This window comes from Dendropsophus ebraccatus, chromosome 3, assembly GCF_027789765.1.
Source record: "Dendropsophus ebraccatus isolate aDenEbr1 chromosome 3, aDenEbr1.pat, whole genome shotgun sequence".
NCBI classification, from domain to species: Eukaryota; Metazoa; Chordata; class Amphibia; order Anura; family Hylidae; genus Dendropsophus; species Dendropsophus ebraccatus.
In genome coordinates this window covers 23,288,050-23,542,330 of record NC_091456.1, presented here as the reverse complement: position 1 = coordinate 23,542,330, position 254,281 = coordinate 23,288,050, and the positions used below count along the sequence as shown (strand labels likewise).

General features: G+C 44.0%; 3 protein-coding genes and 2 gene segments (V, D, J or C); 4 read left to right on the top strand and 1 right to left on the bottom strand.

Moving 5' to 3' along the window:
- The first annotated feature begins 32,995 nt into the window (after window positions 1-32,995).
- Window positions 32,996-39,331, top strand: CHCHD10 (coiled-coil-helix-coiled-coil-helix domain containing 10). Its single transcript, XM_069964053.1, has 4 exons — window positions 32,996-33,149; window positions 35,556-35,769; window positions 37,701-37,860; window positions 39,205-39,331. Exons 1-4 carry the CDS (start codon window positions 33,106-33,108, stop codon window positions 39,222-39,224), a joined length of 438 nt encoding a protein of 145 aa, XP_069820154.1. The 5' UTR covers window positions 32,996-33,105; the 3' UTR covers window positions 39,225-39,331.
- Window positions 39,332-49,407: 10,076 nt separating this feature from the next.
- On the bottom strand, window positions 49,408-56,420 carry C3H22orf15 (chromosome 3 C22orf15 homolog). The gene is made up of 5 exons (XM_069961129.1): window positions 56,363-56,420; window positions 55,958-56,044; window positions 53,321-53,443; window positions 50,745-50,819; window positions 49,408-49,605 (listed from the first exon to the last, which is right to left on the bottom strand). The coding sequence occupies exons 1-5, from the start codon at window positions 56,385-56,387 to the stop codon at window positions 49,463-49,465; spliced, it is 453 nt and encodes a 150-aa protein (XP_069817230.1). The 5' UTR covers window positions 56,388-56,420; the 3' UTR covers window positions 49,408-49,462.
- Window positions 56,421-68,978: 12,558 nt separating this feature from the next.
- Window positions 68,979-221,475, top strand: LOC138785315 (immunoglobulin lambda-1 light chain-like). The gene is made up of 4 exons (XM_069961128.1): window positions 68,979-69,044; window positions 69,157-69,473; window positions 220,005-220,038; window positions 221,006-221,475. Exons 1-4 carry the CDS (start codon window positions 68,999-69,001, stop codon window positions 221,323-221,325), a joined length of 717 nt encoding a protein of 238 aa, XP_069817229.1. The 5' UTR covers window positions 68,979-68,998; the 3' UTR covers window positions 221,326-221,475.
- LOC138785310 (immunoglobulin lambda-1 light chain-like) lies at window positions 123,866-215,064 on the top strand. The segment is given in 4 exon segments: window positions 123,866-123,947; window positions 124,027-124,330; window positions 213,555-213,592; window positions 214,552-215,064. Coding segments are annotated over 4 exon segments (720 nt in total).
- Window positions 145,491-218,374, top strand: LOC138785313 (probable non-functional immunoglobulin lambda variable 11-55). The segment is given in 4 exon segments: window positions 145,491-145,578; window positions 145,659-145,982; window positions 216,799-216,834; window positions 217,906-218,374. Coding segments are annotated over 4 exon segments (726 nt in total).
- Window positions 221,476-254,281: the final 32,806 nt, after the last annotated feature.

Below are 254,281 nucleotides of genomic sequence, written 5' to 3'. Positions count from 1 at the left end.
TGATCCTGTCGGATCACGGACGTGGAATGCATGTACTGGAGCCCCCCCGCCCCCGGGCAGTATCTGTAATGAGATGCTGTGAGCGGGGGGGACTGTATTCATAAGCGCCGCGCTGTAGTATCAGCACCGCGCGGCTGATTCATTACAGGGCGGCGCTTATGAATACAGTCTCTGCCGCTCACAGCATCTCATTACAGATACTGCCGGGGGGCGGGGGGGCTCCAGTACAGTCAGTGGCGGATTATAATGTGGGCGGCCGCCCGAACCGCCCATATTATAATCTGCCACTGAATGCCGCCCCCACGAAGACAGCTGGTGGCGCCGCCTGAGGCAGACGATTCAAGTCGCCTCATGATTGCGGCGCCCCTGCCTGTTAGATGAAGCGATTTTTCATTTTCTCCAAATCTTTTTCTTCCAGATCAACTGGTGTCAGAAAGTTATATAGATTTGTAATTTACTTCTATTTAAAAATCCCAAGTCTTCCCATACTTATCAGCTGCTGTATGTCCTGCAGGATAACTAAAAAAAAATAATGCATGTAAATTTCAGACATGCTTTATATCATATCTACTGTTGATTTAAAAAGTTATAACGACAGGTACACTTTAAGGCTATGTTCACACTACGTAAGTTCTGTAGTAATCACGGCAGTTGTTGCAACAACACCCGTAATTACTATGGAACTTCCTTAGTGCTGCAGGCTAAGGGAATCCCGGCCAGAGTGTATACACATTGGGGAGATTTATCAAACATGGTGAAAAGTGAAACTGGCTCAGTTACCTCTAGCAACCAATCAGATTCCACAATCTGATTGGTTGATAGGGGCAACTGAGCCAGTTTCACTTTACATCATGTTTGATAAATCTCCCCCATAGTATACACTCCGTCGGGGATCCCTAGCAGCGCCGCAAAAAACTGACATGTCTGACATGTCCATTGTGTGCAGCGGCGAATTCGGATGTGGCTGTGCATGGATGCGACCGCATCTGAATTAAACAGCAGTGAAGATCATCCGGAATGATCTTCTCTGATACCGGCCGTTCCCTGACCCAGTGTCTTATGCCTTGTGAACATGGCCTAAGACTAGTCTCAGACTGCGTAATATGGCTGCATTTTGTATCAGTATAACTGCTGTAAATCCAGCAACCAAGAGATCAAGATGACCAAATGTGGACCAGAAGATGTTACAGAACGGCTCTTCCTTCTTACTCAAAGAATGGAATACACAACAAGACACTTCCCCATCTGTAAGAGCCCTATGCCCTGATCCTGAAGGCACAACAATTCCTTTTCTCTCTTTTTTTTCTTTCCATTGGTTCTGAGTTATATAGCCACCTATTTTTGCCACAAGTATATAAACAAATGACCAAAAGACCCTTTGTTTTAAAGTGAAGGTCCCATCGCGTACATCACTTTAAGTTTTCCACAAGTAGAGATTGTTGCCGGTGCAGGGATGCACCGGTCTATTCCCGAGCACTGCCCCGGCATAAAGCACTTGGGACGGGCCCACCAGCCCCCAGTGGGACGATCTCCCCTTTGTGACACGGTTCCATTAGAATCAATGGAACCTTGTTACAAAGAGGAAGGGGTTTTGTCACACCAGGGGGCAGTGGGCCCGCCTCCATTACTTCATGCCCAGCTGGTGCTCAGGGACCGACTGGCGCCGTGCTCAGGAACCGGGCAGCCGTTCTTGAGCACGCTGTCACTGCACGCCATCACTGCCATCCTTGCGCCGGCGGCGGTCTATTCATGTAAAGAAATTAAAGTGATGCACCTAATGGTACATTTGCCCTAAATTATGTTGGATCAAGAACCCAAAAGACTTAGACCTTGGGCATCATGTGAAGAGGCTGAAGGCTGCATACCCTACATACACATATTGTCACATACTCACATATAGTATAGTAGAAATAGTAGAAGGTTGGCTTTATCAGTAACTCCTGACCATGCCTCTCTCTTCTCTTCTTTACTAAAACCCCCGCTACATGTACTCTTACATGCTGTGTAGTTTATAACAATGTCATCTTCTCTATATACTGCATTGCATTGTGTTTTTGTATATTTATTATAAAGTGCTGAGTATATACTTTCCACTGTAGACAGTGTAAACAGTTTGCGTAAATTTATTACATGTTACGGCAGCGGCTCTGTGGCTGAAGATCTCTCTGAAGCGGCTGAGTCAGCTCAATAAACTCTCTAGTAAAGGTGTCTGTTTGTACACAGGACTCTCTTAAAGGGGATGAACCACTTATATTTTTCCACTATTAAAACCATGCGGTAATGCAAATTCTCTTGTCCCCCCCCCCCCCCCCCCTATAGTTCTTTTTATTATATTTTCTATTTATTGACTTTGGTGGGAAAGTTTTCTACCCATTTTCTAAACCTATGCAGAGGTCATGTCACTGGTGGATCCTATGTTATCTGCCCCAAGCTGTATAATAAAAGTGTTACCTTTCATTGTAATCCTGTATGTAATGAGAATGCAATGACTGCTAACCAGTGACCTGTACAAAACAGGAAGTGGCAACCTAGTAGGAGACTCGCCGGCTAGTGTAAAACTGTAAAACTTGCAAGATTTTACGGAATTTCTTTACCAATAAATAGTAATCATGAAATTTACCAGAAATGAAATTACTAAATTAAACATCAAAACCATGATTCAAGAAATGGGTTATTTTCTGATGACACATTCTTTTTATGAAAGTCTGTGGGTCTGGACCGCCTGTGGCTGTACTGATATAGTGATACTGAACAGCCTTCTGCAATGTGTTGATTTACAACGTCTAACAAGTCTATACTCAACAGGTTTACCTTTTCAGTTGTATTAGTAGTATGTTACATAGTTGGTAATCGTCTTTGTCCCAGTCTCAATTTCCTTGATTTCTCCTGTGGGCCCCTGGAGTAGTAGAAAGTAGTAAAAAATTCTTACAACTTAAAACCATGTTCACACAATGTATATTTTCATTAAACACAGCCTTTGTTGCAGGTTTATTTAACAGCCGTTATTTAATGACATCGGCCTATCACATTGAACTCTATGGAATCCTATGTGAATACACACTGTATATACTCCGGACGGGATTCCATGCGGCCACACAAAAAAACTGACACGTCAGTTTTGTGCGACCGCACAAAATTGACTGTGCAGACAATGTAAAGTACAGCTCCAGCCGTACTTTACATTGTCTCCTATTGTTAATTTGAACACGAATGTGTCCACATTCCAGTTCCAAAGAAGTAATGTTCACTGCAGTATCGGCCGGGGTGAACTTCACAGACAGCGTCCGTTCTGTGGCACAGCCGTTTCACAGAAAGGCCACTGCCTTACAGCATGTGAACTTGGACTAAGCATCTAGGATTCTGTAAGTTAAATATTTATGCAAATACAATCATTTAGCAAGCTCGCCTCTTTCTCCTTATATGCTGCTCTCTCATTGACAGATTGTTGTCTAGGTTACCGACCACCACTCTGCTCTAAAAGCAATGGTCAGACTCATATATAGTGAAGAAAATAAGTATTTGATTCACGGCTGAGTTCGTAAGTTTTCCCACCTGCAAAGAATGTAAAGTGTCTGTAATTTTTATTGTAGGTGTTAGGGATGGTCTGAACCTGCCGAGGTTCGGGTTCGTACGAATCTGAACTCTAGGAAATGATTCCTGCTGTCTGCCCGCTCCGTGCAGCAGGTGGATACAGCCAGAGGACTGCCTGGAAAACTGGGATACAGCCATAGTCATAGGCTGTATCCCAGTTTTCCAGGCGGTCTTCTGGCTGTATCCAGCCTCTCCACTGAGCGGGCAGACAGCGGGAATCATTGCCGAGAGTTCAGGTTCGTACGAACCCGAACCTCGGCAGGTTCGGACCATCCCTAGTAGGTATACTTCAACCGTGAGAGACAGAATCTATTTTAAAAATCTTTTTAAAAAATCATGTATGATTTTTAAACAATTCATTAGCATTTTATTAAATGCAATAAATATTTGATCACCAATCAGCAAGAGTTCTGGCTCTAAACCGACCAGTTAGTTTTTCCCTCCTACTCTGAACTCATTACCTGTATTAATTGCACCTGTTTGAACTCGTTACCTGTATAAAAAACAAATTGTCCAGACATACAGTCACTCACAATCCAACCTCTCCACCATGGCCAAGGCCAAAGAGCAGTCTAGACAGAATTGTACACCTGCACAAGGCTGGGAAGGGTTAAAGAACAACAGGTAGGCAATTTGGTGACAAGGCAACAACTGTTAGCGCAATAATTAGAAAAAAGAAGAGGCACAAGATGGCCGTCAATCTTCCTCCATGTCTAATGGGGTAAGGATGATTCTGAAAAAGGTCGGCCAGTAATTGGACAGTGATTGGCCTCTGACCTCTGCTTCTACCATTCCCGAAGGATGTACAGCAGAACAGCCACAACACATATGCTATAGGACCAGCTATAGGACCAGCTATAGGCACCAAACGTACAAGGGGGAGGACTCTAAAGATGTCTTAAAGGAGCTATATCACCCCTTACAGAAGTATTCTGCCCTAGAAATAGTTTTAGTTGAGGACACGTCCAAACTCACACAGCTTGGCTGACTCTGCCTGGCAGGACACAGAGGCTGCTTGGCTATATACTAATGGAGTTGTACTGTGTGCCAATATGCATGAGCCCAGTTCATCTGCTGTATGTCTGTATCATTATAATCATCACATCTTTAGCCAACTTTACTATCACAGAGGGTAAAAAGTGTCAGGTCCACTGTAAATCTCCATTTACACCTACTGTAAGCTCTTCTGTGCAGGCTCCTCTTCTGTTTTAATGTCAGTAGATGTTTTATCAGTGTTTGTAATTTCTTGCTTTTTTAACATAATATTAATGTTACCAGAACCATCTTCTGACCCAATGTCTAGGGCCCTTCTGCTTACCCTCTTCTGATGGTGGATATTTGTGGTTCAATCATCTTGTTCGGAAAGGTCATAGGTTCCTGCCAGGGGAGTCTGACGGTTATTCAATGTGCATATCCAGCCTAAGGTGCCTAGGGAGGATGTTGGCATTATATAAAGGTTAGTATTGATAGGAGTGCAGAGCTCTTGTCTGCACCCACTCCTACTTCCCTTGGGCTCCTTAGGTTGGGAGGAAGCCTGAACACGCTATTGGGTTTGTGATCTTGACTTCTCACTAACTTGCCAAGCACAGCTAACAGACTGCAACCACAATGTGTCATATAGCTCCAGGTTTATTTTTATAGCCATCTTTGTTTCTGTAACCCAGCTTTCTCAGACATGGAGAGGGTCCAAGAAACAAAATACTGTAGTACTATCTATCTATCTATCTATCTATCTATCTATCTATCTATCTATCGTTCTCCTATCGTTCTATCTATCTATCTATCTATCTATCTATCTATCTATCTCTGTAAAGGCACTATTACTCGAAACAATTATCAGCCTTACTTGGCTAAAATCCGGCCATCCGGCCAATAATCGTTTTATGTAATAAAATGTCAGCTGATAGTTGTCTTTCAGCATGTTGAATTAAAATGACAACGATAGCAAAGGTCTGTGTAATAGGAGCGACAGCAGCTGGTATAATGGCTAAAAAAAAATTAAAAAAAGGCCCCCAAATTTCCCAGGTCTCTGTCATGTGACGTTGATGGTGTCTCTGCGGTGTTTTGGTTGATCTCCCTGAGGTCAACCAGCGTCCTTTTGCATGCACTTACTAGTCATTGCTCCCACTAGCCAGAAACCTACTCCACACTGATGAGGGGCAAAAAAACCCAAACAGCTGTCTGTGGATAGATACCTTGCTTAGGTGGTTTCCTTAATTGGAGACATTCCTTGGCTTGGTTGTTCCTTCCCGGAGGAAGGTCTGGCTAGTTCACTGACGTCGAGACACGTGATGGTGTCTCTGCAGTGTTCTTTTGCATATTTGATTTCCCAGGGGGCAATGTTCTAGAATACACTGACGTTGAGACACGTGATGGTGTCTCTGCTGTGTTTTGGTTGATCTCCCTGAGGTCAACCAGCATCCTTTTGCATGCACTTACTAGTCATTGCTCCACTAGCCAGAAACCTACTCCACACTGATGAGGGGCAAAACCCCCGAAACAGCTGTCTGTGGATGGATACCTTGCTTAAGTGGTTTCCTTAATTGGAGACATTCCTTGGCTTGGTTGTTCCTTCCCGGAGGAAGGTCTGGCTAGTTCACTGACGTCGAGACACCTGATGGTGTCTCTGCAGTGTTCTTTTGCATATTTGATTTCCCAGGGGGCAATGTTCTAGAATACACTGACGTTGAGACACGTGATGGTGTCTCTGCTGTGTTTTGGTTGATCTCCCTGAGGTCAACCAGCATCCTTTTGCATGCACTTACTATTCATTGCTCCACTAGCCAGAAACCTACTCCACACTGATGAGGGGCAAAACCCCCGAAACAGCTGTCTGTGGATGGATACCTTGCTTAGGTGGTTTCCTTAATTGGAGACATTCCTTGGCTTGGTTGTTCCTTCCCGGAGGAAGGTCTGGCTAGTTCACTGACATCGAGACACCTGATGGTGTCTCTGCAGTGTTCTTTTGCATATTTGATTTCCCAGGGGGCAATGTTCTAGAATACACTGACGTTGAGACACGTGATGGTGTCTCTGCTGTGTTTTGGTTGATCTCCCTGAGGTCAACCAGCATCCTTTTGCATGCACTTACTATTCATTGCTCCACTAGCCAGAAACCTACTCCACACTGATGAGGGGCAAAACCCCCGAAACAGCTGTCTGTGGATGGATACCTTGCTTAGGTGGTTTCCTTAATTGGAGACATTCCTTGGCTTGGTTGTTCCTTCCCGGAGGAAGGTCTGGCTAGTTCACTGACGTCGAGACACCTGATGGTGTCTCTGCAGTGTTCTTTTGCATATTTGATTTCCCAGGGGGCAATGTTCTAGAATACACTGACGTTGAGACACGTGATGGTGTCTCTGCTGTGTTTTGGTTGATCTCCCTGAGGTCAACCAGCATCCTTTTGCATGCACTTACTATTCATTGCTCCACTAGCCAGAAACCTACTCCACACTGATGAGGGGCAAAACCCCTGAAACAGCTGTCTGTGGATGGATACCTTGCTTAGGTGGTTTCCTTAATTGGAGACATTCCTTGGCTTGGTTGTTCCTTCCCAGAGGAAGGTCTGGCTAGTTTACTGACGTCGAGACACGTGATGGTGTCTCTGCAGTGTTCTTTTGCATATCTGTCATGTCAAAGGCCTATGGTTGAGTCAGGTGACGCACTGCAGCCACATATGGAAACACTGGAATAAGCGGAATAATTATTGAGTTTCATTTCTCAGTTAGTATTTTCTGTGTTAGAGGAAAAAATTGATTAAATTGGAATATCTGCCAAAAAAATGAAAATTTGAAATTTCCCCTCCAACTTGCTTAAATTTCTGCGAAACTGAACTGGTCCCTAATAAAATCAGAATGTTGGTGATGTTGCAGTAATAATTAGTTCATGTGGCATGACTATCTTTATTAGAACAAGAGAATTTTGAATATAAAGAAACGTTAATTTTTCAAATTTTTGCCCAAATGTTGTGTTGCTTACAAAAAACTACTGAATGTATCAAACAAAGTATACCACAAACATAAAGAGGAATATGTCACGAAAAAACAATCTCAGAATAACCACGATAGTTGAAAGCACTGCAGAGTTATCACTACATAAAGAGAGGCAGGTCAGCTTTGAAAAATAGGCCCCCAGGCATTAAGGCCAAAACAGGCTGCGGAGGCAAGGGGTTAAAGGTGTTGTCCTCATACATGAGCTGGTGCACAACATCCCTGAGACGAGAGAAGGTGATGTTCACTTTTAACAGTCTATTCCAATATCAATATTCAGCACAATATTATGTGAACTTTCTTTCCTCTCTAAACAATGTGGGTATTATTCCCATGTACAGTATGCTGCTCTACGGATGAAAATAAGGGTCTAGGATGATGAGTCACCACACAGTATGAACCCAGGTATATAGCTGACACTACAAGAGGTGATGTGTGCAAATCTATTACATTTACTGAATGTCCAAAGGCATCAAATGGTTTATCATTCCATCTCCCAGGCATCTGGAGAAGTTACTTGCCGCCCTAGGGAGTCCTGGAAAATGTGGACATAGCCATAGCAAAAGTCAAAACTGAGTTGTGGTGCTCTGGCAAACCTGATCCCTGGTTCCTCCTCCCTCTTCTACTTCAATAATTGTCTTGTCTCAGTCTCCAGTGCACACGTTTTCTTCTAAATTTGCACATCCGCTGATGATGTAAAGGGTCACATGTATCCTGCATCCTAAACCCGTGCAGGTGCCGTAGCCAGGAATAATGGCATATGAGCATTGGCGGAATTAGCTTCAGTCGTTACACATTTGTACGCTGCTCTTCCTGGCTTGCCTCCCCAGGTTTAAGATGCAGATTGATTGTGGCCCATTACATCATTGGCGCATGTGCAGTGGAGGGCGGATGAAATTATTATACAAATATAAGTGTGGTGTCCTACCACAGGTGTTACGTTTATATACACCCCTGCACTATTGCGGTGATGAAAGCAATACTAAGTTTCGCCACTAGATGTCGCTGTATTATGTATATGTATTTGGAAGCCGCACAGCTGAAGGATGTAAAGGGTTACTATTTCCTTGTTTGTCACAAGAATCTGTAAACCAGTAGGATTCTTGTTTTCTTCTCTCCTATCACCTCTCCTCGTTTCTTCTGTTGCACTTTTCGCCCACTCACAGCGCACGTTACATGCTGGGAGGAAGTAAGTCACATGGGTGGAGCAAAGGTCTTTTCGTGCTGGACATTGTGGAGGAAGGACACAAGCCAGATAGCTCTCCACAGTAGTCTTATTTGGGCCCTGTCCCTCTGCCTGGTCCCCGTACTTCAGTGCAGTCTTAGCTAGCACCCCGTATGAGAAGGACGCAAGACAAAACACCTTGCACAACTTTCCTACAAGTAAAGCTACAAAGCATTATGCAGTATTAAAACCTCGTCGGAGAGGACAAGCCAGAGACAACCTCAACCCACGCCGTGGACAAGGAGAATTTACAGTGCAGGACAGTATCCACAAAAGCCAAAGAGTTAGGAACCGATCTAGATAGAGCAAAGTTGCAGAAAGCCTAGGAACTCTATCTCATTCCGCTCATCCCAGGTAACAAGGTCTGGGGCCTGTGTCACCCATTAGGAAGGTTCAGCTGAGTCTAGTGGGCATAAGGTGGTGTGAAGACTAAGTCAAAGTCAATACACGGGCACAGGTGTTCTTCTTCTTCGTATTCTGCCTCATCCTCCAACATCCCGGCAGAGCACAGTACTACATGGGTTGGGACTTTCATGACATCCTCCTCTCTGCTACTCTGTTTCTACGTATCATTCAGCACTACTTAATTTACACGACTATATCCTACACTGTACTTTTTGACTACAGACCTGGTTGCTGTATTATTTCATAGTGTTGATCCTGTATTACCTGCTGCACATTTGCAAATAGTAAACCGGCTTAACCACACCCAAGAGACTCTGTGACTTACCTACACGGCACACACCGCAACCTTGGGACACTTCCCCTTTCTGTGGGTGGCAGTTCCGATAGTCTGGGAGGGTCACTACACCACTCTGGCCATCCGTGATCACCTTATCCCAAGGGACCCAGTAGGAACCCAGCAGGACACTAACCACAGTGGAAAAGGTTACAACCAGCCTTATAAAATAAAAGCAGGCGTGCCATCACACCTGTGTGCCCTCCAGGCACTAGCGTCACGCGTTAACACTTCAAGGTCCGGCTGTATCTCGGCCAACCACCACCGGAGTGGAGTCACACCTCACCACCTAGCAAGTGATCGGCCAATCCTCCGATGTAACACCACCCCGGGGGTACACCACTGGAGAGTGAAGAGGAACAGCGATGAGGTGTGCCAGATTGCAGCACGGCCACAGAGCCACAACTCCTTTTTGACTCTTCATTACAGTAAGAAAACTTGTATTGGATGGTTTCTGCTACATGGACAGATAAACTAGAGGTACCATGTCCACTTGGGTGCTGCCACCTACATAACACTGTCAGCAACTCAGGTCAAGTGCTGACATATTCCCTTTAAATAGTTACCTTTACCTGTTCTCTATACAGTGCCGCGCATCAGCTCCTGAAGCTCTCCGCTCAAAGAAATGACATGTCAATTATTTGAGCGAAGAGGGGAGGAAGCGGCTGCGCGCATGCCCTCCCTCCCATTCACTTGTAGGAAACTGAGCACGTCAGGATTCCGCGGTGGAGAGCTGTGCCGCAGAATTCCACTGTATTTGCTCAGTTTGAACTGGGCCTTATAGTTTAATCATGTCTATGCCGGGGGGAGAATATACGATGATTCCTGACACTTGCAGTTAGCTGCAGTAATTTTCAATTTATTTTTTCTGTCTGAGGACATGTCAAAAGATATTTGTAGTGACAGGTACACTTTAAGCTCGGGTCATTTCCCAAGCATATATGTCAATTCAAACTGAAAAGGGCAGCACAACATGATTTTAAACAGAACAAAACATGTTTCTTTGTTTTGGACCAATTTCTGCTTTTGACTAAAAATACTGACCAAAATACTACATGTGAACCCAACCTAACGACAGCAGGGGCACAATACGAAACCTCTGCCTTGAACGAAAAGAAATTATAGACATATATGAGGGAGATTTATCAAATATGGTGTAAAGTGAAACTGGCTCACTTGCCCCTAGCAACCAATTAGATTCCACCTTTCATTTTCCAAAGAGTCTGTGAGAAATGAAAGGTGGAATCTGATTGGTTGCTAGGGGCAACTGAGCTAGTTCTACTTTACACCATGTTTGATAAATCGCCCCCATAGACATTTATGTCGGCTGTTTTTTGTATGTGCTGCTGTTCTATTCTGGATACTATTGCTAGGGATGGCAGCGTGGATAATCCCTTATCACAATAGATCTCTATCTTACCAAGTTTGCCCACCCGTACATGACAGCAACTTTTCATTCTTTGAAGTTTTCAAAAACTACTAGACAGATGCTGCGGATTACAAGCTTTTCTCGGTTACAAGCATGTTTCTAGTTTATTCTATAACAATCAGATTTCTTCTAAAATCTTTATTGTGGTTTCTGTGTTTTATTTAATATTAATGTTGCACATATGTGGAAGCATTCCTATTCCTGGGTATTATACATATAGGCCTGCAAATTAAAGGGATACTAATTAAAGGGATCTCGGTTACACTTACTATTAGCTATTGTCATAGAATGAGCTAAAACAGTCTAATCTAATCTGGTTGTGACAGGGAGAAGAATTTAAAGGGGTTATTCAGCCTGTAAAAATAGATGGCGTATCCTCTTGATTGGTCATCTGTATTAGGGTATGTTCATATCGCGTTTTTGTCCACACGTCGGGCTGCATGTTGGGAATCAGTGGGTCCTGCACAAAAGCCGTGTACGTCCGGCAAATGAGCAGAACGTTGTCACATAATGACTCTGTCCTGCTCATTTAAGTCAATGTGGCCGTCGGCCGCACGTCGGGCTGCACGGCAGCATCCCTCTCTCACTGATTCCCGATTTGCAGCCCGACGTGTGGACAAAAACGCGATATGAACATACCCTTAGATGGGTGCCCAGCATGTGGACCTTGGTTGATAAGGCCGTATTACATGGCACGATTTTCCGGTGGAAGAGAGGGCCAACCTGTAAGGTCAGCGCTCGCTTCCCCTGTGTTCCCTGCTCGCTGCTTGTGCTATTACATTCACAGACAATGAGCAGGGATGGGCAATTAGAGGCCACAGGGAGCAATGGAAGGGGCCGCAGGGAGCAGTGGGAGGGGCCACCCAAATGATCCTTAGATTGTTTGGGCTGCCCACTGAAGTCAGCAGTGGTTTACTGCCACTGCTCCTATTAGGTTGGGTTCACTATACGTTTTTGCAAACCGTTTTTTTTTTCCTTCATTCGTTATATGCAAAAAATGGATGAAAAACTGATGCATTTGTTTGCATCCGTTTTGATCGTTTTATCCATTGACTTTCATTATAATAAAAAATGGATCATTTTTTTAAGGGTACACAAAATTGTGGGCGACCACCTTCCTTTTTTTTTTTTAAATGGATGTCAGTGGAAAATGAATCAAAACACAATGCAATATGCATCCGTTTTATGCAAAAAGAAAAACGGATTGCAAAAACGCAGTGTGAACCCAGCCTTACACATATTAAAAAAGATGATTCCATGGTGAGCATTATTTCTTTCTTTTTTTCGGAGACAATATTTTGATTATTTTTATGGATATTCATGGCACATACATATCTAGATACTCGGATACTCTATCTCTACACATCCATATCTAGATACTCGGATACTCTATCTCTACACATACATACAGTATCTAGATATTCAGTAACGGTTGCATACACCATGCCATTTGGGTACAAATTCTTAAAAATTATTTTTTTTTTTATCATAAAACAATGACATTTCCTGAGGGATTCCATACACATCCTGTAATTCCATAGCTCCGCCTCCAACTAATATATTGCTCTTTCAGTGCTTGTTCACTTATCTAGACCTGGTCACATTTTGCTTGTATGTTTAGCGTTCTGTACTGTAACATGTCACCATTTTACAAATACACAAGGATGCTAGTGATAGTGAAGAAGTGCATCGGGAGGCATCTCCAGCCTATAGACCACCATTGAACTCAGAGCAACCTGATAGCCCTGTTATCTCTTCTTCATCCACATTGTGTTAGCTGGGTCTCTAAGTACAGCCAGAGAGTCTACTAGCAGACAGAGCAGCAATCTCAGCTCCCACCCACATGACAGCAGCCTCAATGCCCCATAGATTGCTATCAGCTTGGAGCCTGTAGCTTTCTGAGAATCAGAAGGGTCCTAACACCTCGGCCTACTCTAGGTGGGGGTTGTCTAGACAGTATTATTCTAAGAGCACTTGAGACCTGCCTTAACCTCTACCCTGCCAGCAAGGACCATAAAGCATCCCTCTTTTTTTGTATAAACTTCCAAAATCCCCATTTTAAGCTGCCTCTTTTTTTCCCCGCACTAAATATAGCAATATGGGAATGAAGCCCCTGAGAAATATACATTTAATGGAGAGGGCCGCATACTTGTTTCCATTTTCAGGGAACTAAACAAATGTGGTTCAGTATAAAGCCACCAATAAATCTCTCTGATGACTTATATTTATGTGGATGAGGGGTAAGGGTTGTGGCAATGACCTTGTGATGAACGCTGGTGTTCTTTGCTTTCTTTGTGGTATACAGTCCATGAATATGCATTTGGATCTACCTAAGTAGATACTTAAAGAGAATGTACCATCATGACAGATCGGATAGATCGGCGCCGGCGTAGGGAAGCCGGTGCCGCGGTCCATTTTTTGAACCGCAGCCCGGTTCCCGTGTACAGCGCTGTTCTATCCACGGGTACTGGTCCGCCCCCAGTGGGAGGAATCCCCCGCCCCCCTATGGCATGGCGTCCATTGATTCTAACGGAGCCGCTTCATAGAGGGGTGGGGATTCCTCCCACTGGGGGCGGGCCGAGCCGCCTCCAGTGCTTCGGCCCCGGCTTAATACCCGTGGATAGAACAGCATCGGTAACCAGGTTGCGGTTCAAAAAATGGACCACGCCACTGGCTTCCCGGCGCCGATCTATCCGTGGGTCGTGTTAAAGCGAATGTACTTGATGGTACATTCGCTTTAAGAAGGCCCCCAACTTTTCCAGTTAAAATATAGTTTGGGATATACTCGCCGTATATGACTCTTCCCTACGCACACCAAATAGAAATTAATAAAAAACATCAGAAGGGAGTGAGATCTGAGAGGCAGAGAATGAGGTACAGTAATACCAGTAGGATACAAGGGCGGCCAGACGGGTGAAATAGGTGTATTTTTCAGTGCACAGTGCCACTCTACTATATCTTTTTTTTCCATAACCCAGACACCTGTGTGGTGTGGCACCGGTTCTTGTGGTGCTCAACTGCCAGGATGATGTTATGTCGGTGGTTGGAATATAGCTTAACCAATGGTGGTATAGTCGGGACACCAGTGCTAACTCTGCACACAGGTATGGTGTTGTACCTGCTTTTAGTGTTTTGTGGCTGGCTATATTGATCCCTAATGGTCGGTGACCTGCCGGGTTGTGATGGGTCCCTTGGGCTCTTATCACGGTGATCCAGAGTGGGAAGATGACCCACCAGGACTGTCGGTACTGCCACCCACAGAAAGGGGAAAATGACCCAAGGATGATGTAGCCTGTGTGTATCGGTGCTGGTGCAATTGGTGCTGGTGCAGTAGGATAAATGAAGTGATCTTTACTGAAAGTTTCTTACAATACAGGATAGTAGGGTAACGAGTGACTCCTGAGATACAGACGTGTGTTCACTGAATCTGTGCTGAGAGATGCTGAAGTGCTGAGGTAGAATAGCAGTACTGGTTCAGTTCAGCCTTGAGTAGAATAGAAGAGTTCAGAAGAGTGTAGAGGAGTTTGTCGGGAGAGCCCCAACCCATTGTAGTAATGTCGTGAATGTCACTAAAACCACTTCTGCTCTGCAGTGTTGGATTAACCGTCCTACGAGGGTGACACAAGCCCCAGCCTTGGTTACCTGAGTTAAGCTGAGTGTCCGAAGTTATTCTGTGTCACCTGCGCTGAGAGATAGAGTACGCAGAACTTGGTTAAGGTTGCTTTGCTCTATCTGGGTCAGTTCCTCTGTCTTAGGATACCACCCTGCACCTTAAAGAGAGGTTCTCGGCGTGGGCTGGGGTGATCTCTGACTTGTCCTCCCTTTTAGCTGTTTAAAACTGCATAGTGTCTGTGGGTATAGCTTGTAAAAAGAAGGTCTCTGCGTTCTCCATACACATACACGTGTGCCTATCCATTATCACAGCTGGTCTGTCCCGGACAGGGAACCTGACAGAGCCAGGCCCTGGCTAAGTTCAGCAGGGATGCCTGATCTGTCCTACTTCTTTAGAGAATCAGAGGGAAACTAAGGGGCGCTACACTTCCTCTCCCCAAGTGACTACTTCCAACAGGGTGTGTAAAAGTCCCTGTGAGTGGTGGAAAAGAAAGTATGTAAAGAAAGAAGAATACAGATAGGTAGAGGGAAAAGAACATCTCTCATTGGTGCACAGAATCACACAACAAGACAGTAACCCAATAGTGATTACAGCTGTGCAATACATACAGAGTGATGCATAATGACATCTAGTGGTGAAACTTACATACACCTTCACCACTTTACTTTAGAGTACAAGGTTTTTCCAACAGGTGTTCAGACTAGAAACACCCGTGGTTCGACACCACACCTGCAGCTTGCTCTGCCCTTCATCCGGTCGCCCCATAAGGTGGGGATGAGGCTGTTTTTGAGCTCCCCCCACCGTATGCAGCGACCATAGATTCTCCAGACAACCCCTGACTTTTGAGAAGATTTTCCTGGGTTAAAAAGTAGTCTTATACGCAGGAAGGTACAGTAATATACTTTACAGTTTATATTAATTCCATGGTTTAGTGACCCTACTGGCTTTTTTGTCAGCATTGAAGATGCTTACATTGACAGGATCGTAGGTGAATAACACAACCTTTTTCCCACCATTCATTGAAAAGTGTTTTTTTCCCCATTCTTCTTGGGCTCAGTGGCTGGATGTTTGGTACGGTAGATGCATTCTTTCCTCTATTATCGTCTATTATCGTATCATCTTTGACCATCTAAACAGGTGTTAAATAAACTCTACAACTACAAATACAGTATTTTCCTGTGTATAAGACTACTTTTTAACCCAGAAAAATCTTGTGAAAAGTCAGGGGTCGTTTTATACACTGGGTGATGAAAAACTTTGGAACCGGACCGGAGAATCTGCGGTCGCCGTATATGGTGGGGGGAGCTCAAAAACAGATGCATCTCCGCCATAAGAGGCGACCGTATTAAGGGCAGCGCAAGCCGCAGGTGTCTGGGTTATGGAAAAAAGAGATACGGTAGAGTGGCGCTGTGCCCAGAAACCCCCCCCCTTTTTCACCCGTCTGGCCGCCCTTGTATCCTACTGGTACAACTGTACCTGCTTCTCTGCCTCTCAGATCCCGCTGCTGTCTGATGTTTTTTTTATTAATTTGTATTTGGTGTGCTTTGGAAGAGGGGTAGTATACAGAGAGTATATGCCAAACTCTATATTTTAACTGGAAAAGTTAGGGATCATCTTATACGCTGAAAAATGCAGTATATTCCATTCTGAAAATTCTGAAGTCATAGGAACTGACTGCACATCAATAGGATTAGAGATGAACAAATCGCTCATTTAAATGAAGTGAAGCACTTCGTTTGATCTGCGCTCCACGCTTCAAGCCTTAGGGCCCTATTCCACCGGACGATTATCGTTCAGATAATCGTTAAATCGTTCGTATCTAAACGATAATCGTTCGGTTGAAATGCAGTTAACGATTAACGACCGAACGAAAAATCGTTGATCGCATTATAATGCCCCTATTCCACGAGTCGTTTGGAGTAGCAAACGAGCGCTATTAGCGCTCGTTTGCTCCTCGTTCCCCGCTCGCTGACGCCGCTATTTAACGCGGCTGCAGCGAGCGGGTGAGTGCGGGAGGGGGCGGCAGGGAGCTGCGGGGGGCTGCCCGGGGGATCACTGATCGTCCGGGCAGCCCATAGGATATAGCAGCGTCTGCGCTATATGCTCCTATTCAACGGAGCGACGGCAGCAGATCGCTGCTATATCAGTCGCTTGTTTTTCAACATGTTGAAAAACAAGCGACTGCAACGATCAGCCGACATGAACGATGTCGGCTGATCGTTGCACTCTATTCCACGGGACAAATATCGTTCGTAGCGGCCGATATCGGCCGAATACGAACGATATTGCTCCTTTAAACGACCCGTGGAATAGGGGCTTAAGACCTGGACCTATTTTTATCGTTGCTCGTTCGCAAAACGTTTGCAAATCGTTCGCATTGAATAAGACATCGCTCGGTCGTTTGGAATAGATACGAACGCAATAACGCGAATAAATAGCGAAAAAAAAACCGATCGTAATTACGATCATAAGTAACGATTATCATTCCATGGAAATGAGTGAACGTTTTCAGGTCTTTCGCAATAGCGGTCATTTGAGATCGTTAATCGTTAACGATTATGTAAACGATAATCGTCTGGTGGAATAGGGCCCTTAGTGGCAGGCGGCAGGGTAGAGAGAGCGTGCTGAATGTCCTCAATTATCTGCATAATCTTGGGGTCCCGGCCGAACACCCATTGTGGCAGAAGCGGGGAGTCACGCCCAGGAGACCGCCATAGGCCCAGAGATATAGGGCCCTTAATGAAAGTCTTTCCCCCGGGTTCAGGGTCTGGGGGCACCGGTGAGGGCTCGTCTAGGATCTGGTCGTCCTCAGAGGAGGGGGATGGTCCAGTAGAGAAGGTAAACTTGGAGAAGCCGGAGTGGTTGGGACTCGGGGAGCCACTGAGGTCAGACGAGGTCTCCTCACCTACGCCAACGGAGTTCGGAGTACAGGCCCGGCTGCAGTCCCCGTCTTCGGATCAGGAGGATCCCCAGCTGCTGTCGCTGTCAGACGGGACCGGAGCTAGCAGACACGCTGGATCGAGTGCTGGCATGGAGACTGGTAGTTCCGGTAGCACAAGAACAGCTGCTACAGGAACGCGCTCCTCACAGGTCGCCATCTTGCTGCGCACTGGTGGGCCTTTGAGGGAAAGGGAGGAGGAGCATAGAGGCTGGGGATCCAGCCTGACAATCTGCCCAGCAACAGTGAAGTCATCAGGCTGGAGTAGCCAATCAGTGAGGCCAGCAGCAAAGTCTATGGTGCCTGGCGGTTCCCGCGCTTTGGCGGCACGGCATTTAACCCCCTCCTCTCTGGGGCAAGGCACAACAACTAATTCCAAGGCAGTAGGCCCCAATAAAGAACAGTAAACATCCTCCACACTGACGGGGGCACTGGGGGCATCCATGAATCCCATGGCGACATAATGAATTGTCCACTTTAGGCACACCACTCTGAACAGAGTCTTTCTGGGAGTTGTAGTACAGTTCTAGGGGTACTGAGAGTTGGCACAACGTAGTATCTATCCTGTTCGTGACGCCAAAGTTTGCCCTGGGGCTTCCCACTGAGGGTAGCAGTAGTCGGGAACACCCGGGTAGCCAGTTGTCTGTTGTTAGGTCACGGTATTGGCACAAGGGGGCTGACTAACCCACAGGGTCCTGACCATGCGGGGCCCGAGCAATTGTTTGTTGCTCCTAGTCAAGGCACCAATAACTAGACCAATGCCAGGGTTCAGAAAGAACGGTAGTTGTGCGTTTATTATAACGGTAGTAGTCAATGGCAACAGTCTCTCTGGATGCAACCAGGATGGAGGCAAACTTGAGTATAACTGAGAAATGGGTGATGCTGCAATAGGCTGTGATGATATCGTTACTTTGAGCGAGAGGAAACTGGATGATGGGAGTAGTAGTCCCGGAGAATGATACTGAGCGGAATAGACTGAAGTGAATACTTGCTGTTGATGAGAATGGATGATGAGAGGAGTAGTGGCTGATCTTTAGTGAGTATGAGAATCTTGAGAATTTGGAAGGTCCCGACTGGACCGGAATACTTCTGGACAGCACTGAAGCGGGTACCGCGGGGTTGCAGCCTTCTCCCTAAGGAGCAGCAGAGCACACGTCCTTTTCCCCTGAAGGTGGAAAGAAGGTCTGAGGTAGACAGGAAGTGACTAAACTAACCCCAGCCAAAGCTCGACGGCTATTGGGGTTACCATGGCAGCCGGGGAAGTCACGTGACACCAAGCCAATTGCATCAACACACCATTGAATACCAGGTAAATGAATATGCATAGTAAAATAGGAGAAGTACCACACTTGAACACTGAGGGGGTGACATAACATAACCAGTTTGCAGTGGCATTACCTTTTCCAGAACAGGAACAATCAGAATACAGGTGCAGACATACAGATAAGAGCAAATCTTCTGTTCTGGGACACTGCAACTGCGTATATTACCTAGGTGTATAATACTGGTATATTGTATGTAACATATTTTTTTGTGCGTGTGTGTCACACTAAGAGACTACAAGGACTTTTGGTCTGTTTGTTAGCTAGTTGGTATCAGTATACTGTATAATACTAGTATATTTTTGGTGTCACACTGTGAGATTAAAAGACTTTTAGGTGTTTGTTGGCTAATTTCCATACTTACCTAGTAAAACTAAGCTGTACACTATCTCTGTCCCTGCTCAAGCAGCTTTCCCTCTCAGCTAACAGAACACAAATGAATGGAGCATCAGGTGACCTGGGTCTATAGTCACTTAGGTCACCTGAGGCAGCCGACCAATCACGTCTAGACCAGCAGCAAACATGGCTGCAGCATAGCAGGATGTGTCTGCATGTTTATTGGCTTATTTAAGCCCCAAAGATGCTGGGAGGAGACCTGCTATTTTACACAAGTACCACACAGTACTTGTTAAGAGTATCTGGTACTTTCGAGCACCCCGATACTTGAGCAAATAGTATACTCAAATTAGTATTCTTGCTCATCTCTATTTATTATCCATTAAAGTCAATGGTAATTACAGAAAGTACGTGGGAATGAACCCAAGTTGGACACCCAGCAATCAGACATTTATGGCAAACCCCTTAAAATCCCATCAATATCTTGTAAAACTGTTTTTATTAGTTTTTCACATTTACCAATATAAAAGCATAACAAACATTTTTAAGTAAATAAATTCACAGCATAGGATTCCAGGTCTAATCACGAAATAAACAATCATGTTGTGTATAATTATGGTGGTCGACTGAACGCTATCCAGCAATGATGTAATAAAGCTTTCCCAGACAGAAAAGAATCCCTCCACCCTATGTTCCTTCAGTATTACCCCCTCCATCGATTGCATGCAAAATATATACAGAAATTTTTCCAGAAAAAGTTTGTGTGTCGGTGGTTGAGCCGATAGAATTGCTTTGCGAGCTGCTGCGGACAACAGATGGAAGAGCTTCTTCCATTCCCAATCACATTTAAACTATTTATAGTCTATCCACCTGAGTATTCCCCATTGGGCATAGTAGGGCACAAAGTTCACTAGGTCATTTTGGTTAAGTCATTAGGATGCAGACCACGTGACAGCTACGGGGCCTGTGCAGCAAACGTGGTCTGCTTCCATGGTGGCTACGGCTCACAGCACCCACTGGCAGGGCTCCCTACCTTACCAGTCTCTCTTGTGGCCCGAAACAGCATTGCACCTCCAGCCACAAGACCCTCTTCTTGGTATACACATTCACATGACTCAGTGGCTGGTCCCTTATTGTTCCGTTCTGCCAGGTCCCTAGCAAACTAATGACATCACTCGGGCGCCGGAACTCTGAAGAACGGCCGCCAGGTCTTTTAGGTATGTCCATCGCACAGGGGAGAGGGGCTGGGAGTTTGGTTGAGCCCACATAGGATTCATGGGGCCCGGTACAGTTTCTTGCTATGGGGCCCCATGAATCCTAACTACACCCCTGTCCACGGTTTTCCAAAATTTTTGAATGATTGGGCAGATCCCATAAATATCTATAAAACTGGCACTGGATGTGTAATGGAAAACAGCTGGAGGTTCCATGTAGGGGTGCTCAGTACTATACAGTTTAGGATTTCTCCTTGAAAAGTTTTCAATCCTCACTCACTTTGTTGGTTTCATTTACATCCGTCTTTCCTTTCTCAGCTCCCGTGTGTTTTTGGATTAATCATTGCCAGGGCAGAGTTTACTTAACGCATTGGCTGGGAATTCTGCCCCAGGCCTTGACATTGCTGAAAACTTACACTTGGGTTTCTCTTCACTGAAGTCTGTCCTCGATCCTTCCCGACCAATCAGCTGAATCACCCCCCGGTGCAAACAAAGATCAGTTTGTTAAGTTGGGAGAAAATTTCTGAAGAAAATTAATATGTGGCATTTTCTTCAAGGTCGGGTGAAGGAGGATGGAATGCTAGCGTTAATGTATACAAAAGGATACAGTGGTTTACAACGGCCCAAGCTGGAAATAAATGTATGTAAATTACACTTCAACATATTATCCGCTATGCACTTCAGTAATGTAATACAATACAAACCATAATGGAATTTTCAGTTTCAGTATACAAGGGGTTACTTCATCCATCCAGCCCCTGCCTCAGGGTAAAAAAAGAGGTGAATAATGGCCCAGGAGAGGGGGTGGGTGGCGGGAATCTCGGGACTAATAACATGCATGCACTCACTTCTGCAGACTCAGCAGACCTTTGACAGAAGAGGGAATTATTACAGAGAGTAGCAGCACCTGACCCACACGTTACACGCTACCAATGCCAATAGCTTTACCTAGTGAAAATAACAAGCAACCACATTCCTAAAGGAAAAAAAAGCAAATAAAACTCACATCTAAACTTAGTAAGTAAAGAGGACAGAGTCCAACTGGTTTTATGCAGGTCACAGCCACTAGAACACTGTCAGACGCACAATCAGTGCCGGACTAGCCCACCGGAGGATCGGAGGATCCTCTGGTGGGCCCCCAGCTTTAGAACCTGTACAAACACTGACTGACATGTTGTTTCTTACGGGTTCTTCATTGGTGGGCCCCTAGGATCATTTCCTCTGGTGGGCCCCAGATACCCCAGTCCGACACTGCGTAGCATGCCGTCCCCATGTGTTTGTTGCTCTGATTTCTTAGAAATTTGAAAAACAGAATGCCTCTGACTTATGCTGCGTTTACACAGAGTGATAATTTGCCCAATTGGTCGTTTAACGATTTTGAAGCAACAATTTGGTTTTTATAACGATCAGCGTTTAGACGAATAAATCGTTAGAAAAATCGTTATTGCAATCCTTTTTAAGATCGCTTAAGCCCATCTCACTCATAGGTTGAATCTTTGAAAGACTGTTTACATGAAGCGATCTGCGAATTTTTAGCGAACGTCCGACGACGATTTGAGAACACGTTGAAAGATCACAATGAACGATTTCTTGCTCGTCGCTTGATCGTTTGCTGTTTTAACATGAGCCAATTATCGCTCAAATGCGATCGTTATTGCGAAAATTCGAACGATAATCGTTCCGTGTAAACGCACCATTAGGGTCCTATTAGATGAAGCGATCTTTAACGATTAATGATTGCAAACGAGATTGTTTATCGTTAACCTGAAATCGTTCACCATCTCATGGTCCTTTTACACGGAGCGATTATCGTTTGAATTTTCATGATAACAATCGTATTTGAGCGATAATCGGCTTGTGTAAGCACAGCAAATGATCAAGCGACGAGCAAGAAATCGTGCATTGTGATCTTTCATGTTCTCAAATCGTTGTTGGTCGTTCGCTGAAAAATTCGCAGATCGCTTAATGTAAACAGTCTTTCACAGATTGACCCTAATGTGTGAGATGGGCTTAAGTGATCTTAAAACGAGCGCAGTAACGATTTTTTCCAAACGATTTATCTCCTCGTCTAAACGGTGATCATTATAAAAATAAAATTGGTGCCTCAAAATTGTTAAACAAACGATTGGGTGAATTATCGCTCGGTGTAAAAGGACCATTACACAGAACGATAGTCGTTAGTTATGATGGTTACTATGATCGTTTACTCCCTCTGATCCCAGCAAATAAAGGAACATTGTGGAATTACAGCAAACGATTAGTGAACGACTGCGGAATTACAGCAAAAGATTAGTGCATTGACACAAAACGATTATCGTTAAAATTCCAACGTTATAACGATAATTCACACGATAATTGTCCCATTAATATAAAAGGACATATATGTGGGATCTCTGCATAGGAGACACAAGGCTCATGAGGGTAATTTAGTCTCAGACTCGATAAGTGATGGGTTTAGTGTAGGAGGATGCCTGACTGTCAAGCTGGGCCATTCGTTCAACCAAAAGGAATTCTGATTAATTTGGCATACACTGCTTATCTGACTTTTTCAGTTTGAACAGGTCATGATGGATAAATCCTATGGAGCGGAAAATAACAAAACTGCCTAGAGCAAATTTTAAGGAAGAACCCCGACGCTGAGACATGAAGCCCCTTGCGTAATCTGACACCATCGAAAGGTACCTGGTTAGGAAACTATCTTCCTTTGTTAAAGAAGTTGTCACAAAAAAACCCAAAAACTTGTACTCCAGCACCTTAAAGGGAGTCCAATGAGGAAACAAGGGCAGAACTTCAAGTTAGGTAGCATTAACCTATTCTGTACCAAAGATTTGTGTTCAAGATTACTTCCTGATCAAGATCAGTTTAGATTCTGCAGTTACATTCTTAGGCTGGGTTCACACTACGTATATTTCAGTCAGTATTGTGGTCCTCAACCAAAAAGTGGATGGCCGCCATATAACAGTAAATAACTGCCATTATTTCAATATAACAGCCGTTGTTTTAAAATAACAGCAAATATTTGCCACTAAATGGCGGCCATCCACTCAATTTCAACATTGTGTGAACAGAGCCTTTCTGTGTTTTTAATCCACTCCTGGTTTTGGTTGCAATATGAGGACCACAATACTGACTGAAATATACGTAGTGTGAACCAAGTCTTATAATGGCATCCCCTGGTGTTCTTTTGATTACCTCTTAGGGCCCTATTACACGGAACGATAATCGGCCAAATCAGCCCTATCCGGCCGATTATCGTTCCATGTAATAAAAACAACGATAAGCCGATGACAATGATCATTGGCTGATCGTTGATTTAGGTTTGGACCTATAATTGTCGGGCACCAACCGCACCGACCCACGTGCAACAGCGGTGCGCGGCCGGCGGCTGACGATTTGCAAAGTGCCGCAGCCAGTGATTGGCTGAGCTGTTCTGAAGCTGCAGCGCACGGGACCCGGGGAGAAGCGGACCGCAAGAGGAGCCCTGGACCATGGATAGGTAATGTATGCCATTTAAAGCAAGGGCTGCAAGGACATCTTTAACGATGTCCATGCAGTCCTTGCTAAACGATTATCAGGCCATGTTATAGGCTCAGTAAACGAGCACTGATCTAGCAGATCGACGCTCGTTTACAGATATTGTAGAGAGCTTCGGGTACCTCCGGCGCAGACGGTGTGCATCACACTGCCTGCGACAGGAACGTGACGGGAGAGGCGCAGCTAGGCGGGAACAGGTCACAGGTGAGTTGTATTGTTTGTTTTTTTATTGTTCAACTTCAGTTAACACCTGCCTGACCGCATGAGGGCTCCAGCTAGTAAACCCTGCTGTGGTCAGGCAGGGGTTAACATTTTTCGCCGTATAAGGCGAATCCCTGAAAATCTTTTTAAAAGTCAGGGGTCATCTTACGGTATGTGATCAGCCAACTAACCGATCGCTGACACATTTTTACAGAACCTGGTTATCTGCTGAAGAAGCGTTTCTGTACTCTAAAAAAATAAAGCATCCATTTTGATCATTTTTTTATAATGGAAATCAATGGAAAAATGGATCAAAACAGATTGCACACAATTGCATCCGTTTTTCTATCCGTTTTTTGCAAAAATGGATGAAAAAAACGGACTGCAAAAACGTGTGAACCCAGCCTTAGTCTTCTAACCTGCTGATAGTTTCCCTTTAAGAAATCCAAGTGTCAGACTCAGATTTCCTCCCGGGAAACTCACATTGGATTTTATTGTGATGTGTGAACATGCCCTCATATGTCAAGAGGAGAATGTTTTCTCATTGTTTAGCTGAAGTAGGGTCATGAATGGCAGCAATCATGGGAAATCAATTTTCTCATGTTTTCATACAGCACCAAAGTCAAGTGGGGACCATTCAGGGTCTGAAGCTGCGCGGGAATGAAAGTCGGCATTATTCTCGAGGTATTTTCCGGGTGACTGAAATAAGTGGTTTAGAAACTGCTTCATAGTGATTAAATAAGGGCTGGTTATAATCAGCCTATAATGGTCTAATATAAAATCAGCACAAAGAAAATGGTTAAAAACTATAAAATATACATAATATAGACACAGGATAGTGAGAAATAGGTAAGGACGTGACAAAAAGATCCTTAGGTATAAACATTATGGGGGAGATTTATCAAACATGATGTAAAGTGAAACTGGCTCAGTTGCCCCTAGCAACCAATCAGATTCCACCTTTCATTTTCCAAAGAGTCTGTGAGGAATGAAAGGTGGAATCTGATTGGTTGCTAGAGGCAACAGAGCCAGTTTCACTTTACACCATGTTTGATAAATCTCCCCCTATGGCTACATTTACCCGTTACGTAGTTTTGATCCGCAATTACAGACAAATTTAGGGCCCATTGGTTTCTATTGCGCTGTTCACACCTCCTGTATATTTACAGATCAGCAATGCGCAAAAATTACTGACACGCTCTAGTACAGACTGCAATCGCAGCACAGATTGTCCCATAAAAGTCCATGGGAGCGTCTGTTATATTTGCAGATCCGTAATTTTTACAGATGAAACGTCGATAATGTCCACAAATCCGCAGAAAATAAGGACGAGTAATCAGTTTAAACCATTCCCACTTATTTAGCTATCACCTTCAACCATTTTTTGCTGATCCGCCAAGAATATGGATTACAGATGCAATAGTGATGAATTGTTTGCAGATTGCGGATGAAGATTGTAGACATCATGTACTGAACGTGTGAATGTGGCTCTAGTCTGACACGTGTATCACATTACCGCACAACAGAAATCCAGTACAAAAACAGAAAATGCACAAAAATGATGTAAATTCTATAACGCTTCTACAGCACAAGGAAGCAATGAGCTATTCGTAATACTAAGCCCCATGTGGCATTATGTCCAGGTGATAGGAATAACAGGAACACTACCTTAGACACATGGGATGAGTTTTGCATGAACTTTGAATTGTGATTTTCTGGTATCCTAGGATATTAAAGGGAATCTTTCACTAGGTTTATTCCACCTTAAATGAGGGCAGCGCGCTAGTGGCAGAAAAGCTGAACAGATAGGTGTATTACTTACATCATTCTTTTCAGCTGTTCTCCAAATATGCAGGAGAATGGGATTCGTGCTGCACCAACCCCCCGCCCTCCAGCTGCTGATTGACAATTGACTGCCAATATCCTTCCATGGATAGATAACTGCCAAACAGCAGCTGGTGGTCAAAGTTTGCAGCTGCTCATGAATATTCAGGACTACTGATCGGACGCACACTAACAGAGAGAACTACTTATTGTAGTTGTTGTTCATTTATTATTGTTATGTTATTCAGGAGGATACCCCTGGATCAGCTGCACAGAACAATGTAAGTGATACATCATTCTGTTCAGCTTCTCTGTCACTAGTTTATGCTACCCTTAGATAGGACACCATAAACCTACTGACAGAGTCTTTTTTTTTAAATTATCATTGCCTTCATGTATTGCCATGTAGGCAATACAGTAGCAGCACACGCCGGGCAAGTTCAATCAATGTATATTGATCTTCTCCTTGAATTAGATGATATCTAATGAATTGCAACCTACATCACCATTCTGCACCATTGTGTGAATCTACTTAATCCATTATGTATGTTCAGTGTGTGGTGAGCCCCTGGAGGATGTTATAGCGGTGGGACGGCCAGTCTCTTGCCAGATGGAAGTGTGACGCCACTCTGGTGGTGGATGGCCGAGATACAGCCGGACTTTAAGGTTTTGTCACGTGACGCCAGTGCCTAGTGGGCACACAGGTGTGATGGCGCGCCTGCTTTTAGTGTATAAGGCCGGTTGTACCCTTTTCCCCTGTGGTCGGTGTCCTGTCGGGTTGCTCCCGGGCCCCTTGGGATAGTGTAGTCACAGGTGGTCAGAGCGGTGTAATGACTCTCCTGAATAGTGGTAGGACCCGCCACCCACAGATAGGGGAAATGTCCCAAGGTTGCGGTGTATATGCTGTGCAGGTGGTAGTGAATAATCACAGACTCTGTGGATAGCATTGACTTGATTTACTGTTGGCAAATGTGCAACAGGTGATACAGATGAGCTCAGATATACACTTTATACAGTTCCAATAAATACTTGAACATGGAACCACCAGATATGTGTGATAAGTGATAATAGAGTTGGTAGAGTTGTACTGAGGTAGGGTAGTAGAGAGGAGGGTGCCGTGAGTCTCAATCCAAGTAGTATGTGCTCTGCTGGGAGGTTGGAGTAGAGAGAATACTTTTAGAAGTAAAAGAATGAGAAAAACCTGTGTCTGTGTATTGACCTTTCTACAGTCTTCACACCACCTTACGCCCACTAGCGTTGGCTGAACCGTACTAATAGGTGACACAGGACCCAGACCTTGTTACTTGGGATGAGCAGAGTGCTGAGGGTTCCCTGGCTGACACTCGCGCTGCGAGATGGAAATCATAGACTTTACAGTAACTTTGCTCCACCCGGATCAGTTCCTAGCTCTTTGGCTCTTTAGTGGATACTGCCCTGCACTGTTGTTTCTCCTAGTCCTCGGCGTGAGTTGAGATGATCTGTTGGCTAGTCCTCTCCTGAGGGGTTTAACACTGCATCATGCAGGGTTTAAGCACTGAAGAGGAAGTTTGTAAGAGAGCACTGTCCTGCATCCTACCCATGCAGGGCACTGACTAAGACTACTACTACTCTTCTTTACAGAGGCACCTGGCAGAGGGCCAGGGCCCAGGTAGGACCAATGTGGAGAGCTATCTGGTCTGCGTCCTTCCTCCACATAATCTCGTCTTAGACTCCTCCTTCACCCAAGGGACTAACTTCCTATCCAGCGTGTAAGGCGCGCTGTGGTTGGGTGGAAAGAGGGCAACAGAAAAGGTGATAGGACAGAAGAAAGTAAAGATCCTACTGGTTCTGGTACACATAAACACAATAACCCTTTGAGACACTTTAGCTGTGCAGCTTCCACACATCAATACATAACACAGTGACATCTAGTGGTCATCTCTTAATACTACTTTGGCTACAAGAAGACCACAAAAAATACAGACTTTTAGGAAGGGTGTGAACAACAGTAACACCCTTAGTGGGACACCACAAGTATTTTTTTTTTCTTCAAATTAATTAGTGCCAGAAAGTTATACAGATTTGTAATTCACTTCTAGTTAAAAATCTCACATCTTCCCATACTTATCAGCTGCTGTATGTCCTGCAGGAAGTAGTGTAGTCTTTCCATTCTGACACAGTGCTCTCTGCTGCCACCTCTGTCCATGTCAGGAGCTGTCCAGAGCAGGAGAGGTTTTCTATGGGTACTGCTTTAATATTTTTTATTTTCTAGCTCAACTCCCACACTAGAATAAGCAATACAGGCCCTTATACAAGAAGATAGCTAGCCAGCATTCAATAGATTGCATGGCTGCACAGCACACATCTCTCCTATATCCCAGTACTGGAGGTATATAAATAAATGGCACTTACAGTCCTCTTTCTGCATACTGCACTGAACGTTACTAGTAATGTAATCCTCTTCTTTTCTACACTGTGGTTTATTTCTATATTACATTGCCTTGTATCTGTCTCCATTATGGAAACCCTTCACAGAAATCTGTAGGAGAAGGCTATATCCACAGCAGACGAAACCACAGTAAATGAATCCGCAGCAGCTGCATGACAGTCAGAATACATGCACAGAACTCGCGTTGTCTCAGATGTGGTTTCTTCAGGCTTTTTGAGGTCATTTTTAAAAATGTAGGTCACGGCCTAGAGATACATGTATATACATCTATAGCGTATGTATGTGAGTGAGGGTCTTTAATATGTGGGGGGGGGGGGGGCTCTCTTTGAACAAGCAGATGTTCAGGCCACAGCAAGGAGGTCTTTGTGATGTATCGGTTTGGTATGTTGTGGTAAAGCCAATCTAAATACATACATGTACATTTATTTATGTCTACAGAATATCAATAGCACGCTGAGGGATCTGCTGGACCCAATGCTGCATATGGCTCTTGTAATAGCAGAAGCTTCCCAATGCCAATAGGACCTCGCGTTTCAGTAAACTATAAAAAAAATACTGGTTATTGTCCAAAAGTCTGTCAAAAAGACTAGTTTTTTATATACATAAATATAACCAATGGTTTAGCTTAGCCTATGCATCACTGGAAAACCATATGAGTAAAACTATCTGGATATTGACCATTTCTGCATGTTATACTGACTGTATAACACTGCCACCTGCTGGTTAATATGGTGAAGTAACATGCTGAATTCAGTGAACTGTGGTCAAGGTATTAAAAGAGGTTGTCCACCGATTTAAAGGGGTATGTACACCTCATATAGTTATCCCCCATCTATAGGACAGAAGATAAAATATTGATAAGTGGGGGTCTGACTGCTGGGACCCCCACAATCTTTAGAACAAAGAGAAATTGCGCCCTAGAACGAATAGAGTGTAACCCTTTGTTCTCTGGATCAGTTAGACTCCTGTTAATCAGTATGCTATCCTCAATCCTGTGGATGGGGGATAACTATATGACATTGTAAAATCCCTCTAAAACATACCTGTCAGCAGGAAAACAGGGGAGGATATAGTAGCTGGACATGTCATCTTTATCTGCAAGATATAAGGCTTTCTGGGCTCTTCTCATTCTGGAAATGCCCCCTGGGATAAAAAAAATGATGTCTAGCCTTATTTAGCCACTGGTTAATTTACACTTGTTTCCCTGCCGCTTTTATAATACACCCTAATAAGAAGCAGCATGGAGGACATTATAAGGTAGTAGTCAACACTTTAAGCAGTAAATTAAGCAAAGTGAAATCTTATGTTGTCTCTTTGCTGTTGCTCAATCTCTCTGAACTCACTTTTATCTTCCCATCTACCTTCTCTCACCATAGACAACCTAGGGCAACATGTAACTGATCAATCAGTGAGTTGTCAGTCCATCTTGTAAATACAGGATGAAATTGGGCATTTAAAAAAAAAAATCAACTTTTTTTAATTAAGGAAAAGAGATTAATAAGAGGAGAAAGAACCATTTTTCACTGATAATGTTTATTTCTTATATTCACCATTACTATTGACTTATGCAAAGTTTGTTGAACTGACAGTGACCACTTAAAGCGGTATTAAAACATAACTCAAAGATAGCTTTTTATATGTTGCTGCCCATGGTGAAACTATCAATTTCTTCCATACTTATTATCTATTCAGTCTCCTTCCCCCAGTTCTGAGCTGCTGCTTTCTGCTAAAGGCACAAAAATCTGTGTGTGAGCTTTTCACTCTGTCTCTCCCTTCTCTCCCCTTCCTTCTGAGGAGAGAGAGAAGATGACGCATCGATTTTTGTATCTTCAGCAGAAAGCAGCAGCTGAGAACTGGGGGAAGGAGACTGAATAAATAATAACAAGTATGTAATGAATTGTTAGTTTCACCATGAGCAGCAACATATCAAAGTTTTTTTTGAGTGGAATACCGCTTTAAAACTTCACCACGTTGCTGTAAGATTACAGCACTAATAAGTCTAAATTTAGATGTTGACCCGTCTCTATGGAGAAAAGTCAAATACCCAGGTATAGGATGGTTTTTAAATATATCTAGAGCTGTAGTATTACCAACTCGTCACTTATAAATCACAGACACAGATAAGACAGTGTATCAGGATTATAAGCCTGGATAAATGGCCATGTTTTATTATGGTAATCACATTTTATAGACAGATTATGGGGTGGTACTACTCATGCGCAGTGTATTCATAAGAAATGTAAACATTCATTACAGACGGGGTTCGAAGTCACAAGACACATACATGTCACACTCTGGTAGGCCAGTCCATATATGGTGGCAGTTTCCTGTACTGCGCAGTAAAGTTAGCACAATGTGTTATTTTCCATAAATTGTTTATAGATTGCTGGCTCTCTTCTCCTCGTGTATTGTAACTACAAATGATAACTTTCAAGGTGCTGTGCTCATTGACGTGCTGCCAGCATTCCTTTCCTTCTTCCAAACCATCTCTCTGTCACGCTCTGATCATCTCCTTATTCAGAGGGCAGTATACATAGGTGTAGTCTTATAGGTAGGGTGCAAGTAGGTAAAATAGCATGACCTGGCCTTATCAAGCACACAGATTATCCCATTCACATCAGTAAGTGCTCACAATCCTGACCCTGGTTTAGAGGCTGTCCTACATTAGACTCATTTTGGTAAGTATTAACCACTGCATACTGAGAGAGCACCCCATAAGATGTCTCGTTCTGCAGATGCTATGACCGGATCGTCTTACCATCATCAGTAGACTCTTGTCAGATCACTACCCTTGTTCACTTTTTCCTACCTTTGTGTCATCAACGTCAAGAGACGACTGATCACTTTATATCTAGTATATCCCACCCCTTTGACAGGCGCCATTGTCTTCAATACTCTTGGCAGAGGTCTGATATTTGTTGTCCCGTCCTGCATTTGTTTTCAATGGGGGAGGGGGGCAGGTAAGCGACTCGGGGGATTATGTCAATGGAGAATTAAAGGGTCAGACACCTGACATCCAGATGATGGGGAGAGGTCAGAGGTCTCCATACACATATACATGGTTCAGCGGCGTCAAAATAATCAAATGTGTTTATTCAGCAGATTGCGGACTATGCAAAGCCAAAACTATCCCCACTCTTTACTAATGTAAATATGACTGGTACTTTTTGTTGGGATAGGACCATATAAGTAATATACAGAACATTTACTGTATAGATACTATAATAGAAATATACCAGACATTTACTGTATAGATACTACATAAAAAATATACTATACACATATTGATATTATATAGGGAACATAGAGGGCAAATATAATTACTTTACATAAAATAAACTATATATATATATATATACATATAGTGTGTGTGTGTATATATATATATATATACATATATATATATACAAGTGGTACCTTGGTTTAAGAGTAACTTGGTTTAAGAGCGTTTTGCAAGAAGAGCTCACAGTTTTTCAAAATTGTGACTTGGTTTAAGAGCATTGCTTTGGTTTAAGAGGTCCTGGTATTGGGTGGGAGGGCGAGTGGGGGAGGGGCATGGTCTGCATAGCGGGGTCTACAGCACAGTACTCTGACCCAGGAAGTCTCCCTCACCTTCCAATTTATAGCAGATCCCTTAAGGGTGGGACTTGCATCAGGGGACAGGACTGTGGGGTGATCTCTCCATAGCTGTAACCCCTCTCTCCCCGGACAGAGAGTGCTGCTATACTGTGTCCACATCTGCCCTGCTCATTCCTTCATGCTCCCTGCAGTCTCTGTCAGTCCTTGTCTTTCCCACCCTCTCCATTCCTGCTATAATGTTCCTGCTCTCACACTTAGCTATACACACTGCTGCTATAATGTGTTTGCACTCACACTCAGCTATACACACTGCTGCTATAATGTGCTTGCACTCATACTCAGCTATACACACTGCTGCTATAATGATTATAAAATGATTTTTGGGGTGTGGAACCAATTGTCAACATTTCAATAATTTCTTATGGGAAAATTTGCTTTGGTATAAGAGTGGATTTGGATTACAAGCACGGTCCCAAAACGAATTATGCTCGTAATCCAAGGCACCACTGTATATATACTTTCTTTCATGTAAAGTAATTATATTTCCCCTGTATGTTTCCTATACAATGTGGCTTTCCTGTAGATGTCATAAACCCTGTATATGTGTGTATATATATATATATATATATATATATATATATATATATATATATATATATATATAGGAAGAAACATACAGGGTATAAGTAGTATACAGGAAAGAAGGAAATTGGCAGCATAGAGGGCAAATATAATTACTTTTCATGAAAGAAAGTGTGTGTATATGTATGTATATATATATATATATATATATATATATATATATATATATTTTTTTTTTTTTTTTTTTAAAGAAACATACAGGGTATAAGTGGTATACAGGAAAGACACATGAGAATTATATAGAGGACAGTCCTATGGTATCATGGTCTCCTGCAGTCGGTCATATAATACCTCAGGAGGACTCCATCCTGTATACTTGCAGTCACCCAGCGGTTACATAACGAGTCATGCAGGAGATAGAGCCTTTCCAGGTTGTGACGTCACTAGCAGGCGACGCTCAGAGGATTCTGGAAGTGACAAGTGCGAAGTTCCCAGCAGCAGCAGCAGGAGGAGGAGATCGCTGTCATTGTCCCCGGCGGAGTGTGACTGCTGGAGGTCATCATGCCCCGCGGTAGCCGCAGCGTTCCTTCCCGTACGGCTCCCAGGTAAGAACTGCAGACACCAGACCTACAGTGTGAACAGTGCTAGAGAACTACAGGACAAGGTCACGTCATACCCTTGGGAGACATAGGTGACCGCTGGGGGTAACGTGTCTGCTGATGACTGACCTTACTGGGGCACATACACACCTCACTTAAGTCTCCTGATCTGCACATGCCTCTCAAAAATGTGTAACCTTTGACCCCCTAGTGACACTTTTTTACTATGAGACAATGTTTCTCGTGTGAAACCCGATTTATTGTATGTAATGAGATTTAGCTTCTGTTTCCTACAGTGATGACTGGCAGGTAAAACATATGTAGGTTACAGGGTGGCAAAACCTCACCAATATCACTCAGATCTCTGTAATCTCTGCATCCAGTAGGTCCCTGGGCACCCCAGTCTGATACAGTATAGGGGTACAGTACAAAATCTCTTCAGAAGACCACCTATATAAATGAGCACTGTCATTACCAATAAATCAGCGGGGGAGGGGATATACTACATATGTGCAGTTTACTTCATTTATTTTTTTGCCTGTTTTCTATATGAATTACAATGCTATACATTTGACCACTAGGTTGAGACTCTGTCGCTAAGGTCATTTAGTCTTTAGTAACAGCAGTAAAGAGACCAAATGCAGGAAGTGATGTCAGGTGCCCCTGCACTGATTGGCCCAGTGAAGATGAATGCTGATTGGCCAGCAGCCGTACATGCCCCTGTACACTTCTGTGGCTGACTAATCTAACTGATCTAAGGGTCCTATTCCACGGGCCAATAGGGGCCCGTTCAATAATGTAAACGAGCGCCGATCTGCTAGATCGGCGCTCGTTTACTGGGCCTATTCCACGGCCTGATTATCGTTTAGCGAGGGCTGCAGGGAAATAGTTACTGATGTCCTTGCAGCCCTTGTTTAAACACCATACATTACCTAAACATGTTGCAGGTCTTCTCCTGCGCTCCTTTTTCCTCCTGGTCCCGCACACAGCAGCAGCTTCAGAGCGGCCTGTCTGAGCTGACAGACCGCTCAGCCAATCACTGTTCGCGGCGGTCCTGGCCAGTGATTGGCTGAGCGGTCTGTCAGCTAAGACAGGCCGCTCTGAAGCTGCTGCTGCGCGCGGGACCGGGAGGAAGAAGGAGCGCAGGAGAAGACCTAGGTAGGCATAGTGCTTGTGAAAAAGTCGCTCGCCGGCCCCGCACCGATATTCCACGCAGCGATGCACGGTCGGTGCCCGATGATTTTAGGTTTGAACCTAAATAAACGATCAACCGATGACACGATTCGGCCGATTATCGCTCCTTGGAATAGGCCCCTAAAGCTAAGGTAATTTATAAACAAGTGAAATACAGGTACGTGAGGGGAGCAGTGGGGGGCAGTATATGTAACCGACAGCATACATAAGGCAATCATTCACTATAGATTTGCTGGGGGGGGGGGGGGGGTCTATGTGGCATGACAGGTACACTTTAAAAAAAGACTATCCCCTTGTCCAGAACAGATGTCTTGTGACCGATTTGTTTAGTTCCATCATATATTATACATAAGGGACGTTTATTTAAGAGGTCCACTTTCCATAGTAAAGCAGCTCTGACCTTCACACAGAGGTTTCACTGTATTTCACCAACAGGCAAGTTTCCTAATGTGAAACCCTATTTCCTTTCTATAATGGGCGTGAGACAGTGCCTAGCCCTATATTAGTCTCTTATTTTACTTTCTTCTCATATCGTGAATCCAGTCTTTTTCCCTAATAGGATCCAATCTCATTTTAGAAATTTATCAAACATAGTGTAAAGTGAAACTGGCTCAGTTGCCCCTCGCAACCAACCAGATTCCAATTTTCATTCCTCACAGACTCTTTGGAAAACGAAAGGAGGAATCTGATTGGTTGCTAGGGGCAACTGCGCCAGTTTCACTTTACACATGTTTGATAAGTCCCCCCCATACGACGTATTGCAATGTTTCTACAGCTGTGAAACCTCTGAGCTCACGTATACATCATAGCCCTGTGCAGCAATACACAATGCTCCACCAGATACTCTATATCCCAATATAATTCCCATGTAGTAACAATTACTTTATGGCCATGAGCCAACAACGTCTTTTCTTGGCCGCTTGACTGACATTGTTTGAACGGCCACAATTTTGCATCCAATAACATCAGTTTTTTCCCCAAGAAATAACGGACATTATTCTGAAATACCGGACATTATTTGGTCGCAGTTCAAAAAAAAAAATGGTCGTCAAACGGGCAAGAAAATATGTTGTGTGGTTGTGGCCTACTGGAGAATACCTCCCTGCATGCGTCAGCAGATGAAAAGTGCAGATCTGTACAGAAACTGAGAGAAGAAGACTCTATGTATGAATTTAATTCGTAATCCACATTGATTTGTCTTTCCATTTCTTCTGGCAGCCCTGCACCTTCTCATGCCCCGGCTCCGGCACATCCACCCCCTTCTGCTGTATCCACAGCTCCAGCCCCATCCCAGGGGCCCGGATTAATGGCCCAGATGGCTACTACAGCAGCTGGTGTGGCAGTGGGCTCAGCGGTCGGCCATGTCCTTGGTGGAGCTCTTACCGGTGCGTTTAGTGGTGGCAGCTCTGAGCCTGCAAAGCCGGCCGTACAGGTCAGTATTAACGTATCGCACATATGCAACTGATGGTTTGTTATGGGTTGACCAACTTAACATCTACCTACTTACCTGCTGGCCTCCCCCCCCCCCCCCCCCCCAGAGACCCGTTAGTGGCCTCTCTACCTGTCAATCGCCCCCCAACTGTGTGCTGATAGGCAGAGAGCCATGACTAGTGATAGGCAGCTCCCCGCCCAGATGACTAGTTACCGCCCCTCTGCCGGCGGAATAAAAGAACTTTTTCCCCTGGTTGCTGGTCACTTTGCGAAGCTATACTGTGCTGCAGGGAACCATATCAGCGTAATCGTGCTGATTGATTCCCTTTAAATCCCACAAATACACATGTAACGGATTTGCTGCAGAACGCCACAAGGAAATGTTCAGCGTGCAGATTCTGGTACCGATTTCTTCCACATTTTCTATGGATTCTGAAATGTAGAAAAAGACAAGATTTTGACTTTTATTGAAGTCAGCAGGACAAATGCACAGCATGGGGGAGATTTATCAAACATGGTGTAAAGTGATATAACGGACGCTCCCATGGACTTTTATGGGACAATCTGTGCCGCGATTACAGTCTGTACTAGAGCGTGTCAGTAATTTTTGCGCATTGCTGATCTGTAAATATACAGGAGGTGTGAACAGCGCAATAGAAACCAATGGGCCCTAAATTTGTCTGTAATTGCGGATCAAAACTACGTAACGGGTAAATGTAGCCATAGGGGGAGATTTATCAAACATGGTGTAAAGTGAAACTGGCTCTGTTGCCCCTAGCAACCAATCAGATTCCACTTTTCATTCCTCACAGACTCTTTGGAAAATGAAAGGTGGAATCTGATTGGTTGCTAGGGGCAACTGAGCAAGATTCACTTTACACCATGTTTGATAAATCCCCCCATAATGTCTCTAAAATCCGTCCCTCAGGTGAATTTCTAGTTGGAAATATCGGCAACACATGGGTGAGGTCAAAATCTCACCCAATATGCTACTACTGTATTCTGCTGCTGATTTTCCACCAACAAATCAGGACAGAAATCTGCAGCAAATCAGCTATGTAGGTCTTATAGGACAAACCATTCCGAGACAGCTGCTCTTACTTTAATTGAATGGTTTTATTTTTACCCTTCTGTTTGTTGCTGAAGAGCGGCACCAATTAAATCTACTTAAGGGGCACTCCGGTGACTTTTTTTTTCATTCAAATTAAAAAAATTTAATCAAAAATTCTTTCAAATCAATTGGTGTCAGAAAGTTATATAGTTTTGTAATTTACTACTATTTCAAAATCTCCAGTCTTCCAGTACTTATCAGCTGCTGTATGTCCTGCAGGAAGTGGCGTATTCTCTCGAGTCTGACACAGTGCTCTCTGCTGCCACCTCTGTCTTTGTCAAGAACTGTCCCGAGCAATAGCAAATCCCAATAGAAAACTTCTCCTGCTCTGGACAGTTCCTGACATGGACAGAGGTGGCAGCAGAGAGTGCTGTGTCACACAGGAAAGAATACACCACTTCCTGCAGCAGCTGATAAGTACTGTAACACTGGAGATTTTTAAATAGAAGAAAATTACAAATCTGAAAAAAAAAAAATCGCCAGACTTTATTTTTCCCTATGTTAAAATTGGGATCAAAAATTGCAAACAATTCCGTACAAACAGGACTACTACTACTTCTCAGGGGTCAGGACTGCAGACAGGTGAGTGATGTGAACCCCTCCAGTTCTGATAAATGGCTAGGAGGGCGTACATAGAGAGGAGATATTAGCTGGTGCATGTGTCACACAGAGTCAGTGTTCTTAGGATTCTCTCTGCTACGGTGGATTTAAAGGGATTTATCCTGTTCTTTAAACAGGCTGGTCATAAGCATTTTATTCAGTACTTATCATTGACTATTAGTTTAGCTCTATTTCTGATCCTTTCTATTTCTTTCCTGTAGGAGCCTCCAAAGCCCCCTGCTTTCACCCCCCAGCCTCAGTCACAGTATGGCCCCTGCCACTATGAAATGAAGCAGTTCTTGGACTGTGCTACCACACAGAGTGACCTGACACTGTGTGAGGGATTTAGTGAAGCATTAAAGCAGTGCAAATACAACTATGGTGAGTAGAAGGCAGATCCCTGAAAAATATAAAGCCCCCCCCCCCCAAAGTTATTCCTGCCAGGTGACACTCCACACAGATCATTACTCCATGTGACAACCACAATAGTAGCGGGAGGTCTCACTGACTGTCGGATAGATATCAGTGAATGTTTTCACATCAAGTGGTGTCAGAAAGATTTATAGATTACTTCTATAGAAAAATCACCAGTCTTCTAGTACTTATCAGCTGCTGTATGTCCTACAGAATGTGTGGCTTTATTTTCAGTCTGACACAGCACTCTCTGCTGCCACCTCTGTCCATGTCAGGAACTGTCCAGAGCAGGAGAGGTTTTCTATGAGGATTTGCTCCTGCTCTGGACAGTTCCTGACGTGGACAGAGGTGGCAGCAGAGAGCACTGTGTCAGACTGGAAATAATACACCACTTCCTGCAGGACATACGGCAACTGATACATACTGGAAGATTGGAGATTTTTTAAATAGAACTAATTAACATATCTGTTTAACTCTCTGACACTAATTGATTTGAAAACATTTTTTTTCTCTGAAGTTCCTATTTAAAGTGCATTACTATTAAAGTCTCCTCCCCCCTGCACTCGTTCATGTTCCTTGGTGTTGCAGGGATGGAGGAGGCTATGGTTTTGGTCTCAGTAGTTTAAGGGATTATTAGAATTTTTATAAACCTCTGACTTATCATAGTGACACGTCAGAAGTTGTGAGTTCCACATGTAGATTTCACCAGTCACTAAAAGACTTTGACTGGACATTCTCCTAATGTGTAACATGGAAGGTTAGGGGCTCTGTGCCATATTAAAGGGGTTATCCAGTGCTACAAAAAGATGGCCGCATTCTGCCAGAGACAGCATGACTCTTGTTTCCGGTTCAGGTGTGGTTTGCAATTAAGCTCCATTCACTTCAATGGAAATGAGTTACATAATCCCACCCAAACTGGAGACAAGAGAAGGGCTGTCCCTGGAAGTAAGTGGCCATTTTTGTGTAGCCCTGGATAACCCCTTTAAATCCCCTTTGTTTGCTTTTACGGGCATTGGTTATATTTAGAGATGAGCGAACCTCGAGCATGCTGGAATCCATCCGAACCCGAGCATTCGGCATTTGATTAGCGGTGGCTACTGAACTTGGATAAAGCCCTAAGGCTATGTGGAAAACATGGATATAGTCATTGGCTGTATCCATGTAACCGTAGAGCTTTATCCAACTTCAGCAGCCCCAGCTAATCAAATACCGAACGTTCGGGTTCGGATGGACTCGAACCCGAACCCGGTTCACTCATCTCTAGTTATATTACATTAACTATATTGTAACTGTGGTTTTCTGTCTTTTCAGGTGTCTCCTCCCTTTTGTGACATACTATGGTTGGCCAGCTGGACAGGCATACCTATTCTGGTTTTCTCATGTTGATATAATATCTTAAAGTAGAGTAATTAATAAATCTAGATATATTTATAATTAATCCTGTGTTGTCTTTTCTTATTTGACATGTTTAGCTATATCATATAGTTGCATAACCTCTCCATCTCCTTCCCTCTGTTCTGAGCCTTCTGCTTTCTGCTAAAGACACAAAACTGTGTAAAAACATGTAAGCTGCTCTCTCAATCTCCCCCTCCTCCCCTCCCTTCCAAGATGGATGATGTAAATAGTATCCCTGGCTGTTTCTGTACTGTTCCTGCTGTGATATCAGGAGGATTAGTCACAGTAAGGTCACAAGTAAAGGCTCTATTCCACCAACAGATCTGACGACAGATTATCTGCCAAAGATTTGAAGCCAAACCCAGGAACAGACTATAAACAGAGAACAGGTCATAAAGAAAAGACTGGATTTCTCCTCTTTTCAAATCCATTCCTGGGTTTGGCTTCAAATCTTTGGCAGATAATCTGTCGTCAGATCTGTTGGTGGAATAGGGCCTTTACTTTACCTTATATTAACTCTCCTTGCAGAAACAGCCTTCCAGCGGCTTGTTTACATTCATCTCTGAAGGGGGAGAGGGGCAGAGAGAATAGCTCACATGCAGTTTTCTTTGAATTCAGCAGAAAGCAGAAGCTCAGAACTAGGCGAAGGAGACAAAAAAGGCATGTATGAATTGTTAGTCTTCAGGAGGGAAGAGGGGGGGGGGGGGTGGAATATCCCTTTAATGTATGTAAAGGTTTTGATAGTGTTTCACCATTCCCTTCTTTTGTCCAGACTATACAGATTTAGTTCTTTAAATCTTTCCTGATGTTTTATTCTTTTAAAGGGAACCAATCACCCAGAAAATCAATGTAAAGACAAGGATATGTGCTGATAGATCACCCAGCACACTTCCCAAATATGCCCCTGTAACCTCTGTGCCCCCCTCAATTAGACAGTAATCTTACTTTGTTTAGGTCACGCGCTGTATGTAAATTTTTGCTAAGTAGTCCTGGTGGGCGTATGTAGTCCTGGTGGGCGTATGTAGTCACGGTCCGGGGGCGTATCTAGTCACGGTCCGGGGGCGTATGTAGTCACGGTCTGGGGCTGTAATCACGCCCAGAGGGGCGTGATTCGGAGGCTTGCGGTCCAGTGACGTTATCCGGCGGCTTGCGTTCCGCGTCGTGGCCGCGCTGACGTGTTCGGGAACCCGCGCATGCGCAGTACGTCAGCGTCGTCTCCCGCCGTACTGCGCATGCGCGGGTTCCCGAACACGTCGGCGCGGCCGCGACGCGGAACGCAAGCCGCCGGATGACGTCACTGGACCGCAAGCCTCCGAATCACGCCCCTCTGGGCGTGATTACAGCCCCAGACCGTGACTAGATACGCCCCAGGACCGTGACTAGATACGCCCCCGGACCGTGACTACATACGCCCACCAGGACTACATACGCCCACCAGGACTACTTAGCAAAAATTTACATACAGCGCGTGACCTGAACAAAGTAAGATTACTGTCTAATTGAGGGGGGCACAGAGGTTACAGGGGCATATTTGGGAAGTGTGCTGGGTGATCTATCAGCACATATCCTTGTCTTTACATTGATTTTCTGGGTGATTGGTTCCCTTTAAAGCATGCCTATCAAAAAAAATAAAATAAATAAAAAACTGATATGTCACAGTGATGGGAGAGAACGCACTGAGCAGGGTTGCAGTCTGAACGATTAGACCAGACCAATAAGTCTCTATGAGTAGAGCTCTATACAGCAGGATCACAATCTCCCTCTCCCTACTGGTTATACCTCTAGCTATACAGCCCAGCATACGATTATATATATACAGCCAGGGGCGTAGCTAATGTCTCTTGGGCCCTGGTGCAAGAGGTCAACTTGGGCCCCCCCCCCTTACCACATACTGACTAACACAACCGCTGCTACTGAATAAAATCCTCTGTACGTAGACCAATATCACCTCATCCAGTCATATAGAGGTGGCCCCAGCTCTACACAGGCTCTATACACCATATAAATTACAGCGCAGATATATCAGGTGACTCACAGGGGACGTCTTCTCTGATCGGAGTTCTTCCCTTTTCATCTTCTCCATCTGCCCAGGGCCATTATGAGAACTTTTTGGAGCCACGAATCCACAGAATCTGCCAGACAAACATATTAGGCTCCTCACACTGACACCATCCTCATCTCTCTACAAACTGCACATCTGTATTGGCCCCTTTACACCCTCATTTAGTGGGTAGCCCTGACACTATGTGACTCCCTTATAGTACATATTCCCCTATTGTATACACCCCCTGTGTAGTCCACCTTATAGATGGCCCCCCAATGTTTCCCTCTTATAGATGGCCCCCTGTGTTGTCCCTATTATAGATGCCCCCCATGTTGTCAACCATATAGATGCCCCCCATTTTATCCCCCTTACAGATGCCCTCCATGTTGTCCCCTCCTCCTGCCCCTCCATCATCATACTACTACCCCTTTCATCCTCCTGCCCCTCCATCATCATACAACCACCTCCACCATAATACTACTACCCCTTCATCCTCCTGCCCTTTCATCATCATACCACTTCACCCCTCATCATCCTCTTGTTCCATCATCATCATACCACTACATCCTCATCATCCTCTTGTTTCATCATCATCATACCACTACATCCTCATCATCCTCTTGTTCCTTCATCATCATACCACTTCACCCCTCATCATCCTCTTGTTCCATCATCATCATACCACTACATCCTCATCATCCTCTTGTTTCATCATCATCATACCACTACATCCTCATCATCCTCTTGTTCCTTCATCATCATACCACTACACCCCTCATCATCCTCTTGTTCCTTCATCATCATACCACTACACCCCTCATCATCCTCTTGTTTCATCATCATACCACTACACCCCCCCATCATCCTCTTGTTCCATCATCATCATCATACCACTACATCCTCATCATCTTCTTGTTCCATCATCACACCACTACACCCCTCATCATCCTCTTGTTCCTTCATCATCCTCTTGTTCCATCATCATCATACCACTACATCCTCATCATCCTCTTGTTCCTTCATCATCATACCACTACACCCCCCATCATCCTCTTGTTCCATCATCATCATCATCATACCACTACATCCTCATCATCTTCTTGTTCCATCATCATACCACTACACCCCTCATCATCTTCTTGCTCCATCATCATCATCATACCACTACACCCTATCATCCTCTTGTTCCATCATCATCATACCACTACACCCCTCATCATCCTCTTGTTCCATCATCATACCACTACACCCCCATCATCCTCTTGTTCCATCATCATCATACCACTACACCCCTCATCATCCTCTTGTTCCATCATCATCATCATACCACTACACCCCTCATCCTCCTTTTGTTCCATCATCATCATCATACCACTACACCCTATCATCCTCTTGTTCCATCATCATCATACCACTACACCCTATCATCCTCTTGTTCCATCATCATACCACTACACCCCTCATCCTCCTCTTGTTCCATCATCATCATACCACTACATTCCCATCATCCTCTTGTTCCATCATCATCATACCACTACACCCCTCATCATCCTCTTGTTCCATCATCATCATACCACTACACCCCCATCATCCTCTTGTTCCATCATCATCATACCACTACACCCCCATCATCCTCTTGTTCCATCATCATCATACCACTACACCCCCATCATCCTCTTGTTCCATCATCATCATACCACTACATCCCCATCATCCTCGTTCCATCATCATCATACCACTACACCCCTCATCATCCTCTTGTTCCATCATCATACCACTACACCCCATCATCCTCTTGTTCCTTCATCATCATCATCATACCACTACACCCCTCATCTTCCTCTTGTTCCATCATCATCATACCACTACACCCCTCATCATCCTCTTGTTCCATCATCATCATCATACCACTACACCCCCATCATCCTCTTGTTCCATCATCATCATACCACTACACCCCTCATCATCCTCTTGTTCCATCATCATCATACCACTACACCCCGCATCATCCTCTTGTTCCATCATCATCATACCATTATACCCCTCATCATCCTCTTGTTCCATCATCATACCACTACACCCCCATCATCCCCTTAAAAACAAAAAAATCTATACTCACCTGCATGATTTCTGTAGCCCCCAGGTCACACCCGCTGGCGGGCTTCCCCCGACGGGAGGCGGGGCTTACCGCGGAGGGGGCGGAGCTTCGCGGGACCTGTTTTTTTTCTTAACGCGATGCTCCCTGCGCTGGAAGTACTTCCCCCCCCCCGCCGCACACAGAGCTCCCTGGGGGCCGCAAGACAGCCGGGGGGCCCCTGCCTCTTGTGATCGCAAGCAAAACATTGCTTGCGGTCACAAGAGGGAGTGGGAGGCGGGCAGTGCAGTGGTAAGGGGGGGCCTCGAGGGCCCCCCCTTGGTAGCGGCCCGGTCGCGGCGGCGACCCCTGCGACCGCGGTCGCTACGCCGCTGTATACAGCCCAGCATACCATTATTTATGTATACAGCCCAGCATACCATTATATATATACAGCCCAGCATACCAATATATATATATATATATATATATATATATATATAATATATACAGTGGTGCCTTGGATTACGAGCATAATTCGTTCCGGGACTGTGCTTGTAATCAAAATCCACTCTTAAACCAAAGCAAATTTTCCCATAACAAATCATAGAAATGCAGACAATTGGTTCCACAGCCCAAAAATAATGATTATTCTGAATAACATGTAAAACAAATGAAACAAACATTCAGAAATAGCAGAATATGTGATATTATAAGTAACTGTACAGTAATGGAGAGGATGGGAAACGCAAGGGCTGACAGACTGCGGGGAGCATGAAGGAATGAGCAGGGCAGATGTGGGCACATACATGCAGCACTCTCCTTCCGGGGAGAGAGGGGTTACTGCTATGGAGAGATTATCTCCACAGTCCTGTCCCCTGATGCAAGCCCAAGCCTGAAGTGGATCTGCTATGATTTGGAAGGTGAGGGCGACTTCCTGGGTCAGAGTACAGGGCTGTAGATCCCGCTATGCAGACCATGCTCCTCCCTCACTCGCACTCCCACCCAGTACAGGGAGCTCTTAAACCAAAGCAATGCTCTTAAACCAAGTCACAATTTAGAAAAACTGTGAGCTCTTAAACCAAAACGCTCTTAAACCAAGTTACTCTTAAACCAAGGTACCACTGTATATATATATATATATATATATATATATATATATATATATACAGCCCAGCATACCATTATATATATATATATATATATATATATATATATATATATACAATATGGAAATCACTGTGGCACTCAAAAATATAGTGAAATAAAGATGTGATTTATTCGCCCAAAAACCGTGGTTTTTGGGCGAATAAATCACATCTTTATTTCACTATATTTTTGAGTGCCACAGTGATTTCCATATTGTATATATTTAGCACCTATGGTCACAAGGGTGCACACTGGCAGGCACCAGAAAATTTTTTAGATCATTGAGTGCTGCACCACTTTCTACTTTTTTGTTTTTATATATATATATATATATATATATATATATACAGCCCAGCATACCTTTAAATATATATATATACAGCCTTCGCCGTGGCAGCGCCACCGTCGCCTGACATATCAGCGCAGCTTCCCCAAGTTGCGAGGGTAGCGGGCATAGGGAAACGCAGGTCCATTTATCCACATGCTGTGCAGCGTGTGAATGCTGTCAGGAGACTGAGGCGCCGGGTCAGTCAAATCCGGTCCCAGTCTTCCAGATCTCCTCGATCTGTTCTCCCTGAGAAGCTCTATATAAGGCATCAGCTGCTTATGGGAGTTGCCTGTGAATTGGTTTCAAAGCCTCACTAGCATTTATCTACCTGCTGATACCTGTTGTTCTACCTCTGCCTGTACCTTGGATTTCCCTTTGTCTCTGTGATTTGGTTTTTGACGTGCTTCTCCTGGACTCTCTGACCTCAGCTTGGTATCTGACTTTGTCTCTGTTTTGTGATTTTGTTCCTGACGTGTTCTTCTGGTTTGACCTGGCTAGTCTGACTTTGTTTGTTCTGTCCTTTTCCCTATCCCTCACAATATCTTAGGAAGGGACTGCCGCCCAGTTGGGGGTCACTGTTTAGGGTGGTTGTCAAGTAGGCTGGGACAGCTGGGGGGTTAAGTTCAAGGGCTGCACTCACCCTCTACCCCTCCGGACGTTACACGGATAGAGGATTCCTTCTCTCCAGGTGCATTATTTTATATACGTTTAGTGCCAAAATGATGGGCGTGTAAAAAAAAAATAGCCGTGAAACGGCCAAAAAAAGATGTGTGAACATAAGGCTTAAGCCTCTTTACAAGTGCCATAGCAGCATACACTCACCGGCCACTTTATTAGGTACACCTGTCCAACTGCATGTTACCACTTAATTTCTAATCAGCCAATCACATGGCGGCAACTCAGTGCATTTAGGCATGTAGACATGGTCAAGACAATCTCCTGCAGTTCAAACCGAGCATCAGTATGGGGAAGAAAGGTGATTTGAGTGCCTTTGAACGTGGCATGGTTGTTGGTGCCAGAAGGGCTGGTCTGAGTATTTCAGAAACTGCTGATCTACTGGGATTTTCACGCACAACCATCTCTAGGGTTTACAGAGAATGGTCCGAAAAAGAAAAAACATCCATTGAGCGGCAGTTCTGTGGGCGGAAATGCCTTGTTGATGCCAGAGGTCAGAGGAGAATGGGCAGACTGGTTCGAGCTGATAGAAAGGAAACAGTGACTCAAATAGCCAACGGTTACAACCAAGGTAGGCAGAAGAGCATCTCTGAACGCACAGTACGTCCAACTTTGAGGCAGATGGGCTACAGCAGCAGAAGACCACACCGGGTGCCACTTCTTTCAGCTAAGAACAGGAAACTGAGGCTACAATTTGCACAAGTTCATCGAAATTGGACAGTAGAAGATTGGAGAAACGTTGCCTGGTCTGATGAGTCTCGATTTCTGCTGCGACATTCGGATGGTAGGGTCAGAATTTGGCGTCAACAACATGAAAGCATGGATCCATCCTGCCTTGTATCAACGGTTCAGGCTGGTGGTGGTGGTGTCATGGTGGGGGGAATATTTTCTTGGCACTCTTTGGGCACCTTGGTACCAATTGAGCATCGTTGCAACGCCACAGCCTACCTGAGTATTGTTGCTGACCATGTCCATCCCTTTATGACCACAATGTACCCAACATCTGATGGCTACTTTCAGCAGGATAATGCGCCATGTCATAAAGCTAGAATCATCTCAGACTGGTTTCTTGAACATGACAATGAGTTCACTGTACTCCAATGGCCTCCACAGTCACCAGATCTCAATCCAATAGAGCATCTTTGGGATGTGGTGGAACGGGAGATTCGCATCATGGATGTGCAGCCGACAAATCTGCGGCAACTGTGTGATGCCATCATGTCAATATGGACCAAAATCTCTGAGGAAGCTTCCAGCACCTTGTTGTATCTAGGCCACCAAGAATTGAGGCAGTTCTGAAGGCAAAAGGGGGTCCAACCCGTTACTAGCATGGTGTACCTAATAAAGTGGCCAGTGAGTGTATATTATGTTGTTTAAAGGGTGCGTTCACACCTACAGGATCCGCAGCAGATCTGCAGCAGATTTGATGCAGTGTTCAGTTATTTAAATGAAATCTGCTGTGGATCTGCTGCAGAAAATCAGCTGCGAATCCGGTAAGTGTGAACGCACCCTAAAGGGGTATTCCCAGTGTACAGAGTTATCCCGTATCCACAGGACAGAGAAAACCAAGCTGATTGGTGGGCGTCTGCTGGGACCCAACTGATCACAAGAATGGAGGAAAGCTGTCCCCTGAATAAATGAGGCATGAACATTGGTGAGCAGTTGTGATCAGTTGGGGTCCCGGCAGTCAGACCCTCACCAATCAGCCTGTAATCCTCTAGTTATTTTGCGGATAGAAGATACATAACCCATTACTTCATGAATTCAGTGGACTTTAGCGCCATCTTGTGACAAGCTAAAAGTCCTGCAGTATAATTTCACTTCACAGTCCAAACTACTTCTAAAGGACCCTTGACCCACTAAAGTAGTTGTACAAAACATGCACAGACTACAGTTGTAATACATTTCTCGCAGTGTATTTATTTTGGTGTTATGATAGTAGCTAGAAACCTAATACGGGGTTTCAGAAAATCAGCCATCATTTGTTTGCAGGAAGACAATTGGGATACCTGCACATGTATTGGTTTTTGGCACGTGGCTACATTACAAGTGACAAAAAGTCAGTTTGACCACTAATGCTTTGGTTTTGCCATGCAGTAATAAACACTATGGGGGGAGATTTATCAAAGAGGTACAAAGTGAAACTGGCTCAGTTGCCCCTAACAACCAATCAGATTTCACCTTTCATTCTCCGCAGATGCCTTAGAAAATGAAAGGCCGAATCTGATTGGTTGCTAGGGACAACTGAGCCAATTCTGCTTTTGTAGGTCCTTACACACCTTTAGACCAGGGATGGGGAACCTTCCGCCCTCCAGCTGTTGCAAAACTACAACTTCCATCATGCCTGGACAGCCAAAGCGAAGCTTTGGCTGCCCAGGCATGATGAGAATTGTAGGTTTGCAACAGCTGGGGGGGGCCGAAGGTTCCCCATCCCTGCCTTAGATTTTAGTCGGCTGTACCTGCCAATCGGCCATCAATCTAATGGTGCCCTTACACAGAGAGATTAATCTGACAGATTATTGAAGCCAAAGCCAGGAACAGACTATAAACAGAAAACAGGTTATAAAGGAAAGACTGAGATTTCTCCTATTTTCAAATCCATTCCTGACTTTGGCTTTAAAAATCTGTCAGATAAATCTCTGTGTAAATGCACCCTTTGGTGTATGGGGCTCTCCTGAATGACCAGTTGATGTCAGTGGTGATAAGGGTCATGCGTGATGGAAAAATCACTGACCTGATCCTTTGTTCAGGGAGAGATAAGCCGTCAGTCAGATGGCTTTCACTGCAGCTTACTCCTCTCCATAGAGAATACAGGAATGCTTGGCCATACCAAAAGTGTTCATTCTTTGAGGGGAGAGGAGAGGCACTAGAGAAATCCCAGAGAAGAAATAAGACAGGCTGAATTTCGAGCGGAATCCGCCACGTGGACTCCATTCGTAGATTCAGCCTCTTTTACTCATTGTGCAAGGGCCCTGACACAGTGCTCTCTGCTGCCACCTCTGTCCATGTCCGGAACTGTCCAGAGCAGGAGAGGTTTTCTATGGGGATTTGCTGCTGCTCTGGACAGTTCCTGTCGTGGACAGAGATGGCAGCAGAGAGGGCTGTGTCGGACTGGAAAGAACACACCATTCCTGCAGGACATACAGCGGCTGATAAATATGGAAAGACTTGAGTTTTGTTTTTTTTAATTAGGAGTAAATTACAAATCTATACAACTTTCTGAAACCAGTTGATCTGAAAGATAAAGATTTTAGCTGGAACATCCCTTTAAAATCCACAAGTCATTTTCCTTGTGTGGATGAGATTTCTTCATATTTCTAACTATAGAAATGACTTCTACCGCTTACAAGTTACACAGTTCTATATTTGGGAAAGCTAATATGTACATTGTGACCCTAGGTCGTAATCAGTATTGATGAATTCATTGAATCTCAAGATTGAAAAAAAAAATTACAAAACTGCAAAAAAAAATAAAAAATTAAAAATTCCATATTAGGCCCCGTTCCCACTGAGGAAAGGTAGCGGAATTCCGCGACGGAATTGTCCGCCGCGGAATGCCGTTAGCCTCCCGCTCATAATGGGAGTCTATGGGAGGCGCGCGCTCCTGCTCTGTCCGCGCTGAAGAATGAACATGTTAATTCTTCAGCGCGTACAGAGCAGGAGCGCGCGCCTCCCATAGATCCCATTATGAGCGGGAGGCTAACGGCATTCCGCGGCGGACAATTCCGTCGCGGAATTCCACTACCTTTCCTCAGTGGGAACGGGGCCTTAGTGTATGAGAGAAGTTCAGCAACGTATCATCACATGGCTGACATTGTCTTCTTTGCGGTTTAGCAGATCTTCCTTGTATGTGCTGCCATGATGTGTTTTGTTTCTTATTACACTATACAGCTACGTTAGTTCTTTAGGATTTGCTCTTCTGCTGAGAAGCTGCTCTTGTTTTTGTTGGTGAAGAAAAAGGTGTTTCCTTGGGAGTCCGAACCTTCTTACTAACAGAATTGCGCCACTTTTCTCGTACGTGGGGATTAGAGAGTTTCTGCAAACGTTCTGCGCGAGAAAAGAGAATTATTTGCTTATCGTAACATTTACTCAAGGAGTCAATAAAAATCCAGCTTGTTTTCTTATTTAGGGGCCGTCAGGGAGCTGCCAAGCAAAGCCACTATAAGGCTATGTTCACACTGTCAAAATGATGGCCGTTATTTCAACGTGAACATAGCCTAAATGTGTTATCTGGCCCCTCTTCCTCATACACTGGAACTTTAGGCATGGCCGAGTGTTCCTGTGTTCTCTATGGGGAGGATTAAGCTGCAGCCAGGCTGTTCTGGAGGTGGCTTATTTCTCCCAGAGCCAAGGGAATTGGGCAGTGTTTTTGCATCATGCCCAGCCCCTATCTCTACTGACATTCTGTCGGGAGAGCCGTACACCTTATGCTGACTGCAGAACCCACTGTGAGTGTTGGGTAGGGCTGTCAAAAGTATTAAATGCCAGAAATAGACTATAAACAAAGAACAGGTCATAAAGGAAAGACTGAGATTTTTCTCTTTTCAAATCTATTCCTGGCTTTGGCTTCAAAGATCTGTCAAATAAATCTGTCTGTGTAAACACACCATAACTTAGGCTTATTATATTATTAACTTTATAATTATATTAACAACTCTGCAGCTCACCAGGAGACAATGCTCTGTGTTATGCAAAAATTCAGTCAGTATAATGTCACTGTCTGATTACAGATGTTTTGGTGCTATGTGGCAGGAGAGCTGACCATGCAATGCAAGCACCCTCAGGATTCTCTGTTATTGAATATAGACGTGCAACAGCTGTACACGTGCACAGCGAAGGGAGACACCTAGTGGTCATATGTATATAGTTGATTAAAACATAGAACACTTAGTAGTATATTGCAAAACTGCTTGATATCACAACCCCTGTTGATTTCTTTAAAATCATTAAAGAGGCAACAGGGCGTCTTTAATTTTCTTCCATTTTGTTTAGTAGTACAAACTACTATAGTACAGTGCAAATGTTTTAGGCAGGTGTAGGAACATGTGCAAAGTAATATGCTTTCTATCAGGGATTGATTGGCTCCAAATTTTTATTCTGCAGAAGAACAACTACCCCAACCATACAGCCAATGTTACTAAAAGAACAAAGAGTCCCGGAAGTGATGACATGACGTGATTCCTTACCTGCCAACTCTGGATGACGTTTCCACAGATTCTCCAGCAAAGACTCGTAGCGCGCCTGCTCAGATCCTTCTCCACCTACACATTTAAACCATAAGAAAAAGTGAATGGCCTTTTGGTTGTGTTCACACATGCAGTAACACAATGAAAATCCATCATTTCATTGCAGTAATTAAAGGGCAACTCCAGCAACATTTTTTTTTTTTTTTTCAAATCAACTGGTCCTAGCTAGTGCCAGAGATTTGTAATTCACTTCTATTCAAAAATTTCCAGTTTGCCTGTACTTATCAGCTGCTGTATGTCCTACAGGAAGTGGTGTATTCTTTCCAGTCTGACACAGCGTTCTCTGCTGCCACCTCTGTCCATGTCAGGAACTTTCCAGAGCAGTAGCCAATTCCCATAGAAAAACTCTGCTGCTCTCCAGAAAGAATACCACTTCCTGCAGGACATACAGTAGCTTATAAGTACTGGAAGACTTGAGATTTTTTTTAATAGAAGTAAATTACAAATCTCTGGCACTTTCTGACACCATTTGATCTGAAAGAACAAAAATTTAGCTGGAGTTGCCCTTTAATCATTTATTTGCTGTCCAACTCTTAACATATGTGAACATACCCTTTACACAAGCAATTATCTGTAAATAATTGTTCCTAGGAAGGATTTTCCCTATAATCAAAGGGCCAGCGATTGGCCAATGAATGAGCAACTGCTTGTTCCTTGCCTGAATGGATCTTATGTGCGGTCATTTGATTCAGCGATTTAACGATGTGCTTTTTATAACGATCAGCGTTTAGACAGAACGATACAGCGTTTGGAAAAATCGTTGTTGCGATCGTTTTAAGATCGCTTAAGCCGATCACACACACAGGCTGAATCGGTGAAAGACGGTTTACACAAAGCGATCTGTGAATCAAAATGAACAATTTCTCACTCGTCGCTTGATCGTTCTCTGTGTTTTCACGAGCCGATTATCGCTCAAATGCGATCGTTATTTAGAAAATTTCGAACGATAATTGTTCTGTGTAAACGCAGCATTAGCAAATGAGTTTTGATCTTCTAGATTGGTCCTTATCTGGAGCTCATTGTCGTGTCTAATGCTACGTTTACACGGAACGATTATCGGGTGAATTTTTGCGATAACGATCGCATTGAGCTATAATTGTTCCGTGTAAACGCAGCGAACGATCAAGCAATTAGCTAAAAATCGTTCATTTTGATCTTTGAACATGTTAATAAATCGTCGTTGATCGTTCGCAAAAAATTCGCAGATCGTTCCGTGTAAACAGTTGTTCACTGATTTTACCTATGTGCGACATAGGCTTAAGCGATCGCAAAACGAATTTTCTGAACTATATATCGTTCCATCTAAACGCTGATCGTTATTAAAAAAAATCGTTACTTCAAAATCGTTAATCGTACGATCGGGCGAATTATCGCTCTGTGTAAAATTAGCATAATTTTGTGTTTACACAGAAAGATTTATCTGACAGATCTTTGAAGCCAAAGCCAGGAACAGACAGGGAACAGGTCATAAAGGAAAGATTGAGATTTCTCTTCTCTTCAAATCTATTCCTGGCTTTGGCTTCCAAAATCTGTCAGATAAATCTTTCTGTGTAAACGCACCCTAAAAGGCTTTAGGCTGTGTTCACACATGGCGTTTATTTTGCTTTAATAATATGATTTTGCCACGAATTGCGCAACTTCTATCTAGCCTGACTGCATACAGTAGATCTATGATGTTATCAGTTTACGTCACTAGATCAAGAGTCAGGTCAGGATTTGTGTCCATAATGCAGGCACCAAAGTGTTCTGAGACATCACAAACACACATTATTGACATTGACTGACTGACAAACACACTAACTGACACAGACACTGACTGACACTGACCAACTAACACTGACTGACACTAACTATCTGAATGACACTAACTGACACAGACACTGACTGACACTGACCAACTAACACTGACTGACACTAACTAACTGACGCAGACACTGACTTACTGACAGACACGGACTGACACAGACACTGACTGATACAGACACTGACTAACACAGACGCTCACAGACACAGACTCTGACTGACACTGAAACACTAAGACACTGACACACAGCACTTACAGCTCAGTCTTCTCCCTCTTCCTCTCTATGGGGCTGCTCTCCACACTGTAAGGTTGAGGGCCTGCGGGTCATGTGATCAGGTCCCTCACCCTTCTCTCTCTGTCTGTGCAGGTCCGTCCTTTGTGTCTTCTGATGTTCAGCCCCTCACCCTGCACTACAGTGAGCAGGCTGAACATTAGAACATTGGGCCCCTCTTCCTCTTTGGGCTCTGGCGCTGGCCTTGGTAAGCCCTGTGCTGACGCCGGCCCTGCCTACACCGCATAGAAACCGTGGGGATTCTGTTCGGGATTTCCGCCTGTTTTTCTCAGTGTGAACATACCCTAACAGATAATCTAGAAAATGTTACTCATGTGCTCAGCAGTGTCTTCATGTCATTCAGTCATCTCCGAGTTATTCAGGCAGATGTGATATAATATACGAGAAACATAAAAAGAAATTCCACACATTTCTACTTACGGATAATTTTGACCAGAACATAGGATTGTCGTTCCTTCAGGTAATTAGTCGCAATGTCCTGAGATCCTTCAAGATCACTGAGATTTATAAGATTTCCAGATTCATCCAGGAGATCAATGGCAACTAAAAATAAAAAAGCAAACATAGTTTTCAAACAGAACTACAGTATCATCCCAAGAAAAATAATAGAATATTATCGTTAATACAGGAAGTAAAAAGTGAAAGAATATGACATTGCGATATTTAGAGAAGAATGAGGCATATTTCCATGTGCTGAACAATGCCTCAGGCACAAGAGCAGGTAGTGAATACAGCAGCTTTTGTAGACTTGCTGTGTGGTAGGAGAGCCATACTCGCCCAGTGATTGGCTGAGCGGGCCTGTCACTTCAGACACCGTCCCTGAAGTTCCACTGGTGGCTGCGGGCAGAAGCCAGGAAGTAACTGAGCAGCATGGACTGGTATGTATATACTTAATTGTTTTCTATACACAGTGGTCAGCCGCACATGGACTGATGAAGCGAATATCGCGAAACAGCTGTCTGCTGAAAGTATTTGGCGTCCTCGCCGTCTGCTAAATTATGTTTTAAGAAGATTACAATAAAGACTACTGCACACATGGGTGAGTGCCCTTGCATTTTCTCTTCTTCATATATTGGTCGGCCGCACATCGTTATTACAGTACACATAGTGATGTGCGCCCGATGGCCAATGATTTTAGGTCAGGACTAGAGATGAGTGAACCAGGTTTGGGTTTGAGTCGATCCGAACCCGAACGATCGGCATTTGATTAGCGGTGGCTGCTGAACTTGGATAAAGCTCTAAGGTTGTCTGGAAAACATGGATACAGCCAATGACTATATCCACGATTTCCACATAACCTTAGGGCTTTATCCAAGGTCAGCAGCCACCGCTAATCAAATGCCGAAAGTTCGGGTTCGGATCAACTCGAGCATGCTCCAGGTTCGCTCATCTCTAGCCAGGACCAAAAATCGTGCTACAGTTACATGTTGATTACAGTTTCATAAAATTAAACTACATGCGAACAAACTTTTTTTTAGATTTTTGAGAGATAAAACAAATGTATTTGGGGTTTTATTCCCTAAAAGGAGTCCTAATGGGTCTAAAGATACATTTCCACAATATGGATACAGTGCAGATATTTCATAGCTGATTTGCAAGTGGAAGCAGCATACTACAGTAGCAGCAGTGTAGATGGGACTGGGGGGGCCCTTACGCAAGCTTCACCTTTTTTTTCTTTCTCTTGCTGGGGTCATGGTTTCATGTTAGCTACTTCATTGGCCAAATATATCATGTGCAATTTTTTTGTTTTTGTGCAAAGAATTGCGCAGCAGTACTCCACTTCTACCATGGCGTGGTTTTGTTTGCCAAAAAAAATTGCACAAGCACAAAAAAAATGCACAAGATTCCCGAAGGCCTGTGTGCCTAAATCATAATTTTTGAGTTTTTGCACAGCACGGAAAAAGTGCGCAAGTGCCCAAAAATTATTATTATTTTTTTTAAATTCAGAATGACAAATTTGCAGCAAGATCCCATTTAGGGATGGTCCGAACCGAGTTAGGTTCGGGTTCATACGAACCCGAACCCTCGGTAATGATTCCCGCTGTTTGCCCGCTCCAGCGGGAGGACTGCCTGGAAAACTGGGATACAGCCATAGCCATAGGCTGTATCCCAGTTTTCAAGGCGTTACTCCCACTGTATCCGCCCGCTCAACGGAGCGGGCAGACAGCGGGAATCTGCTGCCGAGCGTTCGGGTTCATACGAACCATCCCTAATCCCATTTACAGCTGCAGAAAATCTGCAGAATTTTTGATCCTGTGTGAACATACAAGTGAACGGGGCTGAGCTGCTATACCAGAAGCAGCTCATATATCTAATACCGGACAACCCATTTACCTATAATTAGAGATGAGCACATTTATAGTAATAACAAAGCAAAGCGCTTTGTTATCCCGACAATGCGCTCATCAGCCGGCTCCGTTGAAACGCACTGCCGCTCCTCTACGGTACCTGAAAAAGCTGGATTCAGTCCTGGGAAACTTCTGACAGTTTCCCAGGACTGGATCCAGCTTTTCCCAGCATTCAGAGTGGAGCGGCACTGAGTAGGCTGCTAAGCAGATTGCCGAGATAGCAAATCGTTTTGTCATCTCAGCAATCTGCTTATCAGCCTACTCAGTGCCGCTCCGGTCCACGTGCTTGGGGAAAATCACTACTGGAAATCCTTTCATCTCTACCTATAGTGTTTGACTTCTTTGATATTTAATAGTGATGATCGAATACTGTTCGATCGAATAGATATTCGATCAAATAGTGAGATATTCGAATATTCGATATTCGTACGAATATCCCGCGAATATTCGATAAATATTCGATAAGCGTTCAAATCCCCCAGCTTCCAGTTTCACCCTCCAAATGGTCAAATAGATGTTTTTCACTAATCGAATACTTGTTCCCATAGACTTTAATGTGATCGAATATTCGATCGAATATTCGCGGGATATTCGTACAAATATCGAATATTCGAATATCTCACTGTTCGCTCATCACTAATATTTAAATATTAATTTAGTCTACACATGTTATTCTTAATAATCCTTCTTTTAAACAGCAGTTACTCACCTTCGGGTCCACAATGACATTTATCCCTCAAGCTTTCTGCTAAATTGACAACCTTGCAGTTGGGATTTAATAAAATATGTTCATCAGCTGAAAAAAAAAAAATCCTATGGTTAGATGATGGTAAGAATACAGCTGTATTTTGCAGATTGGTCTAGAAAAGCAGCAGAGGATTTGATTTCAATAATAGGGATACATGAGTGAATTTCTAATATTGTAATTTCCTTGTATAAGACAAATAAAGCCTGAAATCCCATAAGCTTTGTGACATGTTACTGTACCAATTTCTCTGATTTTTTGCCTATAATCTGGTATGGTGATGGACATTGTTTGTCGGGATGCATGGTGTCTATTGTGCTGACTGACAAAGTGCAAAATAAAAAGCAAAGTTGGAATGAAGTTTCTTACCTCCAAATTTCACAGTGATAAACATTTCAGTATTTACAAATACGGGTCTTATAACTGGGATGTGTTTCTGTTACTAAGATCCGTAACCAAGGCGGCTCCACGTCTTCTAAGGTTCTGGGAGAATGTGAAAACTACAGGGCTGTTTATTTTTGTTAACTGCCTCAACTCAGCAGAGAGCGAGGCCTTTTGTCCCGGTATCTAAGAAGCAACAAAAGCTTGTGCCAAGAGGCATATAATTATCCCCTATGGAGTTTTACTGTAACACAGCGGGTGGAAAACATTGCACTTGTCAGACTTCTATTTGCTGGAATGTATGCGACTCGAATGACAAAACGCGCTGATCTACCCAACCAGTATAACACTAGGGGCAGTTCAGAGAGGAGAAACAAGTGTTTTAGAGCTGGTTTTCCCATACACCTTAACCAGACGCTGATTGAGATAGAACCTACCGGATCTGCAAGTTTGCAGCGAAATCAGCTGCGGATCCTGTACTGTGAAGCTCAATGGGTCCCATACACGCAGCGGATCCGCTGCCTGCATGGCACTCGGCCCCTTTAACCCCTGCGTCCCTGCCGGCCGCCCGCAGCTTACAGCCCCGGCCCCCTGCACAGCAGCACTGATGCTGATGGGCAGCAAGGGGAGCCGGGAGCATCACACAGCCACGGCCCAAACAGGTGATGTATGCTCGGGGCCAGGGCTGCAGGGCTGCGATTGGGCGTGCGGGGGGGGGGGGGGGGGGCGGGGCGGCGATCGGGCGTGCGCCATTTGACTCCCACTGCCTTCCTGTTCCGTGGGTTCCTAGGTAATAGGCTGTATCCCTGTTTTCCAGGCAATACTCGGGCTGTCTCCACCTTCCCCATTGAACAGGAAGGCAGCGGGAGTCAAATGCCGATGGTTCGGGTTGGTACGAACCTGAACCTCCGCCAGGGCCGGACTGGGACTGAAAATCAGCCCTGGCACTCACACCCCTCCAGCCCACATACCATATCACACTTAGGTCATGTTGTATTGTATTGCAACTCATTTTTATTGACAGAAATGGTGCCAAGTCTATCTATCTATCTCCTATCTATCTATCTCCTATCTATCTATCTCCTATCTATCTATCTCCTATCTATCTATCTATCTATCTATCTATCTATCTCCTATCTATCTCCTATCTATCTATCTATCTATCTATCTATCTATCTATCTATCTATCTATCTATCTATCTATCTATCTATCTCCTATCTATCTATCTATCTATCTATCTCCTATCTATCTTCTATCTATCTCCTATCTATCTATCTATATATCTATCTATCTCCTATCTATCTATCTCCTATCTATCTATCTATCTATCTATCTATCTATCTATCTCCTATCTATCTCCTATCTATCTATCTATCTATCTATCTATCTATCTATCTATCTATCTCCTATCTATCTATCTATCGAACTATCTATCGAACTATCTATGTATCTCCTATCTATCTATCTATGTATCTCCTATCTATCTATCTATCTATCGAACTATCTATCGAACTATCTATGTATCTCCTATCTATCTATCTATCTATCTATCTATCTGTCTGTCTATCTATCTATCTCCTATCTATCTATCTATCTATCTATCTATCTATCTATCTATCTATCTTCTATCTATCTATCTATCTATCTATCTATCTATCTATCTATCTATCTATCTATCTCCTATCTATTATCTATCTGCTATCTATCTATCTATCTATCTATCTATCTATCTATCTGTCTGTCTGTCTGTCTGTCTGTCTGTCTGTCTGTCTGTCTGTCTGTCTATCTATCTATCTATCTATCTATCTCCTATCTATCATCTATCTATCTATCGAACTATCTATCTACTATCTATCTATCTATCTATTATGCAACAACAGGCTACAACAGTGATAATATATATAAGTAGGGTCCTAGGGAAATTGTTAGGATATGTAAAATAATATTACACATTTCCTGTATAATGTTAGCACTGGTAAGACAATTTTCTATGCATGATAATACTGTATATCTCTAAATAGCTATTATAGTTACCAAAAAACACCAGTATACAGGAAGCGAATATCATCATTACTGTTACTGGCCAATCGATTATAAAGAGACTGATACTACCATTATTACAGTATACAAGTAACAGATAATACATCAACTACCATCATCACTACAACATGACTAATACCACTATGCTGTCACTGAATAAATCCACTACGTGAACACAGGGCCGCTTTAACCAGAGGGCACATGGTGCACGTGCACCGGGCCCACTGGTTAAAGGGGCCCCCCCGAGCAGGCCGGCCGTTGCTATGTGCGACCAGTGCGGTCACACAGGGCTCCGGCCACCAGCCTGTCAGGGGGGAGCGCCATGGATGGGTAATCTACTTACCCCTCCATGGCGCCCCCTGCAGGCCCCCCCCGTCCGCCGCTGCTGCGGCGCTTCAGCGCTTCAGCGGCAGCGTTACTGACAGAGAGAGAGCCATTGGCTCCCTCCCTGTCAGTCACTCTTGTGGCCGCACTTCCTGCGGTCACAAGAGGCCGCACTCTCCCTCTAGCGCCCGACGTCACTGGAGCGTCGGCGCGAGGGTAAGGGGAATGCAGCCTCTTGTGACCGCAGGAAGTGCGGCCACAGGAGGGAAGAGAAGAGGAACGCGTGGACCCAGGTGAGTAACAGTGTTTGTTTTTTTCAATGTTATATGGGAGGGGGAGCACATATACTATGGGGGAGCACAGGGGGCTATATACTATGGGGGGCACAGGGGGCTATATACTATGGGGAGCACAGGGGGCTATATACTATGGGGGAGCACAGGGGGCTATATACTACGGGGGAGCACAGGGGAGCTATATACTATGGGGGAGCACAGGGGGCTATATACTATGGGGGAGCACAGGGGGCTATATACTATGGGGGAGCACAGGGGGCTATATATTACTGGGGAGCACAGGGGGCTATATACTATGGGGGAGCACAGGGGGCTATATACTATGGGGGAGCACAGGGGGCTATATACTATGGGGCAGCACAGGGGGCTATATACTATGGGGGAGCACAGGGGAGCTATATACTATGGGGGAGCACAGGGGGCTATATACTATGGGGGAGCACAGGGGGCTATATACTATGGGGGAGCACAGGGGGCTATATACTATGGGGGAGCACAGGGGGCTATATACTATGGGGGAGCACAGGGGGCTATATACTATGGGGGAGCACAGGGGGCTATATACTATGGGGGAGCACAGGGGAGCTATATACTATGGGGGAGCACAGGGGAGCCATATACTACTGGGGAGCACAGGGGAGCTATATACTATGGGGGAGCACAGGGGGCTATATTCTACTGGGGAGCACAGGGGGCTATATACTATGGGGGAGCACAGGGGGCTATATACTATGGGGGAGCACAGGGGGCTATATACTATGGGGGAGCACAGGGGAGCTATATACTATGGGGGAGCACAGGGGGCTATATACTATGGGGGAGCACAGGGGAGCTATATACTATGGGGGAGCACAGGGGAGCCTTATACTACTGGGGAGCACAGGGGAGCTATATACTATGGGGGAGCACAGGGGGCTATATTCTACTGGGGAGCACAGGGGGCTATATACTATGGGGGAGCACAGGGGGCTATATACTATGGGGGAGCACAGGGGAGCTATATACTATGGGGGAGCACAGGGGAGCTATATACTATGGGGGAGCACAGGGGGCTATATTCTACTGGGGAGCACAGGGGGCTATATACTATGGGGAGCACAGGGGGCTATATACTATGGGGGAGCACAGGGGGCTATATACTATGGGGGAGCACAGGGGGCTATATACTATGGGGGAGCACAGGGGGCTATATACTATGGGGGAGCAAAGGGGGCTATATACTATGGGGGAGCACAGGGGGCTATATACTATGTAGGAGCACAGGGGGCTATACACTATGGGGGAGTACAGGGGGCTATATACTATGGGGGAGCACAGGGGGCTATATACTATGGGGGAGCACAGGGGGCTATATACTATGGGGGAGCAGAGGGGGCTATATACTATGGGGGAGCACAGGGGGCTATATACTATTGGGGGGAGAGCACAGGGGGGCTATATAATATTGGGGGGAGAGCACAGGGAGGGCTATATACTATTGTGGGAGAGCACAGGGGGGCTATATACTATTGTGGGAGAGCACGGGGGGCTATATACTAATGGGAGAGCGCACAGGGGGGCTATATACTATTTGGGAGCACAGGGGTCTATATACTATGGGGGAGAGCACAGGGGGGCTATATATTGGGGAGAGCACAGGGGGGCTATATACTATTGGGGAGAGCACAGGGGGGCTATATACTATTGGGGGGAGAGCACAGGGGGGCTATATACTATTGTGGGAGAGCACAGGGGGCTTTATACTATTGTGGGAGAGCACAGGGGGGCTATATACTATTGTGGGAGAGCACAGGGGGGCTATATACTACTGGGGAGAGTGCACAGGGGGGCTATATACTAATGGGGAAGCGCACAGGAGGGCTGTATATAACTGGAGGAGCACATGAGGGTCTATATACTACAGGGACACCTTAAAACTATGGAGGCACAGAGGGGTGTAACTATGTAGGGGTACAGAGGGGTGTAACTACTGTATAGGGGTACAAGGGACCTAACTACTGTATGTGTTGGAGCCTTAAATATTTGTCTGGCAGATTCTGGAGAGAAGATTCACAGCCAGGAGAAGACTTCAAGGTGGCCCAGGCTGGATGGAGAGAAAAAGAAAAGGTGACAGACTCTGATCGGAGAAGACGCCCCCGGTGAGTCACTGGATGTAACTGCACTCTGTTATAGGATTGTAGTGTTAGGGGTCATGATGTGGCGGTATTATGTAATGGTATCATTGGTAATATCTTTCTGTTTTGTTTAGTGCAGTTTTTATGTAATATGTAATCACTGTATGGTGGAAATAGTGTTATAAGGTAACTACTGTATGTATTGGGGCTCTTGATACAGTGTGGGGGCAAATTCAGTACATTATACAATGTGCCAAAAGGGAAGGGGGGGGGCCCACTCTTGAGGGCTGTGCACTGGGCCCACCAATGTATTAAAACGGCCCTGCGTGAACATAAGTATTACCAATAAAATGAGTATACACAGGACAAATAATACCATGACCACTGCCATCATACAGTGACTGGATAATACTGCTGTACTGTCTATTAATAATATCCCCTTTATACCACCAGTATATAAAATGCAATATTCTACCTCAGCATTGACCAGAGATGAAGTTCAGAGCATTTGGGTTCATGTGAACCTAAACTTACTGTAAGGTCTCTCATCTCTAGCAGTGACCAAATAGAGGTAGAGATGCAGCTATACAAAGGATCTACAGACCTTAAGAGTGTGTTCACACACACAGGATTTGATGCTGCAGATAGCTTTGTTACTCAATGACAGAACCCAGCATCAAATCTGTTGCAGATCCTGTACGTGTGAAGTGATTAAGCATGATTGTGCAGTTACATCCAGTGACTTACAGGAGGCGTCTTCTCTACATGAATCATAAGTGACTTTTTGATAGTCAAAGCTGTCTGTTTATTCCTTCTCTTTCCATCTGGCTCAGCCCATCATGAAGATTTCTCCAGCCATGACTCTTCTCCCCAGAATCTGCGAGACAAACACTTTAGGCTCCACGCTCCAGCACCAACCTAACCTCATACCTCATACCTCATACCCTTTGTAGCCCCCACATAGTATAGCCACAACATATTATTCCCCCCTTCTTGTATCCCCCAAATAGTATAGGTCTCTGTGTAGCCAGCCCCCACATAAAATAGTCACAACATACAGGGATGTCACTCAGTATATGCACAGTATACAGGGATGTCACTATATGCACAGTATACAGTGATGTCACTATATGCACAGTATACAGGGATGTCACTATATGCACAGTATACAGTGATGTCACTATATGCACAGTATACAGGGATGTCACTCAGTATATGCACAGTATACAGGGATGTCACTATATGCACAGTATACAGTGATGTCACTCAGTATATGCACAGTATACAGGGATGTCACTATATGCACAGTATACAGGGATGTCACTCAGTATGTGCACAGTATACAGGGATGTCACTCAGTATGTGCACAGTATACAGGGATGTCACTCAGTATGTGCACAGTATACAGGGATGTCACTCAGTATGTGCACAGTATACAGGGATGTCACTCAGTATGTGCACAGTATACAGGGATGTCACTAAGTATATGCACAGTATACAGGGATGTCACTCACTATATGCACAGTATACAGGGATGTCACTCACTATATGCACAGTATACAGGGATGTCACTATATGCACAGTATACAGGGATGTCACTATATGCACAGTATACAGGGATGTCACTCACTATATGCACAGTATACAGGGATGTCACTCACTATATGCACAGTATACAGGGATGTCACTCACTATATGCACAGTATACAGGGATGTCACTCACTATATACACAGTATACAGGGATGTCACTCAGTATATTCACAGTATACAGGGATGTCACCCACTATATACACAGTATACAGGGATGTTACTCAGTATATGCACAGTATACAGGGATGTCACTCAGTATATGCACAGTATACAGGGATGTCACCCACTATATACACAGTATACAGGGATGTTACTCAGTATATGCACAGTATACAGGGATGTCACTCAGTATATGCACAGTATACAGGGATGTCACCCACTATATACACAGTATACAGGGATGTTACTCAGTATATGCACAGTATATAGGGATGTCACTCAGTATATTCACAGTATACAGGGATGTCACCCACTATATACACAGTATACAGGGATGTTACTCAGTATATGCACAGTATACAGGGATGTCACTCAGTATATGCACAGTATACGGGGATGTCACTCAGTATATGCACATTATACAGGGATGTCACTCACTATATGCACAGTATACAGGGATGTCACTATATGCACAGTATACAGGGATGTCACTCAGTATGCAGAGTATACAGGGATGTCACTCAGTATGCACAGTATACAGGTATGTCACTTAGTATATGCACAGTATACAGGGATGTCACTATATGCACAGTATACAGGGATGTCACTCAGTATATGCACAGTATACAGGGATGTCACTCAGTATATGCACAGTATACAGGGATGTCACTCAGTATATGCACAGTATACAGGGATGTCACTCACTATATGCACAGTATACAGGGATGTCACTCACTATATACACAGTATACAGGGATGTCACTCACTATATACACAGTATACAGGGATGTCACTCAGTATATGCACAGTATACAGGGATGTCACCCACTATATACACAGTATACAGGGATGTCACTCACTATATACACAGTATACAGGGATGTTACTCAGTATATGCACAGTATACAGGGATGTCACTATATGCACAGTATACAGGGATGCCTCTCACTATATGCACAGTATACAGGGATGTCACTCACTATATGCACAGTATACAGGGATGTCACTATATGCACAGTATACAGGGATGTCACTATATGCACAGTATACAGGGATGCCTCTCACTATATGCACAGTATACAGGGATGTCACTCACTATATGCACAGTATACAGGGATGCCTCTCACTATATGCACAGTATACAGGTATGTCACTATATGCACAGTATACAGTGATGTCACTATATGCACAGTATACAGTGATGTCACTCAGTATATGCACAGTATACAGGGATGTCACTATATGCACAGTATACAGGGATGTCACTATATGCACAGTATACAGGGATGTCACTATATGCACAGTATACAGGGATGTCACTATATGCACAGTATACAGTGATGTCACTCAGTATATGCACAGTATACAGGGATGTCACTATATGCACAGTATACAGGGATGTCACTATATGCACAGTATACAGGGATGTCACTATATGCACAGTATACAGGGATGTCACTTAGTATATGCACAGTATACAGGGATGTCACTATATGCGCAGTATACAGGGATGTCACTTAGTATATGCACAGTATACAGGGATGTCCTTCAGTACATGCACAGTATACAGGGATGTCACTCAGTATATGCACAGTATACAGGGATATCACTTAGTATATGCACAGTATACGGGGATGTCACTCACTATATACACAGTATACAGGGATATCACTCACTATATGCACAGTATATGGGGATGTCACTCACTATATGCACAGTATATGGGGATGTCACTCAGTACATGCACAGTATACAGGGATGTCACTCAGTATATGCACAGTATACAGGGATGTCACTCAGTATATGCACAGTATACAGGGATGTCACCCACTATATACACAGTATACAGGGATGTTACTCAGTATATGCACAGTATACAGGGATGTCACTCACTATATGCACAGTATACGGGGATGTCACTCAGTATATGCACAGTATACGGGGATGTCACTCACTATATGCACAGTATATGGGGATGTCTCTCACTATATGCACAGTATATGGGGATGTCACTCAGTACATGCACAGTATACAGGGATGTTACTCAGTATATGCACAGTATACGGGGATGTCACTCACTATATGCACAGTATACAGGGATGTCACTCAGTATATGCACAGTATACAGGGATGTCACTCACTATATGCACAGTATACGGGGATGTCACTCAGTATATGCACAGTATACAGGGATGTCACTCACTATATGCACAGTATATGGGGATGTCTCTCACTATATGCACAGTATATGGGGATGTCACTCAGTACATGCACAGTATACAGGGATGTTACTCAGTATATGCACAGTATACGGGGATGTCCCTCACTATATGCACAGTATACAGGGATGTCACTCAGTATATGCACAGTATACAGGGATGTCACTCACTATATGCACAGTATACAGGGATGTCACTATATGCACAGTATACAGGGATGTCACTCACTATATGCACAGTATACAGGGATGTCACTCAGTATGTGCACAGTATACAGGGATGTCACTCACTATATGCACAGTATACAGGGATGTCACTCACTATATGCACAGTATACAGGGATGTCACTCACTATATGCACAGTATACAGGGATGTCACTCACTATATGCACAGTATACGGGGATGTCACTCACTGTGTAGCCAGCCCCCACATATTATCCCCCCCCCCCCGTGTAGCCCCCCCACATAGTATAGGTCCCTGTGCAGCCAGCCCCCACATAGAATAATCTCAACATATTATCCCCCCCTGAAGCCCCCCACACAGTAAAAGCATCCCTCTGTAGCCCCCCACATGGCATTTTCCCCCTGTACAGCCCCCACATAGTATAGTATAGAGGGGTCTATAACTCCATGTTATAGGCCCCAAGTAAAGCTCCCACTGTGTAGGAGCATTCATGTAAAAAACAAAAAAACAAAAGTATACTCACCTCTGGTGGATCCAGCAGGTCCTCTCTGTTCCTCTCTGGTCTGGTGCTGTTAGCTGCTTACATATTCTGTTACCGGCAGCCCGATGCAGCCCGGCCCCGGAGGCTCACAGCTCCAGCCCCGCGGCGCCTGCATCTCTCTCCTCTCCTGCTCGGGCGGGCAGCAACTGATGACGTCACACGTCTGCCGACGAGCAGGAGGGGAGAGAGATGCAGGCGCCGCGGGGCTGGAGCTGTGAGCCTCCGGGGCCGGGCTGCATCGGGCTGCTGGTAACAGAATATGTAAGCAGCTAACAGCAGAGGACGGCAGCAAATGCAGGGCGGCCACACAAAGTTCTTACGGCCGCGGCGGGCGGGGGGCGTGAGCGCGTGGTGGCTCGTGGTTTACTTAGCAGGGGGGCTGGTCGGCGGCCCTCCGACTGATAATCTGAGCAGCCCAGCGGGCATTTGCCCGGCCTGCCAGATTATCAATCCGGGCCTGACCTCCGCCCTGTTCGATCATCTCTATTAAGAACCCCACAGGACAGCAAGATCATAGACATCTTAGGCTGCATTTGCACATTCCCTGAAGTTGTCCGTGCGCATGGATCGGTGCTTATGGACAAATTGATAGCCCATTGCTTTGTATTGGGTTATTCACATGTTAAGTGTTTTCACGGATCCCCAATCCGTTCAGTTTAAAATTAGGACGTCATACCTTGGAACAGAAGCATGGCACGGATTCCCCATAGAAATCAATGAGATCCATGTCTTTCACAGATTTACATGGATATGACATCTTTGTTCATCCCTGAAAACCACGGATGACATATGATCAATGTAATTTAATGCTTTAAACCAATCTGTAAAAAATACAAACTGAAGCAAAATGGATGTAAACCCAGACTGTTTTGCACGGATCACAGAGGTAGCTAGCGGACTAGATTCGTAGAGCAGGAAACACACTGAATGTGTGAATGCAGCTATAAGGCTAAACAATGTATATTTTCTAAAAACCACGGCCGTTGTGCAACGGCCGTGATTATTATGGAAATATATGTTACATAGACGTCTATGGGATCCCTAGCGGCGGCAAAGAACTGACATGCAAGTTTTCTGTGACCGCTATTCATTGAATAGCGGCCGCAGAAACCCATGTCAGTGCACACTGTGGAGCAAGCAGCTGCAGCCGCAAGCTCCATAGTATGCTGTGGGGAGTTCTGATGGGGGCGCGCACGGATGCCTGAAAGATCATCCTGCAGTAGTGACGGTGAAGATCTTTTCAGAGACCGGCCATTCCGTGACCTGTTGGTTGCTAGGGGCAACTGAGCCAATTTCACTTAACACCATGTTTGATAAATCTCCCCCTAGGAGTCCAACAGCATCTAAGTGGAATAATGTTCAACAATTTATTACAAGATCAAGGACACAATATGATGTTTCGGCTAAACATTGAGCCTTTGTCAAGTATTTGTCTCTGACATGTCAAAAGTTTTTTATGATGTTATTTGGCAAATAATACAGTACATAGGGAGAACGGGACCCTGCTCTGTATAGCGCTATGTGGCAGTACTAGAACAGGGGTTTCGGGAACGGCAGGGTCCTGCAGTTACCAACACAAATGGTGGCAGCAAGGCAGTGTTGCCCTTTACTGCTGCCCCTCAGCAAGCGAGGCTAAATAAAGTAAAAACTATACTTTTTTTTAATTGAAGTTATACTACAAAGTTAAAGGAGAAGTCCGGCAAAAAAGTTTATTTATTTAAGTATTGTATTGCCCCCAAAAGTTATACAAATCCCCAATATAAACTCATTACGGGAAATGCTTATAAAGTGCTTTTTTTCCCTGCACTTACTATTGCATCAAGGCTTCACTTCCTGGATAAAATGGTGATGTCACGACCTGACTCCCAGAGCTGCGCGAAGCCTTGATGCAGTAGTAAGTGCAGGGAAAAAAGCACCTTATAAGCATTTCCCATAATAAGTGTATATTGGTAATTTGTATAACTTTTGGGGGACAATACAATACTTTAATAAAAATTTTCGCCGGACTTCTCCTTTAACTAACTTTATTTAAGCAATATGTTAGCAAAAACATTTTTTGAGACTCTGGTGTCATTAGAAAAGTATCTATTGTTTAAATCAAGTTTTTTATTTAAACATATTTTTATGAATTTGTGGTGATTTTTTTTTTTCTTCTAATTTTCCATTTTATGGTCTATTTTATAAACTTATCCTGAAATCTTGCAGTTTTCATACTCTAGGCCTTAAACTGAGACTTCCTGTTCTGTCTTTGGAAATAGGATGCTGTGAATTGTTCCATAGCAGCTCCTTGTGCAATGACCTCATCAAAGGTCACAGAGTACGCTCAGTAATGTTTCACATTCATCTCAAGGACTTGCTGTAAAGCAGATTACTAAATGCTGTTAAAAACATCTCAGGTAATATGGCAGCCCCCACCATAACAATGTACAAAGAATGATATAAAGAAAATTACAGTCGGAAAATAGAAACAGATTAGAAAAAAAAAAATCAAGTTTTAGTATCTGACCCTAATCAGCACAGGCCCTGTCTATTGTCGTCTATGTCCATGAGGCTTGCTGTAATGCAGATTACTAAATGCTGTTAAAAACAGCTCAGGCAAAATGACAGCCTCCATAACAATGTACAAAGAATGATATGAAGAAAATTACAATCAGAAAATAAAAACAGACTCTAATCAGTAAAAGCGATACATTCCCCTTAAAACTGGCATTTTAACTGTATTATGTTTATCTGTATAATTACAGCGATACGTGAAATACATCATTTTCTGTTCTGCTTTACTACCTCAAAAGATAACATTTTTGAAAAAATTCCCTGACTGTCAATGTACCAGAGATAGGGAAGGGAATGCCATTTTGACACTTTTCACTGAAGGATAAAAGCATATTTCTACATTCTGGAAGCACAGATGGATATATGTAAGGTATCATGTGTCTCCTTGTCCTAACAGCTATCTAACAGTATCAGCAGTTGGGAACCTGAAAGTCAGCTCACAGATTCACTTTAAGTATGTGCAGAGTTTTACAGAAACATAACCATTTATGATAGGGACGTTACTATAGGTTTTGCATAATGGGAGGTGTAAGATCTGTTTATAAGAGTCACCCCTCAGTGTATCACATCTGTGTAGCTGTCTCCTGTGTCCTGGTGCATCATGGTCAAGTTTCAGAGTTTTTGTTTGCTGCTCATCTTATTAGTTGGTAAGATACATTTTTTTCTAACGTTACAGATGCGATGAGGAACGGTGAGGACTGCAGCATCATTACTCTGTGATATTCTCATTATACTCTATGTAATCCTTATGTCTTCCAGAGTCTCAGGCACAGCACTCGGTGACACAGAAACCATCAATAACAACGTCTCCTGGACAAACCGTCAAGATTTCATGTACTCTGGGCGGAGGTCTCACTGTGGCCTCAAACAGGGTGGTGTTCATCCAACAAAAGGACAACAACGTTCCCAGATACATTCTATATTATTTCACTGAATCCAGCAAGGGCAAGGGGAAAGATGTCCCAGAGCGTTTTGTGGGGTCTGCCAGTAATAATATAGGTTATCTCAATATCAATGGGGTTCAGCAGGAGGATGATGCTGTCTATTACTGTTGTACATGGACTGGTAGTCAGTGGCACCGCAACAGAAGATTATGAGGAAGTAATACAGATACTTACAATAGTAATCTGTACATTCTCTTAAGACATTCACTTGAAGACTACAGGCACTACAACAGCCCAGCTGGACTTTGTTTTGTATTGCTAAGTTTAACTATATAAGTAGAGATGAGCAAATCAGTTAAAAATTAGTCTTGCAACGTTTGCGATTTTTTAGTGCAAAATTTGCGCATCGAACTTAACAAATCTATACATACCTGTCTGTGCTCCCCCAGTGTCATCTTCCGTATCTTTAGCCGCACTCACTAAAAAGGACTAAGGGTATGCTCACACTTAGTAAATCGGGTGGAATTCCACGGTGGAGAATCCCACTCATAACCTGTCTATGGGAGAGCACTCGCTCTTCCGCTGTCACCGTTCTCCGCTCAAAGAAAAGACATGTCAATCCAACGCGTGGGGAGCGGCGGCGATCTTTCCTAGGCGGGCTATGGCACACTGAGGCAGGCGGGATTCCGCGACAGAAAGTTCCACTGCGGAATTCCGCCTGTTTTACTCAGTGTGAACATACCCTAACTGAGAATGACAGCACTGCGGCTAGTGATTGGCTGAGCGTGCTGTCTCAAGCGTGAAAGCCAGCTCAGCCAATCACTGCCCGCGGTGCTGGACTTTCTGTCTGTCAGTGCCTGAGCATGCAGCTGGAGACATGGAAGAGGACACTGGGGGAGTGCGGACAAGTGAATAAACTTTTTTTTTGCAAATTTTGTTAGCAAATTTAGAAAAAGTTTACTAAGTCAAAGAATAAAATTTTTGCTAATTTCCCTGCGAATCCACGGCCCAGTTAGCAGGGTAAGCAAGTTCCGATCTGCTAAAATTACTGCTGTTCGATTACTGTGAGATAAGGGCTGTATGTGAATCGTTACTTACAAAATAATAAAGATAATATGTCAGGACAGGGAGGTACAGACAGGACAAGACAGTGGGCCCTAGGTCTCAACCCACCCACTGCCCCTACCTACTTGCCTCAGTCGGCCCTAGGTGGCCGCGGACAACCACAAAGGCGTTCCCTATGCTGTACAAGATAGACAGACCAACACAATATAGAATAGTGAACAAGCCAAGTCGGAACCAAACGGGCAACGCAGTACAAAATCAGCAAACCAATCGGATAGTCTAAGGTCAGGTGGGAGGTCAGATAACAAGTCGAGCAGTCAGAAGGAATTTAGGAAGGGAATAACAGGAGTAGACACAGGGAAACTGGGATCCAGGTATGAACCGAAATAGCCAGCAGAGAAGTGAGCAGCTAGCTGTTATTTATCCAGGATCAGAGGCTAGGACCAGCAGCTGATCTATTCAAATCCTGCAGAGTTCTGATGAACTGCTGCATTGCTGGATGTAAAAGCAATCTGGGGTGTCACAAAAAAAACAGGCCCAGTTCATACCAGGCTAACGCACATTCCTGACATAATACTTACCAGTCCAGACTGCTGACTTTTCCTCGCTGACCGCAGCTGCCGCTGAAGCTTTTGAAGCCATCTTACAAGTGACAGCCAATCACTACCTGTGGCGCTGTCTCATCTCAGCCAGTGATTGGCTAAAGGGCCTGTCACTGCAGGGAACGACTTCAGAAGCTTCAACGGCAGCTGCAGTAAGTGGGAAACGCAGGGAAAAGGCAGCGGTAAACTGGAGAGCCTGGACAGGTAAGTATAATCTTTATTATTTTCAATGCATAGTCGACAACTATCAAAAATCTTTTTTTTTTTAAATAAAACATTATTTTGATGTTAAATTATAGCTAAAAACAGCCGTCAGGTGGCCAAAAAAAGACATTGTGTGGTCGTGGCCAAAAGCAAGACACATGGGATGACATGTGTTTTCCCTGGCCCATGATGCTTGCCTTGCTTGTTTTTTTCTTAGTAGAATGTATATTAAAGGAGTAGTGCCACCTAGTGGCCAAGAGAAATAAACAGTAATGTAACTCTTTTTATATACTGATCAATGATTTTCCCATGACTGTAAAAGCTGATATGTGAATGAGTTTGCCTTTATAAAGTCTTGATCTCTGTCTTGTGTCTGTGAACATTGTGTAGATGTCATATAGCATTGTATGTTGAGTCTCAAGTTACAATGATCCAGGAAAGGCCCATTATATATTGAGAATATTATAACCTGAGGGGCCATTACAAGGCCAGGACAAGGCATAGGCATTGCTACATGTAATAGAGAAGCACAGCTGATGACTGAGTAAAGAAAATAATAAAGTATATTCATTTCTACATTTCCTTTCCACACTCCTTGGTGTCTTCCTGGCTTCTGCCACCTCCCCACAGCTGCCGGTGCAATTTCAGACCCGGTCTCTGAAGTCACAGGCTGCTCAGCCAATCATCAGTAGTGGTGACATGTGTGGTGCTTTATCAAGGACGCTCTAACTTCCGGCTTAGGAGTCTATGCTGCCACTAGTTGTCAGTATCTGTGCTTACAGGTACCCTTTAACTAGTAAATGCTGTTATCATTTGCATACAAGGCCGCACCTTCATCTTATGGGATGTCATAAAGCCTCCAGAGAACCTGCATACAAGTATATCTCTTTGCATCATCACATTTATTTCCTCTTTTCCATCATGTCTTGGTTTTTGATCCTCTGCACTGTCCTTACTTGTTCATGTAAGGTTGTGATATCACTATGTGTGACCATACTTCTCCTTTCTACCCTATGTAACATTTTGCTCCTCTTGCAGATTCTGTGGCCCAGTTCACAATTATCCAAGACAGAAGAGTTTTGGTGTCTCCTGGAGGGAACATCCAGCTGATCTGCACTCGGAGTGGAGGCCCAGTAGTTGCATCTAACTACCCCACCTGGGTATACCAAGAAGCTGGGAAAGTCCCTAAACTTATTGTCAGTAGTAATGGTAATGATAACCACAACATCAGACCCTCAACAGTATCAGATCGATTCACAGGACCCATATCAGGTGGAACGGCTATCCTGTCCATCCGAAGAGTAGAGGCTGATGATGATGGAGAATATTACTGTGTTCTTCATACAGGCAGTGCATACACCGTGATATAATGCAATGAGGAACTAGCGCAATAACATACATTGGTGTATAAGATATTAGCTATGCCGTCTGCTGGATGAACAGTTTACTTAATATCCTCAGTACAATACAATAAAGTGGTAGTATAACTTTAAGAGCAGGTGCAGGTGATAGGTAGTTAAAAGTTGTACAGAGAAGAGAGTAGGGATGTGTCTTGAGGGCCTTATCCAGGTAGTTGTGTACTCTGCCGGGATGGTGTGTAAGAGAAAAAGTGTAGAGAAGAATACTCATACTCACCTTTATATAGTGTTCTATCTGACGCCTTCTGCCCTAACCTGCTTACTGAGTGCCAGGCTGGGTAATATGAGCCCCATTCCTTTACAACTGGGCGTACCAGACTTTTCAAGACTTCCCAGAAGAGCCATGCAGACAGCAGGATACGTCAGCTTTCTGCTATTTGTCCTACAGGGGTCAGTACCTAGCTGTGGTTACTGCCCTTAGGTTACAGAAGAGGGATCCTAGGCATGGACAAGGTTTTCCTCAGAGTATGGCTACCCCTCCCAAGGGTTGAGCACTGCATGCTAATGCAGGTTACTTGCATAAAGAAATACAGTAGAGTCTCTGTGGTCCTTGACAAGGGTCCTGGCCTGGGCCAGGCCTGGCTTCACTGCAGCAGGGTCTCTCTCAGTCTGTGTCTCTGTCCCTCACCAGGAAATAATCTCTTTTTTTATAGGGGTGAACTAAGCTGTGTGGTGATTGGTGGGCTGTGGTGATTTCTTTAATGTTCTACCTAGTCAATGAGTAGCCGTGTAGTAACAGACCAGAGTCAGAAGAAGAAAACCAAAAGTGTTGTCTGAACTTGACACATCACTAAGCTAAGAGTAACATCATGGAGAGCTGCGTTAGAATATATAACCACAGCCGAGAGCAACATCAGAAGATGGAAATACTTGAAAACTAAAATAACAGAGAAGTTAGGTGGCAGAACCAGGAGATGGCAGCATAGGGCTATGTTCACACACTGAAGGAGACATGGTGTAAAGTGAAACTGGCTCAGTTGCCCCTAGCAACCAATCAGATTACACTTTTTAATCCTCACAGACCCTTTGGAAAATGAAAAGTGGAATCTGATTGGTTGCTAGGGGCGACTGAGCAAGTCTCACTTTGATAAATCTTCCCCATAGTGTATTGAATAATGGATGTCTTTTGACGTGGCCGTCAAATAATGTCTTTGTCCTTTAACCGCTATTATCTTTTTTGCAATGACGTCCGGTATTTTATTTCAATGGACCTTTAATAATAGCCACACTCAAAGAGGTGTTGAACACAGCCATCTTTCAGCCTAAACTTAAATGGCCGTCATTGCAATGACAGCCGTTATTTTGAGTAGCAAATAACGGCTCTTGAAAATTGTTGTGTGAACATAGTCGATAAATGTAAGGTTCTTTTTAACAAGGATCAGGAAGTCATCTACCTTAAAGGGAATCTGTCAGCTGCAGTTCACTTTCCGAACTACTGACACTGTTAGGGCCGGTTCACACTGAGCAAACACGGCGCAATTCCTCTCCTTTCCACTCAAAGAATAACCATGTTCAATCATCGAGCGGAGAGCGACGGCAGCGGACAGGCGCGCGCTCTCCCATTCGCTCAAAGCAGCACACTGAGCACAGCAGGATTCTGCGGTGGAGAGCTCCGCCGTGGAATTGCGCCGTGTTTTCTCAGTGTGAACCGGCCCTTAGATCGCTGTTAGGTCAAGAATACACCACGCCTTTTCATATATCTGTCTGCGCTCCCCTAATGTAGAAAAATGCTTTTATTGTATAGCATAAACAGTCATATAGAAGAAGTGCTGGAAGAGCTAGCTGACTGTTTAGTCAAACCACCAGTTATGGGCTACCCAGACTTCAACATCCCATTTGTGCTTCATTGTGACACATTTCAAATGGAACTTGGAGCAGTCCTGTATCAGCGTCAGGATGGCAAGCTGAGAGTCATTGGCAGTGGCGTAGCAGCCGCGACCGGGCCCGCCACAAAGGGGGGCCCGCGGGGCCCTCCCGATCAATCACTCTTGTGACCGCAAGCATTGTTTTGCTTGCGGTCACAAGAGTCCGGCTCCGTCTTCCCCGGCTGCTGCGCGGCTGCCGGGGGTGTCGCGTCTTATCCCCGGCAGCGCGCGCATCCCAGAACTCCCTGCGTGCCTTGGGCCCTGACTTCCGGTTCCGGCGCGCAGGGAGCTCTGGGATGCGCGCACTGCCGGGGATAAGACGCGACACCCCCGGCAGCCGCGCAGCAGCCGGGGACAGACCGAACGAGTGAGGATCAACGTGGGAGCGCGTTGTCAGGTGAGTTAAGTTTTTTATCAGCCTGCAGGGTGGGGGGAAAGAGGGGGGGCATCTATGAGGGTGGGGGGAAAGAGGGGGGGCATCTATGAGGGTGGGGGGAAAGAGGGGGGCATCTATGAGGGTGGGGGGAAAGAGGGGGGCATCTATGAGGGTGGGGGGAAAGAGGGGGGGCATCTATGAGGGTGGGGGGAAAGAGGGGGGGCATCTATGAGGGTGGGGGAAAGAGGGGGGCATCTATGAGGGTGGGGGAAAGAGGGGGGGGCATCTATGAGGGTGGGGGGAAAGAGGGGGGCATCTATGAGGGTGGGGGAAAAGAGGGGGATCATCTATGAGGGTGGGGGGAAAGAGGGGGTATATGAGGGTGGGGGGAAAGAGGGAGGCATCTATGAGGGGGGAAGAGGGACCATCTATAATGGGGGGGAAGGGGGACCATCTATAAGGGAGGGTAGGGGGAGAGGGGGCCATCTATAAGGGAGGGTAGGGGGAGAGGGAGCCATCTATAAGGGAGGGTGGGGGGAGAGGGGGCCATCTATAAGGGAGGGTGGGGGAGAGGGGGCCATCTATAAGGGAGGGTGGGGGAGAGGGGGGCATCTATAAGGGAGGGTGGGGGGAGAGGGGGCCATCCATAAGGGAGGGTGAGGAGAGAGGGGGCCATCTATAAGGGAGGGGGTAGAGGGGCCATCTATAAGGAGGGGGGAGAGGAGGCCATCTATAAGGAGGGGGGAGAGGAGGCCATCTATAAGGGAGGGTGGGGGGAGAGGGGGCCATCTATAAGGAGGGCAACATGGGGGGAGAGGGGCCATCTATTTGGGGGGGCAACATAGGGGGAGAGGGAATACACAGAGGGGGGCATATATTATTAGGGGGTCACATAGAGTCAGGGCTACCCACTAAATGAGGGTGTAAAGGGGACAGTACAGATGTGCAGTGTGTAGAGAGATGAGGATGGTGCCAGTGTGAGGAGACTAATATGTCTGTCTTGCAGATTCTGTGGATTCGTGGCTCAGTGAAGTTCTCATAATGGCCCGGGACGGGTGGAGAAGATGAAAAGGAAAGAACTCTGATCAGAGAAGACGTCCCATGTGAGTCACCTGATATAACTGCACTGTAATGTATATGGTGTATAGAGCCTGTGTAGAGCTGGGGCCACCTCTATATGACTGGATGAGGTGATTTAGTATACTGGATTTGGTCAGTAACAATATGGTGGTGATGGTTGTGGTGTGGCGGTAATGTTTCCTTCCTATATACTGGTATTACTGGTAATATTGGTCTCAGTATACAGGATTTGGTCGGTAACAGTATGGCGGTAATAAGTACGGTGATAATACTTTCTCTTCCAATATGCTGGTGTTATTGGTAATATCTGTCTTGGTATATATATATATATATATATATATATATATATATATATATATATATGAAGAAAATCACTGCGGCACTCCGGTACAGCTCGTGTTCAAATAGTGTAGTTTATTTCTCCCACAAAGTGCATTAGCACTTTGTGGGAGAAAAAAACTACACTATTTGAACACGAGCTGTACCGGAGTGCCGCAGTGATTTCCTTCATTTGTATGCGTTCATACCCACGGTCCTCAGGGGTATACACTGCTGGCACCAACTGCATAAGTTTCCTTGAGTGCTGTGTCCACCTTTCTACATATATATATATATATATATATATATATATATATACACCAATAGCATCACTTGGTCGTGAAAGGAGGGGGGGGGCAAGTTGACCTCTCGCACCAGGGCCTAGGAGACATTAGCTACGCCCCTGGTCATTGGCTATGGTTTGAGAACTTTGACAGCAGCTGAGAATAACTTACCATGTGCATTCTGGAAAGCTAGAGTTTCTCATCTTGGCGTACAGGCGTACACTATATGTGGAAGGTTTAAAGATTACAGTACTACAGTCCAGAGTTTGTAGTTTACATGGGCAACAGCCCACTTGCCTATGTCCTCTCCACTGCCAAACTCAGTGCAACTGATCAGAGATGGGTGGCGGAACTAGCAGACTTTAACTTCGACATGAAATATCACCCAGGAAATGCTAATGTTGATGCAGATGTGTTGCATCTGGCTGAAATTTTTACATAAATCTGTCTTTCTTTGTCACTATTTTTACCTCATAACACATCAGGACCTTGCTTCCTTTTACCTCACACAATATGAACTGTTCCTGTTCCTGCTACACACTAGAGTCTTGTTTAATATATTCCCCATTTAGAAAAAAATATGAATCAAATGCTCCTATATTCTGTATATAGTCCAAAATATAAAAGTTTAAGACTCATCCTGCATAAAAAGGCCTAAAAACAATTATCTCTTTGTGCTCTTTATAAACAAAAAAAAAAGTTATGGCTAATGGAATATACTTAGCAATAATTTGTGGATGAGATAGGTAGAGAAACCTTTAACAAATGACTGATACATTTATTTGCATACAAGGCATACCTTCATCTTATGGGATGTCATAAAGCCTCCAGAGAACCTGCATACAAGTATATCTCTTTGCTCCACCAAATTTATTTCCTCTTTTCCATCATGTCTTGGTTTTTGATCCTCTGCACTGTCCTTACTTGTTCATGTAAGGTTGTGATATCACTATGTGTGACCATACTTCTCCTTTCTACCCTATGTAACATTTTGCTCCTCTTGCAGATTCTGTGGCCCAGTTCACAGTTATCCAAGACAGAAGAGTTTTGGTGTCTCCTGGAGGGAACATTCAGCTGATCTGCACTCGGAGTGGAGGCCCAGTAGTTGCATCTAACTACCCCACCTGGGTATACCAAGAAGCTAGAAAAGTCCCTAAACTTATTGTCAGTAGTAATGGTAATGATAACCACAACATCAGACCCTCAACGGTATCAGATCGATTCACAGGATCCATATCAGGTGGAATGGCTATCCTGTCCATCAGAAGAGTAGAGGCTGATGATGATGGAGAATATTACTGTGCTCTTTGGTCAGGCAGTGCATACACCGTGATATAATGCAATGAGGAACTAGGGCTCTAACATATTTTGTTTTATATCTAGGTTGTCTAGAGCAGTGTTTCTTAACCTTTTCAAGCCAAGTCCCCCCATGTGATGAGATGCTCCAGCCGAGTACCCCCAAGGATACCATCCATTATTAACATTGCCTTAGGGAAGATTTACACGTACGCTTCGCAGCTAAATACACTGTGATACTCTGTACTGTTACAGCCTATGCCTCTGCATTCTCACAGAGGATTTTCATTCTGCTGCGAGAATGTAGCCACAGCCTATTTACCTAATTAGCTGCCAGGCCTTAAACAGATCATGCCTACCTGTCTGCACTCCTACCTGCTTCTCTGGCATCAGTGGCTGCGGTGGGACAGTGCACTGATTGGCTCAGCAGGCCGTCAGTGAGCCGGATGCCAGAGAAGCAGGCGGGAGCGCGGGCAGGTAAGCATGGTATGTCCCTTTCAGCTAGGAGCCAGATATGTCCACTGCAGCCAAATACATCCTTTCTAACCACATATACCTCTTTCAGCTAGGTATTCCTCTTGCAGCCAGGTATGTCCCATGGAGCCATAAGTACCCCCTGGAGTCAGATATGCCCCTTACTACTAAATATGCTGTCTGTAAATAAGTATGTCCCCTGCAGCCAGATATGTTTGTTGATGCCAGCTATGCCCCCTGTAGCCGGATATGTACAAATGTACGTACTTGTCCCCAGAAGCTTGATATGCCTCTTACTGCCAGATATATGCCACAGAGTTTAATATTTTTCCCCTGTAGCAAGATACCTCCTCCCCATAGGTAGCCAGATACCTCCTCCCCATATGTAGCCAGATACCTCCTCCCTATATGTAGCCAGATACCTCCTCCCCAGGTGATGGGGGGACAGAGGAGTTGATGTGCTTCCATAGTAATGCTCCCTACCCTGCCCCCATAGTAATGCACCCTGCCCTGCTGTGCTCCCATAGTAATGCTCCCTACCCTGCCCCCATAGTAATGCACCCTGCCCTGCTGTGCTCCCATAGGAATGTTCCCTACCCTGCCCCCATAATAATGCTCCCTGTCCTCCTGCCCCAACACAACAAAAAACACTTTATACTCACCCAATCCGGGCATGGAGCGGGTCTTCCTCTCTTCTCCAGCCTCTGCGCCACGAGGAGATCATGGGGAGAGTGAGGTCTGAGGGAGAAAAGAAGGAAAGAGGGGAATAGAGGAGGTTAAGGAAGAGAGAGGAGATGATGGGGGTAAGGAGGAGAGAGGGGGGAGCGGAGGTGATGAGCGTGAGAGGAGATGATGGGAGTGAGAGGAGGAGATGATGGGGGTGAGAGATAGGAGGTGATGAGGATGAGAGATAGGAGGTGATGGGGGTGAGAGGAGGTGATAGGGGAGAGAGGAGGTGATGGGGGAGAGAGAAGATGATGGGGGTGAGAGAGGAGATGATGGGGGTGAGAGGAGGTGATGGGGGTGAGAGGAGGAGATGATGGGGGTGAGAGGAGGTGATGGGGGTGAGAGGAGGAGATGATGGGGGTGAGAGGAGATGATGGGGGTGAGAGAGGAGATGATGGGGGTGAGAGGAGATGATGGGGGTGAGAGAGGAGATGATGGGGGTGAGAGGAGGAGATGATGGGGGTGAGAGAGATGATGGGGGTGAGAGGAGGAGATGATGGGGGTGAGAGGAGGAGATGATGGGGGTGAGAGATAGGAGGTGATGGGGGTGAGAGGAGATGATGGGGGTGATAGGAGATGATAGGGGTGAGAGGAGATGATGGGGGTGAGAGGAGGTGATGGGGGAGAGAGGAGGTGATGGGGGAGAGAGAAGATGATGGGGGTGAGAGAGGAGATGATGGGGATGAGAGGAGGTGATGGGGGTGAGAGGAGGAGATGATGGGGGTGAGAGGAGATGATGGGGGTGAGAGGAGGTGATGGGGGTGAGAGGAGGAGATGATGGGGGTGAGAGAGGAGATGATGGGGGTGAGAGAGGAGATGATGGGGGTGAGAGGAGGAGATGATGGGGGTGAGAGAGGATATGATGGGGGTGAGAGGAGGAGATGATGGGGGTGAGAGAGGAGATGATGGGGGTGAGAGAGGAGATGATGGGGGTGAGAGGAGATGATGGGGGTGAGAGAGGAGATGATGGGGGTGAGAGGAGATGATGGGGGTGAGAGAGGAGATGATGGGGGTGAGAGGAGATGATGGGGGTGAGAGATAGGAGGTGATGGGGGAGAGAGGAGGTGATGGGGGAGAGAGAACGTGATGGGGTGAGAGAGGAGATGATGGGGGTGAGAGGAGGTGATGGGGGTGAGAGGAGGAGATGATGGGGGTGAGAGGAGGTGATGGGGGTGAGAGGAGGTGATGGGGGTGAGAGAGGAGATGATGGGGGTGAGAGGAGATGATGGGGGTGAGAGAGGAGATGATGGGGGTGAGAGAGGAGATGATGGGGGTGAGAGAGGAGATGATGGGGTGAGAGTAATTGATGGGGGGACAGAGGAGGTGATTGGGTGAGAGAGATGCTGATGGGGGTGGATTTTGCGTTGTGGGCACAATCAGGGTGGGAAGATGCTATTAGGAGCTGAGAGGGGTCCGGAGAGCTCCAGGTCAGAGAACCGGGCCGGCAGAGGGGGTGGTGGTGGGCGCAGCTATCCCACCTGGGGCTCTGGCAGGGGTGGGATGTGGATCGGGAGATGGAGCCTCCCGCACACTCACTGGGGTCCAGGACCACCTTAGGGGCAGGCCGGAGGAGGTGAGCCCTCGGCCAGGGAGAAGCGGCGGCAGCGGCGGACTGTGGACGTGGGGGCTGCCCCATCTTCTGGTCCACATACAACTCAGGAGCCCCGCTTGGGATAGGCCCGCCCACCATGATCAGTCGCCGGCCCGGTTCTCTGACCGGGAGCTGGCCGGACTCCTTTCTGCTGCTAATATCTCCCTTTCGCCCCGATGCCAAATCCATACTAATTACCTCCTCTCTTCCTCCATCATCTTCCTGTCGCCCCTGGATCCGGCAGCCGCAGGGGGACAGCGTGCACCAGACGCTGCGTCCCATGCGATCACCCTGACTCTCCATGCTTCCCCCAGCAGCACCTCCCGTCCCCCGCAGAACGCTGCTGAGCTGCTTCTGGGGGAAGTAAGGAGAGAGCTGCCGTGGTGCTTGGTGCCGGGATATTGCTCAGCAATAGCAGTGTCCCGGCACCCAGAACCAAAGTTTGTTTGTTCCCCCCGCGTACCCCCTCAACCTGCGGCACGTACCCCCTGGGGTACGCGTACCGCAGGTTGAGAAACACTGGTCTAGAGAACAGATATATTAAGACAAACATCTGGGATTATTTATACAGACCGACCAGGTTTTTGGAAGAAGCCCCCCCTCTATTTCTGTGGTATCCTGCACTCTACAGTGTTCCTGCCCTATCCAACCTGGTCCCTGTTTTCCCACTGTGGTGTACCTTCTGTCTGATCCTGCACTCTCAGTTGCTTCCAGTATACCTGCGTGTTCCTGTCCTGAGTGTGAACCTGACCCAACCCCTGTTTGTACCTGTTATCGTTCCAGCATCAAGTTACCGCTTTGTGTGACCTGCACTTGTGTCTTCATCCCCAATATCACCTGCATCCGATACTTTGATCCAGTGTGTCCTGTGTCTGCATACTTATCTGTACTGTCAGTTTGGCAACGCGAGTTGCTCCACGCTTGCTATCTGGTCTGGGGACCTGCTGTCACATGCTTTGTCTATCTCAAGAGGTAGCAACCTGGCGTATGCTCTGAAAAATCTTCACCATCAAGAGTATCTCGTGAAGAACAGAAGATACGCTTAGACAACACCATTTGGTATAGATGGACATGTGACACAGTGGGCTCATGTCCGCTGCTCCCGATAGTATGCTCACGCCATGAGCTTCGCTGGTCAGCCAGACTCTGCTATGGAGGAAGTGAGGATAAAGCTGAGATGCCAGAGCGACAGACAAGACGTTCTCATGCAGTTCTTGAATACCATCTCATCTTGTCTGGACACCTTGTCAGCTCCGGTTTAGACGGTACAGAATCCTCCTTCAGTACCTGAGTTACCGGACCCAGGAGCGCCAGCTGGCCAGCTGTCTTTGCCATCCCGTTATGATGGTGATCCAGTCCAGTGCCATGCTTTTCTGAACCAGTGTTCCATACACTTTGAGCTCCAAGGACACCCTTTTCTCACCGAGCTCTCCAGGGTGACCTTCATTATCTCCCTGCTTTCCTGTAAGGCCCTGGTGTGGGTGAATCCCATCTGGGAACATGGAGGCCCGTAGATGTCTAGTATCCAGCTCTTACTTGTCCCGTTCCGTTCCCTATTTGAGGAGCCTGGTTGAACAACATCTGCAGCTTCGGCTTTACTTAGGTTGCATCTGGGGTCCCAGACCATAGGGCACTATGGCATCCAGTTCTGTACCCTGGCGGCCCAGCTCACGTGAAATGAGGACACAAAGCTAGTAGTCCTCTGGGAGAGACTAGCTGACAGGATAAAGGATGAGCTGGCAGGTCATGACAGACCCACCACCCTGAATGACCTGATTTCCCTGGCAACCCAGATTGAAATTAGATTTTGGGAACATTCTAAGGAGGTTGCCCGTTCCTCTTCTGAGGAACCCATGCTGCTGCTAATGCTATGGATGGAAGGACTGTGCCCAGCAGCAGCTGCTTCTTCCCCCAGGTCTCCTGGCACACCTCCAACTGCCCCGGCACAGTTGTGCTGCCCATCTCCCAGGATAATACTATTGCTGGTGTCAGGGCAACCCCATGCACTCGCCCTGTAGGAATAGCTCCACCAGCCTGCCCCTGCCTGGGGAAGCCTCCTCCTGCCTGTAGCAGCTCCCAGGGACCTTCTCCTGGCTGCTGGTGGCCTCACTCCACTGCCGGCTGCCGTCTCTCCCCTCCTTCCAGGCTGCCGTCTCTCTCTCTCTCTGGGCGGCTGCTGCTTCTCCCCGCCCTCCTGGCCACTGCGCGCTGGAGCGAGGTCGCCAGAGGCCAGGAGAAAGTCCCAGGGAGCTGCTGCAGTCAGGAGGAGGCCTCCTTGAGCCCTGCTGGGGGAGCTGTTCCTACCGGGCGGGTGCGCAGGGCTGCCCTGACCACCAGTGATCGTATTAACCCAGGGGACGTGCGCCACAACTCTGCCAGAGGTAGATAAAAGTGTGCCACGAGCCCTGGGGGAAGCAGCAGCAAGCGGCCAAGCTTGCACTCTGGGACTTATACAGTGGGTCGTGACATCACTATTTTTGGTGCAGAAAATGTGCAGGAAAAAAATACTATATGTGCATTTCCCATAATCCTGTTCCACACTGATGAGGGGCAACACCCCAAAACAACTGTATGTGGATGGATACCTGGCCCTGGTTTTTCCCTTGTCATTATATTGACTTATAGGGACACTTAATATGGTGGTTTTGGTGGTTTCCTTACAGGAGCCACCCCTTGGCTGGGTCCTTCCCGGAGGGATATCTGGCTAGTCCTGTGTTTCGAGACTCATTGATGAGGCTCCACGGGCTCGTCTTTTGCATATTAATGTTTCCCAGGGGTCAATGCACCTAGGACTTCACTGCATTGAGCGCTTTCACTAACAGCCGGCAGTGTTGTCGTTTGGCTGATCTCCCTAAGATCAGTGATCTGCTTCTCTTATGGCTCTACTAGACATTGCCCCCCCTAGCCAGAATCCTGCTCCACACTGATGAGGGGCAACACCCCGAAACAGCTGTATGTGGATGGTTACCTGGCCTTGGTTCTTCCCTTGTCATTACAGTGACTTATAGGGCACCTAATATGGTGGTTTTGGTGGTTTCCTTACAGGAGCCACCCCTTGGCTGGGTCCTTTCCGGAGGGATATCTGGCTAGTCCTGTGTTTTGAGACTCTTTGATGAGGCTCCAAGGGCTCTTCTTTTGCACATTTCCCATAATAAGGCTATTGGTAATTTGTATAACTTTTGTTGGGCAATACCAAACTTAAAATAAGCTTTTGGCCAGATTTCTTCTTTAAGACTCATCCTACAAAAAAGGTTTAAAATCAGCGTTATCTCTTTAACCCCTTCCCATCAGTAACATGTATATATATACGTTCCTACTGCACATATCCCGTGCAGTAGGAATGTATATGTACATTCCTGACTACAGGGGCTTCCTGATGTGAGCGGCAGAACAGCAGAGTGAGCAATCCCGTTCACATCAAAGTCGGGGGCCTGGAGATAATGAGAGTCAGCTGTGATCCCGCAGCCGACTCTCATTAACCCCTTAAACGCCGTGATCTATAGCGATTACGGCGTTTAAGGTGCTCAGTGACAGATCAAGCATCTGTCACTGAGTGATAGGGACCCCCGCAGCCCGATCACATGTGCCGACATGCGGGGGTAAGCTCCTTACCTCCGTCCTGTTGGTTCGGCGTTCCATGTATAGAGTCTGCTCTCAGGCAGGCTCTATACATAGATCGCTGATAACGCGGATCTATGCTATGGCATAGCATAGATCAGTATATGCAATCTAACAATTGCATATTTTACAGTGATAAAGGAGTAAAAAAAAAAAAAGTAATAAAAAAAGTTTTTTAAAAGTATTTTAAAAACCCTTATAAACCTCCTCCCAATAAAAGTTTAAAAGACCCCCTTGTCCATTCTAAAAATAAAAATAAATAAATAAACAGATTACATATTGTAGCATGCGGAATTGTCCGATCTATGGCTAATGGAATATGCTTAGCAATAATTTGTTTTTAGGGTCAAAATAATCTTTGTCCCTATGAGATAGTTAAATTAGGCAAGAGAAACTTCTAACAAATGACTGATATATTTATTTGCATACAAGGCCGCACCTTCATCTTATGGGATGTCATAAAGCCTCCAGAGAACCTGCATACAAGTATATTTCTTTGCTTCACCAAATTTATTTCTTCTTTCCATCATGTCTTGGTTTTTGATCCTCTGCACTGTCCTTACTTGTTCATGTAAGGTTGTGATATCACTATGTGTGACCATACTTCTCCTTTCTACCCTATGTAACATTTTGCTCCTCTTGCAGATTCTGTGGCCCAGTTCACAGTTATCCAAGACAGAAGAGTTTTGGTGTCTCCTGGAGGGAACATCCAGCTGATCTGCACTCGGAGTGGAGGCTCAGTAGTTGCATCTAACTACCCCACCTGGGTATACCAAGAAGCTAGGAAAGTCCCTAAACGTATTGTCAGTAGTAATGGTAATGATAACCACAACATCAGACCCTCAACAGTATCAGATCGATTCACCGGATCCATATCAGGTGGAATGGCTATCCTGTCCATCAGAAGAGTAGAGGCTGATGATGATGGAGAATATTACTGTGCTCTTTGGTCAGGCAGTGCATACACCGTGATATAATGCAATGAGGAACTAGGGCTCTAACATATTTTGTTCTTTGAAATACTGAGCCACACATGCTGTTTTGAAGGCGTAGATGGAAAAAACAGAAGTGCAGAAGTAGCCATTACCAACTAGATTGTTTAACATTGCATCTGTCCCAGAGTGCTTTTTGTAAGACGTCTATTTCTGGGGCACTATAAGCATTGGGTGCTATGGACCCAGGAGCAGGGACTCCTGTTAAAAAGAGGAGTGTCTGTTTCTGCAGTGTACAGAATATACAGTAAGCTACAGTATATTGTAGTAGTACTCCAAATGTGTACAGAGGACATGAGAGCTGCCATCACCCAGTGGTCTAACATGCGTTGGCAGCACCCAGGGCAAAACAAAGTATTTCAATCCACCCTCTACCCCTCGTCCATCATACTGTTACTAAATAAAAAACACTCTAAACACTATAGTGTACAAGAGAACATAATTCTACCACACCATGACCATCACCATCACCAAGACATAGTTACTGGATAATACTGCCATACTAACTAAAAACCACAGTACAACGCTCAACTAGGGAATTTGGAGGGTAGATAATTCCCCCATTTGTTAAAAGCCACCAGTAGGTAAATAATCTTATACCATTAGGTGGAAGCTACTAGGAAGTAATTTTCCCCTATTACGTAATCCTTTCAATTAGGTAGAACCTCCCCCCCCCCTTTTAAAGGGGACCTGTCACAAGACAATGCTATCTAACCTATTGGCATTATGTTATAGAGCAAGAAGAGCCAAGTAGATTGATATAAATCTTTGTAGGAAAAGATTCAGTATAACTTGTAACATGTTGCTTGAATCTCTGCTCATTCTGTGTTAAAGGCTTACTCCAGCGAAAATCTTTTATTTCAAATCAGCTGGTGTCAGAAAGTTGTATAGATTTGTAATTTACTTCTTTTTAAAAATCTCTAGTCTTCCAGTACTTATCAGCTGCTGTATGTCCTGCAGGAAGTGGTGTATTCTTTTCAGTCTGACTCTCTGCTACCATCTTTGGGACTGTCCAGAGCAGCAGAGGTTTTCTATGGGGATTTGCTGCTTTCATCTGTGGGGGACCAAGTGCAGAGTCCATACTATTCATCAGCTGATTGATCTTCAGCAGCACCGAGACATTGGGGAAAAATATCTCTCAATTATTAGGGGTCTCGGCACTGTGACCCACATCAACGAAAACTATTAACAGGTCTCTACAGCACCTTAAACTTTTTCCCGGATTACAGTTACACGTAAAAAAAAAAGTGAAAAAGTGCCTTTTTCTTTTTCATGCTGTTTTCTGTGCTGTATATATGACATTAATGTGACATCGCTATAACTTTATTCCTTTTTCTAATCTCCATAGAAAATCTCTCCTGCTCTGGACAGTTCCTGATATGGACAGAGGTGGCAGTAGAGAGCACTGTAAAATTTAAGATTTTTAAATAGAAGTAAATCACAAATGTATATAACTTTCTGACTTCAGATGATTTGAAAGAATTTTATTTTCGTTCCCCTTTAAAGTAGTCATTCAAAAACGTCATATAATCATATGCTTCCATATATATATATATACCCAAATTATTGCAACAAAGTTGATACAAAAGATGAGGCAGCACTCACCAATTAAGTTTGTGTTTTGTTTTTTTTTGTAACATACACTGATCAACAACGTTGTCTTATCGGGCTGTAAGTGTGAAATGGCTGTTGTCTGTGGAGCGCCCGGCATCTATTGTATCTCCCACGTTGTTTATCAGTGTATGTTTTTGCTACAATAACGACCACGAACTTCATTGGTGAGTGCCGCCTAATCTGTATCTACTATGTTGCAATCTATACGCGATCAAGGCAGAGCACCATGATCAAAGGTCTTCGAACCTCAGTCTCAGTAAGCTGTTTATTTGTTGAATGAAGAGCAGAGGCACTATTCAAGTGTTAAAGCTGTGCTAGAAACTTTCTCTACTATCACTATACCCATTTAAAAGACTAATTCCTAAAAAAAAAAAAGACAAGGGGGAAGATTCATCAAACTGGTGTAAAGCAGAATTGTCTTAGTTGCCCCTAGCAACCAATCAGATTCCACTTTTTATTCCTCACAGAATCTTTGAAAAATGAAAGGTGGAATCTGGTTGCAACTAAGACAATTCTGCTTTACACCAGTTTGATAAATCTCCCCCAAGGTTTCAAAAAATCTCATTAAAAATGAAAGTTATGAGTAGAAAAAAATTCTTTATCTTTACAGTCAAAAATAGTCTTTCTCCTTATACAATGAGATAAGCATATTAAACAGGAGAAACTTTAAAGGGATTGTTCCCCCAAAATGTTTTTCTTTCAAATCAACTGGTGCCAGAAAGTGCCAGAGATTTGTAATTTACTTTTATTTAAAAATCTCAGGTCTTCCAGTACTTATCAGCTGCTGTATGTCCTGCATGAAGTGGTGTATTCTGTCCAGTCTAGGAAGCAGGAGAGGTTTTCTATGGGGATTTGCTACTGCACTGGACAGTTCCTGACATGAACAGAGGTGGCAGCAGAGAGCACTGTGTCAGACTGGATTACACCACTTCCTGCAGGACATACAAAAGTGGATAAGTACTGGAAGATTGGAGATTTTTTTATAGAAGTAAGTTACAAATCTCTGACACTTTCTGGTACCAGTATATTTGAAAGAAAAAATCTTTTGGTGAACAACCCCTTTAATAAATGCAGTACATGATTTGATAATTTGCATACAAGGCCGCACCTTCACCTTATGGGATGTCATAAAGCCTCCAGAGAACCTGCATACAAGTATATCTCTTTGCTTCACCAAATTTATTTCCTCTTTTCCATCATGTCTTGGTTTTTGATCCTCTGCACTGTCCTTACTTGTTCATGTAAGGTTGTGATATCACTATGTGTGACCACACTTCTCCTTTCTACCCTATGTAACATTTTGCTCCTCTTGCAGATTCTGTGGCCCAGTTCACAGTTATCCAAGACAGAAGAGTTTTGGTGTCTCCTGGAGGGAACATCCAGCTGATCTGCACTCGGAGTGGAGGCCCAGTAGTTGCATCTAACTACCCCACCTGGGTATACCAAGAAGCTAGAAAAGTTCCTAAAGGCATAGTCGGTAGTAATGGTAATGATAACCACAACATCAGACCCTCAACAGTATCAGATCGATTCACCGGATCCTTATCAGGTGGAATGGCTTTCCTGTCCATCCGAAGAGTAGAGGCTGATGATGATGGAGAATATTACTGTGCTCTTTGGTCAGGCAGTGCATACACTATGGTATAATGCAATGAGGAACTAGGGCTCTAACATAACTGGTTATATCTGGGTTGTCTAGAAAACAGATTTTTTTTGGATGCGAGAATCAACCAGTATACAGTACTTGACACTTAAACCGTAACTGTCATTTCAGGGTCATTTTTTTGAAAACAATAAATATCTATAGTACAAGCGATTTTAAGAAACTCTGTAATAGGTTTTATTTACCAAAAGAGTTTCCTTCTGTACTGAAAAAGCTGTTTTCCTAGCTCCCCCCTCACTTCAGAAGAAGCAGGATTTCTGTGTCCATTATGCTCTATGGAAAGGGGAGGGGCTGGGAGGAGTGAGTGAGTACCTGCACAGAACAACACGCTGCAATCTTCTCTCAGCAAGTTCCTAGATAAGCACTGACCTTTCTGGCCCCTGAATTCAGCATTTTAGGTTCTCAGACAGTCTGCAAACAGCTGACCTTCATGTCTCCTCTTCCTACTCCCTCATCTCCCTCGGCCCCTCCCCCCTCCGTAGGATATAATAGACACAGCAGAGCCTGTCTTCACTGGCTTCTTTGTAATGAAGACGGATTTGCCTGATAATGAACAGATAAGAAGTGAGGGGGAGGGGGGGAGGCTGGGAAATTGCTTTTTGAGTACAGAAAGAGGCTTTTTATGCCTAATAAAACCTATTACAGAGTTTCTTAAAATCGTCTATAATGCTGATTTCTGCAATAAAAAAATATGACAGTTACACTTTAAGTAATTGGGAGCGTTTGTTGATAAGTCGTCTAATATTGTTTTCATTGACCCCTTATTCTGGAATATATAGCCACAGGTGACATCATGGAACAGAGGCAGGGAATCATTGGTATAGGCCCTCTAAATTTAAAAATATGTCAGCATCTTACCTGAACCAGCAGATGGCAGTGGCCAAGCTCAGTAGAAACAACACTACCCTGAGTAGTGCCACTATCCATGTAGCATAAAACCATCACAGTGGTGCCTTTATATATGTAACCCACTGCAAGCATATTTAGAATGCCAAATTTATTAAAGGGGTACACCAGCGAATTTTTTTTTTTAAATCAGCTGGTGCCAGAAAGTGCCAGAGATTTGCAATTTACTTCTATTTAAAAATCTCAAGTCTTCCATCACTTATCAGCTGCTGTATGTCATGTAGGAAGTGATGTATTCATTCTAGTCTGGAGTGCAGGAGAGGTTTTCTATGGAGATTTGCTACTGCTCTGGACAGTTCCTGACATAGACAGAGGTGGCAGCAGAGAGCACTGTGTCAGACTGGAGAGAATACACCACTTCCTGCAGGACATACAGCAGCTGATAAGACTGGAGATTTGTAAATAGAAGTAAATTGAAAATCTCTGGCATATTGGGTTGAGGCAACCCTGCATTGAAATTGCACTGAATGACTGCAGTTTAGCATTTGAAGGTTAATCAGTCTTTACAGGTAACGGTTCTTCTAAGGACATAAGATCATTAGACGCAAGTGAAGTTGTAATATCACATAAAAGATAAACAATAGGGTTACGAAAGACATACAGACATATACATGTACAATGAAGAGTTTATAAAATAAAATAGTGAACAACAGAACCTACTAGGTTATGTAAAGTCAGGCTTGACGATAACGTCTTCCATAAGACTTATCTCATCTTACAAAGATGTGCGGCGAAGCAGTAGGGGTGTCATTGGCCATTGTAGCTTTGGTGGTGTTGTGGCTGCTAGGTGGGTGTAGGGTCACTTGGGAACTTGTCACGGTAGCCTGGAGTGGCATTGGTTCCCACCCCCAGTCTGACAGGCACTGCTTCCCAAGTGTAACCTGGTGTGTAGGTGCAAAATGATATACAGAGTCTTATAGCTTAACTCGAATAACGTCCGTTTACTTAGGTTCTTTAGTGAAATCCACAAAAATAAGGCTTCAGTGACTGCAGGTGCAGGAAAGAGGTAGAAGAAGTTGTAACAGCAGAAGTGAGAGTAGAGTTGAGGAGCGTCTTGAGGCCACTGTCCAATGTAGCTGTGTACTCTGCCAGGATAGCATGGTTGAGAAGAGAAGAAGAAGAATAAAACTCACTTATCTGACCGCCTAATGCCCTACAGTTGTGAGACGGTGAAACAACCAGAGAGATGTCACTGTGTATAGTAATAACTAAGATATACGGTTTTAAATTGAAATTCTGCATTTGGCCACAAGATGTCGCTGTTTTGCAGAAGATGACCCTGGCATTTGGAAGATGTGAGCTGAGGGAAGAAGAAGGAGCAGATGAGGGAGGTCTGGAGCAGCCATTTTGATGAGAGGGCTGGCTATAGCAGACTGAGAGACCTGATGCCATCTACATGAAGTATCCCTCTTCCAGGACCCCATAAATGCTGTGGAGAGCAGCTGTACTAGTCTGTGACTGGGTCCTGTCGAGAGATTCGCTGAGACAGCATAGGAGCTGTGTAAAATCCAGTTGTGGAGAGAAACGACCGCCATTTTTGTTACAAGACTTTGGCAGGAGGGACACCCTCATTCAGTAACTGCAATAAAGCATCTATCTAAAGGAAACCCGTGTTAGTAAGCATGCAAGCCAAACTTCCTAGGACAGATATTGAGCCTGTAGATGGTTTAGTCAGGGCTATTGTCTGTCACAGACCACATTATATTGTAAAAAAGGAACATCACAGCATACTCGGCCATTTGTTTTATTATATTGTTATTTGTAGTTTGGGGAACTACTAGTGTTATCTAAATTGTTATCACCCTTTAGTATACACCATTGCGTTTTTTTTCCAGTAAAGTATAGTTTAATATGACATGGAGAGAAAGGAGCTGTTGCAGGGCTATTCTATGGCCCCCCCCCCCTTCCCTGCTTGTGCACACTTTGCGGGGTTGGCGGTCGCTGATCGACACAGTGTGGAGTTAGTGTAGGGACCCATGTGAACCAGGAGACTGGCACGTGGTAGATAGGGCAATATGGTTTGATCAAATTATATACCAACATCCTGGCATTGGTTTTTAAATATAGCCGAGTGGCATTAGTGTCAGCTATAGGTGTGATGTGCAACAGCTCCTTTCTCTTCATGTCGTAAAGTATATATATATATATATCCTGGGGAGCCCACCCCGCTACATGGCTTACACAGTGTCGGGATACTAATCCTACGAAGCCTTAGGTCCCTGCGCTGGGTGAAGCAGACTTCTCAAAACTTTTCAGAACAGCCGTGTGTTACAGCAGGATACGTAGGCAAGTAGCAGCTTTGTCCTGCAGGGTCAGTACCATACTCAGGTATGCTTCCCAGTATCTTGTTGAGGGTATCCCTGGCATGAACAAGGTGATCCTCAGAGGACGTCCTTTCCTCCTTAGGGGTTTAGCTCTGCATGCTAGCAGTGGTTGCTGAATTAGAAAACTCTCTCCTCGTGTCTCTCTCTAGTGACTGAAAATAGAAGACCGAAGAACCTCCCACCAGGAACTAAACCTCCCAGTGATTGGTGGGGCTATGTAGTGCAAAGTGAGGATAGCTGTGAGAGGAGAAAGAAAGGAGGGAAAATACCTGCACCTGTGACAGGACAAAACATGACATGTGACAAAAACAAATTAACCTAGTGCATTCTTTCAGCTGTGCATCACATAAGGCATACAGAAGACACAGTACCAGACACAGACACCTAGTGGGGAAAACACAGAATACACCTTAACCATATCCCACTGTGGGAACCTAGAACGAGTTACTTTACCCAGGTACCACAAAAACTTAGTGGCACACCTGTGCTGGGATGCTACAGATGTGTAAGCCCCCTCACTAATGCCCTTACCTCTCATGTAAGAGGAGGCCTGGGAATATGGTAATGTCCTTTTACCTGTTTTATGATGTCCTTTGATTTGTCACAGAAGCTTCAAGATCGTAATAATATCTCTGCATGTCTGCAGGTATATCTTGTAGCATGGTTGTCATGACATATAAAAAATACCCCCCCCCCAGCAAATATATAGTTAATACTTGCCTTATATATGCTTTCAAATTTTATTTTAATTTTGCTTCTCCAGCGGTCCATTTAGTGCCCCGTCGTGCTGCTCATGCTTTTGCAGTTGGTGGGCGGAGTCTTTATTACTTTACTTATCTACAGCAGTGCTCGGCTGCTGGCCAATCAGCATTCATCTCCACTGGGCCACTTCCTGTGTTTTGTCTCTTTTTTATGTTACTAAAGACCAAATGGCCTCGATAGCAGCTTTCTAGTAAGTGAGACACCTAGTGGCCAAATGTATACCAGTGTATTTCATATAGAAAACAGGCAAAAAATAAAATAAAAAATGAAGTAAATTGCCCAGATGTAGTATATCACCTCCCCTGCTAATTTACCGTTATTTATTTTTAACGACATTGCCCATATGAGGGAGGGGGCAGTGACTCAGTGACTAATTTTGACAGCTGTGGATTTCTATCACCACGACCCATATTAGCATTTGAAGCATACTTGTTCTTTTGGGTAACTTTTCAGGACATGTGTCATATGTACTGTATATAAGGAGTAGCACTATGTCTAGTTGTTATGCTTGTATATGGTACATTTCTCTGTCCACTTTCTTCCAGAGACAGCCACCACTCTTGTCTCCAAACTGGTGCTGTCTCTGGACATGTTCTTCTAACACTGGATAACCCCTTTAAGCTGTTTATAGAGCAAATTCAAGTTTTTAGGGTGTTTTTGTGTTTGGAGGGGGCACTTTTTCCTATAAGATATATTAAAGATTCCTATATTCACTTATAATATTTCTTTATGCAAAGTTTGTTCAAACATCAGTGACAATTTAAGCATCTCATGGTAAATGTCCTTCTAAATCTATAGTAAACCACCATTAATATCATAGATTATGGCATGCTATACACTATTAATTGTATAAGTAAAGTGCCATATACATTTTATGATTGTGATGGTAGTATATGATATTTACTTGGGGTGATGGATCCGTGTGTTCGATTATATAGAAAATATTTTGCATATAACCACTAGAATCACAAGCCCTTTAACCATAAGTATATAGACATGTATAAATAGAGAACACTCACTGGTGATTTGCATAGTGGGAGAAGTCACATCACTATATATATATATTTTATCCACAGGTTTTTCTGGGCAAATTCTTTTTCTCTGAACATATATTAGGATAGGGTAACTAAGTGTTTCTTTAATAATTCAGTAAATAACTTTCTTCTTCAACATGTTCTGGAATCTCCTCATCCTCACTATTTTCTGCATAGGTAAGGCATTCATCCTGCACCTTTATATGTCAGTACAGTTATATATTTTCTGATGTTGTCTTCTCATCCTTCAGTTACAGATGCTGCGGCTCAGTTGACGGTTATTCAGGATAGTTCAATGTCGGTGTCTCAGGGGGCAAATATCCGTTTGATCTGCAGATGGAGCTCAGGTTCAGTATCAGGAGGTAACTATCCACTCTGGGCATATCAATCCCTGGGCAGTGTCCCTAAACTTGTAATTGGTAGTAGCGGCACTGGTAATCAGAATTATAGACCGTCATGGACATCAGATCGATTTACTGGATCCATTTCTGAAGGAGCGGCCATTCTCACCATCAATAACCTGCAGGCTGAGGATACTGGAGATTACTATTGCTTCCTCTGGACAGGTAGTGCATCCACAATGTTTTAATCTGGTAGAGAAGTAAGACAGTAACCTCCGTTTCCTGTATTGTGCATGAGAGGGTGTGAGATACAGAGAACTCTGGTGCTTAAAAAACAGAAGACAGCAATACATACATGTTATACTCACCATCCCTCCTGACTCGATGGCTGTTTGAATTTCCTGCCGGCCACATCCCCGTCAGCTCTGGTCCGTGTCCCTCACTTCCGGGTTCTTCTGCTATTATATTACTGTAGGTGGGAATAAGTAGCATCGGGTTGAATGGTGCTTGGCTGTAATAAAAGACCATGAATGAGAGTAGCTCTAATTCTGGGTAAAGAAAACAAGGCAGATCACACCCAAACACCCTTTTCATATGTTTAGTGAACCCGAACTTCAGAACGGCTCGCTCTTCTCCGGCAGTTTTGTTAAAAGAGAAGAATGAAGAGTTGGCTGCACCCTACATTGGTTTATATTGATTAGTACTGGGTTTTTATACATAAAGGTCTGTGGATAGGTGATAAATTATCATTATGCCATTATCAGAATTTCTCCAGCTCTCACAGACAGAATGTATCGTTTGTGCCTTTTTTACTCCACTTTTCTAGTTTGCACTTTTTCCCTTATGCCAATATCTAATGTGCCAAAGGTATCATATGGTCACGCCAAATATCATGATTTTAGAACATTTGTCGTAAAGTGACACTGGATATAACCAATCAAGAACAAATGCTGGACAATAATTAGAAACTTATTCACAAAAATATCACTTTAATAATCACATATAGAATAAAAAACAATTTTACTTTAAAAAAAAAAAAAAAAGGGATTTAGGAAGCAAGTACATAAATTGGATGGATTGCAGGGCAGAAATACAGACAAGTACCTATGCAAACTTGGCATATATATATATGTATACCTCTGCCAGAGAGCAAAGAGCACAGGAAATAAATATATGGGGGAGACACAGTAAATAAAATAGTGAGAGGAAGACCTAGCCACAAATAATATGCAAGTGTATAAAATTGGATAAATAAAGCGTCTATGTTGAGGCCACTAAACAGTCTAGCAAATAATCACTAATAGAGACTCCACACCGGATATGCCCTCTATAGGGCTGCTGCCCAACAACACTACTCACCCAACGCTGCGTTTCGCCCATAAGCTTTATCAAGAAGTGACACTGGACAAAAATCATGTGATTTTTTTCTTAAGTTTTAAGTTGTAATTAATAAATGCCTTCAAACTGTACTCCAGCTAAGCCAACATCTGTAAGAAAGCAAATCCGGCAGGCAAAGAGCAAATACCTCAACAAATAGTGCAAGTGCATAAAAAATGTGCTGAAAATTGTTTTAAATTGTAAACTAAAGTAACATATAGGCACAAGAGCAATTATACATTTTCCTTAAAGGTTACACAGGATGAAAAATTGCTGCCGCTAGATGTCAGTAGAGCAATATAAGAAGCTAGGCCTACAATGAGTTTTTTTCTTTGCGGTGTTTTTCCTCATTTGGGGTGTGTTATTTTAGTCAGGGGCAGTTTTTCAAAAATTCTGTGGGTTGTAGGCATCGAGTTTTTCATCAAATTTGTGGTGGTCCCTTAAACCTCCACACATTTTTAATGCATAGAAAGCGCATGTGTCAATAATGTGTATTTTGTTGTTGTTGTTGTTTTTTTTTTTGTGCCCTTTTCACATTCATCATGAGAAAAAATTGACTCACATGAATAAAGAATCACATCACTTGTAACATTAAAATAAACATACTAATACACACTTTTTTGAAAATAAATAAACAAATAATGCATAAATAATAAAGAAATGCATTAAAGGACAACTCCCACAAAAATTTTTTTTGCTCATTTAACACACATTACAAAGTTATATAACTTTGTAATGTGGTTAAATACCCGGCCTGGCCCCCTTCCCCCACTTTCGGACCCCCGACCCCCCACCCCGGAAGTTAAGGAATTTATACATTACCTATTACGATCGTCACGGTCCTCTTCTCCGGGGCGGCATCTGGTGACGACGACGTCAGAGCCGAGGGGCGGTCCGGGTCCTCTTCCTCCTCGGCGTCTTCATGCAAAGTGAATGGGGATGAAAAGGCTGCTGGTGCACATGCGCACCAGCAGCCTTTTCATTGGCTGGAGCGCATCACATGGCTTCCAGCTTGCTCAGCCCTGATTGGCTGAGCTTGCTGGAAGCCATGTGATGCGCTCCAGCCAATGAAAAGGCTGCCGGTGCGCAAGCGCACTGGCAGCCTTTTCCATCCCCTGGACCCGGAAGTTGGAGACATCGCTGGATGGCGGAAGGCGGCGACGGAGAGGCGGACGGCGGGCGAATCGAGTGGCGATCGTCACCGGAGAGATGGTGAGTATGGTGTCTGTGTGTGTCTGTGTTTTTTTTTTTTTTGGGGTCCCGCGGGAGTTGTCCTTTAAGCTTAAAAAAGACATGATGAGAAACTTACCTCTCCTGGTCATGAACTCCAGCCAGTGTCCAGTGCATTTAAACAGATGCCTGCTGGCAATATTTGCCCGTGGTAGGAGTTTTGTGCCCTCAGTACAGACTGAGTGCTAGCCACTAAACTCCAAAGAATATACTACAAAACAACCAAGGAACTGAGTGTAGAAAAAGCAGGCTGCACCTCAATATATAATGAACAAAATATCAATGAATGTTATTATACACAACCAATCAATACAAATATTTAAAACCACTAAAAACCATGTACAAATCAAGCACAGAGCCAGGGGCGGCTCAATGTCCATAAAAAAAAAACAAACAAACAAAACAAAACCCAAATATGGAGTAACCAACAGCTGTCTATGGAAAAATTAATAGAGACCCCCTTATGCAATAATGGAAACCAAGATTATATTTCAGATCTAATCTTGGTTTCCATTATTGCATGTGGGCTGCCGGTCGATAATCGTTCCGTGGAATAGGGCCTTTACTTTGTTTATTATTTTCCCCCACCTCCCCCTGCTTGTCTGACTTTTTTCAATTTGGTGGGACTTCTCCTTTAAGGCTCTTTTACACCGTCCAATTATCGGCAATGAAGTTGCTAGAAACGTTCATTCAGCTGGCAGCCCATGTAAAAATGTAAGCGAACAGCCGAGGGGCAGGAAAACAAGCACTCGTTGGCTGATTGCATATTTTGGACGGCTTCAAAATTTATTGCCATTAGGGGATGTGCGCGGCCGCAATATATTTAAATGGCTGCATGAACAATGCAATGATCATTCGTGTGGCCCAGCCACAGGATTAATCCTTCCTTCTGAAGGCACTGCAAACTAGCGCTGATCTCTCTGATTAACCCTGGTTTGCGCCACAGGTGACCAAAGATCCTGATATGTTAAAGAACTCATAATGAGCTTTTTTTTTTTCAGAACACATTTCTCTAAAAAAAAATATATATTACAAAGTTTGTTATATTCACTATCGATTTAAATAAAGTTTGTTGAAATGATAGTGATCATTTAACTCCTTCAAGATTAAATATCTTTCCAACTTTCACGTAAACCTCCGTGATATTACTAGCACATAGTCCACACGAGTGTGGAATAAGTAAAATACAAGAAATTAGCCGTAAATTTCTATATATATGTTATAAGAGATGAACGAGTATAATTGTTCGAGTATATTATCTGCTCCACCATAGGGGGTGTCAAAATTATGTGATACTCTAAGAAGTGCTGCATGATATTAGTGTAAAATAACAAGTCTCATCCCTGCATGTTTGGTAGCTTACTCTAGCCAATAAACATGCAGGGAAGGGGCTGGTACATCCTGCTATGCTGCAGCCATGTTTGCTGCTGGTCTAACAGTGATTTACCGGCTGCATCACTTGACCTGAGTGTATATAGATCCAGGTCACCTGATGGTCGATTCACTTGCATTCTGTTATCTGAGAGGGAGAGCTGCTGGAGCAGGGACAGAGCAAGTGTAGGGATTAATTTATAAAGTTTGGTAGGCGACTAGCTCGCAAACACCCAAAAGTACTTTTTTAGGACTAATAATCTCACAGTGTGACACCAAAAATACTATTAGTATAAGTCAATAGTTGTACAGTATACTGGTACTGGTATATAGCTAGTATACTAAGTTATACACTGTGGTACAGTTTGTGTTATTAAAGTATGCAGTAGGAGCAGAAGCGGATTATTATAGGTCCGTTTCGGGCGGCAGCCCGGGGCCCTGAGCTCCTGGGTGGGCCCATGGCCACCCAAAAAGACTGATACTTTTAGTGGTGAAATGTCTCCTGGCTACAGTTCTGCCATGATTTGCAAACAATTGCTGCTTTTCTACAGCAATTTTTACAATACAGGGCATCATGACATTATCTATCTTGTACTATGAACACCATGCTAGTGCTGCCATAGTTACAGTGGGTTGGGGGGCCCAGGCTTGGTGAACAGCCAGGGGTCTATGGTAAAGTTTATCCGCCCCTGAGTAGGAGTACTAGTCTTAACATGTGTTCTTTTCAACATGGAGGATACAAGAGAGAGAGAGTAACAGAGAGAACATAAAGCAGAGCAATGCACATAAAAGACATTGACACTTAACACAGTCCTCCAACATAAGCTGAAGCTGTTGCATATACTTCAACACCCCTTCTCAACAGCTAAGGCTTCGTCCAGTGGGCCCAGCTTCTTCATGAGCCTAGAATGTCTTTCTGCACTTAGAGGTTTGGTAAACATATCCGCGAGCATCTCCTCCGTTGGGCAGTACTGTAATTCCAGAACTTCTTGTTCTTGAAGATCCCTCAGAAAATGAAACTTTACATCGATATGCTTGGTTCTTGGGTTGACTCTTTCCATCTGTGCAAGTGCAAGACATCCTTGATTATCTTCAAAAACCTTTGTCGGTTCCAACTGTTGTTGACCCAAATCTACCAACAGTTGTCGTAGCCAGATAACTTCTTGACTTGCATGTGCTGCTGCAACATACTCTGCTTCTGTTGATGAAAGTGTTACAGACAGCTGTTTTCTACTAGCCCAGCTGACAGCACCACCTGAAACGAGTAACAGATAGCCACTGGTGGATTTTCTGTCGCTTGGGTCTCCAGCCCAATCAGCATCAACATATCCTATCAGGTTACATTTGTTACTTGCTGGTAACTTCAGCTTAGAGTGCAGGGTTTCCTTTAAATAGCATATGACCCTTTGTACGCCATTCCAATCCAGCTGACTTGGCATTGAGGTTTTTCTGCATAGAATTCCTACGGCTGCTGCGATATCAGGTCTTGTAGCTGTGGCAATATATAGCAATTTTCCTATGGCCCTTCTATACTGGTTATCATTCGGTAGCAAAGTACTTTGATTGTTCATTTCCTTCAGGTAGTTGGTTTCCATGGGAGACTTCACTGCTTTTGCATCTTCCAATCCAAAAGTGTCAATTATTTCCTGAATTTTGTGCTTCTGATCTAGAAGAAAACTCCCATCTTCCCATGTTACCTGGGATGAGCGGAACGCTGAGGGTTTCTGCTGACACCTGCGCTGCAAGATAGAGTTCCTAGGCTTATCGCAACTTTGCTCCATTTGGATCATTTCCTAGCTTCTGTGGCTTTTGTAGATACTGTCCTGCTCTATTACTTCTCCTAGTCCACGGCGTGGGTTGAGGTTGTCTGTGGTTGGTCCTCTCCTAAGAGGGGTTTAACAGTGCATAGTGGGTGGAGAGTGCAACAGAAGAAGTAAGGAAAGAGTTGATAGGAGAGAAGTAGAGATGAGCGAACCTGAACGTTCGGCATTTGATTAGTGGCGGCTGCTGAACTTGGATAAAGCCTTAGAGCTTTATCCAAGTTCAGCAGCCACCGCTAATCAAATGCCAAAGTTCCGCTTCGGATGGACTCGAGCATGCTCCAGGTTTGCTCATCTCTAGAGAGAAGAAAAACAGGTTCCTACTGGTCTTCAGATTCAGGTGACACATAAAGAAACAATAACCCGTTATACACTTAAGCTGTGCGGCTTCCAAATACACATATACAATACAGCGGCATCTAGTGGGAAACTTAGTACTACTTTCATCCCCACACAAGTACAATAAGTAGAGACTTTTGCGAAGGGTGTATCTAATTGTAACACCCGTGATAGGACACCACACACTGAATAAAGGTGATCAGTGTGTTAGATTATACAGCACATATTTTGCATGTAAATTACAAGCCCTTCAACCCTAAATATATAGACACGTGTACTATGCTGGCAAAAAACAATCACTGGTGATTTGCATAGTGGTAGAAATCACAGCACTATATATATATATGTTGGATTAGGATAACTAAGTTTTTCTTTACTCATTCAGTAAAAAACTTTTCTTCTCCAACATGTTCTGGAATCTCCTCATCCTCACTATTTGCTGCATAGGTAAGGCATTCATCCTGCACCTGTATATGTCAGTACAGTTCTATATTTTCTGACGTTGTCTTCTCGTCCTTTAGTTACAGATGCTGCGGCTCAGTTGTCGGTTATTCAGGATAGTTCAATATCGGTGTCTCAGGGGGCAAATATCCGTTTGATCTGCAGATGGAGCTCAGGCTCTGTAACAGGAGATAACTGGCCAGGCTGGACATATCAATCCATGGGCAGTGTCCCTAAACTTGTACTTGGCAGTAGCAGCACTAGTAATCCTAATTCCAAACCTTCATGGACATCAGATCGATTCACTGGATCCATTTCTGAAGGAGCGTCCATTCTCACCATCAATAACCTACAGGCTGAGGATACTGGAGATTACTATTGCCTTCTCTGGACAGGTAGTGCAACCACAATGTCTTAAACTGGTAGAGAAGTAAGACAGTAACCTCCGTTTCCTGTTTTGTACATAACAGTGTGATTTAAAGACAACTCCGGTGCTGAAAAAAAAGGAAGCCAGCAACACGTACATTTTGTACTCACCATCCCTCCTGACTCGATCGCTGTTTGAATATCCTGCTGCCCACGGTCCCCGTCAGCTCCGGTCAACGTCTTCAGTTCTCCCTCACTTCCAGGATCTTCTGCACTGAATGGGAGAGAAAAGGCTACTGGCTGGACCACATCACATGGCCTCCAGTTTACTCAGCCAATCAGGGCTGAGTGAAATAGCTACATTTAAAGCAAATGTTCCATCAGGTACATTCTCTTTAAAGGAGTACTCCGGCCTAGCCGTATTTTTCAGATATGGCCGAGGAGGGGGTGGTTATGGATGCCGGAGGTCACTTACCTCCCCGATTCCAGCGCTGGGTCTGGGACCGTGGCGTCCCGTACCCCTGTCCCACGGCTGCTTCCTGGTCTGAGCTGCCGCATGAGACGTGACATCTCCAGGCAGCTCAGCCATTCGGCGGCCGTAGCGGAGTCCCGCCTCGGCCGCTGAATGGCTGAGCTGCCTGGAGACGTCACGTCTCGTGCAGCAGCTCAGACCAGGAAGCGGCCACGGGACGGGGGTACGATTGGCATGATCGGGGACCCGGCGCTGGAACCGGGGAGGTAAGTGACCTACGGCATCCATAACCACCTACCTCCCCGGCCATATCTAAAAAATAAGGCCGGGCCAGAGTACCCCTTTAAGTGTAGCATATCAATAGAATGGCACCAGCGCAGGGAAACCGCTGCTACTGCCGCGGTCCTTTTTCTGCACCATGGCCGGGTTTCCGCACATGCCTCTGGTCTATTACCAGGCACTGGCCCGGAAGATGGCAGGCCAGGATTCTAATGGAGACATGTCACAGAGACGCGTGGGGGGGGGGCAGGGGTTCTCCCACTGGTAGCAGGCTAGCCTGCCTCCAGTGCTTCAGCCAGGCCGGTGCCCAGTAATAGACTGGGCTGAGAATGAACAAAAGTGGCACAGATCCTGTTTAATATGTTTGATCTCTTCCTGGTGGCCAAAACCAACTAAACCAAGTTCAGTTTCTTAGTTGTTCTGTGGGGTAGTTTTATAAAAGCTGACAATTAAAGGAGACACTGTAAGTAAGTGTTGGCTGCACTTTACATTGTAATCCACAGTATGCGGATGGAAAGTCGGTGGCAAATTTTAAAAAATATAGCATGCTGTGCGTGTTGAGTTTTAAACTCAGTTTGTGGTGTTTCTACCATGTCTACATGTAATGTATTTATGAGCAGGCAAACTCCTTGTTCTTTACACTAATTCTCACATTGAAATAGCGAAATACGAGTGTGAACAAGGGCCTAGATTTATCAAAGTGTTTTTAAAAAAAACTAGTATAATTTGCCCATAGCAACCAATCACAGCTCAGCTTTCATTTTACCAACAAAAAAGCTTTGATTGGTTGTTATACCAGTTTATACCAGTTCCTATTTACAGACTTTGATAAATCTGAGCCAAGATGTCTATGCTCCACAGTACTGTGCAAATAAGGTAGAATCGGGAGAATGTTATATAACTTTCTAACCAAATAAATAAATGGCATTGGGGTTCATTTTGTACATTCAGGATACAAGAGAGAAGAAGCCCAATGTGAGGATCAAAAGATTCTTTTACTATGAAGGGGGAGACCGGATGTCTCCTAGCTGGGTCAGGGCTAATAGGGGTGTGGTATAAAACACGTAAGCATGGCTGAATGAGGACTTAGAAGGGGAAGATTGCAAGGAGGCTTGCCGGAGACAAGGAGATGAAGGGGGGGATTTATGAAGACCGGCGTACAGGTACGGCGGTCTTATATTAAGCTCCTCCTCCTTTTTCGCTGTAGGATTCACTAAGAGGCGTATGCCCGAATCTGTGCCCGGCCTAGCAAATCTACACCTACTTCCAGCAGGTGTCATGATTTGCGCCTGCGCCTCCTCCCTGTCTCATTATGCCCCGCAAGCTCTGCCAGCCCGGGAGAAGGGGCAAATCTGCCTTTGGCGTACCGTTCGTAAATCCCCCCCAAAGTGTTTACATGGAGGCCTTCTGGTTAGAGTACTTGCACACTGTGGAATTCCAACGGGTGCCCTCCGCTTGAAGTTCCGCCCATTCCATAGACTTAATAATATTTGCTGGCGAATTCTGCTGTCTGTCCAAAGAATTGACATGTCAATTCTTTGGGTGGACAGTGGAATCCTCTGGCAAAAATCACTGAATCTATGGAACGGGCAGAACTGCAAGCAGAGGCCACGCGGCAGATTCAGCTTGAAGTTTCCACTGAAATTCTGTAGTGTGCACGTACCCTTTACCTGGATACAGAGCCCCGTCCTTTGAAAAGAATTTTAACACCTCAACGACTGATGGCCAATATACCTATCATGGTGTCGCTAAGGGATAAACAGAGGGCTCACAACGCAAGCGCTCTCTACCCCCGATGGCTACCGATTACCCATGTTGGCTATTTAACTATTTAGATGCCGCTGTTGCTGTAAAAATTTTAATAGCCAAGCATGGCAAAATTTAAAAGTCCAAGGCCATGGCAAGCGTCATGGGTGACGCAGTGGTCCGGATTGGCTCCCTGCTGCAAGATTGCTTGGAGTCAATCTGTTGTCAATAAAGCCAGAGGCCTCTGACTTCCAGACTGCCTGACATTCGAGATTGCTACAGGCTACCTACAGCAGCTGGTAGCAATCGAGTGCAACATCGCATGCTCGAAAGTACTCGATACTTGATGTTAATTGTGTAAAATAGCAAGTTTGGAGGCTTAAATTAACCAATAAACATGGGGGGAGCCGGCTATGCTGCAGCCATATTGGCTGCTGGTCTAGAAGGGATGGGCTGGCTGCATCAGGTGACCTGGGTGTATATAGACCAAGGTCACCAGATGCTCGATTTACTTGTGTTCTGTTAGCTGAGAGGGAGAGCTGCTGGAGCAAGGACAGAGGTAGTGTAGAGATTAGTTTTTATAGGTAGTCAACAAAAGAAACACCTAAAAGTCTTTTTAAGGACTAATTATCTCATTGTGACTCCAAAAACCCCTCACCAAAAACAATATTACATACAATATACTCTATACAATATACAATGTACTATATGTGGTGTGCCACACAGTTGTGTGCAAACGAGATATAGCTCAGCCAGACGGTCAAGTGTTGTGATGCCAGTGCCAAGTGGGCACTCAGGTATGGGGGCACACCTGCTTTTATTTTAGAGTGGCGAGCTATACCCTTTTTCCTGTGGATACTTATCACGGTGGCCCAGAGTGGAGTTGTGAACCACCTGGACTATCAGTACCACCACCCACAGAAAGGCGAGATGACCCAGGGATGTGATCTCTACTGTGTAAGTGCTAGAGCAAGAACCACTGAGTCCCGTTAGCATAAATAAATCTTCTTTACTGTAGAAATACTTTGTACAATAGCTGATAGCACACTGTAGACTTGACAACTCAGGAGCTACAATGAGGACCCTTAGAGCAGTGGAGCACAGAGTACTTGAGAGGAGTTTATACTGAGAGTCCAGAACAGTGGACAGAAGTTTGTACTGCAGATTCAGAGTAGTGGAGAGGAGTGTGTCATGAGAGTCCCAACACAGGGTAGAAGTGACGGCTAACCCGTCCTATAAGGGTGACACAAGCCCTAGAGAAATAAGACAGCCCCCGAAAATAAGACGTAATGCCTTTTTTTTTTGTGTGGGGGGGGGGGATATGAGACACCGTCTTATTTTCAGGGAAACACGGTAGTGATATCCCTGTGTGACCCAGAAAAAAAGCATCTGACATACAGTATAGTATACCAGTATTAGATGGTCTACTCAGTCTGATAGTATACAGTATACAGTTAGTACAGCTAAAACAGTGGCCTAGGAGTCTTAGATGTATCCAAGCATGCTCCCCCTGCTTTTCCCGTTCCATTTCCATGGTGTTTCCATCACTTTCTGAGGTTTTCAGGTGGACCATACACCCTCCCCTCTGATGAGTAGGGGGCTCCTGAAAAAAAGCTCTAATCTCCCATTAACTTTAATGGGGTTTGTTACTTAAACAAGGTTTCGAGAACTGAAAAGTACTCAACCCATTCAAGTATTTTTTTTTTTTTTTTTTTATAAAACACTGAATTAGGGTGATGGATCAGTTTGTTAAATTATATAGCACATATTTTGCATGTGAATCACAAGCCCTTCAACCATAAGTATATAGACACGTGTAACTATGCTGGCAGAGTTGGTAATTTGCATAGTGGTAGAAGTCACAGCACTATATATATATATATATATATATATATATATATATATATATATATATGTTGGTTTAGGAGAAGCAAGTATTTCTTTATTCATTCAGTAAATAACTTTCTTCTCCAACATGTTCTGGAATCTCCTCATCCTCACTATTTGCTGCATAGGTAAGGCATTCATCCTGCACCTGTATATGTCAGTACAGTTCTATATTTTCTGACGTCTTTTCGTCCTTTAGTTACAGATGCTGCGGCTCAGTTGTCGGTTATTCAGGATAGTTCAATATCGGTGTCTCAGGGGGCAAATATCCGTTTGATCTGCAGATGGAGCTCAGGTTCTGTAACAGGAGATAACTGGCCAGGCTGGGTGTATGAATCCCTGGGCAGTGTCCCTAAACTTGTACTTTGTAGTGGCAGCACTAGTAATCCTAATTCCAAACCTTCATGGACATCAGATCGATTCACTGGATCCATTTCTGAAGGAGCGTCCATTCTCACCATCAATAACCTACAGGCTGAGGATACTGGAGATTACTATTGCTATCTCTGGACAGGTAGTGCAACCACAATGTTTTAAACTGGTAGAGAAGTAAGACAGTAACCTCAGTTTCCTGTTTCGTGCATGAGAGAGTGCGATGCCCTGGCCCCTGGGGGCCACTTCCGCAGTGCTGGTGTTATGAGCGGGCAATGACCGGGGCAGCTGCAGGGGTTATACTTGTCACGGTATAGGCCTGAGGGCGGCACAGCTGTAGGGCCAGTCTGTGGAATCTGCGGGTGATGATGGGCATGCGATTCTTCGCTGCACTTAGTCAGGACACCAGTTAGTGGACACCAATGCCAGGGTTCAGTAACAGCGGTTTTATTATAGATGAGGTAACTAGTAGCAACAGTCTCTCCGGATGCAACCGGGTATATAGCAGGCTTTGACAAATAAAGCAGGAGTGGTGCTGCACAGGCTGTGAGAATACGTGCCGGATGATGGGAGTAGGAGTATGAGAGAAATAGCGTTGCTGGGTGGATTAGCTTGAGAGTAATACTTGCTGTGAATCCTTGCAGCGATGATGAGAGATAACGGAATGACACCCAGATGAGAGAGAAGAAACTCCGGACACTTGAGCAGGCAGATACAGCCGAAGACTTGAATATAGCAGAGCACCTGATCCACACTTCTAGTGGTGAAGTGGGAGCTGCAGAGAAAAAGCCCAACTCCTCTGAGGCAGGAGAGGGACGACACACACCCTCCTTGCTTGGAAGCAGGGGGAAGACTTACTTGTCAGGAGGAAGTGGGAGGTCACATGGTTGCTCCTGGCCAGAGCTAGTCGGCCATCGGAGGAACGATGGTTACAGGTCACGTGATCAACAGCCTTGCATACCACTGTACAATGCAATAATACACAGGAATACATGAGAATACACATGAGAATGCACATTACCAGAGAATACTAGGGGAAAACCAGCAGCAGTTGCAGTGCAAACACTTACCAGAACAGGCATTGACACAGCAAGAGAAATGGCCATAATAGGAGTAGTAGTCTGCATGTTCTGGGACACTGCATACCTCCCTAGCAAATTTGAGCCGACCTCGGCGAATCTAGAAGGCAGCAAACATGAATAGACTGGACAATCAAACAACAGGAATGAATGATGAGAGTGAGTGTGATGAGGTGTGTGTTTCCCACGCCCAAGGCACAGGTGTGAAGAGAGAGAGAATGAGAAACCCTAGTGGCAGGACTTCACCTAGGGGTGCCTAACGTACTCTGGCGACCAGGTAGCTAGTGCGTGAACCATCTGACGTGTAAGCCAGGACAACTTAACTGCTGGCGGGTGACCCTCCATATTCCAGCAAGTTAGACAGTAGGTTTTCTGTTAAATGTGTTACCCTACTGGAGGAGAACGTGAAGACCTGTGTACTACCTTGGCGTGTCTGAGTAGTGTCTTGGATACCTGGAAGAGAAAAGAACAAAATAATAAAAGCAAACATACATGGGGAGCTCCCTTTCATACTACTCGATCACACACACAAGCACTCCACAGGCCAAACACACGAAAAGGTATCCAAGGTGCGATATGTATGGACAAGTGTGAAGGTTAGGTATGACTATGTGTGATAACTACTGTGTTGGGACAAGACAGAGGCGAACAAATACTGGAAACAAAAGGAAGGGAAACACAACAGACAACAAATACTACGAGGTCTTGAGGAGAACTGGCTCACATGACTCTGAATGAAACCTGAGAGAAATCTGAATGAAAATCTGAGAAAAATCTGCATACGAACTGGCTCAACTAAATCTTTCCAGCTATAGATACGATAATAATACACAATAATGAGACTGGATGAGAAAATACACTCCGACAAAAACTGGACTTTCTCTGAGGTATATGCAAACTGACTTCTCTTACTCAGAGGAGGAGCTATCTGACTTAGACACTGGAAAATATACTGTTTTACAAAAGAGGCGCTCTACTCTGAGGCAATCTATGTAACCTTGTGCTTACTCAGAGGAGGAAATACAAAGACTTTGATAACACTGGAATGCAATAGTAGGAAAAGTGCAATAATGAAATAAGTGCAATAATACCCTGTGTGGAACACACAATCACAGGAAAGTGCATTAGGAAGGAATGGGTTAAGTGTCTCTGTTAGGTAGAGTCTCTTTTAGGCAATTAGACATCGTCCATGTAAAAGGCTCTGGGACAGGCACTAGAGAACTTTTTGTTATTGTAAGTGTCCTTCAGCTCATGGCTGGTTAGTACAGGGAACTTGGTCAGGAGGACCAGGCACGAACCTTGAACGTTGCAGGAACTGGAACAAAACAGTTAGACAACAAAACCGTTTAAGGGCTCTGGTCTCTGTAAGGATACTTAGCAGAAATGTCCTGGAGGACCCTGAGTAGGCTTCTTCTTTTTCTTCTTCCACGGATAGCGATAGCGTGAAGGGCCTGGAACAGAAGCATCACTGGATGCCGTAGTGACTACAATGCTGGGCCTCACCGTGGTGATAGGAGAGATGATGGGGGCCACATGATAGGTGACGGTCGTGGTAGAAGAGGCAGCCTTAGCCACAGCAGTGGGGGCAGTAAAGGGGACTGCGGTAGTAGACGGGCCCGTTGTAGTGGAAGCTGCAGGAGTAGCGCTAGGCATAGCGGTGGCAGCTGTAGTGGCAGGCGACAGGGCAGCGAGGGCCTGCTGAATGTCCTCGATCAGCTGCATAATCTTAGGCCCCGGCCCGAGCATCCATTGCGGCAGGGGCGGCGAATCACGCCCTGGAGGTTGCCACAGACCCGGGGATATGAAGGCCTTAGCAGAGTTCTCCCCTTTAGGGCCAGGGACTGAGGACAACAGAGTCGGTCCACTTACAATCTGTTCACCCTCCGGTGATGTGAACCCTCCGGTACAAGAAGCGAGGTCAGCGGTGCTGGAGTGACCGGGTCCCGGAGAAATGCTGGTCTCAGGTATGGGCCCCTCATTCTGATCAGCAGAGGCCGGGATGAAGGCCCGGCGAAGACTTCCGTCGTCCGATGGGGCAGCGGCCCAGCTGGTGTCGCTGTAGGATGGGAGCGGTGCTAGCAGGCAGGCAGGATTGCTCTCCAGCAGCTCCGGCATCACTGGTGCTGCGGCTGCAGGCAAACGTTTCTCGGGGGCCGCCAACTTGTCACGCTCTGGCCGGAACTTGTAGCAGGAAGGGGAGGAGCGCCAGGCTGGAGGATCAGGTTCCAGAATCTGCCCAGCAACAGTGACGTCATCCGGCCCAGGCAGCCAATCAGGAGCAGCCCATTGAAAGTCTATGGCGCCGGACGATTCCCGCGCTTTGGCAGCATGGCTGTTAACCCCCTCCTCTCCGGGGTATGGCGCAGCCAGAAATTGAAGAAGACGGCGGCCATCTTGGGTACTGTTTAGGGCCCGAAACACTTCAGTCACCCCCATAGTAATCGGCAAAGTCTCTGGGGGGTAACAGTACAGTTCTGGGGGTACTGACAGTTGGCACAACACAGTCTGTATCCTGTTCGTGACGCCAAAAATGCGATGCCCTGGCCCCTGGGGGCCACTTCCGCAGTGCTGGTGTTATGAGCGGGCAATGACCGGGGCAGCTGCAGGGGTTATACTTGTCACGGTATAGGCCTGAGGGCGGCACAGCTGTAGGGCCAGTCTGTGGAATCTGCGGGTGATGATGGGCATGCGATTCTTCGCTGCACTTAGTCAGGGCACCAGTTAGTGGACACCAATGCCAGGGTTCAGTAACAGCGGTTTTATTATAGATGAGGTAACTAGTAGCAACAGTCTCTCCGGATGCAACCGGGTATATAGCAGGCTTTGACAAATAAAGCAGGAGTGGTGCTGCATAGGCTGTGAGAATACGTGCCGGATGATGGGAGTAGGAGTATGAGAGAAATAGCGTTGCTGGGTGGATTAGCTTGAGAATAATACTTGCTGTGAATCCTTGTAGCGATGAGGAGAGATAACGGAATGACATCCAGATGAGAGAGAAGACTCCGGTCACTTGAGCAGGCAGATACAGCCGAAGACCTGAATATAGCAGAGCACCTGATCCACACTTCTAGTGGTGAAGTGGGAGCTGCAGAGAAGAAGCCCAACTCCTCTGAGGCAGGAGAGGGACGACACACATCCTCCTTGCTTGGAAGCAGGGGGAAGACTCACTTGTTAGGAGGAAGTGGGAGGTCACATGGTTGCTCCTGGCCAGAGCTAGTCGGCCATTGGAGGAACCATGGTTACAGGTCACGTGATCAACAGCCTTGCATACCACTGTACAATGCAATAATACACAGGAATACATGAGAATACACATGAGAATGCACATTACCAGAGAATACTAGGGGAAAACCAGCAGCACTTGCAGTGCAAACACTTACCAGAACAGGCATTGACACAGCAAGAGAAATGGCCATAATAGGAGTAGTAGTCTGCATGTTCTGGGACACTGCAAGAGTGTGAGTTGATCTGAGTTTTCTTTTCATTTTGTAGGTGAGAAAAAGAAGAATTGGACATGGACAAAAGTGGTGCTGATTTTGTTTTATATGTTTGGCCTCTTTTTATTAGATATGGAAGGGGGTGCTGGTTGCCTAAACCAACTAAGCCAAGTTCAGTTTCTTAGTTGTTCTACCAGGTAGTTTTATAAAAGCTTTCAATTAAAGGAGTGAAGTGTTGGCTGCATCCTACATTGTAATCTACAGTATGCGGATTTGAAGTTGGTGGCAATTTTTTTAAAAATAGATTGTAATGGATGTCCCAAGCACGAGTAGGTGGATCCCATGGATCCTCAAGGAGAGCTGGCGTTCCTTCCCCGAGGAGCGGAGTCTAAGGAGCTCTCAGTTGTCATCTGAGCCCGCTGTTTGACTTTGCTGCAGGAAACTCCCAGGTTACTACCCTCAGAGAAGAACTGAAGGAGTGCTGGAGTGTGGGACATAGGGTCCTAATTCACCGGACGAGCAGGACCCCATCAACGACGTAAACCCAGTTTCTGGTCTTTCTACCATAGACCTTTTTTTTACCATAGATTTTTTTTTTCAGACAACAAAAGTAAAAAATAAAAGGCTTATAGTATATTGTAGTTGCAACAATATAAGGTATCTCATCAATGGAAATTAAAGATGGAGAGTTACAGTATTGTTACAGTTAGTTACTGCCTGCCTATATGTAATGCATTTACATGCAGGTAAAATCCTCATTGTTTACACTGATTCTCATATCAAGATATCGAAATATGATGTGAACAAGATGTCTTTTCCCCACAGTACTGTGCGAATATGACTCCAATGAGACGTACCTCCGCACCTGCCCGAACACGGCTTAATCAACTCGGGGGTTAGCTGGTTGGCTTAATCCTGCCACCGGACACATATAGACGGTGCTCAGCAAGCTCAGAAAAAGTCTCTGAATGTCATGCAATAGAGGTAAAGATGATGCGGCACACGTCCAGTACTTGCTAGTGGTTGTTTATTGTTCACATGCTCGTGGATACAAACAAGAAATAGGCTACGATCGCTCGCGCTCTCACCGCGCTTCCTCCTGGCCCATACGTCATCCACTACACCCACCCCCTCTATATATGTGAGTGCAGTTAAAGGGACAGTATAGTTATTTACAAAAACTATATACAAACACCAAAAATAGTGATAATATAAAAACAATGATAAAGCAAACATTAGGATATAGTAGAAAAAGCAATTACACTAAACATTACATCATAAAGTGCCGTCATAGAGTCCATTCATAATATTGCTTGTAAATCTGTACGGTCATTAAGACCCAGCGGGCCCAAGGCTCCTGTGCGTAGGATGAATTCCATCTCTTTTTTCAATAATAAAGCATGTTTATCTCCACCTGTTTTAGGATTATTAACCCGCAATAAACCCATAAATTTCATATGTGATACATCACCCTGATGTTTTTCTCGGAAGTGTTGAATCAATTTGGGACATCCCTTCCCTGTTCTGATCGAACGCAGATGTTCTGAAAAACGTTTAAATAAAGGTCTAATCGTTTTACCTATGTAAAAAAAATTACAGTTACAGGTGATAGTATACACAACATAGGGTGTTCTGCATGTTATAAAATCATTTATAAAAATATCTTGACCACCCAAACGGATCCATTGTGTATTATTCATGTAGCTACAATAACTGCAGCTACCACATTTGTGGTTACCTTTAGGGAGGTCACGATTAAGCCAAGTACTGGGATTACTGTCTACTGTTACACGTCCGTGAACCAATTCATCCCTAAGGTTAGTACATCTTTTAAAAGCCACTATAGGACGTTCACCTGTAACACCTTCCAAGAGTTCATCATCACATAAAACATGCCAGTTCTTATAAATCGCTGTTCTAATAATATTGTTCATAGGACTATGTCTAAAACTAAACACCGTCCTATTTGGTTGATCCTTTTTATTCTTTCTCGAGTAAATCAATTTCCTATGTGTTAGACCTCTTGCTCGCTCTAAGGCCCTATTCACATTTTCCTGTGGATAACCGCGACTGGTCAGACGCATACACAATTCATTGGCTTGTGATTCAAACCCCTCATCTGAATTGTTTATGCGGCGCAACCGGACAAACTGACCATAAGGTATGGCCTCCTTCACATGCTGCGGATGAAAACTCTCATACCGCAGCAGTGAATTGGTGGCCGTAGGCTTACGAAAACCTGATAGACATAGGGTACCATTGTGTACTTTCAAATTCACATCTAAAAAGTCTAAATTCTGACCTCCAAAGCAAGATGTAAAGTGCATATTCACATTATTGTTGTTCATGTAATCTACAAATTCATTAAATTGGGATTTACTGCCTGACCACACAATCAATATGTCGTCTATAAATCTCAAAAAAAAAGTTTTATGTGCAAAGCAAACGGATTATTCGGAGAAAAAATAATATCCTTTTCTAAATCTGCCAAAAATAAGTTTGCGAAAGTAGGTGCGACCGGCGTCCCCATCGCCGTCCCAGCCCGCTGACAGTACCACCGGTCAGCGAACTGGAACGAATTATGGGAGAGCACCAGTCGCAACATGTCACACAAAAAATCAATGTAAACTGTGTCATACTGATCAAGGGATTGCAGGTGTCGACGGATAGCCTGCACACCCGCATCCTGTGGGATGCGGGTGTACAGGCTCTCAATGTCGACACTGACCAGGGAAAAATCATCCTGCCAAAAAAAATTATCCAGAATCTCCAACAATTCACTTGTATCTCGTAGGTACGATGGAACTTTTGCTAATAGGGGGCGGAGTACCCAATCCAGGTACTTGGATAATGGTTCCAATACCGATTCCCGTCCAGCTACTATCGGCCGACCCGGAGGTCGGTCGACAGATTTGTGGATTTTGGGTATCCAGTACCAATATGGTTTTTTGGGGTACTCAATCATTAATTTCTCCGCAAACTATTGCTTGAAAATCCCCCGTTCCACACCCTCTCTTAATAGCGTTCTAACTTTATTCTGATAGCTGGCGGTGGGGTCCCCTTTGAGTTGTATATAGGTGTTAGTGTCCCCTAACTGACGGTAAGCTTCCTCTAAGTAGTATTCTTTAGGAATTAACACTACATTTCTTCCCTTGTCCGCCGGCTTCACCACGATGTCCTTGCTTTGTTTCAACCATTTCAATGTGTGCAATTCCTCTCCTGACAGATTCATCTTATCAGTGGGATAAATAAGTGCTTTAACATCTCTAATTACATTTTGAGCAAAGACATCGAGGCTACAACCGGCCGGCAAGGGAGGGTTAAATTTAGATGGAACACCCCCTCTAAACCCACTGTGCGAATATGGTAGAATCAGGAGAGAATGTTATTTAGAATGTGAACTGAACTAAATAAAGAAATGGAATTGTACATACAGGATACAAGAGAAAGGAAGACCAATATGATGATCAAAAGACTATTTTACTATGAAGCAGAGACTGCATGTCTCCTAGCTGGGGGAGAGCTGACCTGGGTGTGGTATAAAACACCTAAGGGTCCTATTCCACGGGCCAAACATGGCCCAATCAACGATGTAAACGAGCGCCGATCTGCTGTTTACTGGGCCTATTCCACAGTTCCGATGATCGTTAAGCGTGGGCTGCAGGCACATCGTTACTGATGTCCTTGCAGCCCTTGCAGCATACATTACCTGGCAGGACTTCTTCTCCGCTCCATCTTCCTCCCTGGGTCCCGCGACACAGCATCAACTCCGATGCAGCCTGACTGAGCTGTCAGACCGCTCAGCCAATCACTGGCTGCGGTGGTCCTGGCCAGTGATTGGCTGAGCGGTCTGACAGCTCAGTCAGGCTGCTCCGGAGCTGCTGATGCTGTGCCGCAGGACCCGGGGAGGAAGACGGAGCAGAGGAGAAGTCCTGCCAGGTAATGTATGCTGCTTCTCAAAACGTCGGTCGCCCGCCATGCACCGCTATTCCACCGTAGCGATGCGCGGTGGGGGACCAATGATTTTAGGTTTGGCCCTAAATAAACGATCAGCCGATGACACGATCATAGGCTGATCGTTCTCTCTATTCCACCGATCGATAATCGGCCAAATCGAGCCGATTATCGCTCCTGTGGAATAAGCCCCTAAGCATGGCTGAATGAGGACTAAGGAGGGGAGGATTGCAAGGAGGCTTACCAGAGACATGGAGAAGGAGTTTTTACATGGATGCAAGCTGGTTAAACTGGATACAGAGCCCTGTCCTTTGAAAAGAATTGTAAAACCTTAAAGGACAATGCCCACAAAAATTTTTTTTAGCTTATTTAACACACATTACAAAGTTATATAACTTTGTAATGTGTGCAAATAAGTGGTCTGGCCCCCTTCCCCCCTTTCCGACCCTCGACCCCCCCGGAAGTAAAAGAAAGTATACATTACCAATTACTGTCATCACCGTCCTCTTCTCCCGGGCGCCATCTTGTGATGATGTCGTCAAAGCCGGGGGTGGGCCAGGTCTTCTTCCTCCTCTGCGTCTTCTGCTGAAGTAAATGGGAGACAAAAAGGCTGCTGGTGTGCTGGAGCGCATCACATGGCTTCCAGCTTGCTCAGCTCTAATTGGCTGAGCTTGCTGGAAGCCATGTGATGCGCTCCAGCCATTGAAAGCCGACGGCGGGCGATTCAAGTGGCGATTGTCACCGGAGGGATGGTAAGTATGGTGTGTGTGTGTGTGTGTTTTTGGTTTTTTTCAGGTCCTGTGGGAGTTGTCCTTTAAAGAGTCAGGCTCCATAGAGCGCCATGGTAAGTCTTAAGGTTTTTTTTCTAACTCAGAGTGCGCTGCAACGTGGTCCTCTCCCTGCTCGTTCTTCCGATCGCTCAGACCAAGACCGATCAACATTTTTGACAAAACTTTTGTCATAGAGACATGTCAAAAGTTTTTTGTAATGCCAGTGACACATTAACAACTGATAACGGGTAAACCCATTATGCCGTCGCTAAAGGGGTAAAGATACCCAGTGGCTCCCAGCTGTCCATGTCGGCTATTTAAAGGGGTTGGCCACTCCTTAAACATAATTATCCTTTCTGACTTATTCAGAAAGGGTTATTGCTTAGCCCTATAGTGCCCTTCAGGCAAGGTCCTCCGGCCGTGTATCTCCATGTGGGCGTCCCCGCTGTGCTCCGCCTCCGTCCCCGGAAGGTAGGCCATGGAGGGGCATGTGATCATTAGTCCGTCCACTGCTACATCCCGGCATCCTCGTCAATCCGCGCCTGCGCAGTCCTCTCCCGTCCCCCTGTGTCCAAGGATCATGGGCCGTCTACTAAAGAGCACAACAGAACGGGTGAGAGGCAGGAGGAGAGAGCACTGTGCGCTCGGCATTCGGCGCCTGCGCAGTGCTCTTATGTCTTGCTGCTCTCCTGTTTTGTTGTGCTCTGTAGTAGACAGCCCATGATCCTTGGACACAGCGGGACGGGAGAACACTGTGCAGGCGCCGAATGCCGAGCGCACAGTGCTCTCTCCTCCTGCCTCTCACCCGTTCTGATGTGCTCTTTAGTAGACGGCCCATGATCCTTGGACACAGGGGGACAGGAGAGGACTGCGCAAGCGCAGATTGACGAGCGCGAGGGGGATGCTGGGATATAGCAGTGGACGGGCTGATGATCACATGCCCCTCCATGGCCTACCTTCCAGGGGACGGAGGCGGAGCGCAGCGGGGACACCCACATGGAGATACACGGCCGGAGGACCTTGTCTGAAGGGCACCATAGAGCTAAGCATTAACCCTTTCTGAATAAGTCAGAAAGGGTAATTATGTTTAAGGAGTGGCCAACCCCTTTAACTATTTAGATGCAGTTATCGCTGTAAAAATTTAATTGGTTGAGCATGACAAAATTTAAATGGCTAAGTCAATGGCAAGCGTCATGGGTGGCGCAGTGGTCTGGATTGGCTCCCCGCTGAAAGATTGCTGGGAGTCAATCTGTTGTTAGTACAGCCCGAGGCCTCTACGAACGCTGTCTAACATTGCCGATTGCTACAGGCTACCTTCAGCAGCATTCGAGTGCAGAATCATGGATCAATACAGTACATTTGTACTGTATTGATCTCTATGATCAATGTATTCCTCTAGAGGGACTCATAAAATGTGTAAAAATAAAATTCAATAGATAAATAAGTCCTTCCCACAATACAATCCACCCCTTTTATTATTCTTATTTTTTTTAGAAGAAAAAAGAAAACAAGCAGGTTTGGTATCACCACATGCCCCCCCCCCCCCATTCCCCACTGTCCACCAACGATAACATCCATTTTTGGCTAAAGAGACAACCAAGAATTTCTTTATACAGGAAAGGGGGGTGACGATATCACTTTAATATAAATGCCCGTAGTGCACCCACCAAGTACTAGTACCCCTAAACACCTAATGCCCCAAGCTTTGCCCCCACTTTGTATTATTGTCCCAAATTGAAAGTCCATGGGCTGGAGGCCTAAAATGGCAACAATACCAGGGAACACTGAAAAGGGTTGTGTTACTGAGTGAAGGCACTGTGTTAGACATTACTACTTCGTCTGTAGTATGTGTGGGGGGGGGGGGTACTGTGCTGAGCATTAACACTTGGTGAGGGGCATGGTTAAGGCATCCTATGAGGATGAATGCCAGAGCAGGTAGCTGTCAGGATAAGTCTACAACATAAATACAAAAGTCCAGGAAACCCCCTCTAAAGGGGTTGTCCAGCGAAAATCTTTTTCTTTCAAATCAACTGGTTTCAGAAAGTTATATAGATGTGTAATTTACTTCTATTTAAAATCTTACGTCTTCCAGTACTTATCAGCTGCTGTCTTTCCTGCAGGAAGTTGTGTATTCTTTCCAGTCTGACACAGTGCTCTCTGCTGCCACCTCTGGCCATGTCAGGAACTGTCCAGAGCAGCAGCAAATGTCCATAGAGAACCTCTCCTGCTTTGGACAGTTCCTGACATGGACAGAGGTGGCAGCAGAGAGCACTGTGTCAGACTGGAAAGAATACACTACTTCCTGCAGGGCATACAGCAGCTGATAAGTATTGGATTAATTGATTATTTTATTTTAATAGAAGTAAATTTCAAATCTATATAACTTTCTGAAACCAGTTGATTTGAAAAGACAACGCTTGATAAACCCTTTAACAAGCAGTCTATAATTCTTGACTATGTAAATACATAGTTACTGATGTACTAATGTTCTATGAGTACCTTTTTGAGTCCAGTTTGCAGGAGGCGTCAGACATCAGCCAATGGATAATCTGCTGTTTTACATACATTAGCATATCTTATTCCTGGAGGATTTAATAGTGAGCGTTGACTCTTCATGTACAGATCATCTGGGTTACACTCTTCATCATGTCCTGGTTTATCTTTCTCAGCTTCATAGCTTATTTGTCATGTAAGACCTTTAGGTTTTATTGTTATTAATTCAATTATATAGAACTATGTTTCATTGTGATCACTGTGTTTTATTGTTTTAGATTCTGTGGCTCAGCTTTCTGTAATTCAGGATGCTGCAATGTCGGTGTCCATTGGGAGTAGTATCCTCCTGACCTGCAGACTAAGTGAAGGCTCGGTTGGTGGGGGTAACTATCCTTCCTGGTACAAACAGATACCTGGAAGCGTACCGCAGGCTATAGTGCGGAGCTATGGTACTGGAAATCAGAACTATATGTCTATATCAGAGCGATTCACTGGATCCATATCAGGAGGATCAGCAGTATTAACTATCACCAGGGTTGAGGCTGCAGATGAAGGAGACTTTTCTTGTGTCCTTTGGGCAAATAATGCACCCACAGTACTGAAAACCAGAATACAGCTGATACAATAACAACAGCTATCTCTCTGTGTTAGATCATGCATACTGTACCTTTTGAGCAATCATGTGTGGATATAAACTTACAGCAGGTTGTGTGACTCACATATTAGTGCATATTAAGTATAGACATTTTTAACAAAGCATTTTTTTGGGGGGGGGGGAGGGCTGAGCTGAAAGGCAGCACTACAACTACTGATTTTTTTTTGTGTAACACATCCTTTTTTATGCCCTTTTTTTACATCCTTAAAGGGGTACTCCAGCTGGGACCCCTTTCCTGCAATATCCTTGGATATCCGGGGAGGTGCACCACTAAGTTCAATTGCATTAGGGCAAAATAACTCGTATCAGGTTCATACGGCTTGATATGGTTCAAGTGTGTTCTGAGTTTTCCCCACTAGGTGTCACTACTGTGTTTCTTCTACGTTTTATTTTGTGCACAGCTGAAGGAAGCAAATTGGTTAATTGTTGTATGTCGTTGTTGTATGTTCCTTTTCCCTCCTGTCACAGTTGCAGGCTGTTTTTCCCTCTTTTTTGCCATATCCTTCTTTCTCTCTTACATCATGCAACCCCACCAATCACTGAGAGGTTTAGTTGCCCCCAAAAGGAGTTTAGTTCCTGGTGGGAGGAGTTAGTCAGTTGGTCAGGAGTTGAAGAGAGAGCAACACACAAGACACGGTTCCTGCTGCAGTCAAGTCAGAGCCTGGCTCCAGCCAGGACCTTTGCTAGGGACAACGAGACTTAAGTTTTCCTTCTTTAAGCAAGCTACCTCACGTATGCATTGCTAATCACCTCAGAAGGAAAAGACGTCCTCTGAGGATCACCTTGTCCACAGTACAGGTCAGTGACCTGTTTCGAGTTAGGCACTGACCCCAGTGGAATAAAGTGCAGTTAGCCTACGTATTCCACTGCGTAATGCACAGCTATCCTGGGAGGGTTTGGGAAGTCTTCTTCACCCAGCACAGGGCTTGGGACCTCATACTACCCTGTCAGGACAGGTACCTCGATGGGTGTCCGGCATTCGGCACTCAGTAAACGTGAGTATAAGTATCTTCTTTTCTCTTCAACTACTCTCAGCTACGCTATCCCAGCAGATTACATTGCTGCATTGGACAGGGCCCTCAAGATGCTCCTCTACTTTACTCTTCTCTGTTTCACAGACTACCACTTCTTTCCTCTCCTACCTGCTCCTGAAATTATTGAAGCTATATTTTTTGTGTTTTTCACTAAGGCACTAAGTAAACGGACGTTATTCTGTTTAAGTCACTGGACTCTGTCTATCATTATGCACCACCACACCAGCGTACACTTGGGCTATCCAAACTTACGGAAACGGGGTCTAACAATGCCACTCCAGGCTACTGTGACAAGTGCCCAAGTAACTCTACACCAACCTAGCAGCCACAACACCACTAAGCTAACCCCGACAAGGCATTACTATCATCCCCCGTGGTTACCGCACATTTACCTCCCCAGCTCCAGTGCTGACACCAGTATTCCACTGTTTTGGTCCCCTGGTGTCCGGCCACTTTCTGGTTTTGAGATGGGACATGGCAGATATTCAATGGCAGAGGTGGGACACTGAGTGTGCTTGCCATGTCCCATCTCAAGACCAAGAAGCGGTCAGACAACAGGGGACCACAGTGATGGAATGCAGGTAGCAGCGCTAGAGCCAGTGAGGTACGTGTATGTTATTGGTTTTGCCCACCCTCTCCCTGGGCATTGCCGAAAAAGGGCCTCGGACAGAGTACCCCTTTAAAGAGTATGTACCATCAGGTGCATCCTCTTTATTCTGAGCCACTGATAGATCGGTGCTGTTACGGGGAAGCCGGTGCAGCGGTCCGTTTTTCGAACCGCAGCCCGGTTCCCATGTACAGCGCCGTTCTGTGCACGGGTTATGGGCCAGTGCTGAAGCACAGGAGGCGGGCCAGCCCACCCCCAGTAGGAGGGAATTCCTTCCCCTCTATGACGCGGCTCCATTGATTCTAAGGGAACCGCGTCATAGAAGGGAGGGAATTCCCTCCCACTGGGGGCAGCCCAGCCCGCCTCCTGTGCTTTAGCACCGGCCCGGTAACTGTGCATAGAATGGCGCCGTACACGGGAACCGGGCCGCGGTTCCAAAAAACGGACGTGATGGTACATCCGCTTTAAAGAAAAATTGTTGAATCCTGTAATCATTAAATCAAAGAAATTGCAATGGGAAAACAAAAAAAAAACTGATGTACAAAATGTGTGAACAAAACTGCATAAAAAAGCATTAACCACAAAGAACCCCCTAAAAATTATATATTTTACCCCCCACAAAATATAAAAAAGCATTTGTGTACACTCTAAACATCTTGGAGAACTAACCACAGATTTGTGGATGGAGGCTGCCCAAATCCATCTGTATCTTCATGTAATCCCAGACAGATCATGATGTTGAGACCAGAGCTCTGTGGGGGCCATATCATTACCTCCAGGGCCTCTAGTTCTTCTTAAAGAAGCAGTGCACTTTTTTCTTTATTTCCTCCCCTGCTGCAGGCTGATATGTGCACTTACCAATGATGATTGGTTGCGACCAGTGCGGCTTCATTTCAGTGGTACAGCGCAGTTCAGGTCCCGCTGATGCCAACGTAGCTGCGGGCCACTCGGCGTCCGGACGTCAAACTCTTCAATACATCTCTATGAGAGAGTTTTCATAGAGATGCATTGGAGACCCTAACTTCTGGTCTTCAAAATTAATGGGTAAAGAAGAGTGGTCAGAAAAGCTGTAATGTCACCGCCAGCGGGACCCAAACGGAGCAATACTACTGGAATGAAGCCATAGCACTGGAAACCGATTGTGAATGGTAAGTGTACCAGTGAGTGAAAAGTTTTTATTTCAGAAACAGAAGGGAAAATTACATATCTGAATGCCCCAGCAAGTCATGGATGGGGGGGGGGGGGGGGTATCTCTTAGACATGGTGGCCATGTTTGTCTTGCAATATTTCTCTTTATTGGTCCCCATGGCTGCTTTGCCACCACTATTCATATATCCCAATAACCTGGAAGAAAAAAAGCTCTGGAAACAGTAAGGATGCTGCCAGATACTTCCTAGTTGGATTTTGACATATCACTTGTTATTTCCCTGTCCGTATTTACCTGCTAAACCTGTTGTTGGAGACCTATTTTATGACTAACCAGTCTTGCTGTATATTCCCCTAGGTACCTTCTCTTTTCCTTGTCATATGTTGCCTGTCATTCGCGTGTTTTATCTAATTTTGATATATATATAAATTTTTTTATAAAATTTGAAAGCGAAAAAAAATAAATCAAGCCCTCACACAGATCAAAAGATTGAAAAATAAAAAAGAGCTTAGAATATAGTGACACAAAACTATTTTTTTAAGTACATACATTTGTATCACCGCAACCATACTGACCTGCAGGATAAAGTTGCAATTATAAACCTACATGTAGACTTACACTTAGTCTAGTTCTACTTTGTAGCTTTACTTTATAAATACAGTGATTATGAGTAGATTAAAAAACTACAATCATTTTAAAGGGAACCTCTCACTATGAAAATGCTCCCTAAGCTATCAGCATCATGGTATAGAGCAGAAGGAGCTGAGCGGATAGATATATATCTTTATGGGAAAAGATTCAGTATAATTTGTAATTTATTCCATTATAAAGAGTCCAGTGACACCGCCCACTGGACTCCTTTTCATAGAATGAGCAGGGATTTTAATCAACATGTTAGAAGTTATACTGAATCTTTTCCCACACATTTTTATATCAATCTGCTCAGCTCCTCCTGCTCTATAACATGATGGTGATAGATTAGATAGCACTGTCTTAGTGACAGGTTCCCTTTAAGCCCAGATTGACTAAAAAACTAAAGTCATTCCTATCAGTATGTATAATATCATTTGCATAGTAACGTCCTCTCCTCTTGCTGGGCTCATAAAAGAAGAAGGCAGTCACTGTGTAGCTGTCTAACCTGCACAGATATGTCCTACACCATGTCCTGGGCCTTCCGCCTCCTCGCTCTAATTCTGTATTCTGCATGTAAGATCCACATCCAGCACAGAGAGATTACAGAAGACATTTGGCTTCTCTGATGTAACCTATTTCTTTTTTTATTTCAGATGCATTGGCTCAGTTTACTGTGACTCAGGATGCGTCCGTGTCAGCATCATCTGGAGACAGTATCAGACTCACCTGTAGTCAAAGTGGGGGTTCAGTAACTGGGGGTAACTACCCATCTTGGTACTACCAGACACCTGGAAGTCGCCCTAAACTTGTAGTTTATAGTAGTAGTAGCAACCAAAATAACAGGCCATCGGGAATATCAGATCGATTCAGTGGATCCATATCTGGGGGCGCAGCCGTCCTGTCTATCAGCAGGGTCCAGTCTGAGGATGAAGGAGATTACCACTGCCTGCTCTATGCTGGTAGTGGTATACACACAGTACTAGGTGTTAATAATGAACATGTACAAATACCTGATGCATGTCCCATATCAAACACTAGAGGCAACGGTGCATTAACTGTATCATTGTCATTACAGACATAAGCTGGTTTTAGACTTGTTCACTTTTTTTTTTTTAAATATCTTTTAATTAATGTCACTCAAGCATAACATATAAGTATAAGATACAATGGAATAATGAGATGACAACGAAACTTCCACCACAATGCACAATATATGGTGTAATATGGGAGCGCAACTAGATAGGGCTGGGGCCCTTTGATTGGGCCCCCCAACCCTCCCATCTCACTGTAGGTAATCCTCCTGTCTGTTAGCCCTCTGCCTAGTAGATATGATAGGTATCTTCCCTTGTATCCCCCATGGTTAGCATCTCCCCCAGTGCCCTGATAGGCATCTCCCCAGGTATCCCCCCGTAGATAGTGTCCCCCAAGATAAGCATCTCCCCTAGTATCCTACCCACCACCCCAGTACATAGTGTCCCATGGTAGGCATCTTCCTTTGTAATAGGATGACAGCTCAGGAGGCCCAGTGTATTGCAGGGATGAGAGCCTCAAAACACAGGACTAGCCTGATATCCCTCCGAGAAGGGCTCCTGTAGGGAAATCACCAAAACCACCATATTAAGTGGCTCCATAAGTCAATGTAATGACAAGGAAAAAACCAAGCACAGGTATCCATCCACAGACAGCTGTTTCGGGTGTGTTGCCCCTTTTGTTATGGCTCTACTAGGCATTGCTTCCACCTAGCCAGAATGCTGCTCCACACTGATGAGGGACAACACTCCGAAACAGCTGTCTCTGGATAGATACCGGGCATTGGTTTTTCCCTTGTCATTACATTGACTCAAAGGGCCACTTAATCTGGTGGTTTTGTTGGTCTCCCTACAGGAGCCAACCTTGGCTGGGTCCTTCCCGGAGGGATATCTGGCTAGTCCTGGGTTTTGAGAGTCTTATATGAGGCTCCACAAGCTTATTTTTTGCATATAAAGATAGTTGATGACATTGACAGATGCTTTCCTGATACATACAGATGGAGTCAAAAGTCTCAGGCCACCTTTTATTTTAGAAACGAAAAGGAAAATGGCATATATGAATATCCCAGCAAATAATGGGTGTGGGGGCCTATCTTTTAGGCTATGCCCAGAACATGGCCGCCAATATGTCTACTAATATCTCTCTTCATTGGTCCCCATGGCCGCTGTGCCACTCCTATTCATGGATCCCAATAACCAGGAAGAAAATAAAGAAGAAAAAAATGTGCAAACACAAAAGTAGAGTTTAAAGCCACCAGATGGGACAATATAATTCTGATCCTCAACATCTCCTTCTTTGACAATTAACAATCATAAATCAATAAATTTTGATGATTAACATGATGGAGGTAGATTAGATAGCACTGTCTTGGTGACAGGTTCCCTTTAAGCCCAGACAAGAAACTAAAGTCATTCCTATCAGTGTGTATTATATCATTTGCATAGTAACGTCCTCTCCACTTTCTGGGCTCATAAAAGAAGAAGGCATCGCTGTGTAGCTGTCTAACCTGCACAGATATGTCCTACACCATGTCCTGGGCCTTCCGCCTCCTCGCTCTAATTCTGTATTCTGCATGTAAGATCCACATTCAGCACAGAGAGATTACAGAAGACATTTGGCTTCTCTGATGTAACTTTCATCTTTTTTATTTCAGATGCATTGGCCCAGTTTACTGTGACTCAGGATGCGTCCGTGTCAGCGTCATCTGGAGACAGTATCAGACTCACCTGTAGTCGAAGTGGGGGTTCAGTAACTGGGGATAACTACCCATCTTGGTTCTACCAGACACCTGGAAGTCGCCCTAAACTTATAGTTTATAGAACTAGCACTAGGCCATCGGGAATATCAGATCGATTCAGTGGATCCATATCTGGGGGCGCAGCCGTCCTGTCTATCAGCAGGGTCCAGTCTGAGGATGAAGGAGATTACCACTGCCTGCTCTATGCTGGTAGTGGTATACACACAGTACTAGGTGTTAATAATGAACATGTACAAATACCTGATGCATGTCCCATATCAAACACTAGAGGCAGCAGTGCATTAACTGTATCATTGTCATTACAGACATAATTGATGTTATTTAAGCATAACACATCAGATACAATGGAATAATGCAGGGTATCAGATGACAAAGAAACTTCCACCAAAGTGCACAATATATGGTGTAATATGAGGAGATGGTTATTGTATATCCACTAATTTGAAATGGTTAATTAGTCTCAAAAGTTACAAGAGTCCAGGTGAAAGCTGAGCTGTGATCAGGGGTGTAACTAGATAGGCTGGGCCCCATAGCAAACCTTTCATTGGACCCCCATCTCACTATAGGTAATCCCCCTGTTTGTAAGCCCACTGCCTAGTAGATATATATTAGGCATCTCCCCTGGTATCCCCCATGGTAAGCATCTCCCCCATTTACCCCGTGGTAGGCCTCTCTCTTAGTGATCCCCATGGTAGGCATCTCCCCTAGTGTCCCCCTGTAGATAGTGTGCCCGAAAATAGGCATCTTCAGTAGTATCCTTATCCCCCCCCCCAGTACATAGTGTCCCCAATGGTAGTATGATGACAGCTCAGGAGGCCCAGTGTATTGCAGGGATGGGCCCTTAGTTGTGGTGGTGGGCCCCATAGCAGCTATTTTGGCTGCTATGGTGGTAGTTACGCCACTGGGCTGTGATTTTTTGCTGCGGGCAGTTTACACCAGTTCATATTTTACACGCATGATAAATCTGGACTACAGTGCGAGACGGATGGCCTATCAGGAGAACGGAGCACCAAGCCAGTTGGAGCTGGTGCTGCTGTTCGGAGTATTTATAACTCATTGATTTTTGACCTCACCTTTGTCTGACAATCTGGACCTAATGTTGACCTCCTTACCCAGTCAGTCTGATATCAATTACCCTAACATACAGAACGTATAAATATGGTGTTATCACAAATCGTACTGGTTTTATCATGTTTCTGCTTGAAATCTCTGTGACAGGAAGTTATATACCTTCTTTTTTTACTGACAAAAAAAAAAAAATATATATACACTATATAATATATATATATATATATATATATATATATATATATATATATATATAGTGGTGCCTTGGATTACGAGTATAATTCGTTCTGGGACCGCGCTTGTAATCCAAACCCACTCTTAATCCGAAGCAAATTTTCCCATAAAACACTGATATGAAGACAATTGGTTCCACGCCCCAAAAATAAATATTGATTATTCTGAATAACATGTAAAACAAATGAAACAAACATTTAGAAACAGCTGAATATGTGATATTATAAGTTACTGTAGAGTATAGCAATCAGCATGTGGAGTATAATGTATAGTAACTGTATAAACCTGATAACACAGCAGCAGTTTGTAGATACAGGATGGAACTGCAGATCCCCATAATACAGTAGCGTAGTACAACATGCTAAAATAGAGAAGCAGGGCTGCTGTCAGAGGTCTGTGTGGTCACATGAGAGCAATGGAGAAGGGGTGTGTGTTCAGCATGGGCCATTTAGGATTGACAGAGACTGCAGGGAGCAGGAAGGAATGAGCAGGACAGATGTGGGCACATACATGCAGCACTCTCCAGGAGAGAGAGGTTACAGCTATGGAGAGATTACCTCCACAGTCCTGTCCCCTGATGTAAGCCCCAGCCTGAAGTGGATCTGCTATGATTTGGAAGGTGATGGAGAATTCCTGGGTCAGAGTACAGGGCTGTAGACCCTGCTATGCAGGCCATGCCCCTCCCCTACTCACGCTCCCACCCAGCACAGGGAGCTCTTAAACCAAAGCAATGCTCTTAAACCAAGTCACAATTTTGAAAAACTGTGAGCTCTTAAACCAAACGCTCTTAAACCAAGTTATATATATATATGTTGAGTAAAGCCTTGCTTGAAAAACTGTTTCCCCACTTCTAACCCATACAGTTACGGCCCAGAACGTTAAGGGGTTAATAGGCTTAATAAAAGTTCAATCTAAAGTCTGATTGCAATTGTTAACTGTTCTTTTTAATTAAAACTATTGTTAAATACAATAATGGCAAAATAATGCAGTATATACCATCACTACCAACTAAGAGACAAAGGTTCTGAGTGGAGTCCAAGGGCAGGGGTTGCACTTGGAATTTCCGCCTGTTTTCCATAGTGTGAACGGGCCCTAAGAGCTTTATTTGTAGTTTGGTAGTAACAACTGCAGACATATGTTATCTCTTTCATAATGATACAAACAAGAACACAAGAGCACAAGAACACAAGAGCACAGCTTTCCTGCACAGGTTCCTTTTTTTAAGTCATTTTCATTCCGGTCACTTTGCATAATCTAGCACACCCCTTTCCTAATGACATTTTAGTAGCTTCTAAGGTTTGAGGGAACATTTCGCTAACAGCTTACATCAAATCCTTCCCTCTCTCTTAATCATGTCTTGGACGTTACTTCTCCTCTCTGTCTCATACTGGTCCTGTAAGACATGATCAAACGTTTGCTCAGATTTGCTCAGGAAACTTCCCTTTCAGTTTGTATGACATCTTTAACATCTCTTTCTTCCAGATTCAGCAGCTCAGTTCATTGTGGATCAGGATGACGCACCATCAATAACTGTCGGGAAGAGCATTAGTCTGACTTGTAGTCGAAGTGGAGGTTCTGTAAGTCCGGGGAATCATCCAACCTGGATATATCAGCGTTATGAGAGTGTTCCAAAGCTCCTAGTGAGTAGTGATGGAGGCAGCAACCATAATGTTAAACCATCGGGAACATCTGATAGAATCACAGGATCAATATCTGGTGGACTGGCCATTTTATCGATAAGAAATGTACAGGCTGAAGATGATGGAGAGTATTACTGCATTCTCTATGCTGGTGGTGTATGCACAGTGGTTACACATTATAGAGCTGTTCAACAAGATATACAGCACCTGGACAGAGAGCACAAACCACAAACAAATAAACCTTTATTAGGCTGGGTTCACACTACGTTTTTTAAAATGGATGCATTTGTGTTCATCCGTTTTTCTATTGACTTCTACTATAAAAAGAGAGATCCAAACGCATCCATTTTTTTTAACGTACACAAAAATTAGGTTAGCTACGTTTTTGTGTACGTTAAAAAAAGCGGATCCGTTTTAACCCTCATTCTTTTTATAATGGAAATCAATGGAAAACAGATCAAAATGGACGCACAAAAATGCATCCGTTTTTCCATCTGTTTTTTTGCAAAGACAGATGAAAAAATGGATTGCAGAAACATATTGTGAACCCAGCCTTAGTAAGATCTATGATGATGAGTTCTGTAATTAGAACCTAAAATGTCTGTGTGGGCTTTGCAATGTTATTAGTATTACCAGGCTTAGATGAGAGCAAAGGGGGTGAGTACCATGAGAATGGCAGCAGCAAGGAATCAAGGCAGGTAAGTACTTCTTTATTTTAATGCACCTTGACAGAACAATTTTTTTTAGTTCTTTAAGAATTCACAAGTTGAAACAAGTTGATCTCCCACAGTACAAAGTGTCTTTAAGACCCCCTAACTATGCAACAATACAAAGAAACATGAAGACTAAGGGCCCTATGCCATGGGCCAATCAATAATGTAAACGACCGCCGATCTGCTAGATTACTGGTCCTATTCCACGGCCCGATGATCGTTTAGCGAGGGCTGCAGGGACATTGTTACCGATGCCCTTGCAGCATACATTACCTAGCAGGGCTTCTCCTCCACTCCGTCTTCATCCCGGTCCCACTCGCAGCATCAACCCTGGAGCGGCCTGACTGAGCTGTCAGACCGCTCAGCCAATCACTGGCCGTGGCGGTCCCGGCCTTTGATTGGCTAAGCAGTCTGACAGCTCAGTTAGGCCGCACCGAAGCTGCTGCTGCTGCACGTGGGACCGGGATGAAGACGGAGTGGAGGAGAAGCCCTGCTAGGTAATGTATGCTGCTTGAATCGTCGGTTGCCCGCCGCGCATTGCTATTCCAAGCAGCGATGCGTGGTGGGTGCCAGATGATTTTAGGTTTGGGCCTAAATGTATGATCAGCCGATGACACGATCATCGGCTGATCGTTTTCTCTATTCCACCGAGCGCTGATTCGGCCGATTATTGCTCCGTGGAACAGGCCCCTAAGGAGCTCAACTATCAGGTCAAAGGCAAAGTTGAGGAATGATATAGATCAGGGTTGGGTTATAAGAACAAACTTTAAACATCCTAATGAGCACCATTAAATTCATTATAGCACACAGAAAAAAGATTTGTGGCAACCCACAGGGAATGTGATGGGGGAAACCTGTGGGATGGCTGATACTTGTAGTTACATGCCAGTCTCAGTTGTGATTTTGCCGGCACAACAGCTGTCACGAGGTTATGTCACACTGGGCTGGCACAGTTGGGGGGGGGGGCTGCACAGATGGTGTACTGTAGGTAGTGAAAGTTCTCCCAGAGAACACCCTGTATAGTGTCTGGACTAATGGCATACAAGGTGCCCTGCATATAGGGTTAAGTATACAGTATGATAGTATTAGTCATTAGTTAGTGGACATATGTGGTCATGGCATGGCAGTATTATTTGCCCCCTTAATAGTGTTTATTGGTTAAATTACCTTTGGTTTTATTTAGTGGGACTATAATGGTAACGTTCTTATTATGTAATGGTAATATCTGGTAATGGTGCGCTGTTATGATTTGGCCTTCATATAAAGTTGGCCTCAGTGTAATAGATAGGGTTAGTATGATGGTATTATGTATGGGAATCGAATCTCGAACAGTAGGTGCGTTCGGTTCAAGGTTCAAGTCGAACTTGAAGTTGAACCCCATTAAAGTCAATGAGAGATGTTCGGGAAAATTTTTTATACCTATACAGGTGAGGAGAAGCTGAAATTACCATCCAGAAGAGTAAACTGGATACATGGAACAACTTAGTGAAGAAAATTTGCCTCTAAGAATGACTAGGAAAAAAAAAAATTAAGAAGGTAAAGTACTTCATTCCTTTCAATGGATAACTGAGGTAGGTGAGTTGAGATAGTGACATAGCAGAGTTGAGGTAGTAAGGTAGTGACGTAGCAGAGTTGAGGCGGCAGTGACGTAGCAGAGTTGAGGTGTCAGTGACGTAGCAGAGTTGAGGTAGTAAGGTAGTGACGTAGCAGAGTTGAGATAGTAAGGTAGTGACATAGCAGAGATGAGGAAGTAAGGTAGTGTCATAGCAGAGTTAAGAAAGTAAGGTAGAGACGTAGCAGAGTTGAGGCGGCAGTGACGCAGCAGAGTTGAGGTAGTAAGGCAGTGACGTAACAGAGTTGAGGCGCTAGTGACGTAGCAGAGTTGAGGTAGTAATGTACTGACATAGCAGAGTTGGGGTAGTAAGGTAGTGACATAGCAGAGTTAAGGCAGGAGGTCAGAGGGTTATTCAGAGGAGTGCCACAGGTGAGCTGGGGGGGCATGTACTGCAATTAAAGGAGCAGATGAGCTCCGGGTGGGGGGCAGTCGATTCCCTCATTCGGGACTTCACTGTATTCTGGGGAGTCCACCGTGGCTTACAGGGTGACTTGTCGCGACAGCCAGGAGTGATGACACCCACCCCCGGACACAGTGGCACCGAACCTTTGGTAGAACTAGTGTTAGGTGCAGACAGAGATGACAGAGTACTACTTAAACAATGCCTAAAATATTTTCAGCGCAATAGGTAGCAGTTATACCTTGGTATACCTAGTACAATAACCAGTAACCACAACAAAAGCTTGAGGTGAAATAGAGTAGTAAACTCTGTAGTTGGAAATAGGGGCCGGATAGGAGGGCCTTGCCTATTTAGCTTTGTACTCTGACGAGATGTGTGTGTAGTGTGTGACTTGAAGAACTTTTCGTACTCATGTTTAGATTACTGTTTCATATCTGATCACATTCTGTCTCTCATTTTCGGTGACCGTCCTGATAGGTAGTACGAGTCCCAGGTCTCTGTCTCTGGGTGAAGCTAACTAGTAGAAGCTTTCCTATGTAGTGGAGCGTAGTCAGTAGAGAGCGGATTACTTGCATCTGTGCTCTACTGCAGATCAGCTTTCTTTTCCTCTCCTTCTTAAGAGGGTGACTATCCTGAATTAAGGAATCATCGGCAAGGGGGTTACTCCTGTAACTCTGGTTACCCCAGGGTTAGGTTCAGCAGTGCTTGACTGCTGTAGTCTCTCACACTTGAAAATAGGTCTGGTATCTTCTCTGTCTAAACCACAACTCACTATACTGAAGAAGGAAGTGAAGTGTGTGTGGCAGGCTAAACCTTCCTACATAACTGCAGCTGTGCGCAGGGGGAGTGAGACAGCTAGTGGCTGGAGTAGAGCACAGCAGCTAACTGCACTAACTGTGGCACCTGAAAGAACAACTTTTACCTGGATGTGTGAAAATAGAAGAAACCCATAGTGGAATCCTACATTATATATATATATATATATATATATACACAGTATATATCTACATACAGTGTATATATATATATATATATATATATATATATATATATATATGTAATATATAGAAGAGACCAGGACAAGTCTGTGGGAACGCCCAACACTCTCGCGATATGCATAGAGATCTATAGCAATACCTATGAACAAAACCAAAATAAACAAAGAGAACAAAAGTATAAACATTACAAAGAATAGCATAAGTATAGAACCAAGGGCACATGGTTTGTGGGCCACCCATTAGCACGGACCCACTCAGAGATTGTTGGGTGTTCCCACACTGTGTTGTCCTGAGCTACACTGCAGCGCGATTGGTATATACCTCGCGCATGCGCGACCCATACGTACACGCATTAGATTGCGTTCCATTGGGGCTTGCGTTCCAACACACAGAGAGATTGCACTGACAGACTAGCGTGTTTTCCTCCTATCTTGGGTGAGCGATCAGACATGCTCCTTATTATTCTTATGAATAGGAATGTTTTGAACTGTATATGATGATTTTTCTTTTCTGCATATGTATTATATTATATCACGTTGTTTATATCCATTACGGGACTCAGTCCCCTTAATCACATGATGTAAACGTCACTATGTTCACAGCTGATTTCACTAATGAGTGCACTGTTTGATATATATATATCCCTATGGGACACGTGTGTATTTGGCTTAAAAAAAGGCTTGATTTATCTTGAGTGCTGCAGCATTTTTGGTATATATATATATATATATATATATATATATATATATATATATATATATATGACCCTATCATTGAGTGGTACTGTCCACTGGAATTCTTAACACAGAATGAGCAGGGATTTGAATCAATCTGCTCAGTACTTCCTGCTCTATAATACAATGTCTATAGATTAGATAGCATTGTTTTGGTGACAGGTTCCTTTTAGGGTACAAACCCACTTGACGTATTTGCTGCGTGAATCAGTCTTAAAAATAAGCAGGCAAAACGCAGGTTGGCTTTATATGATTGTTCTGCATTAAAATACGCAATTGCGTATTTTTGAAGCGTGAAGCTACATGCGTTTTTTCGCACAGGTTGTTAACAACTGATGCTTTGCTAACAACAAGCTTCACGCTTCAAAAATACGCAATTGCGTATTTTAATGCAGAACAATCGTATAAAGCCAACCTGCGTTTTGCCTGTTTATTTTTAAGACTGATTCACGCAGCAAATACGTCAAGTGGGTTTGTACCCTAAAGGAGAAGTCTCATGAAACAAAACATTTCAGCAGCAGGATACCTGCGGAAAACATTGAGAGGCGCTACAGTGGCACGGAAAAGGGTAAGTATCCTTTCTTTAATATGCTCCATCACCCCTCTGCCTGCCAGTCATTTTTAAGTTTTATGGGACTTGCTCTTTTAGAGGATAATTCTAAAGAACACCGGTATCTAGCCTAGCATATATGAGTGGATTTTTACAATACATCAATACTGTATATTAGCTGCAGCCACAGTAAGACCATAGCCCGGCATAACAGTAATGAATGCTAAAGGTTGTACTGAAGCAGAAAAAAAATTATTTGAAATCAGCTGATTTCAGAAAATTATATAGATTTGTAATTTACTTCTATTTAAAAATCTCAAGTTGTGCCATACTTATCAGCTGCTGTATGTTCTGCAGGAAGGGGTGTTTCTTTCTAGTTTGACACAGTGCTCTCTGCTGCCACCTCTGTCCGTGTCAGGAACTGTTGAGAGCAGCAGGAAATCCCCATAGAAAACCTCTCCTGCTCTGCACAGTTCCTGACACGGACAGAGGTGGCAGCAGAGAGCACTGTGTCAGACTGGGGAAAAATATTACTTTCTGTAGCTCAAATAGCAGCTGATAAGTACTGGAAGACTTGAGATTTTTTAAAAGAAGCAAATGACAAATCTCTATAACTTTCTGACACCAGTTGATGTGAAAGCAATTTTATTTTGATAAAGTACCACTTCGATAGGCTATAAGACTTCACTGTACAGAATTGTAAAAGTTCTAATAAACCTTCTCATTTCCAGTGTTTTATAAACTCTATTTAGAATATCAGATAACTGCCTGTATACACCCTGTAATATGTGCTGTATAATACAGGGGTGGGGCACAATATGTGGCAGCCTATCAGATGGGATCCCATTTACATCTATAAACTATATAATACAAGACAGCAGAGCCATACACAGAAGGGATCTCTGGCTGACATCACAAGCACCATGTCCTGGGCTGCCTTATCCATCACTCTTATCTATATTAGCACAAGTAGGACGGGATCTGCTGGGATCACAACTTCTCATTTATTACTGAAACTCCCTTTATTCTGTGTTTTCTGACATTTGTTCCTGTATTTCAGATTGTGCTGCTCAGATCACACTGACACAGTCGCCTTCTGAATCGGTGTCCCCCGGGATTACAGTGACAATCTCCTGTACAGCTAGCGGTACCAGTATAAGCGGCTACACCGTTTACTGGTATCAGCAGAAGGAAGGGAGTGAACCTCGGTATCTTCTGTATTATTATAGTGACAGCAACAAACACCAAGGAGCAGGAGACCCTAATCGGTTTTCTGGGTCTAAGGATAATTCCAAAAATACTGGCTACTTAACTATTAAGGGGGTTCTGACAGAGGATGAAGCAGATTACTACTGCGGTATATGGCACTCCTCACAGCAGCACAGTGATTACTGTCTATAGAGAAGTCATACAATACTGTCATTATCCCTTTCTCTGAGTACAGCTAGATTGGGGATATTTATTATATGATATTATTGATTAATATTATTATTCTATCTATCATGTTTATCATACATAATAGTTTATAATCATTATTAAGTATTATAATTGTTAAATAATAATAAATAATGAATTATTAATATTATTCTTAATACTACTACTACTAATAATAATAATAATAATAAGTGTTTTTTTACAGAATTTTTTTCTTTAAACCAAAGCTGTTTTCCTTATCTTTTCAAGCTGTTTTATAACATTACTGACATTTAAATTAATTCTTGACAGGTCCCACAGATTTTTCAAAAGTTAGGACTGGTCAGGGTTCACTATCCTTAATCATTAGTTGCAGCCAATCACTTCACTCCCTGGCTGGATGATCCTACTTATTGCAGGAGACAGGCCGCATAGATTGGGGGCATAGCTAGGATTAATGGGGCCCCATAGCAAAGGACTGTAGGGAGCCTCATGAATCCCCATAGACATACTCACCTGGCCCGGTGCATGCCCCTTTGCATTCCTTCTTCTCCCAGCTCTCTGGTGCACTAGTGATGCCACCCATGTGTTTGGGAGCTGGGAAAGTGAATGCCACATACTCAAATGGCCCAGTGCACTCCCCTTGGATTCCTTCGTTCTTCCAGCTCCCTGGTCACTAGTAATGTCACCCATGTGCCGGGGAGCTAGGAGAATGAATGCCAGGAGACTGTGCTGAGCCAGGCATGTGTAGGAGGTGCTCTTGTGACCGGAGGTGCAATACTGCCTCCAGCCACAAGAGAGTGTCAGGACAGGGATCCAATGGCTTCACGCCCTGTCAGTCAGAGCATTGCAGCATTTAACTGTGAACGTTTATCAAGAACACTCACAGTTAAAGGACCCCGTAGCAGTCGCATGGTCTGCCTTTATAGTAGTTTCACCACTACTAGATGTAATGATCTCCTGCAATGAGTTGGATTAGCCTGCCAGTCGGGGAATAAAGTGAGCTGTCACACACTTCACCTGGCTATAACTATCGATAAGAGGGGGTCTTAGCATTAAGACCCCAACCCCAACTAATCTTACCTTTTGACATATCTGTGCAACAAAAGCAGGTAAGTGCAAAAGAAGCGGCTGTAGCAGGGTCCCGCCTCGGCCGCTGACAGGCTAAGCGGACCGCACACGTCACAACCCGGGCCCAGCTCAGACCAGGAAACAGATGGGTATCGAAGTGGCAGTACGCTGCCATCAGCGCTGGAGCTGGGGAGCTAAGAGCATGTTATTTCTTTTATCTTCCCCCTCCCCAGCACTTGATAAAAAAATAACTTTGCCCAGACTTCTCCTTTAAGTCTACCTGAGGCAGACTCTATGACCAGACTTCCAATCAGACCACACAGGGGTAAGTATTATGCCTCCTGTAGTCAGGGAAAATGATCGTGTTCCCAGGAGTCGCACTGCCACGGTCCCGTTTGATCAGTAACAGGTACCACTCCTGTCAATAACGTTAAAATAGCATTTAAGGGGTTAAAGGCAGGCAGTCGCACAATCACTGCTGCTGTCATTTACTGTAAGGACCCGGCTGCTAATAGCAGACAGTCTTCACTCTCCATGAAGTGAGCTCATAGAGCCCCTGTGCATTGTGGCATACCGATACGGCATAATGCGGGGGGGGGGGGGGGGGGGGTCACTGACTTCCATGGCATACCATTATGTATTATGTGGGGAAGGGGTTAAAATAAATAAAATTAGTTTCCTAAAACACACCAGCAGATTTTGTATTTCGTCACCCCTCCCAAAACTCATATATAAATACTAAAAATAAATACAAAATGATGTTAATAGAGAAAAACACATTAGGCAAAAAAGGCCTTCATCATCATCATCATCATCATTTTTTTTTATTCCTAGACCCTCCTTTTATTGTACAAAAATACCAAACCATTATAAACCATTAAACCTTATAAACTGTCTTTGGTATTGCTGTAATTATAATTACTAATAGAATGAAGTTATTGGCACTGAAAGTTAAACAGCAAGAAAACAATGTGAAATTTTCTTTTTTTTAACCCATGGGCGTATAGTTACATCTGTGGATGAAACAGGCACAGTGATGTATCGGTGATAGCCAGCACCCACTTGGCAATAAACCCTATAGATACTGTGGTCAGATTGTAGCACCTATAGTGAAGAACAGTGGGGGAATCAAAACAATCACACAGCTCCAATGGTAGTTATGACAAGCGGAGGCCTCCCTAAGGCCTCCAGTGTCATTGCTATGGAAGCTGATCAGGATCAGCCCTAAGTCTGATCAGAAATGCCTATGACAGGCACAATACAATGTATTATACCTCTCATCAGGCAATCAGATAGTGAAATTAGAATATATTAGAAGAAAGAAACACATACACAAAAGAAGATAAATATATACAGTGAAACAGACACAAAGGGGGAGATTTATCAAACATGGTGTAAAGTGAAACTGGCTCAGTTGCCCCTAGCAACCAATCAGATTCCATCTTTCATTCCTCACAGACTCTTTAGAAAATGAAAGATGAAATCTGATTGGTTGCTAGGGGCAACTGAGCCAATTCTGCTTTAGGGTATGTTCACACTGAGTAAATTAGGCGGAATTCCGCCGCGGAATCCTGCCTGTCTCAGTGTGCCATAGCCCGTCTATAAGGAGAGTGCACGCTCCTCTGCTGCCAACGCTCTCTGCTCAAAGAAGTGACATGTCGCTCTCCCATAGATGGGCTATGGCACACTGAGACAGGCAGGATTCCGTGGCAGAATTCCACCTAATTTACTCAGTGTGAATATACCCTTAGGGTAGAAACACACATACCGTATCCGCAGCAGATTTCACACTTGTCATCCCATTGCGAATATGTAAATGCCGGCCCCCTTAACCCGCGCAAACCAAAAAAAAAATAAAAATGAGAGCACTGTGTAAGACTGGAAAGAAAACACCAGGACCTGCAGGACATACAGCAGCTGATAACTACTGGATGACTAGAGATTCTCAAATAGAAGTAAATTACAAATGTCTGGTACTTTCTGACACTAGTTCATTTGAAAGAAAACATGTTTCGGTGATGAGCTCCTTTAAGGCCATTTTTGGCCTGGTCATGAAAGGGTTAAAGGGCAACTCCGGCCGAAAGTATTTTTTAATATGTTATTACTTATGAAAAGTTAGACACATTTCTGATGTACATTAATTATGGGAAATGCACATATAGGGCTATTTCCCTTAATTTAGTAGATCATCAAATCTTCAAATTCTCTGAAATATGGTAACGTCGCGAACCATGGTGTAATTCCTATGGAGTGTCCAGCAGGGGGCGCACTATATATAGAAGTCAATGAGTACCATTGACTTCTATATATAGTGCGCCCTTGCTGGACACTCTATTGATTCAATGGATGTGTATGTAAAAATGTTATATACAGTTTTTGATTGAATACATTAATGGAATACTTTGGGGAGCAAGTGTCCTTGCTCCCCAAAGTAATCCATAAATGTATTCAATCAGTACATTTGGAGGGCACCAAGCAGGGGGGGAGAGAGGTGCCTGTGCATCTACCTCCCCCCTTCCTCCCTGCTCGGTGCTGGACACATGCACACAGTACTAGTCCTCCCATCATCTGCTCATAGTATGAGCAGGTGATAGGGGATTAGTACCTGTGCTATCCCCATCACCAGCACCCCCTGCCGCCGGCCACGCCGCTCCTTACACAAGGGCTTCAGCATGCCCCCTCCGCCGCTCCCCCTCCTCCTCCCAGCTTCAAACGTCAAACTATCCCGCCGCCGACCCGCACCCAGCCACACTGACCTACTCACCGCCCGTCCGCTGCTCTCTTCTTACATGCATGCCAGCCGGGGACACCGGGAAGCATCGGGAGCGCCGTGCTTCCTGCGGGGTGGGGGAGAGCTGACGCTCCCGATGCTTCCCGGTGTCCCCGGCCGGCATGCATGTAAGCAGAGAGCAGCAGCCGGGCGGTGTGTGTGTCAGTGCAGCCGGCCGGCGAGTCGGTCAGTGCAGCCAGGCGCGAGTCGGTGGCGGAATAGTTTGACGTTTGAAGCTAGGAGGAGGAGGGGGAGCGGAGGGGGGGCATGCTGAAGCTCTTGTGTAAGGAGCGGTGCGGCCGGCGGCAGGGGGTGCTATTGTGCTATTAATGCTATTGTGATAACATAATTAGAAGAAACATTTGATGTTTTCATTAAAGTAAAGTGATGATTAGTACAGAATGCTCTATTGCCGGCAATATGAATTAACGGCTTATGGAGCTTCCTGTACTAATTAATATTTAATTAATAAAACACATTTTCGATGAATAATAATAAATTCAGTTTCGTTGTTCAATAATTTAATTCTAACGAATCCATCATTGTGCAATTAAATATACTGTCAAAAAATAAATATATATATAAATATACATTTATTTATATATCTTTTTAACAGTATATTTAATTGCAAAATGATGGATTCGTTAGAATTAAATTATTGACCAACGAAAGGGACTTTATTACAAAGAAAATGTGTTTTATTAATTTAATATATTAACTATTAGAGGCATCGGCATTCGGCATCATTGCCGGCTATTTTTGAAGTACTCCGTACGGACCGCCTGTCAATCCACGGCCGCATGTCCAGCCGCAAACAATGGTCTTGTTCATTTTATACGGGTCCGTAGATTCATACATAGTGTGCACTGTGCAGCCGTATATCCTATACTTTCCAGCGTACGCATGAACCACCAAAAATACCGCCGCAAATACAGCCGCACAGTTACATAGTCTGAACCTGGCCTTAATATGTGCAACAAGTCAAAAGTAAATTCAAATAATAGGAACACCTTAAGGTGGTTTGTTCAATAATCTGAAACTCATAATTTAGTTATATATTACTTGCATTGCAACAAAAAACACACTGTGTGTGACTTATGAAGTTGTTATAGCTACATAGTCAACCACGCTTTGAGTCAGATGAAAATACAGTGTAAACTCACACCTAACATTACCATTTTTTCTTAAAGAAGAAGTCCCATGAAAAAAAAAAAGGCAGGCAGGGGATGCGGTAAAATAATAAATAAAGTATTCTTACCCATCCCCGTGCCCCATAATGTCACACCCAGGTCCCGTTGACAACCGCCAGCCACCTAAAACATCATGTACCTGGCTGATCAATTGCCTAACATATAACAACGTAGCAATGGACAGTGTATCGGCTGCAGGAACATTATTTTTTTATAATTAACCCTTAGGGGACACAGCCAGTTTTCATTTTTGCGTTTTCGTTTTTCCCTCCTCGTGTATATAAGGCCATAGCGCCTGCATTTTTCCACCTAGAGACCCAAATGAGCCCTTATTTTTTGCGCAACTAATTGTACTTTGCTAAGGCAGATGTAATTTTTGCCTAAAATGTGCCGGGAAACCAGAAAAAAATTATATGTGTGGTGAAATTGAAAAAAAAAAACGCATTTCTTTTATTTGGGGGAAATGTGTTTTTACGCCATTCGCCCTGGGGTAAAACTGACTTGTTATGCATGTTCCTCAAGTCGTTACGATTAAAACGATATGTAACATGTATAACTTATATTGTATCTGATGGCCTGTATAAAATTCAAACCGTTGTTAACCAATATACGTTCCTTAAAATCGCTCCATTCCCAGGCTTATAGCGCTTTTATCCTTTGGTCTATGGGTCTGTGTGAGGTGTCATTTTTTGCGCCATGATGTGATCTTTCTATCGGTACCTTGATTGCGCATATATGACTTTTTGATCGCTTTTTATTACAATTATTCTGGATTTGATGCGACCAAAAATGCGCAATTTTGCACTTTGGGATTTTTTTGTGCTGACGCCGTTTACCGTGCGAGATCAGGAATGTGATTAATTAATAGTTCGGGCGATTACGCACGCGGCGATAGCAAACATGTTTGTTTATTAATTAATTTATTTATTTTTATTTATAAAATGGGGAAAGGGGGGTGATTCAGACTTTTATTAGGGGAGGGGGTTTTGTGTTATTAAAAATACTTTTTTCTTTTACTTTAGACATATACTAGAAGCCCCCCTGGGGGGCTTCTAGTATATGCACTCTGATCTCTCATAGAGATCCATGCAGTATAGTTATACTGCATGAATCCATGAGATCGGTGTTCTATTACTTTTGGCTGCTGCAGCCAAAAGCAATAGAATGCCGAGCCGGGATCAGCGCCATTACGGAGCAGACCCCGGCCCGGTATGGATGCAGGGATCGCCCCCCCGCAATCGCGCCGCAGGGGGGCGATCCCCCCACTAGACCACCAGGGATGTGTAACCGCAAGTATTTAGAAGCAGCTGTCAACTTTGACAGCTGCTTCTAAGTACTTAATTAGCAGGCACGGCGATCGGACCGTGCCCGCTAATAGCCGCGAGCCCGGGCTACTCGCGGCACCCGGGATCGCGGCAGTTCAGAGGGTGGTCGCCGCGCGACCCCCCTCTGAACTCCCATAGCGGCACGAGGACGTTAAATAACGTCCTGGTGCAGCTATGGGTTAAATTGTGTGCCTGCAAATCAATTAACCATTCACTACAATGTAAAGTACGGCCCCCGGCAGAGCTGGAGGTATACCACGTGTTGGGGTGAGATCCTCTGTCTTTTATATACCAGTTATTCATGCTGTAACATTTACATACTGGCTTAAAAGACATTTGCATAAATTATTGGTTCTCAGACATAAATTGATCCGATTAATCTCAGGATCCATCTACAGCTCCAGCAGTTCCTTATGAGCCTCATCATGCTCTGGGCTCCCGCCTTTATATTACTGGTGGCACATATCTCATGTAAGGACATAGTGTACATAGATTTAGCTGTAATATAATAATTGTTAGCCCTACAATACCGTACATTTACATTAGTCTTTCTCTTCTCGTACCATTCTGTATTCCAGATGGAGATTTGCAGCCTGTCTTGGTCCAGACGTCCTCCATGGAGGTTGCAGTTGGTGTACAAGCCAAGATTCCTTGCACTTTGAACACTGGGAAAAACTTTGACATTTACAGAGTCATCTGGCTGCAGCAGAAGAATGATGGTATAAAAATGGTATATCACTACAGAACAGGCAGCACACAGGGCAGAGGACCTGGGATCCCAGATCGCTTCTCGGTGACCGATGATGTACCCAACAGACGCTGGCATTTGGAGATCTCTGGTGTGCAACCTGAGGATGATGCAGATTATTATTGCACTGTATACTTTGATGAGACTTATGGGTAACACAGTGGTAAAGAATGCCTTGAATCTTACACAAAACATCTTTTCTCTTCCTCTTACAGACCGCACAGGAAATGAGCAACGTATCATCAAGCACGACTGATAAGCCCGAGGTTACGTTCACATTTAGTAGTTCAATCGTTTTTTTCGGTCGTATTTTGGCGAGTACTTTTAACCAGAACCAAAAGTGGAACTGACAGAGAAAAGTTATAATGGGATGATTTGAACCTTTTGGCCATATTAACACACTATCTTTTTAAATAAAATAACGGCCGTTATTTGATACTCAAAATATCCGTCATAGTTTTCAGTTTTTAATGATTTCTATTGAAATCTATGGAAACAATAGGCGTTAGTTCATACAATGCATTGATTAACGGCTGCTAATATTAAACGTTTCACTACGTGTGCCACTAAGTTTCTTATGCACCTGGGCAAAGTAAATCACTCAGGTTCTCACCAAGGAGATGAAGGAAAAGTGTATTAAGTGTTTTCCCCACTAGGTGTCGCTGCTGTATTAACTGTGTGTACTGAACTGAGCATAGTTGAAGGAAGCATTGGGTAACTGTTTAATTATGTTTCCTCCTGTCACAGGTTTTCCTTACTTTTCCTCCTATGTTATCTATTCTCTCTATTACACACACAGCCCCACCAATCACAGGCTACCTAAGTTGTCCTACTAGTTCCTTGTGGGAGGGTCTTTTCTAGTCAGTAGTGGTGGAGAGAGTTAGAAAGTCAGGGCCTGGCTCAGGCCAGGACCCTAGTCAGGAACCAAGAAAGACTTATTCTTTTTATGCAACTAACTACCACTAGCATGCAGTGCTAGTCTCTCAGGAGGGGGAGACATCCTCTAAGGAAAACCATGTCCATGTCAGGGATACCTTCCACAAGACACAGGGCAATATACCTGAGGATTAGGTACTGACCCCAGTAGGACAAAGCAGCAGTTAAGCCTACGTATCCTACTGTAATGCATGGCTATTCTGGGAAATCTTGGAAAGTCTGCTTAACCCAGGGCAGGGATCTGGAACCTCGTAGTCCCCTAGCAGGATGGATAACCCAAAACTATAGGGCATAAGGCGGTAAGATCAAAGGTATCTATATGTGAGTACGAGTACCTTCTTCTTCTATTATTCTCAACTACGTTATCCCGGCAGAGTACATTGCTTCCATGGACATGGCCCTCAAGACGCTCCTCTACTCCACTCTACTTTTACCTACAAAGTCTATTACTACTACCTCTTGCCTGCACCTGCATTTCAAAGTGTTATTATTGGTTTGTATTGCACTGAAGATTCTAAGTAAATGGAAGTTATCCTGGTTAACCTATTGGACTCTGGTCTATCATTCTGCACCTACACAACAGGTTACACCTCGAGCACAGTGCCCATTTGTACGGGGTGGGTTACAAAACCGCTCCTGGCCACTGTGGCAAGTGCCCAAGTGACCTTACACCTACGCAGCTGCACACCACCATATAGCTACCCCAAAACGTTTATGTTGCAATAACATACTTTAATTTAGCTTTGGGCCAGACTTCTCCTTTAATATTAAGTGGTTATTTGCACAATAACATCCGTTAATATAAAATATGGATTTTTGCGTGACGGCTATCCAATAATTTATTGGATAATAATATCCATCATTTGAGTACAAAATAACGGCCGTCATGTTTTACATACTTTGGCACATTATTAAAGTTTAGGTTGAATGATGTCCGCTTTTAACACTCTTTTGGGTGTAACTATTTTGAAAAGTCCATTGAATTTTGTTGAACGGCCAAAAAAAAAAAAAAAAAAAAAATCTGTTAACTCCGTCAGGGTCTATGTAGAGTAAAAACAAACAATCAAGTTACATTGCAGCTTTCAATACTGTAGTGAATTTTTTTCTATTATTTACTGTTAGAAACTAACGCAATGCTGTTACAAATGGCAATGCAACTCAATATAATGTAACACAACCTGATATTTTTCACCTGTTCACACATTATTTTCACTCAAAATTATGGCCAACTTTAAGCAAATTCACCTGGTATGCTTTAAAGGGGTAGTCCACCAAAAAAATTTTTCTTTCAAATCAACTGCTACCATGAAGTGCCAGAGATTTGTAATTTACTTCTATTAAAAAATCTCAAGCCTTCCAGTACTTATCAGCTGCTGTATGCCCAACAGGAAGTTGTATTATTTCCAGTCTGGAGAGCAGGAGAGGTTTTCTATGGGGATTTGCTCCTGCTTTGGACAGTTCCTGACATGGACAGAGGAGGCAACAGAGAGCACTGGGTCAGACAGGAAAGAAAACACCACTTCCTGCTGGACACACAGCAGCTAATAAGTACTGGAAGACTTAAGATTTTTTAATAGAAGTGAATTACAAATCTCTGGCACTTTATGGCACCAGTTGATTTGAAAGAAATTTTTCTTTGGTGGACTACCCCTTTAAACAGCTGTACTTGACTATCTCTGCTAGTTCCATAAAGTTTAATGGAACAGCAGAGATAGATTGTGCTCTATTTAAATAAGGCAGGGGTAGGGAACCTTGGTTCTCCAGCTGTTGAAAAACTACAACTCCCATCATGCCTGGACAGCCAAAGCTAAAGCGTTGGCTTTCCAGGCATAATGGGAGTTGTAGTTTTGCAAAAGCTGGAGAGCCAAAGTTCCCTACTCCTGAAATCGTGGGAAAAGTAACCACTGTTCTGGTAATGTCCCCATTGTTATAGCAAAATTGCGCAGCTATAGGACATGCCCATGCGGGTAAAAGCACAGATGATCACATCTTGGTATATAACACCTCACACATTTAAAATATACTGCCAAGATGGGCTGAGTGGAGCAGTGGGAAGCAGAACACGTAATACATTTTATGCTGCCCGGACACCAGGCAGTCAGTCTCATTGAATCCTGTGAGATTAGGTAACATATAGATATAGTCACCTGCTAGAAATGTTTTAAAAAAAATGTTATTATTTTTACATTATCCGGTAATGCTATCAGCATACCTCCCAACCGTCCCGGATTTCGCGGGACAGTCCCGTTTTCGGGGTGCTGTCCCGCGGTCCCGGAACGGCCCCCAGTGTCCCGCAATATATGTGGCCCCAGCGAAAAAAACAATAAACCAGTAACTCACCTGTCCTCCGGTCCCAGCAGCTCCTCTCCCGGCAGAGCGCGCACTCCCGTCATCCTCCGGGGCGGGCAGCGGGGTACAGAGTCACTGACAGTACCGGAAGTAATTCATATAGAGGCTGCAGGTCACTTCCGGCACAGTCAGTGACTCTGTACCCCGCTGCCCGCCCCGGAGGATGACGGGAGTGCGCGCTCTGCCGGGAGAGGAGCTGCTGGGACCGGAGGACAGGTGAGTTACTGGTTTATTGTTTTTTCCGCTGGGGCCACACTAATGGGGGGATTGGCTACTATGTGGGGCACTATATGGGGGGATTGGCTACTCTGTGGGGCGCTATATGGGGGATTGGCTACTATGTGGGGCACTATATGGGGGGATTGGCTACTATGTGGGGCACTATATGGGGGGATTGGCTACTCTGTGGGGAACTATATGGGGGGATTGGCTACTATGTGGGGCACTATATGGGGGCATTGGCTACTATGTGGGGCACTATATGGGGGCATTGGCTACTATGTGGGGCACTATATGGGGGATTGGCTATGTGGGGCACTATATGGGGGCATTGGCTACTATGTGGGCACTCTATGGGGGATTGGCTACTATGTGGGGCACTATATGGGGATTGGCTACTATGTGGGGGGCACTATATGGGGGGATTGGCTACTATGTGGGGCTCTATATGGGGGATTGGATAATATGTGGGGCACTATATGGGGCATTAGCTACTATGTGGGGCACTATATGGGGCATTAGCTACTATGTGGGGCACTATATAGGGGCATTGGCTACTATGTGGGGCACTATGTGGGGATTGGCTACTATGTGGGGCACTATATGGGGATTGGCTACTATGTGGGGCACTATGTGGGGATTGGCTACTATGTGGGACATATATGGGGGATTGGTTACTATGTGGGGCATATATGGGGGCATTGGCTACTATGTGGGGAACTATATGGGGGGATTGGCTACTATGTGGGGCACTATATGGGGGCATTGGCTACTATGTGGGGCACTATATGGGGGCATAGGCTACTATGTGGGGCTCTATATGGGGGCATTGGCTACTATGTGGGGCACTATATGGGGGCATTGGATACTATGTGGGGCACTATATGGGGGATTGGATTCTATGTGGGGGATTGGACACTATGTGGGGCACTATGTGCGGGATTGGATACTATGTCGGGCATATATGGGGGCATTGGATACTATGTGGGGCATATATGGGGGCATTGGATACTATGTGGGGCACTATAATGGGGGATTGGATACTATATAGGGCATTTTTGGGGGGATTGGATACTATATAAGGCACTATTCAGTCAGCAGCATGTGGTGACTGTAGGGGAGTGGCTATGGAGGGTTGCTATGGGGGCGTGGCTATGGAGGGTCGCTATGGGGGCGTGGCTATGGGGACCGCGGCGCACATGTCCCTCTTTGCTCTTTGCAAAAGTTGGGAGGTATGCTATCAGTGTCACATTGTATACACCCCATGGGTTATCAGCAGGAGTCTACAATGAAATTCAGGCTGTGACCATTACAGCTGTCAGCTCCTGCCCACATGGTGCGGCCTCGTATCACATTTACATCTTTGTCTCTATATAATACATAGGAGAAGTGGGATACAAAACAGAGATCACTGGGCTCACAAGCACCATGTCCTGGACCGTCTTATTCTTCACTTTGGTCTTTTCCTGCACATGTAAGATGAGGATAACAGGAAGAACGCTGCTTTATATGATGTTTACTTAAATCTATACATGTCAATTTTTTAAATTTCAGATTGTGCCACTCAGGTCAGTGTGACGCAGCCGGCGACCATATCAGCTTCCACTGGGGACACAGTGACAATCTCCTGTACACTTAGTGGATATAGTATAAGTGATCGCAATGTTTACTGGTATCAGCAAAAGGAAGGAAATAAACCTCGGTATCTTCTATGGTATAATAGTGACAGTAACAAAAACCAAGGAGCAGGAGTCCCCGATCGGTTTTCTGGGTCTAAAGATAACTCCAAAAACACTGGTTATTTAACCATTAAGCAATGTACATTGGATGATGATGCAGATTATCATTGTACTATATGGATTCCCTCTATAAACTCATAACACAGTGTGACAAAGCTATGAGGAACTAGGACATGAATATTACCTGTCTGCTGACAGTCTCTTGTTGTAGAAATGGAACAATATTTAATGGACTTTCTGTAGACTCTTAGAGCCCAAAGCACAAATGTAAATTAGTATTCGGTTATTGAGCATGTTCCTCAAGTCTGAATTACTGGAATATTGAATGAGATTTTTATATGTTTGCCTGGTCTTCGGCTAAGTTCACACTGTGTTTTTGCATCCGTTTTACTGTATTCCTTAACCCCTTCCCCCAATATGACGTCCAGGGACGTCATGAAAAGCAGTGGCAGAACGCATCATGACGTCCCTGGACGTCATGCTTTCCCTGCCTCCCCCCTCTGTCCCTAGGTGAGATCGGGCAGCAGAAAGAGGCTGTGTCACACAGCATCCTCCTGCTGCCACTGCCTGGAGGGGAGCCGCGCTCCCCCCCCGGGCAGTTAACCCCATAAACGCCGCGGTCAATGCGACCGCAGCGTCTATGGGGAGATTCAGTGTCCCCCGCCGATCGGGCGGCGGGGGGAGGCTGCAGAACGCTGCCTCCCCCCACCGCCACTCAATGTGTGTCCCCTGGCCCCCTCCCCTCGTCCCCCGATACCGGCGGATCGCCGCTACTACCGTTTTAGCGGCGATCCGCCGGTACCGGGCATTACCGGCGCCGCCGATAGCTTTCATCTCCCCCCACCGTGAATCCACGGTGGGGGGAGATGAAAAATGTCCCCTCAGACCCCAGATCAGCCCCCCGATCACCCTACCTGGGCGGCCATCAGATCCAAGATGGCCGCCCCCATCCCTGCGAACAAACGATGTTTGTTCGCAGGGATGGAAATGAATTAGTGATCAAAGCCCCATGCTCTCCGCCACCGGAGGTAGGGGAGAGCATGGGGCAGTGATCGGGGACCCCCCCCCGTGTGGTCCCGGAGCAGGCGATCGGCGGTATATACTATATACCGCCGATCGCCTTTTCCCAGTGCTGATCAGCACTTTTTATCCCCTGTCACCATAAATCATTGGTGACAGGGGATAAAAAGTGTCACCGTGCCCCCCCAAGTCGCCCCCCACCCCCCCAGTCACCCCCGTCCCCCAGTCACCCCCCCCTTCCCCACATACGTTACCTGATCCACGGAGCTCCGTCCTCCTCGACGTCCAGGCTGATTCTGAAGTGCGCATGCGCTCCAGAATCAGTTATCTCAGAAAATGTAAAGTGACAGAGACCAATTTGGTCTCTGTCACTGAACTATGATTACTGAGATAGAAAATATCACAGTAATCATAGTAATACAGTGAAAATTAATGTATAAAGTACAAAAAGTGAAAAACATACAAAAAAATAAAACACACACTTTTTATTATAGTAATAATTGCAGTTTACTCCCAGATTACCCCTAGCCCCCCCAAATTACCCGTAACCACCGCAGGTTGCCCATATCCGCCCCAGATTGCCCGTATCCGCCCCAGGATTGCACGTAATCACCGCACGTTGCCCATAACCACCGCACGTTGCCCATAACCACCGCACGCTGCCCATAACCACCGCACGTTGCCACTATCCACCGCACGTTGCCCATAACCACCGCACGCTGCCCATAACCACCGCACGTTGCCACTAACCACCGCACGTTGCCACTAACCACCGCACGTTGCCCATAACCACCGCACGTTGCCCATAACCACCACACATTGCCTATAACCACCACACATTGTCCATAACCACCGCACGTTGCTCATAACCACCGCACGTTGCCTATAACCACCACACATTGCCTATAACCACCACACATTGCCCATAACCACCGCACGTTGCCCATAACCACCGCACGTTGCCTGTAACCATCCCAAATTGCCAGTGAGCCCCTCCAGATGGTCCGTAATCAGCCCCGATTGCCCGTAACCCCCCATATTGCACGTAACCACTGCACGTTGCCTCTAACTCACACACGTTGCCAGTGACCCCCTCCAGATTGCCCGTAACCACACCAGATTGCCGTAACCACCCAAAATTACATGTACCCACCCCTGATTACCTATAAGCACTTCAGTTTATCCGTAACCACCCCAGATTGTCTGTAACCACCCCATGTTGCCCGTAACCACCGCAGATTGTCTGTAACCACCCCATGTTGCCCATAACCACCGCAGATTGTCTGTAACCCCCCCAGGTTGCCCCTAATCACATGTAATTCCCACCAGATTGCCTCTGACCACCGCACGTTGCCTATAACCACCACACATTGCCCATAACCACCGCACGTTGCCCATAACCGCCGCAAGTTGCCCATAACCGCCGCACGTTGCCCATAACCGCCGCACGTTGCCTGTAACTACCCCAAATTGCCAGTGACCCCCTCCAGATGGTCCGTAATCAGCCCCGATTGCCCGTAACCCCCCATATTGCACGTAACCACCGCACATTGCCTCTAACCACTGCACGTTGCCTCTAACTCACACACGTTGCCAGTGACCCCCTCCAGATTGCCGTAACCACCCAAAATTACATGTACCCACCCCTAATTACCTATAAGCACTTCCGTTTATCCGTAACCACCCCAGATTGTCTGTAACCACCCCATGTTGCCCGTAACCACCGCAGATTGTCTGTAACCACCCCATGTTGCCCATAACCACCGCAGATTGTCTGTAACCCCCCAGGTTGCCCCTAATCACATGTAATTCCCCCCAGATTGCCTCTAACCACCGCACGTTGCCTCTGACCACCGCACGTTGCCTTTGACCACCGCACGTTGCCCCCGACCACCACACGTTGCCCCCGACCACCACACGTTGCCCCCGACCACCGCACGTTACAGGTTCCCATCCCAGATTACCTATAAGCACTTGAGTTTATCCGTAACCACCCCACGTTGCCCGTTACCACCCCACGTTGCCCGTAACCACCGCAGGTTGCCCGTAACCACCGCAGGTTGCCCATAACCACCCCAGATTATCTGTAACCACCCCACATTACCTGTAATCTCATTTTTTTATTGTATTTTAGTAACTGCGCTATTCTAATAACCATTACTAGCTGCGGTTTTGAACCAGCAAATTGGCGCTCCCTTCCTTCTGAGCCCTGCTGTGTTCCCATACAGTGGTTTATGCCCACATATGGGGTACCGCTGTACTCAGGAGAACCTGCGTTACAGATTTTGGGGTACATTTTTTCTCCCATTCCTCGTGAAATTGAGAAATTTTAAACTAAACGAACATATATTGGAAAAATTCGAGTTTTTCATTTTTACTGTCTTATTTTGAATACTTTCCTCTAATACCTGTGGAGTCAAACCGCTCACTGCACCCCAAGATGAATTCTTTGAACGGTGTACTTTCCTAAATGGGGTGACTTTTGGGGGGGTTCTCTTCTGCTGACACTACAGGGGCACTGCAAACGCACCTGGCGCTCAGAAACTTCTCCGAAAAAATATGCACTGAAAATGCTAATTGGCGCTCCTTCCCTTCTGAGCCCGGCTGGGTGCCCATACAGTGGTTTATGCCCACATATGGGGTACCGTTCTACTCAGGGGAACCTGCGTTACAGATTTGGGCATGCAGCTTCTCTCCTGTTCCTTGTGAAATTGAGAAATTTCAAACTAAACAAACATATTATAGGAAAAATTCAAGTTTTTCAATTTTACTGTCTTATTTTTAATACTTTCCTCTAATACCTGTGGGGTCAAAATGGTCACCACACCCCAAGATGAATTCTTTGAGGGGTGCACTTTGCAAAATGGGGTGACTTTTGGGGGGGTTTTCTTCTGCGGACACTACAGGGGCACTGCAAACGCACCTGGGGCTCAGAAACTTCTTCAGCAAAATCTGAACTGAAAATGCTAATTGGCGCTCCATTCCTTCTGAGCCCTCCTGTGTGCCCATACAGTGGTTTATGCCCCCATATCGGGTACCGTTGTACTCAGGAGAACCTGCGTTACAAATTTTGGGGTGCGGATTCTCTCATGCTCCTTGTGAAATTGAGAAATTTTAAACTAAACGAACATATTATTGGAAAAATTCGAGTTTTTCATTTTTACTGTCTAATTTTAAATACTTTGCTCTAATACCTGTGGGGTCAAAATGGTCACCACACCCCAAGATGAATTCTTTGAGGGGTGTACTTTCCAAAATGGGGTGACTTTTGGGGGGGTTCTCTTCTACGGACACTACAGGGGCGCTGCAAACGCACCTGGGGCTCAGAAACTTCTTCAGCAAAATCTGCACTGAAAATGCTAATTGGCGCTCCTTCCCTTCTGAGCCCCGCTGTGTGCCCATACAGTGGTTTATGCCCACATATGGGGTACCGTTGTATTCAGGAGAACCTGCGTTACAATTTTTGGGATACGTTTTTTTCTCTTTTTCCTTGTGAAATTGAGAAATTTCAAACTAAACGAACATATTATTGGAAAAATTCGTGTTTTTCATTTTTACTGTCTAATTTTGAATACTTTCCTCTAATGCATGTGGGGTCAAAATGCTCATCCTACCCCAAGATGAATTCTTTGAGGGGTGTACTTTCGAAAATGGGGTGACTTTTGGGGGGATTCTATTCTGCTGACACTACAGGGGCACTGCAAACGCACCTGGCGCTCAAACTTTTTCAGAAAAATCTGCATTAAAAAAGCTAATTGGCGCTCCTTCCCTTCTGAGCCCGACTGTGTGCCCATACAGTGGTTTACGCCCACATATGGGGTACCGTTGTACTCAAGAGAACCTGTGTTACAAATTTTGGGGTGCAGATTCTCTCATGTTCCTTTTGGAAAGGAGAAACTTTAATCTAAACATATATATTATTGGAAAATTAAAATTTTCGATTTTTTTTTTAAGGCCTAATTGTGAATACTTTCCTCCAGCCCCTGTAGGGTTAAAATGCTCATTATACCCCTAGATTAATTCTATAAAGTGTCTAGTTTCCAAAATGGGGTCACTTATGGGGGTTTCCAGTATACAAGCCTCCTAAATCAACTTAAAAAAAGAACTGGTCCCTAAAAAAAATCAGTTTTGGAAACTTTCACAAAATGTGATAATTTGCTAATAAATTTCTAAGTCCCATAACAGCCTAAAAAAGTAAAATATGTTTCCCAAATTATGCCAGAATAAAGAGGACATATTCGTAATGTGATTTAGTAACTAATTTATGTGTTATGACTTCCTTTTTTAGAAGCAGAGAATTTCAGAAGTTCATAAAATGCAAAATTTTCACATTTTTCATGATATTTTGATGTTTTTCACAAAAAACACACAAAGTAATGACCAAATTTTGCCACTTATATAAAGTGCCATATGTGACAAAAAAACAATCTCAGAATCGCTAGCATACGTTAAAGCATCACTGAGCTATAAGCGCATAAAGTGAGACAGGTCAGATTTTGAAAAATGAGCCTGGTCATTAAGGCCAAAACAGGCTGCGGAGGCAAGGGGTTAATTCAAACATACAGAAAAAAAAGTCAAACACATTTTGTATAGTTAAATATTTCTATTCTAAGTAATTCAATCGAAAACAACCGTCATACAACTGCATCCATTTTTGCATCTGTTATTTTTTGGGATGAGCGAACTGGGTTCGGGTTTGAGTCCATCCGAACCCGAACGCTCAGCATTTGATAAGCTGGGACTGCTGAAGTTGGATAAAGCTCTAAGGTTGTCTGGAAAACATGGATACAGCCAATGACTATATCCATGTTTTCCACATATAAAGCCTTAGGGCTTTATCCAACTTCAGCAGCCCCAGCTAATCAAATGCCGAAAGTTCGGGTTCGGATCGACTCGAGCATGCTCGAGGTTTGCTCACCCAATCGCATGTACCAACGGGCGGGGGTAATCCATTTACCTCCGTCCTGTCGGATCAGCCATCCATGCATAGAGTCTGCTCTCAGACAGAGGTCGCCGATAACACTGATCTATGCTATGCTATGATATAGCATAGATCAGTATATGCAATCTATTGATTGCATGTTTTAGGGTACATTCACACGTACCGTTTTCGGCTGCCGGGGGGTTAACGGGGCAGGCTGCGGACAAACTTTGCCCATGGGGTTAACTGGGCAGAGATCCGAAGCGGGTCTCGCTGTGAATTTGCAGCGAGAAATCCGCTGCGGATCCGGTACGTGTGAACGTATCCGGGGGCTACGTTCACACTGCGTATGTTTTCGTCCGTAAACGATATACGCCAGCACAATGAACACTATGTATGAGCTTACGGCCGGATCGTATACGGCGCCGTGAAAAATGAACAAGACCATTGTTTGAGGACGGAAATGTTGAAACTCACAGCCGTGGATTTCAGTGCGGTCCCGTACGAAGTACTTATTCCAGCCAAATTGAAATTGATTTTTCGATCCAAAAGGTTCTGTGTGGTTTACAGGGCTGGACGAAGATTTTCAAGTAAATGACCTGCCTCAGATCGCTTCAAACAAGCTAGGGAAGCATAACGGTACTACGGGCGTATGTTCGTGGTTCGTACGCATCCGGCCGCATGTCGCTTATTCCCACACTCGTAGTTTACGCCGCACATGTACGGTGGCGTACGAACTAAGGCCGGACTCATACGCAGTGTGAACATAGCCTCAAAGTGAAAAAAAGTGTAAAAAAAAGTTTTTAAAAGTATTAAAAAAAAACTTGTACACCCCCCTAATAAAAGTTTAAAATACCTCCTAGCCCATTATAAAAATAAAAATATATAAAAAAATAAACATATTACATATCGTAGGGTGCGGAATTGTCCGATCTATTAAAATATTACATTATTGTTCCCGCATGGTGAACAGCGTAAATGAAAAAAAATTAAAAACACACCAGGATTGATGATTTTTAAAAAATTATACATCTGAAAAAATTAATAAAAAGCGCTCAAAAATGTTCTGTTACACCAATATGATATTCATAAAAACTAGAGATCATGGCACAAAAAATGACACCTCAACCAGCCATTTAGGTGGAAAAATAAAAGCGATATGGCTCTTAGAAGGTGGGGAGGAACATTGCATTAATTTCACCCTGACATGCGTGCATCAATGGGCTCGGTCTTGAAAGGGGTTAAAAGACCATAGAACTTTGTTTTTTTTACATACAGACACAGACCCATATTTTTTGTGCCACTAATTGTACTTTGCAATAGCAGAATTAATTTTTCTATAAAATATGCTGCGAAACCGGGGAAAAAACATTTGCGCAGTGAAAATAAAACGTAATTTTTTTTAATTTGGGGGGGTTTTGTGTTTACACCGTTCACCCTATGGTAATACTGATATGTTCCTCAAGTCAGTAGGATTACAACGATATGTAACTTGTATAACTTTTATTTTATTTGATAGCTGCAATTTTGCTGCAATAATCTGCAATTTTGCTCTTTGGCGGGTTTTTGCGCTTACGTCATTTACTGTGCGAGATCAGGAATTTGGTAATTTAATAGTTCGGGCGATTACCAAATATGTTTATTTATTTATTGTTATTTATAAAATGGAAAAAGAGGGGTGATTTAAATTTTTATTAGGGGAGGGGATACTTTTTTTTTTTTTACACAGTAATTAGAAGTCCCCATGCTGTGTATATAATAGAGCACTGATCCATTAGATAGGTGCTCTATTGGTCTGGTCTGCTGCAGACCAGATCAATAGAATACCGAGCCGGGATCAGCGTCATTCCGATGCTGAGGCCCGGCCAGGTAAATTGAACAGATTGCGTTCAGATTTCTTCGGATTTCATAGTTTAAAGCATCTATATTTTTTTAGACTTCAATATTCACCATTACAGGGTCTATGCAGGAAATTCACCATAACAGGGTCTATGCAGGTATGCACAAGGTATATATCTGTGCCTCAGGAAAACACCTATGTCATATACACTCTTCCAAGGGTCCAACAATAGTACTTGTATATCTGTATAGCACATTTTTGTTCTGTGCACCCTTTGCTCTCCTATGCCTAATCTATCTACCTATCTATCTTTCTCCCTCTCCATTTTTCTCTCTTAATCACTATATGTTTCTCCTCTCCACTTTCCTAATAATCTTTTTGTCTTTGCTTTTGTGCAATATCTTCTCAGTACAGAAGCGTACAGCAGCAGCGTTTTGTCACTGACGAGCTCTGTGCACTGCTAACAGACTCTCTCTGCAGACTGCGTTGTGCGCACCTCTTAAAGCAATACCGACATCACACAGGGGGTGGGCTAGTGCAAGATCCCTGCTGATTGGATGTGTTCCGGGCATCATGGGAAAGCGCTTTTCCCGCCCAGAACACTTCCTGCTTTCTAAAATGGAGGCTGCCATTTTAGAAAGCAAAAAAAATAATATTCGGAGCGGACTTCCAAAAATCGGAATCCGACCGGACTCGGACTTTTGGAAAAATATGAACCGGATCCCATACCAGCCGAACCGCTTCGCTCATCTCTAGTGGTGTTGTGGCTGCTACGTGGGTGTACGGTCACTTGGACACTTGTCATGGTGGTCAGGAGTGGTATTGGAACCCAACCCCGGACAAACGGGCACTGCGCTTATGGTTTGGATTGCCCATGTGTAAACTGGTGTAATGGTGCAGGTGCAAGAAATAATAGATCAAGAATCCGAGAACTTAACCAGGATAACTTGGTTCACTGTGGAGAACTTCAGTGCAGTGCACAATAGATACAAGTTAGTAACTTGAGGGACCTGTCCAAGGTATCAATATACTCTGCCAGGATAAAAAAGTAGAGAATAGAAGTAACAGAAGAAGATACTCAAGTATACATTTGCTAATCTGACCGCCTTTTTCCCTATAGTGTCGGGTTACCCATCCTGCTAGGGTAGTACGAGGTTCCAGGACCCTGCGCTGGGTTCAGCAAACTTTCCAAGACTTCCCAGCATTGCAGTAGGATGTCAGTTTTTACACTATTTGTCCTACTGGGCCAGTAACTATCTCCAGGTGACTGCCCTGTGTGTTGCAGAAGGTATCCCTGGCATGGACAAGGTTATCCTCAGAGGATGTCACTTCCTCCTTAAGTCCTTACATTTTACAAAAAACTAAATATAGTTGAAACTGCACTATTTTGACTCCTTTAATTTTTTTTATACTTTATTCTGTAGGGCTGTGTGATGGCTAATTTTTTCACCCGATTGGTAAGTGGCTGCCCCTGTCATTAAAACTTATACACTGCGATCATGCCGCGGCATTTAAGGGGTTAATGGCAGGCAGCAGCACTATCGCTGCAGCTTGTCATTAACAGTGATGGTCCGGCTGCTCACTGCAGCCGACCCCCACCTGCTATGAAGCGCACTCCACTCCAGATCGCACTTCATAGCGGGATAAACACCCAGGACATACAGTTAAGCCCAGGGTCATCTGGTGACAGGCGGCCAGGGCGTAACTGTACGTCCAGGGTCGTCTAGGGGTAAAATTATCTTGTAAAACTGCTATCAGTGTCAGGCTATGTTCTCACTTTGTAAGACACCGGCCGTTCCATGACCCAGTCGGGTCACAGAGCAGCGGGTTTCAGAGAAGATCCTCCTTGCCGGTACTGCAGTCTGCATCCGAATTCCCTGTTGCACACAATGGAGAGCTCCGTTGTGTGCACTGACAGGTTTTCTGCGGCAGCAATTCAGTGAATAGTCATGTCAGTTTCTTGCAGCGCCGCTAGTGTATACACTCCGGCCAGGATTCCTTAAAAGGCAGCACTACGTAAGTTCCGTAGTAATCACTAGAGATGAGTGAACCGGTTCGGCCGGTATGGGATCCGGTTCGGATTTTTCCAAAAGTCCGAGTCTGATCGGATTCGGATTTTTGGAAGTCCGCTCCGATTTTTTTTCTTGCACTAGCCCACCCCCTGTGTGACGTCGGTATTGCTTTAAGAGGAGCGGTCACATGACCGCACTACGCAGTCTGCAGATAGAGAGAGAGAGAGAGAGAGAGAGAGAGGAAGCATACTGTTAGCAGTGCACAGAGCTCGTCATTGACAAAACGCTGCTGGTGCTGCTGTACTGACTACTGAGAAGCAATTGTATAAAAGCAAAGACCAAAATATTAGGAAAGCGAAGAAGAGAAAGATCTAGTGATTGGAAGAGAAATATAGAGAGGGTGATGTGTTATCTTAAAAGACAAATATACCTGGTGCATGTGTGTAGCATAGAACTCTAAAAAAAAGTGCTATACAAATAGACTTGTCCTATAGTTGGACCCTTGTGATAGTGTATAGGACATAGATGTTATCCTGAGAGACAAATATACCTGGTGCATGTGTGTAGCATAAAACTCTAAAAAAAAACTGCTATACAGATAGACAATTCCTATAGTTGGACCCTTGTGATACTGTCTATCACATACATGTTATTCTGAGAGACAAATATACCTGGTGCATGTGTGTAGCATAAAACTCTAAAAAAAAACTGCTATACAGATAGACAATTCCTATAGTTGGACCCTTGTGATAGTGTATAGGACATAGATGTTATCCTGAGAGACAAATATACCTGGTGCATGTGTGTAGCATAAAACTAAAAAAAAAGTGCTATACAAATAGACTTGTCCTATAGTTGGACCCTTGTGATACTGTCTATCACATACGTGTTATCCTGAGAGACAAATATACCTGGTGCATGTGTGTAGCATAAAACTCTAAAAAAAAAGTGCTATACAAATAGACTTGTCCTATAGTTGGACCCTTGTGATACTGTCTATCACATACGTGTTATCCTGGGAGAAATATACCTGGTGCATGTGTGTAGCATAAAACTCTAAAAAAAAGTGCTATACAAATAGACTTGTCCTATAGTTGGACTCTTGTGATACTGTCTATTACATACGCGTTATCCTGAGAGACAAATATACCTGGTGCATGTGTGTAGCATAAAACTATACAAAAAAGTGTTATACAGATAGACAAGTAATAAGTGGGACGCCTGCTAGACTGTATTACAAAAAATACTGTTCTCATCTACCAAGTGTAGAAATCCTAATTTGAATATAAAGTCATGGCACAGCGGCAGCAGGAAACCTCACAAAGCGTTTCAGGCAGAGGGCAGGGCAGAGAGTCTGGCTCAAGGGGCAGAAGAGGAAGTAGCGCAGGAAGAGGGTCCAGTGGCAGGCCTGAGCTTCCTTTGTCACACCAGGGTCGTGTCCACACGTCTAATTCCACAGTCCTGGAGTAGCTGGCTCACACTTCAACGTCCACAAGGATGAGTAGTGAGACAGCCAGCCAGGTATCTGTGGGTACCTCGGACACAACCCTGACTTGGCAAGGGCATGCAGCAATTCCCCCACGTCCTCCATCTGACATCCTCAGCAACATCCCGCTAACTTTTGAACCTCCACCTGCAAGGGAACTGTTGGCATCTATGAGCAGCCAACTGCTCTTTGATGACGATGAGCATGTGGGGGGAGAGACAGGGGAAAATCAAGTGGAGGGCACAGCTGTGTCGGAGGCCATATCAGAGCAGGCCCATGATAGGCCTGGCAGGAGAGCAGTAGGCAGTAGACAAGAGAGGGCTGGGCAGAAGCCTGATGAGGATGATAGCATCATTTTGGAACAGGATGATGCTACATCGGATGTTACATGGGATCCACGGCATGGGATTCGTCAACTGGAAATCCGTCCGCCGGCAGTCCCACCACAACTAAAAAGCAGACAGGCAGCAGTAGTCAACTAACAAGTCGGGAGCATAGCTGGGACAAGATGACCACTGGGGAACCCTCCTCCACTGCAGGTCCTAGTATCGGCAGCGCCCGCCCATCCTCGCAGCCTGTCGGTACTAGACTGTACACCTCGCCTGCATGGCAGTTTTTTAAAAAGTGCCAGGAGGATACCTATGTGGTCATCTGTCGCCTGTGTGACAGGCGCATTAAAAGAGGCAAGAGTTGCCATCCTGGCACCAGCGCCATGGCTGCCCATATGAAGCGCCACCACCTTTCCGCCTGGGAGAAACAGGATGATAGTGGGTCACAGCAGGACCAGGAAGACCCGCGGTCAACGGCAACAGGAAGCAACAGTAGTCAGGGGGGCCTTTCACAGAGTCAGACCTCCTCTGTGGAAGGGAGTGTGGCTTCACTCCCTTCTTCAGCTGGTGGCCCCTGTGTTGCTAGCAGTAAGCTGCCTGGCATCATGGAGTCCCTATACCGCAGGCAGACATATGCACCCAGCAATCCCGCAGCAGTCAAGCTGAACGCCCACCTGGCAAAGTTGCTGGTGCTCAAGGCTCGGCCAATTAAAGTTGTCGACTCGGCACCTTTCCGTGAACTGATGTTGTGTGCGGAGCCACGGTGGAAGGTGTCAACACTACTTTTCCAACACAGCTATACCAGCCATATATAGCTATGTTCGCGAAAAGGTTGCTCACTCGCTGAGCCATTCAGTGAGCAGACATGTATATTTAACCACAGACATCTGGAGCTGTAATTACGGGCAAGGGCAGTATATGTCCATAACTGCTCAGTGGGTAAATGTAATATGGCCGGCGGACCCCCAGCATCTTGGCCAGGGAAGGGCAATGACACCAAACCATTGTCACAGAAGGGTTCCTGTGTCGCCGTCCTTCTCCACCTCCTCCAGTAGGTCCAAAGCCTACTCAACCGCCAGTGGTCCTCCCTTGTACCACTTGGGTGTAGCACGGAAGGGTCACGCTGTGCTTCACCTAGCCTACCTGGGGGAAAGGAGACACACAGGGAAAAGCTGCACCACCTGCTCGAGACGGAAATCCTCTCGTGGCTGACTCCACGCCATCTGAAAGTCGGGACAGTGGTGAGTGACAATTGGAGCAACATTCTGTCCGCGATGCGTCGAGGAGGTATGAGGCACGCCCCGTGTATGGCACATGTTTTAAACCTAATAGTTACACACTTTCTAAAGTCTTCATCCCATTTACAGACTGTGCTGTCTATGGCTCGAAAGCTGTGTAACCATTTCAGCCATTCAAGTCACTCTCAACACATCCTCCTTGACCTGCAGCGGAGGAATGGTCTTCCCACACATTGTCTCATTTGCGATGTAGCCACTCGGTGGAACTCAACCCTCCACATTCTGGACCGGCATTATGAGCAGAGGAAGGCCTTGACTGATTTCCTCTTGATGCAAACGGACACAGCGACTCCCCTGTGTAACCTGGAGCTCAGGCAGTGTCAACTCATGCGTGACACCTGCCACTTGCTACGACCCTTTGAGGAGACCACCTTTCTGGTCAGTGGGCAAGACACAGGACTGAGCGCCATCATACCTATGCTTCATGTACTGGAGCTGATGCTGATGCGGCTCAGTGGCGAGGGGGAACATGTCTTGCCACTGTTGCAGCCTGGGTCACTGGAGGAAGGCTTGGAGGAGGAGGAGGCAGAGGAAGTTGAGGAGGAGGACCTGAACGCACAGGAACTCTTAGGGGAAATGGGTGGAGGAGAACGAGATGAGCCTTCCTGCCAGACCAGAGGGGGGCCAGAGGAGGATATGCAGGGCTATGAGGAGGATGAGGAGGATGGAGGCAGTACCCATTGGCAGTATGCTGTGGAGACGGAGGCGGGGACTCCTTCCCACTCCCTGGTGGAAATGGCTAAGCGCATGTTGATATGCTTTAGGGCTGACCCACTCTTGCAAAGTATTCGTCAACAGGACGACTTCTGGCTGGCCACACAACTGGACTGGAGCTGGGTGCACAGTTAGTGGCAGCCTTTGTAACACGGTGCTCTCATTGACGCCATTCCCACCAGGGCCACACCAGCAGCACTGCCTCCTCCACATCCTCCTCTAGCAGCTTGGGTGGCACAAGCAGCGGCACCAGTCTAAGGCTGATGTCCATGATGCACGCTTTCATGCAGCCATAGGCCGGGGTAACAGAAGCACCGCACAGCAGCAGGACATGGCGGCACACCTCAAACAGCAAGTTCAGGTGTTTTTGGACTCTACTTTGCCACCTAACGCGCTGGAACCCCTGGACTACTGGGTGGGAAAATTAGATGTCTGGCCACAACTTGCTGAATTTGCTTTGGACATACTCTCCTGTCTGGCCAGCAGTGTGTCATCCGAGCGAGTTTTCAGCGCAGCAGGTCATATTGTCAGTCCCAGGAGAACCAGATTGTCCTGTGATAGTGTGGGGCATCTGACTTTCATCAAAAAGTCCCGGGCCCGAGGCTCCGGGTGGCCCATGCCACGCCGCCCACATTATAATGCCGCTGCGGCCCGGCCCCCCCTCGCCACTGCAGGCTCTTGTGACCGCAAGCATTGTTTTGCTTGCGGTCACAAGAGTCCTGCTCTTACTGTCCCCCGGCTGTTGCGCAGCTGCCGGAGGTGTCCCGTCCTATCCCCCGGCAGCGCGCGCATCACAGAGCTCCCCGTGCGCCGGAAGTCACAGCCACAGGCGCACGGGGAGCTCTCTGATGCGCGCGCTGCCGGGGGATAGGACAGGACACCTCCGGCAGCTGCGCAACAGCCGGGGGACAGACGGAGAATGCAGGACAGGAGAGGATCGATGGTGGGAACGGGTTGTAAGGTGAGTTTTTTTTTTTAAATCTGCCTGCACGGTGGGGGGGGGGGGGGGGGGGGGGGGGGGGAGGACCATCTATAATAGGGGGGGAAAAGAGGGGGACCATCTATAATAGGGGGGGAAAAGAGGGGGACCATCTATAAGAGGGGGGGGGGAAGAGGGGGGACCATCTATAAGAGGGGGAAAGAGAGGGACAATCTATAAGAGGGGGGGGGAGAGGGGGAACATCTATAAGAGGGGGGGGTGGAAAGAGGGGGACCATCTATAAGAGGGGGGGGGAGAAGGGTACCATCTATAAGGGGGGAAGAGGGGCACCATCTATAAGAGGGGGGGAAGAGGGGGACCATCTATAAGAGGGGGGGGGGGAGAGGGGGACCATCTATAAGAGGGGGGGGGAGAGGGGGACCATCTATAAGAGGGGGGGAAGAGGGGGACCATCTATAAGAGGGGAGGGGAAGAGGGGGACCATCTATAAGAGGGGGGGGGGGAAGAGGGGGACCATCTATAAGAGGGGGGGGAAGAGGGGGACCATCTATAAGAGGGGGGGAAAGAGGGGGACCATCAATTAGGGTATAAGGGGGGGAAGAGGGGGACCATCTATAAGGGGGGGAAGAGGGGGACCATCTATAAGAGGGGGGGGAAGAGGAGGACCATCTATAAGGGGGGGGAAGAGGGGGACCATCTATAAGGGGGGGGAAGAGGGGGACCATCTCCTATAGGATTAGCACCCTCCTCTCCTGACATCCTCTGTGCTGCTGTGACCTCCCCTATAAGATCAGCGCCCTCCTCTCCTGACATCCTCTGTGCTGCTGGGACGCTGCGACCTCCCCTATAAGATCAGCACCCTCCTCTCCTGACATCCTCTGTGCTGCTGTGACCCTCCCCTATTCGATCAGCGCCCTCCTCTCCTGACATCCTCTGTGCTGCTCGGACCTCTCCTATAGATCAGCACCCTCCTCTCCTGACATCCTCTGTGCTGCTCGCACCTCCCCTATAAGATCAGCACTCTCCTCTCCTGACATCCTCTGTGATGCTCGGACCTCTTCTATAGATCAGCACCCTCCTTTCCTGACATCCTCTGTGCTGCTGGGACCTCTCCTATAAGAATAGGACCCTCCTCTCCTGACATCCTCTGTGCTGCTGGGACCTCTCCTATAGGAATAACACCCTCCTCTCCTGACATCCTCTGTGCTGCTGTGACCTCCCCTATAAGATCAGCACCCTCCACTCCTGACATCCTCTGTGCTGCTGTGACCCTGCAACCTCCCCTATAAGATCAGCTCCCTCCTCTCCTGAAACCAGGTGGCAGTATGTTTATTGGGGGCAGTGGAGGTGGGGTGGACAATGCTTACTGGGCGCAGCAAGGGATCAAACATTATGTTTATTGGGGCCAGCAGGGAGGGGAGGCAGGCAGTGTTTATTGGGGACAGTGTGGGGGGGGGGGGGGGCGCAGTAGCGGAGTATAATGTGGGCGGATTGACTGGGGGGGGCCAGGTTGGGTAGACAGCCCGGGGCCCAGGGTACATTTAATCCGCCACTGGTGACACCTGCTCCAGATACCACAGAGTAGGATTTGGTCCTGTTGTCACCAAGATGTAGGACCTTTTCTGCTTCTATTATGGTCTATATGTGAACTAGACCTTACTGGTCATTCCACCATTCCTGCTGCTGCTGCCTTGCTACCTCTCGTCTGTCCATGGACCTCATTATTCTGCTTCCGTTGCTCATGTCACCCCATTACAACTGCTACTCCTGCCCTGGCCTCCATGTTGGCTCCTGCCGCTCCTGCCCTTGCCTCCATGTTGGCTACTGCTGGGCCTTAACTGGCATCCATGTTGGCTACTGCTGGGGCTTAACTGTGATCCATGTTGACTACTGCTGGGCCTTAACTGGCATCCATGTTGACTACTGCTGTGCCTGCCCTTGCCTCCATGTTGGCTACTGCTGGGCCTTAACTGGCATCCATATTGACTACTGCTGGGCCTTAACTGGCATCCATGTTGACTACTGCTGGGCCTTAACTGGCATCCATGTTGACTACTGCTGGGCCTTAACTGGCATCCATGTTGACTACTGCTGTGCCTGCCCTTGCCTCCATGTTGGCTACTGCTGGGCCTTAACTGGCATCCATGTTGACTTCTGCTGTGCCTGCCCTTGCCTCCATGTTGACTACTGCTGGGCCTTAACTGGCATCCATGTTGACTTCTGCTGTGCCTGCCCTTGCCTCCATGTTGACTACTGCTGGGCCTTAACTGGCATCCATGTTGACTACTGCTGCTCCTGCCTGGCCTCCATGTTGGCTACTGCTGCCCTAAATTCAACCAAATACACTACCCCCGTATCATATAGATGCTTTAAACTATGAAATCCGAAGAAATCCGAAATTCGGTCGAACCAAACTTTTCAAAAGAAATCTGGAAGTCCGGTCGGAACAAACTTTTCTAGTAATCACGGCCGTGATTATGACGGAACTTACATAGTGTGAACATAGCCTCATGGGTTATCAGTATAAAATTCAGGATGTGACCATTACAGCTGTCAGCTCCTGCCCACATGGTGCGGCCTCGTATCACATTTACATCTCTCTCTCTATATAATAAATAGGAGAAGTGGGATACAAAGCAGAGATCACTGGGCTCACAAGCAACATGTCCTGGACCGTCTTATTCTTCACTTTGGTCTTTTCCTGCACATGTAAGATGAGACTAACAGGAAGAACGCTGCTCTATATGATGTTTGCTTAAATCTATTTATGTCAATTTTTTCCATTTCAGATTGTGCCACTCAGGTCAGTGTGACGCAGCCGGCGACCATATCAGCTTCCACTGGGGACACAGTGACAATCTCCTGTACAGTTACTGGATTCAGTATAAGTGATTGCAGTGTTATCTGGTTTCAGCAAAAGAAAGGAAATAAAACTCAGTATCTTCTATGGTATAATAGTGACAGTAACAAAAACCAAGGAACAGGAGTCCCCGATCGTTTTTCTGGGTCTAAAGATAACTCCAAAAACACTGGTTATTTAACCATTAAGCAATGTACATTGGATGATGATGCAGATTATGATTGTGCTGTGTGGAATCCCTCTAAAAGCTCGTATCACAGTGTGACAAAGCTATGAGGAACTAGGACATGAATATTACCTCTCTGCTGACAGTCTCTTGCTGTAGAAATGGAACAATATTTATTGGACTTGCTGTAGACTCTTAGCCCGATGCACAGATGTAAATTAGTATTCGGTTATTGAGCATATTCCTCGAGCCTTTACACACATTTGCGTGGTCTTGGGCTAGGTTCACACTGCGTTTTTGCATCCGTTTTACTGTATCTCTTAATTCTAATGTACTAACAGGCATGCAACTGCCTTTCATACGGTACGTTAGGCTGTGTTCACACATGTGTGATATACAGTACATGTGTGAACACAGCCAGTCAGTCCAGCAGGGTACTGCTTTAGCTGTTTATAATAAATTATGATGCAGTAAGCCCCATAAGAGGTGAAGAGTCCAGTCTGTGGAGTACAATCGGAATGGGGACCATATTTCACAGATGTGTGGTAAGTGGAGGTATAATGGTAAATCCTTGCAGTCTGTTGGTGTAAGAGATGGTGCAGCAATACTATAACGTTACAGATGCAGTCCTGGCAAATACTTCCAGCAGGCTTTACTCCATAGCAGCACTTGTAGAATGCATCAACATGTTCAGTACACAGTTCTTAACAAATGATTGAAGGCAATAACTCTTTTAGCTGCTACATATGAATACGTCAACAACCACAAACAATGGTCACACAACATTGCTGGTAAATTGCTATATTGCCTACAATATGGTGTGGATATTGGCAACGGCAAGTTTGCATGGCTTTGTCCGTATGACACAGCCACAGCATGGGAACCATGCCTATCTCATTTCCTTGTTGGGCATACTCTTCGTAGTCTTAGTCCATTGTGACAATGGATACTTTTAGGGCCCTTGCACACTGAGCAAAAGAGGTGGAAATTCCGAGCCTTCCTTGTAGTATTAACTACATTTAGGCTATGTTCACACTACTTAAAACTACGGCCAGAGTTCTCGCCGCAGAACTACGGCCGTAGTTTTGAGGAGTTGAACATAGCCTTATTTGCAATGGGATCCCGGCTGGAGTGTACACACATCGTATACGCTCTGGCCGGGATCCCATGCGGTGCTGGAAAAAACTGACATGTCAGTTTTCTGCGGCCGGATTTCAGTGAATTCCGGCTGCAGAAAAACCTGTCAGTTCACACAGTAAAGCAAGCGGCTCCGGCCGCTTGCTTCACTGTGGGCTATGAGAAGCTATGATGCGGGCGCGCGCTGATGCGCCAGCATCACAGCTCCGCGGCCGGAAAGATCCTCCGGGATGATCCGGGCTGAGACCAGCCGTTCCGTGACCCGGCCGGGGTCACAAAACGGCCGGCTGTTCACGTAATGTGAACATAACCTAAAAGTTACAAGCTTTTCAGCTAATATGAAAAACTTGTACAATAGGCATTACAGGAAGCGACAGTGCCTGACACTTTTCAAAGTGTGTCTCCTATTCAAAGACTTTTTTTTTGTCACATCACTTCCCAGAAAAAAAAAAATAAAGTAAAAAAGTTTAAACATTCCCACCTACTCGAAAATAGTTCTGATAAAAAACAAGAGATCCTGCCACATAAAAAATATCCCTAATATAGCTCCATACATGTTATAAGTATTCCTCAGGTCAGGGGGATTACGAGGACACCAAATTTATATAATTTTAGTTATGCTTTAAGGCCCTATTACATGAAGTGTTTATCGTCCGTATTTGGCTGATTATCATCCATTACGAACGATAATCGCTTTGTGTAATAAAAGGCAACGGTCATCCGATGTACACAATGTCAGCTGATCCTTGTTTTTTTAACGTCTTTCAACATGTTGAAAGACAAAAGACAATGATAGCAACGTTGTTTAATAGGAGCGACGACAGTAGTCCGCCACTATCTTCTATGGGCTCCCCAGATGATCTATAGCCCCCCGCACTTACCCGCTCGCTGTTTTAATACACTGGTGGACCCAGGGAAAAGACCTCAAGAGTGAGCCCCCCCTCACTACCCAACCTGACACCTCCCCTCCCCCCCACTACAATACTATGTGCAGAAAAGTCTGTGTTCTCAGTAGGAAGGCATGCCCTGTGAGAAGTCCCTGCTTGCATAGGCGGGGAAGGAGCATGGCGCACGCATCCAATCAACGAGTGCCAGGTAACATAACACACTGGAGCATGTGGCCGGGCGCTATATGGGGCGGGCAGTAGGTGGTGCGGTCCAGGCCATGAAGCTCTGCTAGAGGCCGCAGCTGCTGTCATTGCGGCACCGGTGGGCCATGGACCGCAGGGGCATATATCATATGTCATTAAGAAGTTAAAGTGACTCTGTACCCACTTTGTGACCCCCCCCCCCCCAACTACTTATACCTTCTTTTAGCTGATAAGAAGTTCTTTCTCCTGGTATGTTTATCAATGCTGGTGTCGCTTTCCAGAGGCCGAAATTCATACTTTATTTAAGTGCCAAAGAGGTGTGGCATAGAGCGATCACGCCCTAGTTATCCATCTCCCCCTGCCTCCCGATTTGCCCTCTGTCCGGCCGCACAGTATCAGCAGTCATTGCGCATGCGCCGCCCGCCCCCCCCCCCCCCCCCCCCCCCCGGCGCGGCTGCAACGACGTAGCCAGGTCCGCGCCACCTCTCTGGTGTCCCGCCCTGTGTTTGTGACGTGCCTGGCCTTCCCACCGCCTCTCCTGCCTCCTGCGCCGCCGCCCCCCCCCCCCCCGCCTACCATTGTGCCGCCTGCTCCCTGAATCAGCTGGTCCTCTTCTCCGCACATGTGCCGTTGCGCTACGATCCCGCGCATGTGCAGTGACGCTACCGGCTTTGTGCGTCACTGCGCGTGTTTGTAGCCAGAAACGCTATAGATGCTGACCCTTTCTGTTGTTTCTATTGTCTCCAAGGATTGAGAGGTCCTCTGGTCCTCTGGTCATGCACTTAATAGGTGAGATGGGAACTGCTATTTTAGATTTTTTTGTACTATTTTTACTATGTGTACTATTTTTACTATGTGTACTATTTTTATGTGTACAGGGCTGTTTTGGAACTATTTTTTTGTGCAATTTTGTGTAGTTTTTATCTTCTACCTTTTTGGTGTAGAAGGAACTTTTTGATCATTTTTTATTTAATTCACATTTATCGCGTGGGATCAGTAACACCATATTTTAATATTTTAGGCAATTCTACACGTGGTCATACGAAATATGTTTAATTTCTTTATGTTTACATTTTTGTTGTAGAAAATGGAAAAGTGATTTGAACTTTTATAATGGGAGGGTTTTTTAAAAAAATATTTAAAAAATTTTTATGTATTTTTTGTTCCTCATAGGGAACTTTTACAAAAAATAATTAGACTGCTAATACTGTTCCATGCAATGTAATATAGATCAGTTAGATCAGCGCTGTACTTGCAGCTCTCTGCTGGCTTCTGATGCCAGCTACATGCAGCTCCAAATCTGCACTTTTCAAAGTCATGTAAAGCAAGTAACCATTGTTCCAGGCCATGCTGTAAGGATAAAGTTTTTCTTCTTTTTTCTTTGAGACCAGGGTTGGAAAAATTGATTAAGAGCCCCCTAACATTGCTGTCCTCTATTAGGCCTCCAGTCAGAGTGCCTCCAGTTAGTGCTGCCATAGTTACAGTGGGATACGGGGTCCAGGCTTAGTGAACAGCCTGGGGCCTATGGTAAAGTTAATCCGCCCCTGGTCGTATCCATGGTCATTAATACTTCATGAAGCAATGTACATTGGATAATGATACATTTTATGCTGCCCAAACACCCAGGCGGTCAGTCCCTCTGTATGCCGTTTGAATATGCAACATATAGATATATCCACCAGCTACAAACTGATCAAAAACATTTTTTTTGTTATTCTCTTCACATTATCCGGTAATACTGCTATCAGTGTCACATTGTATACACCCCATGGGTTATCAGCAGAAGTCTATATGGAGATTTAGGCTGTGACCATTACAGCTGTCAGCTCCTGCCCACATGGTGCGGCCTCGTATCACATTTACATTTCTGTCTCTATATAATAAATAGGAGAAGAGGGATACAAAGCAGAGATCACTGGGCTCACAAGCATCATGTCCTGGACCGTCTTATTCTTCACTTTGGTGTTTTCCTGCACATGTAAGATGAGACTAACAGGAAGAACGCTGCTTTATATGATGTTTGCTTAAACCTATTCAATGTGTCAATTTTTTTAATTTCAGATTGTGCCACTCAGGTCAGTGTGACGCAGCCGGCGACCATATCAGCTTCCACTGGGGACACAGTGACAATCTCCTGTACAGTTGCTGGATTCAGTATAAGTGATCGCAATGTTTACTGGTATCAGCAAAAGGAAGGAAATAAACCTCAGTATCTTCTGAAATATTATAGTGACAGCAGCAAACACCAAGGAACAGGAGTCCCTGATCGGTTTTCTGGGTCTAAAGATAACTCCAAAAACACTGGTTATTTAACCATTAAGCAATGTGCATTGGATGATGATGCAGATTATTATTGTGTTGTATGGAATCCTACTATAAGCTCGTATCACAGTGTGACAAAGCTATGAGGAACTAGGACATGAATATTATGTCTCTTTATGTAGAAATGGAACAATATTTAATGGACTTGCTGTAGACTATTAAAGCCCGGTGCACAGATGTAAATTAGTATTCGGTTATCGAGCATGTTCCTCAAGCCTGAATTACTGAAATGTTAAATGAGATTTTTGCATGTTTTCCTGGTCTTAGGCTGGGTTCACATTATGTTTTTGCATCCGTTTTACTTTATTCCTTAATTTTAACTTAAAGAATAATGTGGTCATGATAAGGTGAATTTTACCTGTTTATCCACCTTATTCCCAAGTGACTATGCCAGTGACGAGGAGATAACACCAGACACCAATAGTTGGTATTGCCTTCTCTCTTAGCCGAGATAGAAGTATACTCTCTCTTTACTTAGTTTCACATTGATTATATATTCCTTCATTATAGGCGGAGTTTCAAGTCACAAAGTGTATACATATAATGGTTATTCCATAAATGGTTAGCTATTTACTGTTCTGCGCAGTGAGCTGGTTAGTGGTTAAGCGTCTGTGTTATCAGTTATTAATTAGACATCATGTCCTTCTCTTGTGAGTTCAAGGTGGGATCCTCTCGGGGGGGCTGCCAGTATTCCCGTTTCTTGTAGACCAGTTTTGTCTTGCTAGAAGTGGTTCCAAAACTGGGGGCATTTCAAGGATTACAATGTTTTTCCAAAAGTATTAACCCTTCATGGTCACCTTCACAGTCAGACACATTTTTGTGTGTGGCTATATTTTTCTATAATATAAGTCAATGGAAAAAACTGGCATACAACTGCATCCGTTTATAACATCCATTTTTGCATCTGTTATTTTCTATAAAACGAATATGTTTAATGGATTGCAAAAAACGCAGTGTGATATATGGTCCATATTCTGATTGTATATCATGGACTGAACTCTTCAAGTCTAATTTATAATGATGCATGGAGCCCTGTAAGAGGTGAAGAGTTCAGTGGAAGTATCATGGAAGTATGGTAAGTGGAGGTGTAATGGTCAACCCCTGCAGTCTGTTGGTGTAAGAGTTAATGCAGCAATACTGTGACTTGACAAGGGCCAGCATCAGCGTAGATGGCGCCATGTGCGGAATTTGCCGTTGGCGGCCCTCCCAGGCCCATTGTTATCAGAATCAGTGTTAGGAACCGGATAGCAGGACAATACAAGACAGTGAGCCCTAAGCTTAGCCCCGCCCACTGTCCTCTACCTATTTGCCACAATCCACCCTAAGATGGTGGCGAACAACTGGGCGGCAGTCCCTGCACTGGCTAGGTGGGACACAAAGACAAGACAGACAGACAAAACACAATAAAGAATAGTCCACAGTCCGGGTCACAACAATCGGGCAACACGGTACAGAATCACAATCCAAAAGCAAGGTCAATAAACAGGCAATATGGTCAGGGGCAGGCAGCTAGCAGGAATGGTCAGAAACACAGGCAAAGGGGTCAGAATAAACAGAGCAAGAGAAACAGAACCAGGCAGAGACAAGCTCAATATCCGGCAGTGAGAGGCAGGCTGGCAGACACTATATAGGAGACCAGAGGTCCAGTGCAGGAGCTGATTGGACCAGACCCCTGATCTCCTCAGAACACCTGGGGCAAGAGCAACCTGACTGGCAGAGAGAACAGTCTATCAGACTAGCTAACCAGCATCAGAGTTAACTCCGGAGTGGCCAGGAGTATCTCAGGCAAAGCGGGTGTGGCTGAACAAACACAGAAGGAAATAGAGCAGTGTTCAGACAAGGTTCAGGACACTGCACAAACATACAAAAACACTGAATATCAGCGCCATCTCAGGCGCGCAGCACAAGCCAAGGGGCGCACGGAGTTCGGCACAGGCACATTCATGACAGTACCCCCCCTTTTATGAGGGGCCTCCGGACCCTCACTTGATAAATCAGGTGTAGGCGGAAAGTTACCTCTCACCACACAGGTTTGAATGTCACTAGCAATAACGCTATCCGTCTCCCACTAGTCAGCGGAGGACTCTGAGTTACAGACAGACGAGTTACAGACAGAGTTATCATCACCACAATTTTCATTTACATCAGGCACAGGTATGGCAGGTTTATCAGAGGAACAGTGTATGCCCATTTCACCAATGGTTACCTGTGCGCCCAGATGACCTTCCTGGTAGTCATCTGGACGCTGATGATGTTCTGATCGCTGGCAACGGATGGGACAATGGCTGATGTAGTGACCACTGTTCCCGCAGTAAAAGCACAGGCCATTATGTCTCCGGAATTCTTGTCTGGTCCTGACGTTCAGTACTCCCAGCTGCATAGGTTCCTCCTCTGAGACAACAGGGAGGAGGAAAGGTTTTTCAGCAGGAAAAGCAGAAGATTTGACGAGGTCAGAGTTTGCTTTCGCCCTCTTTCTGTCACGCAGTCTGCGGTCGATACTAATGGCCAAGGCCATGGTCTCTTTAAGGGTTGGAGGATCTGGGTGACCTACCCAGGCATCCTTAATGGCCTCTGCCAATCCTTGCTTAAAGAAAGCCTTCAAGACTGGTTCACACCAACCAGTCACCACACAAAATTTTCTAAACTCGGAACAGTATTCCTCTGCTGGTCGCTTACCCTGACGGAGAGAGAGTAGATTATTCACTGCCAATGCCCTGTCATCAGGTTGAGCATATATAGTACCCAGGGACAAAAAGAATTTCTCCAAGCTACTCCATTCCTCTGCCTCAGGAGGAATTTTGAGAGCCCAAGCCTGAGGATCTCCCTGAAGCAGTGAGACCACAATACCAACCTTCTCCTGCTCAGAAGGGAAGTGATTGATCCGGAAAAACAACATACAAGCACCCCTAAAGGACTCAAACTTATCCATTTCGCCAGAAAATCTATCAGGGAGCAACATGACCGGTTTTCTAGGCCTTTCCACCACTGGGGGCGCTACCACAACATTTTTCTGGTTCGCAGACAATACTTGAACCTGTTTAGCAAGGTCACCAACCAAGCAAGACAAAGCCTCCATCTTAGCCACCAGGTTTAAATCCAATAACTGTGTTATCTGGTTTGCCAGTTGGACCACCAGGCCTGACACCCCCTCCACCCGGGTAGCAAGATCTTCCACAGTAGCCATGGCACCAGAGGGGGGCAGTATATATATTGGGCCGGATATTCTGTTAGGAACCAGATAGCAGGACAATACAAGACAGTGAGCCCTAAGCTTAGCCCCGCCCACTGTCCTCTACCTATTTGCCACAATCCACCCTAAGATGGCGGCGGAGACCAGAGGTCCAGTGCAGGAGCTGATTGGACCAGACCCCTGATCTCCTCAGAACACCTGGGGCAAGAGCAACCTGACAGGCAGGGAGAACAGTCTATCAGACTAGCTAACCAGCATCAGAGTTAACTCCGGAGTGGCCAGGAGTATCTCAGGCAAAGCAGGTGTGGCTGAACAAACACAGAAGGAAATAAAGCAGTGTTCAGACAGGGTTCAGGACACTGAACAAACATACAAAAACACTGAATATCAGCGCCATCTCAGGCGCGCAGCACGAGCCAAGGGGCGCATGGAGTTCGGCACAGGCACATTCATGACAATCAGTAGGAAATGAGGCCACAATACATACAGGGAGTGCGCTATATACTGTGTAGCAAGTGCGTCTTCTCTGATCAGAGTAATTTTCTTTTTCTCTCTATTGAGCCCGAACCATCTTGAAGTCTTCTTCTGCTCATTGATACTGTCCCCAGAATCTGAGAGAAAGATGTTAGGCTTCTTGGTCCCACAAATATAGTAGTTAGGCCCCCTGTGCCCCTATATAGTAGTTAGAAATGCTCCTATATAGTAGCACGGTCCCTATATAGTAGTGATGGTGAACCTTGGCAGTCCAGCTGTTGCAAAAGTACAATATACATCATACCTGAATAGCCAAAGCCATATCTTTGGTTGTCCAGACATGATAGGAATTGTAGTTTTGCAACAGTTGGTGTGCCAAGGTTTGCCATCACTGCTATATAGTATGGGCCTCTCTGTGTAGTCCACATATAGTATAGGTCCTTCTGTGTAGCTACCTTTCCCATATAGTATCAGGCCTCTCTGTGCACCCCCACATGGGATGAGGCCGCTTTCTGCAGCACCCAAACAGTACATCTCCCCCCTCTGCAGCCCTCATATAGTATCGTGCTTCCCCCCTCTCTGCAGCCCCAAAATTTCAAATTATCCCCTTCATGCAACCCCCATGTATCCCCATATAATATGAGTTCCCGTATAGTATCAGAAGCAGAGCAGCCTCTCATGACCACAGGCATTGCGCTGCCTCCAGTCACAAGAGTGAATGACAGCATGAGGAGCCACTGGCTTCTTGGGCTGTTAATAATGGTTACCTATTACAGGGCTTTTTAAACTTTTTGCGCAATCCATGTTGATACCTGGGCCTCACCACAAAATATATTACAGAACAGCTTTAAATACCACCAGGCAGTGCACATAATATTTCCTAGTGGTGCCAAATCAGCAGCACAGTGCAGCAATAAATACTTCTGTACCAGTTATAAACCAGAATACTGTGGCAATACTGCTCCACCTGTAGTAAACCAACACTGCAGGGCAGAAATGAATACTACTCCACCTGTAGTAAACTAACACCGCAGGGCAGAAATAAATACTACTCCACCTGTAGTAAACTAACACCGCAGGGCAGAAATAAATACTGCTCCACCTGTAGCAAACTAACACCGCAGGGCAGACATAAATACTGCTCCATCTGTAGTAAACCAATACCGCAGGGCAGAAATAAATACTGCTCCACCTGTAGTAAACAAACAGCACAGGGCAGGAATAAATACTGCTCCACCTGAAGTAAACCAACACTGCAGGGCAGAAATAAATACTACTCCACCTGTAGTAAACCAACACTGCAGGGCAGAAATAAATACTACACCTGTAGTAAACCAACACCGCAGGGCAGAAATAAATACTGCTCCACCTGTAGTAAACCAACACCGCAGGGCAGAAATAAATACTGCTCCACCTGTAGTAAACCAACACCGCAGGGCAGAAATAAATACTGCTCCACCTGAAGTAAACCAACACCGCAGGGCAGAAATAAATACTGCTCCATCTGTAGTAAACCAATACCGCACGGCAGAAATAAATACTGCTCCACCTGTAGTAAACAAACAGCACCAAGCAGAAATAAATACTGCTCCACCTGAAGTAAACCAACACTGCAGGGAAGAAATAAATACTACTCCACCTGTAGTAAACCAACACTGCAGGGCAGAAATAAATACTGCTCCACCTGTAGTAAACCAACACTGCAGGGAAGAAATAAATACTACTCCACCTGTAGTAAACCAACACTGCAGGGCAGAAATAAATACTGCTCCACCTGAAGTAAACCAACACTGCAGGGAAGAAATAAATACTACTCCACCTGTAGTAAACCAACACTGCAGGGCAGAAATAAATACTGCTCCACCTGTAGTAAACCAACACTGCAGGGCAGAAATAAATACCTCTCCACCTGAAGTAAACAAACAGCACAGGGTAGAAATAAATACTGCTCCACCTCTAGCAAACTAACATAGTAGTAAAGAAATTCACAATGCTCCACCTGTAGTAATCCAACACCACATTGCAGCAGTCCTGTTCCCATCTCTACCCCTCTATCCATAGGACAGATTTAACCCTTCCCTACCCCTCTCCATGCTAATAGCAGCACTGACTCCTCTCACTTCCCCCTCCAGTAGCAGCTCCTGTCTGCACTTCTTACCCCATTTCTCTCCCCCCCACACCATTATCCCTATTCTCAGCCCCAAGATAGGTGTGTCTCCCTGTGAATACATTACCAAGAAGCAGGAAGTCTCTTCAGCAGCTCTCCTGCATATTCCACCATACTGCCCCCCATGTAAAGGACCTGGGAGATCATTATCATGTGACAACGATCATGACATCTTCACAGGTCCTTTACACTCTGTGAATATATGGGGGAGATTTATCAAACATGGTGTAAAGTGAAACTGGCTCAGTTGCCCCTAGAAACCAATCAGATTCCACCTTTCATTCCTCACAGACTCTTTGGAAAATGAAAGGTGGAATCTGATTGGTTGCTAGGGGCAACTCAGCCAGTTTCACTTTAGAAATCCAAGGTAAAAAAGTTCATGGCACTCCAGTTCCCAAAATAATGATCCTTTATTTCATAGCAAGCAGGAATAAATCCACATAAAAAACAAAGTGTGCACAGCAACGCGTTTCGACGTCTCCGTCTTTATCACAGCTTATGCATCATACAATTAAAAGCCACTTTATATACAAATGTCTACAGGTAAAATCAAAAGGAAATGAACCTCTCACCTTCCTTGGCGTCCGCTCAGCTCTACTGCGCATGCGTCAATTAGCTTAGTTTGGCAGAGGCTGATGAAAGAGCGGTGCAAAGGAAATAGGTGGTGTTCACACCAGTGGATAAAGACAGGCATATTACTAATTCTGATAAACATGATAACATTATATGAGAGAAATTATATGAAAAAGATCATGAAAACATGCTACTTTAATTTAATTTATGTACATATAACCTTACTCTACAAATTTTATTTATATATATACATCAGGTCTGTTCTATAGTTTAGTCCTTTAGGGAAACGGGTGTCCATGTTCAAAATCCAAAAGGCTTCACGGTTTAAAACTTTCTGTGACCAATTCCCTCCTCTACAATCTTTATGGACCTTTTCCAAACCAAAAAAACAAAAATATTTTAAATCACCATCATGAATGGATATAAAGTGTTTAGCTGCCCCAGACACATTTTCTCCCCTCCGTCCAATGTCGTAAATATGCTCTGCAATGCGGGTTTTTAATTTTCTTGTAGTGCACCCTATGTATGTTTTATCACAAGCAGAGCAAAAAATAGCATATATTAGGTGATCGCTATTACAATTCATGAAAGATTTAATCTGATGTGTTTTCGTTTTGTTAGTGTCCATGAATGAAATAGTTTTTTTAGTGTACTTACAGACATTGCAGCGTGCTCCACCACAGGGAAAGAACCCTTTCTGGGATAGCCACACTTTTCCTCTATTTTGGTTGTGCTTGGGCACTGTGGGGGAAATCAAGTTGCCAATAGTTACACCTTTTCTCGCCACAAATTTACAACCTCCCTCTATAATTCTGTTTAGTTTTTCATCCTGACCTAGAATAGGTAAATGTTTTTTAAGGATATTTTTTATGTCATTAAATTGCATACTATATGAGGTGCTAAAAACTACTCCCCTATTTTTGTTCTCCTCCTCAAGAGAGGAAGAAAACAAAAGAGATCTACGATCTCTATGTGCCAAAGAATTCTTACCAGTGAACAAAGGACTTGGTGGGACTTTAATACACTCAAAATGTATATACAAAAATCAATGATCCCACGAGGACTACGAATCAAGAAATTACCAACTACAGTTTTTTCTGAAAAATTTATGGAAACATGGAATGCGATATTGACTGATTGCTCACTAAAATTGATGGACTTAATTGTAAAAGAAGAGGAATTAAAACTTAAAAACATCAAAACGGAAATACAAAACACCAAAGACCAACTAATACCCTTCATTGGAAATCAGGACTTTGAAAATTTACACAATAAAATGAAAGAAAACATTGCTAGTCTTGAAAAAACAATCATGGAAATTAAACAAAAGAAACTAAAACGTGATACACAGGATTATGCGACAGATGATGTATACAATTGGAAAAGAGGCAGATTTCCAAAATCGATCATGAAAAAAGGGAAAAGAAATACAAGTCGCACAGTGAGTTTTTCATCAATGGAGACAGATTCCATGGAGGATGTTACAACATCTGAACCGGAGACACCACCACAAACATCACATGTGAATACCTCCCAAAAAAAGTCAAAAGACGCAAAGGGAGGCGGGGGGGCAAAAGGAGGAAAAAATGCCAAAATGGGGAAAGTTTACCAAACGAGACAGAGCGAGACATAGAAAATGTGTTTATATTATCACCCATCATTTTGTCCATAGAACAAATGCAAATTTTACAGAAAGGACTTAATTTTGTTCCACAGCAGAATTTTGATTTATTTCATACCTTGTTAGATGTGAACAAATTCACCAGATTACTGACAGTAAAAAGGCACTTCTTTGAGGACACAGAGGGAGAGACAGGTGAGCACCGACCACAATCAGATATCAGATTAGATGTCCCTGATAGGGCCATCTGTGATTTTGATGAACAAATGATGGTATCTCAGTTAAAAGATTTGCAATCTGAGTGTAACGATGATTTTATCTCCACAGCTCCATTACCATCCAAAATTAAAAACAACCCAGGTTTTTATCCAATTAAGTCCAGGGTACCTGCTTTGGATGGTTTCCAATATGCTGTGGAGAGAGATCTCAAGTCCTTACACGACCATGCACCCAAAAAACAGCATTACATAATATGTCAAAAGTTTTGTCTGAACTAACATCTAATAACTTAATAGTTAAGAATGCCGACAAAGGGGGAGCTGTGGTCGTGATGGACTTGGGTCTCTATTTGCAACAGGCACACACCATTTTGGGAGATAACAATACCTATAGGAAAGTCCGGGATAATCCTGAGTTGGTGTGTAAAGCCCGTTTGCGTAGCCTGCTCGAGGAGGGCAGGAGTCTGGGGGTTCTCACAGAGAGGGATTGTAGCTATCTTATGGTGGAGAGCCCCGTGACCCCTGTCTTCCATGGTTTGCCCAAAGTGCACAAATCTGTTTTTTCCCCCTCCTCTCAGACCTGTAATATCCAGCATAGGATCATTGTCCGAGAAAGTTAGTATCTGGGTGGATGATCTATTGCAACCCATTGTGAAAAATTGTGTGGGTCATCTTAAGGACAGCAAAGAAGTTTTGAAGTCATTGTATGACTTCAAGTGGAATGAGTCTTATAGATGGTTTTCATGTGATGTAATAGGTCTTTTCTCATGTATACCACACCATCTAGCGATAAAATCACTACAATACCATCTATACAGAACCAGATTATATTCAGATGAAATTAATCAATTTATTCTAATGTCAGTAGAATTTTTACTTAAAAACAATTTTTTCCTGTTTGAGGGTGAATTTTTCTTCCAGATTACTGGAGCCCCGATGGGGTCTTGCTTCTCCCCCACCCTGGCAAATTTGTACATGGCATGGTGGGAGGATATTTTCCTTTTTTCCTCCTATAACCCTTTTGTGGACTGTATAGTGTGGTACGGGCAGTACATTGACGACCTCTTGTTCATTTGGGGTCGCGATGTACCGCCCATACAAGATTTTGTCACCTATATAAATGACAACCCTTACAACATTAGATTTACTAACACAGATCTTACTGAATCTATTGACTTTCTAGACTTGTCACTCAAGGGAGACACTACCTCGGGCTGCGTGGTCACATCCCTTTATAGAAAGCCGATAACCTGCAATAATATTCTAGAGGCCACCAGCTGTCACCCCAAGCACACGATCACGGCTATTCCCAAGGGTGAATATCTCAGAACTAAAAGAGCATGTTCTCGCGAGCAAGATTATGAGAATCAAACAAGAGAGATAGATAGGAGATTGTCCAAAAGGAATTACCGCCCCTGGATGCTTAATAGAGCAAAGAATTCTTTGGCACATAGAGATCGTAGATCTCTTTTGTTTTCTTCCTCTCTTGAGGAGGAGAACAAAAATAGGGGAGTAGTTTTTAGCACCTCATATAGTATGCAATTTAATGACATAAAAAATATCCTTAAAAAACATTTACCTATTCTAGGTCAGGATGAAAAACTAAACAGAATTATAGAGGGAGGTTGTAAATTTGTGGCGAGAAGAGGTGTAACTATTGGCAACTTGATTTCCCCCACAGTGCCCAAGCACAACCAAAATAGAGGAAAAGTGTGGCTATCCCAGAAAGGGTTCTTTCCCTGTGGTGGAGCACGCTGCAATGTCTGTAAGTACACTAAAAAAACTATTTCATTCATGGACACTAACAAAACGAAAACACATCAGATTAAATCTTTCATGAATTGTAATAGCGATCACCTAATATATGCTATTTTTTGCTCTGCTTGTGATAAAACATACATAGGGTGCACTACAAGAAAATTAAAAACCCGCATTGCAGAGCATATTTACGACATTGGACGGAGGGGAGAAAATGTGTCTGGGGCAGCTAAACACTTTATATCCATTCATGATGGTGATTTAAAATATTTTTGTTTTTTTGGTTTGGAAAAGGTCCATAAAGATTGTAGAGGAGGGAATTGGTCACAGAAAGTTTTAAACCGTGAAGCCTTTTGGATTTTGAACATGGACACCCGTTTCCCTAAAGGACTAAACTATAGAACAGACCTGATGTATATATATAAATAAAATTTGTAGAGTAAGGTTATATGTACATAAATTAAATTAAAGTAGCATGTTTTCATGATCTTTTTCATATAATTTCTCTCATATAATGTTATCATGTTTATCAGAATTAGTAATATGCCTGTCTTTATCCACTGGTGTGAACACCACCTATTTCCTTTGCACCGCTCTTTCATCAGCCTCTGCCAAACTAAGCTAATTGACGCATGCGCAGTAGAGCTGAGCGGACGCCAAGGAAGGTGAGAGGTTCATTTCCTTTTGATTTTACCTGTAGACATTTGTATATAAAGTGGCTTTTAATTGTATGATGCATAAGCTGTGATAAAGACGGAGACGTCAAAACGCGTTGCTGTGCACGCTTTGTTTTTTATGTGGATTTATTCCTGCTTGCTATGAAATAAAGGATCATTATTTTGGGAACTGGAGTGCCATGAACTTTTTTACCTTGGATTTCTATGTGTACACCCAGTGAGCTCCTGGGCTTCTAACGGCACCCGCCCTAGATCCGAATACATCGAGACACAGGTACTGACCATTACCGAATATTGGCAACATTGTGGTCTGAGCGGTAAACCTACTCAAGTTGTTTACAGTTTCACTTTAGGGTGCCTTCACATGTACCGTATCGCTGCGTATTTATCGCTGCGAGTTTCTCGCATATAAATCCACTGTGATACTGATTGCTGTCAAGTCATGTATGTATGTATGTGTATTGTCACTGCGTGTTTGGTGCGATTTAAACGTAGTTTTGTGCGATAAATATGCAGCAATATGGTACGTGTGAAGGCACCCTAAACCATGTTTGATAAATCTCCCCACCTATCAGTGTAGACTCTGCCTGGAGCCCCTGCTGTGTGCTGTGTGACCCAGTGCCTCACAGTATGAGAAGCGCTGCCCTGTTGTACTTTAAGAGGCTGGAACAGGACCTGGATATTGGCGCCCCCTTTTAAATAGATAGTGGATAGACAGGATAGACAGGATAGTGGGGGTGAGTTGAGTATGGGAATGCCCCCTGTGCTGGTGCATGGATATAGAGGGCCCGGCATGCTCGATTGTGTGGACAGTGGGGGAGATTGTTGCAGGACAGTGGACGATATTGTGAAGGGACAGCAAGGTTCAGTGTGAAAGGACAGCAGGGGAGAGTGCGACAGGACAGCGGAGGAAAGTGTGACAGGACAGCGGGGGAGAGTGTGACAGGACAGCGGGGGAAAGTGTGACAGGACAGAGGGTGCAAAATGTGACAGGACAGCAGGGGACAATGTGACAGGACAGCGGGGGAGAGTGTGACAGGACAGCAGGGAGAGTGTGACAGGACAGTGGGGAGAGTGTGACAGGACAGCAGGGGAGAGTGTGACAGGACAGCAGGGGACAATGTGACAGGACAGCAGGGGAGAGTGTGACAGGACAGCAGGGGACAATGTGACAGGACAGTGGGGAGAGTCTGACAGGACAGCGGGGAGAGTGTGACAGGACAGTGGGGAGAGTGTGACAGAACAGCAGGGGAGAGTGTGACAGGACAGTGGGGAGAGTGTGACAGGACAGCAGGGGAGAGTGTGACAGGACAGCAGGGGAGAATATGAAAGGCGGGGGGGGGGAGAGTGTGGCAGGACAGCAGGGGAGAGTGTGACAGGACAGCGGGGAGAGTGTGACAGGACAGCGGGGGAGAGTGTGACAAGACAGCGGGGGAGAGTGACAGGACAGCAGGGGAAAGTGTGACAGGACAGAGGGTGCAAAATGTGACAGCACAGCAGGGGACAGTGTGACAGGACAGTGTGGGAGAGTGTGACAGGACAGCAGGGGAGAGTGTGACAGGACAGCGGGGAGAGTGTGACAGGACAGCAGGGGAGAGTTTGACAGGACAGCAGGGGAGAGTGTGACAGGACAGCGGGGGAGAGTGTGACAGGACAGCAGGGGAGAATGTGAAAGGCGGGGGGGGGAGAGTGTGACAGGACAGCAGGGGAGAGTGTGACAGGACAGCGGGGGAGAGTGTGACAGGACAGCGGGGGAGAGTGTGACAGGACAGCAGGGGAGAATGTGAAAGGCGGGGGGGAGAGTGTGACAGGACAGCAGGGGAGAGTGTGACAGGACAGCGGGGGAGAGTGTGACAGGACAGCGGGGGAGAGTGTGACAGGACAGCAGGGGAGAGTGTGACAGGACAGCAGGGGAGAATGTGAAAGGCGGGGGGGGGGGAGAGTGTGACAGGACAGCAGTGGAGAGTGTGAAAGGACAGCGGGGGAGAGTGTGACAGGACAGCAGGGGAGAGTGTGACAGGACAGTGGGGGAGAGTATGACAGGACAGCGGGGGAGAGTGTGACAGGACAGCGGGGGAGAGTGTGACAGGACAGCGGGCGAGAGTGTGACAGGACAGCGGGGGAGAGTGTGACAGGACAGCGGGGGAGAGTGTGACAGGACAGCAGGGGAGAGTGTGACAGGACAGTGGGGAGAGTGTGACAGGACAGCAGGGGAGAGTGTGACAGGACAGCGGGGGAGAGTGTGACAGGACAGCGGGGGAGAGTGTGACAGGACAGCAGGGGAGAGTGTGACAGGACAGCGGGGGAGAGTGTGACAGGACAGCGGGGGAGAGTGTGACAGGACAGCAGGGGAAAGTGTGACAGGACAGCAGGGGAGAATGTGAAAGGCGGGGGGGAGAGTGTGACAGGACAGCAGGGGAGAGTGTGACAGGACAGCGGGGGAGAGTGTGACAGGACAGCGGGGGAGAGTGTGACAGGACAGTAGGGGAGAGTGTGACAGGACAGCAGGGGAGAGTGTGAGAGGACAGCAGGGGAGAATGTGAAAGGCGGGGGGGGGGGAGAGTGTGACAGGACAGCGGGGGAGAATGTGAAAGGCGGGGGGGAGAGTGTGACAGGACAGCAGGGGAGAGTGTGACAGGACAGCAGGGGAGAGTGTGACAGGACAGCGGGGGAGAGTGTGAAAGGACAGCGGGGGAGAGTGTGACAGGACAGCAGGGGACAGTGTGACAGGACAGCGGGGGAGAGTGTGACAGGACAGCAGGGGAGAGTGTGACAGGACAGCGGGGGAGAGTGTGACAGGACAGCGGGCGAGAGTGTGACAGGACAGCAGGGGAGAGTGTGAAAGGCTGGGGGAAAAGTGTGACAGGACAGCGAGGGAGAGTCTGACAGGACAGCGGGGGAGAGTCTGACAAGAGAGTGTGGGGGGGGGCAGAATGTGACAGGACAGTGGGGGCAAAATGTGACAGAACAGCGGGGGTGAGACAAGATCAGGAATGCCACCTGCGCTGGTGTAAGGACATAGAGGGCGCAGAGTGTCGGAGTATGAGAAGACAGCCAGGCAGTATGGGTGCTCCTACCTCTGCCCCCCTTCCTACCATAGACATAGAACAGCTGTCCTCCTTCTTTGCAGGGGGCCGGGTTAGCAGCAGTAACCCAGCCCACCACTGACATAACTGCTCTGCATTGGTCCATGGGCGGGTTACCACTTACAGCCCGACCCACAGCAGAAACGGGGGACACTTGTTCCCCGCACAGAAAGTGGGGGCCAGGAGGAAGGAACGTGTCGGAAAGCTGCTAAACAGTGCAGAAGCCATAATTGGTTGATTTTAGAAAGATATAAAGCTATGGGTGGGCTATTAGTTAATGCAAAAATGATTTATACCCCTTTCATGTGTTTTGGGTACTTTCTTTCATCTCCCCATTACTCTTGTTTTATGACAGATTTTGTTTACACACAGTAAAAAAAAAAAAAAAAAAAATGCGGCCGCAAAATTGGGGTAAATGTTTCGCCATATTTTCAATGCACTCCATTAAAGTGGGAAACTGACAGGCAGTGCACACACCATATAGAATAACAGCTGTAATTGATTACGAACGCCCAGATAATGAACACGCTCATTAATTACCACATGCTTTTGCAAAAAAATTACTTTTTTCTCATTCAAGATTAAAGCCAATTTAAAGCAAATTCACCTGAATTTACCTGGTATGCTTTAAACAGCTGTACTTGATTATGTCTGCTAGTTCCATAGAGTTGAATGGAACAGCAGTACACATGTCTGATCTTGCTCTATTCAAAGGCAGGGGTGGGGGACCTTGGCTCCCCAGCTGTTGCAAAACTACAACTCCCATCATGCCTTGACAGCAAAAGCTTTACCATGAAGATCAGGAATGTGATAAATCAATTAAGTAGGGAAAATTTGCATGTGGAGATGCCAAATCCATACATATATATATATATATATATATATATATATATATATATAAAATTATTATTATTATTATTATTATTATTATTATTATTATTATTATTATTATTATTATTTTTATTACAGAATCATAAACTTTTATTCTGGGATGGATGTACACTTTTGTAGTTGTCCCTAAGGCCATGTTCACACCACATGAACAGTGGGTATTTAACACTATCTACAGCCGGAATTAATGATCAGGTTAATTAATTTTGGACGTAGATTGTGATAAACGTTTGCGTGGAGCGGACGTTGTTTATACTGATATTGATATAGTCACCTGCTAAAAATGTTTTACTTTTTGTTATTCTCTTTACATTATCCAGTAATACTGCTATCAGTGTCACATTGTATACACCCCATGGGTTATCAGCAGGAGTCTATAATGAAATTCAGGCTGTGACCATTACAGCTGTCAGCTCCTGCCCACATGGTGCGGCCTCGTACCACATTTACATCTTTGTCTCTATATAATACATAGGAGTGGGATACAAAGCAGAGATCACTGGGCTCACAAGCACCATGTCCTGGACCGTCTTATTCTTCACTTTGGTCTTTTCCTGCACATGTAAGATGAGACTAACAGGAAGAACGCTGCTCTATATGATGTTTGCTTAAATCTATTTATGTCAATTTTTTCCATTTCAGATTGTGCCACTCAGGTCAGTGTGACGCAGCCGGCGACCATATCAGCTTCCACTGGGGACACAGTGACAATCTCCTGTACAGTTACTGGATTCAGTATAAGTGATCGCGCCGTTTACTGGTATCAGCAAAAGGAAGGAAATAAACCTCGGTATCTTCTATGGTATATTAGTGACAGTAACAAAAACCAAGGAGCAGGAGTCCCCGATCGGTTTTCTGGGTCTAAAGATAACTCCAAAAACACTGGTTATTTAACCATTAAGCAATGTGCATTGGATGATGATGCAGATTATCATTGTGCTATATGGCATCCCTCTATAACCTGGTGACACAGTGTGACAAAGCTATGAGGAACTAGGACATGAATATTACAACAGACATTCTCTTGCTGTAAAAATGGAGCAATATTTAATGGAACAATAAAAGAAAAGACAGATAGTGGGTCTCACCACACTGTAATATACCTGAGGCCAAAGGTCAATACCCTGTACCAAAAGTAGGAAAGGAAATGAATAAAAATAAACTGTGAAGGTATTTCAGATGAACAGCTATATTGTTTCCAGAATGTTTCTTATCTATAATGGCTAAACTGTTGCAGTCAATGGATAAATGTATAAACAAAAGAGCTGTGGTGTGATACACCTCTCACCAGCCAGCAGTTAGGCTGCATTCACGGGTCCCGTAAAATTGTCTGTGACCACGGACAATTTTAGGGACCATTGAAGTGAATGCAACCATTCATATAATCCATGCCGCGACCCGCACTGCAAAAAAATAGGACAGGAGATGACATGATGCACATGATGTGCACTCCTGTCATCGCATTAGCACGTCATATTGTGCTGCCGCACTGTGAGGATCAGGCTCCGTAAAGATGTCTCTGCCAGGAGCTTGGCTGCTTGCTTGTATGTCTCCTGAGCACCCGCCTTAGGGCCAGTTCACAAGTAATAAAACTGCAGGAATTCCACAGCGGAGAATCCAGTGATTAGTTGAGCGGTCTGTCAGTTCAGACAGGCCGCTCCGAAGCTGCTGCAGCGCGGGAACGGGAGAAGGAGAAGACCTGTGCCTGGACAGGTAATGTATGAAACAAGGGCTGCAAGGACATCCGTAACAATGTCCTTGCAGCCCTTGCTAAACAATTGTCGGGCCACGGAATAGGCCCAGTAAACGAGCGCCGATCTAGCAGATCGGCGCTCGGTTATACATCGTTATCAGGCCCTGCTCGGCCCCATGGAATACCACTCTATCACACCATAGCTCTTTTGTTTATACATTTATCCATTGCAACAGTTTACCCACTGTTGATTTTAGATGAGTAACATTCTGGAAACAATATACTGTAGCTGTTCATCTGAAATACCTTATACAGTACAGCAAGAACTTATGATAAAAATACACAGCCCTTATCATAACCATTATGTAACTGCTTGTCCACAACAGATGTTTTATAATACAATGTGAATTGTGACCAAGATATACAGCTTGTACTAGATTCCTGCTTTATTTAAATTAATTATTTGTAAGTTTTTTAAACACAAAATGTGAACACACCACATGGACCCCGGTGGTTCCTGTATGCTGTTGTATTGCATTTAATCTCTTTTTATATATATTATGTGCAATTTTTAATATATTTTTTTAGAATAAATAGAGCATCTATAAGAATATATACTTCCGTTCAAAAGTTTGGGGTCACATTGAAATGTCCTTATTTTTGAAGGAAAAGCACTGTACTTTTCAATGAAGATAACTTTAAACTAGTCCTAACTTTAAACAAATACACTCTATACATTGCTAATGTGGTAAATGACTATTCTAGCTGCAAATGTCTGGTTTTTGGTGCAATATCTACATAGGTGTATAGAGGCCCATTTCCAGCAACTATCACTCCAGTGTTCTAATGGTACAATGTGTTTGCTCATTGGCTCAGAAGGCTAATTGATGATTAGAAAACCCTTGTGCAATCATGTTCACACATCTGAAAACAGTCTAGCTCGTTACAGAAGCTACAAAACTGACCTTCCTTTGAGCAGATTGTGTTTCTGGAGCATCACATTTGTGGGGTCAATTAAACGCTCAAAATGGCCAGAAAAAGAGAACTTTCAACAGTCTATTCTTGTTCTTAGAAATGAAGGCTATTCCATGCGAGAAATTGCTAAGAAATTGAAGATTTCCTACAACGGTGTGTACTACTCCCTTGAGAGGACAGCACAAACAGGCTCTAACCAGAGTAGAAGAAGAAGTGGGAGGCCGCGTTGCACAACTAAGCAAGAAGATAAGCAAATTAGAGTCTGATGAAGGCCATGCTTGGCCGAAACGCGTCCTTGTACCATATGTTTGCTACACTACAATAAAGAAGCATAATCTACTTGGTGAGTGCCGGGCTCTTCCTAATATCTGAACATTTTTCCTCACCTCGAGCACCACCGCCACGGAAGTGCCGTCTTCTACATATTTCTACAGTATTGGACAGAGGAAGACTGGAAAAAGTGTTGTGGACGGATGAATCCAAGTTTGAGGTGTTTGGATCACAAAGAAGAACGTTTGTGAGACGCAGAACAAATGAAAAGATGCTGGAAAAATGCCTGACGCCATCTGTTAAGCATGGTGGAGGTAATGTGATGGTCTGGGGTTGCTTTGGTGCTGGTAAGGTGGGAAATTTGTACAGGGTAAAAGGGATTCTGAATAAGGAAGGCTATCACTCTGCACCGCCATGCCATACCCAGTGGACAGCGCTTGATTGGAGCCAATTTCATCCTACAACAGGACAATGACCCTAAACACACCTCCAAATTGGGCAAGAACTATTTCCAGCAGAAGCAGCAGCTGGTATTCTATCATAGGTAATGGAGTGGCCAGCGCAGTCACCAGATCTGAACCCCATTGAGCTGTTGTGGGAGCAGCTTGACCGTATGGTACGCCAGAAGTGCCCATCCAACCAATCCAACTTGTGGGAGCTGCTTCTAGAAGCGTGGGGGGCAATTTCTCCAGCTTACCCCAACAGATTAATAGCTAGAATGCCAAAGGTGTGCAATGCTGGAATTGCTGCAAAAGGAGGATTCTTTGACGAAAGCAAAGTTTGATGTAAAAACAATGTTATTTCAAATACAAATCATTATTTCTAACCTTGTCAATGTCTTGACTCTATTTTCTATTCATTTCACAACGTATGGTGGTGAATAAGTGTGACTTTTCACGGAAAACACTAAATTGTTTGGGTGACCCCAAACTTTTGAATGGTAGTGTACACCTTGGAGGATTGGTCTTTTGTATATTTGTATTCAGTGTTTAATGGACTTGCTGTAGACTCCAAAAGTAGTGCAAAGATGTAAATTAGTATTTCGGTTATTAAGCATGTTCCTCAAACCTGAATTACTGAAGCGTTAAATGTGATTTTTACACATTTGCCTGGTCTTAGGTAGGTTCACACTTCGTATTTGCATCTGTTTTACTGTATCCCTTTTTGAATGTTTAATTCTAACATACAGAAAAACATGGTCAAACACATTTTTGTATACAGTTACATTTTTCTATAATGTAAGTCAATGGAAAACAATCGGTATACAAATGCAAGTATTTTTACCATCCATTTTTGCATCTGTTATTTTTCAGTAGAACATATACAGTATGTTAAATGGACAACAAAAACAAGTGTGAACCCAGCTTTACTTACCACATGCAGCCTGTTTTTGACACTGAAAACATCAATCACCTTTTATGCGTTAGGCTGTGTTCACACATCTGTTATATATGGTCCATATTCTCTTTGTATATCACAGACTGAACTTTTCACCTCTAATTTATTATGATGCACTGAGCTCCAGAACACAACGCTTTTGAGCTGACACAGCCATGCCAGTCCAGCAGGGTACTGCTCTAGCTGTTCAGGAGCTCACTACATCATAATAAATTATGATGCATGGAGCCCCGTAAGGCTACGTTCACATCAGCGTTTGACCATCCGACACCATTCCGTCTATCTTTTCCATTTTGGAGTAAGCAAAACAAAAAATGGCGGATCAGTTAAAATCCCCATAGATTTCCATGATATATTAGTGTGCTCTGTTTGCCCTAATTGTGCTCCATTTGCATGCAATCCGTTCAAGATCCGTTTTTTTTGAACAGAGAAAAAAATAGCGTTTGCAGTATTTTTCTTTCTGTTTAAGAAAAAGGATCACGAACGGAAGTACACTTCCATTTTTTTTTAACATTGTAGTCAATGAGGACGGATCTAAAACAGAAGGTATTTCGGTTCACCTCCGTTTGTTTTCATCCGTTTTTGTACTGAGCATGCACAGAAGCAGCAAGAAACCAAAGAAGAAAAATAAACGGATAGAAAAACGGATGCTGACTGATGCAAACAGATGCAAACTGACGTAGAAAAGTCAGTTTTTTTAAGCCAAAATACAAACGGACCATTAAAAAAAGATGAACATTTTGCAATCAGTTTGCATCAGTCTGCTCGTCAGTTTATGCTCATCCTTTAAATTAATATGGACGGATCCGTTAGAAAAACGCTAGTGTGGCCGAGCCCTAAGAGGTGAAGAGTTCAGTCTGTGATATACAATCAGAATATGTACCAAATATCATGGAAGTGTGATAAGTGGAGGTGTAATGGTTACCCCCTCCAGTCCATTATTTTTAGAGATGGTGCAGCAATACTTTGACTTGACCAGGGCCGGCCTTAGGGTAGATGGCACCCTGTGCAGAATTTGCCTTTGTCATCCCCAACCCCCCAGGTGCAGGGTTATCAGAATCAGTAGGACATGAGGCCACTATGCATACAGGGAGTGCGCTATATACTGTGTAGCAAGTGTTCCACTGATCAGTTTCATTCAGTGACTCACAGGGGGCATCTTCTCTGATCATAGTAATTCACTTGTATTTTTTCTTTCCATCGAGCCCGAACTATCTTGAGGTCTTCTCCTGGCCATTAATCCTCTCTCCAGAATCTGTCAGAGAAAAGGGTTAGGCTCCTTGCTTCTGCACAGTAGTTTGGTTCCCTGTGCCCCTATGTAGTAGTTAGGAATGCTCCTATATAGTAGGAAGGTCCCTATAAAAGGTTGGATGAAACACCTAGACAGATTCGAATTAATGCACACTGGTTAAGTTTAATTAAAGATAAGGAGGGAATAGACAAAGAATTTAAAGATTTATGGGAGATAAATTGGGGGTCAGCTTCGGAATTCACAGTATGGGAGACAATGAAATTACTTATTAAAGGGAAATATTTTGGAATTATATGTAAAATGAAAAAGGGTTTCACGGAGGAGGAGGAGAAGTTAAGGGAGCAGGTTAGTAGTATGGAATTAGAATTTAAAAATAACCGCACGGGAGAAAGGGAAAACAGGTTTAAAAGTGCACAAGGTGAGTTGGAGTTGTTTCTTTTTTAAAAAGCCAGAAATCAACTATCCTTTACTAAGGAGATGAGATTTCTGGGTTCAGGTAAACCGAATAAGGTTTTGATGGCAATAATTAGGAATCAGATGGAGAATAAGGGAATTGCCGCAATTAAGGGGAGGGACGGGAAAGTCACCAATCAGCCATTGCAGATCGCCAAGGAATTCGGAGATTATTTTAGTATTTTATATACATCTGAAAATAAAAAAAGTTTAGAAAGCTTACAAGCCTTTATGGAGGATATAGATTTCCCACAGTTAAAAGAGGATTTAAGAGAGAAGTGGGACGCCCGATAGTATTAGAAGAACTATATGAGGCCCTGGACGGAGTAAAGGGGGGTTCTTCTCCCGGGGGAGACAGTATCCCATATGAGATATTCAAGGCACACAGGGACGTGTTATTGCCAGGGTTGTATAAAATCATAATAAAATCTATTGAAGTGGGGGAATTACCGGTCTCTATGGGGGAAGCTGTTATAAGTTTAATACCCAAACCTGATAAGGATCTATTGGAGTTAGAATAATTTAGACCCATCTCCCTCCTCAACGCCGATGCGAAGTTATATGCAAAGGTATTGGCTTTGAGGCTTTGGAAAGTAATTGGAACCCTAGTTCATGAGGACCAAACGGGTTTTGTTCCGGGTAGAATGTCCAGGTTCAACATAAGACGGGTATATGAGAACATGCAGTCAGTCACTGAGCCGGGGTCCCACTCCATCCTGTCCTTGGACGCGGTTAAGGCATTTGACAGGGTGGAGTGGGACTATTTATGGGAAACAATGAGAAGATTTAGGATTGGGGATAAGTTTATAGATATGGTGAAGCTACTATACAAAGATCCAAGAGCAGTAGTCAGTGTAAACTGTGTTTTGTCAAGCTCCTTTAAGCTTAGCAGGGGAACTCGGCAAGGTTGTCCCCTCTCCCCTCTGCTCTTCGCCCTAGAGATTGAGCCATTAGCCATTAAGATAAGATCTGACTCACTCATAGAAGGCTTTAGGGCGAGGGGCGGAGGGGACAGGATTTCATTATACGCTGACGACCTGTTGTTGTTCCTAAAGAACCCTGTGGAGGCAGTCCCGAGAATTATTACTCTTATTGAGGAATTGGGGGGGTACTCCGGTCTTTCAATTAACTGGAAAAAATCTGTGTTGATGCCTTTAAATTATGGTTTTGTGATGTCACTGGGTTCGTTACACGTACTTGGGAAAGAAGAGAGTTTCCGTTATTTAGGGATACAAATTTCTAGAAATATTAAACAATTTAATGACTTAAATATAAAAAAGACGATAAACCTTATGGAGAAAAAGATTAATATCTGGCAGAGACTGCCCCTATCAAGAGCTGATAGGGTTATTTTGCTGAAATCCGTGGTTCTCCCAAGGTTGCTGTATCTGTTTGCGGAGGCTCCTATCTGGTTAGAAGATAAAGATGTAAAGAGGATAAGGGTGATTTTTAATGCTCTCATTTGGGGAAGAAGAAGGGTAAGGATAAAATTAGAGAAACTTTGTCCTCCTTGGGGAAAGGGTGGTATAGGAGTTCCTGACATAAAAAAGTATTTTCTGGCATCACAGGTCTATTGGTTGATCAGGTCAGAGCACAATCAGCTCTTAAAATGTATAGAAGGGGAAAACTGGTATGAACAAATGGATATATTGCAGCTGCTAGAATCAGGTAGGTTAGAGGAGAGGATGTCTCAGGAAATGATAATGATAAAGTCCCTTGTTAAAACTTAGGTTGAGCTAAAAAAAAGTGTTTGAAGTTGGAAGGGGTCTTGGACTTAGCGCCCATTTGGGGTAATTGTAAGTTCCCAGAGGTGATGAAATAGGGAGGTTAAATTTGTTACAGACAGCAGGGATAAATATAGTGGGAGATATTAGAAGAGGAAAAGAGGGTGTTAAATCCTGGGAAGAGGTTAAATTGGAAATCAATCTGGAACAACGGAGTTGGTTTGATTACTATAGATTAAAAGATGCCTTAATGACCACTGTGAGTAATAATGGTAATGTTTTTTCAGGTACACATATCTTGGTGAAGAAGTTAAGAACAAATTTAATTAAAAAAAAAAGAGCTTAAAACGGTATATATGTATTTAATTAATGCGGGGGAGGAAGGGTTTAGATACAGGGAAAATGGCATGGAGAAATAGGACTATTAGAAGATGATCAGTGGTTAGATATAATACGTAACACCAAAACAGTATCAAAATCAGGAGATCATAGAATAATTCAATTTAATATTATAAATCGTATATATTACACCCCCTCCTTTCTATATAAAATAAAGAGAAGAAGTGATGATAAATGTCTGAGATGTGGAGAAATGGGAGCCGGTTTCATACATTTGCTATGGACCTGTGATGCTTTAAGTCAATTCTGGGAGCAAGTAATATCTAAAATTTCAAAGGATGTGAATTATATTTTGGAGCCGTGGCCGGAGTTGGCAATATTGGGTGATACCACAAGGAATAAAAAGGGGAGGAGAGTAAAGAATAAGATTATTAGAAGTTTGTTTTATGCGAGGCTGTTAATAGTGCGTAATTGGATGACATCATTTGTACCAACATTTAAGATGTGGGTTTCTTGTAGTGATAAATATGAGAAATGGCAAAAAATGGGGGCAATATGAGTGTTTTTTTTTTCTTTTAAGGCAAATTGGGTTGGGGTGGGAAATAGAGAATTTGGGTTGCAATTCTTAATATGGGATGATGTTAAAGTTTTGTAAATGTGAATAATATTTTGTATGAATTGTAGAGCTTGATAATTGAATTGTTGTTTTTTTTTGAAAAATGAAAATAAAGTTAATAAAAAATAAAAAAAAGGAAGGTCCCTACATAGTAGTACTGTGAACCTTGGCAGCGCAGCTGTTGCAAAACTGCAATTCCTATCATCTTTGAACAGCCAAAGCTATTTCTTTGGTTGTCCAGGCATGACAGACATTTAAACTAGATGAAGGGGACAGAAGTATAATAGAGGAGGAGGATTTCTGTCCCCGACCAGTAAAGACAAATAAGTGTATCTGGATTGGTGAAAGTGCAGTGGTTGGTGATGTAGACACAGTGGTTGGTGCTGTTGATGTAGTTGTTGGTGCTGTTGACACAGTTGTTGGTGCGGTTATTGGTGCTGTAGATGCAATGGTTGGTGCGGTTATTGGTGGTAAGGAAGGTGCTGTTGGTGCGGTAGATGAATTTGGGAATAAAGGTATTATGAAGCTTAGTAATCTTCGGGCAATGTGTACGAATGCTCGCAGCTTAGGAAACAAGATCTGTGAGCTGACGGCCATTATGTCTAGAGATGAATTGGACCTTGTTGCTGTAACAGAGACCTGGTTCAAAGAGTCTAATGATTGGGAAATAGCTATACCGGGATATATTCTGTACAGGAAAGACAGAGCAGAGAGAAGGGGAGGCGGGGTAGCCATTTATGTCAGGGATAGTCTTAAATCGACACTCATCCAAAATACATATAAAGAGCTGGAGACTCTCTGGGTTTGTATGCAGTCCAAAGAGGGATCTGTTATTAGGATAGGTGTTGTCTATAGGCCTCCGGGGCAAAGCGAGGACTATGATAATATGCTGATGGATGAAATTACTAAAATGTCATTAAAGGGGGACATTGTAGTTATGGGCGACTTTAACATGCCGGATGTGGATTGGACTATCCCTTCTGCACTTACATGTAAAAGCAAGAATGTAATGGAGGCCCTTACAGGGGCATCTCTGAAACAGCTTGTAAAGTCACCTACCAGAGGAGAGAACATTCTAGATTTAGTATTTACTAATGTGGATCGGGTGTCTGAAGTTAGAGTGGAAGAAAATCTAGGTTCCAGTGACCACCAGTGTCTATGGTTTGACGTACAAACTGACTACGTCCAATCCCATACTACAACAAGAGTATTGGATTTTAGGAAGACAGATTTTAATAAAATGGGGGAGTATTTAGATAAAGAATTAAGAGGGTGGGATAAAACATCAGGGGCGAGCACTAAGTGGGCAGAATTAAAAAATGTCATATTAAAGGCAACTAGACTATATGTACGAGAAGTTAGCAAAAGTAAAAGGAAGAAGAATCCATTATGGTTTACTAGAGAGGTTAAGGCCATTGTAAAAGGAAAAAAGGCAGCGTATAGGAAGTATAAGGAGACTGGGAATGAAGCTGACAGAGAGACGTATAAAAGTATACAGAAGGAGGCAAAGCAGATTATAAATGCTGCTAAAGCCTCAAAAGAAGAGGAAATGGCAAAATCTGTTACTGCGGGGAATAAAACCTTCTTCAGATATATAAGTGACAGGAAGAAGAAGAAGAATGGCTGCAGCATTACTAAAATAAGTAATGGGGAGAACACGTTTATTGATGGCGATATGGTGGTCGCTGACTATTTGAATAGTTACTTCTGCTCAGTGTTTTCAGAAGGCGGCCTTCACAATCACAGAATGGTTGGACACAACATTGCCTCCAGCTATATGGGTTCGGCTCCAGTATTTTCAGAGGCTGAAGTTGCAGAGGAACTTGCCCGTTTAAAGCTGAATAAGGCGATGGGTCCAGATGGGATCCATCCCAGGGTTCTTAAAGAACTCAGATCTGTGATTGCTGCCCCCCTGACAGATCTGTATAACCAATCCCTGCTAACAGGAGATGTCCCCGATGATTGGAGAACAGCCAATGTTATACCAATCCACAAGAAGGGGAATAGAGAAGAGCCCAGTAACTACAGGCCAGTGAGCCTGACATCTGTAGTAGTGAAAATGATGGAAACTCTTCTAAAAAAGAAGATAATGGATCACCTAAGAATCAACAATTTGATGGATCCAAACCAGCATGGCTTTACTGAGGGCCGATCATGTCAGACTAATCTCATTGATTTCTTTGATTATGCCACAAAAGTGCTGGATGAAGGTGGTGCTGTGGATATCGCCTATCTGGACTTCAGCAAAGCTTTTGATACAGTTCCCCATAAAGAGCTGATAGAGAAGTTGGAGAAAATTGGACTAAATCCCTGGATAGTTCAGTGGATTTGTGGTTGGCTGAAGGAGAGATATCAGAGGGTTGTTGTTAATGGTGTATATTCTGAGCAGAGACTGGTTACAAGTGGTGTGCCACAAGGGTCTGTTCTGGGTCCTATTCTTTTTAATATGTTTGTAAGTGACATAGGAGAAGGGTTGATAGGTAAAGTTTGTCTGTTTGCTGACGACACAAAAGTGTGCAATAGGGTGGATATTCCTGGAGGTGTCAGTAATATGGAAAATGATTTAGCTTTGCTAGATACGTGGTCCAAACAGTGGAAATTGAAGTTCAACGTTTCCAAATGTAAAATAATGCACTTGGGGAGGAGGAATCCTCTATCCGAGTATCACATCGGCAGTACTGTGTTGGAAAAGACTTCAGAAGAGAAGGATTTAGGGGTAATGATTTCTGAAAGCCTTAAAATGAGTCACCAGTGCAACCAGGCGGTGGGGAAAGCAAATCGTATGCTGGGGTGTATAGCTAGAGGTATAACCAGTAGGAAGAGGGAGATTGTGATCCCGCTGTATAGAGCTTTGGTGAGGCCACATCTGGAATACTGTGTCCAGTTCTGGAGACCGCACCTAAAAAAGGACATTGATAAAATAGAACGGGTCCAAAGACGAGCTACAAAAATGGTGGAGGGTGTGAGGCATAAACCATATCAGGAAAGACTTAAGGATTTGAATCTGTATAGTCTGGAGGAAAGACGGGAAAGGGGGGACATGATTGAAACCTTTAAGTATGTTAAGGGACTAAATAAGGTTCAAGAGGGGAGTGTTTTTAGTAAAAAACTGAGCTCAAGAACAAGAGGACACAGTGAGAGGTTAGTTGGGGGAAAGATCAGAAGCAATGTAAGAAAATATTATTTTACTGAAAGAGTAGTAGATACCTGGAACAAACTTCCAGCAGAGGTGGTTGGTAAATCTACAATAACAGAATTTAAACACGCCTGGGATAGACATATATCTATCCTAAGATAATAAGGAAGAAAATACTAAAAGGGCGGACTAGATGGACCCAGTGGTCTTTTTCTGCCGACAATCTTCTATGTTTCTATGTTTCTATAGCAATTGAAGTTTTGCCACAGTTGGAGTGCCAAAGTTTCCCATCACTGCGTATATAGTATGGGCCACTATGTGAAGTCCCCATATAGTAAAGGTCCCTCTGCGCAGTTCCCATTCCCATACAGTATCAGGCCTCTCTGCAGCAACCAAACAGTACATGTCCCCCTCTTTGCAGCCCCCATATAGTATGAGGCTCCCTATGATCATGTGACAATGATCATGACATCATCGCAGATCCTTTACACACTGTGAGTATGAAGTCTACAGAGCTGCCATTATCAGTGTAGACAGTGTCGGACTGGGGTACCTTGGGCCCACCAGGGAATTTAATTCTAAGGGCCCACCCTACATATACCAGATATAACCAAACCTTTGCACAGCGCTGTGTATGTGACCAGCAATGCTGGCTCACGGCTGGTAACTTGTCAGTCACTCATGCAAACAGTACAGGGTGCCACATAAGTATCTTGAAAGGAGAAGTCCCATTAAAGGGGAACTCCAGGTAGAGGTTAAAAATAAAATGACTTCTGCAGAAGCATAAAGGATTACTTACCTATCTATTCCATTTTTGAAACTACCAGAAATCCATTTGTTTTGGGGTTTTTGTTCTGTTTTGTGTTTCTGTATTTACTGGTTTATCAGTTGTACACAGTACTACAGGTTCCAGAATGCAATGCTTTCCCTCAGCTGTTCATCACAGTCCTCCACCCTGCACATTCCCCACCCAAAGCTGCTGCAGAACATCTAGGCTGTGTTCACACATTGTAGTTTCATTGTGTTACTCAATTATTTGCAGTAATTTATGATTTCATTGTGGTCCCACACAGCACACTGTATTCTCTACCTGTAACACCACACAGCATGCTGTATTATCTACCTGTAACACCACACAGCACACTGTATTCTCTACCTGTAACACCACACAGCATGCTGTTATCTCTACCTGTAACACCACACAGCACGCTGTATTATCTACCTGTAACACCACACAGCACTCTGTATTCTCTACCTGTAACACCACACAGCGCGCTGTATTCTCTACCTGTAACACCACACAGCATGCTGTATTCTCTGCCTGTAACGCTGATATAGGAATAAAGTAAAGAACTTCTTGAATTTTTTTTTATTATGATCGAGCATCTGTTATCCTTAAAGTTGAGCCCCACAATAAGGCTCTGATCCTCTCTGCCGTTTAGCATCATTTACATGTGTTACTGCATCATTTTTGTGAATACACTGCAGTACTGCAATGACACTCCAACATGTGTGAACACAGCCCTAATTTCACTGCACACTTCTGCACAATTAGAGAAATCAGTGCTGCACCTGCTTCTGGCCAGTCAGAGATGGTGAATCACTCAGGGGATTGGGGGATCCAGCCAAGCCTCCTGTGACATCACACCCTGCCCCCTGTCTGCATCATCAGCCTGTGCTCAGCAAACACACACAATGTGAGACAGAGGCATGGAAGATTTGTCTCCTAAGGGAGGATAGCAGAAGGAGCAGGAGACAATGTGGGTTTGCACAGGGGCCATTTTTTTCACTTACTGGATTTCTATCAGCGACCAGTGTGGCAGAACCATACAGATACGGTAATACATTGTATAGACACATATATTTAACTTTTAATGTATTTTTAATAGAAAACAAGTTTTTCTTATCCTGAGTTCCCCTTTAGGCCAGGTTCAGACTATGTAACTGTGCGGCTGTATTTGCGGCTGTAATTGTGCGGCGGTATTTTTGGTGGTTCATGCGTACGCTTTCGTTGGTCAATAATTTAATTCTAACGAATCCATCATTTGGCAATTAAATATACTGTTAAAATAAATAGATATATAAATAAATGTATATTTATATATATATATTTATTTTTTGACAGTATATTTAATTGCACAATGATGGATTCGTTAGAATTAAATTATTGACCAACAAAACTGAATTTATTTCATCGAAAATGTGTTTTCTTAATTAAATATTAATTAGTACAGGAAGCTCCATAAGCCGTTAATTCATATGCCGGCAATAGAGCTTTCTGTACTAATCATCACTTTACTTTAATGAAAACATCAAATGTTTCTTCTAATTATGTTATCACAATAGCATTATTAGAAGAAACATTTAGAATTATATGTGCGCTCAGCTGATTGGCTGATCAGCTGAGCGCACATATAATGAGCCGGTCCGCAGCACAGTGACTTCATTGTGCTGCGGACCAGCGAAGAGGACACATCGGGGTGAGTATAGAGTTCTCCCCACCCCCTCCCCAGCACTGCACCCCTCCCAGCAAGGAAGGGGGGTCACTTAACCCCTTCCTTGCTGGGATAAGTGCAGTCTGACATTAGTCTGGCCCCCAAGGGGTTAAGGGGGATGCAAAACATCCTCCCTTAACCCCTTGGGGGCCAGACTGTAAGCAGCGATCTGTAAAGATGCTGCATACTGTAAGGAGCACAACACCGCTCACAATGATGGGTGTTGTGCTCCTGTTTGTGTGTTTTTTGTGTGTTTCTCCCTTTTTGTTTTTCAGATATCGGTATCCTGTGGATTACGTTGGATTCCGTGGACTACGTCGATGACCAGCGTTTTTTTAATGTTTTTTTTTAATAAAATGGTCAATGAGGGGTGTGGGGGTGTTTTTATTTGAATAAAAAAATTTTTTAACTTGTGTCTTGTCTTTATTTCTTTACTTTATAGACTTAGTAGTGGAAGCCGTCTAATAGACGGAATCCATTACTAAGTTGGGGCCTAGTGTTAGCCGGTATAAAATGGCTAACACTAACCCCCTATTATTACCCCAGTACCCAATGCCACCAGGGGTACTGGGAAGAGCCGGGTGCCAGTGGTCCCGGAGCGTCAAAATTGCCGCTCCTGGACCGGGCGGCAGCAGGCTGGTAAGATTTAGGCTGGGGAGGGCCTAAACCAATGGCACCCGGCTCTTCCCAGTACCCCTGGTGGCATTGGGTACTGGGGTAATAATAGGGGGTTAGTGTTAGCCATTTTATACCGGCTAACACTAGGCCCCAACTTAGTAATGGATTCCGTCTATTAGACGGCTTCCACTACTAAGTCTATAAAGTAAAGAAATAAAGAGAAGACACAAGTTAAAAATTTTTTTTATTCAAATAAAAACACCCCCACACCCCTCATTGACCATTTTATTAAAAAAAAAAACATTAAAAAAACGCTGGTCATCGACGTAGTCCACGGAATCCGACGTAATCCACAGGATACCGATATCTGAAAAACAAAAAGAGAGAAACACACAAAAAACACACAAACAGGAGCACAACACCCATCATTGTGAGCTGTGTTGTGCTCCTTACAGTATGCAGCATCTTTACAGATCGCTGCTTACAGTCTGGCCCCCAAGGGGTTAAGGGAGGATGTATTGCATCCCCCTTAACCCCTTGGGGGCCAGACTGATGTCAGACTGCACCCATCCCAGCAAGGAAGGGGTTAAGTGACCCCCCCTTCCTTGCTGGGAGGGGTGCAGTGCTGGGGAGGGGGTGGGGAGAGCTCTATACTCACCCCGATGTTGTCTCTTCGCTGGTCCGCAGCACAATGAAGTCACTGTACTGCGGACCGGCTCATTATATGTGCGCTCAGCCGAACAGCCAATCAGCTGAGCGCACATATAATTCTAAATGTTTCTTCTACTAATGCTATTGTGATAACATAATTAGAAGAAACATTTGATGTTTTCATTAAAGTAAAGTGATGATTAGTACAGAAAGCTCTATTGCCGGCATATGAATTAACGGCTTATGGAGCTTCCTGTACTAATTAATATTTAATTAAGAAAACACATTTTCGATGAAATAAATTCAGTTTCGTTGGTCAATAATTTAATTCTAACGAATCCATCATTGTGCAATTAAATATACTGTCAAAAAATAAATATATATATAAATATACATTTATTTATATATGTATTTATTTTAACAGTATATTTAATTGCAAAATGATGGATTAGTTTAAATTTAATTAGTGAACAACGAAGGGCACTTTATTACAACGAAAATGTGTTTTATTATTTTAATAGATTAACCATGAGAGACATCGGCATACTGCAGAGGATCGCAAACCCCGGTAATAGCGATTCATGTAAACTGTTTCCCTGCTTTCCCAGATGCATCCAGAGGTGTTTGCATCACTTTCTTAACATTTTATTTGTTATTTTTAGTTGAACCAGATTTCCAAGTAAATGACCGTATGTTTTGAGCCGCATGTCTATTTTTTCCCACGGTCGGAGTTTCATCCGCACATTTACAGCCGCATAAAAAATACAGCCACATAAAAAATACAGCCGCACAGTTACATAGTGTGAACCTAGCCTTAAACTGACAAATCTAAGGCAGGCAAGAACATATTAACGAAAGTATACTTACCTGTACCCCTGCCCTCGTATTTTTTTGCACAGAATATGCAAGCAGCGATACCAAATATGTTTATTTATTTATTTATTTGTATTTATAAAATAGGAAAAGGGGGGTGATTTAAAAAAAAGCAAGAATGGGAGGTATTTCAGTATAATTTTTGGGAGTCTATGTAGAACAGATGGTATAAAGTGGCCTCCATCATAACTATATGGGAAGGTATGGAGGTCATGGAGCAAAAAGAATAAAAACGTGGTGTGAACGAGACCTTAATATGGTGCATTTTTACAATGTCTAGTCTAAGTTTCCACTGTCAAGCTAATTGACTTTTTTATTTAATTTAAAGAGGTGCTCTGGCAAAAACTTTTTTCTTCTCAAACCAACTGGTGTTTGAAAGTTATATAGATTTGTAAATTACTTCTATTTAAAAGTCTTCCAGTACTTATCAGCTTCTGTATGTCCTGCATAAAGTACTGTGTTCTTTCCAGGCTGACACAGTGCAAAGTCTCTGCTGCCAGTCAGACTGGAGAGAATACACCACTTCCTGCAGGACATACAGTAGCTGATAAGTACTGTTTTTTTTAATAAGAGTTAAATACAAATCTTTATACACCAGTTGATTTGAAAGAAAAAAAAAAAGTACCAATTTAATTCTACTGAATTCACTACAAATGTGAACCAAGATTAAGACTGTTGCACATCTTCCTGCTTTTTGGTGTAAAGTTTAGTTCTCATTTTATCCCCTGGGGTTATTTCGGTACAAATCATGTGATTCTTTATCATGTGACTCCAGGTTTTATGTTGAAGAACTGGGGAAAAACACTAATTTCCATATAGACATGACAATATTCCCCCCTATAGAAGCTTGTGGCAAAACACAAAAAAAAAAACACCATAGCAGAAAAATGTCCTGTGGGTGTTGTGTTTCGATTTTCCCCACTGACTAACATCTGGTCTCTGCGTTTTTGAACCCCAAAAATGCCATATGTCTGAAAAACGCCTAGTCTGAGTCCAGCCATATAGTACATGAGAACATACCGCTCTCCTAGTTATTCACAGGAAAAGGGATAACAAGACCTATAAAGAATTAATGGAGCACTGTCCCCACTGTTTATTTGAGGGGGATAAGTTTCCCACATTCTCATAACCACTGGGACCCCAACCAATCAGCTTGATATCCCCTATCCTGTGGATTTTGCAGGGGGGGGGGGGGCAGCTACCTAGCCCACACCTGCATGTATGGGTGTGGGGGCACAATACTCTGCCTTGCCCCTGATCCTGCTCACACACACAAGAGCCACTGAGTTATGTATACATGATGTATATTTATGGTGGTGTCCGTGTTGCTATGATATGATATTATTGCCCTGTCACTTGATAAAACCTTTTGCCAAGCCTTGTAGATGTAGGTATAAACCTTGTGATGCATGTTTTTTCTTCAAGATTTGAGTGTTCCTTTAATCCAGGGATATGCACATACAAGCAGGAGTTCCGCCAACCACCGCTCCATACTACTTTTTGCGCATTGTGCAGGTGATAGATCTGTGTAGCAGGCAGATGTCCGGCTTTATCACTCTGCAATATGTGATGGACCCCCAACTCCCCCAAGTTAAACCAAAGAACGCAAAAAAAAGACACAACACATTGTAATCAGGTGTCAAAGGTTCCCAATTTTATTTAAAATTACATGACACTGAAAATGGCAGACCCTCGACTCACGAAGAGTCACCTTCCAGCACTCAGGCGAGGAAAAACCCCTTGTGGGGGAAACCTCGAGGGAGCCATGGCTGGAGAGCTGCCCCTCCCCTGGGCTTAGAGGGTAATACCATACTATAAGTATAATTAACTGGATGTGAGAGAGATGAGGCTGCAATATCTGTCACCTTATTGATGGCTAGGCGGCTGTATCTCTTCTCCTTCAAAGATCCAGGTCCCCTGCTAGAACCTCCAAATTTCATCAAGGGTAGGGGGCAGTAAATTAGTCAAGCTCAAGGTCCTCTGGCGCATCCAAGATGGCACTGATCAGGGCGCGGTGCATTGCTTTATGGAACCTTCTTTATGACATAAGCGCTTGTCATCACAGTGCATGGTTGCCATGGTTACTGCAGGTAAACACATCTGAAGCATTAACCCATTAATGACTGGTGATGTGCTTTACTGCAGAGGTCACTAAACACACCTGTAACCAAGCAAACAGCTTATGGTTAGGCCACACTAAGAACACTAAATAATATGGTTTGATGTGGCCCATAGCAACCAATCACAGCTCAGCTTTCCTTTCTCAAATTACTCTGGTAAAATAAAAGCTGAACTGTGATTGGTTGCCATGCACAATTTAAACAGTCTAATCTGCCCATAGCAACCAATCAAAGCTCAGTTTTAATTGTATATTTCAAGTTGTTTAAAAGTAAAATAGTCCACAGTATTAAAGGGCTACTCCAGCAAAAAAATTATTTCAAATAAACTGGTGCCAGAAATTTGTACTTTACTTCTATCAAAAAAATCTCCAGTCTTCCAGTACTTATTAGCTGCTGTATGTTCAGCAGGAAGTGGTTATTCTTTCCAGTCTGACCCATTAATATCTGCTGCCAAAGTAAGTAACTGTCCAAAGTAAGTTCCTGGCATGGACAAAGGTGGAAGCAGAGACCAATGTGTCAGACTGGAAAGAATACACCACTTCATGCAGGACATATAGCAGCTGATAAGTACTGGAAGGCTTGAGGGTTTTTAGTAGAAATAAATTAAAAATCTATATAACTTTGTGACACCAGTTGATTTGAAAGATTTTTTTCTTAGCTTGACATCCCCTATCCTATGGATTTTAGGGGGAGCACCACCTTGGGCCCACCTGGGAATTTGATTCTTGGGGCCCACCATACCTTACACCAGATATAATAAGCACCAAACCTTTCACATTACTATAGTGACCTTGCACAGAGCTGTGTATGTGACCAGCGATGCTGGCTCACTACTAGTAACTCTTCAGTCAGTCTATGACTGACATAACGTGACACTTAAGTTTCTTGAAAGGAGAAGTCCCATGAAACTAACAAATCTCAGGTAGGCAGGGGGGTGCAGGAACATAATAAAGAAAGTATATTTACCCATCCCTGTGCCCCCCAAGCTCTTCCTTAGTGTGCCCGCTCAGCCAATCACTGACTGGGGATGGACACCGCTGCAGTTATTGACTGGCTGAGCAGACAATCCATCAGGCGACTATGTGACATTGAGCTGGGGCCGTGACATACACAGAATTTGTTCAAAAATGACTGAAAATTTTTCAGCAGCTGTGAGAGAGAGCGTCGTCCAGGGGCACAGGGACTGGTAAGTATAGTTTTTTATTATCTTCCCACACTCCACTGCCTGACTATCATTTGTTATGAGACTTCTGTCAGCTGTAATTCGCGTTCCAAACTGCTGACACTGTTAGATGCTGTTAGGTCAAGAAGACACATGGTATCTTACATATATTTGTCTGTGCTTCTATAGCATAGAAATTGTTTTTATTCTCTGGTAGAAAGAGTCAGACAGGGAGGCCCACCTCCTGCCAGGGGCCCACCAAGGGGTAGGGCCCACCGGGGGATTCCCCTGTTCCCCTGTAGGCCAGTCCGAGCCTGAGTGTAGACTCTGCCTGGAGCCCCTGCCGTGTGCTGATATTTGCACAGACAGGGACCAAGCGCTGTACAGTATGAGAAACGCTGCCCTGTTGAACTATAAGTGTGTCATTAGATATGCTTGTAGTTTAGGAGGCTGGAGTAGGACCTGGATATTGGTGCCCCCTTTTGAGCGATGAGGTGATGCGCCCTGTGCGATCACACATGTCGTACACCCCTTAGCCCGGCCCTGGATTGGGTAACATGTAGGTGTATGCACATTTCTACTTTTTTTGTCAGGTCCTGCCCACATGGTGCGGCCTCTTATCACATTTACATCTCTCTCTCTATATAATAAATAGGAGACGTGGGATACAAAGCAGAGATCACTGGGCTCACAAGCACCATGTCCTGGACCGTCTTATTCTTCACTTTGGTCTTTTCCTGCACATGTAAGATGAGACTAACAGGAAGAACACTGCTCTATTTGATGTTTGCTTAATTACTGTATATTTATGTCAATTCTATTTCTTTTCAGATTGTGCCACTCAGGTCAGTGTGACGCAGCCGGCCACCATATTGGCTTCCACTGGGGACACAGTGACAATCTCCTGTACACTTAGTGGATATAGTATAAGTGATCGCCCTGTTCTCTGGTTTCAGCAAAAGGAAGGAAATAAACCTCGGTATCTTCTATTGTATATTAGTGACAGTAAGAAACACCAAGGAGCAGGAGTCCCCGGTGGTTTTTCTGGGTCTAAAGATAACTCCAAAAACACTGGTTATTTAACCATTAAGCAATGTACATTGGATGATGATGCAGATTATTATTGTGCTATGTGGATTCCCTCTATAAACTCGTGACACAGTGTGACAAAGCTATGAGGAACTAGGACATGAATATTACCTGTCTGCTGACAGTCTCTTGCTGTAGAAATGGAACAATATTTAACGGACTTTCTTTAGACTCCTAAAGCCTGGTGCACAGATGTAAATTAGTATTTGGTTGAGCCAGGGGCGTAGCTAAAGGTTGATGGGCCCTGGTGCAAAATGTTAGCTTGGGGCCCCCCATCTCACCCGATCAGGTTATCTCTAACGTTATATCCAATTACTCTAATGTGCCACCATGTTCTAATGCCCTGTCACTGCCTCCACCTCATGTACTGCACTACTGCCCCCTATAATTAATGGACTGTACTGTGTCATTGTCTAATCATTGTATTCCAATCTTTGACTCTCCAGCTGAAAAACTACAACTCTCATCATGAACTGCCAGTTGGATATGATGGGGGTTGTAGTGCTGCAACCTGAAGAGCCAAATGCTGCAAAACTCCCATAATAAACTATCAGCAGGGCACGATGAAGTTTGAACTTCTGCAACCTGGAGAAGTCACCTGATATCACCTGCAGTCCTATGTAACACCACAGATAACAGTGATATCCCTCTGAGTACAGATAATGTAGTAGTCACCTGCAGTCCTATGTAACACCACAGATAACACAGTAATATCTGAGTACAGATAAAGTAGTAGTCACCTGCAGTCCCATGTAACACCACAGATAACACAGTGATATCTCTGAGTACAAATAATGCAGTAGATGTCACCTGCAGTCTTATGTAACACCACAGATAACACAGTGATATCCCTCTGAGTACAGATCATGTAGTAGATGTCACCTGCAGTCCTATGTAACACCACAGATAACAGAGTGATATCTCTGAGTACAGATAATGTAGATATAGACCCCCCTGTGTAGCCCCCCCCCACAGTGCAGACCCCCGTGTAACCCTCTCATAGTATAGACCCCCTGTGTAGCCACTCTCCCATAGTATAGACCCCTTGTGCAGCCCCCCTCATAGTATAGACCCCTTGTGCAGCCCCCCCAGTATAGACCCCTTGTGCAGCCCCCCCAGTTTAGACCCCCTGTGTAGATCCCCCACAGTACAGACCCCCTGTGTAATCCTCTCATAGTATAGACCCCCTTGTGCAGCCCCCCCCAGTATAGACCCCTTGTGCAGCCCCCCTCATAGTATAGACCCCTTGTGCAGCCCCCCCAGTATAGACACCTTGTGCAGCCCCCCAGTATAGACCCCTTGTGCAGCCCCCCAGTTTAGAACCCCTGTGTAGATCCCCCACAGTACAGACCCCCTGTGTAATCCTCTCATAGTATAGACCCCCTGTGTAGCCCCCCTCCCATAGTATAGACCCCTTGTGCAGCCCCCCCTTATAGTATTGACCCCTTGTACAGCCCCCCCCAAGTATAGACCCCTTGTGCAGCCCCCCCAGTATAGACCCCCTTGTGCAGCCCCCCCAGTATAGACCCCTTGTGCAGCCAAGCCCCCGCCCCCCAGTATAGACCCCTTGTGCAGCCCCCCCAGTATAGACCCCTTGTGCAGCCCCCCCAGTATAGACCCCCTTGTGCAGCCCCCCCAGTATAGACCCCCGTGTGCAGCCCCCCCAGTATAGACCCCTTGTGCAGCCCGTCCCCAGTATAGACCCCTTGTGCAGCCCGCCCCCCAGTATAGACCCCTTGTGCAGCCCCCCCAGTATAGACCCCCTGTGTAGATCCCCCACAGTAGACCCCCTGTGTAACCCTCTCATAGTATAGACCCCCTGTGTAGCCCCCTCCCATAGTATAGACCCCTTGTGCAGACCCCCCTTATAGTATAGACCCCCTTGTGCAGCCCCCCCAGTATAGACCCCTTGTGCAGCCCGCTCCCCAGTATAGACCCCTTGTGCAGCCAAGCCCCCGCCCCCCAGTATAGACCCCTTGTGCAGCCCCCCCAGTATAGACCCCCTTGTGCAGCCCCCCCAGTATAGACCCCTTGTGCAGCCCCCCCCAGTATAGACCCCCTTGTGCAGCCCCCCCCAGTATAGACCCCTTGTGCATCCAAGCCCCCCCCCCCAGTATAGACCCCCTTGTGCAGCCCCCCCCTAGTATAGACCCCTTGTGCAGCCAAGCCCCCCCAGTATAGACCCCCTTGTGCAGCCCCCCCAGTATAGACCCCTTGTGCAGCCAAGCTCCCCCCAGTATAGACCCCTTGTGCAGCCCCCCAGTATAGACCCCTTGTGCAGCCCCCCTCAGTATAGACCCCCTTGTGCAGCCCCCCCCAGTATAGACCCCTTGTGCAGCCAAGCCCCCCCCAGTATAGACCCCTTGTGCAGCCAAGCCCCCCCCCCCAGTATAGACCCCCTTGTGCAGCCCCCCCCCCCAGTATAGACCCCTTGTGCAGCCAAGCCCCCCCAGTATAGACCCCTTGTGCAGCCCCCCCCCCCAGTATAGACCCCTTGTGCAGCCAAGCCCCCCCCCAGTATAGACCCCTTGTGCAGCCCCCCCCCCCTGTATAGACCCCTTGTGCAACCCCCCACATCGCAACATTTATGTAAAAAATGAAGAAAAAAAAATACAAAAATCTAAATAAACTCACCTCACCTGGATCCTTGATCTCCCTCAGGCCTGGCAGCTTCTCTTCAGTTCAGTGAGCTTCCGGGATGCCGGCCCCGGCCGGAAGCTCACTGATGCAGGATCGCGGCGCCCGGATTTCTCCTCTCTACTGCACGGCGGCTGACATGTGACGTGATGACGTCACATGTCAGCTGCCGAGGAGGAGGAGAAGTCCCGGCGCCGCGGTCCTGCATCAGTGAGCTTCCGGCCGGGGCCGGCATCCCGGAAGCTCACTGAACTGAAAGAGCTCCGGGGGGCATATCCCCTGCCGCGGCCCCCCCGGATCGGGGGAGCACAGGAGGAAGTGGCAAGGGGGGCCGTGCGGGCCCCCCTAGCGTAGGGGCCCGGTCGCCATGGTGACCCCTGCGACCCCTATAGCTACGCCACTGGGTTGAGCCGCAAATATGTCTAATAACTGCAATGCCGAATAAGACTTCTGCACACATACTGAATACCTGGTCTGTTTATGACACTGAAAACATCACTTACCTTTTATCCATGTATGAGGGGTAAGTGAAGTTGTAATGGTTACCCCTGCAGTTTGTTGGTGTAGAAAACGGTGCAGCAATACTGTAATATGACAGATGCATTTCTTCAAATACTTCCAGCAGGCTTTACTCCATAGATACTGTACACAGATCACTGATCTCAGGGAGACCAGCCAAAAAAAAAAAACACTGTCGACTGCTGGTCAAAGAGCTCAATACAGTGAATTCCTAGGTGCGTTGCCCCCCTGGTTCCTTCCCAAGAAGGATATTTGGCTACTCCCGTGTTTCGAGACCCTTAGATGAGGCTCCATGGAGTCTTTTTGCACATTACTCTATAGAGGCACTTAGCGGATGCATCAACATGTACAATACACAGGTGCACTATTCTTAATAACTGTGGACAATAACCAGATGCATCAACATGTACAATACATAGGTGCACTATTCTTAATAACTGTAGACAATAACCAGATGCATCAACATGTACAATACACAGGTGCACTATTCTTAATAATTGCAGGCAATAACTCACTAAGGCCCCTTTTAGAGATGAGCGAATTTATTGTAATAACGAAGCAAATCGCTTTGTTATCGATTTGTTTAACTCACTGCTGCTCCGTGCTGCTCTTTCCTGGGTGCTGGGAAAAGCTGCATTTAGTCCTGGGAAACTTCTCTGATTTTTACAGGACTGGATCCAGCAATTTCCCAGCACCCGGGGAGGAGCGGCAGTGAGTTAGAAGTCAGCCGGCTGATGAGCGGTTTGCAGAGATAACAAAGCGATTTGCTTTGGTACTACTATAAATTCACTCATCTCTAGCCCCTTCCACGCATCAGTATTACACTGTCCACAATTACAGATCGTAATTGCGGACAGTATAATACCCCTTAATTTGAATGGACCCTTTTACACATCCAAAGTTGGCAAGGATCACAGATACAAATCAATGGTTCTGTGCAAATGTGGACGGCTATGGAAACACATCAGTAATGCTGTCCTTAGTTGTGACCCACTATTACATAGAGCATTAGGGATGTGTGATTGAGACCTAACACTGGGTTCTTATTCAATGCATACTAACCCTTTGGGGGCCATACGCCTGCCTCTCTCCCTGCCTGTTAGCTGTACAATAGTTCAACTGAGAGTTATCTCCCCCATCTTAGTTCAGATACTGAACAATGTTCGAGTACCAAACAAAACTTGAAGGTGAAATGTGGTTCGAATACTGATGTGTTTAAACACCGAGGTATTACTGTATCATGTTACATATAAAATGTTTTCTTCACTATCAGATTTAGGGAAAATTCGCCTGAAATGATAGGTGTGGGCTAAACCAGGGTAGTTTCTAGGTCTTTTTGGCAACAGGGCGAATCTTGATAATAATGTCTACTGCTGTGCCCTCCATATAATAATAATAATGCCTCCTGCTGTGCTCTCCATATAGGAATAATGTCCCCCTGTGCTCTGTCCCCATAGTAATAATGTCCCCCTGTGCTCTGCCCCCATAGTAATAATCCCCCCTGTGCTCTTTCCCCATAATATGAATGCCCCTTGTGTCCCCATAGTAATAATGTCCCCCTGTGCTCTGTCCCCATAGTAATAATGTCCCCCTGTGCTCTGTCCCCATAGTAATAATGTCCCCCTGTGCTCTGTCCCCAAAGTAATAATCCTCCCTGTACTCTGTCCTCATAGTAATAATCCCCCCTGTGCTTTGTGCCAATAGTAATAAAGTCCCCCTGCGTCCCCATAGTAATAATGTCCCCTGCATTGCCCCAACACAAAAAAAAAACAACAATATGCTCACCTAATCCTGGCATGGAGCCAACCTTCCTCTCTTCTGGCTTCTTCTCTCCTCTTCAGCCTGTCAGCTGCTGGACGGATCCATCAGCTAGAGGCTGGAAAGTTAGGATGGGAAGTGAGATTTGCAAGGGGGATTGGCAGAGGGGACTGGGCGATATCGGGCCCTCCCTAGTTATTGGTGCCCCATGTGGTTGTCTGAACCGTGTTAAACAGCCGTACTTCATGTTCTCTTTTTAATGATTGCGACCTGGGTGAGTAACAGGTCGTAATCAGTGTCGGACTGGGGTATCTGGGGCCCACCAGAGGAAATAATCCTGTGGGCCCACCAATGAAGAACCAATGAGAAACAACATGTCAGTCAGTATTTGTGCAAAGTCGAAAGCTGGGGGCCCACCGGGGATCCTCTGGTGGGCCAGTCCGACACTGGTCGTAATCAACACATGCTAGCGAAATCATGCCTGCAAGCGGTGACCAATACTTGCACAATGTCACATTTGTTATAGTGACCTTTCGCAGCTATAGGAAATTTTCATGCAGATGAAACCACAGATATACCCATCCTGTTAATTATATCTTCCTACATCAAAAAGTTAACTTCCAAGATGTGCCGAGGGAAGAAGTGGAGCACTGGGGAGCAGAACACGTAATACCTTTTATGTTGCTGGGACACCAGGCAGTCTCATTGTATGCTGTGTGATTGGGTAACATATTGATATATGTGCGGTGCACTTCTGTGAGGCTCGACTGGTCACTTGCCAGATTGTTCTGTGTGACGCCACTAGTGTGGTGGTTGGTCGAGATAAAGCTCACCTAGATGGTATACTGTCGTGACGCCAGTGGCAGGTGGGCACACAGGTATGGAGGCACACCTGCTTTTATTTTAGAGTGGCGAGCTATACCCTTTCCCCTGTGGTCGGTGACCTGTTGGGCTGTAAGGGGGTCCCTTGGGTACTTATAACGGTTGTCCAGAGTGGAGCTGTAACCCACCCAGAATATCGGTACAGCCACCCACAGAAAGGGGAGATGACCCAAGGATGTGGGATCTACTGTGTAGGTGCCTGAGTAATAATCCAGTTAGCATAGTCCAGTTAGCATAAATAGATCTTCTTTACTGAGAAAATGCTTTGTACAATAGCTGATAACAAACTGTAGACTTGACAAGACAGAAGCTGTACTGAGGACCTTTAGAGTAGTAGAGCTGAGAGTAGTTGAGAGGAGTTTGTACTGAGAGTCCAGAATAGTTGAGAGGAGTAGGTTGTGAGAGTTCAGAACATTGGAGAGGAGTTTGTCTTGAGAGTCCCAACCCAATGTAGTAGTGTGCTCTGCCGGAACTTTAGAAGAAGAAGAAGAAGAAGAAGAAGAAGTAGAATACTGAAGACCATAATTATAAAAAAAAATGTATATATCATAATTAGAATAAATCAATGATCAATACAGTCCCTGAACTCCAATTGCCCGATGCACAGATGTAAATTAGAATTCGTTTATGTTTTAACTTGTACAATACGCAGGTGCACAGTTCTTAACATAGAATTGTAGGCAATAACTCACTAAGGTCAGTTCTTCTGGCGGATTTTGCTGGCAGAATTGCATTGAAATGAATTTAACAGTGACTTACTGCTCTGAAATTTTTCCATGCGGAACTGGAAAAAAAATTAATAAATTTGATTAAATGAAAAATGAAATCAGCCAGAGGTGATTCCAGGCAACATATCGGGCAAACGCGGCCATCTCGTTAAATAGATGACCGCTATGTTCACACACAGTATTTTTGCTCAGGATTTTGGTCAGGATTTTTTTTACCAAAACCAGGAGTGGATTGAAAACTCCGAAAGGCTATGCTCATACACTGTTGGAATTGAGTGGATGGCCGTCATTTAATGACAAATAATTGCCTTTATTTTAAAACAACCACTGTTGTTTTCAAATAACGTCCGTTATTTGTCGTTTATGGCGGCCATCCACTTAATTCCAACAATGTGTGAGCATAGCCTTTCTGTGTTTTCAATCCACTCCTGGTTTTGGTTGAAAAATACCAAAGTCCTGAGCAAAAATACTGTGTGAACATAGCCTCATTTTAAAAAAAATGTTTTTGTGAAAACTACCTGAAAATGGCCTATAATGTGTAATGCAAAGTTTTATTATGCACAAGAGTCATCATTACTAGTAACAGACTAGAAAAAGGTTTGTAGAGTGTGGGCTCAAAGCTTTACATTTTACTACGGACAAAGGGAATGTAATTTTATCATCACATACTAAACATCTAAGATATTCCTGGAGTCCACGCTGACCAGACACATGTTCTGCATCTGACTGCTCTGCTAGTAGTGCAGAACTCCTGCCTCTGCCAGCCACAACTGTCACCATGCATGAGAATGTTACATGTGTCAAGGTGAGATCTACTAGGAATCGATGAAGAGGGGGCTCACGTCTTTCTTCCAAAAGAGTAACGTATGGATTGTTTTTTGTCAGGATTTAGCTGCTCAGGGAGGTAAGCACTGCTGATAAAACTCTTTACTATGGTTATAAAGTACTAGTACATTCCATGGTACAGTTACTATATCTACATTGTCATTTCTACCAACTCTTATCTCTAACACTTAACTTTTAGGCTATGTTCGCACACAGTAAAACAATGGACGTTTCTTAGCAACGACCACTGTTATACTTGCCTAACACCAGATGGTGTTTGAATGTTCCTGCGGCCATCAGAGCGGCCTCCGCTCTCCGCTCAAAGAATTGACATGGCAGAGGCATTGCATTGACACACTGAGGCAGGTGGGATTCCGAGCAGAGTCCATGGCGGGGGCTCCGTGTGGAATTCCGCCACTTTTGCTCAGTGTGAACATACCCTTTGTCAGTAAAAGAGTCGGGCTCTATAGTCTTACACTAGGAGCCTGTCTCATTACTTGATGACAGGAGAGGACTGTGCTTAACAGATGGGGGAGGCCTTAGTGCGGTCTTAGCTCGTTCTCAAGATCGGTACGGGTGTAAACACTCCTGGACCTGGACCCATCAAAACATTTAACATGTCTCTATGAGATGTGAAAGGTTTTTCCAAATGACAGTGACACTTAAAGACAATGGGGGAGATTTATCAAACTGGTATAAAGTAGAATTGTCTCACTTGTCCCCAGCAACCAATCAGATTCCCCCTTTCATTTTCCAAGGAATCTGTGAGGAATGAAAAGTGAAATCTGATTGGTTGCTAGGGGCAACTAAGACAATTCTACAGTGATAAATGTCCCCCATTATTCCCAGAATGTCCTTTAAAGCGAAATAATGGTCATTTTGATGGCAGTTTTTTGCCTAAAAAGATTGTGTGTGAACATAGCCTAAAAATTGCATATAAACTTAAAAAGGTACCAGTAAATTATAATAGCATCTTAGAGAGCGTACTTATCCTTACAAATTCATATTGAGATATACAGAGTTTTTTCCTGTCACATTTATATTGACTCAGTCATGACATGACCCACTCCTGAGGTATTCTCTTACTTTTGAAGTGTTATATAGAGCGGCAGATATTGCAGAGCAGCAGGGATATGCTGTGTTTCTCTAACCCTTTGCTCTGCTACATGAATAGGCCTCTGAATCTGGTGATAGTTTCTCCTTTCTGCTACTATCTCACCTTGTAATTTCCTTCCTGATATGAACCTGCAGAGGTTAGAGATTGAGGACAGTCGTCTATTAGTTATTAACTGATGTTATATTGCAGAGCTATCCAGGTTCCTGTATGTGATGTTTTATTTTGGAACTTTTAAACCTCATCCATTGTGGTTTCCTAAGAAAAGATGGATAACTAAGAACTAGGTCTTGGGCTGGGTTCACACTACGTGAAGCACCGGCCGTTCTGTGACCCATCCCTGTCACAGAACGGCCGGTGTCAAAGAAGTTCATCCTGGCCGGTACTGCAGTAATGGTCGGATGATCTTCATTTATGTTGAATTGGGATGCGGGCGCATCCGTGTGCGTCTGCATCCCAATGCACGATATCACACAATGGAGAGTGCGGCTTGACGGGTCTCTCAATGAATATCAGCCGCACAAAACTGACATGTCAGTTTTTTTGTGCGGCCAGTTGGAATCCCGGCCGAAGTGTATACTATGTGTATGCGCTCCAGCCGGGATTCCTCTGACTTCTATGGCAATGTATCTTTTGTATTAATCACAGGCCGTTGTTGAAAATCAGCAAAAACGGCCGTAATTAATACAAAAGATACGTTGTGTGAACACGGCCTTATACTGCTAGTAAAGAATATGATCTTTATAGCCTCCCGATATGTTCCCGAAGTAGGAACATAGCCTTTCTGTAGCTTGGCTTTGACTGAATTCAGAGGAATCTCAGGAGCTGAGTTCACTTTATATGCAGCAGATGCCAGCTGTATCTTTTACCTGACACTTGTCTTCAACCACCAAGATCCAACTTTATTTTAACCTTCTACTTGCCATGATCAATAGCAACCATGCTATGTAGAGAGTACGATCGTTCTAAATTTGACTACCGGTGGATGAAGAAGTTGGATGCAGCCCTAAGGAGTCCAAGAAACATGTATACAACCTATGGCCTATGGCTGTATCCATGTTTCCTGGACTCCCTAGGGCTCCATCCAACTTCTTCATCCACTGGTAAAAAAATGCTGAACGATCAGACTTGAGCATGCTTGAGTCGCATTGATCTCTAGTCCGTACTATTATCATATTATGGTTTCGAACCCACATAGTTACCAGTGTTAGTGCAGAAATGGAAAAAACAATGGAGCCCTCACTCAGCTCTGTTGATCAAGGCTATGTTCCCACGCTTTATAAACAAGGTCCGTTACCTATGGCCGCAATTATTGAACATGATTAGTGGAGTGAACGTTGTTTCTACAACGTGTGAACATAGTCTAAAAGTATATATTTTTTAGTAATTTTCGAAAAGTAGCAAAAGATAATCATTATATAAATGTATGGACCTGTAGAATAAAGATAACATGACTTTAGATAACTAAGCCCCTTACTCATCCCTCATACTGATGGTGACATAAGCTTGCAATACACCTGCACATTTCGGGGCCCTCTTTCATGTATTACATATCCTGCTGCATGGTTTTTGTATGGGGCCGTATTACAGTGTGTATATTTTTGGAACTCGGACCAAGGTGGCCGTTACTGGTAAGTACCTTTAAATCATATCTTCACTAATATAAATTTACTAATATTCTTTACATGTTTGAAAACTGCTTTCATACATTTCCATTTTATGCTGGAGACTTTTTTTGGCCTTAATAGAAAGTTTAACATAAAAAGACTAATAAGAATTAAGTTGGAGCTGAATATGAAAAGCTAGAAAGCACTTATTACAACCTGCCTTATATAACCAAGGGTATGGGGTTAACTAAGCAAACTGAGAGACCGAAATAAAAATGAAATGTCAAGATTTTACTAATTCTGCAGAGAAGACTTTGCTCACTTTATTTCTCTCTGTTAGGTCTAATGGGGGTCATTCTCAGTGAATATCTATGTATAAGTAGATGATATAATCTATTTTTTGCTCTTTCTTAGTGTAAGTGAAACAGTATACAGCAACAATACTAAAATATTAAAACTTAAATAGACTAAAATATATTATTTACAATGTTTAGTTAAGAACTAAAGGGACATTTGTATTATTTTATATTTCAACTTAATATTAATATTTCAATTTTTTTGGCTTTACGCTTCTGTTTTGTGTTTTAAACTCATTTTATATGTATATATCTCACTAAGATCAACATATATCAAAGCACCTGTGTACATATTAAAAATTGCAGTTTTTATAGTCAGTCCAGTTGAATATATTAACATATTGAAGTGTATAATATTCTGTTGAAAAATATTACTTAAGATGTGTTTTCTCATATAAGTGATGCTGTTTTCTATATATAATAATATAAATTTATGATGATAATAATAATAATGTATGATAATAATTTATAAGTGATAATAACAGGGCAAAAAAACATAACTATGTATAATAATACGGTAACTATAAATGTATATAGCTCTTTCTAAACAATTTACAGGTGAAATATGAATAATATAATTATTGATTTTACACTTATCTTTTTAATTTTTTTTTTTTTACATAGCAGCTGGTGACGTGAAGGCTCCATCTGTTTTTATAATGAAGGCTTCTGATGAAGAGAAAAAGACGGATAAGATGACCCTAATCTGCTCCGCGAATGATTTCAATCCGCGAATTGTGTCTATAGAATGGCTGGTGGATGAGAAAAAGTGGACGACCGGTATAGAATCCTCCGAAGCCAGCAAACAGTCTAATAACCTGTACACAGAGATCAGTTACCTTACCCTGACCTCCTCACAATTTGACCAACATGATAAGTTCACCTGTAAAGTGACCCATCAGGGCAAAGAGATTATCCAAACCATGAAGAGATCAGAATGTCTGTAATACCCGATGTATCCTGAGTAATAATGTCTTTACACTTATTATTTGGACCATAACAAGTATTTTATAACATGTTTTTAGTGTTTTTTTTTTATTTCTTCAAGTTATACTTCTAGATTTCTAACAGCAATTATTCTCTTTGAAAAGTCTCAAAAAAGTTTCTGTATGAACCTTTAAATAAAATGTTGTATCTTCATTCAGTGTTTGTGGTTGTTTATATTGAGAAACCTTATAGATGTGGTTCTGGTGTCATTTTATTAATTTTAATATAAAATATGAAATATTATGTGATGTCCAACATTACTGAATAGTGAGAAAAACATCCACTGGTCAATAAGTAAAATCATGGGATAAAAGCGTACATAATGTACTTGTATGCAGGAAATTATCATATATAATCATAGATTATATATGTTATTCATATATGTAGATAGCTAAATCCATTAGGTTCATTAGAATGGGTTCCAGCAATATCAATATCCATTCATTATCTTAGACAGAAAAAAATTCTATGAAACATTACAAAGTAATAAAAAAATAATAAAACATTGGTGGACATAATTTATTGATTTTAGCCAGTTTACCATTTTATCCATTGCAATGGACAGTGGCCTTTAAAGGGAATCCGTCACAATAAAAATGCCACCTAAGCTATCAGCATCATGTTATAGAGCAGAAGGAGCTGAGCGGATTGATATATATCTTTATGGGAAAAGATTCAATATAACTGAAATCTCTGATGTTTCCATGCTAAAGAGTCCAGTCTATTGAGTGACACCACCCACTGGACTCCTTATCACAGAATGATCAGGGATTTCAACAAGTTTTACTGAATCTTTTCCCATAAAGTTATATATCAATCTGCTCCGTTCTTCCTGCTCTATAACATGATGCTGATAGGTAAGATAGCATTGTCTTGGTGACAGGTTCCCTTCAATACATAAAGATGGAAAGACATGCAACCACACAATACATTACAATAAGGCTAAGTGGCTTTCTAAGACAGCAACATGTTGGATGACCAAATCACCTACACCAGGGATGGAGAACCTTCGGCCCTCCAGCTGTTGCAAGGCTACAATTCCCATCATGCCTGGACAGCCAAAGCATGATGGGAATTGTACTTTTGCAACAGCTGTAGGGCCTAAGGTTCCCCATCTCTGACCTGCATTATAACTATATATATATATATATATATATAGAGAGAGAGAGAGAGAGAGAGAGAGAGAGAGAGAGAGAGAGAGACACTATGAACCTCCAATGTCATTGTGGATCCACTCCTAGTATTCAAAAAACTTCACCAAACAAACTGTGTAACTCAAGTCCACATGTGCTATGAAGTAAAGAGTACAACTAAGGATTAATGGCCATAGAAATTAGAATATTGGTTGTAATTTAATGAAATCACCATTTTATACAGATAGACCATGGCTAACGTAAGTCTTTACAATGTGCATACAGTTCTGTTGACTGGTTTCATATTCTATAGGCAATGTTAGTTCTATCTCTTGGCTGGGCAACACAGATCAATCCCATAAACAACCTGAAGAAATAATAATTACATAGGCAATATGGTCTCCAAAAACTGCAAAAAGAAATACATGATAACTTCTGTTACCCTAGAAAAACATCACATCTGAAATATTGGTGGCAGTGAGTACACAGGCATATTGATACGTAAAGCGCTAGCGCTGGGATCAATTCACACTGTTCCCAGGAAAACCTTCATTGGTACCATAACAGTGGGATTCTATACTATTAGAGAAGGGTTATGCCAAATTGTGCACCAATGGTCTACAATATAACCCACAATCATCTCATATTGGGAGCCATTTCATAACCTTAGAGTTTATCAAGACTCTCTACTCTCTCAGCCATTCTCTATGTATGTAGACATGATAGTTTTTGTACAGGTCTGTAACACTGTGATGGATATTTGGACCCGGAACCACAGTTAGCGTTCTCGGTAAGTCCCATTATTACCCAATATGTGTCCTTGTTCTTTACTACCTTACTATATTAAGGCAAATTGACTAAATATTTACTTAACATAATACAAGTGTAAAGAATATTGTGTAATATTAGTTAAGATGATTAATTTCTATCCTTACAATGTTCTATTAAATATTTCTGTGTAGAAGTAATTTCACTAAGTAGTAAAATTCATAATCATTGGCGTAAGTGGTTGAAAATTGCTAGAAAAATTATTAGTTTTAAGATTTTAAGTTGTTATTATTATACCTTGGGTACTTGTGTCTTTCTATACATTTACCCAATGCGATGAGCATTACATTTATTAGTGAGACATTTTACTATTAAGTTGATCTGAAATTAAATGTTACCTGTGAGCGGTAACTTTATTATCTGTGTCATATTTTTCTGTTTATTCTTACTGGATTAAAAAATTTCAATGTATCAAAGGTCAGACATTATTAGTATACAGAATACAGATCAGAACATGTGACCTGTTGCCATCTATAGAAAATCAGTTGCACAGTATAGATAAAATTCTACATCTCTATAATATACTATGGAGATGTGCTGCTCTCAATCAATACTATATATATATATATATATATATATATATATATATATATATATATATATATCACAACAATAATAAACCTTGTTACCTTATTTATTTCCAGAGCATTTTACCTGTGATTGATGTAATGTAATTTAAGAGAACATATCATAAATGTTCATAATGTAGATAACAATATACACTGTATTGTTCTCAATGTAGTCAGGTTCCTATACTGTATGTGCCTCTAGTTTCTGTATACCTGCTGTACTTCCTAGTACATTGGTGAGTAGATAAGTCATTGTGCTTTAGAATAAAAATCTTCAGTAATATATAACACTCAATATTATTATTATTATTATTATTATTATTATTGTTATTATTATTATTATTATTATCATTATAGTTTCTTCTTTATAGAAATATCTGAGAAGAAAAATATCCAAGTAAAAGAAGACATTGTAGATTGTTCTGTAACTGTAAGTCTAGTAACTGGGACTTTTTTTCCAACAGCCGGTGAAGTGAAGTTCCCCCTGGTATCCATCTTAGCTCCACCTAAGGAAGAGATACCGACAGATCAGGTCACTATCGCCTGCTTCTATAATGGTTTCTACCCCAGGATTGTATCGGCGGAATGGACGGTGGATGAGACCAAGTGGACAACTGGAGTACAGAGCGTCCCAGTCAGCAAACAGGCTGATAATCTGTATATGGGGAGCAGTCTCCTCACCATCTCCGCCCTGGAGTTCTCCAAACATAAGAATTTCTCCTGTAAGGTGACACATCAGGGGAAAGAGATTATCCAGACCCTGGAGACCTCACAGTGTTATTAATATACTTCTTATTCCTTCTTACTTTTCCATCTTTCTTGCTCTTTGGTAAAAGAATTAAAGAGAATTGAAATGTATTAGCCACATGCTATTTCCTTATGTATTGTGCTGTTTCATTTTATTATCTAATAAACAATTGTATCTTATCAAAACGTGTGTGTGTATAAATATCACATATATATTTGTGTGTGTGTAACTTTCACATAAAAGGAATACTAGGCCACCCACATCATGCTGGATTAATATCCTATAATATTCATATCTTATTGTGATTATAATGATCAAAGTAGTTTAACATTGAGCACAAAATATCAAAATGAATGGGTTACAGGAGTTCGGCTCCATTGACCAGCCCAGAAATGGTAATCATGGCCAAATGCATAATTTCACCATGTTACCTCCTTATAGTAAACCTAAGAGTAACATAGCCACTTCTATGGCTGTATTGTTTTACATGAACGTACATCAAGCTTTATAAAGAAATAATATTTTTACATCATCCACAATATCACAAAGATTTTAATGATAAACAATAATAAATATATATATATATGATTTATTTGCAAATTTAAAAAAAAATATATAAAGTTTAATAAAGATAAAATTACCAAAGAAATACAGTGTGAACCTAGTAAAGGGAAACTATCAGGAGGTTAGAAGAATAGAGCTGAGGAGGAAGGTGTGTTAGTTACTTTTCTCCTCGGTGCCGGTCCCGTGCTGTTAGTCGGAGTAATCTTCTCTCCGGTGCACTGTGAGGTCACTGCCGCATCATCTGGCCCGCCCCCTCCATTGATTATCATTAGAAGTAGCGGGCTGATGTTGCCGCAGTGTTCCTAGCAGTAACCAAAGTAAAGATTAGTCTAACAAGGAGACAGGCACAGAGGAGGAAGGTAACACACATACCTTCCTCCTCAGCATCCCCAGTGCTATAAGGGGCTATCAGCAGGTTAGATTCATCTAACCTGCTTATAGTTCCCCTTTAATTGTTTTAATTAAACTACAATTTTATGTAGTTGGACTGAGATTGTTGATTGCAGTACTGAAAGAATGACAAATTGATCCATAGTGTTTCAGAGGAAATAAGTGTCCTTAAAGGGGTTATCCAGCGCTACAAAAACATGGCCACTTTTCCCCCTCTCTTGTCTCCAGTTCAGGTGCGGTTTGCAATTAAGCTCCATTTACTTCAATGGAACTGAGTTTCAAAACCCCACCCAAACTGGAGACAACAGTAGGGGGAAAGTGGCCATGTTTTTGTAGCGCTGGATAACCCCTTTAACAACCAGGCCCCAAACCAATGGTAGACTTAATCTGCCCATACACTAAAGACTGGACCAACATTTATGTCTCCCAACTACCCCATCTACCTGCACACTGGGCTGAATGTACATATGTATATAATAGGTAGAAGGGGAGGAAGTCACTGCCAGACCTCTCTGGCAGCCGTTTATCTCCTTGTGTAGGAAAGAATTGGGTCTGACCTATAATTCCTTTTTCTAACATCTACCTTCCAGGGAAAATTAGGACACACCTGTATCTATATCCATGAGACGTCTGTGATGCAAAATCAACAGATTCAGCCAAAATCCATCTAAAAGATATGGACCCTTTTGAGTTGTATCAGGCCGAAAATTAGGCTCCACTGGTCTAAAATATAAGTAACAATTCCTTTATACTTTAAACCATTTGACAACCTCAGATTTCACCTACACTTTCTTCTCTCTCAGCCATTCTCTATGTATGTAGACATGATAGTTTTTGTACAGGTCTGTAACACTGTGATGGATGTTTGGACCCGGAACCACAGTTAGCGTTCTCGGTAAGTACTATAATTACCCACTATATGTCTCCTTTTTCTTTACTACCTTGCTTTATTAAGCAAATTGACTAAATATTTACTTAATATAATACAAGCATAAAAATATTGTGTGATATTAGTTGATATGATCAATTTTTATCCTTAAAATGTTCTATCGAATATTTCTGTATAGAAGACACAAATTAAAAACTCATAATCATTGGCTTAAGAGATTGAAAATGACTAGTTTTAAGATTTTACATTATTATTATTTTACCTTGGGTATTTGTGTCTTTCTATACAATTACCCAATGAAATGAGCATTACATTTATTAGTGAGATATTTTACTATTCAGTTGATCTGAAATGAAATGTTACCTGTGAGTGTTACCTTTATTATCTGCATCATATTTTCCTATGTATTCATACTGGATTAAAAAATTTCAGTGAATCACAGGTCAGAGCTTATTAGTATACAGAATACAGATCAGAACATGTGACCTGTTGCCAATACTGATCATCTATACAAAATCAGTTACACTGTACAGATAAAATTCTACATCTATATGATATACCCTGGAGATGCTTTCAATACTATCTCTCTCTCTCTCTCTCTCTCTCTCTCTCTCTCTCTCTCTCTCTCTCTATATATATATATATATATATATATATATACTCATAATGTAGATAACAATATACACTGTAGTGTTCTCAATGTAGTCAGGTTCCTATACTGTATGTGCCTCTAGTTTCTGTATACCTGCTGTATCTCCTAGTACATTGGTGAGTAGATAAGTCATTGTGCTTTAAAATAAAAAATCTTCAGTAATATACAACACTCATTATTATTATTATTATTATTATTATTATTATTATTATAGTTTATTCTATATAGAAACATTTAAGAAGAAAAATATTCAAGTAAAAGAAGACATTGTAGATTGTTCTGTAACTGTAAGTCTAGTAACTGGGACTTTCTTTCCAACAGCCGGTGAAGTGAAGTTCCCCCTGGTATCCATCTTAGCTCCACCTAAGGAAGAGATACCGACAGATCAGGTCACTATCGCCTGCTTCTATAATGGTTTCTACCCCAGGATTGTATCGGCGGAATGGACGGTGGATGAGACCAAGTGGACAACTGGAGTACAGAGCGTCCCAGTCAGCAAACAGGCTGATAATCTGTATATGGGGAGCAGTCTCCTCACCATCTCCGCCCTGGAGTTCTCCAAACATAAGAATTTCTCCTGTAAGGTGACACATCATCGGAAAGAGATTATCCAGACCCTGGAGACCTCACAGTGTTATTAATATACTTCTTATCCTTGTAACTTTTTCCATCTTTCTTGCTCTTTGGTGAAAGAATTAAAGAGAATTGCAATGTATTAGCCACATGCTATTTCCTTATGTGTCGTGCTGTTTCACCGTATTATCTAATAAACAATTGTATCTTTATCAAAACGTGTGTATAAATATCACATATATATGTGTGTGTGTGTGTGTGTAACTTTCACATAAAATGAATACTAGGCCACCCACATTTATGCTGGATTATTATCCTATCATATTCATATCTTATTTTGATTATAATGATCAAACTAGTTTAACATTGATCACAAAATATCAAACTGAAGTTACAGGTTACAGGAGTAACTTAAGGTTACATGAGTTTGCTTCTATTGACCAGCCCAGAAATGGTAATCATGGCCAGATGCATAATTTCACCATGTTACCTCCTTATGGTAAGCCTAAGAGTAACCTAGCCTATTCTACCGCTGTATTGTTTTATACAAAAATACATCAAGGTTTAAAGAAACAGGAAAAAAGAAAAGGAAAACGTCCCACCAACTTGCAACTGCCTTCTAACTGAGTCTATACTCCAAAGTGTACACCTGTTTACACTTTAGAAAATACTAAAACAAAAAGAGCGTGGAGAAGACTACAATGTACATAGTACCTACAACCATTGTAGTCTTCTCCAAGGTTTGCAAAGAAATAAAATTTTTACATCATCCACAATATCACATAGATTTTATTTATGACAATAATAAATATATATAATTTATTTGCAAATTTAAAAGAAAGATATACATTTTTATAAAGATACAATGTATATGCTACATCAATTACCATAGAAATACAATGTGAACCTATTAAATTGGAACTATCAGGAGGTTAGAAGAATAGGGCTGAGGAGGAAGGTATGTGAGTTACCTTCCTCCTCATCGCCGGTCCTGTGCGGTTAGTCAGAGTAATCTTCCCTCCGGTGCACTATTAGGAGCACTGCCGCATCATCTGGCCCGCCCGCTCCATTGGTTATCATTAGAAGGAGCGGGCCGATGAAGCAGTCAGTGCTCTTAGTGCATCGGAGCGAAGATTACTCTAACAGTGCCGGACTGTCACTATGGAGGAAGAAAACACACAAACCTTCCTGCTCAGCATCCCTGGCGCTGTAAGGGGCTATCCTAACCTGCTGATAGTTTCCCTTTAATCGTTTTAATTCAACTACAATTCTATTTAGTTGAACTGAGATTGATGATCGGAGTACTGAAAGAATGACAAATTGATCCATAATTTTTCAGGGGAAATAACCACTGTGTCCTTAACAACCAGGCCCCAAACCAATCTGCCCATACACTAAAGACTGTGTGCCAAAGACGGAAAGGACCAACATCTATGTCTCCCAACTACCCCATCTATGTGCACACTGGGCTGAATGTAGATATGTGTATAATAAGTAGAAAGGGGAGGAAGTCGCTGCCGGAACTCTCAGGCCACAGTTTATCTCCTTTGGTAAGAAAGGATTGGGCCTTGGGTTTTGCTACACTGACTAGGAGTGCCAGAATGAGCTATAGTTTTTCTTTCTTTTCTTTGTCTGTGAGATGAAGGATATTATCTCTCTTTGAGTATATTGTGGTTTAAGGTGTTAAAGTGTTTGTATTGGAATTGGGAATTTTTGGAAGTATGACTTAAATATGGATAAAATAAAATTTTTCAAAGTAATAAAAAAAAATTAAAAAAAAAATAAAGAATTGGGCCTGACCTATAATTCCTTCTTCCAACATCTACTTTCCAGGGAAAGTAAGGACACACCTGTATACATTAGACGGTACATGCTGCAAAAATCAACAGATTCAGACAAAATTCATCTAGGACATATGGACACCTTTATATTAGAGTTGGATCAAGCAGGAAATTAGGCTCCGCTGGTCTAAAATATAAGTAACAATTATCTGACATTGTGAACCATTTGACAACCTTAGATTTAACCTTGACTCTCTCCTCTCTCAGCCATTCTCTATGTATGTAGACATGATAGTTTTTGTACAGCTCTGTAACACTGTGATGGATATTTGGACCCGGAACCACAGTTAGCGTTCTCGGTAAGTATCATAATTACTCAATATGTGTCCTTGTTCTTTACTACCTGGCTTTATTTGGCAAATTGACTAAATATTTACTTAATATAATACAAGTGTAAAGAATATTGTGTAATATTAGTTGAGATGATTAATTTCTATCCTTACGATGTTCTATCAAATATTTCTGTGTAGAAGTAATTTTCGCAAACTAGTAAAATTCATAATCATTGGCGTAAGAGGTTGAAAATTACTAGAGAAATGACTAGTTTTAAATGTTACGTTATTATTATGATACATTGGGTATTTGTGTCTTTCTATACATTTACCCAATGAGATGAGCATTACATTTATTAGTGAGATATTTTATTATTAAGTTTATCTGAAATGAAATGTTACCTGTGAGCGATAACTTTATTATCTGTGTCATGTTTTACTGTTTATTCTTACTGGATTAAAAATTTTTATTAAATGACAGGTCCGACATTATTAGTATACAGAATACAAATCAGAACTTGTGACCTGTTGCATATATTTACTATATATATATATATATATATATATATATATATATATATATATATTATTTCCAGGGCATTTTTCCTGTGATTGATACAATGTAATTAAATAGGAAAATATCAGAAATATGTAGATAATGTAGATAGCAATATACACTGCATTGTTCTTATTGTAGTCAGGTTCCTATACTGTATGTGTCTTTAGTGTCTGCATATCTGCTGTATATCCTAGTACATTGGTGAGTAGACAAGTCATTGTACATCAGTGATATATAACATCATCATCATTATTATTTTTATTATTATTATTATTATTATTATAGTCTCTTCTTTATAGAAACATCTGAGAAGAAAAATATTAACGAAAAAGAAGACATTGTAGATTGTTCTGTAACTGTAAGTCTAGTAACTGAGACTTTCTTTCCAACAGCCGGTGAAGTGAAGTTCCCCCTGGTATCAGTGGCGGATTAAATGTACCCTGGGCCCCGGGCTGTCCACCCAACCTGGGCCCCCCCCCCCCCCAGCCACCCCAGCAGGCTGTGTGGGGTATATAAGAATACAGAGGTCTGAGGGGGATCAGTATATAGAAGTGACCCCAGAACATCACTAATAGGGGATAGGGGGGATGTTTTTGTTCTATCCCCTATTAGTGATGTTCTGGGGTCACTTCCCTGCACTGAGCCCCCACAGATCTATGTATTCTTATATGCCACAAAGAATCCAGTGTATAATGCACCTAGGACCAAACTACAACAGCTACATGCACTACAACTCCCAGCATGTACTGACAGTCTGCAGCCCTCATAATATGCTGGGAGTTGTAGTGCCTGCAGTTGTAGTTGGGTTCTAGTTTAAAAGTTTTCACTAGTGTACTGTAGTGACCCCCGGGCTGTGTCAGTACACTACCGCAAACAAAACACTGACCCATTTAGACCCCAATGGTACACAGGCTCTGCACACTATAGGGCTGGGTTCACACTATGTATATTTCAGGCAGTATTTGGTCCTCATGTCAGGTCCTCATAGCAACCAAAACCAGGAGTGGATGGAAAACACAGAAAGGATCTGTTGACACAATGTTGTAATTGAGTGGATGGCCGCCATTTAACGGTAAGTAACGTCCATTATTTCAATATAACAGCCATTGTTTTAAAATAACAGCAAATATTTGCCATTAAATGGCGGCCATCCACTCAATTACAACATTGTGTGAACAGAGCCTTTCTGTGTTTTCTATCCACTCCTGGTTTTGGTTGCTATGAGGACCACAATACTGACTGAAATATACTGTGTGTGAACCCAGCCTATAAGTGATTACAGTGCAGTTACTAATGACTCACAGGTGACGTCTTCTCCGATTGCCGTCGCTCACTTTTTCCTTTCCTCTCTATTTGGCGCAGCATCATGAAGACTTCTCCGGCCCCAACTCAACTGCAGGCGGGGAGCTGGGGGTGACTGGGGAAGGGAGGCAGCTGGGGCGACAGGGGGAGAAGCTGGGGCAAATGAGGCCGGGGAGGGGGGGGGGGAAGCTGGGAAGGCAGGGAAGCAGCAGGGGGTGAACATGATGGGGGTAGCAGCAGGGGGAAAAGATGATGGGGGTGGCAGCGGGAGGAGAAGATGATGAAGGGTAGCAGCAGGAGGAGAAGATGATGAAGGGTAGCAGCAGGGGGAAAAGATGATGGGGGTAGCAGCAGGGGGAGAAGATGATGGGGGTGGCAGCAGGAGGAGAAGATGATGAAGGGTAGCAGCAGGGGGAGAAGATGATGAAGGGTAGCAGCAGGGGGAGAAGATGATGAAGGGTAGCAGCAGGGGGAGAAGATGATGGGGGTGGCAGCAGATGATGAAGGGTAGCAGCAGGGGGAGAAGATGATGGGGGTATCAGCAGGGGGAGAAGATGATGGGGGTATCAGCAGGGGGAGAAGATGATGGGGGTGGCAGCAGGGGGAGAATATGATGGGGGTGGCAGCAGGGGGAGATGATGGGGGTATCAGCAGGGGGAGAAGATGATGGGGGTAGCAGCAGGGGGAGAAGATGATGGGGGTGGCAGCAGGGGGAGATGATGGGGGTAGCAGCAGGGGGAGATGATGGGGGTAGCAGCAGGGGGAGAAGATGATGGGGGTGGCAGCAGGGGGAGATAATGGGGGTATCAGCAGGGGGAGAAGATGATGGGGGTAGCAGCAGGGGGAGAAGATGATGGGGGTAGCAGCAGGGGGAGAAGATGATGGGGGTATCAGCAGGGGGAGAAGATGATGGGGGTAGCAGCAGAGGGAGAAGATGATGGGGGTATCAGCAGGGGGAGAAGATGATGGGGTAGCAGCAGGGGGAGAAGATGATGGGGGTATCAGCAGGGGGAGAAGATGATGGGGGTATCAGCAGGGGGAGAAGATGATGGGGGTAGCAGAAGGGGGAGAAGATGATGGGGGTAGCAGCAGGGGGAGAAGATGATGGGGGTGGCAGCAGGGGGAGAAGATGATGGGGGTAGCAGCAGGGGGAGAAGATGATGGGGGTGGCAGCAGGGGGAGAAGATGATGGGGGTGGCAGCAGGGGGAGAAGATGATGGGGGTATCAGCAGGGAGAGAAGATGATGGGGTAGCAGCAGGGGGAGAAGATGATGGGGGTATCAGCAGGGGGAGAAGATGATGGGGGTAGCAGCAGGGGGAGAAGATGATGGGGGTAGCAGCAGGGGGAGAAGGTGATGGGGGTAGCAGCAGGGGGAGAAGATGATGGGGGTAGCAGCAGGGGGAGAAGATGGGGCGGCATGGAGAGCAGCTAAGGGGCAAGGGGTACAGCCGGGTGGCAGGGGGTATATTCGGGCGGCAGGGAGCCAGGGTGAGCTTCCGGCAGAGAGAGCAGGCCGGAAGCTCACAGTGCAGCCCCGCGGTGCCCGAACTTCTCTGCTTGGCGGCGCGCAGGATGTGACGTCATCACGCCGCCAGGAGAGAAGTACGGGCACCGCAAAGACGGCAAGGAGAGAGGGGGCGGTGCCGCGGCGGACTCCGACGACAGCGCGCCACAGCAGAACATCACTCGGGGGCCCATTGGGCCCCGAAAGTGATGTGCTGCTGGCGCTGCTATGCAAGATCTTAATGTGGGCGGCGCGGGCCCCCCCGGAGCCTTGGGCCCCGGGCGGCCGCCCAAACCGCCCACATTATAATCCGCCATTGCCTGGTATCCATCTTAGCTCCACCTAAGGAGGAGATACCGACAGATCAGGTCACTATCGCCTGCTTCTATAATGGTTTCTACCCCAGGATTGTATCGGCGGAATGGACGGTGGATGAGACCAAGTGGACAACTGGAGTACAGAGCGTCCCAGTCAGCAAACAGGCTGATAATCTGTATATGGGGAGCAGTCTCCTCACCATCTCCGCCCTGGAGTTCTCCAAACATAAGAATTTCTCCTGTAAGGTGACACATCAGGGGAAAGAGATTATCCAGACCCTGGAGACCTCACAGTGTTATTAATATACTTCTTATTCCTTCTTACTTTTTCCATCTTTCTTGCTCTTTGGTAAAAGAAATAAAGAGAATTGCAATGTATTAGCCACATGCTATTTCCTTATGTGTCGTGTAATTTCCATTATTATCTAATAAACAATTGTATCTTTATCAAAACGTTCTTGTTATTTGTAAGTAAGATAGAGGAAGCTGAGCATAAACCACCGAATCCTATCCTCATATATGTAGGGGGAAACAAATGGTACATAATAGCCAGGATAATGTCACTGTATTCTATTATCACTGCAGCTGTGTACATTGTAACATATTGGCATCATACATGTCTACATTGGATTCCATTGCTAGAATTGTTAATAAATATGATAGATAGATAGATAGATAGATAGATAGATAGATAGATAGATAGATAGAGAGATAGATAGATAGATAGATAGATAGATAGACAGACAGACAGACAGACAGACAGACAGACAGACAGACAGATAGATAGATAGATAGATAGATATTCTTTAGTATAATCAGCAGCACATCACAAGGACTCAGGGTGCTGTATACTCACTGAATAAATCAAAGTGTTTTTTTTCACCTAATCTGGAGTGCTGGTGGAATACTTTACACATAGATAGATAGATAGATAGAATATGAATATATGAAGTGAAGCAATATACTAATGCTTTATATGAAAGCCTAATTCTTAATAAAATTATAAAGAAGTAAAAAATTATATATATATATATATATATATATATATATATTATTTTAGAAATTACATTACATTCTAATATTCGGAATGTCTGAGTAACATTACATGTGATATTTTTGATGGTAATATATAGGCACACTAATACCAGAATAATGATAAACTGATACATAGAATTCCACAGAAATGAATCACTGATTCTTCAACAATCAGTGGTAACCATAAGCGGCCTATACACTTTACACGGGTATCTGCTGAGCATTCAGTGGGCCAATGTCTATATCTCCTAACTCCCCTATATGTATGCACAGTTGGTTAAACATACATAGGTTATCAATAAAGAGAAGACAATATGTCAGTGCCAGACCTCTCTACCGGTGGCTTATCTCCTTTGAGTACAAAGGTTTGGCTGTTATTTTCTCCCAAATCTGGAAAGCCAGAACTCCCCTATACACAGATAGTCAGCCAGGCCTACCAAAAGGGCAGCTTCAGCTCAAAGTGTGCAAACTTGCTGTAGATCTGATTTTAAGATTTTGTGCTAGTATAATACATTGGGTGTTCTTGCTGTCGTTTGTCTTTAAACAACTGTGATAGCAGCGATCCCCTGCCGGCACTCCTTGGAATATGAGCAGCACCAGCAGACCGCCGCTATCCTCTATGAGCTGCCTGGACGATCTAGCGATCACCCAGGCAGCCCCCTCGCAGCTCCCCGCAGCCCCCTCTTTACTCACCCACTTGCTGTGGCCACGTGTAATAGCGCCGGCAGCAAGCGGGGAATGAGGAGCAAATGAGCGCTGACAACGCTCGTTTGCTCCTTCAGTCTCCTTGTGTAATAGGGGCTTAAGCAATTATATAATGAGATGAGCACTGTGATGGATTTATTCTAATTGAATTAACTTTAATATCTGTGCCATATTTTCAATTGGCCCTAGCAAGATTCATTCAACATCCTCCCTGCTATATAGAAGCAAGCAAAAAGAGGACCTAACTACTGTATGGGAGTACAGAGTGGGCCTAACCACTATATATGGGCACACATGCAGCCTTATAGAGAGGCTTAAAGGGGTTATCCGGATAGGGATAGATAAATAAATAAATAGAGAGAGAGAGACCGGATAGTTGATATTTAACAAAAAAATTTAACTTTTGTAGTCTGCACCAAGTCACACAACCATATTGTTCAAACCTCTAAAACAGCTTTATATCCTAAAATAAAGGCAGATGATGTCTCCGTCAGGTCGCTGCTCCTAAGAATGATGAGATGAGAGGTATCTGATGAGGCATTTTCTCCATCTGGTTAAGTGATGATTTGCTTTGATGATTTTAGACATTAGCGGACTCTAGACATTAGATTTAAGGGAGAAAGAAACATAAAAAGAATATTATAATACTTCAGGGTGGGTCGCACAAACTATATACATGCTGCCTCTAAACCAACTTTATTAAAGTGAATATACCATGATAGGCAGGGGTGTAACTACCACCATAGCAACCATAGTGGCTGCTACGGGGGCCCATGGCATCAGAAGGCCCGGCCTCGAAACCAGCCTCTCAGTATACTCCTGCCTGTCATCCCAGTCACAGGCTCTATACCAGCAGCTTGCTATATAGAGACAGTGAGTATGACAGGCAGGAAGGTGTAGAGACCAGAACTGGTCTTGACAAAGACCAGTTCTGGTCGAAACGTTGCATTTTTGGGGAATTTGGACATGGAATGACGCCTTGAAAATTGGAACTCCTGTGGATGCTGTTGAATTCTCCATTTCTGCATGTTAGAGAGACGCGTCAAAAGTTTTGATCATTTGGGGTTTGAGTCAGAGATTTATCAAACATGCTGTAAAGTAGAATTGGCTCAGTTGCCCCTAGCAACCAGATTCCACCTTTCATTTTCCAAAGAGCCTGAAAGGATTAAAAAGTGGAATCTGATTGGTTGCTAGGGGCAACTGAGCCAGTTCTACTTTACACCAGTTTGATAAATCTCCCCCTGAGTGTTTAGATTGTGACCAATTGGGAAAACGAGCCAGAGAAGCCATGCTCAGTGTTATCCTCTCTCACCTGCAAAATGGAAGTTTATGGAGGTGTCTCCTAATGTAGAAGCAGTGCAGTCCTCTCCCCGCTCATTCTACTGATTAGTCAGCGTCTGAACACTCAGAACCTGACCGATAAAAACTTTTGACATGTTTATCTGACATGTCAAAAGTAAAAAAAATATTTGTGACAGGTACACAAGTCTGGGGTAGGGAACCTTGGCTCTCCAGCTGTTGCAAAACTACAACTTCCATCAAGTTTTGGCTGTCCAGGCATGATGGGAGTTGTAGTTTTGCAACAGTTGTAGACACAAGATTCCCTATCCCCTGCTTTAAGTGATGGTATGTTGGGTGCATGGCAGCTCAACAGTTGCTTTACATTCATTTACTAGTTTGTAATGCAACTTAGGGCAACATCTGAATGTAATTTTAGTGATTTCCCACTGGTACTCCACTTTTCTTCTATGCTCCCGAAATAATATGTGGGCTCAATGACTCCCTATGAAATATTCTCTAGTAAATGTGAACCCCATATTGTGAGTATTCTTTGTACAGCGCTGTGGAATATGTTGACACTACATACATTACTGCAAATAAATAATATGATACACAAGAGTCACAGGGTAGAAAATGAGCAGTAAGCTCCTGGGACCTAAGGGTGATGACTGTACTGGAGCCGCAGGTGGACCCATAGCCGTGTCCCAGGTGCAGGCACAGTATCACATTACTGACGTGGCCGTCACTTCTCAGGTCTGTTTCTCTCAACTGACTTTCTTGGTTCTTAACTTTATGGAAATTAAAACTTTTGTTTCATGTGTAATTCCCCGGTTATGCATCAGACACTTCATACTGAGAATGGACGGAGATTCTAGGATTAATATGAAGCATTAAAAATGATAAAATATTTATTGTGGGGCAAAGGACGTATAAGGCCTTATGCAGACGTTGAGTATTTTTTTCAAATCCGTAGATTTCTCCGCTATCTACCCATACAGTCCTTTAAAAGTTACGGATTGGGCATATGTAGTGCATCCGTGTTTCTTTAAATCCTTTTTTTTCCCCAACATGTCAATTATAACTCATCCGTATTTTTTTTTACGGAAATACGGACGCCAAACAGGTTACAATCCGTAAGAAATAGCGGATCCTATTGATTTCTATGAGAGGATCCATAAAAAAGCCTAGGTCCGCACAAGGACATGTGTTTTTTTTTCAGAATTAGTTTGCGTCCTTGTAATCTACTGATCGTGTGAATAGCCCAATAGACATCAATGTGCACTAACTCGAATACAGAAATACGGATCTGTAGATTATGGAACGTGTGAATAAGGCCTAAGGCTATCTTCCAACACAGTATTTTTGCTAAGTATTTTGAAAACACAGAAAGGCTTTGTTCACACAGCGTTGAAATAACGTAAGTTTTTATTGGACGCCGTCATTTAATGGCTAATAACGGACGTTGTTTAAAATAATGTTCATTATTTGCCATTAAATGGCATCCATACACTAAAAACGTCCGTCATTAAAACAGTGTGTGAGCATAGCCTTTCTGTGTTTTAAATCCACTCTGGGTTTTGGATGAAAAATACTGAGCAAAAATACTGTGTGGGAACATAGCTTAAAACTGTTTTTCAACCTTTCTTACTGCAAGGATGTGACACACACCTACAGATGTATTTTACCATATTGTTTTTGTTACAAAGCACAAAGCATAGATGACATTGCACAACTGACTGCACAGTATAGAACTCTAGGTATAGTACTGGTCTATAAAACAAATACGTGCCATGTAATATGTAGTAAAAGTTAAAGGAGAAGTCCGGCGGAAAAAAACACACAGTGCAGGCAGAGATGTGGAGGGAACATAATAAAGAATTTATACTTACAGGTCCCCGTAGCCCCCCTCCTTGACCCCTTCTGGTATCCTCCGGCCCTCCCTCCTGCGATGTGGATTGCTCGCTCAGCAATCCATCAGATGGATTGGGCACCTTCACCCAAGTTGTGACATACCAGGAAGCAGGGAGAAAATGACATCCAGCAGGGGTCCGGGAGACTGTTGAATCGGCACTGCGGGGGCACGGAGACCGGTAAGAATAGGTTTTTTATTATGTACCCCCCTGCCTACACATGTTTTGTTGTGTTTTTTTGCTGGAGTCCTCCTTTAAGAGTATAATACTTCTGCTTGACTCAATTCACGTTTTCCCTCATTAAAGTTGTGTGGAAGAACAAGGGCCTCAGAAACCCTGTCCTACTAATCACAGGACTCCCAACGATGTTCCTGGTGCTCATCACAAGCAGGTCAATCTATGACTGAACAATCCAAGTTTTTGGCTCAGCGAAATCACAAGGTAAATAAGAATCATTATGGGACGTCCAGTCTGGTGGCCCCATTGTATGGGCTTCTCCTGATCAGAGATTTATGGCAAATAAAGTTGATATTCTATAAATGTTAGGTATCGGACTCTCTATATAACTCTGTAACATGATATCATAAATTTGCTTACTAGCTGCCTTCTATCTGTATTCACAATACAATACATCGATACTAATGATGTTACTGTATTCTGAATACCACTTCTGGTTTTGGTTGAAAAATACTGAGCAAAAATACTGTGTGGGAACATACCCTAAAGGGAATCTGTCGCTAGGTTTATGCTGCATTAAATGAGGGCAGCATAAACTAGTGATATGAATGCTGAACAGAACAATATATTACTTCTATTATTCTGTTCAGCTGTTCTCCTGATATGCAGGAGAATGGGCTTTGTGCTGCACCACTCCCTCCACCATCCAGCTGCTGATTGACAACTGTCTGCCTATACACAGCACAGGTAGAAAACTGCCAATCAGCAGCTGGTGGGCTGAGTGTGCTGGTGCTAGTGAATATCAGGGACTACTGAGCACAAGCACATATTAGGGAGCACTACTTATTGTCCTTGGTTTTCAGGAGGATCAGATGCACAGAACAATGTGATACATCATTCTGTTCAGCTTCTCTGTCACTAGTTTATACTGCCCTTAGATATGACAGCATAAACCTACTGACAGAGTCTCTTTAGGGAAAGAGCCAGGTGTATAAATGTGGTTTTCTGTACTATTCACAAATGCAGCAGGTAGCTAAAAAAATGTATGAAGGAAGGAGTGAAACTGAAGGCACAAGAATTCTTAAAGAGTCACTGTCGTTTTTTGTTTTTTGCAGAAATCAATAGTCCAGGCGATTTTAAGAAACTTTGTAATTGGGTTTATTAGCCAAATCTGCCATTATCTGCATTTAAAAAGGCCTTTTCCCAGGTTCCCCCCTCCTTCCTCTTTTCCATTCACTGCAAAAAAATCAGGAAATTGTGACTTGTTGCATCAGACGTACTCTGTCTGTTCTATATAGAGGGGAGGGGGGAGGAGGGAGTTAGCCGACAGCAGAAAGCAGATAACAGATGATTACAGGCACTGAGCTGGGTGACAGCTGTAATCAGAGGTCAGAGAGGTCAGTGGTGACTGTCAGAGGAGATAAAGGGTGAGGTATTTGTAGATTAACTCTTTGTTGTCCTGTTTTGGTCTTTTATTTAGCTCTCTCCATAGGAGAACAATGAAGACAGGGGGGAGAGCTTCAAACTGCTTTCTCATGACAAAAATGCATTTTTCGCCTAATAAACCCAATTACAAAGTTTCTTAAAATCACCTGGACTATTGATTTCTGCAAAAAAAAAAAAAAATTCACGACAGTGACACTTTAATGTATTCATTCCTTAATAAGTAAACTGGGAGAAGAGGTATGACATTGGTTGTTTATAAGATGTGATTACATCTCAATATAAATATCATATAGGGATTGTAAAATATGTTTGTAATGTATGGTATGTATTGGTAAATGTATCATAATATATTGTAATATGATGTTTTATGATGTTTATATGATGTTTTTGATGTTATCTTTTGTTATGATGGGAAAAATATAAAAAATAATAAAGTAATAAAAAAAAAAAAAAAAAGAAAACAGCCAAAAGGTTTATTACTATTGACACTTCCATATGCAGTAGATGCTCTCTTTGGAGAGATGACCACCTGTTGTGGTACTGTATGAGATTAAATAGATTGCGGAGAGAAGTATTGACTCATATTAGACACATTTGTGGTAAAGCTATGCCTGAAGATGTTGTGTATTTTTTTCAGGCCATTTTTATATTCCTTTGGCTCATATATATGACAAGCCACCAATATGGACAGAATGGAAAGGGCAGGTGAATAGGAGTTCTGGAAAAGAAACATTTTTATTTGAACATGGTCCCTGATAAATATCATCATCATAAAGGCTAGCCTGAATAGTGACACTGGACCAAGATGAAAAGTAGATATTGTCAAATTAAATATTATAAGGTTTTGTTCGGAACAGTTAGTCAAAGGAAATATTACAAAAAAATAAATAATGGAGATTGATGGCTAAAGCCTTATTCAGGGGCGGGTTCATTTTACCATAGGCCCCAGGCTGTTCACAAAGCCTGGGCCCCTCCATCCCACTATAACTATGGCAGCACTAGTAGGATGTTCAAAGGACAGGATAGATATCATGATGTCATGATGCTCTGATTTGTGCAAAATCGAGGTAAAAAAGCAGCCATTGTTTGCAAATCATGGCAGAACTGTAACCAGGGACAATACACCACTGAAAGTATAAGTCTGTTTGGGTGGCCATGGGCCCCCCAGGAGCTCAGGGCCCCGGGCTGCCGCCCGATACGGACCTATTATAATCCACTATTATTCCTACTTTCCGTGCACAGTTCGCATATGGACGGTGTGCCACGAAATGGATTAACGGAACTCCCGCCATCATGTATCATTATAATGCCATGAACTCCGCAACTATTTAAATCTTCACCGTCGTAATACCTGATGTCGGGGGTTCCGATAATCTGTTCTGTTGCACATCATCCGTAAGTATGGACTGTGCATGGAAGTATGTTTCTATGGTTAACCAATTTTTACAACTTTGCTTTCTACTTAAAAACAACTGCTAAAATAAGCAGCTAGCACTTAAAGGGGTACTCCAGTGGGGGGGGGATTTTTTTCCTGACACCGGGGAGGAGGTGGCTGAGGGAAACAACGTCACTCACCTCCCCGGAGAGTGACGATAAGTCTCGGGTCCGCTCAGCCAGTCAGTGACAGAGGCGTTATCTGAGCGGACTTGAAACGGATCCCGCATCTGTCACTGACTGGCTGAGTGGACCTGGGACATCACGTCTCGGGCCCGTGTCAGACACCAGGAAGCGGACGGGAAACGGAGCGCCGCGATGCGGGACCCGCCGCTGGAACCGGGGAGGTGAGTGGACGTTGTTTTCCTCAGCCATCTCCTCCCCGGTGTCAGGAAAAAAATCCCCCCCCCCCCGCCGGAGTACCCCTTTAAAAACCTGACCATTGCAGTCAAGGCCTGGACTAGCTATGAAAAAAGGTTACACCTATGAAATGTTCCCAATATCATCCCAAGTCTGACTTCTGTATTCTATATTCTAAGGCTGGGTCTCCATATATGCAATTGGACAGCGATCCGAAAGATATGGAAACCACATCCCCAGTTCTCCTGTCAATCTAATTGATAATCCCGCCAACATCACCCATTATTATCACTATTGGGGTAGCTGGGGCGCGGGTTTCATAGCAGTCCAATCCCATTCCAAACGCATCTGTGGAAGCGGAGCCCAATACATAAGGAAATCATTACACGTTATAATGGAACAGAAGGCATCCAGGTGTTGATGTCATTTCGATGTCAGGGGTTAATTTGGGGTTTTACAGCTGATTCTGAAATTAGTAACATGAAACGAGGATCCCACCATACATCATACAGCCTGATACAAACAAAACCAAGAAAGAGAACTGAAACCTATCGCTCTGAATCTAGATGAAGAAACGCACCTGGTAAAGGGGTGTATTCAAATCACTTCCAGAAATAGTTCTCTCTGGGGGCCAACACACATTGTGATTCTATTACTGTGAAACTTGTACTGAATTTTATTGATACTGTTTTATAGACTTTAATCTAAGGAGGGAGTGATACATTTCTATAAAGCTCTGGAGTTAGGTGTTATCATAGGGACATACGTGATCTTTGGTTCTAAATGACTATCCTTAAAGGGGTTCTACTTAAAACTAACTTGTTTACTATCCACAGGATAGGGGACAAGTAAGAGATTACAGGGAAGGGGGAATCTGACCTCCATACTTCCCGGCGATCTCCAGGTCGGCCCTCTGAGTCTGATTTGAACAGAGCCACAGGTCCCATGCTATAATAATTCTCTATAGAGCTGCCATATAGAGCCGAGTGCTCTATTTGACTCCACAAAACACGCTGAGGCTGCTCACCGGTCTCCTACGGAAATCTAGGTGTTGCACAGGACTGCTGTCTGGCAGAAAGCCATTCAGGATACACAAAAAAACAAATGTCCAGCTCCAAGACTCCGTTCCCTTGTAGTACTTTATTGAAGATAAAACTGACACTTCATAGTCCAAAGACCAAAGGTCTTTGGACTATGAAGTGTCGGTTTTCTCTTCAATAAAATACTACAAGGTAATGGAGTCTTGGAGCTGGATATTTGTCTTTTTCTCTATTTGGCTCCCTCCAGTGGCTCCATTCATTCTCTATAGAGCCACTGGAGAGAGATGAGTTCAGAACTCGGCTCTTTTATAGTGGCTCCATAAAGAATAAATACAGCCATAAGTCACGTGCTGTACCCGCAGCTCTACTCAAAACAAAGGAGCAGGGAGCTGATATGGAGATCGCCAGGGGGTGTGGAAGTCGGATCCCTCGCAATCTCTTACTTGTTCCTTATCCTGTGGTCGAGTTAGTTTAACCCTTTTACAACCTGGGGTCATTGATGCATCAATGCCCAGGTCGTTTTTGGACATCAACTTATGGGATCATAAGGCGCACCCTGCCTTTCCTCTCTCCCCTGGCCGGCCTCTGTAGTAAGAAGCCAGAAGCCTGAGGCTTCTGGTTTCCATGGCTACCATCAGAGCTCTGTGATCACTTCGCAGAGCCCCGATAGACACCGGACAGAGAATTTTCCCTCCGTAGAGGGAGAATTCTCTGTCATGAGCCCTATAGATGCTGTGGTCATGCTGACCACAGTATCTATAAGGTTAAATTCGGCTCCGGTGCTGAGAGTTGCGGCGGGTCCCCCTCTATCACTGATAGCCGGGACCCGCCAGGGATGACACAGACGCAACTCCTGCGTCTGTGTTATCCTCGATTGTAAAATAATGCCGCTGCAGCATCAGGCATAGGCTGCAGCTATGTTCATTTACTGCCCAGTGGCAGGAGGGGGTTAAAGTTGGAAAAGCCCTTTAATATAAAAAAAAATTAAAATAGAAAAAACATTTGGAAATAAGGGTCAAAAAACATGGTTGAACATAGCCTTGTACTGATGGCATATAGACGAATAGTCCTTTAAGTTTGAATAGTTGGATAACCCATTTAAAACATTAGTTTTCTTCTGGTGTTTTTCAAGTACTAAAGGGAAACCTATGGGAAAAACTTCATCTACAGATAATACTTTGAAGGCTCTACTAACAGAATATTGATACTTCATTAAATCTGATTATGTATATATATATATATATATATATATATATATATATATATATATATATATATCTGTGAGTGTAAAGTATATATTTCCCAGTCACATGTTTCACATCTAGACATAAAAGGCACCAACATTTTGTGAATATGGCCTTAGCTTCTTTACATAGAAGCCATGTACTTATTGTAAGAAAAATTAGATCTCATTAGGGCAAATATAGGAAAGGAGGAGTGGTGTATTAGAGGGTCAGTTCTGAGTGTGCCCCTATTTTAGGATCCCACTTGAAGGGGTATTTTCAGCTTGGCAGATATGGGCTGCCAAATGAGTTTAGAATTGGGTTATGTTCAGCAGCGCCATAGAGAATGGATTAAGCCCTGGTCAGGGTGCCCACACAGGCAGTGTGAGTGCTCCATGCATTGCGGAGGAGGTGTCCCCATTCTCGCAAAGACTATCTGGTGCACAAACTAGCTGGCACAGTGTCAGGAACAAACTCTGGCAAAATAACCCACAGGCTTGCAATAACCACCCTTACAGTATATACTACAGGGAAGGTTCCCCATTGGTGGAGGCATCCTGAGGTAACTTGACAAGCGATAGGCTGAGAGAAATGGGGAGACTGAGCTAGAGCTCAAACAGACCAGTAGACAAGTTATGGTCAAAACAACACGTCCATGCGGAAAAAAAATTTGATGCGTTTTTTCTTATGACTTCCATTATAAAAGAAAAAACAGATCAAAACGTGTGCATTTTTTTTTACATACACAAAAATATGCCCAACCACGTTTTTGTGTATTCCAAAATAAAAAGAACGGATGTGCTTTAATCCGTTTTTTTATAATGGAAGTCAATGGAAAAATGGGTCAAAATGGATGCCCACAAATGCCCGTTATTTAATCCATTTTTTTATTTTTTTTAAAAAGCGAATTGAAAAAACGTAGTGTGAACCCAGCCTAAGAGCACAATAGATGCGTCAAAAACTGTAAGGAAACCCTTAGTAAGTATATTGGGATCCCAAAACCCGAAAAGGGATCTTAACCTTTATTTTTTAATAAAGAATAAGACCTCTTTTGGGGTTTCTGAGCTGCTTTGTTGATGGTTTTTAGATGGCGCAAATTGCATCTGTATACGGATACAAATGAGCGCCGATTGGGCCACACTCGCTGTATCTCTCTTTAGACAGAGAGATGTGCGGCTGATAACAATGATTTTTCCAGCAACACAAAAGATCAAATTAGTCTTTTATGGTGCGTTTACACGGAACGATTATCGTTCGAATTTTCACAATAACGATGGCATTTGAGCGATAATCGTTTCGTGTCAACACAGCAAGCGATCAAGCGACGAGCAAGAAATCGTTCATTGTGATCTTTCAACATGTTCTCAAATCGTCGCTGGTCATTCGAAAAAAAATCGCAGATCGCTTAGTGTAAACATTCTTTCAAAGATTCACCCTATGTGTGAGATGGGCTTAAGCGATCTTAACCCCTTAAGGACCGTGGGCGTACATTTACGCCCCCGCTGCCTGGGCTTTAAGGCAGGAGGACGTAAATGTACGCCCTGCCACGGTCCCAGGCTATGGAGCGGGCTCACGAGCTGAGCTCGCCCCATAGCGGGTGAGGACCAGCTGCTATCTGCAGCTAGGCCCTTACCCTCAATGGCGGATGGCCGCGATCACGCGGCCGCCTGCCATTAACCCCTTAAACGCTGCGATCGCGCCGCGACCGCAGCGTTTAAGTATAAGTGACCGGAGTGACCGGAGCATCACATTTCCTGACTGCCGGAGGTCTTCTCCTTACCTCCGCGCAGTCCCCGGATCGGTCATCTGACAGGCAGGCTGAATCAGAAGATTGCAAATAACACTGATCCCTGCAATGCTATGGCATAGCAGGGATCAGTGTTAGCAATCCAATATATGTAAGTGATAGTTCCCTAAGGGGACTATAAAAGTGTAAAAAAATTAATAAATAAATGTTTTACACAATGCCCCAAAGCCCCTCCCCCAATAAAAGTGAAAATCACCCCCCCTTCCCATTTCATACATTAAACACATAGAAAGTAATAAAGGTAATTAACATATTATATACCGTAGCGTGCGTAATCGCCCGATCTATTAAAATAAAACAATACTATTCCCGTATGGTGAACAGCGTGAACAAAAAGCGGTAAAAAAACGCAGAGATTGCTTTTTTTTAAATGACATTTTATGTATGTACATTTGATCTAGAAAAAAAAATTATTAATAAAAACTAGAGATAATGACGCAGAAAATGACACCCCGTATGACCCCGTAGGATAGGAGTTACAATAGGGCCATTATAAATATGCCTATTTGCAAAAAAAAAAATGTTTTACTGCTAATAAAAATGGTAAAATGATAGAAAACCTAGTAACCATGCATATCGCTGTGTTCAGACTGACCTATAGAATAAAGGAAGAATGCCAGTTTTACCGTAAAGTGCATTACGTAAACATGGAACCCCCCCAAAATTTGCGGAATCGCATTCTTTGACCCAAATTCACCCCATAAATGATATTTTGGGGGTTCCGTCATTCATTTTATGGCTGATTGAAAGATGCCATTACAAAGAACACCTACTCCTGAAAAAAACATGGCCCTGTAGAGTTATGGGTCTTAGGCGAGGAGGAAAAAACGAAAACGCAAAAGTGACAATTGGTCCAGTCCTTAAGGCCATTTCAGACCCGGTCCTTAAGGGGTTAAAAACAATCGCAATAACGATTTTTCTGACGATTTATTCGTCTAAATGCTAATCGTTAAACGATCAATTGTGCAAATTTTCGCTTCATGTAAACGGACCATAACACAGGCCGATCATCACATCATAAGCTTGCCCAGGAATGCTCATTAATGATAATCAGCCCAGACCTTAAAGGGGTATTCCAGGAAAAATAACCTTTTCCCCTATCCACAGGAAAGGGGAAAAGTAGGAGATCACGGGGGTCCGACCTCTGTAGCCCCTGCCGATCTCTGTAGCAGGCCCCTTAGACAATCTTTATGCACACTTTTTTTCTTGTAAGGAAATTCCATGAATTTCAAGAGTTTTCTGCAACATTTGTTTATAAGAATTTATGCTAGTATTTTATGTTACATTTACGCACTTTTGTTTTATCTTTATTTTCAGCTCCTATAGGGAAACCTATAGGTAATATGCCATATAAAACCCCATTCTTAGCATATGTGTTTTTAGTTAAGACTTTTATATGACATCAAGTCACCATATTTTGGGGCATTAAAAACACCATGTTGAAAAAAATGTGCGTGCATAAAGGAATCCTAAGATATGGTTTTATATACAATATACACCATAGTCGCATAGTGACCTCTAGTGGATATTTATTAATTAGCATAAACGCATAACTTTCTCAGTGCCAAAGTTGTATCACTTACACTGTAATAGCTGTTCAGTCAGAGCTTTTGGAGAACTGTCGCTGCAGTCTTTGTGCCAAAACCAGAAGTGGATTAAAATGGGATGGAAAATACAAAGGGAGGACTTGTACTTCTCTTTTCTGTTGGATCCACTCCTGGTTTTGGCACAAAAAATGCAGTGTCAGTTTAAAAAAAAAAAAAGAAAAAAGCTGTGTGTGTTTCTAGCCTAGCCTGGACTCGACTTGAAATCCTCCCGGTCCCATTGATTCAATGGGATTTCTTGTGCATCACCACTCTCAGCTCAAAGAATTGGAGAGCGGAGGCGCATGAGAAATCCCATTGACTCAATGGGACAGACAGAATTTCATGGTACGGGCTCTGATTGAAATTTCCGCCTATTTCACTCTATGTGCAGGGGCCTAAGGGTCCTATTCCACGGGCCGATGGGGGCCCGATCAATAATGTAAACGAGCGCCGATTTGCTAGATCGCCGCTCGTTTACTGGGCCTATTACACGGCCCGATAATCGTTTAGCGAGGGCTGCAGGGACATCGTTACCGATGTCCTTGCAGCCCTTGTTTAAACACCATACATTACCTAAACATGTTGCAGGTTTTCTCCTGCGCTCCTTCTTCCTCCCGGTGCTGCGTGGCAGCATCTTCGGTCTGAGCTGACAGACTGCTCAGCCAATCACTGGCCTCGGTGGTACTAGCCAGTGATTGGCTGAGCGTTCTGTCACCAGGAGGGAGGAACCGGGAGCGCAGGAGAAGACCTGCAACATGCTTAGGTAAAGTATGGTGCTTGTAAAATTGTCGGTCGTCCGCCGCGCATTGCTATTCTACGCAGCGGTGCGCGGTAGGTACCCGATGATTTTAGGTTTGAACCTAAATAAACGATCAGCCGATGACACGATCGTTGTCTCTAATCCACAGAGCAATAATTAGCCAAATCGGGTTGATTCGGCCGATTATCGCTCCGTGGAATAGGACCCTAAGGCTAGTTTCACACTGTCTAAAATTTTAGCAAAAACGCAACAGCCAGATGTTAGCAGTGAGCAATGGAATTTTATGAAATGCCATACTTACTTGCAATTTTTTTCTCTTTGAAGACAAACTAAAATATTATTAAATTTAATAAGATGTTAGGCTGGGTTCACACTGTGTTTTTGCAATCCTTTTTTTTTTCACCCATTTTTTGCAAAAAACGGATGAAAAAACAAATGCATTTGTTTGCATCCGTTTTGATCAGTTTTTCCATTGACTTCCATTGTAAAAAAAAATGGATCCTTTTTTTTACAGACACAAAAACGTAGCTGACACTTCTTTTGTGTCCGTTAAAAAAAACTGATCCGTTTTGATCCGTTTTTTTACAATGGAAGTCAATGGAAAAACGGATGCTCACAAATGCATCCGTTTTTTTAAATCTGTTTTTTGCTAAAAACAGATGATAAAAACGGATTGCAAAAACGCAGTGTGAACCTAGCCTTATAAAGGTTTAAAATTTTATATTTTAATTTTATGTGAGGTTTTAATGTCATAAGTGTTTTTTGTAGTAAGACAGAAATGTGCTCATTTCCGGGGAGGGATTGTGAATGGGAGGAGGGATCAGGAGAATTCTGTTGAAATGTAAATGTAATTGCATTCACTGTTACGGTATTATCCCTGAGGAAGGGGTGTTAGATCGCGATACGCGTCGGATTCTTGAATAAATATTTTTGTACTGCATTAAGATTAGAGTCCTTGGTACACAGAGAACAGAGCAGGACCTGCATGGAGAGAGAAATAAGGGTGAAGGACCTGATCACATGACCCGAAGGTCCTCAACTGTACAGTGTGGAGAGCAGCCCGACATTGAGGAAGAGGGAGAAGACTGAACTGTAAGTGCTGTGTGTCAGTGTCTGAGTGTGTTAATGTCCTATTACACGGAGTGATTTTTAACGATTAACGACTAACGATAAACGATCGTAAACGAGATTGTTTATTGTTAACCTGAAATCGTTCACCATATTACACAGAACGATAATCGTTAGTTACAGTCGTTACTATGATCGTTATTGCAATCGTTACTATGATCGTTTATTCCTTCTGATCCCTGAAAAACAATGAACAATGTGCAATTACACTGAGCGATTAGTGAAAAAATGCGGAACTTGAGGGAACGAATGTGGAATTACAGCGAACGATTAGCGAACGATTAACGATAATTTTAGGTTCAGATCTAAATAAACGATCAACGACAAACGAACAATTTTTCTGATCGTTGCCTGCAATTACACAGAACGATTATCGGTTTAAATTCGAATGATTTAACATTTTTTCACACGATAATCGTCCCTTGTAATAGGGCCCTTAGTGTCAGTCAGTTTCTGTGTCAATAATGTGTGTTTGTGTATGTTAGTGTCTTAAGTGATTGTGTCGCCCAAGGGCCCACAAAAACCTGGAGCCGGCCCTGCCTATGACATGTTTCCACCTCCTTGACAACAAGAATAATGGTACATACTTGAAGTCCCACCCATTCTTCAGATTGGCCATGGAGAGTCGCAGCCCACCCTGGGACACCTGGTTGCTGCGGCAGCTATACGACACCCAGTTTGTTCCGTGCATGAGTCCTATTATTGTGAAATTGGCTTGTGCACGGAATTCGCTGGGCATTACACATTTGCCTCGGCCACTATAATGCCCAGGGTACAATGCATCTCTCTATATTGCTCTGAAGAAGGGGCAGTGTATATGTAGATATTCTCCCGAAGAAGCAATGCTTCCTATTAGGGATGGTCGTACGAACCCGAACCCTCGGCAATGATTCCCGCTGTCTGCCCTCTCTGTGGAAAATGTGGATACAGCGGGAGGACCGCCTGGAAAACTGGGATACAGCCATAACCATAGGCTGTATCCCAGTTTTCCAGGCAGTCCTCCTGCTGTATCCACCCGCTGCACGGAGCGGGCAGACAGCGGGAATCTGATGCCGAGCGTTCGGGTTCATGCAAACCCGAGCCTTGGCAGGTTCGGACCATCCCTACTTCCTATCTCTTACATATAGTCCAATGGTGCACGGCACTATTATTTTCTGTTACATTTATAGAAAAAATACTATTAGATATAATAAAAAAATTTCTTTTTTTTAAACTTTGCCGTATCTGCCTGTATTCAACCAATGGCACTCACTTTATTTTTAATCTCATTGCAGTCATTTTCAGCTTACATGAGCAAACATAAAGCGTTCAGCCAATTCGATGCCATAGAGTTTAACCGGTTTATTCAAAGGTGCTGAGAGATGTCGTAAAGACCTGGGAGTGAAGGGGTTACTCGTGGTGGCATTCCTCTGTGCTCTAGGGCTGGTAAAGTGAGCCTCTTGTGAGTCAGGTGCTGGGCTGGAATCGCCTGCGGTGATCATCATTAACCTCTCATCGGCCTCTTAGTGAAAACTAATTAGGCCTCGTCTCATTATTGCCGGCGTACTCTGTTTGTTATCCACAAGTCGTGACCTGAGGCTTATTTATATAGAAAGTCTGTTAGGCATCATGAGCATTGGACAGCTTAGAGCAGGGGTAGGGAACCTTGGCTCTCTAGCTGTTGCAAAACTACAACTCCCATCATGCCTCACTCTGACCACTGGGAAGGCACGTTCCTCTACTGTATCTTCCACTCCCTATTTTAGGTCCCTATTATACGGGACGAATATTGTGCAAAAAGTCGTTATATCATTCGAATAATCGTCCTGTGTAATTGCGGGCAACAAAATAAGGTGAAAAATAATTTAATAGTTGATTTAGTTCTGACCCTAAAATCATCATTAATTGTTCGCTGTAGTTCCCCATTTGTTCACTAGTCGCTCAGTCTCGCTTGCGTTGGTTTATTGTTAGTCGTTAATCGGTAAAAATTGCTTCGTCTGATAGGACCCTTGCTCTCAAGGTAGAAATCGTGTGGCATCCTCTCAGGTTCTGGACCAGTCATCTCCAGCATCTTGCAGCTTCTCTATCTCAGCACCTCTTATATTCTACCATCATCACTAAAGATGAGAGAATATACAGTATTAAGGGTGGGTTCACACTACGGAATTCTCGCGGATAAACTCAGCAGAATTCCGCCATGTCAGATCTTTCGGCGGAATCAGCCGGCCCATAGAATGGTATCTATGGAGTCGCGCGCGTCTGTGAGCACGTACAGCCAGCGGAATTCTGCGAAGTTTATCCGCGAGAATTCCTCAATGTGAACCCACCCTTAAGGAAACAAAGTGCTTCGTTACGATCGACTGTCGGCTTGTCAGGCTGCTGGCTTTGAACACTGTGTAGCTTGTCTCTGGGTGCCTGGAAAAGCTGGATCCAATTATGGAAAACTGGGAGACGTTTCCCAGGACTGGATGCAGCCGTTCCAGGCACCCATAGTGTGCATTAATACTGTATATTCGCTCATCTCTAATCATCACTGCTACACTGCAAACAATTCTCACACGTGCTCAGGCTCTCTATCTCTAGCCCAACAATATTATACTCAGATCACCATAAGGGAGTGATCACTCCTGTTTTATGTGAGTACTTGGACTCATCAACAAGTAGTTACATGCTCTCACATACATCAATGAGCGCCTCCCTATAGGGCTCCCCATACCTTCTTAACAGCATCATGGCGCACAAGGCCAACATTCCCCAGTGCCATGTTGCTAACCAGATACAAAAGTAGCCAATACACATCAAGGCCATGTTCACACGTCGTAAGAGACTGGCTGGGTCACGGAATGGCCGGTCTCTGAAAAGATCATCCCGGCCGGTACTGCAGTACTGGCGGGATGATTTTTCATGACACAAAGTTCTGATGCGGGCGCATCCATGCGCGCCGGCATCAGAACTCCTCACAGCACACTATGGAGGTCAATGAATAGCGGCGGCAGAAAACTGACATGTCAATTCTTTGCGGCGCCGCGAGAGATCCCGGCCAGAGCGTATACTATGTGTATACGCTTCAGCTGGGATCCCATAGAAAGCAAGGCAACGTATGTTCTCGTACAAAGTATGCCCGTTGTTGCCGAATGTGTGAACATAGCCCTAAGATGCAATTTGAATCCAATCTATGCTTCTGTTGTTAATGCAGTTTTTCACACAGAAACTTACAAGTTAAAGGGGAACTCCAGGTAGAGGTTAAAAAATTTTTTAACTTTTGCAGAAGCATAACGCATTACTTACCTAGCTATCCCAGTTTTGAAACTACCTAAAATCCATTTGTTTGGGGGGGGGGGGATTGTTCTGTATTGTGTTTCTGTCCTTCCTGGTTGAGCAGTTCTCAGAATGCAATGCTTTCTCTTAGCTGATCATCACAATCCCCCACCCACAATCAGTAAAATTAGTGCTGCAGCTGCTGGCCATTCAGAGATGGTGAATCACTTAGGGGATTGGGGGATGCAGCCCCGCCTCCTGTGACATCACGCCCTGCCCCCTGTCTGCATCATCAGCCTGTGCTCAGCAAACACACACAATGTGAGACAGAGACATGGAAGATTTGTCTCCTAAGGTGGGAGAGCAGAAGGAGCAGGAGACAATTTGGATTGGCACAGAGGCCATTTTTCTTCACTTCCTGGATTTCTATCAGCTACCAGTGTGGCACAACCGTATATATACGGTAATACATTGTATAGACACATCTATATAACTTTTAATGTACTCTTAATAGAAAACAAGTTTTTCTTATCAGGAGTTCCCCTTTAACATCAGATTTCAACACAGGGCAACTTATTTTCACGGTATAAACTTTCAGAATGGAACATGAGGAGAAGGCCTATAATATTTACAATAATGCCAATAACATTTACATTAATGACCATAATATTTACTATAATGCCAAATATATTTACAATATCCCCAATATTTAAACTGAGTTTAACTAAAATAAGAATAATGCCCCAGACCCAGATTTATAAACAGGGAAATGTATGATATGAAAGAAGTGTGAACTTTAAAGTATCAAATAAACCGTTAAGTCCAGGATATGTAACTCCATATAATCTCTCCCAGCTCCGGTGTTCTCCCTGATCCCTTATCAGCACTTTCTGCGTATATCTGATGACAGATATTTTCAGGTAGGTCTTGAAAACAAGAAAGTCTTTGATAGACAATATTAACATAGAATACTGCAAGATTGGTTGCGCTCTGTAGAAATCTGCTACTGGCAAGCACCATGCTTAGGCTGGGTTCACACTGAAGTTTTGACATCTGTTTAATCTGTCTTTTTTGCTGGAGTACCCCTTTAATACTTATGAACAAATGGTGTGGAGGCAAACAAACAGCGGAGAACATGAAAAGAATATACAGAGCAGGATAAAGCTCTGCCGAATTGTATATTACAGTGATGAAGAACGGACATTATTTTTAACTACAATGCAGGAGATGACACGGCCCCTCTATAAGCACATGGGCACACTTTCCTGTATTGCACGACCTCTGTTTGCTCCTGGATGAGGGAATTCTTCATTAATGTTGACTAATATTTAGCTTCATTGTTAAAGGTTTGTGGTGAGTTAATTGCTTGTGGTAATTGCCTCATTGTGTAGAGGTCATAGGGGGCAAGACATTACACATACTCATTATATGGGCAGTTAAATCATGATGATCCCTTGTAAGGGGGTAAGTAATGGACTCACAAAGGTAATGTTCTATGCATATGCCTTTAACCCCTTAATGACTCCCGATACACCTTTTTACAGTGGTCAGTGACCAGTTTTATTCTAGAATACCTTGTTTTTATTCCTCCCTGGGTGCTGGAAAAAGTTGGATCCAGTCCCAAGAAACTGGAAAAAGTTTCCCAGGACTGGATCCAGCTTTTCCAGGTGCCCGGGGAGGAGTGGCACAAAGCAGTGGTGAGTTATAAAGCAGCAGGCAAAAATAAAATGAAAATATTATAAAAATAACAAACCCTTTAACCGCTAATACTGACATTATAGAGGTAGTCTGCCATTTTTTTTTTCATTTCTTTTATAATGTTATACCTACATAATATATATACTTTACTATATATATATGTATATATATATATATATATATATATATATATATATATATATATATATAACTTTATTAAAAGAAAGTGCTTTTTTTTTTTCTTTTTACATGTTTTAATTGGCTGACAGCGATGCAGCCTCTCTGCTGCCACCAGTGGCTGTGTCAGGAACTGCAGCGTTTCATAATCCCTGGTGCCAGGAAATTAGATATAAATAATGCTTCTGCAACTTAAGCAACAAGACTGGTTCCAAGTCTCATGGACTTTTATTAGGAGCCCGACTCATTATGTGACCCAGAGCTGGGAGAGGACCAAGCTGATTGTGGATTCCTCCTGGCTCATTCTCACAATCAGTAAGGGTTTGAACGCTCAGACCTGAACCAATCGAAGCTTTTGGCATGTCTGTCAGAAGTGTGCATCACCAATGATACCTGTTATCAGGTAGCCCATCCATCCTATGTAACCAATAAGGTGTAATTAAGTCATCCTGTTATTCCCTTATTCTCTGCAGAAGAAACATATAGTGGGGATTTTAGGTCCTTTCCCCAGTCACTGGCTTTCAGATATGGAACTTCATGCTTTCCATTTCCTTTCAATCACAAGTGGAGTATACATAAGTTTGGTACCCAGGAGGTATGATGTATGTATATGTATATGATACAGAGATGAAACCTCAAGGGCCCTATGAGAAATCTATTCCTACCAGAGGATACTGGAAGACAGGCCAGTCAGAGCCAGGGAACTGACTATGTAATACAGGCATCAATTGTAGATAGAAAGAATTTGCCAAGAACCACCTTGTATCACTGATTTTGTATAAAGGACTAGATGGTACAATCACACACACACACACACACACAAAAAAAAAACTTCCAGCACAAGTATGTTAGGAAAAATGATTTGTTAACCCCTTAGTGACCAACTTTTTTGTTTGTTTTTTCATTATCACCTTACAAAAAGCATAACTTTTTTTTTATTTAGTTAACATTGCCAAATGACGGATTGTTTTTTTTGTTGTTTTTTTTTGGGGGGGGGGGACAAGAAGCTACTTTTTTATTTACACTATTCAGCATGCAGTAAAAATAAAATAATAAATATATTGTGTGGGTTACTATGATTACAGCGATACCAAATTTCTATATTTTTTACTTTGGCACAATACAAGATAAGTTTAAAGCGACTCTGTACCCACAATCTGACCCCCCCCCCCCAAACCCCTTGTACCTTCTGATAGCTGCTTTTAATCCAAGATCTGTCCTGGGGTCCGTTTGGCAGGTGATGCAGTTAGTGTCCTAAAAAACAACTTTTAAACCTACAGCCCCGTGCCCTATGGGCGTGGCTTAGAATATCTGTGCCCTAACTTTGCACCACCCCTCCGTCCCTCCTCCCCACCCTCTTCATCATTAAGAATGCCACTGGAACATTTTCTACATGCTGAACACTGCACAGGTCCTTAACGATCCAGCTCATGTACCGGGCTAAACAGGTGGGGAATAGGAGACAATCTGCCTGGAGCATTCCTAATGATGAGGAGGGTGGGGAGGAGGGACAGAGGTTGTGCCAGCCTAATGCATACACAATCTAGGCCACTACCGTAGGGCACGGGCTTCAAGTTTAAAAGTATTTTTTTAGGACAATAACTGTATCACTTGCCAAACGGACCGCAGGATCTTGGATTAAAAGCAGCTATCCGAAGGTACAAGTGGTTTGGGGGGGTCAGATTGTGGGAACAGAGTCACTTTAAAAAATAAAAAAAAAACTCACAATTTCATCACTTTATTATTTATTTAAGTATTTATTTATTTTGAGCTTTTATTGATACCATTGTTAAATTATGTGAGATTTACTGATCTCCTTTTTTTTCAGACATTTCGGATTGACTGAATGGGTTAAACTATCCGGTTTCTTTGCTCCAGGTAACTACATCAGGAGCCCCACATAACCTTATTCTGACCTTGCTGTAAAAGGAAAATGGTTCCATTATTGACCACCGTAAAAAGGCATATTGGCAGTCACAAAGGGGTTAATAGCCCTGTTTATGATTGTGTACCATAGAGCAAGATCACATGCGGCAGTCTGCAATAGTTACTAGCAGTAAAATGGGCCGCCCAACCACCAGTGATTGGCTATGTTCTTTCAATACTGGCCACAGACAGAACGCTGCCAGTTACTGGCAGGTGGGTGAGCCAGTGCTGCCTCTCATGCATACAGCAGACTACTGAGTGTAAGTGATAGTCTGCGCTGACATACAGGTAAAAGTAAAATAGCATTTTATTTAAGGTTCCTGTCCTGAGATAGGGCAACATAAATCTGGTAACATATATATGGGACTTTATTTGACTGCACCATAGCCAAGCAAAGTCCCATAGGATCATAGAAACAAAGAACACATGGATAACAGGGTAAGGGTGCTTTTACAGGTCCTTGGACGCAAACAAGCACCAATCAGGGAGATCGGCGCCCATTTGCAAAGTCTTAACAAGGCATGATTATACCAAATAAGCGTTTCGTTGTTCTTCAACATTTTTAAAAATCATTGACAGCAGACTGCACATTGCTAGGTGTAACAGTTGATGCATGGCCAACGGCTGATGACTGTATAAAAAAATAATAAAGATTGCTATACTGCAGTATACTTACCTGCCCAGACTCCCCCAGTGCCCTGCTGCCTTCTGTCTGCTCACCACAGCCTCCGCTCAGTCAATCACTGGCCACAGTGTTATCCTGTCTTAGTCAGTGATTGGCGATTGGTGAGAGGCCGGTCACTTCAGAAGCAGCGGCTGCGGTCAGCAGGAAACAGGCAGCAGTCTGGACAGGTAAGTATAACTTTATTATGTGCTATATAAAGCAAGTGCTGCACGGACATCGCTAACTATGTCCGTGCAGCCCTTGGCACACAATAATCGAGCTGCATAATAGGCTCTGTAAGCAGCTGCCGATCTAGCAAATCAATGCTCGCTTACCCAGCACCCCTCTAAAATTATAGTAACATCTATTTTAGGTTGTTGATTATGGCAGACAATAAATCCATTATAAGAACTCTCTAGCCATCCCATAAATATTAGATACCAGGTTTCCCCAAAAAATAAGACAGCGTCTTATTTAAATTTTTGTTCCCAAAGATGCACTAGGTCTTTTTTTCAGGGCATGTCTTATTTTTCCATGAATAAGAATTCATATGTTACAAGAAGGGACAGAGAGTACGGTATGGCAGCTTCCAGCCACCAGGGGTAGCCCACCTCAGCACACTGGTACAGCACAACAGGGACAGCGTACGCTATGGCGGCAGGTGACAAAATAACTGCAGACTGTGTGCGGCTCTACATCTGGCAATAGGGGACAAAGGAGATGGCGGCAGGCAACAGGCCTCTTGATGTCTTTTCTGATGGGAACATCAGGGTTGGTGGCAGGTGACGGTCCTAATGTCCTCCAGGCAGCTGCTATGCAATGGACGGTGAAGGTAGGGGATAACAGCGGTGGGCTAAAAACAATCCCAGCTGCATGGCCTGGTGTTCTGTCCGGTGGGCATGCTTCCAAACTTTCTAGGTCTTACTTTCGGGGGAGGCCTTATATTTAGCAATTCAGCAAAACCTCTACTAGGCCTTATTTTGGGGGGAAACAGGGTATTGCTATAAATTCATTAGGGCACAATTTATTAATTCTCTTGTAAGAACAACCCAGCCGCATCTAGATAAACTGCACATACATATGATAGCCAATGGCCAGGAGGGGAGCGGAAGAGGAGCGCAGGTCCCTAACTTCCCCGTTCTCTTACAAGGGCCTAAAGTTAACATTAGCAATAATAAAGCTGAAAGTTATGGTGCGCCACGGCCAGCAGCTGTGAGGAGACGTTGCCCAGGGGAAGCCCATGCTAAACCTTTGCACCAGGGTTATGCCCGGGGCAGTGTGGTTTTTTTTTTACTGCTGTGTCATTCTTGTTGTACGGCTTCCATACACTGTGTAATACCTTCATGCCTGTGTTGTATCCCAGGGGAATTGGTCATAGATGAGCAACGACTTGTTTAATAAGACCCCAGAGATCATTAATGTCTTGTAACAGTTTGTCCTCAAACAACAGAACAAACAGGCACAATCCAGACGCTTAACAGGGGATTTCTCACTTATAAACAAAATTATTGTGTGTAGGAATCGCTATGCCGCCTGTATAACGTATGTAATAAACATTGTCATACAGAAGTGGGAGCAGCATCATGTGGAAGCACACCGATACCTTAAAGGGGTAGTGCGGCGCTAAACAATTATTCACAAAATACCACACATTACAAAGTTACAATGTATGTTATGTGTGTGAATGGCCCCCTTCCCTGTGTTTCCCCCCACCCACGCCAGACCCGGAAGTGTAATGCTCTATACTCACCTGATTCGTGTCGACCCCCGTCCGCCATCTTGGGACAATGATGTCATCTTCAGGTGGCTGACCGAACCGCTCCATCCGTCCCTCGTGCCGGCCCACCTCTGCCGCGTCATATTTGTGCTCAGCCGCGATTGGCTAACCACAGTTATGCTCAGCCAGTTGCAGCTGAGCAGCTGATGATGCGGAGAGGGGGGCCGGCACGAGGGACGGATGGAGCGGTTCGGTCAGCCACCTGAAGATGACATCATTGTCCCAAGATGGCGGACGGGGGTCGACACGAATCAGGTGAGTATAGTGCATCACACTTCCGGGTCTGGCATGGGTGGGGGGAAACACGGGAAAGGGGGCCATTCACATACATAACATACATTACAAAGTTGTATAACTTTGTAATGTGTGTTATTTTGTGAATAATTGTTTAGCGCCGCACTACCCCTTTAACTAGGGATTAGTTGGGCCTACCAAAAAATTAAGGGGCACTTTTACTATTGAGTCTAAAACATGCATTTTTTCTACAGAGTATTTGTCTGTTTTTTACCCAGACAAATAGAACTAATTTTACAAACTATTCATAAGTGTGAATAAAATATTTGCAGAATATTCCCCAAAAAATTGCGCAAGCAAGTAATCATTTTTTTTTTATTTGTTTTTGCAAATAAAACGGATAAAAAAAACAGATGCATTTGTGTGCATCCGTTTTGATCCGTTTTTTCATTGACTTCCATTTTTTTTTTTACGTATACAAAAATGTGGTTGACTAAATTTTTGTGTACATTAAAACAAAAGGACGCATTTTGATCCTTTTTTTTTTTTTATAACAGAATTCAATGGAAAAACAGATCAAAACCGATGCACACAAATGCATCTGTTTCTCAATCCATTTTTCATCCATTTTTTTGTAGTAACGGATGAAAAATAAGGATTCCAAAAATGTAGTGTCAACCCAACCTCGAATTTTTGGGTGAATACTCAAAACACCCAGCTTAAAAGTAGCATTAAAAAAATTTTGCCCGTCTAAAAATTGGTTCATAAATAGAACTTGAAATGGGCAAAAAATCCAATTATTTACCTAAAAATAGGCGCACAGCCCTTGATAAATGTCCGCTATAACTATGATTTAGTCATTTAGACCCACTGCAGCTGCTTCTAGCTAGAGCGCCATACATACATACAGACCAGTGAGCATTATTAGTGGTAATACTCCCCAAGCAGTTAGTTTACCTAACGATAGCCTTAGGCTACATTCACACAGTCAGTCATTTTTCAAGACTGTATATGATGTCTGCAGTGATCCGCAATCTGTATTTTTTGCGGATCAGCAAAGAAGGGGAAGGTGATAGTTAAATAAGCGGGAATGGTTTATGATAATTGCTCATCAATATTTTTTATGGATTTGCAGAAGTTAGAGACATTTCTTCCATAAAATGTACGGATTCTCAAAAGTTACTATAGACTTCTATGGGACAACCTGTGCCGCAAATATGGGCTGTACTAGAGCTTCTCGGTAATTATTGTGGATCCGTAAAACGACGGAAACTGTGAACAGCCCAATAGAAATCAATGGGCCCTAAATTTGTCCCTAATTGTGGATCCGAAATTATGGACAAACTTACGGAACGTGTGAATGTAGCCTAAATGTTGCCGCATCAATCTCCATGACCAGAATATATACTTATATATTCAATGACAAAAAAAACCCAGAAATCTGTACAAACAACGGGCGTTCCACAGTAAACGGGCATTGTTTAACGCTACCTGCGGCTGGAATTAATGATCACAAACAACGTATGTTTTTACGTAGTGGGAACAAAGCCTTAAAATAATGAAAACATTGAAATAATAGGGAAAGTATAAAAATAAAAATTTTTGAAAATGCAGCATACAGAA

What these genes read in the sequence shown, in the direction of transcription:
- LOC138785315 (XM_069961128.1), top strand. Translation starts at nt 68,999, where the DNA reads ATGGTCAAGTTTCAGAGTTTTTGTTTGCTGCTCATCTTATTAGTTG. An exon ending in CATGGACTGGTAGTCAGTGG is followed by an intron (nt 69,474 to 220,004) that starts CACCGCAACAGA and finishes ACACTGTGATGG; the next exon opens with ATGTTTGGACCCGGAACCAC. An exon ending in AACCACAGTTAGCGTTCTCG is followed by an intron (nt 220,039 to 221,005) that starts GTAAGTACTATA and finishes TCTTTCCAACAG; the next exon opens with CCGGTGAAGTGAAGTTCCCC.
- CHCHD10 (XM_069964053.1), top strand. Translation starts at nt 33,106, where the DNA reads ATGCCCCGCGGTAGCCGCAGCGTTCCTTCCCGTACGGCTCCCAG. An exon ending in CTGCAAAGCCGGCCGTACAG is followed by an intron (nt 35,770 to 37,700) that starts GTCAGTATTAAC and finishes TCTTTCCTGTAG; the next exon opens with GAGCCTCCAAAGCCCCCTGC. An exon ending in GCAGTGCAAATACAACTATG is followed by an intron (nt 37,861 to 39,204) that starts GTGAGTAGAAGG and finishes CTGTCTTTTCAG; the next exon opens with GTGTCTCCTCCCTTTTGTGA.
- C3H22orf15 (XM_069961129.1), bottom strand. Translation starts at nt 56,387, where the DNA reads ATGTTTATCACTGTGAAATTTGGAG. An exon ending in TATCACTGTGAAATTTGGAG is followed by an intron (nt 56,045 to 56,362) that starts GTAAGAAACTTC and finishes TTTTTTTTTCAG; the next exon opens with CTGATGAACATATTTTATTA. An exon ending in ATGTCATTGTGGACCCGAAG is followed by an intron (nt 53,444 to 55,957) that starts GTGAGTAACTGC and finishes TTTTATTTTTAG; the next exon opens with TTGCCATTGATCTCCTGGAT.